Here is a 288358-nt window from a genome sequence, read left to right as displayed (position 1 = left end):
CATAAACGGCAGTAAATTAACATGACAAATGAAACATCATAGGGAAAATCACTTTTACACGTATAAAAACGCTTCGCCAACAAGAATCACATATATACTGCTAGAGAAGAGACCAACAAACTGATTATTTAGAAATTTCAATTCGTCAAATAACGCTTTTTCTTAGATTTCACTTCGCTAGATAGATGAAAATACATTATAAAACTGTTAAAATGATACTTCTAACATCATTTTGAATGTTTTGAAATAAATTACGGTACGAAATTCCTCGATTTATTCGCGCTCATGAGAACTGTGAAATACAACTTGTTGCCTTAGTTTTGGTAATGGTAGACACTTTCTTAAATTCAGCACCCAACGAATAGGAAGAACACTCGAAATAATAATGTTATTGGCTTTACGTCCCACTAACTACATTTCCTACGGTTTTCGGAGACGTCGAAGTGCCGAAACTTAGTCCTACAGTAGTTCTTTTACATGCCAGTAAATCTACCGACACGAGGCTGACGTATTTGAGCACCTTCAAATACCACCGGACTGAGCCAGGATCGAATCTGCCAACTTGGGGCCAGAAGGCCAGCGCCTTAACCGTCAGAGTCACTCAGCCCAAGTACACCAGAAATGATAATGTTAACCCAATGAACGGCCCTGGTAATGTTAACAAAATGTTGACATAAGGCATAACAACACTTCACACAATGATGGCAACTTTAGTAATGAAACGTTCAGACACTGAAGATATAATAGGCTTTTACCCATTAAAGAATATGAGTGCAAAAAAGTTATTGACTAAACATTGATATTTAACCACATGCACGAGCTTCAGTTCGGCGCAGTCTGTTTGATAACACATAACCACAGCATGAATCGGAAGGTATTGGTAGTGTAAAACCCTACGTTACAAACCCAGTATTTCTTTTGTGTAACAGTATACAGATTGCAGATGGCAAGCATAATTGGTGGCCACACTTAATTTTAGTGAAAAATGGAAGAGTATGTATAGGTACTTTAAGGCAGAAACAGGTTCCAAGAAGGACATTCCAGGAATCATTAATGAACAAGGGGAGTGTCTAAGCGAGGGTCTTCAAAAGGAAGAAGTATTCAGTCAGCAGTATGTAAAGATTGTTGGTTACAAGGATAATGTCCAGATAGAGGAGGTGACTAACACTAAAGAAGTATTAAAATTTACCTATGACAGCAATGACATTTACAGTAAGATACAAAGTTGAAAACTAGAAAAGCAGCTGGAATTGATAAGGTTTCGGGCGATACACTAAAGACAATGGGTTGGGAAATAGTACCATATCTTAAGTACTTGTTTGATTATTGTTTGCATGAAGGAACTTTACCAAATGAATGGAGAGTTGCTAGAGTAGCCCCTGTGTATAAAGGAAAGGGTGATAGACATAAAGCTGAAAATTACAGGCCAGTCAGTTTGACATGCATTGTACACTGACTGACAGAGCAAATGCAACACCAAGAAGGAGTGGTTCGAAAGGGATGAAAGTTGGGGAAAAAACAGAGACGGCACGGACGAATAATTGATGTTTATTTCAAACCGATATGCAGGTTACACAATGCGCACGGCATCGACTCAGTAGGATGTAGGACCACCGCGAGCGGCGATGCACGCAGAAACACGTCGAGGTACAGAGTCAATAAGAGTGCGGATGGTGTCCTGAGGGATGGTTCTCCATTCTCTGCCAACCATTTGCCACAGTTGGTCGTCCGTACGAGGCTGGGGCAGAGTTTGCAAACGGCGTCCAATGAGATCCCACACGTGTTCGATTGGTGAGAGATCCAGAGAGTACGCTGGCCACGGAAGCATCTGTACACCTCGTAGAGCCTGTTGGGAGATGCGAGCAGTGTGTGGGCGGGCATTATCCTGCTGAAACAGAGCATTGGGCAGCCCCTGAAGGTACGGGAGTGCCACCGGCCGCAGCACATGCTGCACGTAGCGGTGGGCATTTAACGTGCCTTGAATACGCTCTAGAGGTGACGTGGAATCATACGCAATAGCGCCCCAAACCATGATGCCGCGTTGTCTAGCGGTAGGGCGCTCCACAGTTACTGCCGGATTTGACCTTTCTCCACGCCGACGCCACACTCGTCTGCGGTGACTATCACTGACAGAACAGAAGCGTGACTCATCGGAGAACACGACGTTCCGCCATTCCCTCATCCAAGTCGCTCTAGCCCGGCACCATGCCAGGCGTGCACGTCTATGCTGTGGAGTCAATGGTAGTCTTCTGAGCGGACGCCGGGAGTGCAGGCCTCCTTCAACCAATCGACGGGAAATTGTTCTGGTCGATATTGGAACAGCCAGGGTGTCTTGCACTTGCTGAAGAATGGCGGTTGACGTGGCGTGCGGGGCTGCCACCGCTTGGCGGCGGATGCGCCGATCCTCGCGTGCTGACGTCACTCGGGCTGCGCCTGGACCCCTCGCACGTGCCACATGTCCCTGCGCCAACCATCTTCGCCACAGGCGCTGCACCGTGGACACATCCCTATGGGTATCGGCTGCGATTTGACGAAGCGACCAACCTGCCCTTCTCAGCCCGATCACCATACCCCTCGTAAAGTCGTCTGTCTGCTGGAAATGCCTCCGTTGACGGCGGCCTGGCATTCTTAGCTATACACGTGTCCTGTGGCACACGACAACACGTTCTACAATGACTGTCGGCTGAGAAATCACGGTACGAAGTGGACCATTCGCCAACGCCGTGTCCCATTTATCGTTCGCTACGTGCGCAGCACAGCGGCGCATTTCACATCATGAGCATACCTCAGTGACGTCAGTCTACCCTGCAATTGGCATTAAGTTCTGACCACTCCTTCTTGGTGTTGTATTTGCTCTGTCAGTCAGTGTATGTAAGCTTTGGGAAAGCATTCTTTCTGATTATATGACATGTTTGCAAAATTAATACCTGGTTTGATAGAAGGCAGTTTGGGTTTATGAAAGGTTATTCCCTGAAGCCCAACTTGTAGGATTCCAGCAAGATACAGCAGTTATCCTGGATTCAGGAGGTCAATTGGACTGTATCGCGATTGACCTGTCTAAGGCATTTGATAGGGTACATCATGGGAGACTACTGGCTAAAATGAGTGCAATTGGACTTGACAAAAGAGTGACTGAATGGGTGGCTCTGTTTCTAGAAAATAGAACTCAGAGAATTAGAGTAGGTGAAGCTTTATCTGTCCCTGTAAGAATTAAGAGGGGAATTCCTCAAGGCATTATTATTGGACCTTTATGTTTTCTTATATATATCAATGATATGTGTAAAGAAGTGGAATCAGAGATAAGGCTTTTCGCAGATGATGTTATTCTGTACAGAGTAGTAAATAAGTTACAAGATTGTGAGCAACTGCAAAATGACCTCGATAATGTTGTGAGATGGACCGTAGGCAATGGTATGATGATAAACGGGGATAAAAGTCAGGTTGTGAGTTTCACAAATAGGAAAAGTCCTCTCAGTTTTAATTACTGCTTTGATGGGGTGAGAGTTCCTTTTGGGGATCATTGTAAATACCTAGGTATTAATATAAGGAAAGATCTTCATTGGGGTAATCACATAAATATAATTGTAAATAAAGGGTACAGATCTCTGCATATAGTTATGAGAGTATTTAGGGGTTGTAGTAAGGATGAAAAGGAGAGAGCATATTTGTCTCTGGTGAGACCCCAACTAGAGTATGGTTCCAGCGTATGGGACCCTTACCAGGATTATTTGATTCAGGAACTGGAAAAAATCCAAAGAAAAGCAGTTCGATTTGTTCTGGGCGATTTCAGACAAAAGAGTAGCGTTACAAAAATGTTGCAAAGTTTGGGCTGGGAAGACTTGGGGGAAAAGAGACGAGCTGCTCGACTAAGTGGTATGTTCCGAGCTGTCAGTGGAGAGATGGCGAGGGAGGACATCAGTAGACGAATAAGTTTGGATGGTGTCTTTAAAAGTAGGAAAGATCACAATATGAAGATAAAGTTGGAATTCAAGAGGACAAACTGGGGCAAATATTCGTTTATAGGAAGGGGAGTTAGGGATTGGAATAACTTACCAATGGAGATGTTCAATAAATTTCCAATTTCTTTGCAATCATTTAAGAAAAGACTAGGAAAACAACATATAGGGAATCTGCCACCTGGGCGACTGCCCTAAATGCAGATCAGTAGTGATTGATTGATTGATTGATTGATTGATTGATTGATTGATTGATTGATTGATTGATTGATTGATTGATTGATTGATTGATTGATTGATTGAGGCATTTCCGCAGGCAAAGCACAGATTATTGTAAAATAAACTTGCATCTAAATCACTCAACACTTTGAAGCACATACACTGATGGAATAACACAATGTCAATTATATTCTATCTATATTAATATTTTTCGAGGAACACGAATAGTTTTGAAGTAGAGAAATGGCTTCCCTAACCTCAGACTTATTCTCAAAATGATGTATGCACGCTACAGTTTTGTCATGGACTTCAAAATAATCACGATGTATATTCCTAATCCATTTCTGTCTTAATGTTCTATTCCGTAGGAAACTTAAGAATAGTTGTATGAGAGGCATTGCCATAGTTAGACTAAAACCAGGTCCACCTAGTGCAATCAAGTTCTTTAACTGGTAAAGCATGATCAAAGCAAGCATATTCTCAAATTACTGCGTTTAATTACAGATCGTATGTATCCACTGACTCATATAAATACGCTCGCACACTTATATTCTACAAAGAAACTAACATTTATCATCAAATTTCATAAAATTACACAGACTACATACGATAACAACAAACCAAAACAAACCCAGATTTCCAACAATTCCGGCTACTCGATTCGCCATCTTTGAACGATCGAGAGTAGCATTAAGGTCTGGAGTCGGTCTTGCTTTGATAATACTCAAGACCAACTACAATTACATCACACCGTAATCCAGAAAAAAACATGGCGGACATCGGTGTGCGATATGAGAGGTTGAGGGAGAGGTTATGCATGTCTATTCCGAGTCACGTAAAGAAAATATCACACGTCGAACGTCATGAAATGCAACTCACTAACTCAAAATATGAATAATCAAACACCGAAAGTAGCGTTATCGCGTATTGTAAGTATAAATGAAATTTCAGAGGGGAAAATAACGAAGGGAGAATTATTGTATCAACGTCAGGTTGAAACAGACACATAGTAAATGCTAAGTCTTGTTATTTCCACCTTCTCAATAACAAGACTTCTAAATAACAAGACTTAGCATTTACTTTACGTGTAATCTTAACTCAATACGGAACCAACTATGGAGTTTATAACCTTAAACAGACACAGAGTATAAAAATATTTCACATATGAATCTCCGGTCAACAAATACGATGTCAAGAAAGAACATTTTTAACTTTACATGAAATACTATGTAACACCACCATTAACCACAGTCCATTTTGCAAAACACGCAAACAAATTTCTCCAAAAAAATTTCAACCTTCCAAAATCCTTCTGTATTGTTGAGTAGGTACAAGAGATATTTGTATGATACACTTGACCATCTAAAGCACTCGTCACCTTAAAACTCACCAGAATTGATGGCATAATTGTATTTTATATAAAAAGAGAACGTAATCCTCAAGTTAACTCACGGGAAATGGGGTTAGGTTTAGTTTACGCATGTACATTGTAAAACGTTGAAAATTAATTACATCAGTCTTGCACCACCGTTTAAGATTAATTTAGTCTCTAAATCATAAATCTTGGTCATGATTTTCCGGATCTTTCTGGGACTGATTTAAGTTTCTTTGTCGTAAGGTACGTTGGCTGATAGGGAAAATGCTAGGATAGGCATCATTACTTTTAACTTCGGAAGTTCGCGCGGCACGCGCATTAGATCACCACCTTCTATGGGTACCGTATATTATGTCTTCCCTAACAATACATTTGATTTCAAAAATGATAAAATGATTAATGCACACAACGTTATTAGTTCTATGATTCGGTTCGAAGTTTTCCTCACGAATGTTCTTAACCCAATTTTGCCTTAATACTATGTTTTTTGGAAACGGGAACACTGAAACTCTTACTTACATCCAGGCACACAGCTCATTAAACTATAAACATATTGCATAGGTAACTAAAAATGAAGAAAATGCTTTTAGAGAAGAACACGAGAATCAACATTAACCTAATCACCACCGATCTTGTTGGAATAAATAAGCTCTTTGAGAACAAACATTTTCTTACGGCACTGAAAGAGGATCTATAACCTTCTTAAGACCATACATAAATATAATGTACGATTAATAATATTCATATTTCTGTAAATATTTGGTAACAACACGGCTTATACAAATCAAAACAAACGCATGCTAGCACTCCAGCTGCCGCCATTATGGACAGTTTCGATAGGTCGGTTAAGGTCTGAGATATTGTAGTTGGTCTTGTAATACCTATGGAGCATCGATTAGTCGCTGCGCCTATCGATGTCTTAATCGATGTTGCTAGTGGCACATGCGCGGTCCTTGGCCTTGTAGCGATTGATTGTTGCAAGGGACAATAATAAGAAGTTATGTTTCCTCCCTCTGGTCAGCAACTTTCTACAGAACTAGCAGTTCCCTCAGTTCTGCCCGCGTTTAAGTTAAACTTAAGTTTGGGCACTGATCTCAACAAACTTAATAAGAACAAACATAACAACTTACCCCTGATCACCCTCTGCACTAAATTCCATTTCTCTCCTCGTCCGCTAGCGTGTCCAAGGCCGTGGCAGAAAACGTTATTTTCTCCTATCAGATAAGGCACTGCGTTTACTTCCAAGAGGTATGAATGAAAATCCACAGGCTGTTTCCAGTCATTCGACCGGGTAAGGAATGGAATGAATGAAGCCCCATCTAGCGGCGAAGATAGTACTTGCCCCGGCTGCGGAACCCTGTTGCACTCCTCTGAGGCAATAATCAGTGACTGACAGATGAAACGAAATGACATTGGTGGGTGTTGTTGGAATGAAATATAATAGGGAAAACCGGAAACCGCTGCGCTTTGTCCAGTACAAATCTCACATGGAGTAACCAGGATTTGGAGGGCAATCGGATTAACAAAGAAAGAAATAATTCAGTTCGTTTCACGACTGCGTCCTTTAAAACGATGTAAACACTTTAAAACGAATCCACTCGCGAACTCCCAGCACGATTTCACTTCGAGCTTCACTAATATTATGCTGGGGGCCACACGTAGTTTTATACCCATTATTGGCAGCCATCTTCCTTTGTATAATAACGTCATCAACTGCAAGGTGGTAATTCATATTTTTCTTTCAATCTTTCTCTATTGAATAGCACATACCTCATACTTTTCGAGTAATAAAGAATGTTTGATAAACAATTTCGTTGCCTCGCAGCCAGTTACACCTTCACCTCCCTCCCCACCAAGCATACCAATGTCCAAGACGTTTCATTTACAAATTGTAAATGATAATGTTTCTTTAGACTCCCTACATTTGCACTTTTCCCACAACTCTGTCTTATATTAGGACGTGAATCATACTTCAGAACGTGACTGGGCTGTATGCTGATGGCAATAGTCGGACTGACAGCATTAGTAAAGTATTTAGGAGCCCCAGAACGCTTCTTGTTACAGCGGTTACTTCGACACGCAGTTCACTCAACCGACAAATGTATTGCAATTTTTTATGAATCACATTAATTGAACACAATTACTTACGAGAGAATGATAAGGCAAAGAGTCAAAGCGATGACGTCAAAACAGGGGTGACCGCCATGGCCTTACATCCTTAAAAACAGAATGCATAATACCTTTTAAGGCAACATTCCTTTAAGTTTTTTCTGGGATCAGATATTTATGCAGTTAGAGATCAAAAATTGATATTTCGTAACGAGCAAGAGGTGCCCTTGAACCAAACAAACCGCATGGCGCAACAGCCCCGAAGGGCCTTGGCCCACCAAGCGACCGCTGCTCAGCCGCAAGGCTTGAAGTGTCGTGCGGTCAACACGAGCAAACCTCTCGCCCGTTATTCTTGGCTTTCCAGACCGGGGCCGCTATCTCGCCGTCTATTGTAATCATAAAGGCTCAGTAGACCTCGAACCAGCCCTCAGATCCAGGTAAAAATCCCTGACCTGGCCGGGGCCTCCGGGCACGCGGGGCCGTGATGTGATGTGTACAGACCAGGCGTGACGTGGAGTCTTGCTTTACGGTGTCTGAGGGCTTCAGGCCTTTGAAATGTGGATGTGTCGAGACCACGTCACCTACCGGGAAATCACGTGAACTCTTAAATTACGTGAAACGCAGGAAGGCAGTTTTTTCGATCACTAATAACACCTGATACAACCGATCATAGATGGGAAATGGGAAAGTTGGCGAGGAACCTCCAAGATCTACAACACGGCAAATCTAACATGAGAAACACAAAATAAGAAATGTGAGATGACAGCGCCAGAAGGAGAAGAATAGGCATTAGGTTAATTGCTAAAGGAACTACTATTTATGTCCCTTTCCCGCAGGACCGTGTCGGGGGGTTAGAGGATTATTACACACCTCCCTCACTGGATCAGTGGTAGAGTGTCTGTCTATAGTTCCAAGGATTGCGGGTTCAAACCCTGCAGAAGTAGTTGGCGTTAGTAAAGCGGAGAAAAATTCACACACCAGGGCATGTCGTACGATGTTCTCTGATGTCACATTTGTTGTTTACCTGAGAAAATTAATTAGAATAGATCGTCCAAATGGCGTCAAATTATAAGGATTGCACATGGTAGCTGAGTTAACCCTCTGTGGTGTAGTGGTTGCCGTGATTAGCTGCCACCACTGGCGGCCCGGCTTCGATTCCTGCCTCTGCCACGAAATTTGAAAAGTGGCACGAGGGCTGGAACGGGGTCCACCAAGCCTTGGGAGGTCAATTGAGTAGAGGGGGTTCGATTCTCACCTCAGACATTCTCGAAGTGGTTTTCCGTGATTTTCCACTTCTCGTCCAGGCAAATGCCGGGATGGTACATAACTTGAGGCGACAGCCGTTTCCTTCCCTCTTCCTTGTGTATCCCTTCCAATCTCTTCATCCCCCCACAAGGGCCCTGTTCAGGTGAGGACGGCTGAGCGAGGTACTGTTCCTCCTTAAAAGTTGTATCACCCGACCCAAAGTCTCACGCTCCAGGACGCTACCCTTGAGGCGATAGAGGTGGGATCCCTCGCAGAGTCCGAGGGAAAACCAACCCTGGAGGCTAAACAGATTAAGAAATAACATTCTTATTATTATTATAACTATTATTACAGTATATTTGTATGCTCAAATAAATCTTCCCTGGTGAGGTGGTGGTGGTGGTCATTATTGTTTTAAGAGGAAGCACAACTGGGTTACCATTCTCTATATGACACTAATCCGAGACAAAATGGAAGGGACCCGAAATTCGAAAAATGAAGATATCGGACAAAGAAAGATATGGGTCACGAAGGGCGTGAAAATGAAAGGCGTCCTAGCCCTCGAATGCTCTAACAGCGTCGGGGTCGGAAAAGAACAAGATTTGACGAAAGGAGGTTGCAAAGGTTAGATGAAAGCGAGGAGGCTGGCACAAGTCAGTGGAAGCAACGCCAGGACACAGCTACGGGCCCAGTGGTTGCCAAACCACGCTCTCAAGTAGAGGGCCCCTGGAGCCCCTTTTAGTAGCCTCTTACGACACGCAGGGGATACCGTGGGTGTTATTCTACCACCCCCATCCGCAGCGGGTTAGATCTTCTTTGTCTTCTTGCTTTTTTTTAACTCAATGTAATGCAGTCGGTGCTTGATGTGTGTTGGCTCAGTTTTACGGTCAGGTGCCCTTCCTAACACCAACCCTAAATGGAGGGATGTATTCACTATTGCGTGTTTCCATGGCGATTAGTAGTTGAATGCCAATGGATATAAATGTATTAAGACGAACACAACTGACCAGTCCCCGAGGCAGATGAATTGACCACAAGCAATTAAAACGCCCGGCCAGGACAGGAATTGAACCCGAGGCCCTCTGAACCGGGGGGCAGTACAATGAGAGGCGGAACCTGTACATCCAAGTAAATAAATAATAAAATGCTTTCAAGTTTCCCTTTGTGAAAATCAAATGATCATGAATTCGTCCTTCAAAAAATGAAACTCAAATTGATCACGAATCATTTTCGAGAGTCGTCTGTGTGGAATTTGCAGTCAATAGGGCGTAGTAATTGTGAAACCACCACGAACGAAACAATCAGTTCTTAGAGTAAGATGAGATGATGCCCCTTTATATGTCTCAGTCATGGGGATCCAACTGTTCTTCAAGCTTCCAAGATCACGACGACCACCTTCAAGCGTCGCTCTTTGATAATGTGTCTCTCAGTCATGGTCCTCCATCAATACTTCACATCACAGCCTGCAAGATCACATCGACCATCTGTTCTCTAACGCCCCTCTCTGATCATATGTCTCTCAGTAATGGCCATCCATCAGTACTTCACATCACAGTCTACAAGATCACATCGACCATCTGTACTCTAACGCCCCTCTCTGATCATATGTCTCTCAGTCACGGCCATCCGTCAGTACTTCACATCACAGCTTTGCTCGGTTGCAAGGAAACATCGGGTCACATATTTTGTATCGCTAATTTCGTGACGCAAATGTTCAGATGACCTCCACCCATAAGACATATTAATTACTAGCAAGATACCCGTGCTTCGCTACGGTAATATACTGAAATTTATAATTAAATGCTTATCGTTTTATATACAACCCGCCGATATTCGTGATCTGACTCGTTTACTGAGAGATTACGGCAACGTTCCTCCCATTTTTCAATCTTTCTTTCCAGCAATCGATTTCGTATTTCCCGGGCTAGGTCCAGGTATTCCACCCGGTCAGTTGGGTTCCTAAATCTTAGCCATGCTTTCCTATAAGCATTTTTAATGTGGATCAAATCCTTGAGGAGATCCGGCGTGGTGTCCTCTTAGGTGCCTTGGCGGTACTAAACCGGCGGCCGGACTGCAATCGTAGTCATTACCCGTCCAGGACCCGTTTCCAGCACGGTCCGCACATGTTGACGATGGTCCAGGATATTATTATTATTATTATTATTATTATTATTATTAGGGTGGTTGAAATTAATTGAATTTAGGTATTATTATTATTATTATTATTATTATTATTATTATTATTATTATTATTATTATTATTATTATTATTATTATTGATGTTCTGGACCCCACAGCAATATGCAAGACCGCTACTTGGCGGTAAAATACATCTGCTGCCATTGTCATTGCTAACAATGTGACCAGCACCATTGTTGCGCGTAGGCAAGTGTGCGGAATTTCTGGCGATACGAACGACATACCTGCGTGTATTATTGACCTTATTATAGAGGTGAACAATTTGACGGCCAATCTCATTCCTATCGTTTATTTCAAATGTGTTTAAATTTTTATTTATATGCCAGGAGAATCTACTCTAATCTAAGAACGTTCTCCGAAGGAAAATATGGCTGTTGAAAAAGAACCCAGGAAAGATTAAAAATGATCGGTTTATGATCAGAATAAGTACATCGCAAGTCTACAGCCTGTTTCCTATCATTCGACAGGATCAGTGATGGAATGAATAAAGCCCCATCTAGCGGCGACAATAGGAATTGTACCGGCTGCCGAAGCTCCCCTCTGGGGCAATGATCGATGAGTGACAAATGAAATGAAATATTGAACAGTGTTGCTGGAATGAATGATGACAGGGAAAGCCGGAGTATCCGGAGAAAAAACCGTCCCGCCTCCATTTTGTCCAGCACGAATGTCACATGGAGTGACCGGGATTTGAAACACGGAACCCAGCTGTGAGAGGCCGGCGCGCTGCCGACTGAGCAACGGAGGCTCATTATAAGTACATTACGAACAGTAAAATCAATTGGTCTCACCTCCTTTTACACCCCACCGCCGTTAAGTCTATTTACCCCCACCCTCCAAAAAATTAAAAGAAGGCGTGTTTCTTTATGTTTAAAGGAGATTCCAAATACCAATGTTCACGTTTATTACCTTCAGTATTGAGATATAAGTATCCCCTTAAAAATAATTCACGTTTTTAACTTCCTTCCACACTCCCCCCCCCCCCCTCCCTCACAAAGTGATATTAAAGCAAAAAATGCTTGTTCCTTTAATAGTAAAGGATCTTCTAAATACCAATTATCACCACTCTAACCTCTTCAGTTTTTGATTTATGTGTCCTCATGAAAGGAATTCAACTCCTTTTCACTCCCGCCCCCCCCCCCAGATTGTTTCCCCCCAAAACGCGCTTTTCTTAGTTTTTAAAGGAGATCAAAATACCAATTTTCACGTCTGTAACAACTTTAGTTTTTATTAGATGTATGTATTCTCATACAATTAAGTCAATTAATTTTTTCTATCCTTTAACACTCCAAATCCCCTTCATTGGATTTTCCGAGAATACGTGTTTGTTTACTTTTAAAGCAGATTCCAAAAATAAAATTTCACGTGTGTAACATCTTCATTTTTGAGATATCAGTAGTCTAATTAAAAGAATTCAACACCATTTTCAGTCACTTTTACCCCCCCAACCCCCACTACCCAAGTTGTATTTCCGAAAACTAAAAATACACTTTTCTTTATTTTAATAGGATTAAAAAATGACCATTTTTCACTTCTGTACATGTTAAGTTTTTTGAGATATACTGTAGAAATTCTCATTTTAAAATTTCACTCCATTTTAGTTCCCCTTAAGTGGAGTTTCCAAAGACAAATCACCTATGTTCCTTTACACTTACAGGAGATTCCAAATACCCACTATTTACGTCTGTAACATTTTACCCTTCTCAGATATTCTGTAGATATACCTAGTCTTTCAAAAAATTCACCCCAGTTTGCCACTCCTGTTTAACCGCCATTAATTGAATTTTCCAAAAGCAAAAATATACGTGTTTCTATATTTTTAAAGGAGATCCCATTTACAAATGTTCACTTCTGTAATATCTTCAGTTTCTGGGATATATGTATCCTCATTAAAGGCATTCAACCCATTATTCACCCTTTTACACCCCTCCTATTGGGATTTAGAGAAAACAAAGAAATACGTCTTCCTTTATTTTTAAGGGAGATTCTAAACACCAATTTTTACATCTGTAAACGTTTAAAGTTTTAAGATGTAGACACACTCATTTTCAAAATTCACCCCCCTTTTCACCCCCCATTATTTGGATTTTCCCAAAACGAAAAAATACCTGTTTCTTTATTTTTAAAGTAGATCCCAAATACCAATTTTCAGGTCTGTAATATATTCAGTTTCTAAGATATAAGTATTCTCTTTAAAGGCATCCGAACCCATTTTTCACCCCTTTTCACCCCTCCTATTGGGATTTTCCGAAAACAAAAAAATACGTATTCCTTTATTTTTAATGAAGATTCTAAATACCAATTTTTACATCTCTAAACTTTAAAACTTTTGAGATATAGATGCACTCATTTTAAAAATTCACCCCCCTTTTCACCCTCGCATTAATTGAATTTTCCAAAAACAAAAAAATATGTGTTTCTTTATTTTTGAAAGCGATCAAAAGTACCAATTTTGAGGTCTGTAATATCTTCAGTTTCTGAGATATATGTATTCTCTTTAAAGGCATTCAACACATTTTTCACCCCTTTTCACCACTCCTATTGGGATTTTCCGAAAACAAAAAAATACGTGTTCCTTTATTTTTAATGAAGATTCTAAATACTAATTTTTACATCTCTAAACTTTAAAACTTTTGAGATATAGATGCACTCATTTTAAAAATTCACCCCCCCCTTCACCCTCGCATTCCAAAAACAAAAAAATATGTGTTTCTTTATTTTTCACAGCGATCAAAAGTACCAATTTTGAGGTCTGTAATATCTTCAGTTTCTGAGATATAAGTAGCGTATCCGGATTAAAGGCATTCAACCCCTTTTTCACCCCTCCTATTGGGATTGTCTGAAAACAAAAAAATACGTGTTTCCTTATTTTTAAAGAAGATTCTAAATACCAATTTTCACATCTGTAAACTTTTAAAGTTTTGAGATATAGACACACTCATTTTAAAATTTCACCCCCCTTTTCACCCCCTTAGCGACGGAATATCCAAAAATCCTCTCTTAGCGAGCACCTACATCTTAATATGAATCTATGCCCAAAATTTCATTTCTTTATGTCCAGTAGTTTTGGCTCGGCGATGATGAATCAGTCAGTCAGTCAGGACAAGCTACTTTATATATATAGATAATAATAATAATAATAATAATAATAATAATAATAATAATAATAATAATAATAATAATGGCCTGTTAGAATATTTACTTCTATTTAAGCTTGGCTACTCTTCAGTCAATTTAAAACGAACTTGTGCCATACGCCTCATTAATTGATCCTAAATATTTGAATTTACTGACTGGCTCAATTCCGAAGTGCAACATTAATAAACGTCATATCGGCTGTGAGATAGCTCGCAAATACTCCAATAAAACTTAACTTCTACAGAAGTTTTAGGTATTTTATTTACTTTACACGTACGCAGAGTATAGAATTAATACTTTCCTCGAGGCCAGCGATGGTTTTGACAGCACAGACCAGAGTTAGATTTCCTCTACACTTCACATTCACAATTATAAATTCAACCCAGCGTGGTAAATATTTTCTCGGCCAAACTCACTCGGCTTGTAAAGTTCTGTACCAACTTAAACTCTTTGACTTCCAGATTTACATTACACATAAATGCCTCCGGAGAAATTTCACTTTTTTCCACTACCTTCACTCAACAACCACCTTCTGTGAACGTGGCTTATATCCGCTCCTTAAAAGGCAGCATCTTCATTAAGTATGGAAAATCCGCTCACATTCACAAAACGTAATGCAGTTCTTGGAGGAGAGAACCGCTATGCACAGTCACGTTCGAGAGAAACTGTGACTCATAAAACGGTACATTTCAGTGCTGAAAGTTCTGTTCGCTTGTTTTATTATCATTATTGTCTAGTTATTCCCCTAATATTCCTTGAAATAGTCTTTATAGGTCAAAGTTATTTATTCTGTTTTGTGACGTCACCACAGCTCTGGACATATCGAGATTGAGACGGCGGTGATATTGAGTATAAAATTATCTGTAGAATTCTTGGAGTGCTTATATTTTGACTATTTAGTGGATAAGGCGGGAAATTCACATTCTTATTTTTTCTAGATGAAATGCCTCTTATTCTTCGAGGTTAGATCGTTGCACGTAATATCATCTATTGGCGTAAGACTGAACCTGTGCCTGTTTTAAGGTTTTCGCGCACAAAACACAATCGTCAATGCCTCTTATTCAGTCGAGTGAGCAACATTGACATCATCAAACCTTATTGTCAGGAATATATTCACTGTCGTCGTGGTTGGCAGTGCAGTGTGTTGTGTGTATTAAAACAAACACGAGCGCTCAGCCCCAAGCGGAAGGAGATAACCAGAAGTAGCTGAAACCCCCGCCCTGACAGGGAATCAAACTGGGGACATTCTGATCCCAAGTCTAATACACTTACCAATCAGCAGAGCAATAATAATAATAATAATAATAATAATAATATCCGCCTCTGTGGTGTCGTGGTTAGTCTGATAAGCTGCCACCCCTGGAGGCCCGCGTTCGATTCCCGGCTCTGCCACGAAATTTTTGAAAAAGAAGTACGGGGGCTAGAACGGGGTCCACTCAGCCTTGGGAGGTCAACTGAGCAGAGGGGGTTCGATTCCCTCCTTAGCCATCTTCGAAGTGGTTTTCGTGGTTTTCCACTTCTCCTCCAGGCAAATGCCGGGATGGTAGCTACCAAAAGGCCATGGCCGCTTCCTTGTCTGTCCCTTCCAATCTTCCCATGCCCCTTCAAGGCCCTTTCCTGCATAGCAAAGGAGGCTGCCTAGGAGAGATACTGGTCCTCCTCTCCACTTGTATACCCGAAGAAATGTCTCACGATCCAGGACACTGCCCTTGAGGAGGTAGACATGGGATCCCTCGTTGAATCCGATGGAAAACCAACCCTGGAGGGTAAACGGATTAAGAAAGAAAGAAGAAAAAGGAATAATAATGAAAAATAAGACCTGAAGCATTATGTGTAGTAGAATGTTTTAACACTTCGACACTCAGCCTGCTTGAAAAACAGGCAATTAAGGAAAGGAGGATTATCCGAAAAGTTCTTGGTCCCAACCTCAAAGATGGTGTTTACAGACTTCGGAGCAACTTAGAAATATACACCCGCACCGAAAAGATATCAAGAGTAATCCGGAAAATAAGGATAATGTTTACGTTCACCTCATCAGATTGACAGCTGGAAGAATCTGTAAATGTTTGTTATCCTAATTCAGAAGTCTCAAAACGATTACTCCTTGGTCGGTGGAGATCGATAAGGATCTTTTAAAGAATACTGTAGAATCACGGGAACAGTCAAACCCAACTTAGACAAATCCATCATGAAGAAGACCCAATTCGACAGAAGCATGTTAATTCTGATGCATGGAAGAAAGCACACTCAGAAAGGATGAAAACAAACAGTTGAGATTTCGCAGTCCTTAGTGAATAATAATAATAATAATAATAATAATAATAATAATAATAATAATAATAATAATAATAATACGAAGGTCGTACTTTATTGTTTTGCATTTTACTTTTTGTACGTCCTGGTATGGTTCACATTTCACTTTTGAGGGTGGTGACGTCACGGCCGACTGGATCCCTCGCTGCGGTCCTTCTACCGGCCTTGACGATCGCTTGTGAAGCCCAGCATAAAGCTGTAATTACAAAGTTTCACAATAATGCCGCTGGAGCGCTGGCCTCCTCAGTCACTGACATGAAGCTCTATACCGCAAATTACCACATTTCCAGTTTCATTTATATTGTTTTGCTGTTGTAAGTGTTGGTAACGTGTTCGCAATGAGGTGTTTGTTGGCTTGTTATTGAGAGTTGATAGTTATGCGCTAATTAGTTTATTTTTTATTGTGCAGTGTGGTGATTTGGTTTTTAAATATTGTGTTTACAAATCTTGGAATATGAAATCTTAGAATATATGATATTTTTTATGCGCCTTTATTGTACTTCGAACAGAAATTTTCTGCAAACAAGAACAAATGTAATGAGTGGCTCAAAGTGATTTGTCGCCGCAACTTCGTTCTAAATAAGATTTCTAATTTATGCGCTAATTCTTTTATTATTATTATTATTATTATTATTATTATTATTATTGTGTAGTGTAGTGATTTGTTTTCCTTTAACTGTGTTTGGAAATATTAGAACATGTATTAATGTGTGCCTTTTTGTACTTCGAACACGTTAAAAGGGCACTATCATTTCACGAATTTCCTGTAGGCCAGGACATTTTTTTTTTTTTTTGCAAGTTGTTTTACGTCGCACCGACACAGATAGGTCTTATGGCGACGATGGGACAGGAAAGGGCTAGGAGTGGGAAGGAAGCGGCCGTGACCTTAATTAAGGTACAGCCCCAGCATTTGCCTGATGTGAAAATGGGAAACCACGGAAAACCATCCTCAGGACTGCCGACAGTGGGGTTCGAACCCACTATCTCCTGAATACTGGATACTGACCGCACTTAAGCGACTGCAGCTATCGAGCTCGGTAGGCCAGGACAAAGCTAAGGAGTGACTCAAAGCAATTTCTCGCAATAACTTTGTCCCTAACACTAATTCTGCTTTTTCTGTTATCTGTAGCCTTCATTTCAGGAAATGTCCCGCTCCATGGCTAAATGATTAGCGTGCTGGCCTTTGGTCCAGAGGGTCCCGAGTTCGATTCCCGGCCGGGTCGGAGATTTCAACCTTAAATGGTTAATTCCCTTGGCACGGGGATTGGGTGCTTGGGCTGTCTCCAAAATCTCTGAAACTCACACATCACACATAACACAATCCTCCACCATTATAACGCGCAGTTACCTACACATGGCAGATGCCACCCAACATCATCGGGCTGCACCCGGCTAGACATAGCCACACGAAACTATTATTTCAGGAAATCACTTCAAAGTGTTTGCATTTTCCAGAAATAATTTATTGCCTCCCACTACAACTAACAAGCTGACACAAAACTGAGAACACTAAGTTGGAATCTATGAAACAATAATCAGATGAATTTTGAAATTGTTGAGATTTACTTACAGACTCAATTTCAAATGTCAGTTTCACTGTAGCACAGCTAGCATAAAGTGGAGATATGGCTCAAGCAGAAATGACATCACAAGCACAACGATGACTGAAATACCTAAGTTTCTATTATAGTTCCTTACAACCACCCTTGAATTCGCACTTCCAACTTATTTTTCTGTTTCTGTTTTCGGGTATTTATAACCCCTAAATTTTCTTTCATTGAATAATCCTTCAGGTGGAGACATATTTGCCACATGACAGCAAAACAACACATTTTTTCCCACGATAAACTGAACTTTAACATTTAAACACTGACAAGTAGGAACCATTACTGTTATGACAGTAAGTACAACGTGTAAAGATGTGCAATGAACAGTTTGCCAAGTATTTACTCAAAACACTTTTCTCTCACTGAATTTTTATTGAAAATTCTAGTGTAAGATATGAATGAAACGTAATCTAAAACTATATATATTGGAATTAAAATTTGAACACGTTCGAGTGAAAATATTTATATTATCCATACACCGAATATTTAAGTAGCAAAAAATAATACTTTCATGTTTTGACCACGGCCCATTCCTGACAGAGTCTAATTGGACAATGATTTTTAATCTCAAGATTAACATCAGAAGACAAAAGTATTGTGGTAAGTTCTGCTATGTATCTAAATGATATGGATAATAAAAGTAATTACCCACTATTATTCCTCACAGTTAACAAATGTCATTTGGACTACTCCATCTCTTCGCAGTTTCATTTCACGACATTATTTTCGCAAATATCAACGAAGATAGCTTTTAGGATGAATCGTTTTAACAGCATTAGTCAATGTAACATACTCCTTCATTCCTCTAAATTAAGATAAATCGGTAATCGAAGTCAATATCAGAACGTCAGCTGAACTACGCCACCTCTTCGCAGTTTCATTTCACGATATTATTTTGGAAAATATCAACTAAAGTAGTCTTTACGATTAATCATTTTAACAGTATTAACCTATGTGACATTCTTCATTCCTCTAAATTACGTAAAATCGGCATTCAAAGTCAATATCTTTTCCACAGAGGAATAGGCATTTCTACCGTAAAAACTTAGGCCGCCAGCGCCACGTGTCGAGCTATAAAACTACTCCGATTACAGTGCGTGGGTCCGATTGTCAAGGCAGGTAAAGAGCAACGCATCAAGTCAGCCGCGGTGACGTGTAACTAGTGTCTTGTTCCAACGTTTGGTAGCAACACACACACAGGGGCCAACGAATGCACTCGTCATAGCCAGTTCATAACAACACTGTCAGCGTAGGAACAGACAACATGGAAAGCAACCGTCAGGGACAGCGCTATACGTCTTGGTTCCTATGGAAAGAAGGCGTGACCACTGCAGAAATTCATCGGCGCTTGGTGGCAGTCTGTGGAGAGCATGCACCGCCACGGAAAAGTTTACAGCTGGGTGGAAGGTTGCAAAACAGAGCGCACGTCGGTGGGCAAGGGAACCAGTTATGGAAAAATGTGGCAGTGTCAACACCAGCCAACATTGCCCGGGTCGAACAGGCCATCCAAGGAAACAAATGCATCACATATACGGAGATGGAGGCAGCCACGGGAATTAGCCGAAACACCCTGCAGCGGATCGTGCACGGCCATTTACAGTTGGGGAAGGTGTCATCCACGTGGGTGCCTAGACTCTTGTCTGCAGACGAAAAGCAGAGGCGTGTGGTCGTGTGCAGAGAACTTTTCCAACGCCATGATCAAGATCCAGTCGACTGATGATGAGACATGGCTCCATTACCATGAGCCCTGATTTCCAACCTTCCACCCAGTTGTAAACTGTTTTCCGTGAGGGCGCATGTTCTCCACAGACTGCCACCAAGCACCGATGAATTTCTGCAGTGGTCACGCCTTCTTTCCATAGGAACCAAGTGGTATAGCGCTGTCCCTGACGGTTGCTTTCCATCACGGTAGCTAGAAGAGCTACCGTGCTTTCCATGTTGTCTGCTGCTACGCTGACAGTGTTGCTATGAACTGGCAATGACGAGTGCATTCGTTGGCTTCTCTCTCTGTGTGTGTGTGTGTGTGTTGCTACCGAACGGTGGAACAAGACACTAGTTACACGTCACCACCGTCAAAAGTGAAATGCGAACCACACGAGCGTAATACAATATGGTACGCCCCTCGTAATAATAATATTATTTATTTTTACGCCCCACTAAATACTTTTACAATTTTTCGAGACGCCGAGGTGCCGGAATTTTATCCCACAGGAGTTCTTTTACGTGCCAGTAAATCTACTGACACGATGCTGACGTATTTGAGCACCGGGGTGAGCCAGGATCGAACCTGCCAAGTTGTGCTCAGAAGGCCACTGAGCTCCACAGCAGAACGCGACCTCCCGCATACCACGGGACAGTGCAATGCGATGTGGTGTAATAGTTTAAATGACAGCGGAATCCATGTTGCTCTCAAGGTTACTCAACGGCACATTTAAAAAGATTATTCCCATCCTATCGAAGTATAAATTACTCAACTTTGCAATCTAGCATGTTTAAAAAACATTAATCTCTGTTGAATTTTATTTTTTGAAATCTAATAGCTAAATTGATCAATCATCAGTAGGCAGGTAGTCCACTGTGCAGGCCAAAGTCATTAAAACAATAAAATATGGGATTAATTTCACAGTTCACTGGTTTAGTGTCCTCGTCCAGCGCCGCCAATTAAGGTTAATATCTTCTGTGCATGGCTGAGCAGGGCTGTCCAAGCTTCACACCTACACCGCGACACAATTCGCATAGAAACATAGAGAGACGAAGTGCGGTGTTCTCGGATTCCTCGGCAACACGCCTTTGTTTTCCTCTCGCCAAGTGTAACTTGCTAATTATTAGACGGGTCACAACACAGTAGAGAGCTACAGCGTCAGGGGTCTGAGGTTCGAAATCTCAAGCTCTCCTTCCATAACGACATACATAATTAAATGTGTTCAATGCGGCGGTTGCATAACATGCGCGAAAATCTCACTGCACAGGGAAAATAAATAATTTACTTTTAAGGTTGGCATAAACTATGAAGTACAAAATAAAATCCACAAAATCCTTCAGGCAAGTAACTCAATGCTGAAAACATCTTAGGAATATGAGCTACGAATTTTAGGTGAATAAAATATAATGAAGTATGAGAATATATTCTGTATGTATTCCTAATACAATCCTTTTCATAAACATCGTTATGCGCTCGATTAGATTAGCAGTTTACCTTTTTCTACCTCTATGAGCGCTAATGTGAATCAAAGCAGAGTTTCACTTAAGCCATTATAACTACAGTTGTGTAGATATTTTTCAAAAAATACCTGAGGGTATTGAACCAAGGAATACATTGCAGAAGAATTAAGTAGATAAGTTAATTTGGCTAGGATTTGAATTAAAATGAAAACGAGTAAAGAAACAAGAAACACTGCATTTAGGCCGGAACTAATTTTCGAAATTTGATTTTTAGTTTGATAGAGCTATCGAAGACTCACAATTTGAAACTTTTCCGGGCCCTTCAGCCCCTCAACTTTCGGCACAATTGAGGAAATTGTTAATTTTACGTTTTTTGCAGTATGGGGGCCCCTACTTTGTCTGCTCAGAAATGTTGTCAACATTAAAATACATTTAATTTTAGGTGCTATGAACAATTATGGGGCGGAATATTATGTCGCTTCTTTAGCGAAACATGTTTCGATAAAAGTAGCATCTCTTTAAGAAACCATTTCATACAAAAGTATACAAACACACTCTAACAAACTACTGTGTCAATCCTTATGCAAAAGCTTACGTAGCCGTATATATCGACCATCTCTTGTAGACCGGAGCCAGGCACAGCCCCGTGGGGAAGTACTGGGCAAGGTCTGTGCTTTAGGGGAAACTTTCTTTCAGGGTCGTTATTGTTACCAAGCAAAAGGAGAACACAGCACAGTAACCTCTATGCATAGTCCATGAGGAACCTTGGAGGACTCAAAGGTTTACGCTAGCCGGAAACTCGACACTATGCGAGATCGAGTGGTCGCCTTTCCTCCCAGGAATTTACCTCCCACCCATTTCTTATACGCTTCAGTAATAGTTATTCCAATAACGGTGCACCACAAATCAACAGGCGAGAGAATCGACACATTTCCATACAAAATATGTGACACAAAATAAATAACGAACTATACAAACTTCAGAAAGACATCGTTACTTGTATGAGCACCTAACCTGCGGACTTCTTTGCTGTGGCAGGTAGAGGAACAAGAGGATCTCTTCCGTCAAATCGGATGTGGAACAACTGAGGATCCCGACCACAGTTTCGGCAAGCCTTCCAGGGGAGAATTTTTCCAGCGTCACTTATGGGTACAAAGAACACGGGGACGAAGGAAAGAAAGCTGGCTCACAGCCAGAAAATTAAAGAATACTGGAACAGGAGAACACAGAAGGCCCAAGTAACGAGAAGATACGAGCCCGTGGTCGTCAGTAGGCCCAAACGACAAAGAAGAATAATAATGTTATTGGCTTTACGTTCCACTAACTACTTTTATGGTTTTTGGAAACGCCAAGGTGCCGAAATTTAGTCCTGCATGAGCTCTTTTACGTGCCAGTAAATCTATTGACACGAGGCTGACCTTCAAATATCACCGGACTGAGCCAGGATCGAACCTGTCAAGTTGGGGTCAGGCCAGCACCTCAATCGGCTGAGCCACCCATCCCGACGCCACACAAAATATGGTTTCATAATAATGCATGACAATTCATGTCATTTTCTTATAGATAAAATTAACATTTTCACAATTTTCTTTTTCTTTTGACGATACCTTGTAAATGTAGTGAGGTATATTTTAATAATTCTAGTGCCGTATTGAGACTGTCATCGAGCGAGTTTGCTGCGCGGTTTGGGTCATCTAGCTGAGAGCTTGCATTCGGAAGATGATGCGTCGCACCGACACAGATAGGTCTTATGGCGACGATGGGATAGAAAAGGTCTAGGAATGGGAAGAAAGCGGCCGTGGCCTTAATTAAGGTACAGCCCCCGCATTTACCTGGTGTGAAAATGGGAAACCACGGAAAACCATCTGCAGGGCTGCCGACAGTAGGGTTCGAACCCACTATCTCCCGATTCCATGTTTTTTCAAATGAATTAATCGTATGCCAGTGCGTTCATTTTAAGACAATTGGTAATCCCAATATTTTATACCGTGAAATTGCAGTCACCTCCTTCACCACGATACAAGCAGGCATATCAAACCAGGCGTTCACTCAAATGATCAAGCTGCTACATTAGAATTACGCGGAGGTAACTGAGACACGTCCAAATATCTGCCATTATTTTCGTATTAGATTCATTAGAGAGGTTGCTCAAGAATTCTCACAAGTTTGTTTCAGAAACCGATTTTTGGGTTTCACATTTTCTTCATTCTGAACATTTGTCACCCATTGTTATTCATCGCACTGTCCAGGCACTTGAGCCAGACCGGTTCCGAATCACTTCTCATCTTGTTTTAGGAAACCGTGGGACTATTTTAATTCTCCCAACGCCTGTTTAATGAAATACAAGGCAATCGCATTAAGTTCAATTGTCAATGGTTAGTTAGGAACGTTAGTAATATTTAATTAAGAACCCGGTATGTCTCATCATTGATTTGTCCAGGTTTGAGATAAGGGAGGACTGGGGCGTGTTTCTCACCATTAGACGGACAATAAGTTACCGTAATGTATTCATTAAGCGTTGTCACTGCTCCACATCGGACACAGGGTAGCCACTGGTTCTTCCTCTGAGAGGTGCCTCCCTCCCACACACTCCCGCCCTACGAAAAGTGTTTCTGTTTTTTACTTAGACAGTACTTGGGCCAGTGAGTGTTACAGAAACATGTAAGTGCTCAAATTGAAAGCATTTCTAGACAACGCTTGCAACGACTGTGTTGAATATCGCACTTTTACGAGCTACAAGAGTCCAATGTTGCTGTGCAATAGTGCCGCCATCATTAGATACTAAATCACCATGCCGCGCGGTAATGTCGTTCTGGAGTTAACACGTGTGAGGTGTCTCCGTAAGTTCTACACGCATACGTCGAACAGAAATCAAAGAAGGAACATTTGAGAAAATTTTCGTCCGAAGAAAAATGACGTTCTTTCATAAAATATCGCAACGCATTCACAATAATACATGGTTTCAAAATAATCTAAATGGATAGAGGCTTGTCAGAATTATAGAAAGTCCAAAATCACCAATGGCGAACTTCAAAAGGCGTAACAAGAGCGCCTGAAACTTAAGGCGGCCGAGGTCTACTGGAACCCCAGCCGAGCACATGTACTGCCCCAGTGGAAAATGATTTCCAACTCATGGATGTGGATACTGATGATGTACGCTCGTCTAAGCTCGCGATACGAATATCCGCCTGTAATACAGACGTCGAACTCTTTACCTTTGTAGCCGAGCTGAGTGGCCTTCTGACCTCAACTTGAAGGTGCTCAAATACGTCAGCCTCGTGTCGGTAGATTTAGTTGCACGATTAAATTCCGGCACATCGACGTCTCCGAAAGCCGTAAAATAGTAGTTAGCGGTACGTAAAGAAAATGACATTATTATTTACCTTCTTACCGCATATTACAAGTTATAAACTTCATATTTGGTTCGTATTATTAACCGTAATGACTTGTCAGACTTACAACAACTTGATACAGGTCAAGTAGCGTAAGGCCGGGGACGACGTTCATTACATTTAACATCACACACTACCAGTCTGGCCTTAATTTGCGACTACAAGAAAAGCCCCACTTCAAGTATTATTCAATAATGGTTGACATGGTGTCAATCCTCAGACTTAATTCAACTTCATTATATAACACAGAGCATGTTCTATGAACTCTACTTATTTTCCTATACACCTGTACAAGATTGAAACAAAGTGTAAATTTGAAGAGAACTTCCTTCATACTATACATCACATCATATACCTGCTGTTCTATGAATAAATTAGAAATCTCTAATCGTATAAGATGTTTTAAGACGATACAAACTTGCGAATGTATTTTAATATTTTCAATAGTTATTCTCTCAGAATATTTGAACTTTGTCTATACAGGATTGAGACTGCGGCGGAGAAAACAATCAGCACCATAGCTGCCTGGTCTAATGAGCAGCGAACATCACGTTGGCACGGTGAGGCTCCACCGTCTCATCAATGACGTCATGTACGACCTAACTTCGCAGATTCCGTGAGCATAGTACAGAGCAAAAACTGTCCAAATTATTCTTTTGAGGAACCATGTACGTCATACTGTACGTGTCAAACTCGCGGCGCCAGCTTGTTATGCGAAAACAGATGGTATTTTGAGATGAGGTTATAACGAATATGAATGGTCAAGTTAAACTTTCCAATGTAAGGTAGAAGTGGTGATTACTTTTTTAAGAGGAAGTACAACTAGGCAACCATCCTCTATATAACACTAACCAGAGATAAAAGGATGAAGGGGTCCGACACTTCGATAAATGCAGACAGGGGCCACGAAGGGCGTGAAAATGAAAGACTCCCTAGGCGTCAAATGCTCTAAAAGTATCGGGTCGGAAAAGAACAAGAATTTGCCAAGAGAAGTCAGACTTGATAGATGGCACAAGTGGTAATACCAGGACTCAGATAAGGACTGCGTGGTCGCTAACTCACGCTTCCAAATTGAGTGCCACTGGAGCCCCTTTTAGTCGCGCCCTATGTAAGGTAGATCTACCATTTCGGAAATAACAGAAAATGAAGGCTTAACGTAATTTTTGACTTCAGAGCATACAATACTTGTAAAAATAAATCCATTTCCTACAAGAAGCACGCTCCAAAAATCGATGTCTGAAGAGGGAATATGAAATAGAAATAGAAGATTTGAAATCTTTGGAGGTCAAATGTTCTTTGTTTCAAGATATTTCTTCAACTGACATTCCAGGCCACATGCAGTTGGAGGTAGCCGTGGTGCAATACCATTCCAGGCCACATGCAGTTGGAGGTAGCCGTGGTGCAATACCATTCCAGGCCACATGCAGTTGGAGGTAGTCGTGGTGCAATACCATTCCAGGCCACATGCAGTGTTGGAGGTAGTCGTGGTGCAATACCATTCCATGCCACGTGCAGTTGGAGGTAGTCGTGGTGCAATACCATTCCATGCCGCATGCAGTTGGAGGTAGTCGTGGTGCAATACGATTCATTCCAGGCCACATGCAGTTGGAGGTAGTCGTGGTGCAATACGATTCATTCCAGGCCACATGCAGTTGGAGGTAGTCGTGGTGCAATACGATTCATTCCAGGCCACATGCAGTTGGAAGTAGTCGTGGTGCAATACGATTCATTCCAGGCCACATGCAGTTGGAAGTAGTCGTGGTGCAAATGCCATTCCAGGCCACATGCAGTTGGAAGTAGTCGTGGTGCAAATGCCATTCCAGGCCACATGCAGTTGGAAGTAGTCGTGGTGCAAATGCCATTCCAGGCCACATGCAGTTGGAAGTAGTCGTGGTGCAATACGATTCATTCCAGGCCACATGCAGTTGGAGGTAGTCGTGGTGCAATACGATTCATTCCAGGCCACATGCAGTTGGAGGTAGTCGTGGTGCAATGCCATTCCAGGCCACATGCAGTTGGAGGTAGTCGTGGTGCAAATGCCATTCCAGGCCACATGCAGTTGGAAGTAGTCGTGGTGCAAATGCCATTCCAGGCCACATGCAGTTGGAAGTAGTCGTGGTGCAAATGCCATTCCAGGCCACATGCAGTTGGAAGTAGTCGTGGTGCAATACGATTCATTCCAGGCCACATGCAGTTGGAGGTAGTCGTGGTGCAATACGATTCATTCCAGGGCACATGCAGTTGGAGGTAGTCGTGGTGCAATGCCATTCCAGGCCACATGCAGTTGGAAGTAGTCGTGGTGCAAATGCCATTCCAGGCCACATGCAGTTGGAGGTAGTCGTGGTGAAATGCCATTCCAATTTGATGAACAAATTCAACCTGGATGATGACCCAGATTTTTACAATCATTTCCTCCATAAAATTGATGTCAGATATCGTGAAGAAACCGTGCATCTGTGTTATTGTTGTTTTTCTTACCAACAAACAATATGTATTTTCTACAAATTAATACTGTGATGATATTACGGTACTGATTATATCATATGGATTTTTTTCCTTGTGGCTCATATTATAATGCAGCCCTACAGTACAGCCCATCTGAGTTCGGCATGCCTGATGTATGCATTTGGAAGTCGAAGAGAATACGTGATAAAGTATGCTAGTACTGAAGAATGCCACTGAATGCACGAGGAGATTTTCTCCAATTTCTTTTTGAAATGGAATGTCCTGAGAGCATTGGTTTATTTCTCCACACCTCACAGAGACTGACCTGACAGGATCCTATTAAAGTGAAATCAGAGCAGATGCTTCAGGATTTGCGGAGCTGCTGCATGTTTAGCTCTAGGTGAAGTTTATACGGCTGGCATTCATCACTGGGAGGATCGGAGCAGACATGCCCTCCCGCGTAAATCTACAAGATTTCGTCAAGGTTAGGGAACGTATTTCTAGTGTTGAACTAGTGTTCTCTGTCCGTGGCCCATCGTCTCATGCGGTCCGTCGAACTGATTTCTGTGGACCATAAAAGTATTTTCGATTCTCTTATTACAGGCAGGATAAAAATGCAAATGGTTAATCACCCCTGCACTAGTCTTAGCCTGTGTCCTTGCCCTTTCATACATTCACCTTAGATACATAAATAGACAGATAATATCTTTATTTGTGACGAAGTTTGGGCTCAAGGCCCTCTCTTACTCTTAATCGCTAGAAGAATATACATACACCTACATGACTTATAATAGCAAACACAAATAATACTAATAGCAATAACAATTGCACAAGTATATTTTCTCGAGTACACGGGAACGAATAGAATCATGGATAATGTGTTTGTGGGTTTACAAGACTCGAGGGTTGTTGCCCTCTTAGTAGCCTCTTACCGTACACGGCTACAGACTCCACCCACAGGAGAGAGAAAGAGTTTCGATAAATTGAAAGAAAACTGTACCGGCCGAGATGGCCGTGCGGTTAGAGGCGCACAGCTGTTAGCATGCATCCGGGAGATAGCGGGTTCGAACACCACAATCGGCAGCTCCGAGATGGTTTTCTGTGGCTTGCCATTTTCACACCATGAAAATGCTGGGGCTGTACCTTAATTAAGGCCACGACCGCTACCTTTCCACCCCTAAGCCTTTCGTGCCTACACCATCGTCGCCATAAGACCTATCTGTGTCGGTGCGACGTAAAGCAAATTGAAAAACAGAAAAATGAAAGAAAAGTGAGTGCATGCTCAAAGGAATGGTAAGACTCATGAATTGTAGACATTCTGGACCTCGTAAATATAATACTATTATTAATAATAAATAATTTGCTGAAGGATAATGAAGTAATATTTCTAACAGCCGCCATTGATGATGATTTTATTTTTAAATGGTTGACTACCGGTATTCTCTGTAATGTATTCTGTTCATTTACTCCTTCATTAAGCTTATCTAATATTTCCATACAATACTCTTTGTAATACTGTTAATTTAACATATAACTGATTATTCACAAATTTACGCCATGCCGTACATAACATAGAAATGATAAATTAATGACTAATGAATGAACGAATTACTCTTTCTTTAAATGTCTCATGAGATGAATTGTGATTACATGCCCTACATAGCAAGAAGTGGAAATCCATGGAGAAAGAAGATATGGTTATATTACAACTGCGTATATTTTACAGTCTACCAAAGTAATTGAGCAATTAGCTTTTTGGAGATTCATGGAACATTAAACTTACAGTGCTCTACGACATTTCTATAACATTCTGCCCTACAACATTTTCTTTTAACCTGCTGTCATAAGTTAGTACCTCCATGACGCATTAAGCGACCCACTTGGAATAACGCCGAATGCTTTTATGTGTTCTTTGGCGTTTCCTACGACCAATTCGTTTAACGAAAGTGCCATGGCGATGCGTCTTCCAACTCTAAACCTTATGTTTGTTTTAGACTCTATATCTTCTATATGTTTGCTCGTATTTTCTTTTAAGCTGTCAGTTGCATCTTCTCCCATTCTTATGTTGGTGGTTTCTCCATATCTCTTACTTCACATACATCACTTTTGGCTATAAAAGAAGCTGCCGCCCTTCCACCACTCCTTCCCTTTCCCTATCGATCTTCTTGCTTTCACCCTGATACAGAATCTTCTTTATAGCAAGCACAATATAAGTATAGAACTATCTCATAGGTGTATGATTCTTAAAGTTTTTAACTTAATTTTTTAACGGTAGTTTAAACTGACAAAAATAATTTGTGAAAGTTAATCTGTAGTCTGTAACACTAGACCTATACATGCTTCCCGTGACTTAATGTGCATCATTTTAAGGACATAACTAACTCCCTATTAATTTGTTTTGAGGGAGTATTCGACATATAAATGCCAAAGAATGAGACCGTTTTAAGTTCTTTTAAGGTTACCAATATCCAGTTGAGCTCCGTCAGCGGTGGTGGTGATTATTGTCGCAAGAGGAAGTACAACTAGACAACCACACTCTGTATGTTCAGTCCGTCAGCGATGCCGCTGGTGGGATCCTCAACAGCTCTGCCATCAGCTGCCATCCTCTATATAACATTAATCAGAGAAAAAAAAATGGAAGGGGTCCGACACTAATACCAATATAAATGGTCCGTTATTGGACATTATAAATTTTCCAGCTAACTCATTCCTGGTTGCCAGCGTTTCGCCCTCGTGTGCTAGGCTTGACTCATCAGTTGGTACCTAGCACACCTACCAAGACGCTGGCTAGTGCATACCATGCAGGCCACTGCATAGGGTAATTGTAGCCACCAACAGTGCCAATGCACTATGAGAGACAGGCAGTCTAGATGGCGTCAAATAAAAATATTGGGGTTCTCGAGAGAAAACGTCCCGCGCTACTCTATACAGAGAGAGATTTTAGAGTGAGCATGAACATGGAATTTATCTAGTATTCTGCAGTCAACCCACGAGTATTTTACATGAGGAACCTAAATTACTTGTGTTACATTAACGAATCACAAAGTCGGTTAATCAGACTCAACTGAGATTAATGTCGTGTAATTCAACAGAATGCAAAAGCACCCAACGTGAAATCCCTTCGAATGTTTATTGTATATCATCGTAATTTATGAGTTTCTTTCAATCCCACCCGCTTACATTATTTCACTAAGAACAAAAAGCGTATCCAAGGGGGGGAGGGTGTTAACCCCCCACTACTTGGGGTTACTAGGGGGCTTAACACCCCTCCCTCCATGAAAATTTTACGAAAGAAAATACACGGAAATGGACAGTAAACAAGTGAAAGTCGACTCAATGTGTTGGCTCTTTTGAACATTTACAGACAAAATTGTAAAATCAATAGATCTCTTGAATCTATTTCTGTCAGTCAATCACTCACTGCGGACCTGCATTTAAGGCAGCCGCCCAGGTAGCAGATTTCCTATCTGTTGTTTTCCTAGCCTTTTCTTCAATTATTGCAAAGAAATTGAAAATTTATTGAACATCTTCCTTGGTAAGTTATTCCAATCCATAACTCCCCTTCCTATAAACGAATATTTGCCCCAATTTGTCCTCTTGAATTCCAGCGTTATCTCAATATTGCAATCTTTCCTATTTTTAAAGACATCACTCAAATTCATTCGTCTACTAATGTCATTCCACGCCATCTCTCCCCTCACAGCTCGGAACATACCACTTAGTCGAGCAGCTCGTCTCTTTTCCCCCAAATCTTCCCAGCCCAAACTTTGCAACATTTTTGTAACGCTACCCATTTTACTATTGACCTGTGCCCAGAGACAGCTGTAAAAACATTGCATTCATCAAAATATAGTAATATGCGCGCTGCACATTAAATAATTATGAAATAACTGAGATTTATACCATCGGGCTACTAAAATACTGCAGACAGTATTTGCGTAGTTTCGAGCCGCACCACACTACTTACGCGAATCATGCTGATCTTACGAATTAAGGGTTAAACTCAGTCATGTTAATCACTGAACATGCATTTCAAGTTCGACAAGCATGAGACTTCAGCAGTCAGAATGCTATGACTTCTGAAAAGATTCCTCTTGAGATATATGAGACGCTCATAATTCTCCTCCCGAGTTCATTTTCTTCTCGACCATTTGGTTTAGCCGCTTCTAACGACCACTGCTGATATTAAATCCTATATCATTTTTATTGCGGTCTGTAAGCGGTAAACTGAGAAGAGTTTTCCGCATCTGTTTCCAAGGGCTGCAATGAATAGCCTGACAAAATCCGTTTGGAAATTGTTACAGATCACCATTTTCTTCTCCAAGATGCAAGGTCCACAGAGAATTATGAAAAGCTACTAATACATTTGGTCCGGGAGCTGCTCATAAATATTTCTACACCTTCAGGAAGCCGATCGCTCAAGGTGTAACAGTACCGTGACTAAAGAATCATTATTAAAATTTTAGTCATATATAAAGGATATTCAGCCTGTAGCCGTTTCTTGATGGATGCAGTACGTTTGTATTCGTCTCTTGGCACAGGCCAGAGCAAAGTGTAGCTTCCACTGAAGTCCCAGTCTCATCCATGGCCGTGGCAATATGGAAGTTGCTGGGGTACGGGTGGTGCTGAATAATGACATTCGGAACACAAAGTGTCTGAGTGTTAAGAAAGGTGTTGCTCATAGGGTCAGTCGTGCTGCAGTGGCACATTCAGGCCCAATGAGGAAAGCAATGGCAAACTACCTCACTCCTCATCTTGCCTAGTACGCCTCATTTGGGGTCTGTCATTGGTTTTTGCTGTTTCCCTATAACTGCATAGCCTTTGGTGGTGCTATTTGAGGATCCAACCAGCCTCTGGGCTGATGACCTAACAGACAGATAAAGGATATTCAGAAAGTGGTGTCTCATGGACTTCAAAACAGGAGGAACGAGGCTATGATTCTGAGGACCGGCCGCATGGGTGTGAGGACACAGACAAGTAATTTTCCACAACAACAACAATAATAATAATAATAATCGAACAATGATATAGGAATTATAAAATAGAGTTTGAAGACTTTCGTCTGGAGCATGGCATTGTATGGAAGAGAAACATCGACAATAATTAGTTCAGAAAAAATAGAATAGAAGCTTTTGAAATGTGGTGTTACAGAATAATGTTGAAGGTGAGATGGGTAGGTCGAATCATAAATGAACAGATATTGAAACGAATAGGTTAAAGGACGATTTGGCGAAATTTGACGAGAAGAAATAAAATAACAGGAGAAGTCTTATTATTATTAATGATGATATAGTCTTTACGTTCCACTAACTACTTTTACGGTTTACGGAGTCGGCGAGGTGCCGGAATACAGTCCCGTAAGAATTCTTTTACGTGCCAGTAAATCTACCGACACGATGCTGACGTATTTGAGCACCGGACTGAGCCAGGATCGAACCTGCCAAGTTGGGGTTAGAGGACAAGCGCCTCAACCGTCTGAGCCACTCAGCCCGACAGTCAGGACCTGTTCACCTGGTTTTCAGGGGAAGGGTACAGTAGGGGTAGACCATGAACGAGACAGATTAGAGTAGATGTAGTAGTTAAATGAAAGGGTTAGCATAATGTAGGGTGGCAGGGAGAACTGCATCAACAAGTCTATGGACTGATAGCCCAAAAACGCCCGTAATTGCGGGGGGGGGGGGGGAGGGATACGGCGAAATCAAATGGGTCCAACAACTCAAGTACATCGCTGAAACAATGCAGGAGACCGGAGTCGAAACAAAAGTCAACGAAACGACAACAAAAATGCATTTCCAAACACAAAAACTAAAACATTACAATACAGTCAGTAAGGCAGAGTGTCTCTCAATCTATCAATCAATCAATCAATCAATCACTACTGATCTGCAGGTGGCAGATTCCCTATCTGTTGTTTTCCTAGCCTTTTCCTAAATGATTGCAAAGAAATTGGAAATTTATTGAACATCTCCCTTGGTAAGTTATTCCAATCCCTAACTCCCCTTCCTATAAACGAATATTTGCCCCAATTTGGCCTCTTGAATTCCAACTTTATCTTCATATTGTGATCTTTCCTACTTTTAAAGACACCATCCAAACTTATTCGTCTACTGATGTCCTCCCACGCCATCTCTCCTCTCTATGGAAATGAACACTAATATTTGACCAGAAAAGCAGGAATCATAAGGTAAATGCCAGGACCAGGGAAAGGATACAGACCGAGAAACAAAGACAAAATCAAATAATACACAGATATTTACAAAGTCATTAGAACACGCAGATTAATTTTTGAGTGACACATCAAACAAGGGCTCTTCACTCACCACATATCTGCATTTAGGGCAGTACATACATCATTATAGATTGGTATGCCTTTCAGCGCTCAGACTGCAAGCCTCTGTGAATTTACTAATCGTCGCCACAATCCTCGATTTGCAACTAGTGTTGTGGCCTCATTTAGTTCTATACCTCTTATATTTAAATCGCTAGAAACTGAGTCTAACCTTCGTCGTCTTGGTCTACGTATACTTCCCTTACCCTCCATAACAGAGTCCATTATTCTCCTAGGTAACCTATCCTCCTCCATTCGCCTCACATGACCCAACTACCGAAGCCGGTTTCGCGTACAGCTTCATCCATCGAGTTCATTCTTAAATTAGCATTATCTCCTCATTCCGAGTACCCTCCTACCATTGTTCCCACCTGTTTGTACCAGATTTAATTCTTGCTACTTTCATGTCTGTTACTTCTAACTTATGAATAAGATATCCTGAGTCCACCCAGCTTTCGCTCCCCTTAAGACCAAGTCGTCCGTAGGCCAGACTGCTTACTACATTTCCACCTAACTGAGTCCCTCCCTGCCATTTTATACCTTTCAGCAGATGATCCATGTAAACTACGAACAAGAAAGATGAAAGATTACAGCCTTGTCTAACACCTATAAGTACCCTGAACCAAGAACTCATTCTACTATCAACTCTCACTGAAGCTCAATTGTCAACATAAATGCCTTTGATTAATTTTAATAATCTACCTTTAATTCCATAGTCCTCCAGTATGGCAAACATCTTTTCCCTTGGTACCCTGTCATATGCTTTCTCTAGATCTACGAAACATAGACACAACTGCCTATTCCTCTCGTAGCATTTTTCAGTTACCTGGCGCATACTGAAAATCTGATCCTGACAGCCTCTCTGTGGTCTGAAACCACACTGGTTTTCATCTAACTTCCTCTCAACAACTGATTACCCCCTGTGGGTGGGGGCGGTAGAATAACACTCATGGTATCCCCTGCCTGTCGTAAGAGACGACTAAAAGGGACCCCAGGGGCTCTGAACTTTGAAGCGTGGGTTGGCGACCACGGTGCCCTTAGCTGAGTCCAGGCATTGCTTCCACTTACTTGTGCCAGGCTCCTCACTTTCACCTATCCTATCCGACCTCTCCTTTTCCAAATCTGCTTCAGCTCTCGCTGGTATGTACTCAAATATCAAGACAATGATCTAAAACTAAGTTTCACTAACATTCTTGTGAATAACCAGGCACGCCACAATGTATTCTTTGCTTGGATCTAGTAGCCAACGATAGTTTGCAACCGATAAAATTTCCAAACTAGACATTCAGGGCACGGAAATAAACCTATCATCTTTCTTTTAAGTGTCATGAGCAACATTTGAAAGTAAATGTCAAATTCCTAGAAAAGCATATGGTACTACATTTCCTAAGAAAGCACTGGAGGTTTTAACTAGAATCATTCACCGTCACAAGCCACTAATTATTATGACAGAAGTTCTTAAGGGTCTCATTTCTGTGCAATCCAATGAGTAATGAGTGGGAGGGAAGGAAGGAAGGAAGGAAGGAAGGAACAGGTATAGTACGAGGTGTAATGCATTCATATAATGTTTACTTGAGAAAACTTAAAAACCGCTCATGCGTGCAAGATTTATACCCTGACTCCAGAGAATTCAACATCACTTATTCAGTTCATGACATTCAAATAAGCACTAGCCAATGAACTGCTGGACGCTCAATTTAGAACAAAAGTTAGTTGAACAGGACTCAGCATACCACTGCCAGATGAACCTGAAGGGAAGGTGAAAGTGATCACGTTCAAGGTCAGTGTAGAGATTTTCTGGACATGCCCCATAGAAAAATGACAGTGAACTATATAGATTATGTAACATAGTTTTGTTATCTTCCTTATCATATCTTTGCTTTTTGTCATACAGGAGAGAGACATCCTGTACCTAACTGGAATGAAAAGGTTAGTAAAAAAAAAATTAAAAAAATAGCCATTTCCATAGAGACAATGAAGACTATGAGAACGCAAAGGAAATGGCGTGACCTCAGCACTATGCAATATAGCTCCATTCCCACTTGAAGTGCTCCCTAGGAATTAACCTGGTACTCATATTTATTATACAGTGAGTCACTTCAAAAGTGCAAGTCTTGCTTCTAAATTTTCTGATTTCTGGAGTGGGAATTACATAACTGAACCAAGCACATCTCTACCACCTCAGTTAGGCAACTTCACCAAAATATAAAGAAAATGTATAGCCTGGTTCCCAAAAATCTAACACAGAAAAAAAAAAAGGAACCAAAGTGAAATCACTCCGCATACTAGTGAAGAAACCACATCAGTAGAAAGGTGCTAAGAGGCAATCTTATAAGATTTTTCATTAGATAAAGCACAGGGTACCAGGAAACATGGCAGATTTTCATCAGGACTAGGTTCAGCAAGTCCACCAAAAGAAGGCAGTGGCACTTAAGGCCACATATCAAATTTACAATGTGCTATTCACTTGTTTCAATTTGGTGGAAACTGGAAAACCAGTTGCGAATTGGCTATTTCAAAGTACAGAGCAACAGCTTTTTTCAGTGGTCATGCTTTCTTCCTTATGATTCAGACTTCACTCCTGCAGTTCTCACAAAAGCATCTGGTCCTACTGATCTCCATAAAATAGTGGAAGAAGCTAAGGTTAAAGTAGTTCTCAATTTCTTTGATATTCAAACTTTAACAGAGAGATTTTCAATATAAAAACTCTCCAAATCTGCCGGCAAACCTACGACACTTGAGAAGTCCTACAGTACACATTAATGAATCATACAGCGAGATTGAAATTGGGCAGAAGGTGTTTGGCCCCCAGAGAGGTCTGGTGCAGGTCTTTTTCTAGTAGACGGCCTATACGCGACCTGCAAGTCTGCGAGGATGGGGCCCTACCCAAGATGATTTCTAATGCTGAAGACATCACAAATACCCAGCTCCTGAGCTACACAAATTAACTAATTATGGTTAAAATCCCCAACCAGGCTACAATTCCACCTGGGACCCCCTGGGCTAACGGCCAGCATGCTAACCATTTACCCATGGAGCTGGACGGGCAAGGAACTACTTCTGGAAAAAAAAAAAAAAAAAAAAAAGGGAAACATGTAAAAGATGGTATACCATCAGCAATGTTAGAAGAGTTCTATGTCACTACAGAAAAACAACAAACTGAACACCATGATTTGCTATTTAACCACAGAAGAACGTAAATAATATTATTTGCATGTCTGAGAATATAATAAATTTCATATGAAACGTTTACAGGACTTGGTACCTTTTATAAGTTGTGACTTACTGGTATTTTGTCAGAGGTCACTTCCTTTGATTTTATTCCCAAAAATAAATCCATTAAATTGTTTCTCAGAGACAACTTTTTACCAATAACTTACTGTTCATAAATTTGGCACTCTGGGTCTTTCTACCGATAAGTATCCAAGTACACTCATAAGGTCAAGATATAGTAATTGAAGCAACAAAAGCATTACTATTATTTTTTTAGTATCATAGCGCTGAAATTCCAAACCTCCCCGCAGTGCTCTTATGGAGTGAGAGCACATGACGCTGTTCATGGTGATTCTTCCGTCGGACGGAGACATTAAGCCTTGAGGAGATCCATTGGTGCTATTCGACAGGAATATGCCATGTGCTGGTACCGTGTTTCACCATCTCCCTTTTTACTATCATATATTGTGTCATTCATTACATTCACTCCTCTTATGAGGTTGACATCAGTCATAAAAACCTGCCGCAACAGATTCATCTCCTCATACCTAACCCCATAAAGAACAGGACAAGAATTTTATAAACAAAACAGTGTTGGTGGTGTAATTTAACATTCCTTTATAGCACGCATAAGGCAGATCTTGTGGACAGCTAAAACAATTATTTCCCACTTAAGTAGAAATATAATTTCCTGCCAGTGAGAAAATACGATATGGAATAAAAATTAAAAATAGCAACAAGATATTATTTCACAATTTTATTTGTAAAAATTTCTACAGTTACACTGTAAATGATTCACAAATATAACTATTATTACATCATCATTTTTCAAAATTTGCCGACAATATAATGAAATATTTAGAAAATATTAACCACTTTTCAACATACATACATCTATCAACAGTTCATGAATTGAAACAATACAGAATAAAAATGAGTTGTGAAAATATAACGTAGGGGAAGATGAATGATGATAATGGGAAACTACAAAATTTTTGGCAAAATTCTTGTAAACGGCTGACTAGGAGAGTGGAAAATTATTTCTACCACAACCTTATCCCCTATTATAAGAAACAGTCTCTGTTAACCTGAAATAGTGCTAATGACCTTTTCAAAACACCCTTTAGGGCAGTCAACAAACTAAATGAAGAACAAATTTAAAATATTTCACAACCATCCTGGCTTAAAAGCAGGATATAAAATATGAAGGTAAAAGGAATGTGAATCACAACACAATCATGCAATAATTTCTACAAGTTAAAAACATATTGTTCTAACATCAGAAGAATAGATGTGGAATCTTATGAAGTGAATACCGAACTATACCCCAGTTCAATTATCACTAAAACTTTAGCATACCTGCCAGAGATTTCCAATTCTTCTGGCAAAAGTCAGGGTCTACCTCATACAACAAGTGCATATTTTAGTGTTTTATATGCATGATAATCAAGTATCTATGTTTTACCATTTACAATGCTATGTCAAGATTCAGACCAGCACAAGCAAGGAAAAGCTTTCTTAAGAAAAGAAATTTGCTCACTTCCAACGCTGATACATGCATTAGAAAGATGTTTCTGAAGATTTTTGCCTGGAGCGTGGCATTCTATGGAAGTGAAACATGAACAATAACTAGCTCAGAAAGAAAGAGAATAAAGCCTCTAAAATGTGGTGTTACGAAAGAATGCTGAAGGCGAGGTGGATAGATTGAATCACGAGGCGATACTGAATCGTATTGGTGAGAGATCGATTTGGCTAAATTTGTAGAGGAGAGAATGAACGATAGGACAAGTCTTCAGACACCCAAAACTTGTTCAATTGGTTTTTGAGGAAAGCATAGGTGGTAAGAATGGTAGAGGTAGACCAAGGTGTGAATATGACAAGCAGGTTAGCGCAGATGTAGGATGAAGTAGTTACGTACAAATGAAAAGGTTAGCACGGGATAGGCTGGCATGGAAGGCTGCTTCAAACCAGTCTATGGACTGATGACTCAAACATCAACACATACCTTACATTATCTGTTTTCAGACAGACTTCTTTGTATGGAAGTGAAAGGTGGATTGAGGACATCTCATTCATAAGTTCAAAGTAACAACCATGAAAGAGGCAGGAATGATTGATGGTACAAGCCAGTGGGAATAAAGACAAGAAGACATGACGAGATAAAGGCTATGTTAGGAATGAACTCTATGGATGACCTCTTATTGTAAACCAGCTTAGCGATAGGGATGTGTTAGGCGAAGGGAGGAGAAAAATGATAGCCATGACGGACACAAGAAGCAGAGGGAAACTAAGGCGACAATGGTTGGACCCAGTAAAGGTGCCTGGAACTAAAGGAGGCCACAGTGCTAGTTGAAATCAGAGGATTGTGGAAGCACATTGTTAATTCAGAGAGGCTTTCAGACTGAACGCTGATGAAAGATGAATGTTTATCTTACACCAAACTAGAAAAAAATACTGCTCCTGCCTTGGGTGCCAAGAGTTCGGTACTGAGGGGAGAAGGGGGAAAGGTTTGCAGTTTGGCCACACAACAGGTTTGAAGAACTGAAGGGTTCAAGATTCAGTTTCAATTTATTAGACCTTACTTGCTTTTAGTTGAGGATGTTTCCCATTACTTCCAGTTTGAGCTGATAGTCACCACACCCAGGAAACTGGAGGAGGAGTTAGCTCCACAGTGAAACTTCTTCTCAAGGGTATATTATTTTATTCAATCGCAAAATCAGCATATTTTTATAAAATACTACTGCAATAGCAAAATCCTCGACTACAGAGGCAAGCACACAAGTATGAAGGATGAGTTTCCTACCTAATTATTAGGCATTCTTGTTTAATTAGTTTTTAATAACGTTTTATTATGTACAATCGCTATTAAGTAGGTTCTCCAACAGCTGATGGTGCCCTATTTACAGGTCGAAACCGGTACTGTTTTAATGTAAATAATTCTGAACATTTTGTAAAATAAAGTACTGATTAGGCGGAAAACTCATCCTTCAAACTTGTGTGCTTAAATTATCAATACGGACAATGAAGCTGATAGTACAGAGGCAAGCGACTAAAATTATTTCAGAGTTTGGTTCCATCTACGTATACTAATGTTTCTCTTTCCTCTTATGAAACAGACCAAGTCCCAGACTTCAGCCGGTGCAATTCTGTACGCTAAACTATTTTATAAACGTTTGCTCCATGCATAGAACATGTACAGTCCAAACAAAGAAAATGACATTACATCTCCAGTCGCAGTGATCTTCAATTTGCCAATAAGGGTGAACTTAAGTTCCAGAATGTGCCTGTATAAAAGGTGTTATAAGAAAATATATATAGGTCTCAAGTAATTTTTGTCATGTCATATTTGATTATGAAAGCTGTGAACTTGGATTTTGCATCATCAGTGTATTTTCACTGCAAAAATATCTCTCCCTCGCCTGCTTGCCACGACTGGTAGTATACATCAGCCTCGCATACTTTCAATGAATATCGCAGGGGTAGGGGATAGCCTGAGCAGTGGCCAGACGTCATTGAGGTGTGCAAGTGTTGACCTCTATTGTCATAAAATAAGAAAGATGTACATTCCCTTATAATAATCCGAAGACTATGCAAGATCTCAAGCACATCAGAAAGACAGTTACAAAATAGAAATTACAAGAAATAGAAGAGGACTTCAAGAAACACAATTCTCAAAACTACTGCAGAAAATTTAAACAGAAATTAAGTACTCCCCAATTACCCCAATTCAAAAATGAACACTGGGAACTTGCCCATAGCAACACTGTAAAATGTGAAATTCTTGCAAAATATTTTTTCTAAATTGCTCAATTGTGGAAAGGCCCAAGAAAAATATGGAGTTCCACCATAAACAACAAAACCTAGACTCCATACCACCGATTGTACAGGGAAAAATGGAGATAATTCAATCAGTGAATGTGACGAATATGAGGAGAACACCAAATCATTGCAGAATTATGGAAAAATGCAGGAGAAAATCTCAAAACAAAACTCACAAGAAATTATAGAAATCTGGCAACCCAAAAGAATCCCTGCAGATTGGAAGACTGTGATTATACATCCACCGCATGAAAAAGGAAACATAATGGACCCCAACAACTTCTGTGGAATTTCATTAGTCTCCATAACTTGGAAAGTTCTGTCCCAAGCCCTCCTGAACCATGCAGAACTTCAACTGGATCCAGATACCGGTGAATTCAGAAAAGGCCGATCTTGCATAGAACAAATTATCAATCTGAAAAACTCTATGAAATATTTCCACAGTACGTCATAAAATGTTACGTCATCACATTTCTTCATTTCAAAAAAAGTACATAAACAGCATAGACCAAGAATACCTTTTTGAAATACTAACAAAATTTGGATTAAATCATAAGACAACAAATATCATTAAAGAAACACTCATAGGGACCAAATATAGGGTAAAATTATGAGAGAATTGAGCCGCAAATTTCCTGGAGACAAAGGAGTATGATAAGGTGATGGATTATCACCATTTCTCTTTAATTGTAGGCTTGTCCGGCTCCATGGCTAAATGGTTAGCGTGCTGGCCTTCGGTCACAAGGGTGCGGGGTTCAATTCCCGGCAGGGCCGGGAATTTTAACCATAATTGGTTAATTTCGCAGGAACGGGGGCTGGCCGAATGCGTCGTCTTCATCATCATTTCATCCTCATTACGACGCGCAGGTTACCTACAGGCGTCAAATCAAAAGACTTGCATCTGGCGAGCCAAACTTGTCCTTGGACACTCCCGGCACTAAAAGCCATACGCCCTTTCATTTTTTAATTGTGCGCTTGAAAAAGCTGTAAGAGAATGGCAAAAGGCATATGCACCAATACAGTAGAACCTCGATTATACGTTCCCGGAAACTATGTTTTCCCGTATTATTCGTTCAAATTACGTCGTCCCGCGAGTATCCTAATTAAATAACGTTGCAAAAATCCGGTATTATCCGTTCCTCGAAGAAACGATTTCCCATATCAACCGTCCAGAAATTTCAGTCCAATTAACGCTAAATCCTCGATCACGCGTTTTCAAGAAACTGTATCTCACGAAAGGACAGCTACGGCATACTTACGGATCTTGGTGTTAACATCTCATCATTACGGTACAGGTAATTTGAGAAAGTACTGTACTGGAAAAGCGATCGGCAGCGAACTTGCATAAGGGACCATCTTAGCATCGCATTCCAGTGGTATTGTTTAGAGAATCTGTGGAAATCATAAAGCAGAGTGTGTCCACAACAATTGGAAGGACACAGAGCGTATTTCTTTGACACCTCTACTTGAACACGAAACAAATTTCGTCAAATGTTCGTACTTGCAAAACGTCTAAATTATGTCCAGGGTTAGATGTTTATATTTTTATTTTTTTCGAGTGTATCGCCGAATAGGTTTTCGTCACTTCCCTCAGGGCACTGTATAGTCACTGAGCTTTCAGGCAGGAATCGAAACTGCTCCTTCTTAAGTAACACAAATTTACAGTAGTATTTTAATATTATCATACACGATTGTTATCGAGACCAGAACAGATGTTGACATACATAAAGCCATGGGAAGTTTAGAGATTGCCAATTACTGTTTTCGTTCTAATATGAGACTAGGAATTTCACATTTTCATGTTAAAATGTTGTGAAAACCGCCGGCGTTTTATTAGTGCACGTTACATTCAAAGCTCTCTTATCATTTCGCACTCGTACCGACTTGTACAGAAAAGCGCGCTTTTCAGCTGAGCTCAAGGTCGCGAATAATTGTAATTTCGGATGGGTTAATGATATTTTTTTCTCTTTCCAATTTGGGAACTTGCCCATAGCAACACTGAAAACTGTGAAATTCTTGCAAAATATTTTTTTTTAAATTGTTCAATTGCAAAAAGGCCCAAGAAAAATTTGGAGTTCCACCATAAACAACAAAACCTAGACTCCATACCACCGAATGTACAGGGAAAAATGGAGATAATTCAATCAGTGAATGTGACTAATACGAGGGGAACACCAAATCATTGGAGAATTATGGAAAAATGCAGAACTGAATTTAATTCATTAGAAAACTTGAAGATCGATACTTAAATTTGAAACCATATTCTTGAGTTCAACATAACCTTGAAAAGCCGATGCAGGCCTAATTTATTTACGCGGTACAAGATTTCCATAAACTGACTACGAACAGTAGCTTATACCGGTGACCAAATTAAAATGGAAGATAAAAAAAGAGGATTTCGCCATTAGGCGCTTTTGTAACTAATGTGCTTTTATTTTATTAGATCAGAGATAGAGAATTAAAAACTACTTGTAGTCGATTGTTGTTTGGCTTGCCGTTACGGGTACCACATTAGATTTTTCTAAGAGTTTGGCTCTAGCTGATCAAAGTTGCTGAACTGAAAGAAGTTTTCAGAGGAAACTGACGAAGTTTCCCCGGTAAAACGGAATGTACAGTTTCCAAGATTTTTTAAGTCGCGTACTGTTAATTAATATTTGAAGCCGGCCCCGCGGTCTAACTTGCCCGGCTCTCACCTGGAAGGCCAGGTTCGATTACCGGCCAAGTCAGTCATTTTTACCTCTATACGAGAGCTGGTTCCAGGCTCACTCAATCTACGATTACCTTTAATTGAGGAGCTATTGGATGGTGAGATGGCGGCCCCAGTCTAGAGAGCCCGGAATAACGGCCGAGAGGATTCGTCACACTGACCATGCGTCACCTCGTAATCTGCAGGCCTTCGGACCGAGGGCGGTCGTTTGATAGACGGAAGGTCCATTGGGGCTGTAGTTTTGTTTTAGTTTAGGGGTGTTTGTAAGATTATAAGTATACATATTTCATTTTTATGATGTTTAACCAAATTGTTGATTCATTCATTCCCGGATTTTCCGTTTTCCCGTGTTGTAGGTGTTTTCCCCGGGGTCCTTCCAAAAACAGAGAATCGAGGTTCCACTGTACACTGAATCGGACCAAGACATAAAAGGCATAGAATTGGACTGTTTAGCATCTGCAGACAACATGGCAGCATTTGCCAAAGACATCCCCAATGCACAAAACCAACTTTAACTCCTGCAAGACCAAGCAGCAAAAATCGGGTTAAAAATTTAATTTTAAAGGAACAAGATTTATAACACGACATCAAAACTGCCCATCTGAACTCCAAATTGGCACCAACCACATCTCTCGAGTGAAAAAGTTTAAATTACTGAAAATTCGAACGAAAAGAAATTACTTAATTGCGACTCCAGGAAATGGAGACTGCATTTCAATTAACAAAAAATGCAACAAAAAAAGTCCTCTCCTAGAACTGCAAAATCAGACACTATATTTACACTAATCAAACCTGAAGCTCTCTACGCATCAGAAGTCCCAATCTCCAACACAAAACCCTAAAAACAAAATTAGAAGTAAAATAATGATAAAACTCTTGAGGACCGAAAATCAAAGACCGAGTACATTTTCCAAAACCAAATGCGGAAATATATAAAAGAATCTCCAAAATTACATACACAATACACATGCGAAGAATACAATTCATGGGGCACTTAAAAAGAATTGACTCAAACAGACTGGCTCACAGAAGTCACACATTCTTAAAAACCACTAGATCAAATTGGTGCAAACAGGCAGAGAAAGACCTGAAGGTATTAGGATCACCAAATCTACAGGACCGAGAAGAAACCAGAAAAACCACACTCGCACGGGGTTTTGAGGATGTTGAGAGAGACTACCTGCCATGTATAGTCCCTGCAATGAGGATCCATTTGTGACGAATAATAATAATAATAATAATAATAATAATAATTATTATTATTATGTCCTAGTTACCGTGTGCAGACATTTTAATTTGATATCATCTAGCTGCCTGTTTGTCAGTTTTGATGTTCTGTATCTCTATAGGCTTACTAGATGGCAGAGTAAATCAAACCTCTCTTAGGTATCTAAGGCTGAGATTTTAATGAATTTTGTTGGTAAATAGCAAATGAGTTATCAGAGATCTTTCACATGCCAACATTGTATGACATGGAGTGCTGAATGGCGTTTTCTCGCCCCTTCAAAAATCCAAGTACCTCTGCCAGGTTCGAACCCACAACTATGGGATCTGGAGGCAGACACAATATTATAAATGCACAAAGAGAGTTATTATTCCCAAATTTTGAAGAAGAATATAAAGATCATGGATTACAATGTTTATCAGGCCTCTTTTGTAAAATACACGAGCATAGACACAACCCCAACTACAACTATTTGAAAATAAAATGTTTGAAAAAGTCTTGGAATCTATTTTCACTTCATACGTTATTACTGCCCCAGACTGACCTGTGCCTCAATGTGTATCCACGATGAACTTTTATGACAGGCTATTCCACCAACAGCTGATACAGGACACTCCTAACAGAGTACAGATGCCTCTTGCAGCCACCAATTACCTGGGAAGAATGCTTGGTAGGGGACAACTACCACACAATTGGAACACACTTGCCAGAAGTCGCCTGTCCCTGTAGGGTGTCAGGAGGTAGACCCAGGCAACAACAAATTGAAAGAGATCTAAGGAAGTGAGTGGCAACCTTTGAAGACGTCTCCGATGAAAGACAAGCAGAGATGGAGATGAATGACGCAAAACCCAGAAAACCGGACAACAGGAATGATGATGACAAATGACATTCAGTTGATATGTGCATACGAAGGTAAAAACAGCAGTAAAAGTGAAGGTCAGGGATGAAGTTTTCAAAATATACGACAAAAAAAAAAGCCTTCCAACAGAAAGGAGAGAAATAAACAGAGATGGTTTGGTTAATTTACAAGGACGAAGCAGATGATGGAGGCTAAGATTGAAGGATGGACTTCAGAAGCAGCAATGGTGGTTGGAATAGGAAAACAGAAAGGTGTCATTAACATCCCAACCTGACTGGAACTGGAGAACCGATGATGCAGAGCACGATATGAGCAATAATGAAATTCACAACTGTCACCCTGGGAACTTCATGACTAGAAAGGCCTGAATTTTAATATTTGTAATGATGAAACTAAATTATGGTTCCCTTCTTGGAACTTAAATCTAAACAGAAAAGCCAAAGACAGGAACATGTCTCCTCCTAAAGAAGAGGCCTGCAGTGGCACACTAACTGCTGTCTTGGAAAGGAGCAGCAATCCAACTCACGAGGTCGTTGCCACATGGGACAAAATGCTGGCAATTTCATAATTGAAAATGCCAAAAGAGCTTGAATACTTTAAATTCAGTTGTAATAAACAGGCAACGTATCTAGACTTCACCGAGCTGCCCATATGCTCGGAATGATGTGCAATGTGTGTCAGGAAATAGAGCACCAAGAGTAAAATAACGAAGTAGATAAGTAGGAAGAAAACACCCATGGCAAATAGGGAGATTGGCATATGTAGTACATGTTGAAACCTACTACAGTAGTAGATATTTTACTTTCCTGATCATAGACTTGGTATGGAGGGATGGCATCCCAATTAATTGTAAGAAAACCCATCACAAGGCTTATTTTGTGCTGATACCTCAGATTTGGACAACAATCTGCAGGCAGCAGAAATAAATTTCCTCAGAAGACATGAGGATACCTGAGGGAAGCTGGACACAGTTAAAACTACAAGAGATTGCCTAAGGCAGTGTGAAGAGAGAATAAAAATGGAAGAGCCAGGTTGAGAAGAGTATAGGAGTTGGAGAGAATGTTTAGAGAGGAGTAGTGGAAGGATAGAAAAGTAGAGGTCACTAATCATTGCCCAACCTGGAAGGTTCCTGACAGAACAAGCCATGAGCCTTTAACTCAAATTTATTTGGGGGTTAGCACCACAAGTGAATTTTAGCACAGGTTTACAACTGGATGCCTTTCCTAACTCTTTACTATTAAGACAAACATAACAAACTGCCTCTCCACAGAGCCAGAAGTGGCTAAAAGAATAAAAATGAGGTCCTTCAGAAGTGAAGGCCACAACCCTGACAGCTTCTTACGAACAAGATTTAACAGTGAAGAACATTTACTTTGATCAATTCATCAAAAGCTTAGTCAATTGTTCAAGGATGGAAAAAGTCACCAATCCATAGCAGATTCTACTTGAACGGATTGCATTTAAGGCAAGTCAAAGACAACAAACTCTTGCTGTTAAAAAAGTTAAAGTTTGAAGGCACTGGTGGTAGAAAGACTGTACAGAAGAATGTACAGTTACTAGATTATGGACACAGGAAGTTACATTTACAATGAAATATTCTGTGGAAATTACAGCATTTTAAATGATTCCTTTGACACAAAGAAATGCCCTTATCTCCTTAACTTCACGAGGGGTTCATATGTGTATTCAATCTACAGCAGCAATCTCCCACATCAACAATCATTGTTATCTTGTTACTACTACTGTATTTTCATTAAGCCAGCAGGCAAGGGAGGAAGGAATTTCTAGGAGTTCAAGATAAAAATATTTTCAAATAGCTTACAAAATATGTAAAAATATTTTGCTAAATCTAGCAAGGTCATCAGCACTAAAACAATGAAAAGGCATAATTTTCCACACCCAACTTGTCTAACATACACACATTCATTTCCATTTACAAGGAAAGACTACACATTTCATTAAAAGATAATGTGATTCACCTTGCATCTTGTATAAAGATGCAGTGGGAACATTTCATGCTTTTTTTTTCTAAAAAAAATTAAAAAATAAATGTGCCTCAACCCTAGAACCAGCAAGCGTCGATGAACTGACGAGTTGCTTCTTCGACACATTTTTATTTTTCATTTAATAGCACTATTCCGCTAACAGATGGTGTGACATGTCTTATGATCCTAAAAGTTTATAGATGCTTCTTACATATTTTCATCGTAGAAACAATCTCCGTGTATATGTTTCCCTGGAAACAAACGAGGGACTCGCTGCTATACGAACCAAAACATCTCGTAATGGCAATGTACTCGTTATCACTCTTATTTTGAGGCTGCATCTTTGCTGTTAATTCATTCTACAATGTTTTCATTTTAGTTAGCTTGTACTCTATGTAGCATAGCCGCTATAATAACATTTATTATAACAAGTTGGTGCCACTGCGTAGATTATAGGCCGGCCAGTATGTATGGTAAATATATTTTTTCTTATCAATCAAACAAATATTATTCCGTAGACTTGATACTTTCACAGGTGTTATGTATATAAATATGCATCATTTTGTATATCTTGGATTTTGTGTTTTCATGTTTCATCTCTAACTTTACGTTGTTAGAATTTTGATATTGCTCATGAAATAATAATTCCACCACTTTCAAGTCTCAATTTAATTTTCTTATCAAGTCTTGCAGAAAAGTTTACATTACTATCTGAATGTGTGGTTTATTAGCTTTCCAATGATATGCAACAGTGCCATGGAACTTCGATCACAATAGGATAAAAATAGTAATCCATTTGGTAGGTAAATACCACACAAAATGGCTGCTGGTTCGAGGGTTAAAACCTAGGGTAACATATAAGGCCATATATAACCTAAGGCTATATTATGTACAGAGTTTCTCCAGTAAAACACACTAATCTTTATGCAAGTCAACATTTCTACATAATGGACTCCTCTTATCTTTTAAAACATAAATAATAATAATAAAAACAATAATCTTGACTACCAAGATTATAACAAGGTAACGCTCCGTGAGAAGACAGGGACGTACAATAAGGGACGGTCCTGGCCTCTAGGGAACGTTGTCAAAAACAACTTGTATATACAGTGGACCTAGGAGTGGAAGTCACTCCTCAGAGTTTCTTCTTGAGCGCTATCACGTACTTCAGACACATCTGAACATCTTCACAGTCGGGGACCATGCCTCCCAGCCTGAATAGAAAAAATACAGTATTACACTATACATTAGAAACGCTTTGACAATATACATGGGCAAGTCAATAACTATCTGCAGTTTTGCTCTAATTGTCTTCACGTTGGCTCTATGGCATCGTGTGCTCATGAGCCACAAGATGGCACCGTTGTCTACGTCTGTGGTAGGTTTCACCGTTATCAGATCAGTACAGCTTACGCTGCTGTGACGTAAAGATGGCCGCACCACTCTCTGTTTGCACCAAGGGAGAATAAAGTTCCGTAATCAGTTTTTTTGTGGTCTGAAAGTGTACCACGAGCAGAAAGTCATAGAAGACTTTCAGCACATACGGAGACAATGTTTTGCCACAGCAAAGTGTTTACCAGTGGACGGAACAGTTCAAAAAAGGTCGCACAAGCATGAGGGATGAGGAAAGATCTGGGCTTCCATCTGCAGCTGTAACTGATACCAATATTAAACAAGTGCGTGATATGATCCTGAATAACAGACGACTGTTCTGTGAATTTCTGCTGAAGACAAGTAGAGCAAAAATTGCAGATACTTATCTCTATTTATATGGGAATTATAGTCATGTGCATGACACATACACAAAAACTGAAGGGGCACGATGGCTTCCCTGAACCACCAGTTAAGATTTGGAGCGAGTATAGTACATACTGTATTTCTCTGAATAAAAGACTACCCCCACTTTTTCCTTCAAAAGAATTAAATCAGACTTAATAAGTGCTTTGTAAAATTATATGAATGCCTTCTTTTATAGTATGCATTTTTAGACTACATGTCTTCATGCCAACGCCGACCATTGGCTTTAGCTAAGCTGCATTTTCTTGTGACTGCACAATTATCCTTTATTTCCGCAGGTGTAATATCCATTAACTTAAATTGGTATCATAACATCAAACAGACCCAGTTGAAAATTTGCCGGCAATATATGTTCCACGTCTACAATACAATGATTCATTAGGAAAATATTCCTGCTGCTATAAAACTGTTACTTTTACTCAGCACCAGGTAAAACTGGTTGCCACTATACACACATCTCGCTTACCAGGTTTGACAACTTCAGCGGCTAGCAACGTATAGCACAGGCCTAATAAAGGCGAAGACGTTGAAGGTGAACAAATTTATCGTGCAGTGGTATGGCCATTCTGCTCTTGCATTTTTTGCGCATATACCTCACAATTTTATCTTCAACTTCTGTAAAGCTGACCACTGAATGCATTCTTTTACAGCACGCATTTTCAGCTCTCTAAGTCTTCATCTAATGTTGAATATTGGCTTTAGTTAGGCATATGGCATATTTTCTTGCGGCTGCACAATTATTCTTCATTTCTGCATGTTTAATAACCATTAAGTAAAAACTGGCATCATAATATTGACGACAATTCTTTGAAAATTTGCAGGCAATGCCTATTCTATGTATCTTTATAAACCGACTATACCATCACGAAAATATTCCTGCTGCCTATAAAACTTAATATTACTGAGCATCAGTACAGTAGATGCCACAGTCTAATATACACAATCGCGAAGCAAGGCTCATTTCTTTTTCATCCACGAGACTGCAGCGCTCTACGTGGCCAGCAAGCTACCGGTCTACTGGGATGTGTAAGTTGTACGTTTTGCAAGACAAGCGTGTGGTAATTCCATTATAGATTATTGAATAGTAACACAGTAAAGGTTTCCACCTATTCAATACTAATATGTATTTACAATATTATACATTACATGGAACTAGTTTCGACCCACCTAGGGGTCATCATCTGCCATATTAAAGCATAAACAAGTTTTGTCGAATCCTAAAACATGTTATTTTTAACTGTAATAATCTTATGGACTTATAATTTATAAAGTGAAGTGTGGTAATGAGATGAGAAATGTTAGTATGGTACAGGTGAGTAGTAAGTAATAATGATACGAGGAATATATATACAAAGAAGTTTGGAACAAAGTACAAATGGGGTGCTTAGTGTTGTAAAAATTATAAACTCATGGATATCAGTAGTCCTCGTACTAAAGAATACAATGTAAAATAACACATATAAACATATATACAAGTATGTAAAAGGTCTGGAGAGTAAAAAGTGATACTCTTAATGCCGAGTCGGCTTGACACTGATCAGCTTAAGCAGAGAAATTAGGCATTTGGTGTATTAAAACTGTGTTGACCGGCTGCGTTGTTGAATGTTGGACGTGAAGTTATTTTTGAATTTCTGGTTAAGAAGAAGGTGGATAATGCGCGTGGATATATTAATTCTCAGTACTTAGCGGAAACCAAATTGGAAGAAATTAGTATGGAATGCAGTTCCATTCCAAACAAACTTCTGCAAATTTCTACAAAGCGAAAGTTATTGATAACAGATGATCAAACCGTGTCAAAGGGGCACAACACACAGATAGGTCTCTTGATAAAGATGGGATAGGAAAGGGTTTGGAGTGGGGAGGAGGCGACCGTGGCCTTAATTAAGGTACAACCTGGTGTGACAATGGGAAACCAGGGCTGTAGGGATTTTCAGAAGAGCAGAAATTATCTTTTAGGAAGTTGAAGAGAATTGAGAGAACAGGGGCTATTGTTAGGAATTTCCTGTATGTTAAAGGAGAATGCTCATGAGCTTGGATGCGGTATATTGTTAATTCCCTAATGAAAATACCTGATTTTCCACATTCATGCTGTGAAGGTACGTACTAAGTCATTAGTGTTGAAATTACTTGTGAAACTAAGATTAGATTACATTATAAAATTTTGCAATGAATGCTTTCAGTGCCATAGAACAAAAAATCTGGAAAGTACTTAAAATTCTGTCATATAGGTTACACATATCTTTGAATATTATTTGAATTGTGTTCTTAGTTCATTACTATTTTTTGTGATTCATGTGAAATTACCCAATTCAGTTCAATAATAGGATTTGAAAAATGTCTTAGCCATTCAACTATAATGGTGTGGTCCGTGGTTCCTTCGAAAATAAACTATTGTTGCCTTCCTTCGGTATTACTACCACGCTGTGGCAATAAGCAGTCGTGTATCAACGTGATTTCGTAAAATTTACGATTAATATAGTTGTTGAGGTGGTTACAGTTTATAATTTAAGCGGGAAGATGCTATCAGCTGTCGGGTAGAGAATTGCTCCTCTTGCTGGCCGCTGCGAGCGTTGGCGTTGTTCCACCTGTCAACAGGATGCCATTACATCACTAAGGAGCTTAGTGACTGTGTATATTAGACTGTGGTAGACTCGTTTAACTCTGCCACAGAGTAGCCATGACCTTTCTAAGGATGTGCAGGCTCGCATGTTTTGATGCCATTCTGCAGATTTGAGAAACATTTTTGTAGAGGCTAATAGAATGTAATTCTCTCTTCACTATTTCCCAAGATAAAGTAACGTTGCACAGAGGCACTGTACAACCGGCTGCCGCAGCTAGCGATGTACAATGAAGGGGCAGATGTTGATTGTCAATTGAGTTTTGTGTGTGCACACGCGGGGGCCAAAAAGAAGCAGGACGATTACTATGGAAGCTGTCAGTGGTGTTCTTCATTACTGTTAGGTCAAGAATGCAAGACAACCCCTGATTTTTCACATGAGATCCTGAGAGAAAAAGTCTTCTTGGATTCGTAGAAATACGGTAATATGGCAACATATTTTACAAGGTCAGCCTAGGTCAGTGACAGGAAACAAATCACCTGTCACAATGATACATACATTTTCATTTGCATTATGGGCTGTCTACTATGTGTACGCACAATACCGAAGCATACACATGATTAACAGCAGAAAGATTAAATTAAAGACACGATATTAATAAAAGTAGAACGGAACTTGTCACGAACTGTCTGTTTCTTTCATCCACTACCTTTGCTAACAAATCTTCACTCACAAATACCTCGAAATAATAAATTTCAGGGCATTTGGGGGTCAAATTATAATTTGACATAGCTACTGTACGTTTGGCACTTGAAATGCATGCACCATCAGTAGAGTTTGTGATTTTTAGCATTTGCGATAAATGCTAAATATGTCGAAACTTTGTCAGTGTATGTGCCTCCATCTTATATGACCTGTACGAGTGGTTTTTAGCGATTTCGAATTAGCGATAAAATGCGAAATTGATTCAAAATGCAAAATTATACAATTTATGCGAAATAGATGCGAAACTCGCAGTTTTATACAAAATAAAAATATATCTTTTTAAAAACAATGCATTTTTCTTCAAAATAAGATATATGTTGTTATTTATTTCAGGAGAAATAATTATTACGGTGCCCATTGCAATCGTAAAGCGGTAACATGCTTTGACGGACACTTCCATCCTGCTGCAAGGAATATTTATAAGTTCATTATCCCAATTAGCTGGTTAGATTTATTCTCTCTGTTTTGCAGCCTACCCGATTGATGTCAGATGATACCTGAAGCTATCTTCTCTGTGTAAATAGTAACTCTGAGCTGAAATACGGAAAATAAAAAGCACCTCATTTTGCCGCTCGTAAACAATCATGGCGGCATCCAAGCGCGGCATGGATGAGTTTATTCGTAACCGGTTTGAAAATAGTGATGTTGAAAGTGGAAATGATTCTCTGGAGAGTGAAAATACTTCTTCTTCTTCAACTGACAGTGATGAAAGTGATTCCGATTTCAGTTCTGAGATGATAGTGCCAATTGAAACCACGTGACAAAACCAGAATGCAACAATAACGAGTGAGAAGTCAAACTTTTTTTTTTTTTTGCTAGTTGCTTTACATAGCACCGACACGGATAGGTCTTACTACGACAATGGGATAGAAAAAGCCTAGAAATAGGAAGGAAGTGGCCGTTGCCTTAGTGTGAAAATGGGAAACCGCGGAAAACTATCTTCAGGACCACCGACAGTGGGGTTCGAACCCACTATCTCCCGGATGCGAGCTCACAGCTGCGCGCTCCTAACCGCACGGCCAACTCGCCCGGTGAGAAGTATAGTAAAATGATACTTGGAATTATGATCTTGTTGACAATAAGCCTCTTTCTGTAACATGTAAACCAGTTTTTGAAATTCACTCTATAGTGGGGAAGGGGTTGGGTAATAATCCGAAAAAATGCACGTAGGGAATGAATTTCTAACTCCACAGTTCTGGAAGCACGTTACTAAGGAAACCAATGCCTATGCCTCTACATTTCTTGCTAATTTATCTGCTTCCCTTGAAACCAGTAATACTTACGAACAAAAACATTGGTTTCCTGAGACGAGCTAAAAGCTCACTTTGCTTTGTGTATTCTTATGTAGCCTATGTGATGAATCAAATTTATGTTAAAGTGACGAAAAAATAAATGGTATGTAAGGGAATATTTCTTTTCACAAGTAGGCCAAAGGGTTAAATCATTCAATGTGTGGAATTCCTTTCACTGGCTAAAGAGCACTGCAAGGAACAGTCTATCAAACAGCAAATACACTTTCAAGCACCACGTTCATTCTCTTTGTGTGTTGACCCTTGATCATAGTCGGTTATTCTTGACATTGGTGTTGAGTAGTAGTTCTGTTTAAAAGTATGGTAGCGATTTATTTTATTGTCTGGTACCCATGGGTAGAAGCGAAGTGACGATCAAACAGCATGCCAAAAGTCACAAATCGGGACATCTTTATGTAAGCGATACAGACGGCCTATATTGATGTGCCGACTCTGCAATCAAAGACTTGAAGAATAAAAAAAAAAGAATGTTTTGCAGTCCCTCCTTTGCCTTGGCAGCACTTCTGTCCATTTGGGCCTCTACGACCAGTGTCGATGTAGAGTTGTTTTTAGCAACATAATTGTAACTTATAAGCGGCCTCAAATGAAGGAGGGCACCTTTTAAGCAATTGGCATGTTGTACTTTAATCATCATTGGAATTCCTCTTCCTTGTAGGTGTGTTGTACTGTGATAAATAAATACGTTCAGAATAGTATTTTTCACTTTGAAATTGTTTGTAAATTTGAAAATAAGCATATTCCTGTGTGTGCGTTAATACTTCTTGCAGTTTTATGTTGATATTTGTCTTATTTTCCATAGTGAATTCAAAACTGCATGACGAGCGATGTGTGATTAAACAGTATTATTTTACTCCCAACTGTTGTGTGTGCAGTTTAGCAAATTATGCCTATTTTTAACCAATTTGCTACAAAACGCTAAATTTGAAAATCAAAACGCTAAATCTCTGATTTTTAAATGCTATAAACCACGAACTCTAACCATCAGCACAAACTCATCGCCTGACCACCTGTGCAGGCCTAGGTCAGTGTCGTCACCACTATCAACGTTGCTATCACTTGGAATCTCATTTTAATGTTTAGTTGTGACTTCGTATATTTTACTCATCTTACAAGTATTTTCAGCTTATTATGACCATAAGTAAAAGGTGAAACATGTCCTGACACTAGTTAATAGCTAACGAAACACTTTTTTTTTGCTAGTGGCTTTACGTCGCACCGACACATATAGGTCTCATGGCGACGATGGGATAGGAAAGGCCTAGGAGTTGGAACGAAGCGCCCGTGGCCTTAATTAAGGTACAGCCCCAACATTTGCCTGGTGTGAAAATGGGAAACCACGGAAAACCTGACAGTGGTATTCGAACCCACCATCTCCTGGATACAAACTCACAGCCACGTGCCTCTAACCACACGGCCAATTCGCCTGACCAAATATTTTTTTTTAGTATATTAAAGGTGGAACCTTTGACTGTACCTTTAGAAAGTGTACTATCAACAATACAGGTTTTGCAATGAAATTCATTTTATGCAATCGCTATCACTCCCTACCACTTCACCAATATCCTTAATAACACTACTACCACTATTGATATCCATATTGAACTCGATCACCTCTAAAAGTGCAAGATTTCCTTTGGACACATCTAGTGTTTGTACACTAAAAAACCAAACCAAACCCCAAGGCACTACAGCTCTTGAAGGGCCTTGGCCGACCAAGCAATCGCTGCTCACCCCCTAAGGCCTGCAGATTACGAGGTGTTGTGTGGTCAGCACAACGAATCCACTCAGCCGTTATTCTTGGCTTTCTAGACTGGGGCCGTTATCTCACCGTCAGTTAGCTCCACAATTCTGATCACGTAGGCTGAGTGGACCTTGAATCAGCCCTCATGTCCTGGTAAAAAATCCCTGACCTGGCTGGGAATTGAACCTGGGGCCTCTGGGTAAGAGGCAGGCACGCTACCCCTAAACCAAAGGGCCAGCCAGTGTTTGTACACAGCAGCCACAATTCAAATATGTTTACAACTGGTGACAAAAGAAAACTGTTTTCCAGCAGAACTACATGCGGAAATAACAAACTAATTGGTTTAAAGTGTGGCTAATAGACGGCAGAAGCATACAACAGTTATATTGATTTCATCACATATATTGCGTCAAGGTCTATGCGGAAAAAACAAACAAACAGGATCTACAGTAACAATGCAAAATGACTTAAATGTAAAATCTTAAACTAAGAAAACAGATCAATGTGTCTCACACATTATTAACATAAGACATCGACATGGGGAAAAGAAAAAAAAACGTGACGTACATCTCCAACGAAACTACGCACAACGATGTTAACAACGCGCGAAACATACAATAACAAACTCATTCTTTCGTCCCGACTACCAGAGTCGCTAGTCAGCGCTAGTCTTTCTCGCTTGTAGGACGATCGCAGTCCCGAATTCCCAGCTGTAAAGCACATAAGTGAGCAAGAAACACTATACACTCGCCAAATAAAACATGAAATAAATACACTTGAAAATGAGATTGTGTAAATTACACAAGCACATAAGAATTTATCCTACGGGAAGGGTATTGACCGTACTGGAGGTTATATTGGTCAAAAATAGGAAGAATAAAAATAAATTGAAAAATCGGAGGAAGAGTTAAAAAACAAAGTTTTCGGGTAAATCGGAAGGGTTAGCAAGTATGAACATGGGAACAGCTAAAAGACTATTAAAACTGCAAGACAGCTTACTGCCTGCTCAAGATCTGAATACCACTACTTACTTGTCTTCCAGAACTTCACATTGTTTCTCAGTCCATGTTCCCTTCTTAAGAGCAGTCATGCACTGAGCGGCAAGATGTCTGAAACACTGCCGTCGTGTGGTATTGTGAGGAGGGTTGTCCCACAACGGCGTGAGACGTACATACATCCAGGCCATTAACACGTACTCCATAACACAGTTCCAGTTCTGACTGCTGACCAGCTGTCTGCTCTGATCAAACACACATTTCTGAAATCAAACAGCAACACTCAGTTAATAAGTATAACCTATCAGAGAAAGGAACAATCTCAAGGTAGTCGCATATAAAAATATAGTAACAAACATCGTATGGTGTCAACTACAATACACAGTTATTTGGTTCCATATTACAACAGTATAACCCCCATTTTGTGTAAATTGGGATTTAAGTAAAAAGTTCTCCTGGAAAATATTCCACAAGAGCAATTTAATTTTATACTAAATTTAATTCACTTTATTGCAGAACCGAGATTTCGTGTAAGGAAATATTAAAATTCTCAATTATTTATTTTGATTTGTTAAGATTACAGGACATTAAGAACTTATGAAAAAGACATCATAAGCATGCTATAGATGATTCAAGGCAGAAGAGGAATTTAGAGCACAGGCAGTTAGCGCTCGAGTGAGACGTCAAGTTTACACACACATCCAACCACGACCGTCGTAGTACCAGTACAAGAGATGTTGTAATAATAGTATTGTTATGCCCCTAGGAAATTCCTGTATTAATCTGTGCAATATCCTACGATTACAATGAGAACCCTTTCACTGATACGTTATTACTAGCAAATTGGGCGGGCGGGGGGAGAGTTTCCCCTGCTATCAATATTTATACACTTAACTCCAGCATTTATATGGATTGTGATTCCTTACTACATACAAGAGTGAGCTCAGCCTGACATTCAGAGGTGCTGTCAACATCGATTAATAGTATTCCACAACTCCAACTGGTGTAAACAAACATTTGGAGAACGTATTTTCACTACAAGTCCACAAATAATATGGCCGATAGCAGTTAACTCCTTGAAACAAAGACTGAATTTAACAACTGTGTAATTTCAATACGAGGTACAGAAAGAAAATAACAATGTATACTTCTCCTCCTCAAGAGAAAGTCAGCACTAACGTATCAACAATCGAGGCGCGACAATGAATCATAGGACCAAAGTTGTAGATCTCTCCAAATTGAAAGGGCAATTGTGCTATCTGCTTTGTAATGCAACTTACAGTTTAGGCACCAACTACCCAGAAATGAAGGTCTGCACCGGCATTAAAAGGCATACGTATTTCAACATTTTCTGCGGCCAAAAGTTATACATTTGAACAGCTTGGAATTTTTCCTCAAAGAAAAGTGTCCTGTTTCGGGATTAGCACTCGTATACATGTGGAGTAGTTAAGGAAGAAATTAATACAGTTAAGGAAGTCCTATGATTCATTGTCGCGCCTCGATTGTTGATACGTTAGTGCTGACTTTCTCGATTATAATCAAATCTCTCCAACTTGATTTTGACTGGCATTAGGTAAAGGGGCCTGTCTTTATAATGAAACTCTCCTTCTATACTGTGAATGACAGTTGCCAAGTAAACCTGCCATTATAGTAGAAACTCCAGAAATCCATTGTGATTGCCAGTAGGAAATGTGGCCTGCCATTATCAACAAAACTTCCCCAATGCCTACCTAACACCGGAAGCAACTTTTGGCTTCCTCCCTGTTTTGTTTCTTGGATCTCGCTAAAAGATGTGCAATCTACTGCCTTTCCGCTAATTTACGGGGAAATCTGTATACAGTGTAGAATACCATTGCGAAGCACGGGTACATTCGCTTACTATACAGTATGTACAACAACCATCTCAAGTTCATAACTAAAGTTCTATATCAGAACTTGAGAGCCAGAAAAGAGCTTTGTTTGAGTACGGTATAAGTCCTCTAATGTTTCTCTATAAGCATGCAAAGGACACTGAAATGCAATGTGATCCACTGTCTGATCCTCTTCTCCAGTCACATTGCAGTGATGTGTTCCATCCCCATTTGAAGAGAGTGGCTTCACATCTACCTTGGCCAGTCCTTACTCAGTTTATCCTTCTCTACTGCCGCCTGGGAAGGAAAAATCCATCAGGGCACTACTACATACAGTAAAATCCCTATTTAGGATTTTTACAGGAACCTTAAATGAAGGTTTACTTTATATCGAGGTTTCAGTAGAAAGGATGCCCGACTTGTTAGCTGAATGGACAGCGTACTGGCCTTCGGTTCAGAGGGTCCCAGGTTCGATTCCCGGCCGGGTCGGGAATTTTAACCTTCAATGGTTAATTCCAGTGGCCGGGGTGTGGGTGTTTGTGCTGTCCCCAACATCCCTGCAACTCACATATAATACTATCCTTCACCACAATAACACACATTTACCTACACCTGGCAGATGCCGCCCATCCTCATCAGAGGGTCTGCCTTACGCTGCACTCAGCTAGAAATAGTCACTTGAAATTAGTTAATTAGTAGAAAGCATAACTTTTCCAGAAATCTTTGTCTGTATAAACATTGCACAGTGACAGCAATAAAACAAGGAAATGTCTATCCTACACATTGTACTGTAGTTACAACTTTGTACTGTTTGTGCTGAAGATTACTCTTGTGTTAAACTGCAAGAGACCTGTATTGCACCATAACTAGTGCTGGCTCAAATTATTGTTTGAAAATAAAGAAAGAAAGAAAGCTTTGGTTACAGCCTAACAAATCTGTTCCTTTACACTATCGTCAAGTTAATGACCTGGGCTATTTTTAGATCCCAACTGAATAATTGCTGAAGGCTGTGGATGATGATCCAACAGCACATGCACAGGGAAAAGTGGTTCCTAGATGATGGATCGTGATCTCACATGTATCTTCATTGTACACTGTTACACCTTATAGCATTCTGTTTGCAAGCCTCTGTGAATTAACTAAGTACTTCCATAATCCGTTCTGTAGCCTTCCTTAGTTCCACACCTCTTAAAACTGATCGCCTTGGTCTCCCTCTGCATCTCTTAGTTGGTTAAGAAAATTTGTTCGTTGCTATTTAGGAATATCTTCACTATTATTTCTGATAATGACAAGCCCACGGTTAATCCTTCCTATTGACAAGATTTTGTCGATTACAAAACTGTTTTAGTTTACAATGTGTTGTTCTTACAAGGTTATGTACAATTTTCTATAAAAAGTCTCACAAGATACCAAAAACACATTAAAATCAATATGAAACTACAAAACTTAATCACAGATGTTGTCCATTTGGCAGTTAACTCGATAGTACAGTAGTTTCTAATTACAATTATCTGTGAATTTCCATTTTTAGTTTCATCTTTAGAAATTGTGTTACCGAGCTCGATAGCTGCAGTCTCTTTAAGTGCAGCCAGTATCCAGTAATCGGGAGATAGTTCGAGCTCCACTGTCGGCAGCCCTGAAGATGGTTTTCCATGGTTTCCCATTTTCACACCGGGCAAATGCTGGACTGTACCTTAATTAAGGCCACGGCTGCTTCCTTCCACTTCCTAGATCTTTCCTATCCCATCGTCGCCATAAGACCTATCTGTGTCGGTGCGACTTAAAGCAAATAGCAATAAATAAAAATTGTGTTATCACTCCAGAGGCTTCTGCCGCAAAGCTTCTATTTTCTTACTTCAAACAGCATCACCTAACCTATTTCATGCCCCCTGTAGAGTAATGACAACCTTTTCATTCTTATGCAACAGTTAAGGAAGTTGAAATTAAATAGAAAACAGAATTATAACTGAGGATAGCCAAATAAGTAAATACCAAGTGGATGTATTGGAAAATAAAATGTCCCTCAATAAATAGTGATGGTATCAGTTATGGATATAAAGGTAATAACAGAGGAGAAATTTAGGTGTAGGGATTTTTAGGTAAACAGATAAGAAGATGACTTATGGCGTTATTACTTAAGCCTAAAAAGGCAAGGCAGAGGCAAGAAATTAAAGTGGAAAACAGAAGTCGAATAGAAATACAGCAAACATTATAGCAAATGTCAGAAAACACCTAACGGTGTGAAATATGGGCTACAATCAGCAGTACTGTTCAAATATTAACAACATCCCTTAGAGCTACTTGAGGACGATTGTAACCTCCAACGGTATTCCAACAATAACCCGCAGGAATAGCTGATGGACGTCTCACTTGCTTTCTACCTAAGGAACAACCACGAGTTTAGATAAATGATGCGAGAAACAAACAAGAAACTCCTCTCAAGCGTCGTCAGTTGGAAGGGCTTAAAGTTGGCCGACTCAAATATTTTGCAGACTGTTCAAGAAAAGCCCGAATTGACTGCAACAATGTGTAACGTTAGCCTTCGTTTTCGGTCCAGAGACCTGTTAATGAAGCAAAATATTCAGCCAACCAAAAAATACTTTCATCTCCAAGGAAAAACCACACAAGGCAGAAAAAGGGTAGGGATTTTCACTGTGATGTAGCTAGCTAAACTGTGCTCAAATTTTACGAGCGAGGGGAATTTCCTACAGCGGAAAGAGAGCGTAAATAGCTAAGAAAGAAGATTCAATATAGAGAAGTATATGTTCAGTGCGACAAGTGCTGCACAACTTAGGCTTCAAATACAAAAGGGCTAACGGTAGAAGAAAATTTCTGCTAGAACGACAGGACATTGTCGTAGCTCGTGCACGATTTTTGAGAGAAATGCATGACCTGAAATATGAACAACACCTGAGGCAACATATTTATTTAGACGAGACTTGAGTGAATCAGTCGCAGTGTAAACAGTTTATTTGGCAACATTCAGATAAGAGCGGTGGATTAAAGGTGCCCACCGGGAAAAGTGGAAGACTGACTGTTGGCCACGCAGGTGGTATTAAAGGTTTTATACCCTAGTGTAAGTGGATGTTCTTATCAAAGAATAGCCTGGACTACCACTCAGAAATGAACCGGGCATCTTTTAAAATGTGGTTTGTAGAAGACCTGTTATTAAGTCTGGAGGAACCGTCTATAAAAGTTATGGACAATGCTCCATATCATTCAGCTTTACTTGAAAAAGTATCCAATACAAGGTGGAAGAAGAAAGAAACTCAAGAGTGGTTGCTGAAGAGAAACATACCTTTTAGTGAACAAGAAACTCGAGCTGAACGTTCGGAAAAAGTTGCTCCCTTCAAAGTAGGAAAAAGTACGAGCTTGATGAATTAGCTCTGTCTTGGGGCCATGAGTTAGTAAGGTTGCCACCCCTACCACCGCCAATACAACCCGGAGGAACAAGACATTCAAAAGAAAGGACGTAAAAAAACTCACGTCAGAAGCCATCGACCGTCTGGCTACTGCAGATTGGGAAGAGTGCTTCAATCACGGGGAAAATCTTCAAACAGACGATTGGGCCAAGGAAATAGTAAGGGACGAAAGAATGGAGCCATTCATCATCAGTGTAAATGACAATTCGACAGATTAGTGATGACAGTGACTAAGAAATCTTTAGACTGCCTTGTGACTAGAAACCGATCCTTAATTCATTGTAAAGTAACATAAACCTATTCTTTAAAGTAGTTCTTTTTCTATATTACTCAGTACAATATACAATATTCAAATATTTAAAGTTATAATGTAAAAAACTGATACAGATAAATATGTAATATGAAAGTGATTTTTAAGGATTTAAAATGTTCTCGTATGTTCCAAAATGGCTTGTTGGTATATTTTTATTTCTGCTGCGTAATTGTTTAGTGTTACTCCTAGGCCCGGTTTCATCAACACATGTTAGTACTTAACAAGGTGTTAAATCATTTTAACATACCATTTAAGAAAATTTGCGTTTCATCAACAAATGTTAAACAGCGTATTAAAGTTAACATCAGCCATTTCCAATGTTAAATGGCTAACATTAGCATTTAGCAACCTGTTCCAAAATGGCTGCTGTGAATCGCGCTTTCGAGGAGGAATTGCTCTATTTAGATCTTTTACAAAACAATCCTGATCGAAGAAGAGTTCAGCGACGTAATGACTTTGAAAATTTGACGGATCCGAAATTTCTTCATAGATACAGGTTATCGAAAACAGTCGTTGCTAAGGTTGTTGACGAAATTCAAGTGAGGTTAGAATATCCTACGAAGAGAAACATACTTCTTTCTCCAATGTTGAAGGTACTGATAATATTACGAGTTTTTGCTACTGGTTATTTTCACATAATGGTTGGAGACTATGCTGGAATTTCTAAAGCCACTGCTAGTAGAGTTGTTTGTCGAGTGTCTGCAGCAATAGCAACCATGAGAAGGAGGTATGTAACATTCCCTTCAGTAGAAGAGCGTCAGCAAATTATCCGCGACTTCTATGAAATAAGCCGTTTTCCTGGTGTTTGTTCTACGTGCAATAGATTGCACACATGTAAGAATCCAATCACCTGGAGGCAATTGGGCCGAAATATATCGTAATCAAAAAGGATATTTCTCTGTTAATGTTAATGTTCAGGTGATTCGTGAGCCTAACCTCCAAATCAGGGATATACTTGCTAGGTGGTCTGGTTCTGCACACGACAATACAATATTTATAACTCCCATATCGGAGCACAGTTTGAAGTGGGACAATTAACGAAGTGATTTTGTTAGGTGACAGCGGATACCCGCTAAAAAAAGTATCCGTTAACCCCATTGAAACCCTCGCGGACTTTACACGCGCCTCGTCCTTTTCTTTTATCGTCAAGCCATCTGTGCGCTTTCACTCAATAACTTATATATATTTAATAACTAATTCAATTAACAACTCTTTTTCGAAGGAGGAAAAATTAGAACTACGATTCCGTTTCACTTCACACGCCATATTTTACAGCTGTGCTCAAACAAAAGCGCATCGGAGCGCGCTGTAAAACAGCATGTTCGTACCACTGCCTCCTTGATTCGCACCAGTTCGCAATATTGGGAGAGTTAACAGTCGATTAGTTAACATTTCACAAGAAAAGTTTGATGAAACGCAAGAAACCTGACAAGATGTTAAATTTCTAACTCCGTATTAACTAACTACTTGTTAGTATATATTTAACATGTGTTGATGAAACCGGGCCCTAGCCTCTTGAGAACTACTTGTTGTTCTGTTTAAAACAATCCAATATCACATTAGGAAGTGTTTCATCAACAAGTTTGTTCACGAACAATATTATCCTATTGACAATATAAAATTAATGCCAATACATTTGTATAAATGTTACTCCAGCAACGAGAACAAGTCAAATGTCCATAACATAGACAATTATCAACTGCAGAAAATTGTCAATATAGTTTACGAAGTTTTAACGACAATCATACAAGTTCAAGCAACATTGAATCAATACAATTAGCCAGATCTCAAAAGTTTTTTTATTTTTTAAACAATTTAAAAGATGTTCACCAGATGAGTTTTGTCAATAAAATGTTAGATAGATTTTAGACAAATATGTTTTAACTTAAAGACATAATTTTATTGTCATATGACTTGTAAAATATTATAAGATTTGTCAATTAGTTTTATAGGAATAATCTTAATCCAAAAGAATTGTTTCATGATCTTATACAACCTTAAGTGAATAATAATTGGCTGATGATGCTCACGAAAAGGGAGCAAAACATGTACCATATAAACATCTTAATAAATATGTAAGTTTGTACTACGTTTTTATTGTATTGAATAGGTGGTAATTAACAAAATTATAAGAATTTGTATCACAAACAGTTGTTAATTCATTAAAAATAAAGGCTGACTAAACAACCGCTTAATTTTGAGGCTATATACTGCAATTAAGTATGGGATACACCTCGAGATATGGTAGAGTGCTTAATTGATTTCAGAGGTTAGTTTATATTTTGTCGCGTCTGGTTAAATTACGGAAAGGCTATTATGAAAATTTATAGCGAGAAAGTTATATCTCTACTGGCGCTTGAAGTGTGTTTTCATCATACGTATGGTACGGTTAAGTTAGGATAAGGGACACTGTATGAATAAGAAAACTGAAACGTTTGCAACAAAATGTGATTGATCATCTTTGGTACGGCATAGTTTTCTCACTCTGCATTTGCGAGCTCTCTCATTGACATTCAAAGGCTATGTTGGAGTTGATTAGTAATACCCGTCGACTGCTGTTCTCTAAAGAAAATTCGAAATGAAAGAGGATAACATGTTTTCGTAATAAATGCATAAATAACGTGGCCGATAGCAGTTGTTAACTCGTTAAAAATAAAGACTGAAGTAAACGATATCTTAATTTTAATGTTATATACGGAAATTAAGTAAGAATGTGATACGCCTCAAGATATGACAGAGTTCATCACTTATTTCAGAGGATATTTCGTACCTTCTCGCGTCTAGTTAAGGCTATTTACATGTAATTTTTGCGCAAGGAGTTTATTTCTCTACATGCGTTTTAAATATGTTTTCATGATACATATACAGTTAGGTTAGGTGACGCTGTTTGAAGAAGAAAGCTGAAGTGTTTGCCACAGAAATCTCTGGAGTGATACCTTATTTCTCCGAATCCAAGACCTTTTTTCCCCCCTCAGAATCTCATGCAAAGACTCAAGGGTTGTTGCAATCGTGGCGTAACAGTAAGTTAATGGATACCACCGGCAACTACCGCGGTAACCACGCTGCTTCTATTCACACGTGCACATAACTCGTTGACAATAAACGACCACCGCTTTACTATGCATCGCAAGAAGCGACAACCGGTTGTACAGTGACTGTGTGTTTCTCAAATCTGCAGAATGGCATCAAAACATGTGACAATTCGAAAAGCCATGGCTACTCAGTGGCAGAGTTATAACGCGTCTACTGTACTTGACGCTTAGTAAAATTAAGTTTTATAGACAGCAGGAATATTTTCGTGATGGATAGTCGTATAGTAAAGATATGTGGAAAAGGTATTGCCGGCAAAATTTTGACGGGTTCTAGTCGATATTATGATGCCAATTTTAAGCTAATGGTTATTGAACTCTCGGAAATGTAGAATAATATTGTGCAGCCACAAGAAAATACGGCATAGGCGTAACTAAAGCCAATATTCGGCGTTAGCGTGAAGACAAAGAGCTAAAAAATGCGTACTGTACAAAAAATGCATTCATTGGTCTGCAACAAGGACGCTTTAAAGAAGTCGAAGAAGAAATTGTGAGGTATGTGCAGGAAAAACACAAGGGCGGAATGGCCATACCGTGGTGCAATAAACTTGTTCGTTGACGTTCAACGTCCGAGATTATGCCTATACATCGCTAGCCGCTGAATTTGGCCAAACCCGCAAGCGAGACATGCGTATAGTGGTAGCCGGTTATATCAGACGCTGCATAAAAGTAACAGTTTTATAGACAGCAAGAATAATTTCCTGATGGATCGTTGTTTTGTAGAGATGCATGGAATAGGTATTGCCAGAAAATTTTCAACGGGTTCTCTTCGGTAGTATGATGCCAATGTTAAGTTAATGGTCCTTAAACCTGGGGATATAAAGAATAATAGTGCAGCCGAAAAAAAATAAAAAGGCACGACGAAAGTCAATGTTCCGTGTATAAAAATGCGTAGGCCTACTGTACAACAAGGCATTCATACGATTTTACAAAGATACTTTTAAGCCTGATTTAAATTTCTTGAAGGAAAAAGTGGTGTTCATCTTGGATTTGAAGAAATACGGTACTATATTTTTTCAGACTGAAATTAAACATCCACTTTCACGTAGTTTTTTGCTAGTTGCTTTACGTCGCACCGACACAGACAGGTCCTATGGCGACGATGGGAGAGGGAAGGGCTAGGAATGAGAAGGAAGCGGGCGTGGCCTTAATTAAGGTACAGTCCCAGCATTTGCCTGGTGTGAAAATGGGAAACCACGGAAAACCATTTTCAGGGCTGCCGACAGTTGGGTTCGAACCTACTATCTCCCGAATACTGGATACTGGCCGCACTTAAGCGACTGCAGCTATCGAGCTACTTTCACATAGCATCGGATTACGAAAAATAACGAACAAGCAAGCCGTAGTGTGGATGTCATCTGCGGAAACGCAAGTTTTGAACAAACTGATTGCCGTTTCATACCAATTTTAATGTGCACGGGGGAGTTTTCCAACTTTTATACAAAAATCGGATATAACAACAATCCGTTATAGCGAGTAAATTTTTCGCTGATATGAACTCTCGCTATAACTGACTTCTACTGTATTTACAGCGTCCTGCAGCCTGTGCTGGTGCACGCGCCCCGAACTGCCTGAGCTAGCAACATTTACATGATCGCTTTCCGGGCCATTTACCACGAAAACTACAAGACAGACAGGAATATGTTCCAGATAAAAAAAAAAATATAGGTCAGGCGATTTTTTACATTTTTCCCCGCACACAAAATTTTTATTGGCTGAAGAAATAAAAACTTGGCCACCTACTGAAATTCTCAATACATGATTCTACAGCTTTAAATTTACTCGTTCAGGATTTTATATTTAATAATTATTTAAAGTGGTTTATATGGAAAATAGTTATGCAGGCAAACCTCGATTCTCCGTTTTTGTAGGGACCACGGAAAAAAAAACACATACAACACTGGAAAACGGAAAATCCAGGAGTGAATGAACCATCAACAATTTGGCTAAACATTACAAAAACGAAATATGTATACTTATAATCTTAAAAACGCCCCTAAACCAAACCAAACTACAGCCCCAATGGGCCTTCCGCCTACCAAGCGCCCGCCCACTGTCCTAAGGCCTACAGATTACGAGGTGACACATGGTCAGTGCGACAAATCCTCTCGGCCGTTATTCCTGGCTCTCTAGACCGGGGTCGCCATCTCACCATTAAATAGCTTCTCAATTAAAGGTAATCGTAGAATGAGTGAACCTGAAACCAGCCCTCATACCCAGGTAAAAATGTCTGGCCTGGCTGGTAATCAAACCTGGGCCTCCAGGTGATAGGCAGGCAAGTTAGACTGCGGGGCTGGCTTCAAACATTAATTACCGGTACGCGACTTAAAAATCTCGAAACTTTACATTCGGCTTTACCGGGGAAACTGTCGGTTTCCTCTGAAAACTTCGTCAAATTCCTTTGAAAACTTCTTTCAGTTCAGCAACTTTGATCAGCCAAACTCTTCGAAAAATCTAATAGTCGTAACGCCAAGCCAAACAACAATCGACCACAAGTAGTTTTTAATTCTCTAATCTAATAAAATAAGCACATTAGATACAAAAGCGCCCAACATGATAACAAAAACCTTCTTTTTTTAATCTTCCATTGTAATTTGGTCACCCGTATACTGTCCTAGTCAGTTTATGAAAACTTTGTACTGCATAAGTTAGGCCTGCATCTACTTTTAAGGGTTCTGTTGAATTCGAGAATATAGTTTCGAATTAAAGTATCGATCCCCAAGTCCTCGAAAGCATTATATTCAATTCTGCCCGTCACTAATTACAATCAAATTGGAATGAGAAAAAATACCACTAATACTTCCAAAATTATGATTATGCAAGTACGAGCTCAGCAGGAAAGCGTGCTTGCTGTAAAAGTCAGTACGAGTGCGAAATGACTCAAAGTTTTCAAATGTAACATGCGCTGATTTTTATAACATTTTAACATAAAAACGTGAAATTCCCAGTCTTATATTAGGACAAAAACAGTCATAGGCACTCCCTTAAAGCTCCCATTGGTTTATGTATGTAAGGTGCAACATCTGTTCTGGTCTCGATAACACGATTGCATACGATAATATTAAAATGCCAAATATGTGTTACTTAAGAAGGAGCAGTTTCGATTCCTGCCTGAAGGCCCAGTGACTATACAGTTCCATGAGGGAAAATGCCGAAAACCTGTTCGGCTATACACTCGAAAAAAAAAAAAAAAAAAAGGAAAAAATAAACATCTAAACCTGGACATAATGTAGACGTTTTGCAAGTACGAATATTTGACGAAACTCACTCTGTCTTCAAATAGAGCTGTCAAAATGTACTCTGTCCCCTTCCAATTGTTGTGGGCACCCTCTGCTTTATGATTTCCGAGGATTCTCTAAACAATACCACCCGAACGTGATGCTAAGATGATCCCTAATGCAAGTTCACGGCCGATCGCTTTTCCAATACAGTACTTCCTCAAATTACCACAATGACGGGACGTCAACACCAAGATCCACAAGTATGCCATAGCTGTCGTTTCGTAAGATACAGTTTCATAAAAAACGTGTGATCGAAGATTTAGCATTGATGGGCCTGAAGTTTCTAGATGGCTGACCCGGGAAATAGTTTCTTCGAGGAACGGATAATGTGAGAGTTTTACAACGTGATTTAATTAGAATGCTTGCGGTACCATGTAATTAGAATGAATAATGCGGGAAAACATAGTTTCCGGGAACGTATAATCGAGGTTCTAACGTACCACTGAAATCGGCAGTCTTTTCTGAAGCTTGCAGTATAATTTATTTTGAAACATTGTATGAAGTAACATCAGGAGCTTGAGAGATAACAACCTGCCCCGTGCTCCGAAATAATGGGTTCAGTTAGACATTTCTTCGCCAGTTGCTACATAACCTTAGCAACAGCATAATTTCTCTGACCTGCCTAATTTGGTGGCCACGACAATAAATAAACTGTATATAATGAACTAATAATGACAGAAAACTATCACTGCCAGGGACTTCTCTCTAAGATTTGTGCAATGATACAAAAAAAGTATTGGATACAGCAATAGTAAAGTACTGAATCACAACAGCTGAAATGTGACAATCTCTGTCAAAGGAAATTCCAACAACATGGCATAGGTGTATGTGTGTGCGCCTTATATGAAAGCTATTTTATTCTTTAAATTTTATTTTCCTTGTCCTGGAAAGCTATGGGGGTCTAATATACTTGTAATATACATACATTACTGTACACAAGAAGTCCCTGGGGGTGATTAAGCATAAGACCAGGACAGAAATGAGAAGGCAAAGCAGGAAGTTTGAATCGTGACATCTCTCCTAGACAGTCAGCACATACAAACTACGGTGGTTTGGACGTGTGATGGAGAAGGCGCCTACAAGAAAAAGAGTGTTTCTTGCCAACAGTTTAACGTCTCTTAACACATCAAAGGCTTTTGGCGACACGATGGGGAAAGGTAGCAGCCGTACCCTTAATTAAGGTACAGCCCGGTGTGAAAAATTGGAAACCACGGAAAACCTTCGGCAGGGCTGCCGGTGGTGGGATTCAAATCCACCATCTGCTGAATACAAGCTCACAGCTACACGACCATAACTGCACAGCCAAATTGCTCTGTCCTAAAGAACACCCTGACTTCTTGAAAAGAGAGGAAAATGCTTGATTGGAAGGCCTGAATGAACATATTCAAGAATGAAAATTCAGCTAGGGGAAAGACATTGGACGATGTCGTGAAGAACGAGACATTCATGAATAGAGGAGAGCGGAATAAGTTTATCAACAGAACTTGGGAAACTGCCAACTGATAACTATGAACACATTTCACACAACCAATTAAAATTTGAGTAAATACACCATATATACAAGTTTTTACAAATTGTTAAATTGTATTTAATTACCCTCCTGATCAATACATAATATACACCACTGTCAATAGAGATCAAACACGAGATTTTTAGTCCTTTATATATACAAAGAGAGAGTGTGAAATATGTTCACATTTACCTTAAATGCAGACAGATGGGTTGCAGCACGGCTGTACGCAGGAGAATCAGTCTTGGATGTCAGTCTTGAACTAGGCAGGGATTTGAAAATATTTTTCTTAAGGTCACTTAGTCTTTCCTCAAAGGGACGCATGTCTGGCGAGGGCAACTTCTCCCAGACCTCCTGAAACAAAAATATGTATCATGAACATCCATTCCAAAGGAAGAAGTAGAACACAAGATAGTAGCATACTATTTGCATGAAGGAGCTATACTAAATGAAGAGTTGCTATGTTAGCTCCAATGTACAAGGGGAAGGTTGATAATTTTTCTTTTAATATTCTGATTTATGTCACACGAACACAAATAAGTCTCAGGGTGACGATGGGATAGGAATGGGAAGGACGCATTAATTAAGGTACAGCCGCAGCATTTGCCTGGTGTGAAAATGGGAAACATGGAAAACCATTTCCAGGACTGCCAACAATGGAGTTTGAACTCGCTATCTCCTGTATGTAAGATCTGGGAGAACATACTTTTCCAATTACAATGAAACTTCGATTATCTGCTCCCCGAAACTACGCTTTCCCGTATTATTCGTTCAAATGACGTGGTACCGCGAGCATCCCATTTAAAACATGTATTAAAAATCCTCCGTTGTGTCAGCATGGTTCAACGTTTCGCCCAACACCATTCAAAATTGTTTTCATAAATGTGGCTTTGGCGAAAGCAGAGACACGAACGGCACCAACACTGGCAGCGAAGAACAACTTTGCCTAACATTCAAGCCACATTTCTCGCCTGTTTATCGCTCAAAAAAATCATTAATGGAAAGTACAGAGGCCTAAAACATGGACGAATTCTAAGTTAAATTCCATGCCAAGTTTGTAATACAGCACGCACAAATTTACTCAAGTTACATTGTTCTTTTTTCAGGTTATTAAAACAAAATCTTCTAATTTACATGAGACTGTCATCAGATAACGATTACTGTAAATAACAGTACCTGTTCCAGTTAGATTTATTCAAGGTAAAAAACAGAGTTAGCTACCGTACACGTTTTTATGTCTTCAATTATGTGACTGGATTACAATGTTGTTTTCCCGATCGGCATAATTACTCCGACACACTCTCCTTGCAGCAATAATGAAACTGGAGTCTCAGATGTGGTTTTAAATTTCTGATAACTTATTTGGTAAAATATATTTCGATGAGCTTGGCTGATGAAAGTTGCTGGCCTGAAGGACGTTTTCAAAAGAAAGTGACAAAAGTTTCTCGGTAAAACTGAATTTAAAATATAAATTAACTAATGGATTTAATGCACACATTTTTGTACAAATAAAATGATATATATTTCATTACTGTGAACTACAGTCAAACTTTTGACGTTTTTAATTCGTTCCCGAATTTCCCGTATCGTACTTCCCCCCCCCCGAGGTCCCACCAAAAGAGGAGAATCGAGGTTTCACTGCAAATAAGACAAGATAGTGAAGTTACTAACTGGTTTGACAAAACACAGTTTGAGTTTCAGAAAGGTTAATCCAATGAGGCTCAACTTGTAGGACTCTACCAAGATACAGTAGATATTTTAGATTCAGATGAAATGGACCGTAGCACTATTGACGTATCCAAGGCTTTTGATTGGGTATATCATGGGAGATTGCCGACGAAAAGAAGGGCGACTGGCCTAGACAAATGAGTAGCTGAATAGGTGGCTAAAATTCTAGAAAACAGATATTGGAGAACTAGAGTAGGTGAAGCACTACCAGACCCAGTAATGATTAAGAGTGGGGTCCTGCAGGGCAGTAATACTGGAACTTTATATTTTCTATGGACATAAATTATATGAGTAAAGTAGTACATAAGTTACAGGATTGTACACAACAGCAAAAAGACTGACAAAGCTGTGAGATGGAAAGCAGACAATGGCATGATGGTAAATGGAATGGGAAGTCAGTCCTCTCAGTTTTAATTCCTGGGTTGATGGGGAAAGCACATATCGGGATCACTGGATACACTAACGTGTTAATACAAGGAAAAATCTTCAATGGGACAATCGCACTGACAAGGTTGCAAATAAAGGTTACAGTTCTCTTCTTATGGTTATGAGGGTATTTAGGGGTTATGGTAAGGATGTATAGACTCTTCAGAGTGATATGGAAAGAAAAGACTGTTCCAAAAGAGTGGACAAAAGGGGTCATTATACCAATTTTCAAGAAAGGAGACAGGAAGCAATGTGAAAATCACGGAGGAGTGACACTGATATCTCACACAGCTAAGATCCTTGAAAGAATCTTGGATAAACGAAGAGACAGAGTAGAGGGAAAATTGCCAGAATACCAGTATGGATTCAGAAGAGGCAGGTCCACATATGACCCAAAATTTACATTACATCAAATGATGGAAAGGACGTGGTAATAACATTTCTAGACATTGAAAAGGCACATGACAGTGTCCGAAGGAATATGGTATGGAAAACATTGATAGAGGCACAGATGGGGAATGAAACAATGCAGGTGGTAATAGCATTGTATCAAATTTGCTGAAGCTGTGTTAGAACCAAAATGGGTCAAACTGAATGGTTCAAAGTTGAGACAGGCTTAAGTGTAATGTCTCCTTTACACTTCATTATCATCATGGATAGAATTCTACATAATATCAAGGAGAAGATGATGAGCAAGCATGTAAAGTCTATGCTCTTTGCCGTTGACATTGTAGTTTGGGGAGATAATGAAGAGGAAGTACAGACACAAGTTGATTTATGGAATGAGGAGATAAGAAATTTTGGAATGAAGATTATTACTGCAAAAAGCAAGACTTTGATCATGACGAGAGGTAACAGAAAATCCAGGGGAGTGATAAAAATAGGAAATGAATCTCTTGAAGTAGTGAAAATTTTTAAATACTTGTGCAGCATGATGTCACAAGACGGAAATTTGGATGGAGAAATTGATTCAAGGATACAGCAGTCTTCAAGTTTCTACTAGTGTGTGAGAAATTGCATAGAACAAAGATGTGCCAATGAAGTGCAAGAAGGTTTTATACTCATCCTATTATAAACCTATACTGACCTAAGCTTCAGCAGCCTGGATGTTGACTAAGCGGAACCAAAGTAAGATACAAGCAGCTGAAATGAGATTTTTGAGGAGCATAAACGGGAAAAAAAGACGAGATAGGATACGAAATGAAGAAATAAGGGGAAGCGTGGGAGTTTATAAAATTTCAAGAAGAGATTGATGTAGCAAAGCAAAAATGGTTTGGACACATGATGAGAATGCCAGGAGAGAGAATACCAAAGAGAATATTCATGGATACAGAGACTCCAAAGAGTCCTAGAGGACAGCCTAGACAGAGATGGAGGATCTCTGTTGTGGATTGTATAGCAAATAGAGGAGTCGATAGCAATACAGTACTAGAAGAGAAATGGTGGAAAGATCAAGTATGGTGGAGGGCTTTGTTACACCACTCTGTCCAGAGAAAATCTGGAAAAGGGAATGGATGGAGAATAAAGAGGAGAAGAGTAAGGATGTAAAGGAGAGGGCATATAAGCCTCTGTTAAGACCCAAATTAGAGAAAGGTTCCAGTGTATGGGACCCACACCAAGATTACTTGATATAAGAACTGGAAAAGATCTAAAGGAAAGCAGCGCTATTTGTTCTGGGTGATTTCAGACAAGGGAGTAGTGTTACGAAAATGCTACTAACTTTGGGCTGGGAAGACCTGGGAATAAGGAGACAAGCTTATCGACTAAGCAGGATGTTGTAGTTGTTGATTCCCATAGGGAATGGGAATGAACATCTATATCATCTGATGGTAATGAGACGAAGTCTCTCATAGTGCATTGGCACTGCTGGTGGCTTCAAGTAGTCTAAGCAGTGGCCTCCACGCTATGCACTAGCCATACGTCTCAGTGGATGTGCTAAGTACCAGCTGATAAGCTCAACTTAGCACACAGGGACGAAACGCTAGCAACCAGGAATGAGTTAGCTGGAAAATGTATAATGTCCTATAATGGACCGTTTATATTGATATTATAAGCGGGATGTTCCAAGCCATCAGCGAGAAATGGCACGGATTTACGTTAGTAAACTAATAAGCTCAGTGAAGCTTTTAAGGGTAGGAGAGATCATAACATGGAGATAAATTGAAGAGGACAAACTACGGCAAATATTCATTTATACGAAGAGGAATTAGGGGATAGAATAATTTATCATGGGAAATGTTCAATAATTCTTGAAGTTCATTGATATCATTTATGAGAAGATAAGGTAAACAACTGATAGGAAATTTGCCATGTACGCGAGTCCTAAATACAGACTGATGCTGAGTGAATTGTTGAAATATCACACCATATCCTTTAGGGATAGGTTTATTTTTATGATGTATTAGTGCAAGTAAACCCAGTAATGAAAGCAGTAGTTACGTTGTTCATTAGGGGAATGTACATGAAGACGATAAAACAATAATTATTGAATCAGAATATCTGGACATCTTAAGTAGAACTGCTTTTAGTACTATGAGGTGGTGGTGCTGTTTTATAGAATAAACTGTTCTTTCACCTTTCTTAAATTTTCTTACCCCTTTTTCTATTAATTAAATGAAAATTGCAAGGCTAAAAGTAAAAATACGGAGAAAAATATTTGCAATACTGACCTCTTCTAGCTCTGGATGGCTGTCAATTATATTCTTCATAACACCAATTAGCTGTTCAGGAGATAAAGCTTGTAATGCCATGTCTATAGTTCCAGTGCAGTTTGGCGGATATTTGTCGCTGGAAACCTTCTTAGAATTTGGTGACATCTGTAGGAAACAAAACAAGATAAGTGTAACATAATCCCTCAGCATGTCTTCAGTATTGAATTCCTTGTATTGAGAGAAGATATGTATAACAATATTGGTCCGCAAATGCCTAAATATGGAGTAACGTTTTTCTATTATAAGTAGTGCACTCCAACAAGTCTTAATTGCTGGAATGTAATCTGAGATACTTCTTACATTTGTTACATTTGTAAGGAGGATGCAGATAAATTGATGCTAACACCCACAAATTATTCTTATGCTCACAATAAGTTCTGTTCAAAGTATCATGTATGACTGTGCTCCAGCACATGTACTTACAGGCACTTTGATGTTTGTTATCACAAGTGCTGGATACGTAGACATGGACAAACTGCTTGGCCCCCATGCTCTCCTAATTTAAATAAATTGCACTTTTTTCCTGTACGGGTATTTGAAGTATTCAGAGTATTCAACTGTTGCGGATGATGCAACGACACTCTGTGCCCGAATTGGGACCCGTCAGTAAGAATGCACTATACAATGCAATAGTGTTTGGAAGACTGCACGAAAAATAGGACATATCACTGTCAACAAACAATAACAGGGGATATTTAAGAAGCACAATATCATTAACAATTCACAGTAAACAATGTCACTGTATCAGCAGTAAAGTGTGTTGGAAAAGACATTTCCTAAGCAGTTCTAGTCTATATGACTCCTCAAGTGTTGCCCAGCTGGTTTGTTATTACCCAAAACGTAACACAATACAAAGAAACCTGTTCACACATTAACCTTTAGAAGGTCATCTAAGTTCAAATAAGCAATTCTGTTATACATGTTAACCCCCATTCAAGGAGATATTCAGTAACACTGACAGCACTAGAGTGCATCCTACTCCTCCCTCAATCAAATATTATTTTGGCCCAATTATAAATCAAGAATACATTTTTTGGAGAGTATTTACAAGAAAAACTAAGTAAAGAATGCAATTACCACACATGAGAGTAAATTATTGGCTAACACTGGTTTTGTTTCTCCTAGGGACCTTGCAATTCGACAAACCTATCATTGACGATGTAAATTTACTCATTCAGGACAAATATTTTAGGTTCCCTATGGGAATCAACATTTACATCATTTGATGGCCAAGCAGGCATCTATTTTTGGAAATGAGACATAGCTCTCACAGTGCATTGGCACTGCTGGTGGCTTCAAATAGCCTATGCAGTGGCCTCCACGGTATGCACTAGCCTTGGGTCTTGGGTGGTGTGCTAAGTCCCAACTGACGAGCCTAACTTAGCACACGAGGGCGAAACGCAGGCAACCAAGAATGAGTTAGCTGGAAAATTTATAATGTCCAATAACGGACCATTATATTGGTATTATAAACCTATCATTGACAGTTTATTGAATTTGTTAAGTTGAATGGGGAGGAACTGGACGATTGGTATGGGTCTGATCAGGTGCTATTCCTTCTCTACAGATATATGGTAACCCCGATGAAATGCAAGAGACACTTTTCACCCAGAGAGAATTGGTATGTGTGGTATGTCACGTAAGGCAGCCACATCTTCCTTTCCTTTCCTGAAAGCACCAGTACATAACGATAGTGCAATACTTTGTTGGCAGGTAAGTTGCAGATCACATGGTTTCAAAGGAACCAGCACTCACAGCCAGGAACACAGAGGTTGTGGCCAGGACAATCCCCAGACTTTCTCTTGAGGGGGACGCGTTCCTCATTCATAGAGTATTCATGAACTGCAAGTGAATATCAAGAATGGTATCAATGCCACATCACATCAAACATTGCAAAATGCTTTAAAGAACAGGATAAAAAGTATTCATTTGTGTGAAGAATAAATCAGCAGCCACTTCCAGAGCTTACTGTAAAACAAATGTGTCTTATCAGGTTGAATTAATTTTTATAATAATTTCGTGTGGCTACTTCTAGCCAACTGCAGCCCTTGTAAGGCAGACCCTCTGAAGGGTGGGCGGTCTCTGCCATGTGTAGGTAACTGCGTGGTATTGTGGTGGAGGATAGTGTTATGTGTGGTGTGTGTGAGTTGCAGGGATGTTGGGGACAGCACAAACACACAGCCCCCAGGCCATTGGAATTAATCAACGAAGGATAAAATCCTCGACCTGGCCAGGTATCGAACCCGGGATCCTCCGAACCGAAGGCCAGTATGCTGATCATTCAGCCAATGAGTCGGGCAAACTCATGTCCTCATCCCGCGGTGGGGTGCAGCTCTTTTCAGTCACACTCCCAATGGAGGTGAGCTGCATGTACCATTTCAAACACATACCACCCCTTCTGCCATTCTTAAATTTCTGGCAATACCGGAAGTCGAATCCGGGCCACCGAGGACGGCAGCTAACAACACTAACCGTTGCGCTATGGAGGTGGACAATTCATTTTTCAACACCCTGTATTACTGTATTCTTTTCTAATCATTTTCTTTTTTTGTTTATTTGCAAATCAATATGTTCAAAACATCTATGAATAAATCAAGGGATTAATAACAGCTGACCTTTCTGATCTTCTCCGGCGTGCCAAACAGTTCCTTTGGGTCACTGAGCAGGAGTCGTTTCCGTGGTGTACTGCGCAGTACAATAGAACTCTTGGCGGGGCTGCCTTTGACTGGAGTCCGGTTTGGAGCAGTAGGCCCATTCTGCTTGTGAGCATCCACATCGGGACTCCAAGTAACCGGCATACGCCTTCGACCACGCTGCTGGATGACTTGCTCGTCTGGTGATGGAGAGGGGCTTACGAGAGAAGAGGGCACGTTGATGCTGACGTTCATGTGCCAACGACCAGGGATGTGTGTGCCGTTCATTTCACCATCAGCTGCTGAGAACAAGAGATAACAAAATACAATGGGAGATTTGCATTAGAAGCAGCAAGTTACCAACCTAATGCCCATTTCAATAGGGTACTCCCTGATTTCTAACACTTGTTTCATTGTGTTACATCTAATACTGTAAAAGACAAAATACTTATTTTAATCAATAAATCACTTAAGCATCTATTCAAACAGCAATAACAAATTATTATATGAATTTTATTGAAAATCCTCCTGAAATCCTAGAAACAGATTATACATTGATGAATAAAAGACAACAGTAAGAAGCAGAAGATTGATACACTCATTATAAATTGCAAAGAAAGCCATGTTATACATCAGGGAGCAGTAATTATTATTATTATTATTATTATAATACAATCTTCCTGCAACAGCTGCAGGTTGCCCAAAGACAAAGAGTACCTTCACAACAATAATGGATGTGGATCCAATAGATAATGTGTTCGTATGATGTTAAATGTAGCCAGTCGAGTGAGGCATGTCAAACATTTATCTGAGGTCTGCAAGCATGGTTCTTGAAGGATGGACTTCTTGAAGTGTGGTAATGGCGATGTGATAGATAAAATCTCTATTTAGCCCAAAGGTATTGCAGAAGTTGACAAAAAATGCAGGTATTGTTCCTCGAGCACCTAACATCAAGCCGATTACAGAAATGGATGAGCTTATATTTTCGCTTGTAGAAGTCCGCCGTTTCTTCATAAATTTTTCTTTTTTCTGCATCAACCTCTTCCGGCTGATTTTCGTTGGTCTCAAATCTAATTGTTGGATCAATGATGAAACCTTCAGAACAGGATGGCTTAAAAGCAATAATGTCAATGTGTCGGTTGCTTCCTCTGTTGGAGAGACCATGTACTTCTTCATAGACATTATAACATTGTCCTCTAAGAGCGTTAGCTATCAGTGATCTGACTACATTATGGCGTGAGGTGCGCAGTAATTCACCATGTGGACAGGCTCCCAGGACGTGTGAAAGAGTTTCGAACTCTCTGTGGCAACGCCGACAGAGGCTGTTGCCCTGGGATCTGCCAGGTACAGTACGCACAGCAGAGACATTGGCGTTCATTTTTATTGCATCACGCCATTCACTGCAAGACAATCCTTTATGATCACGAATCCATGTATTCGCTGGAGTATACTGTTTAAATAGGACTACACCTTTGCCTTTATGCTCTTTCTTGCTCCAGTTGTCAAAAGCTCTTCTTCTCAATTCGAGTCAGACTTTCTTTGTATCTACAAAACCATGTCTTTTGTCTCGAATAGATTCTGTTTCTGCTACATTCAATATGGCGAGGCTTGTGCTGATTTCTTGACATAAGTTTCTCGTTGAATGTAGAAAATTATTATCGGAAGATTTCGAAATTTTGCATGCATTAATATGTTGCAGATATATTTCCCATGATACACAAAATAAACCCAGACCTTTAAATTTCATTTCAGCGTATATCATATCATTCGGGACATCCATGGGGAGTTGCAAAATTTCCTTTAATGCCCCCCTAACCATAATATCGGCGTCATTTGTAAATTTGACTGGAATCTTTTGTGGTGGTACTGTCTGAAATTTATATACCAAACTGGGACAGATTGAAGTGTTTATGATTACAAGTTTTTGATCAGAATGCAAAAGGGGTGAAGAAATGAGGAGCTCTAGGGTCTTTTTGAGCTTATTTAGGACCTCAACGGACTGGAAAGTAATTTCATTGGAAAAATTTACACCCAAATATTTGATAGATTTTCCTTTCTTCAGACATGGTATCTGTTTTTCATCTGCCGTGAATAGTTTTTCTTCTGACAGGTGACCATGTTTGAAGCATATTCCTTTACATTTTCCAATATTGATGCTAAATCCAATTTCTTGTAGTTGATGTATGGCCGCATGAGCAAGTACTAAAGCTGACTCAGAATCTTTTCCAACAATAACTACATCATCAGCAAAACTTAATACTGTTAGAGCTTCATGATCTGGACTCAACTGAAAGCCATACTGGGTAGATATCGATGTTTCGCTAAGGTCATCCAGAATATGATTGATGGCGAGATTGAACAGGATTGGCGACGGAGGAGAACCTTGCATAACTCCCCTGCTTATCAAGAGAGGTCTTGTTTTGCTTCCCTACGTGTGAATTTGTGTGACATTTCCTGTTTGCAGATTCATGATTAAATTCGTAAGTTTGATTGGAATTGGTAACGACTTTAGTGTCTCATTTAAATGGGCATGACCAACGTTGTCAAAGGCTTTCTGGATATCTAAGAATATAGCAGTCAGATTAGCTTGTTTGTTTTTGGCTTCACGGAGAAGAGAGTCGAGTATCGCAGTGTTGACATGCGTTCCAGAGGAGTTAGTAAATCCTCGTTGATTGGGGTTTAAGACAACATGTTCACGAAGACGCCTGTCAAGGACCCGCTCAATTAGTCTCCTTATTACTGAACAGATTGTGATAGGTCTCCAGTTCTTAATATTGAGTGTATCTCCACCTTTATGAATTAGAACAGTCCTGGCCTTTTTGAAGATAGAAGGTACAACCCCAGTTTTCAACATACGTGTGGCAATGTTAGATATTATGTCGGCTGCAATACTGTCTTTGATAACTGACGAGAACGTGGTCTGGACCGGGTGATGTGTCTATGGCTATATGATTAACAGTAAAGCTGATTTCATCTGGGCTTATAGTGTCATTAAATAAAATGTCAATTTGTTCCCTATCAATATCACTTGTACGAGATGGGTATTCGGATCGAATCATGTCATTAGGTTGCCCGAGAATTTCAGAGAAATAATGAAATATTTCATCCGAAGGAATTTTACAGTTTTCAGCATTGGAATTTAAAACAGATCAATAGCCTTTCTGCGCTGATTGTAAAAGTGGTACTGGGTAAGCTGATATTTGTATTTTTCGCAGCGTTTTATTCGGTCCCGTTTTGTTGCCCGTTCAGGGTTGGTTGTCTGTTTATATTTCCTTTGGTTGTCTGTGATTTGTTTATTTTTCCTATACTGGTAGTATTTCCGTGACGGATGTTTGGGGCCAGGAAGTAGATCAATCGCAGAGGCCAAGAACTCACACCAAATTGCTCGTCTGTCAAATTGTTTAAAAATCTACTTCGCCACTGCATCATTTTCTGCTTAAATTCATGCGGTAGTGTGTTGACATCTTTAGTTTCCGTGTTAGCATTAGGGTCACTTTCTTGAACGATTGTTTCGACATTTTGAGAGGGATCAACCCTCTGTCGATTTCTAGAAACTAAAATTTGACGGTGAATATCAGGATGAGCTCTGCTGATGTGTATTTTGACCCTACGGGAACTGGAGTAATGACATCCGCAGTGTGGACACTGACAATTTATGTTGTCAAATGCCTGGTTTGAAGAATTCGCACTGTGTCTAGCTGATAAATTTGTATGAAGAGTTTCAGATGCCTGAGGAATTCCTAAATTAACGTGCAATTGTTCACTATCTACCAATGATGAGTCCTGAGATAGTTGCTCGTGAGCTCTTGCTATGTGTATGTTAATGCCCCTCTTTGTAAACTTTCTGTGACATATCTTGCATTCAATAAATGTTGGCACAGCACTTGAAGTGCTTGATGCTTCCCGAGATTCGACCATGCTTTGGAGTGTTTGGCTAATCTGTAATAATGCTGTTTTTGAATGATAGATCTTACCGAGTCAGATGGTTCTCTCCACTGCTAACACAAAGGTAAATAGCTGATGTGAAGTGTCAGAATAATAATAATGGTTATATATCGTCATATGTTCAACGACAGTGGTACAGAAATCAAACAACAAAGCCGTCATAGAGGGTACCCCACAATGTTATCACGGAGGTTGTACATTGGTAATGTAACGGAGGAAAATCAGATGCAGATTATTAAAATAATCTATACTATATCATAACGGTTCTACCGCAGTACTTCCATCCAGTTAATTATATTGTAAGATTTGTTATATAAATTCAATATATATCCAATCAAATGTCCAAATGCAGCACCTAACCTAGATTGTTGGTATCGTATGTAAGCAGATTAGATTGTTTAGCCACAAACAATATGGTCACGAGATGATAAAATTCTTACTCATAAGGGCCTAAAGACCGCCAATTGTCCTAAACGGAGATTGTATTAGTTAATCTTCAAAATATTCGTGGTATAGAATAACATAGCAACCATTCGATGAACGTAAACAAACAATTTTTCCAAATCCAAGATGACCCTGAATGCAAGATGACCCCAGGTTTTCTTCAAAAAAACTTAATCAGGCTTAAAAAGTGGTTTGTGAAATCATTTTTAGAACAAATTTCAAATTTAATTTGGGAAATAAAATACATACACACAAGTACGGTATCGTATAATAATTTTCAACAGAGGTATCTGATACTGCTTATGAAAAGTTGAGGAAATTCCCATTCGCAAGCCCACATTCTTATCGCATCTCATGTTATGGCCATTATGACATTGTGTTTTTCGCGCCCATACTTCAAAATTTAATGTTCGAGAAACCTACTCTGGGATGATAAAACACCACAGAAAGCAAAATTAACCATGTTTCATACCTATTTCATTCCAAAACTCACCTGGTAACTCGAAACACGTACCCTAAATAACAAGGGTAAGATTAAAATCCAGTCAACAGAAATTAAATTCATTAGAACAATTAACCAAAAGATGAGGAAAGACAAGATTAGAAACGAAGCAAACAGGAAGACGCAAGCTACAATGGTTCAGACAGAACAGGAACAGCGAGGAAAGGGGAGAGGCCAGCAGGAAGACCAAGATATCGATGGATAGACACAGTAAAATTCGAGGTTAGCAGAAGAAAAGCGAAGTGGGAAGACACAGGAAATAAATGGAATAATATTCTTCAAAAATTAGCTGGCACATCTTGGGGCGCAAACAACCAAGTGTTGAGATCTACTGCTCTAGTTCTTTGCTATTCAGTTGTCGAATACTGCACTTCAACTTGGCTGAACAGTGCTCATACTGCGAAGATTGATGCTCAACTAAATCAAGCAATGTGCATTATAACTGGTTGTATTCGCTCTACAAACGTGGCCTGGCTGCCTACACTCAGTAATATTCCACCACCTTGCTTAAGAAGGTCTGAAGCTCTTCTAAAACTGTGGAAGAAGACCAGCCAGGACTCCAACCTCCCCGTTCACCAGGATATTACTCAACCTGCCCCTCCACGACTTAAGTCTAGATCTCCACCCTGGCGCACTGCACTTACACTGGAAGAATCTGGGTTCTCCATCACGAACGCCTGGTTACATCAATGGCAGCAGTCTTCTGTTCCCAATCAACATCTTGTGACTCTACCTCATGTTCAACCTCCCGGATTCCATCTACCCAGACGTCAATGGAGGACTCTAAACAGGATAAGAGTCAATCAAGGAAGATGCGGCTATGCTCTTTATAAATGGGGCTGGTAGAAGTCTTCTGGGTGCGATTGTGGAGCAACCTCACAGACCATCCACCACGTAATTGCCGAGTGTCCACAGAGAGCATTTCAAGGTCCTTTGGAGGACATTCATAACGCAACTGAGGAGGCCTTAAAATGGATCAATGGACTTTATTTGGAACTATAGGCTTCTGCTTGTATATATTGTGTATATATTGTATACTTATTTATATAATCTATCTGTGCACATCATACAATTAAATAAATAATAATAATGGAAATTATACTTTGACAGGAAGCGGTGAGCATTGTACACCACTGCTGGGAAACTAAAGCTGGGAAATGATGATGATAAGGAAACACTGACAGTACACTACATGATTTTAGACATACTTTAGTGATTCCACTTGTAGAATCTTCAGTGATAAAATATGCGCTGCAGACGACAGAGTGGGCAGATGGGTGCCACACACTCCTGCCTTCACCCAAAACTGATGGATAGGCACAGGTTCCTATACAGGAACTCTATAAATTTTAACTATGAGGTCATAATTATACTCCTAATAAGACGACCAACAGGAATAAAAGCATGGCACTAATGGTCACCAGCGCTTACCTAGGCGAGAAATAGCCATCAAACATTTCTCTCTTTGAAAACCATAAACATGAAAATTTCATGGCAAGACTCTTGTTTATCTCTTCCTGTAGTGTTATTACACAGTGGAACATACCAGTATTCCATGGCAATCGACATTCTGTCACTAAACAATAATATTAAGCATGTCACATTGCGATAGCCAAAAGCTGCCTAGCAAATTCCAGAAGGACGAATACTGAGAGGAGAGTTATTAGTGTGGACGCAGTTTCTGGCGGAAAGGCCAGGTCTTTTATAATAAACCAGCTGTTACCCGTGTCTTCACTAACAACGATTTCAAAATTTTATAAAACGAATCATTCCTCAGCACTGCACTAAGATATTGTCTGAATATCCCTAAAGTATAAACCAAATTTTCACGCCACTAACTTCTTCAGTTGTTGAGATATAAGCATCCTCACAAAAAGGATTCAACCACCTTTTCACTTATCAACATGCCCACACCACAGAATATCATACAACTCCAATCCTTCATCGGAAAAGCTAACCACTATAACAAGTTCATTCCACTTCGGTAGCAGCTCCTCTGAATGCTCTACGCAAGAAAGGGACTAAATTTCATTGGTCTCAGCAATGTCATCATACCTGGCGGACCATCAACAAGGCCCTAGTCCAAGCCGTCAAGCTTATGCATTTTCAACCCAGTAAGCTAATCACTCTAGCCACCGATGCATCAGAATATGGACTCTGCGCAGTAGTGATGGGACATTCGATTCATTTGATTCCGTTCACGTTACTGAATCGATACAGTGATCCGATTCACAGCTCATTGGTCACCGCTCCTACTGCATCTGTGTAGTATGTGCTGGTAAGACAGCAGCAACAGCATTCAGTGCTCGCAGCTGCTATCTGGTCTTCATACTATGAACTCCATTCTTAGAAAAAATGCTAGTTACTCTAATACATCGAAGGTTTCCGGCGACGCAGGGTGGGAAATGTTAGGATTAGGAAGGTAGCAGCCATGACCTGAATTAAGGTACAGTCCCAGCATTTCCTGGTGTGAAAATGGGGAAACTACGGAAAAACCATCCTAACGGCTGCCAACGGTGGGATTCGAACCCACCATCCCCCGAAAGCCACGCGATATTAACCGCACGACAACTCGCTCAGTCATTTTTTTAAAAAGTATTTTTCTATCAGCTGAGGATTTTTTTTAATAGTCATTTTTTTGTATAGGCTACCCGAGATGTACAGTAGCCCACTGCGCTGGTTTTCTGATTCAACACACTGTTATTGCGTCTGTCCACATATGATTGAAGTCTTGTGCAACGATGTGACATATGAACTGAGAGAATACTGAGCCGTTCTTCCCAATATAAAACAGGTACTTTTGAGTTGTCATGAGCATGACTCATAGTCATAGGGCAGGCTAGAGTCGAGTTTAATTGTCAAATGTCAACTAAGTTATAATACTAAGATTCATTAAACTAATAAATAGTATAACCTAATAACCTACCTACTTACTAGCTACTTCAGAATTATGTTGTGACTGCCTTTTTAACACTGCAAATAAATCCATCTATTATTTAAACCTCCCTGTAAGAAGAGGACAGTGAATGCAAATGGGTATTATTTTTCAAATGAGCTGAGCTCGAGTCCATTATAGCATACAATTCTTTCAGTGTAGCATGGCTCGCTGTATGTCTCGCTGCAGTGAGCCGATAAGGAGCCGGAGCCGTGTGTATCTTGTGTCTCACTGAGCCGCGCTCGTTCACGATTTTTTCGATGTGCCATGGCTCACTGTATGTCTCGCTGCAGCGGGAGCTCGGCTCCCCGCGTGTCCAGTGAGCCGATAAGGAGCCGTGTGCATCATGTGTCTCACTGTGCCGCGCTCGTTCACGATTCTTTCGATGTGCCATGATTCACTGTCTCGCTGCAGCGGAAGCTCGGCTCCCCGTCAACGTCCAGTGAGTGCGCCACTCAGCACTGTCCGCTGGGAGTAAGCTGAATCGTGTGCCGTGAGTTCGCCGTTCCTGTGAATCGATTCACTTGGACACTTAGAATGAATCGATACACTGCAACGAATCATACATTCAGTAGCCAACACTACTGCGCAGTTCTCTTGCAGAAGGAGAGCCACGAACAAGAACGACCCATTGCAATCGCTTCCAAGACACTCAACAAATACCAACATCACTACTCTACATAGAGAAAGAAGCGTTAGCAATTATCTTTGGCATTCGCTGCTTCAATGAATATCTGTATGGTAACCATTTCCTTATCATCACGGATCACAAGCCTTCTGTTTACTTATTTTGTCCTGGTAATAAGGCATTACTTACATTTTTGGTCCGTATGGAAAATAGCGATCTCACTTAATTTACAAAAGGTATACATTTATTGTTCAACCTATTCAATACATATAGTACCTCGTTATGTGGTTAATTAGACATAAAAGATCTGAATATTATGGACATGTTTCACCCTTCTTATTGGGCATCATCAGCACATTAACTAATCTTAAAACAAACATTTTTAAAAAGATGATAACATTTATAGTTTATAAAAATGGAGCTAAGATTTGTTATGATATTAAAATTTATGGAACAGTGGTTAAAAAATATATTGGGAAGTACAAGCACATGTTAAAATTATTCTGGACTAATTTAAAATCTTGTTTAAAAAAGTATTTGTATCGATATAAAGTTCTAAAAACGGTGTATGTCTGTAACTGAAATGGATCCTCTTCATTGTGAAAGTCAGCATATATTTCATGTCCATAATATTCAGATCTTTTATGTCTAATTAACCACATAACATGGTACTATATGTATTGAATAGGTTGAACAATAAATGTATACCTTTTGTAAATTAAGCGAGACTGGTAATAAGGTACCTGAACATTCACTCGGGAAACTTCAGAGATGGTCATTATTTTTCTCCGACTACTCCTATCAGATTGCATATCGTAGCACATCCCAGCATTGTAATGCTGACGCTCTCTCTCGCCTACCAGCCAGTCCTGATACTACTTTTGATGCTCAAGAAACTGAATGTCTTCAGTTAGACATTGAACTTGAGGAAACGCTCTAGTTTCCCTACTGACACTACTTGCATCGACAAAGCAACAGATAAGAATAGTATGCTCGCTACCATTCGTACTTACCGTATATTCGCAATGGTTGGCCACTTCAACACAAACTTCCTACCAACTTTGCACCTTATCACCATCTTCAACATCGTCTCACAGTCAAAGATAAGAGTAGGGTTTTCCACCTGTTCAATACTACAAAATAGTGAAATTATTAAAACATCACTTTATGTAATGTCATTATCTTTGATTGTAAATTTGGATTCAATACGGACCAAAAATGAAATTCTAGACATTAAATATCATCTCACAGTATGTGCAGGAGTTATCCTATTACAAACAGGTACACTATTCAGAGTGGTAATCCCACTTAGCCTTAGGAAACAACTTCTCAACTTGCTACATGAAGGTCATTGGGGAATATCACCCACCAAGCAACTTGCCCGTCAACACGGCTATTGGCCTGGTATTGACGCTGACATCGAGAAGCTCATCCATCACTGTCAAGCACACCAGAATGCACCTACATCTGACCACGCTCCATAGCCCCCAGCTAGTTCTCCATGGGAACATGTACACATAGATTTTGCCGGATCCTTTCTCAACCCTGTGGCTCGTGATTGACTCTCTATCCAATTTTCCTTACATTGTAGAAATGCACTCTACCACCACGGAAGCTACTATTAGAGCACTTCAGAAGATTTTCACCACTGAAGGTTTACCCTGAACCTTAATTTTCGACAATGGACTTGTGATTGACTCTCTATCCAATTTTCCTTACATTGTAGAAATGCACTCTACCACCACGGAAGCTACTATTAGAGCACTTCAGAAGATTTTCACCACTGAAGGTTTACCCCGAACCTTAATTTTCGACAATGGACTTCAATTCACTGTTGCTTAATTCCAAGAATTTTGCAACACTAATGGAATTAGGCACATTTTGGCACCTCCTTTTCATCCATAACCTAATAGTGAAGCTGAACGTTTTCTCCAAACTTTGAAGAAGAACATGAAGAAAGCTGTATCCTTAGGTTTAAACAAGGACCAAGCCTATGAAGGTACAGGACTATGCCTGGTGCACACAACTTCACTCAGAACACAAGCTACATGGACGCCCTCATAGCAAGTTGACTTTCTTTGTTGCAACCGCTTCCTGCCCAGCGCATCGTTTGCAACCCAAGTTCCACACCACTGACAAAGTATATGTCCGGACTTTCAAGCCCAATCCTCCTTGGATACCTGGTGTCATTTGCTGTACCGCGGGAACTCGCCTCTACGAAATCCAGGCCGCAGAGAAACGCATCTGTCGCCACCAGAACCAGCTCCGCTATCGTCCCACCTGAACTTGACTCCCTTGTATTCCCTCAGAAATCCATTGCAGAAAGAGCTCCAGACCATTTAATCACAATGGGTTCTTTTCAGGAAGACTCTACGCTACACCACCCAGACCAGGTTACGGACACCACAACCATCACGGCCGACTGTCCAGTCCAGCATCGCAACCGCCGTCAACACCGTCGCTATTTCATGCCGTACTGGCGCAATTAGGATGGGAGGGTGTTTTAGTGTCCTCCGCCTAGCAGCTATGCAACCCGCTCCCGCATCGAAGCTCCGAGAATGTGCGTAGTGTATCCAGCTAGCGCGCTGACTCATGGCGTGTGACATCACCCAGCCCGTATAAATAGGGGGCAGAACTCGGCAGCAGTAGGCAGTTAGCTGTGTCCAGTGATCACCTCTATGTCACAAGTCAGTCACGAATGTATCCTCTTAAATATATGGGCCGAATAGGCAGACCAAACTCTGCTCGGAAGGTTTCACCTCAGGACTCGCTACCGCCTTCTTAGTAGCTTCACCCAAACTTCTAGCATTCTGCTACACTATAATTTCGTGGGGCTATTTTTAGCCGAGTGCAGCCCTTGTAAGGCAGACTCTCCGATGAGAGTGGGCGGCATCTGCCATGTGTAGGTAACTGCGTGTTATTGTGGTGGAGGATAGTGTTATGTATAGTGTGCGAGTTGCAGGGATGCTGGGGACAGCACAAACACCCAGTCCCCAAGGCATTAGAATTAACCAATGAAGGTTAAATTCCCCAACCCGGTCGGGAATTGAACCCGGGACTTTCTGAACCGAAGGCCAGTACGCTGACCATTCAGCCAACACGTCGGACTCTGCTACACTGAAAGACTTGTATTGCATTCCAGCAAGCATTTCAAGACATTAGATAGCCATCAGCTATCAGAGACATTTTTTGATTACTTCACATTCGAGATCACACTTTAACTTTTCATTAAAATTTATTCCTGGCATAAAAGACATGCCCTATAGGTGGGCCGGCACAAGGTTGCACTTGACAGTTGTAAGTCATGTTGGCACCACTACAAAAATGAAATGAAGAACGTCACCCGTCAGTCAGAATCACCAACCCACTACTTTTTATGTCAGATACAGTTACGCATTTTATTCATGTTAATTCGTATTTAATGCCGTATAGTGTTCATAATCTTGTATTTGCTTACACAAATATGAGCATTTAAAATATATTATAAGGTTTAAGCGAGCTACAAAATAGATACGAACTATCTTCAGTTGATTGTTGTTGGCAATATAGGTAGTATAGTGGTGCCATCTATAAGTAGCTTGACTACTGTATTGAAGTGTTGCCGTTTTGTCTGTCGCCGCTAGCACGTGGTCAGGTGTGATTCGCGCGTTTATGAAAGTTTTGTTTTCATTTTGAGACAATTGTGAAATTTTATTTTAACGAATGCAGTGCGATGTCTCGGAAATGACAACATCGTCACGAAGCGCGAAGTGATAATCCTTTGAGCCGCGGAGTGTCCCTTAATAATCAGGCATTAGAATTAGTGCGGAGAACTCCTGAGTTTTACGAGAGGGAGACGAAATTCGTACGCTTGTATAGCCGTCTCTCCGTTCCTGTAGATTATGTTGTGGATCGCATATCTCAAACATTAGGGCTTTCAAAGCGTACTGTCATTCAAACAGGTGTTCGCCTCCAAGAACAGAAGGAAAAAGTGACTGGGGTACATAGCAATAGCGAAAACGGGGCTGATAGTAGGGACTTGTTTCACAGCACTCCGGGAAAGAAACGAATTAAGCTATCTCCTGTAATAGGAATTAATTCTTTCCAGGCTGATGCAATACGAAGACACGAGTACGATTTTTACAGCTCAAAGTCCCTTCTGTCATTGTTATGGACACTGCACGTTACCACTCCGTAATAATGGACAAGACCCCTTCTTCGAGCGCCCGTAAAGAACTGTAAGTGGAATGGCTGCAGTAAAGAAATATCCCAGCGCATATGTGTACGACTAAATTAGTCGACACCGGGCGAGTTGGCGGTGCGGTTAGGGGCGCGCAGCTGTGAGCTTGCATCCGGGAGATAGAGGGTTCGAACCCCATTGTCGGCAGCCCTGAAGATGGTTTTCCGTGGTTTCCCATTTTCACTCCAGGCAAATGCTGGGGGTGTACCTTAATTAAGACAACGGTCGCTTCCTTCCCATTCCTAGGCCTCTCCTGTCCCATTGTCGCTATAAAACCTATCTGTGTCGGTGCGATGTATAAAAATAAAATTTGAGTTGGTACGGTATGAGGTGAAGTAAAACATTACGTACGCACTTATAACACGTCCTTCACAGTTACTGAAGTGTAAGGACTGTTCCGGGAGAGTATTGCTCCAATGGATGCGGCTTTGTGCAGGAAGAAATTTAGCCATGTCGCAGCATTGATTAATTCGGCAATGGCAATACATGGCATCATCAGTGACTCTCAGGAGTTGATGATCTGCCTAGACGATGATGACAGTGACAACGAAGGCGACGGTAGTGATGGCAGTGAACTGGAGGGTATCGAGCCTCTGCCTTTGTGAATCAGGTATGAAAATAAGGTTTCTGAATTTTCGTACATTTTATAGAATTTACTTGAAACATTTTGTGTTAGCACCGGTGTATATTATTCTAACATTTATTGGTGAAGGTGTATATGAAGCGAGATCCTTGTCGGCCGATTTCTTCCGTGTTTTCTAACATCGCGATAATAAGAACTTCGTAGTATATTTATCTCGTATAATTTTGTGTGATGAATAATCGACGAGTTGAAAGTTCAATTTTTGTCGACAGATTTCATTTGTATTGTGTATCATCGCGATGACATTAAAAACATTTCTCCCATGTTTTTAAAAACACATGTGTCGTGCAATCAGCTGTTTTTACAGCGGCAACATCGCTTCGTGCGCCATTGCAGTGTGACCAATATTGTGCGCAGCTGTCATGTGCAACCTTACGCCGGCCCACCTATACATTAATGTTATAAAAACTGAAAAATGTGTTTGTATTACACGGATAAATACGGTGTGTCAATTTTATCTGGCAGAAGAATGAATTTCCAGATTTTTCCTGAATTCCCTGACATTTCCAGGTTTTCCCGTTAATTATCGAATTCCCTGACATTTCCCTGTTTCCCATAGGGGTGGACACCCTGATAGACGAATGCTATAAGCCTCCTGGATAGAGCACATCTCTAACGAACAAATATTACAGAAAGCAATCTCTAAAACAGACCAAGGAAAATTGCATACTTGGGGATTGTGTTAGGTGGTGAAAGATATGGTATGCAGTATCACACCTCATTTTAAAGGGCAAAATCGAAGGACAGTGAGGAGCAGGCAGAAAAAGAAAGTCATATCTCAAGAACACTCAAGACTGGACTGGAATATGAACTGTCGTACAACTCTACCATGTTGCTGAAGATCGAAGAACACTGTCCATACTCTTGGACAACGTCCGGGAGACTGGGCAAGGCATATAGAAGAAGGGGGGCTTGAATGCCCATGTAGGCATGGAAATGGAGGGATATGAGAACATGCTTGGAGCGGAAATAGAAATGAGGAAGGGGAAAGGCTACTGGATCTGTGCAAAAGAAATGGGATGATGGTCGGAACCTCGTGGTTCAAGAAGAGAGAAGGCTGGTACATCAGTGACTGGTCGAGGAAATCCATTGTGGATTACATGATCTACAAGTGGGAAATGAAGGGGAATGTTCCAGATGGTAGGGTAATACCATTAGAGGCCCTAGATAGTGACCACAGACTACTGGAAAGGAAACTGAGAACAATGAAGGAAAGAAAGAGGAAAGAGAAGGAAGAAAGACTTATCAAAATATGGAAACTGAGGGAGAAGAAAACCAAGGAAGAATACCAGGAAAAAGTAAGACTGAACTTACCAACAGATGATATAGCCTATAAACAAGAGAGGAAGAATGGGAAAGGTTCAAGAGGACATTAGTAAATATGAAGTTTGTGGGAGAACTAGTATCAGAAAAAGATGCAAGGAGACCCCACGGTGGAATGACAGAATCAAAGTGGCAGTTGGGGAGGAGAAGAAAGCTTTTTAGAGTGTGGTTTCAACAGAGGACAATGGAGACAAGACAAGAACATGAGACTAAAAAGGAAGAAGCAAAACAGGTTTAACAGAGAAGAAAAAGTAGATGGAAAAGTGGACAAACATGATGGAAGAAGATAGCAAAGGAAATAAAAATGTACTCTACGGGATGGTCAAGTGTAAGAGGAAAGGCATGAAAGAAGATGTTATAATGATAGATAAAAATAGAAATGAAGTGCAGGAAAAAGAGAAACTCAAAGGAATGTGGAAGGAGTATTTTGAAGATTTATTAAACCCAAAAGGATGCACTGAGGAGGAAAGTAGAAGCAGGGAGGAGGGAAGAAACAAGGAAAAAGACTTAGCATGCGGAGAAGTGGACAAGATGAAAGGAGGGAAAGTCCCAGGCTTAGATGAAGCGAGTACTGAGATGGTGAAGGCAGTAGGAGAGGTAGGGAAACAGTGCCTTTGTCATGTGTTGAAAGTTGTATGGAAGGAGAGGAAGACTCCTGATAACTGGAAGAAGGGGAATAGGAAAGATTTTTAGAACTCTAGGGGAGTCGCACTGATATGTCACTGTGGTATGGTTTTTGAGAAGATTCTGGAGAACAGAATCAGAAAGAGGGTGGAAGAGAAGAGCAGTATGCAGAGGGCCAACTTTGAAGTGGATTATCAGTAATTGCCCTCCGCCCCCGAAAAGAATTTCAAGTCAAGTCCAAAGCATACGCCTTCCCCTATAATGACACACCCCTTTTGCCCTTCCCTCTAGCAATCTATCGAAAAGTATATCATATTACACAATGACATTTGCACGCAACCTGTTGGTTCTGTGACAAAACATTCCTTGTAGCTTGTTTCTCAAGCTGCAGTTGCTTTTCAGTGTAGTTTTTCTTGAAGCATTCTCCCAACTGTGATGACATTTTCGTTTTCTGCACCATAAGCGATACCAGTGCAGATGTGCTTAATGTAGGCCTCACTTCTTTCTCAATCTTTCTGTCAACTGTCAGGTACACTTACCACAGCAAATACAACATTACTGAAGGATTTGTAGTGGAGAAGAGCAGCGCCTGAGCTCCTTCATTCACAATTAATTTTACAACGCTTATGGGTAGCAAAAGGAAGTCACGATCGAATAAGTATCATTGCCACCTCACAAGCATTGAAATAAAGTCGATTTAGGAGAAAGGCTCGAAAAAACTCAACATTTTTCCTTTTCTTTTGTTTCCGTCAAAAATTATTTTTTCGTGATAATCTCAGCTTTTCCGTAATAATTTCCCCTTCGACCGTAACTCCGTAATCGTGAGGTGAAATCCATAACAATTATGGACAATCCGTAATAGTTGGCACCTCTGGCAGTATGTTTCAGATCCAGAAAGACAACTACAAGAGCATCATTATGAGTGGGGTAAAGATCTACTAATGGCCTTCTTGGACTTTGAGAAAGTATATGATCATGTGTGCAGGAACAAGGTATGGCAAACCTTACAGAAGAAAGGTGTTGAGACGCAGGCACTAGAAAGTGCGACAGATGTACCATGGGAGTGCCAGTTGTGTGAAAGTAAGAGAGAGAACAGACTAGTTTAAGCAAAAATGTGAATTAAGACAAGGAAGTGTTCTTCACTGTAGTAATGGATGAGCTACTGACAAAAGTGACAAGAAAAATTGGGGAAGGAAGAATGAAGGTGATGAAGTTTGCAGATAACTTGTTAGTCTGAGGAGAAAAGGAAGAGTATATCCAGGAACAGTTAAGATGCACGGGAAGATGAGGTGGAACAATATGGAATGAAACTGAATGCCAAAAAAGAGCGAGATAGTGATCACAATTAGAAAGAAGGGGAAACCTATGAGAAGGATAGTGCTTGGAGGAAAGAGGAAAGTGGAAGGAATAAGGAAATAACTGAGCATGAAAGACAAGCAGGAGTGTTCCTGAAAAGAGTCAGAAGCCTGGTTTGGAGCAAGGATGTCCCTCAGAGTAGCAAAAGAGTGATATACAGGACGTACTATGTATCTATTCTTACGTATGCAGCAGAAACTTGGATAGTGAGGCAAGGAGCTGTGACTACAATATAGGCAAGTGAAATGAAATTTCTGAAAAGCACAATAGGAGTGACAAGAATGGGTAAGATGAGAAATGAGAAGGTTAGAAGTATAGTAAAAGAAGAGCCACTACAGAACAGGACAGAGGCATCTAGACTTAGACAGTATGGACACATGAAGAGAATGACAGTGAAGGGATACCCAGGAGGATGCACGAAATGGATAACACCAAAACAACCAAGAGACTGGTGGATAAAATGAGAGGAAGAGTGTGTACAGAGAAGAGGGGAGGATTGAGCAAGAGGGGCAAGGGAAAAGTGGTGAGAAGACGAGGAGATGGCGAGGCTTATGTTCCAACCAGACTTGGCCAACAGCTGAAAACTGCATATTATGATGATGATATGGCATACACAGACCACTTCACTGCCATGGTCACAGAACCACCTGGTGTCAGTGTAACACCATCTACATCACCTCCAACCAGTGTGCTCTTCAAGTGGGCAACACTTTTTCTGTCCAATGGAGAAAATTTTTTTTTTTGCTAGCGGCTTTACGTCGCACCGACACAGATAGGTCTTATGGCGACGATGGGATAGGAAAGGCCTAGGAGTTGGAAGGAAGCGGCCGTGGCCTTAATTAAGGTACAGCCCCAGCATTTGCCTGGTGTGAAAATGGGAAACTACGGAAAACCATCTTCAGGGCTGCCGACAGTGGGATTCGAACCTACTATCTCCCGGATGCAAGCTCACAGCCGCGCGCCTCTACGCGCACGGCCAACTCGCCCGGTATGGAGAAAATTAAGACAATGATGTTGAATAGGGGTGAGGAAAAGAGAAAGGCACTTCAGAAACTGGAGGACAAAATCTTGAAACTGTGGAAAGCTTCAGGTACTTGGGAAGTGAGATACAGTTTACCAAGAATACAAGGAACCTGTCTGGATGAAGGAAGTGTAAAGATGGGATGTATAAGATGCAACTTTGTCCCATATTGACATATGTTGCCGAGATCTGGACATTCACAGAAAGGAGAATAAAATCCGCACCGCCGAGATGAAATTGGTATAAAACAAAAGACCAAGGACAAAGTAAGAAATGCGGATATCGGAAAGGAAATCAGAGTAGAAAAGTTTTCAGACAATGGAGAGAAATAAACTGAAAAGGTTTGGACATGTTACATAAGATGAAGGATACCAAAGCGGATGATGAAAATTATATTTGAAGGTAGGATAACAAGAGGTTGACCCAAATTAGGTGAGTAGACTCGATGAAGAACCTCACAATAAGAAGGAAGTTGCATTGGAATACAGCCGAGGAGCAACAATGGTGGTCGGACAGAAAAACATGGAAAGGTGTCATTAACATGCCCTGGCAGGAGATGGAAAAGGGAAATTGATGACAACAGAAAATTAAAACCCTTTCAGGTGGGGACTAAATCATCACTATTATCACAATTTTTCAGCTCCAGTTTCCCGGGTGTCTTGTACAAGCGCTGGTCACTTCTTCCTATAGTATAGTTTCTGTTCCTCTATGTCCTCCCACTTGACATTCCTCTTGCCGACCTCAGATTTCACTGTGTCTGTCCATTGATTACTAGGCCCACTTTCACTTCTGTGTCAAAGTACTTCCTTGCTGTTCTTATGCTGTCCATCCTCATAACATGTCCAAACCATTGTAACCATTGAGGACTACATGGCTGACAACAGAACACGATATAAATGAGACGGAAGTAAGGAAATACAATTTATTAAACATACTTACAGTGAGTTGGAGTTGTGAAGCGCCCATTCTCATTAACACTGAGCATGTCCAGTCGGACAGGGATCTCAGCTAGAGCGCTCCTGGTGGTGCGGCGTTCAGTCAACGTGTGTTCATCTCGTGGGGGTGTCTCCATGGTGGGCAGGCTGAAACAGAAATTAGAACTGCAGGCAAAAAAACTGATGCTGAGCCAGGGTAATCCCATGTCCTGTATTCATCAGGACAGTCATTATTTTAAGTTGTCCACTTCATACCTATATCCAAATGTATTTGCAAATTTTAAAAATGATAACATTTTGATAACATATGGTTTCTTCAATATACGTTAAAAGCGAAGAAATTAATTCTTAGGCTTCACTTTTTTCTTCATTTCACTGACATTTTTTCCAGATATCCTGATTACCCTCTAAATTATGACTTACAAAGGTACAGAATATTTTTACTCCATCATTCCAAATTATAATTTGATAACATCTTCCGGCTATTGAGAAAAACAGAACTGGCTTTTAACTTCATTTATTGTGCTGAAAGTAGGTGTATTCTCTTGAGAAAAACTAAACATTGTATGAATGAGAAAAACTACTGTAAACTATTGATATACCCTGTAAGATAGAACTAAATGGTAGTTTTTAGTAATTTATAGTCGCAACCGAAATAATTTACTAAAGTTACTTTCATGGTACCATATAAAAAATGTTTTGAGACCAGGATGTCCCATTTGGACCTTCAGAATTAGGGTCACTGTTGAGAGAATTGCAGTTTTACAGAGAAACACTCCTAATGGACACTCCTCAAACATGGACAGATTTTTATATCTGAACTGAAAAAAGTTATATTAAAATCTTGTTTAGAGACACAGGTGTTTAGAAAGGCTAAAACTGCTTCGTCACTTAACAATGGACAGAAATAAGATTTCAAGATCTAATACAATATACTGAGTTTTACAAAAAAGATGTTTTGAAAACTGTTCAGAAATGTACTGCACTGACAGAAAACAATAGAGAGTTCCATAGTAGTACTACTGTACCCCTCAAGCCCTCCAGTACCATTAACTGGAAGTTAAAATATTGCCTGATTATTGGATCCGAAGTCCAGTTACTGAAATCAATCTGCCACATACTGTAACTAGGTATATTTCTCTATTCACTCACTTATCAGTTGTGCCTCGACAGCCATCATATCTAAACATAAAAGGTTCGAAGATAGAAACGCAAATGCGACCTATCAAAATGCTGTAAAAGCACTATACTCAGCTTAACAGGCAGTGGAGGAACAGAGGAAATTTGAGCTGATACAAGAGCTTCAGGTTACCTTGAAATGGAAAATGGTGAGTGCAAATTGTAGGGGGGGTGTAAACCCACACACCCACCAGCCATTATAAGGAAAATTGCAATGATGTACTCTACATTGTTTGTGTGTTAACCCAATGGGTGGGCGATGCGGCGAGATCCGCGGCTACGTCGCTTGCTCGGTGGGGAACGCGGATATATCCACGATTCAAATTATTTTTTTTTCTCAGTTGCCTGCCTGCAGAGGTTTCAGCAGCGTATTCCGGATGAGTCTGCCCTCCGATGTGAAAATTTTCAACTATGTTCTCCGAATATCAATGTGTCATTCATGAGTTGCTACATAAAGAACGCAACTGACGTCCGGGGAAGAACGACCTAAGGCCTAATAGCTCCGGGCTGAAGCTTTAGCTCATCACCTAATCGTCCCTTGGATGTAATAATATTGCTGTTGAAGGTACTTCTAGAGATTATGACACTGAAAAGACCTCTCTGATGACATTTTAGAACTGTGACCCGATTTATTATCCCCTACCTTCACGACTGGAGTGTGTGTTTATCGCGAGTTACACAACATTTTATTATCGTACGCATCCGTAACATTTTATGATTTCCGTCCAAACTGCTGAGACCAGGGTTCTATTCGATCCTTTTTTCTTACATTTTTTCCGCTAATATATCTATAAGGAATTACCGGCCCCCACTGTTAGAGGAAGATGATTTACGCGTCATGATAAACAAAATGTTGGTATTTAGTGGGGAGAATTGTGATATTAGTGAAGTAATTTCTGCCGAAGGGGAATTCGTAAGTGACAGGAAATTACCTGGAATAAGTACTGCAGGCTCGATCGTACAGGGTTTGGGCGTAGCTGAAGTGAATGTTCAGCAGTCGCAAAAGAGACAACACATGTTCGATTCCAGTTCAAGTAGCGATCATGACAGTGACAGTTGTGACGATAATACTGATTACGATCCAACCATTGCAAGTTCTTCATCAACTTATACTGAAAATGGACAAAGAAATTCTCGCTTTGATCCAAATTTCCATCGTGATGTAAAAAGAGTGTTTTTAGGGAAAACAAAACTGAGCGAAATATTTTAATTACTTTTAATGATGAGATATGCCAGAACATTGCTGAACAGGCAAAAGATGCCGAGCAGGAAATCTCACATAAAACCCAGTTTAGTAAGACGAAAGGAAGGAATCAAAATCAAGACCGTGTCCGAACAAATAAGGACGAAATAAAGCTTCTAATGGCCGTACTGTTGCCGCAGGGGATTGTACAGAAACCTAAATTAGGACACTATTTCTTGCAATCGCTTGTTCAATACGCCTATTTTCTGTGAGCTGACGACACAGAAGAGATTTTTTCTCGCCAAATTGAGTGGCCTGGCCGGCCTCCTGACCCCAACCTGGCAGGTTCGATTCTGGCTCAGACCGGTGGTATTTGAAGGTGCTCAAATATGTCGACCTCTTGTAAGCAGATTTACTGGCATGCAAAAGAACTCCTGCCGGACTAAATTCCGGCACATCAGTGTTTCCGAAAACCGTAAAAATAGTTAGAGGGACGTAAAGCCAATAACATTATTATTATTATTAGATTTTCCTCCACAGCTTTATACATATCTCTGACAATGAGGTGAATAATGCACAACTTCCTCCAAAAATATACGAGATAAATCCAGTATTTGACCACCTGTTAGCAAAATTTTCGGAAGCTTATACCCCTGATGGCAAAATGTCAATTGATAAGAACCTCTTACTATGGAAAGGGTGGCTAGGGTGGAAAGTTTACATAACAAGAAAACGATAGCGTTTTGGAATGGAATTATATAAATTATGCGAAGGCGAGAAAGATTATACAGTATAACATGACCGGCTTCCGTGTGTATCATAATGAACAGCTGTAAAAGAGATAACACTGTGAAGACTAAATACTGTAAATTTTACCTGAATTGTAGTGTAATGCAGTCCGTTTGAGTTAGTAATTGTAGGGAGGCTGTATAAACTCGATCCCTTGAAAGCGCTAACCAACATAACAGAAAATTTTGTATTATAATTTATTCCATTCCACATCTTATAAGTATATGTAAACTTTGTAAATCTACAGTTTACATATATAGAAACATTTATTTCCAGACAGAGATTGATAGTAAAGTGCCTAAAATATTCAGGTGAAAGTTACTATATAAACAAAAACTAGAGCTTTGCTGTTAGGAAGAAGCAACCTCGATATCACAGTGTGAAGGCACTTAGTACGTTTTTGCACAAAGTATTGAAAAATTAAAATAATAGAATTTTTCAAGAATTAAATACATAATCTTCAAATAAATATTTCTCGTTTGGCCCTTTAATAGTCATTTTAGTCTAAGATTGTGTTTAATCAAGTAATTAAATATTTTCTTCAATCAGGGAAATCGCTCCCCACCTGAAAGTGAGCTAGTGTGTACCGAGCTCCCCGCTTAAGGGGTTAAAACTGTAAAATTCTGAGGAACTTATTTTTGGCCAAGTATAAATTGCATTATATTTACTGCATTAAGTGATCAGTTACCTTTAAACAGTTAAGGTATTGTACTGTACTATTGATATGAAGGGGATCGATGTGCGAGTTGGACAACCGAGATAGACAGAAATGTTGTGCATGTTTTGGATGTAATGGCAACAATCAGTAAAAGGATTGATTATTCCATTTTAATTGCTATTTATTCAATACATTGGTGCAAAGAGTAAAATCTGTAAACCAAACATTCAGAAGATATTAAAATGGAAAGAAACAGTATTACAGTACACCAATTTTCGATTTAAATGGAGATGTCACCAACCTTGCTTCTAGATGAAAAAAAATGGAAACGTTCAGTAGAATTGTATATTGCCTCAAGAGGAATAACAGATTTTGCTAGAAAACAGGCAATTTACCTACATTCGGGTGGAGAAGGCTTGCAAGACATTTTATTCTATCCCTGAACACAACACTGTTCCTACAGGCAAAGCTGTGCATGAATACGCTTTAGAATTGTTAGACAAACATTTTTTACCGAAAAACAATCCGCTATTCGAGCGGCATATTATGAACTCCATGAAACAGGATATTAATGAAACATCCGACGCCTTTATATCTAGGTTGCATCAACAAGTTGTCAAGTGATATTTAAAATACCACAACAAAAAATGAATTGAGAAGACATGTTTATTTGTGACCAATTCAAAGAAGGTTGCAAATCAGCTGAAGTTAGAAAGAGAATATTGGAAAAATCCTCTGTGACACTAGACTATTTGGTTGACATTGGACGGGCTCATGAAATGACAGACATGCAGACATCACGTTTTAGTAAGAACGACTGTTCTGAGCAAGAGGTATAGAGTACAGTATGTCGAAGAGGAAAAAATATGGGACTTCACAACAAAGTATTTCCAATAGAGGCAAAAACACTAGCGCTCCACCAAAAACTAGTTACAGGCCTAATAGTTATCAGAATAGAGGAGAAAGGGAAGGTTATTGCTGCAGGGAAAGAAATCACTTAGCTAGTGACACCCAGTGCTCTACAAGAAACAAAGTTTACCAGGCTTGTAATTTAACAGGGCATTTTCGGAAGTGTTGTAGCATGAAAAGGACATATACGTTAAAATCCGAGGGAGTCAACTGTTGATGACCAAGTTTCTTACGTGGGCAACATTAAATATGAAGTCGAATAACATGTAATCAAATATGAAGTCAGTCCTGGATGTAGTAGTGATTTAGACTAGGCCTACACTTTTCTTACAAATTACAAAAAAAAGGGAGACATTGGGGAAGACCACTTGTCTATTGTCAAGGGTACCCTTCATTTTTATTTTTGACTCGGGACCTACTTGCGATGTTATTGACCAAGAATTTTGGAAGGAATTTAAAAGGAAGCAGGTAACCAATAAAGTAAAATCACTAAATAGTTCAAAAAAAACCTTCACTTATGGTATTTTAGCAGAGTTTGAGGCATAATGCATTCCAGTAGAAAAATTAGTACAAATGTTGTAGTTATTAAAGGTAGAGAACCACTTATTTTGGAACATTCCTCGGCTACAAAACTAGAAATATTACAAATTTCTGAGCAGGTTAATCAGACGTTCTCCGACACATCAAAGGTCTGCAAAATAAAGAATTTTCAACTTAAATTACCAATCGACCCGAAAGTCCCGCCAGTTATTCAACCTCTGCAGAGGGTGCCATTGGCATTGAAACAAAAAAAACACAACGTATCCTTGAGCTGGAGCAAAATGACATAATTGAAAAGGTTGAAGGACCGTTAAGACAGGTTTCCCCTCTTGTACCAATTCCAAAAGGTGACGCATTAGATTGTCGATATGCAAATGGTTAATAAAGCGGTACTAAAGGCTAGCCATCCCTTACCAACCACGGAGGACCTACACTCTAAAATTAGTGAAAGCAAATGCTTTTCAAAGTTGGAAGTTAGGTCAGCTTTCCACCATGTGGAATTGCATGCAGACTCACGAGAGAGTACCAGATTTAGCACACATTTAGGCTTATATAGGTGCAAGCGGCCAAGGTTTGGTTTGAATCGGGCAGCTCCCGAGTTCCAAAAGATAATGAAGCATCAGATAAGGAACAAGATTCCTACAGGAGTTTACATATTTGTTGATGACATTCTGGTGTATGGGGAAACTAAAGAAATACACTATTCAAGATTTAAAAAGGTTCTTGAAGTTTTTCGTGAGCACAGTATTGAACTGAATGAGGAAAAGTGTGAATATGGTGAAACTTCAATTAAGTTCTTGGGTCACATCATAACAGCAAATGGCATTAGGCTTACCAAAGACAGAGTGGCGGCTCTGAAGAATTGCAGAAGACCACAAAATGTGTCCGAGCTGAGAGGTTTTCTAAGCTTATTGAAGTATGTAGTAGATTTATTCCTAACATATCAACCATGACAGAACCACTGCGACAGCTTACAGATAAATCTGCAGTTTGTATGGAAACAAGTACACCAAGAGGCTTTTAAAAATATAAAAAAGTACTTTCATCTGCCACAGTTTTAGGATATTTCAACTCTAAGGATGAAACGGTAGTAATGGCAGATGCTGGCCCAAAAGGACTTGGTGCAGTGCTGATACAATGGAACAACGAAGGAATCCCACGCATAATTTGCTACGTTAGTTGCAACCTGTCAGACGTCGAACAAACGTACTCTCAGACAGAGAAAGAAGCACTTGGGATTGTCTGGGCATGTGAGCGTCGAAGGACTTTTCTGACAGGTAAGCAGTTTTGCCTGTATACGGACCATAAACTACTAGAGGCATTTTTTGGGCCCAGATCAAAACCCTGCACTAAAATTGAATGTTGGCTTCTGAGACTATCATTTGACTTCAAAGTTAAGTATGGAAAGAGGAAAATAACATGGCACATCCTTTATCACAGTTAAGTGAGAATTCTATCGATGAAGCCAAGAAGGATAATTATCTGATGCACTTGGCTACGTATTTGGCACCAGTTGCATTATCTTTGGAGGAAATAGATGAAGCTTCAAAAAATTGATCCCACTCTAAAAAACGTCCGGTCTTACAAACAGAGTGTTGGGATCATAATGATGTTAACCTCTTTCCATTTCGGACGATGTCGCAATTATGTGTCACGGACAACATATTACTGAAAGAAACCAAGTTGGTAAATCTAAAAGTTTACACACTGGGGTCCTTAGTTTGGCACATGTGGGTCATCCGGGAATTTTGGAAATGAAATAGACTCAGATCTAAAGTATGGTGGCTCTGAATGGACAAAGCAGTGGAACGGGCAGTGAGAACATGTCTGGGTTGTCAGATTACTAGGAAACCCGAGAAGCCTGAAAAAAATATTTCCGACAATAATTCCTAAAAAGCCTTGGGAACGAATAGCTGCCGACATTTTGGATCTTTTTCCTAATGGGGTACAACTATTGATCATAATAAGATTATTTTAGCCGTTTCATGGAAGCGACAAAACTAAGTAGTACCGACTCTACAAGCATAATAAAGGCCCTAGATGGTATTTTTGAGGTTCTCTCAACAGGTACCAGCACGAACTTCATTAGCGCACACGGAAAATTACCTGTGCGGAATTCATCACCACAGAGTTACCCCGTTACACCCACAGGCAAATGGCACAGTGGAAAGACTGAACCCAGGGTTAACTCAACGACTACAGATTGCCAATGCTATGAAATTAGATTGGAAGTTAGAAATAAACAAGTACCTACTGATTTACCGAAACCATGAGCACCAGAATATAGGGGTTAGTCCGACGAAGTTATCTTTTAACAGAAAATTGAAGGAGAAAATTCCCGGTCTGACCCCATAAAAAATTAAAAAACACTAGAAGAGGTGGTGGAACGAGACCTTATTCAAAAGTTTAAAAAGGGAGAATACGCGGACATTCGACATGGGGCTCGAGAAAGAAAATTATCAGAGGGTGACAAGGTTTTGATGCGTAATCCCAAAGTAATTTCAACCACATTTGGACTCACACCTTTAAAAGTCATCAAGGAGAATGACAATGCTGTGACAGTAGACTTCGGATGGTAGACAAATAACTTGCAACTTCACCTTCTCCTGGCCTTTTCAAGAGCTGTTGTCTGAGGACGAGTCAGAAAGTGTGGAAAAGCAACCAGAAGAAGAAAATCAACCAGAGAAGAAAGAAGAAGAAGGGAGCCAAAATCGGGACAGAGATGAAGTCAACGGAAAAGGAAATCCCTGGGATTTTTGTCAGACTACAGATTTTTTTTAAAAGGAGCGATGTACTTCTGTATGATCGATATGAAGTGGATCGATGTGTGTTGGACGATCAAGGCAGACAGAATTGTTGTGAATGTTTTGGATGTAATGGCGACGATCAATAAAAGGATTGTTTATTCCATTTAAATAGCTATTTATTCAGTAAAGGTATGATAAATAATTCATGTTAGAAATGTACAAATTGGGCAAGCCCCGCACCCCCATCCACCAGATGTGAACAAATTGTTATGTCCCTTTGATGTTCACCAATGATAGCTAGTGGCTTTACATAGCACCGATACAGATAGGCCTAGGTCTTGTGGCGACGATGGGATAGGAAAGGCCTAGGAGCTGGAAGGAAGCTACCGTGGCCTTAATTAAGGTTCAGCCCCAGCATTTGCCTGGTGTGAAAATGGGAAACCACAGAAAACCATTTTCAGGGCTGGCAACAGTGGGATTGGAACCCACTATCTCCCGGATGCAAACTCACAGCCGCGCACCCCTAACCGCATGGCCAACTCGCCCGGTCACCAAAGGTAAATATAACAAATTAGCAAAAAGGTTCCATAGGGAAGCAATCCATTGCATTAATTCAACATGATCTAAAAAGGTAAATGTTGCATCTGAACAAGCAATGTTATTGTGAATCGAGAAGGCAGTAAACTTGTCAGTTAAGTTTTAAAAACAAAGACGAATGATCCTTCGTTGTGCTATGTGACTGCTGTAAAAATTGGCTGAATCTCAAAATATGCGGTTGAGAATTTGGGGAAGGAGTGAAACGGGAAGTTTCATTGCTGTTCCAACATAACATGGTGACCCCGACATGATTTAATAACGCAGATACTGGTGAGCCTCAATCTAGTTTATATAGGTCTATTATTGTAACGGCAGAAATGGAGGCAGTATTTAAGAAATGTAAAGTGGTAAGAGCATGTTTTACTAAAACTTATTATAGTTCTACACAAGAAATAGATTCATATCTAGATGGGGTAGACTGTATGTTATATATAACGGCAATGGCACAAACTTCCGTAGAAAGGAGAATTTACTCATGACACATGACTGGAAGAAGATAATCAAAGAAACAACAGTTTTGAAAACTGAATACAGATTCAACCCACCCACTGCACTGGTGGGAACGAGTCTTTCAGATGGTCAAAAGGTTGCTGCGACGGGTACTGGTCATGTTTTTGTAAACCATGAAGAAATGCTAACAATTCTTATTGACTGTGAAGATGTTGTAAATTCCAAACCATTGACCTATACATCAGATGATTAAAATGACCTTGTGGCTCTGACACCTTCAATGTACATACAAGATATCAAAAGGGTGGGAGTGCCAGATCTCGATTCCATTGATAACATTAATTTATCAGAAAGGCTACAATACCAACAACGCTTGAGAGAAGAATTGAGGAAGAGATTGAAACTGGAGTATCTAGGTCAACTCGTTCACAAGAAAGGAGACATGAAGGGGAGGAGAGAAGAGATAAAGTGTGGAGATGTTGTGCTGATCGGCAATGACAACATGAAGAGAATGGACTGGCCCTTAGCGAGAGTGACAGAGGTGTTCCTCGGGAAGGACAATGTAGTACGAATAGTGAAGGTGAAAACCACTGCTGGAGAATTCAAACGGCCAATACAACACACATACGCATAGCAGCAAAAATGCGTACTGCACAAGCTTCGCCCATGGCAATGTTATTCCGGTTATTTTTGGGTACCCCTTCGTATTAGCATGTACGAGATTGTTATGACAGCACGGAAGATAGGCAGGAAAGTGAACATCCCAACACGTTTTCTTGAGTGAAAGAATTTAAACTGTGTTTGAAATTTTGTTTAACGTATCTTGTTACTGTGTAAATCAATTTGATTTGGCAGTGTAAAATCAAAGGTGGAAGGATGTTGCCTCTGGACAAGCAATGTTATTGTGAATCGAGAAGGAGAAAATCTTTAAATATACAGTTGAGAATATGGGGAAGGAGTGAAACGGATGTAACACAAAAATACTTCCTGCAAAGGAGCACTTACCTTAACGTTTTGCACTCCCATGTCGAGTGGGAGCAACAGTTAGTGGAAAGCATTGATGCTTTCAACATTAGGAAACAATCCAACCTCAGTTATTGAGAGAATGAAGCAAAACTGTTGAACAATTAGAGAAATTGGCTACACGTTAAAAATGGAAGCTCGGACTACTACACATCAAGCTATGCTTTTGTAGTGAAAAGCTTGAAATGGTGGCAGAAATTGTATTTCTGGCTATTGAAGTGGCAATAGTGACAGCTTTTTGCTCTACAAAGATAACAGCACTGCAAATCGAATGGACATTCATTCACACAAAACCTTCCGGGAAGAGGTGATCAATGAGTTGGTTGGCAAAGTACGCAACAAACTTCAAAAGCGAGGAAGACCATCTACTTCTGATGGTGAAGAACATTTTAATAGTTAACTGCACGTCATCAACAACCTAGCTGGAAAATAACAAAGACTGCTGCCTGTTCAAACACGACCAAGTAAGATGGTGGAAAGGAAACAGTTTACTACTGAAAACCGTGTTTGAGAAAACCCGGTCTCAACCCAGAAAAATGCTTTGAAAAGTACCACACGATGAAAAACTACAAGGATTAATGTATTTTGTGTTCTAACTACAAGTATATAACATGTAACAATTATATTTCGTGTAAGATAGTTTTCCTATGTTCACATCCCGCAGGTCTGGTCATAGTGCAGAAATAATTAGGACGGGAGCTGGAAGAACACGCTAAGGGTAATGGAGTTCAAAAGGTTAATTCTGTAAGAAATAAATAGAAAAAAAAAAAAAAAAATGTGTATGTATGTGTGTATATATACATATAGAACCGAAATTTGCGCACTCGGGCGTCGCAGCACGACTCCTCACAGGCCAGCAATAAAAAAATGTCTGTCACAAAAGTTCGTCCTGCGAGTATACCTGGCAGAAAAAGGATGTTCAAGAGTAACAACCTGGCAACACTGAAACCACATGTAGGGTAACTAACTCTCTCAGCACATATTAGTTGTGCTGTACAGTTAGTGCAGTGGATAGAGTTTTGGGTTAGCATGCAGGAGGTCGAGGGGTCGATCCTGGGTTGAGGCGTATGTTTCTTATTTCGTAAATGTAGTCCAGGTGGTATGGTATCTGGCATCTTAATCACCAAAAGCGAATAAATTCACATCCACGACGTGGAAAGGGCGTCTTTCAAAGCTGACCAATGAAAACGATTGTTCGTCCATTTCTAGGATCGTGGTATGTAAGTGTAAATGGTTCCTAGAGGACCCGCTGCAATCGCTGTTGACGATTAAGATGCCAGATACCATACCACCTGGAATACATTTATGAAATAAAAAACATACGCCTCAACCCAGGATCGACCTCCTGCATGCTAACCCAAAACTCTACCCACTGCACCAACTGTAGAGCACGACTAGTATGTGCCGACAGAAATAGTTACCCTACACGTGGTTTCAGTGTTGCCAGATTGCCACTCTTCAACGTCTTTTTCTGCCAGATATACTCGGAGGATGAACTTCTGCGAGACTTTTTTTATTGCTGGCATGTGAGGAGTTGCGCTGCGCTACCTGAGTGCGCGAATTTCGGTTCACCCTATATATAAAACATCAGTTTGGTGGGCAATCCAAACATATTTCTAAAAGAAATGGCTCTGCAACAGAGCAAATACTGTTGTCTCTTCCTAGCCAAAACAGTCCGAGATACAACACTAAGAATATACAATACATATCCTTGCCAGGAGTGAGTAATGGAAAGATCGTTTCAGTTTCTAAATCATTTTAGTGTTAAAATTGTTTTTTATGATGTTTTCTGGACACTTCTTTATTTGTGCTTTCTTTGTGTTTTATAATTATGCCATAGGCTATCAACTTTTGTAGACTTCATGTTAACAAAAATGAGGAAAGATTACAATAAACAATACCCTCTGCCGGATATGTGGTTTACGAGATTATGGGAGACAGGTATCATTATCTTGCCTAGGGTGGTCATTGGTTTCTTTCTGTCTTAAAAGACTTTCTTTAAAAAAAAAAAGTTGCTTTACATCGCACCGACACACTAGATAGGTCTCATGGCGACGACGGGGTAGGAAAGGAGTAGGAGTGGGAAGAAGCAGCCATGCCCTTAATTAAGCTACAGCCCCAGCATTTGCCTGGTGCGAAAATTGATTTTTCCTGCAGTGCTTCAAATAGTTCTAGTTATCTCAAATCTGAGGTTCCCTCACCTCCCATTAACTCCTCCCCCATATCAGAAGGTACATAGAACCTAACGAAGGTTTCCCAGCCAACTACCCTAACATTACTAAATTATTTCAAACGTCCTTCTTAAACTTCTTCCATGCTGTCATAACAATCTCACACATGCTAATACAAAGGGGTACCAAAAAATAACCGGAATACCATTGCCATGGGCGAAGCTTGTGCAGTACGCATTTTTGCTGCTATGCGTGTATAGCCAGTTCAGTGCCGCCTGTGTTGTCGAGCTGGCTTGTCCTGTTCATGTGCAGTGATTGTTTTTGCTAGCGCTGTTTTGTTCTTGTTTCATTTTTCATGATGGCAAGTTTAAGTGAACAACGTGCAGCTGTGAAATTTTGTTTTCTACTCTGTAAAAATGCTCCTGAAACTGCAATTTTGAAAACAGCTTACAAAGATAGGAAAAAACTTAAGTATGCAAGTAGTTTGCTCGGTTTTAAAATGGAGACAAGTTGATGATGAACCTCGTTCTGGACATCCATCAACTGCCCCAATCAACGAAAATGTTGAAAAAACCCGAGACCTTGTGCTCACAGACTGTCAGCAAACAATTGATCATGCATCAGAGATTAGTGGGTTATCATGGAGCATGGTTCAGCGAATTTTAACGGAAGACTTGGGAAACAGAAAATTTGAGAATGAAAAGGTTTGCCGATAAGTTTGTTCCTCAGGTTCTGACTGACAATCAAAAAGAACGTCGAGTTGAAACATGCTGTGTTTTGAAACAACAGCTTGAAACTGATCCAGATTTTCTGTCAAAGGACATTATTGGTGATGAGTCATGGTGCTATGGTTACGACCCAGAAATAAGGCAACAGTCAAGCCCATGGAGGACATAATTTTCACCACGTCCAAAAAAATTTAGTCAAGTCAAATCAAACGTCAAAACAAGGCTAATTTGCTTTTATGATGCCAAGTGCATAGTTCATTCAGAGTTTGTTCCCCCAGGTCAGATAGTCAAACCTTTTATTTGGAAGTTAATGAGAAAGTCTCTCATAGTGCACTGGCACTGCTGGTGGCTCCAAGTAGCCTACGCAGTGGCCTGCACGGTTACGGACATACGATGCGTGGTAGGTGTGCTATTTGCGCAACACTGTTAGTGAAAAATGACCTGATTTGTGGCATAAAGGAGGCTGGTTCTTCCACCACAACAACGCACCTGCACACACAGCCATCTCTGTTAGCCAGTTTTTGGCTAAAAATGGCATGGTTCCGCTCGGTACTCGCCTGACCTGGCTCCGTGCAACTTTTTCTTATTTCCACCCATGAAAAGGGGCATGAAAGGACACCGATTTGACAACAGTGAAAAGGTCAAGAAGAAAACGAGGGAGAAGCTGTCAGCCATTTCTAAAGATGACAACAAAAAAGTTCTGAACAGTGGAAGCACCAGTGGGACAAATGTATTAGTTGTAATGGAGAGTATTTTGAAGAGGATAAGGTTGTTTTGTAAAAAATTTGAAAACATATGACTTTTAAAAATAAATCTGTTTTTTTTTTTTGGTAATCCCTCTTACTTATTCCTTTGAGAGTGGTTGCACTATTCGTAACCACAAAATGAACAGGTTTTTTTTTTTTTTTTTTTTTTTACAATTTGCTTCATGTCGCACCGACACACATAGGTCTTGAAACAGATGCCGATTCCCATAGGGAACCTGAAATATTCGTCCTGAATGAGTAAATTTATAATAGGTACCAATATAGTTGGTCCATTATTGGATATTATAAATTTTCCAGCTAACTCATTCCTGGATGCCAGTTTCACCCCAGTGTGCTAATTTGGGCTCATCAATTGGAATCTCAAGATCTACATCATATGATAGCCAGGCAGACATCAATTTTTGAAAATGAGAAAGTCTCTCATAGTACATTGGCACTGCCGGAGGCTCCAAGTAGCCTATGCAGTGGCCTGCACCGTTATGCACTTGCCATGAGTCTTGCTATGTGCGCTATTTGCCAACCGAAAAGTCCAAATTAGCACACTGGGGTGGAACGCTGGCAATCAGGAATGAGTTAGCTGGAAAATGTATACTATCCAACAACAGACCAACAATACTGGTATTACAGATATGTCTTACAGCGACATTGGTGTAGAAAAGTCCTAGGAGTGAGAAGGAAGCAGCCGTGGCCTTAACGTACAACTCCAGCATTTTACTTGGTGAGAAAATGAGAAACTTGCTGACAAATATCATAACCAACCATATCCGTGCTAAGATCTGGTCAGCTAGCATATCAGCAAGGTTATTATCCTTTAAAAAAACATCAAACCAATAGTGCTTCTAATTTAAGAACGAGAAATAAATACCTCTATACACTTGCTGGAACACCATGAGGAGCTTCTGCATCTACCCTGCATATATCGGCACTGGAATTTGCATGTTCTTTGGCTCAGTATTGCTCTTGGATCAATAGTCCTCGAGTCGAGAATATTGACACAAACCGTAACCAACCACACTATGTGAATCATCTCTGGTGCAATAAAACTCCACTCTTCCCTGCTGTTTTTTGTTGCCGGTGCTGACATTTTACAATCTTGGTTTGTAACTTGATGTTTTATTCCACCTAATCAGTACATATATTTTATGGGGAATAAAACATCAAATTACAAACCAAGATTGTAAAAAGTGAGTAACATCCATCAATACAGGCAAAACATAAAAATAATTGCTTACACTGCCTGTGGTAAGTCATACTGAACCTCCCTAGATAAGATGGCTCAAAAATCTGGTTAGAGAATACAGAAAGATCTTGCTGAACAGAATTTTCTCTAGTACCAGTATTTCAAATCTATATCAACATCACTTCAAACAGCACATCAGCTTATAAATCAAGAATTATTATACTGCAGGGTCAGAGTGGCACGAGGCTCCGTGGGGATAGGTAGCATTATTTAACACCAGTCATCCTGAGATCAGCACCATTACAATACTAAAAAAACTTCAATGGAATTTTGATCTAGGAAAAGGGGCAAAAATAAAATTTTCCGCTAAAGACAATCTCTTTAAATTTTCAAATTCATTAAAAGTTTGTCAGTATTTTGGTATATTTCTCAACATTATCAGAAACATTAATACTGTGTACTGGTCTGCAAAGTGGTGTTAGATAGTGAGTACGAATAAGACTTTCAACTTCCCCCCAAAAATCACTACTCGATAACGCCCTAAGTAACCCGGCTCAGTTTCCCATGCTTCTTCCGAATGAGGAATAATATTAAAATTGTAAATAAAACTTGCAATCCCGTACTAGTAATAATCATTCAAAAATTAATGTCATATAGTGAATAATTGAACTTAAATACGACACGTATACCGTGTATGTAAATTAGCATCAACTGACGCCCTAATGCCTGTAACTTCCGTCAAGCTCAAAATGACTCCCGCCAGATCGATCGCAATATTCCGTACTTATCGAATTGCAACTTATTTAGAGAATTATTCAAGAAAAACTCTCCCCTTGTATATATCAGGGATCACTTAGATCATGCCAATTGCTACAGACACATTTTCCTCACTTAATGCATATAGAGACTGAAGGAAATTAACTTGTTTACTTTACAGCATCACGGTGTAACATGAGTGTGGCATTTTCAGAATCTATTAAATTAAATATTTCCTACATGTGCAGACGATATTGCTTCCAAATCTCAGGTTTCAAGGGACCCAACTGATTAATTCACATCTTAACGGTAAGAAACAACACTTAGAAAATTATTCTAGTCGGCACGTAGGTGTTCCCGCGCAAAATGCCAAATTTTGGCGTTAAAAGTAGGTGGAGTACATTTTCTATGAATAGTTTATTGCAATCACAAAACGAGCTTGCTACTCACCTGTATGCAGTGTCGATCAGGAAACAAGACTTCCAGTTATTAAGAAGAAGGCGGTTAACTTCATGCAGCTTACAATCCTACGAACACCAGACCCCTTCATTAACCGACTGAGCAGCTGTTGAATACCGAGCGAATACCCCTCCTGGCGCTGTTTACCCACGCGAGGAATTTCGCGGCATTTCCTACCAGAAGTGGTGTATTGGTGGTAGCACCGAAGACACCAGCCAATCAGAATACTGGATGGATCCGATGCATGAGAATTTCTACGTCCAGTTTAAAGTCTACAGATAATGCTTTTCTGTGATAAACTAAATAATTCGAAAGTTGTGATGGTCGTATGAAATTGATATAAAACACACTGATATGGAACTTGTTAATCACGCACATTTGATATCTATATGCACCTACGATAGAGTTCCGTCTTTTGTACGTTTCCGATATGAATCAGTATATTGTCATACAAACATATCGAGTTATTCCGTGAGCCGAATTGATCCGAAAGTGTCAGGTCGTATGCAAAGCTGAGAAAAAATGTATACAGTAGTAGCTGGCATGGAATATTTGACAGGATGATTAGGAAATGTTTGTTTTAAGTAGTGAATATACTTGACATTTAGAAATTGTTTGAGAAGACTTTGAAAGAAAATTGAGCTACGGTCTGACTGCTATATAAATTGGTAAGCACAGTAAATTAGCTATTGATGTTGGGTATTCCTTTGTTGACACGATTTTCTTCTAATCATGCTATGCACATCCAGATTTTTGCTCTGTCTTTACTCACAAATATATCAACAGTACTCTAATTTTATGCTGATAAAATATTTTGTTTGGCCTGCTTTTTTATGCTGCTGCTTGACTAATGGTCTAGCTTTTGTATAATTTTCTTTTGTTCGGGTAGGTTTAAATGTCCAGCTGTGTTCAGCATTTGATACAGAGAGGTAACTTTAAATCTCAAGTTTCGTATGTTTTTTACTTTCTAGCAGAAATTATACTGAATGCATGTTAAGAGAGAAAAGATCAGATGAGTAAATTCATACTGCAGTTTTTTTGTGATGTAGGCCTAAAGGTTAATAACCTCTCAACTAAATATTTTTGATTGTATTATTTCTGGTCTTTTATCGCTTAACTTTATATTTCAGTGATGCATTTCCTTGTTTTAGACTTCAGACGGTAAAATTGGTTGGTGATTCTATCATTAATTTTCTACATAGACCTACCAAAATATTCACATAAGGAGGTTATCGTATGCAGGATGATATGGGTATATTTATGTTACTGAGGTACTTAGTCAGATGATCTTGTGTATCGTGAATAATAAAAATAATACGTAATATTAAGGGCTTTATATTTCAGCGAATTTGAAGGGTAGGTTACTGTTTTTTTATAGGCCTGCCTTGCTAACACCTGTCACATTGTAAGGGGATCCTTCAAACAGAACATCTTACAGAATTGGAAGCTATTTCTTTTTGGTCACAGAAATGTGCGTTCCTCCAGTTTACTGCATATTGCCATTTATTGAAAGGTTTTGGGCTCTAGGTTTTTAATCTTGTGCGATGTAGGCCTAGAGCTGTCAAGAGATCCCTTTAATATCATTCACCACTGATCTGCATTTAGAGCTGTCGCTTAGGTGGCAGATTCCCTATCAGTTCACCTGATCTTTTCTAAATTCTTTCTAAGAAGTTGGAAATTTATTGAATATCTCCCATGGTAAGTAAATTATTCCAGGCCCTCATAATTTTTAAGAGTTGAAACTTTTCTACTGCTTATGAAACTGAAATGTCAACCAGTCATGAAACTTTTTAAACTCAAATAATGTACTGTGGTTGCGGTGCCAATTCTACAAGCAACACTGATTCCATGGTTTGTGAGCTGTGGCTTGCCACTTGCCCTTATTGTCTTGTGTAAGAACAGTTAATTGTATCTAGGTTCTGCCTAGTCAATACAATTCAGAATGTATTATTATTTAAACTATCATTTACTTATATACAAACAGAAGTACATGTTTCGAGAAAACAAATTCTCTTCTTCAACTTGTTAGTAAAATCACATGTATCAAAGACCTTATTTAAAATGAACTGTATGCTGACAGATTGCAGACAAAATGACAGTATAACAATATTAGAAAATTCATACATGAAAATCCTTTATAATCATTATAAAATATCAAAGCCATTTGTTATTAACAGCTCTGATCTAGTTATTTTATTATTATTATTATTATTATTATTATTATTAATTATATGCAGTCGTATCAGCACACACTTTATTAAAACATAACCAGTTTTCGGACACTAAGGTCCATCATCAGTGTTAAAATTTAAATTTAATTTCACATAAGTGTGTCGTCAAAATTGGTTAAAATGAGTATAAAATGTAGCCCTGTTGACATCAACTGTAAAAATAAGAAAAAGAAAAAACAAATGTAAAAGTATGAAAATAATACATATAAACTTACAATGTTGTTGTAAAAGGTATGGACATGCCATAGAAAGGGCTGGCTTTTCCTCATACTCAGGCTGTTGGTCGAGTACTGACAAATGTTCAGCTCTAAGTACGGAACCGTGCTGCAAGCACATGATGTTACGTCACCTCAAGGTTTCGTTGGAAGCACTTGATGTTACGTCAATTCAGGATTGTAAACAAAATGTTGCTTGCGACTGTTGCAAGGATATTTTAAAGTTGTGCCTGTCAGCGACTAGATGGAGGAAAAACAGCTCCGTTAGTATGGCCATGTCAGAAGATGTGACAGATACCATCTGCTTGAGAAAGTTCTTACTTTCAAAGAGAGGCAGAGGGTGTCCTAAGGCAACATGGAAATGAACTGCTGAGGAAGCTTTAAGGAGAAGTGATGAGCCGTTAGATCTAGTTCAGTAACGTCTGACCGAGCAAATGGTTGGGGTCACCTACCTATCAGCTTGCATTCAGGAGATAATGGGTGTGAACCCCACTGTCGGCAGCTCCGAACATGTTTTTCCATGATTCTCCCTTTTTCACACCAGGCAAATGCTGGGGCAGCACCTTAATTAAGGCCACAGTCGCTTCCTTACCCATTGACACATAAGACATACATGTCGGTGTGACAGAACAAATTGTAAATAAAAAGAAGAATAATAATTTAGGCACACATCGAACATTTATTGAAAGGCATAAAAGGGAGGGATTCGGTTGAATGGAAATGTAGTAAGCATTTTGATCTATGCTAGTGACTTTGTCTTAATGACTGACCATGGTGAAAGCCTGATATTTTGGAGTTTGGAAAGAAGTGCAGTGAGTATGATATGAAAATTAGCATTTCCAGGACTAAAGTGAATGTTGGTTCAGGAATACAAAACTGGATCAGGTTTATCATTTCAAATATTTAGGTTGTGTATTTACCCAGGACAATAGTAGGCCCATAGTAACTGAAATTGAATCAAGTGCAGTAAAGGTAATGCAGTGAGCTCATAGTTGTGATTAGCAGTACTCAGTAAGGAAGTCAGCTCTTGGACGAAACTATGTTTTCATCGGTCTGTTTTCAGTCCAAGATTGCTGCATTCGAGTGAAAGCTGAACGGGCTCAGAATATCTTGTTCATAAGTTGGATATAAAATAAAGTGGCATATGGCTTTTAGTGCCGGGAGTGTTCGAGGACGTGTTCGACTCGCCAGCTGCAGGTCTTTCGATTTGATGCCCTTAGGTGACCTGCGTGTCATGATCAGGATGAAATGATGATGAAGACGATGCACACACCCAGTCCCCATGCCAGAGAAATTAACCAATGGTGGTTAAAATTCCCGGCCCTTTCAGGAATCGAACCCGGGACCCCTGTGACCAACGGCCATTTAGCCATGGAGCTGGACAGTTGGAAATAATAGACATGAAGTAAGTGGGAATGATTATTAGTACAAGCTGGTGAGAACAATGGCAGGAGGGTATTTGAAATGAACAGATAAAGGGTAGGTTAGGAATAAACATAGACCAGGTTTGGTGGTGGGCCTATGTGAGGCAAATGGAGGGGCTTGAGTACATTGGTGAATAATAGGCTTGTGCATGGAGGGTAAGAGAAGTATAGGGAGAGGGTTAAGAGAGGATAATTAACTTGTCTGTAATTTCTTTTAAAACAGTAATGGCATTCTTGTTTCTTCCATCCTCCTGACATGACCATACCATTTCAGATTGTTTCTCTATATTCTGTTGTATAGTTTCACCATTCCCAGCCTGTCCTTTGTCTAGTGTTTATTCATTGTTTCCTTGTTTTTTGTAGCATGCTTTGCACAAAGTTCATTTCAATTCCCTGTATATTCCTTTCCTCTCTGGCAGTTTTAACCCATGTTTCTGCTCTGCATGTCAAAATACAGTAGATCTTTAACACCTCTTTTCATCGCTAGTTTGGGCTGGGAAGACTTAAGGGAGAAAGAAGACGAGCTGCTTGACTAAGTGGTATGTGATATAAATGTTGATTCCCATAGGGAAGGTGGAACCCCTAAATTCAATTTACCAATGTCATTCCAAGCAATCTCTCTACTGACAGCTCCGGACATACCACTTATAATACCAATATAAATGTTCCGTTATTGAACATTCTCATTCTAATGCTAAGTGTATGATTCATTGTGGGTGATTTCAACACCTACATACCGAGCTCGATAGCTGCAGTTGCTTAAGTGCGGCCAGTATCCAGTATTCGGGAGATAGTAGGTTCAACCCCACTGTCGGCAGCCCTGAAAATGGTTTTCCGTGGTTTCCTATTTTCACTCCAGGCAAATGCTGGGGCTGTACCTTAACTGCTACCTATTTTAGATATAATTTTTACTTTTAAGTGTGAACTTTCTTGTTACATGAGTTGTATCATTGTGTGTATATTGTATATATATTTGTCCCCTTGCTCGGTTTATGTGATAGGCTGATGATGACAGTGAAAATGTGTCGAAACCGGTACCACAATAAACATGTTGTAACATAATCCTGTGCAACAGAATTGTATTGAAAAGGTGGAACCCTTAAATTCAATTCACCTTTGTGATTCTCAGTTCAATACAGAACAACTACGAAGTTTTTAACTTTGAATGGAATGACATTAGTAAAGAAATAAGTTTGAGCAGTGTCTTTAAAAGTAGGATAATAATAATTTTGTGTGGCTATTACTAGCCAATTGCAGCCCTTGTAAGGCAGACCCTCCGATAAGGGTGGGCGGCATCTGCCATGTATAGGTAACTGCGTGGTATTGTGGTGGAGGATAGTGTTATGTGTGGTGTGTGAGTTGCAGGGATGTTGGGGACATCACAAACACCCAGCCCCTGGGCCACTGGAATTAACCAATTAAGGTTAAAATCCCCGACCCGGCCGGGAATCGAACCCGGGACCCTCTGAACCGAAGGCCAGTACGCTGACCATTCAGCCAACGAGTCGGACTAAAAGTAGGAAAGATCACAATGTGAAGATAAAGTTCGAATTCAAGAGGACAAATTGGGGCAAATATTTGTTTATAGGAAGGGAAGTTATTGATTGGAATAACTTACCAAGGGAGATGTTCAGTAAATTTCCAATTTCTTTGCAATCATTTAAGAGAAGGCTAGGAGAGCAACAGATAGGGAATCTGCCACCTGGGCAACTGCCCTAAATGTAGATCATTGTTGATTGATTGATTTGGTACCTGTTCATTCCATACTGGGCTTCTCATGCTCTGATAAAATTTCCCTGAATGTTGCAGACCATCTTGGTTATTGTTCCGTACTAGGACAGTACACTTCAGATTTTTGAAGCTGTCAACAACTTCTAATGGCTAATTATGAAATTTTTTCACTCCTCTTCGTTGGAACCACCATTGTTTTACTCTTATTCTTGTGTATTTTCATCCTCCACTCCTAATTAACTTCACTCGAGGTACTGGTATATAACCTGTTGTTAAATCTCACCCCAAATCACTGTATAATATGCAAATAACCTGTCATAACCTGTCTCTCATTTTTTCATGCTCTAGATATTTTTAAAAATCTTTCATGCTCGATGATGCCGAAATATAAATATTATATGCCAGAAAACTGAATCATAATGAGTCTCATTATAGTTCAAGTTTCATTATGATACAGGTTCTCCACCAATCAGAGTTCAGATTTTCATTATGGTACAACTGTTTGACCAATTAGGTAAGGATAGCATCGCACCTGCGCTCAATGCACTAGCTTCGCACTTGTTTCCAAAATAAATCATGTCGGACATTCATAACATCAATGTAACTTCTACTTCCAATATTTCGCAATCACACGGCACATTCCCACAAATTCACTTTACGAAATGTACAATAAACAATTTGTATTTGAAATAAAGCTAAGTTATGATAAACTTTTATCAAAGATTTGAAAACATGTGACATTGTCAAGGTCTCTGATCCTCTCACGGAAAATCAATAATCCAGCGCATGCGCTCTGCGCTGTGTTCAGTAAACTCAACTGTCAAGCGACGCCTCGGCAGAAATTTATGAATATTTTAAAAAATACATTTATAATTATCGTTGAGCATAAACAGTCGGATGCAACTTGCTTATAATGGTAATTAAGACAATCGTATGCAAATTATAAAACTCGCTTCGCTCACTTTATAAACATACTTGTGTCTTAATTATTGCCATTATAGGCTTGTTGCATAATGTACTATTTTCAATTTAATCTATTCCTATAATAAACAACAGCTGGGACAGCATTCTGCATTGATAATGTTGATAATATATCTCTTTCTGTTTACAGGTACCGGACTGGCAGCTCAAAGTCCAATGGAGCGTGTGTTCAAGGCTGTGCCAGCTGATTTGCGCATAAAGATGGAAGCCCTTGTCCAAGATTTAACCAACGCTTTAGAAGAGTCTTCTCGTGCAGCAACAGTACGTAGACGCTGGGGTTTACGACGTCGAGCTCACTCCACTGGAAACCTGAGTGAGTAACTTCGTTTAACCATTGAAATAATGTTAGTTCTAGGTGCCTTGTAGCTAAAGAGCTGAAAGTACTGAGGTTCGAAAGACATTTGTAGGTCACAGTAAGTAATAGATAGGAATGAACAATTAACAACTCTAGCAAATTACAGACAGTAAAATGAACAGGGACACTTAACAGAATAAACGCAATTAGATATCAGTGTGGGAAGAGTGAGCAACAGTAAGAGGATACAAGGACAAACATGAAAAGATTGAAGAACAAGAATAGTTTCCACATCTTCATATACTACTTCTTCTTTATCGTTTATGCCAACTGGTTCTGGGGCCTGTTACATGGTTTTGCTGTCTCCATATACTGTAGTTCTATATGAGGCCACATATGGATGGATATTCGCGCTCTTGTGGCCATTATGTAGTGTGTTGATCTAATGTTGCTTGGGTCGTCCCTTTGGTCTTCAACCATCGTCCTTTAGGTTATAGCCTTTGTTGACAGTAGTGGTGGCTCCTGTGTGGAAAACATGTCCAAACCATCAGAGATGGCTCTCGCACACTTTTTCATGGATTGGTGCAACGCCAAACCACTTCTTCATTCTGTCCTTCTTCTTCTTCATCCTCTTCTTCTTTTGAGACCACATTGGATCACTTTAATCAACCCCTTGGTTTGTCAATTTCTTGGTAGGAACTGTCCAAGTCTTGTGGTTCTGTCATTAGTAGGGCTCGGATTCGAGCATATTAGCATATTTTTTTCCTGAATAGTACACATTGAAAGAAGCCTTTCGGTGGTATTTTCATCTCTCTGGGAACAACAGAATTTAAATTTATTGAGCATATAAATGCATAAAACTGCGGTTTTCAGAATAGAAGCATATAAATGCATATTCTTGTGGTTTTCGTCTAAATAGTTTGTTTTTCTTCGAATTCCCCCCATCCCCCGCCCCCTGCCCGAATTCGGGCCCTGACCATCCTTAAGGTTCTAAAACAGAAATAATTATTGAAAAGCCTATCTGGTGCGAATAATAGAACCGCAGGTTTTTAACCTTTAGTGAGGTCATTCACACACCCTAATTGGCCTCTGCCGGATTAGAGTGCGACTCGTCAGATAAGCGATGGAAGCCCCAAGCATCCTTTCACTTTGAAATGTGAGGTATTTTAGTGGTGTGCCTATTTTGAGAACCAATATTGTTTAGGTGGCTTTTCCCATGAAGTGGTGGAAGATCCGACCCGGTCAAGTCAAGTTTCTGCATTCTACTCTCCGTTCTCAGTTCATAATCGTATCCGTACGTACCTATCGAGTTCTTGTGATTTCTAAGTACGCGATGCCTAAAGTTAAGGAGTCTCTGAGTGTTTTACTCCGACGATGTGCAAAGGGAGAGCGTGACTCGTTTTCTACAGATGGGAAAATTCTTTTCTGCAAAATATGCGAAAAAGAGGTAAGTTCTTATTGACATTTTCACATCTACGTTGTTAAAGATATTACTGGTCAAACGGTTGAAATTTCAGGTAAGCCGTATGTGCAGCATACGGTGCCTACCTACTAGGTAAGTAGAGAGAAGTCTAAGAATTCGGATTGTAGACCCGTTAGATCCTCAGATTTCACATTTCCGAGACTGAAATTGACATTTGGATTTGTTATTTTTCATGAGATCATTGAGAGGGTGCTCATATTTCTACTGCAATATTTGAAAATAATTTCATAGTCCACAATGCTTTATTTTTGTTCATTCAATGTATTTTTTTTTCTCACTTATGCGTACCTACCTATTTATTTTCAGATTAAGGTTTCGAAGGGTTTTCAATTTTCCCAACATGAAGCCACAAGTGGACACTCAGCAAAAATTGAAGAATTGAAAAAAAAGGAAATCGAAGAAACAAGCGCTGATACAACCTTTTTTCAATCAGCAACAGCACTCGGACGAGTTCTCTTCCAGAGTTTATAGGGCGTTTTTAAGCGCAAACATACCCCTCTACAATGTCGAACATGCTGAGATTACAGCTCTCTTCAAGTACTTTGCAGGAAGACAGTTGCCTCATGAGTCAACCCTACGTAAAAATTACGTTTCTTCAGAGTATGAAAAGGTATGAATTCATGCATGATTGTCGTATTCCGCATTCTCATTTAAACAATTTAGAAGTTATTTTAACATGGATCTGGCTCTGTCGTAATGAAGGTAATCTCTCGATAATACCTTCATTCCACGAAGAATATTCATTCAGGTACTTTCTTCACCAGGTTCTACACACAGTCGGGGACGACATCGGGAGCCACCCAACTGGGTTATCTATCGACGAGACCACAGACAGTTGTGGAAGATAAATGGCCAACGTTATTGTTCGAAAACTCAGTCCCAGTGAACAGAGGAAGGGCCACCTAATTCTGTGCAGGAAGCTAGATGTGACAAACCATGGTACCATTGTGCGAACAGTGCAAGCAGCTCTGCGTAAGTATATTTTTGTTGATTTATTTTTCAAGCGTTTTGCCAAAGAAGAACAAGTACAGTCTGGCTATAATTTCAATGCATTCTACGTATGCTCAGTGAAGACCCCGATAGTTCTGATAGTTAAATATCTCTTACAGTCGTACGATATGTCAGAATCCCATTAACTGAACAGTTCACCCTTCATGTTATGCATTCCTGTTTCAGGCTAGCTGTGGCCAACCTTTTCAGATGAGGAGGTAAACAAAGTACTCGCATTGGTGACTGACTCTGCTCCCTACATGATTAAGGCTGGGAAGAGCCTCAAGCTTCTCTACCTGAAGATGTTACATGTTACTTGTCTTGCCCATGCAATGCACAGAGTTGCTGAGGAGCTGCGCGAAAAATCATCCAGTGTCAACAGCGTCATTTCCTCAGTGAAGAAAATTTTCGTCAAGGCTCCTTCTCATGTCTGTGCCTTCAAGACGATGCATCCAGAGCTCCCTTTACCTCCCGAGCCTATATTGACGCGATGGGGAACTTGAATCTTGGCTTCCTTGTATTACGCTGAAAATCATAGGGCAATTGAAAAGATAAGACTAGTTGAAATGTTTAAAATCTTCTCATTTTCGAGGTTTTCTCTATCATTCCCTTAATATCTTTTATCTTTATTCCATCATACGGCGCCTGTAATTTTCTCAGTTATTCTCCTCGGCTAATGTTTTTCATTTATATTTTTTTCAGGTGATCAATACGCTTGATGAGGTGGACAGCATGTACATCGCGAAAGCTAAGGCTGCTTTTAAAATGAAGGGCTTGATGCCATCCTTGACTTTCACAAAAGCCTACATGAGCGTCATTCCTGAGGCCATTCAAAAGTTGGAATCGCGAGGGATCGAGTGGGTTGAAGTGGTCACTACAATACAAGGAGTCTTCCAAGAAGCCAACTCGTGGTCTGGAGAGAATGGGAAAACCATGAAACAAAAATTGGAGTTCGTGCTGGCTCGAAATCCCGGTTGGAGTGCAACATTGGACTCGGAGAGGATGCTGCGGGGCGAGTCTGCACCATCAGAGGATTTTCCGAACTACTCTGCACAAGAAGCAGCATCATTCAAGTATTTACCTCTTGTGTCAGTTAACGCCGAAAGATCGTTCTCATCATTGAAACTTTTATTGGCTGATTTAAGAAAATCATTCAAAACTGAAAACAAAGAAAAAATTCTTGTTGTACAGAGCAATGCAGATCTACTTCATTGACTCGCCTAATTCTGAACATCTTGTAAATGAACTTTTAAACTGTAACTTTTATGAGAATACTTTTCATATATATATCTATATATATACTTGAATGCGAGTACATCGCAGTGTATCATACACACAATTAGAAAATAAAGCTTGTATATAAAGATATGTTATTGGTTTTTTCGTTTCACTTTCCTTTCTAATGTTTTTAACGGTGTTTTTCGAGCATATTCTGCATATTCAACTGCATATAATGGTTTTTTCGAGCATATCTATGGAGCATATAATGGGTTTTTCGAGCATATAACACATGGTTTTCGAGCATATCTGGAGATTTTATCGAGCATATCGATCCGAGCCCTAGTCATTAGAAACATGATGTAATTTAACAATATCTACCTTAGTATCGTTGTCGCCATTACACTAAATACGATTCTGTCTCAGTTGTAGTAAACCGGCATTCACTGGCATAGAGTGATACTGGATGGATGGCAGTACGGTAGATGATCTCTCATCCGTTGGTGGCAAATGACTCTGGTTTTTGTTTGCATCTTCATCCATACTGCGTTACTGACTTCTTTGAGTCGACCACCTTTGGCCATTGTGGAACCATGGTAGTTAATCTTTCTTGCTCGCAGCAGGTCATCACAATCTCCTTTGGTGGTCCCTTATTCTTGTGCATCTGACTTTGTGTACAGTAAAACCTTGTTAATTCGAAGTCGTTGGGATGCAAAAATCGGACTTCGAATTACGTGATTTCGAATTAACCGCCAACACGCACTTTGGAAATGCCAACCCTTGTGACGTCATAATATATTCTAAGACCCGTTACTGCATGCAATTGACCTTGTTTCACAGTTTAAAACTCTCAAGTGCCATGGAAAAGAACTATGTCCAAAATGTATCCAGCAAGGTGCATTTACAGTATTAAAATAATGCGCTTGGATAACTCACCGGCAAACATAACCTCACGCATTGAATCAAAAGAAAGAAAACATGATCCAAAGACGAGGAGAAATATATACTGGTTCCCCTGTGCGAGTGCTTTATTCATTGGATTGCTGTAACGTATGCATTTTAGATGCCTTCTGTTTGCATGGAAAGTACCCGATGCCGTTAAAACATTGCGGCTTATCAAACTTTCCTATGATGAGGGGAGAAATTCTCTCGTTTCTGTCAGCATTGCAACAACAGTACAGTGACTATACTTGTACGACCGGGCGAGTTGGCCGTGCGCGTAGAGGCGTGCGGCTGTGAGCTTGCATCCGGGAGGTAGTAGGTTCGAATCCCACTATCGGCAGCCCTGAAAATGGTTTTCCGTGGTTTCCCATTTTCACACCAGGCAAATGCTGGGGCTGTACCTTAATTAAGGCCACGGCCGCTTCCTTCCAATTCCTAGGCCTTTCCCATCCCATCATCGCCATAAGACCTATCTGTGTCGGTGCGACGTAAAGCCCCTAGCAAAAAAAAAAAAAAATACTTGTACGATTTCCTGCCATGGCACTTCTAAAACCCTTTAATGCATGCAATCACCTTGATTCTCGGTTTAAACTTTTCAAATGCCATGGAAAACACTATTTCAGGAATTTATCCAACAAGGTGCATTTACATTATTCAAATAATGCACTTATATAAAACAATGGCAAACATAACCTCGCACAACGAAAGGAAGATAAACACGATTCAAAGACGAGGAAAAATTATGCTGGGTCCCCTGTGCGAATGCTTTATCTTTTGGATTACTGTACTGTCTGCATTTTTAGATGCCTTCTACTGGCATAGAATGTGCCCGACACCCTTAGTACATCGTGGCTTTTCGAAATTTCCTATGACAGGGGAAGGAAGTGTCTCGCTTCCGTGTGCACTGCATAGCAACAGAGTACATTTCCTGCCTGGCAATTCTCTCCTTTAAAACCATAAGTCCATTTGGCCTCATATCATCATCATCATCATCAGTGTTCTGCCATATGGCAGGTTTTCACATGGCCTCAGCATTTAAAAAAATAAAACAAACAAACAATGTTGTTTGATCGTCTTTGATAATATTGTTTGGTGCATACAGATTGATTATACGCTATAAGCCACGCTTTCTCGCCAACTATCAGCATCGCCAGTGTTATAATTTTCATACAAATTTTTATTTGTTTTCTATTCCACCTATTCAGTACAGTTGATTTTGTGTTGTTAGAAATTCATTTTACTTCAACACTATATTAAAAGGGACATGTTTCGCTCGGTTTCAAGCATCCTCAGCTTTTGTAACTTATTAAATTGAAATAAGGAATAAAATGGTTCAACCTATTTAATATAATTAAATAAGAAATGTAGTGTTACATTCTTATTTGATTAAAAGCGGTACTGGTTTCAACCACCAATCTGGGTCATCATCAGCCGATTAAATATACAAGAACAATACATAGGAGAACAAGAAATTAAAGGATAAGTCTTTCAAAAGCAGTTGAAGAGGCAATATAAGACAACAAGAATTAGCATTGGACTGTAGTTGAGACCGGTGCATATTTGCATGTGCCAAAAAATTTTCCCTCTTCCCACTCCTTTCAAGTTTGTTCATTGATACTGTTTGTAGACATATCAGTGGCCTTACCTCATACTGCATGCTTCTAGGCAACCCGCTCAACATCAATCAAATGACAGTTGAATGAATTGGATAGTTTGCAGGCCTTTAGTGTTAACCCTTTTGAGCACCAGTCAGTCATACAGATTCCCCAACTTGAAATACCAACCTGCATTACCTGAAGGTATTTTAATATCTTGAGTGATCTTGGTATAACTACTGTTCATTTTTAAATTTTGAAGCAAACTGATTTTTTTTTAAAAAAACACTTTTTAATATCTTGAAGATGAAAACTTAAAAGTTATATTTTTATAATTTGTTTACAAGTTCTTTTTATTGTATCATTTCAACATATGTAGTTAGTGTGTGTTACATATCTTTTATTTACAAAATCTCCCTACATCAACATATGCTCAAACCTCCAAAGCTATCATAAGATATGATTTTCATTTCCATGTTGACGTATAACTTATGTAATGGGAATTAATTAAGGAATGTTCCACCATTCAACACAATATATAATACATAATACAGTAAAACCTCAATACATCTTTTTTCAAGGGGGAGGGGGAAAATGACGATGGATGCAGGAAAACGATAAATGTGGGTGACATATAAAATTATGGTGAAAGCAAAATAATAAAATATGGGTACTGTATTTGGGCATTTTTTTTTACATGTAAATATAATAATAATAATAATAATGGTGGCAGGCTGAGTGACTCAGATGGTTAAGGCGCTGGCCTTCTAACCCCAACTTGGCAGGTTCGATCCTGGCTCAGTCTGGTGGTACTTGAAGGTGTCGGTAGATTTACTGGCACGTAAAATAACTCCTGCGGGACCAAATTCCGGCACCTCGGCGTCTCCGAAGACCTTAATAAGTAGTTAGTGGGACGTAAAACAACTAACATTATTATTATTAATAATCATGGTGATGGCATGTGGCCTCCGAAGCCAGATGCAGATCTTTCGAGTTGTCTCGTGATAGGCGATCTACACGCTTATGAAAATGCGGCTCTATATAAGATGAATCCTAATGCATAAGTCGGCGCACGCATACAGCCATCCGAACTATCGGAATTAACCAACAAAAGTTAAAATCCCCAACCCGATCATGACCCCTCAAACTGAAGGCCAACCCGTGCTAACCATTTAGCCATGGAGTCGGACATGCTCATACTATACATCATGGTATCAAAATATTGCATCGTGATATACACAATGAAAATAAAAAGCGCGACTTTTAAGCCGTTTCGTTTCACTTTTCCTTACATCTCATAATAATTAGAAAACCTTCAAGGTCAGTTCCCTTATTGCAAATTAATGATATACATGGATATTAGGGCGGTAACATGGTCAAGATTCCGTAGGCCCTTCCCAAACGATAATATTAGAGATCCCACATGGTGTGGGTCGGACGATATCACAGAGGTTAGGAATTCAGCATGGCACGCCTCGAATGATGTCACAGCAGGCTAAGCATCGTTGCCAACTTAGAAAATAGTTTCATGACCAAGCTAGTGAAAAGATTATTGGTCTGGCTTGTAAAAAGACAACTGGGCAGGGGGCAACAAAATGTTCAACAGGCCTCTAGCATTGCACACACATCACAAGGTACAATGCGATTAATAACCCTGTGACTAATTAAAACATACCTGGCGCGCACCGAAACTATTTTAAACTGTGTGATTTTCTCATTTTTCAAGGAAGCTGGCAGCCCTAGCAAGCCAATAGCAACACAGAAAATGGTGGCAAATTTGAGTTTTACACTGCCTCCGTTTTTATTCTTGTACATAAGAATACTTTTTGGGGGCGGTTAGTGGGTCGAAGAGAAGCCTTGGCGTCAGGAGGCTCGTAGTGAGGTTGCGCATAAATAACCTGTGCACAGCACTCCAGCCTACGAGATCCTTGCTCAAGACTTGCAACTCGTAATCCCTTGTACATTCTCGCGTAACAGGTTGCCGCTATTATGTGCTAGAATATTCAGCTGTCTCTTTAAATTCAAAAAACTTCTGCGTATATTTTTCATACGTACGATCGATCCACGTGGGTAAATTGTGGCCGAGGACAAATATTTTTCCCACTCGATGTGATAAAACGATATTTCGAGGAGAAATGTGGGGAAATTTAACATTGGTTTATATGGAAAAATTTTGGGACCAAATAAATTGAACGATGGATACGGGAAAGCAACAGTTCCGGGAACGATACATCGAGGTTCTACTGTATTTATTAAGTAAAAACTGGTTTCGATTCCCTTGGAATCATCATCAGTTCACAGTAAATAAATGATAGTACTTTAATGATATTTGTGGAATGCTGACGTTCAGTTCAGTAACAGAAATTCATTTCCGACTACCTATGCAGTGGCACCACGAGCAGGAATCAGCTTCACCCCCATCTCAAATGGATGGATGGAAACTCTTCGACCCGGTTATGAAGAGCCATGGTCTACATGGAAGAGTCCGAACAGGCTGCAGTCTGGGGTCGGTCGATCTAAGAACAATATGAAGAAGTGGGGTCTATCTGAAGAGTCAACCCTCTGTGCCTGCGGAGATGAACAAACCATGGCGTACCTACTTAATTGCAACTCCTGCCCTATCGTTTGCACCATGCAAGATTTGGTGAAGGCCACACCAAATGGTCGAGATCTTCCAAATTATGGTCCGATATGATATAATTGTTACTTGAATGTACCTCTAGTATGTTTTCGCCAGTTAGGTCTATCTAATTATTTCTCATTCTTAATTAATAATTTATATGATGTATTGCTTAGATCTTATCAACAGTCAACATGAAATCTGCCTTTAAATACATTTAAAATGGTTGACATGGGTTATATGACATAAAACACATTAATATTTCAAGAATGTCCTAGGATGCAGGTCACAGATAACTGCAGTGCATTTGCACAGTGGTGAACAGAGCTTTAATAAAAACTTGAAGTTGAGGAATACTATGAGGTTCTGATTTGTTACTGTGGATATAAAAAACATGTGTTGAAATGTTCAAATATTTGTAGTTGAATCACCGATGGAGGGTAAAAACATGTATCAAACTTGACGTACTTATAAAACGCCGATGTTAATACAATTTGTAGTTAAAACAATTAGCTGAGGAGTTGGGGGAACATCCTTCGTTGTTTTGTAACATCTGCTTGGTTGTTGAAACTATCGCTATTATTGTTGTTGAAATAAAAGTTAAATGATGGTATGGCACAGTATTGTAAAAGGTGGATGTCTGAGAAAGAAGAAGGAGAAAGAAAGAAATGAGATCTAATGTGTGTGTGTTCAGATTTAATTATTGGAAAGTGGTTTGATAATACTTACTCCCTTATTCCTCGCTCTCGTTAACCTGCTGCTAGAAAAGTAGGAGGTGCACTGCTCGTCTGTGTCTGCGTTGAGCTTATTGCTGGCTTTGAAGGAGGTAGCAGCAGTGACTTGCTTTGGATTGGCTGTGCTGTGGAGGGGATGCGAGAGAGTGGGGGAGTGATCCGTTGTCGCGCTGTTCTACCTAGATACGTCTTGAGAACAAGGGGGTGGAATGCCTCATAAAGTATGTTTGTTTTCTCGATGGATTCATTCAGATTGTGATTAAAATTGACTCGATCCAACGATATATAAAACATTTCCATGATATTGAGCAGAGGCCCCTTTTCCATAATTTCCATAATTTGTAAGTTCTTGTCTATATCAGAAAAATTGTGATTGGATTTGTGCATATGTATACCCATGGCAGAATGCCTGTTACGTTTGACTGCATTAATATGTTCGTTGTATCTGGTGTTAAAGCTTCTCCCTGTATGTCTGATATAGCTTGCTGAACAAGACTGGCTCTGTAATCTGTAAATACCTGATTTACCAAACATTTTAGATTTATTGACGGTCCCTGGTTGTGGAAGTGAGATAGATTGTTGTTGGTTGTCCTGAACGCTATTTTTACCCCGTGTTTTTAAAAAAAGTTTGTTGTTTGGTATACAGAATCATTGTTGAAGGTGAAAACTAAATAACTGTCCTTTTGCTTCTTTTCTTACTGGGCAAGTTGGCTGTGCGGTTAGAGCGTGCAGCTGTGTGCTTGCATCCGGGAGATAGTGGGTTCGAATCCCACTGTCGGATACCCTGAAGATGGTTTTCTGTGGTTTCCCATTTTCACACCAGGCAAATGGTGGGGCTGTACCTTAATTAAGGCCACGGCCACTTCCTTCCCATTCCTAGGCCTTTCCCATCCCATCTTCACCATAAAACCTATCTGTGTCGGTACGACATGAAGCAAATAGCTTCTTTTCTTTAATAAGAGTAGATTTTGGTTTATTTTGAATTTTAGATATTATTTGGTCGATGAACCTTCTGTTATACCCATTAGGATAAACTATTGCCCTGATGGTATCCAGTTCGTTTTTTTAGGTTGGGATGAGATAATGTTACATTGAATGCCCTGTGGACCAAGCTATAAAAAGTGACTTTTTTATGCATTTGCACTGTCCTTCTACGTGCTCCTAGTCCTTTCTATTGGTGTGCCTCTACAATCTGAGGCCAGTTTCCCTGACTTTTTCAGACACTTGCATCACTTTCAGCTAACCTCTGTCTAACTCATTTCTTAGTCTTTCGAACTTTGTGTGTCTAGCTGCGAACATCATCGTTCTCATCTCTGCCACATCTGCATCATATAGCCTCAGCTACCATGTGCACTTTCTACTTGGAATTCTTCTGCCTAATATGTAAAACCTTAGTTACTGCTTTAGCTCAGCCTTCTCAAATGGGTATATACCCAGCACTGCAATCTCTCTCCATGCCACTTGTCATCATCACGCTGGGCATGTTAGCACACTGCTTGCCACTTAGTTGCACACATCGCTAGAACCATGACATAACCAACAGCTGGACTGTCTTCTTCAAATCCGCACTTGGTGGGTCTCTCACATCACATGGAAGCAACCTGATTTTTGACAAGGGAATTCTACGTCAAGTCAGCCTATTATCTTCAGTAACAAGTGGTTCTTAGCCACCACTTCTATCCAACGACGACTGAATCTTTTTGCCGCTTCGATGTGCACCGGGGGCGGATGTTTTGCCATGTAATTTTAACTACCTGCAAGATCTTCAAACTTGGCCAACACTTTTCAAGATCTTGTATGGTTTTCTTTTAATCAATTCAGTGTTATGCTGTTTCTGAGAAGAAGAAGGTAAATAATCAGATCTCCTTATTTCAATTTAAATATAATGGCATCTAAATTTCAAGTCTTTTCTCTTCATCAATTAAATATAAGGAATGTAATAAAAAGGTACAGTGGTTATCAAAAGTAGCAAAGAATCCACTAGAAAACAGCCAATTAAGCTAAATGATGAAAGAATGGTGGTATAAGAAATGTCACAGTACACGAGACAACAAACCAGTAGAATTTAAAGAACAGAAAGCATGAAACCAAATGCTCCCGAGCAAAAAAGTGATCAGTACATTTAATATTGAGCTGACGTACAGATGCAAAGCAGATATATAGATTCTAAATATAATGTGACCCCTGTGGGTGAGGGACGCGGATGAAGAATACACCCACGGTATCTCCTGCCTGTCGTAAGAGGCGACTAAAAGGGACCCAGGATCTCTCAACTTGGGAGCGTGGTTTGGCGACCATGGGGCCCTTAGCTGAGTCCTGGCAATGCTTCCACTTATTTGTGCCAGGCTCCTTGTTTTCTTCTATCCTGTCTGACCCTCTCTTGGTCAACTCTTGTTTTTTTCAGACCCCGATGGTATTAGAGCATTTGAGTCCTAGGGAGTCTTTCATTTTCATGCCCTTCATGGCCATTGCCTTTCTTCGTCCGTTACTTCATTTTTTGAAGTGGCGGATCCCTTCTTTTTTCTTTTCCTCTCTGTCTATCACTGTGGGTGGAGAACGCAGACAAGGAAGACATTCACAGTATCCCCTGCCTGTCAAGAGGTGACTAAAAGGGGTGACCATAGGATGATTGTATTAGAACCATGAATTTACTTGTGATTAGTACCATTGTGAGAAACACCGTGGGTCTGCATTGCCTGTGATTGGTACCCACTATGTGAGGAACACCACGGGAATACCGGTGCCTGTGATTAGTATACCTAGGTGAGGAACACCATGGGTTTGCGTTGCCTGTGAGTGGCTCCATTATGTGAGAAACACAATAGGTCTGCGTTACCTGTGTGATGTTCAATACTTGTGAGTAATACTATAATGTGTGGAATACCGCGAGTCTATGCTACTTTCGATTAGTACCGCAACATGACAAATACCATCGTTCTACTTTACTAGCGATAAGTACCATTATGAGGGACCGTTGACCTGGATTTTGGACCCCTTTAGACAACAAGCATCATCATGAATGATACATGAAATGAATGATACTACAAGATAACCGTCAAATAGAAAGTTAGTGTGACATTAAATTAACCCATAAGTAGGGAGTAGAAAGCATTTAAGACATTTAATAATAATTTGAAAACTCAATATTTTTGCATATACGTGAACATCATACAAGTTGGCTGATTCACTCGAGCATAGGCCTTGAAATTAAAATGCATAATCTACCGAGGTCGATAGCTGCAGTCGCTTAAGTGCAGCCATAATCCATTATTCGGGAGATAGTAGGTTCGAACCCCACTATCGGCAGACCTGAAAATGGTTTTCCGTGGTTTCCCATTTTCACACCAGGCAAATGCTGGGGCTGTACCTTAATTAAGGCCATGGCCGCTTCCTTCCCACTCCTAGCCCTTCCCTGCCCCATCGTCGCCATAAGACCTATCTGTGTCGGTGCGACATAAAATAACTAGCCAAAAAAAATGCATAATCTAGAGTATTTACGTGTGATAACAAGAAAATGGTTCTGTTTTCAGCCCTTGCATGCCACAAGACCCAGAGTGATGACTCCAGTAGTAGCATGGGGGAGCCAATCCTGTCAAGAGATAAGGGACTCTCCAGTTTACATCAGGTGAGGATAACATTAGCACTTCATTGAAATGTTTTTCATTCTGTACTTCTATAAAGCTTGTGTATTCTTCTTAATGGCCTGACCATATCCCTATGGTTTTCATGCTAATTTATTAGTTATGGACTTTTCATACCATTTCTTTTTCTTCAGTTTATATTTCTAAGGGCCAGGTTATAAATCAAAGACCTCCATCATTTCCTGTCTCTCCTCCACTCCTTTCTTGCTTCTAATATTTCTTGTATATTTCCTCTAATGTATATATCCCCCTCTTTCGAGGCTTTCCTTCTAGTCTCATACTATAGTTTCCCACTAAATACTTTCTTTGGAGTTTGATCTTTTCTTGTTTAAATCATCTGGCCATAGTGCTTGAAGTTGCTTATTTCTGTACTGTCCTATATCCTAATATCATCATTTAATTTCATACTAATTCACATACTACAGTAGAATTCCATTAGTCCAGTATCCAACAGTCCGGAACGCCTGATGGTCCGGCACCATTCCAGGATTTTTTAAAAATGTTGTTATCTCTTAATAATGATCTCTCGTGAACAATTTGATGCATTATTTGTCGAAACGAATCAGTGTTTTTTTTATTATTTCAAAGTTAATAGTGCAAATGTATCTGATACAATCGATTTGTTATGCATTGACTTACTTAAATATCTCTACAGTATCTCTGGAAATATTCAGCCTATAGAAGGCTGTGTGCTATACTGAGTACTGAAAAGCCAACCATATGATTAAAAAAATACAGATTTCAAAAACTGAATGTATGGGCCACGTTCAAAAACGGATAAAAGAGAAGTTGTAGATGGAAAGACTCTAAATGTTAAAGGAAGACTTACAGATAAAAACATTGATGAACTCCGGCATTATTATGGAATGGCAATAAGAAACAACACGTTTGAAAAGAGGAGTGTGCTATTAAACTAATGATTCTGCTGATCAACATTTTACTGCAAAACACCGTGTTACAGCTGTTTTCGCTGTTCGCCTTAACCTATATTGTAGTAAGAGGTACCGCCCGATAGTCCGGGATTTTCGATAATCCGGCACCGGGCCGGTCCCAAACGTGCCGGACTATCAGACTTCTACTGTAATTCATTTAAAATTATCATACTGGTAGTCTTTCGTAATTTTATTCATGTACTAGCTGATGTACCCGTGCTTCGCTACGGGATTCTCAGAAAGACTGACTTTGTGGTTTTCTTAACATGAAATCAACATACGTCATTACAAAAACGTAAGTATGAATGTAACGATTAAAAGCAATGCTATCATATAAAATACTCGATCAAATGGAAAGCCGCATGTTTTATCACTTTTAACGAACAGTGCTGCGGTTAGATTGCGGTGCCAATCTAATAGTCCAAAGTTCCAGAGCTGGGATGACCAGGCCGCAGATTGCCATGAACACTCATCTGCCATTAATCTGCTAAATATGCACACTGTTCATTCCAATCAGTGCCTCAGAGTAGGGATTATATAGCCCGAATGCTATGATGATCCAGTGTGTTACGTACCAGTAGTATCAGAAAATTTATAAACCAGGGGAATGTCATGCTAAAGAAGAAAGTTATCTAACTCCACAGCTACTACCCATCAATATTCAGGCAGGCTGTTACACTCTGTATGACTGGGCGAGTTGACCGTGTGGTTAGCGGTGCACAGCTGTGAGCTTGCATCCGAGAGATAGTGGATGCGAACCCCATTGTCGGCAGCGCTGATGGTGGTATTCCGTGGTTTCCCACTTTCACACCAGTCAAATGCTGGGCCTGTACCTTAATTAAGGCCTAAGGCACTCCTAGCCCTTTCCTATCCCATCGTCGCCATAAAACCTATCTATGTTGGTGCGACGTAAATCAAATAAAAAATACTCTGTACGCAGCAGTAATCCTATCTACCAGAGATGAAGGGCAACAGATGACACAAAGCACATCACGACAAACAATGGTCAATTTAATGTTATTGTTGATCAATGTTATGAGCTTTCTATATTGTAGGCCTTCACATTTAGTTTTCTTTCGACTCCGCGATTTGTAAAATATTTTATACCATAAACTGTAGTTTCTTATTCTCCGACTTTACATACCGATTTTCATTAAATACTGTTTACCCATTTCTGGTTACTCGGCGCTGATATGGACTTAGTAACAAAAATCCAAAATCATGAATATCTTTGTGATCATAGCCAGTACGGTAACAATGTATAAGACGTGAATAATAGGAAATTTAATAGTATATAACCCTAGTTATGTAGCATTCATCGATTACACCCCTAATAAGAAATATTTGAGAATATTTGAAAACTACCATTTCACTCAGCGTGAATAAAATAATTTACAGCCTAGACTATAGCGACTTATTTCCTGACTTTGCATACCGATTTTCATCAAGATAGGACTACTAATAACAACAATATTTGAGAATTATATTTTAGGCCTTCCCCTAAACTACAATTTTTTTCAGCGTGGATACAATTATTGATAGCTTAGATTGTAGCAACTTATTCCCCAACTTTGAATATCCATCTATTTTATATAAAATACGACCACTAATAACATAAATAGTTGAGAATTCAATTTTAGGCCTTCCCCTAAACTACCATTTCACTCAGCGTGAGTAAAATGATTTATAGCCTAGATTGTAGAGGCTCATCCCCCGACTTCACATACCGATTTTCATTAGACCACTAATAACATAAATAGTTGAGAATTCAATTTTAGGCCTTCCCCTAAACTACCATTTCACTCAGCGTGAGTAAAATGATTTATAGCCTAGATTGTAGAGGCTCATCCCCTGACTTCACATACCGATTTTCATTAAATTCTCTTCAACCGTTTTCTCGTGATGCGTGTACATACATACAGACAGACAGACAGAAATTACGGAAAAGTAAAAAGTACATTTTCTTGTTACTATGGACATGACCGATGCAGAAATACCATTATTTTCAAATTCTGAGCAATGTACAGACAAAACTCTTATTTTATATATATAGATTGAAATTTATGTGTTGACAAATATGAATATCAGAAGACTAATACAGTATAACACAAATTTTGACTCAACTGCATCTTTCCAAGAAACAACAATTGGTGAAGAAACAAAGCAGAGTACGTCACAATGACTTTGGAGTGGTTTATGTGGCCTTTACAGACTAATTAAGAAGCTTGTTTATTCACAGAAGGATTTCTGTCTTGCTAAAGAGGCAGTTGTAGGTCTACAAGGTGGGCCATAAGTTATCATACACCCTACTTATTTATTATTGTTTTTCCACTTACATTTTGTAACTTGTAACTATGAATACTGCCTTTTGACTAATAATCGAGTAATTATTCGATCAAAGATAGTTCAGCTGTGAGTGTTTGGGTTCATGAAAGACTGCTTTCAGGACAGGCAACATGCCAGACCTCAAAGAAAACTGCACTGTTGTTTTGGGAAAAACGAGCATTTGGTTCTACTGGTGTCGAAGACATCAGTTGAATTGTTCAACAGTAATCAATTCAACACAGATTCTCAAGTTGCTGAATCCATTGAACGATTACCTCTTAGTTCACATAGATGTTGATTGCCATAGGGAACATGAAATGTTCGTCCTGAATAAGTAAATCATACTTCCTCTTAGATCAACAAGCAAATGAGCATCAGAACTCACCATACTATATTCAAAAATACTCCATCACATGGAGAGGGACTTTAGTCTGAGACCAATTCGACCTTGGCAATTTAACTTTGTGATCAAGATATGAACAAATGTAGTGATCCATGTTCTTTATTACGAGTACTTTACCAGTTTCCTCCCATTTGCCAACGACATGTCCTCTTAAGTGGTGAGTGTGTAGTTTAACGCAGCAATCGGGATAACTGCCATTTAATTGTTTAGTCAGTCTTTGCGGTCAGGTAATAATAATAATAATAATAATAATAATCATATGGCCTCAGCTACCGTGTGCAGACATTTCAATTTGACGCCATCTGGCTGTCTGCTCGTCAATTTCGACGTTCCGTTTTACTCTAGGACCACTAGATGGCAGACCGAGTAAACCGGATCTCTCTTGGGCGTCTATGGCTGAGATTTAATGAATTTTGTCGGGTAAATACCAAATGTATCACCAGAGATCTTTTACATGCCGACATCGTATGACATGGAGTATCGAATGGACTTTTTTCTGCCCTTCAAAAATCCGACTACCTCTGCCGGGTTTGAACCCGCTATCTTGGGATCCGGAGGCCGACACTCTACCACGGATCCACAGAGGCAGCTTGCCGTCAGGTGATCCATATACACTCAACTCTCGATTTACTGTAATCGGATCAGCCGCATTGCGGCTTAACCGCTATATCAAAAACACTAAAAAGGCATGTGTTAAGAGTTACAGTAATACAGAATTACAAAGGGTTGGGATAATATTGCTAGGATGATGCTCTCATCATCAGAAAACTTGCTTTGAGAAACTTGAGAAGCAAAATAAAGAAAAAGTGTTTCTTGGTACAAAAGGAGAAAACCATGACTGATTATTTTCAGAAACAGTAAAGTTAGGTAGTCTGAATATTTTTCTTTGCCTTAATTAAGGCCAAGTCCGCTTCCTTTACACTCCTAGGCCTTTCCTACCCCATTGTCGCCATAAGACCTATCTGTGTCGGTGCGACATGAAGCAAATAAAAAAATACTCTGTACGCTGCAGTAATCGTATCTACCGGAGATGAGTGGCAACAGAAGACACAAAGCACATCACAATGAACAATGGTCAATGTAGTGTAATTATTGATCAATGTTATGAGCTTTTTATATTTTAGGCCTTCATATTTAGTTTTATTTCAACTCTGTGATTTGTAAAATTATTTATAGCGTAGACTGTAGTTCCTTATTCTCCAACTTTACATACCGATTTTCATTAAATTTTGTTTACCCATTTTCTCGTGACTCTGCGATGATATGGACTTAGTAACAGAAATCCAAATTCATTAATATCTTTGTGATCATAGCTGGTATGGTAACAATGTATAAGACATAAATGATCAAAAATTTAATACTATATAACTTTAGTTACCGTATTTACTATTTATCGATATGACCCTTAATTGAAGTAGATGTTGATTCCCATAGGGAACCTAAAATATTTGTCCTGGATGAGTAAATTTATAATACCAATATAATGGTCCGTTATTGGACATTATAAATTTTCCAGCTAACTCATTCTCGGACCATTATATTGGTATTATGACCCTTAATAACAAATATTTGAGAATTAAATTTTAGGCCTTCCCCTAAACTACCATTTTTCTCAGTGTGAATACAATTCTTTATATCCTAGATTGTAGTAACTTATTCCCCAACTTTGAATACCAATTTTCATTAATATATGACCACTAATTACATAAATATTTGAGAATTAAATCTTAGGCCTTCCCCTAAACTACCATTTCTTTCAGGGTGAATACAATTATGTATGGCCTAGATTGGAGTAACTTATTCCCCAACTTTGAATACCAATTTTCATTCAATTCTCTTCAGGTGTGTTTTCTCATGATGCGTTTGCATACAGACAGACAGAAATTATGGAAAATTAAAAAGTGCATTTCCTTGATACTGTGGACAAGACTGATACATAAATTCCATCCTTTTTAAATTCTGAGCAATATACAGACAAAACTCTTATTTTATATATATATAGATATGCACTTAGTGCTCAATATCTTGTGCTGACTTTATTCAAGCTTTGCTCAGCTGGAAGATAGATTTTTCTCCTTCCTTTGAGTCCAGTGTTGTATACTGGTTATAGTTACTGTGCCTAGCTTCAGCGATAGCTTTCTTAGCCTCACGTTTGGCTACGACATATCTTTCCCTGTTCTTTGCAGTCTTTAGTGAAACCCAGTTTCTATAAGCCTTCTTCTTTTCATGCACCTTTTCTTGGACTTGGACCATCCATAACCACATTTGCTTGTCAGTACAGTGGGAACAGGTTGTGTTGTACCCAAGATTGCTGTGGCGGTTGCAGTGACAGAATGTGTTTTCAATAAAATGGTATAACTGGTGGGTACCATATCCCTGGCAAGAAGTAGATATTGAATTTACTGCCTTATGTCATTATTTGACATAGTGATTTGCTACAATTAATCAAAATATCTCATTAGGGTAAGTTCAGTAAAGCATATGGAAAGGAACAAAGAAATGTAAAATCAAATCGTACATAGAAAGAGTGGGATGAACATAATGACAGGGAGCAACAGAAAGAGGAGATAAGGATGAACATGAAAATATATAAGGACAAGGACATTCTGCACTCTCGAAGTAAACAGGCTCCCACCTCATCACCTTCTCAGACACTCATAAGGTTGTTCCTACTTCCCAGCAGACAGCACTAAGCTTCAGTCATGGATGTGAAGAAAGCTGGATTAACACATGGAAACCATGAACCTACTATGCTGGCTTAGCAGGGGGGAGAAGTGATACTCCCTCGTGGCACGGCCCAGGTGGCGGATAGGGGGTTCTAACCGTCTTGCCGGCGGATTTGAGAGAAATAAAATACCTCTCACCGACAAAACACACAACCCCCTGTAGGTAGGGGGCACAGGCGAAGAAATCACCCACCGTATCCCCTGCCTGTCGTAAGAGGCGACTAAGGGATGATCATATTAGACCATGAAACTACTTGTATTAGTACCACCACACGGAGAACACCATAGGTCGCTTTTACTTGTGCGTAGTACCACTATGTTGGGTACCAAATAGGTTTGTGATTAGTAGCAAACGAGAGTGCGACGGCTTTTACAGTACCTGTCAATAGTAGCGCTATATGAGCGACACCATGGAATGAGGGAACTCATGGTTCTGGCTTGCCTATGATTAGTATCCACTATATGAGGAACACCACAGGATAGTACGAGTCCCTGTGGTTGGTACCCTTATGTGATGAACACCATATGTTTGTGTTGCCTGTAAATGGCGCCGCAATGTGCGAAACAGCGTAGGTCTGTAATACATGTGCGAATTTCATTACCTGTGAGTAGTACCATAATGTGTGGAATACCGCAAGTCTACGCTACTCTTGATTAGTCCCGCAACATGACAGATACCATGGTTCTACTTTCCTAGCGATAACTCTCATTATGAGGGGCTGCTGACTTGGATTTTGGACCCCTGAGAGAAACAACAGCCACTGCGAATTCAGTATTGTACTATAGAAGCAGTCCTGTGGTCAGTAATACTATTGTTGTATGCCAGCTTCTGTGCATTTGAGGTACTGTGGGTCGGTTCCACTGATTGTTTTAAATTCCCATGCAATCCAATCCACCCATCCATCCCATCCCATCCATCCATCCGAATTGTGGTCAGTGGATGTTTTTGGGCTTTTGATTTGTCATTTCATTTCGTCTCATTTCGTACCATTAGGGGCTGGTGATCTAGATGTTAGGCCTCTTTAAACAAGTATCATCATCGTCATCAAGGCACGGAAAAGGAAGCTACAGGGTGTTTTTCCTTTGTTGCTCCTGGTCTTTTACTCTATCTCCTCTTATGTAAGTCCTTCTGTCTGTTCCCGTTTGTAGTGTCGATCCGGTTTTCTTCTTATCTCACAGTTCCCTCATCAAGACTGCAAATCTGTCAAGATGGCCCTTCAGTGAAAGTTGAGCCTTGCCTCGGATGAACCTGCTTGTCAGTGACGGAGAAGAAGAGGACATGAAAGAATGAGCCTATTCATTTGAAGATGCCATTGTACGAAGATGTTGAGTTTGTCCTTGTCTCCTCGTTTTACACTCTCTTTCATGTTCTTATCATTCTATTTATATTATTCAGTGTTAACAAATTATAATTGAATCCCTTGTCTTATTTGACATTGACCAATTGCTTTCTTTCAGAGTGACTCCGATGATATTGGTTCCACTGCTGGAGTTCATCGCCACCTTGCTCCTTTCAGCCTGAAGGCCCGACAAGTTGCACATCTTCACGGAAACTTTGAATCTGACTCCTTCAATGAAAATTTCTCACCTGTTCACCCCAATACCCGAAGGTCAGTTTCTCTTCTGTTCTGTCCATTGGAAGTTTAGTTGATATAGTTTACATATGATTGTGGAAAAAAATTGGTGCTGGTAAATAAGCTGACTCAAAATTCTGTACAACAATATTTTTCAGCTGCAAGTTGATCGTATTGTTATAACATTGTTAGTTATGTTGTTATACTAGCTGTAGTACCCGTCATTGATGGGACAGCCAGTTATTGTGTGCACGATGCCTCTCACATTGTTCCCCAGCTTTTGAGGCACAAAAATGGACATGCCTCTTCGTGTCAGCAGCTTGTCATGACAAACCCGCTTCTTTGGTTTCTGTGACCATTTGCAATTTTTACTGATCTGATTTTATCTCTTGTTTCCGGTATAAAACAATGCGAAGTATCAGGTTAATATTTTAAAAATACTGACGGGTGTAAAAAGGCTTTTAAAAAGTTGTTTAAATGGTCTCTTTACCAACTTTCATTAGAGTTAATAGAGATAGGGTGTCTGGGCGGTCCAGTTCGCTGCGGTAACAGAGTAGAAATTGCGACAGAACGGAGTGTACTTCTGACGTCTGATGGGTGGTATCCAAAAAGGTGATCTATTACCATGACGAATAGTGACGCTAGTGAAGCCAATCACCAATGCTACATGGTCAGCTGTTTTAGTGGAGGTTACAGTGATATGCAAATAACCAAATACAACACCCAATTGTTTAGACTTATGAATAATGCTGTCAGAGAGTAGTAAAGAATATTCTCAGTCCCCACAAAAAATTATCTTTGGACTTTAATAAGAGAACACACAAGTTAAAATGGAACATTACGAAAAGTGAAATCAATATTGTGCTTTACATATAGTACTTTAAAAAATTACTTTTTATTCAGAGCACATAAAATACTAAGCATTCTGTGTTCTTAATCTGCACCTGTAGGAGATTAATTCTAGCTTTCACTGTGGAAAAAGACATTTAGCTCGCATTAAATTACAAGTTGCATTCTTTAGTCGCCTTTTGAGAGACACTACTGGCTTTTGGGCATCGGTAAGAGAACTAGACTTGCCGTGAATTTGACTACGACTAGGTTGACCTTGACCCCTGCTCACTGTTGCCATCACTGCTTCACTCACATCGTGATTCTTGTTCCTTATCCTCTTGATACTGTCTTCATTTCTTTTCTTACTGGGTGCCTTTCATGATTTTCCCGCAGTGAATAGGTATTTTGGTAGATTTTGAAAAATATGACCCACCGCTCCCAGTTTTCATTTCCATCTCTCATGAGGAAGTTCAGTGTTCGCTACGAAACAGTCGCCTTTGTAAGTTAATTAAATCTTTTTAAAAATGTGGGCCGTACATTGTGCTTTAGCCTAACAATTCTGCAGAATAACTCTCGTCCATTTCGCAAACAGATTGTTTTATTTTGGTGGTATAAAAAATTGTTTACCATCAGTCTTCCTGCACTGCACAAATATTAATACAGTCTTTTGGAATATCAAAGCAAACAAATTCCCTCGATAGGTGTTAAAATTATTGCCATGACTTCACACACTCTATTGCCTTTGCTGACAATTTGGTGCACGTGTTGTTGCAGCTGGTTCGTTGTGACTGTAGCACCACACTCCGGCGGGGCCACCAATGACAATATTAAGAGAGCGCAGTGATCACACTAGGTATTCCGTTAGTCATGCTGTTACTACAAACAGATGAGGAGGACTGATAAAAATGTTCCTTTCAAATATTGGACTGTAATCAGTGTAATTTTCCACTTTGATTCTCTTATTGCAGTGTAGAAAGTCAATTTTCTTATTGTTTTTTATCTACATACAGTCATTCAAGAAAATCTCTTATTATTGTCATTCCTTACATTCCTTCAAACTAATCCCTCCAAAATATTGTAAGCCTTACAAAAGCTATCATAAGAGGACCACTTTGTTAAACAATGCACTCGACAACAACCGGCAAATAATCATAAGTAACATTCATAACTTTGAAATAAGTTCCTTTTCACTACAATTGAATAAATACATAACTGTAATGACAATAAGGTGAAAAATCCATTTCTGGAGTAGAATAAAAATCAAAACTGCCTAAACTGAAGGTATTCAACTCGCTAATTGTTTTTATCATCCGCTGTAAAATTTGTGTGTTGTCACTTACGATACTTTGCGTTTCCATGGACGATATATATATAGATATATTCGACAAGATATCTGTTGGTTTCAGGTCCTTCTATGATGTTGTGAAATTGTTTTCACATGTGTAGGGACCTGATAAATGCGAATTTTTGAATCTTGTACTGAATCCAAGCCTACGGTAATTCCAATGTGGAATAAAATCATTTTTATGCATAAATAGAAGTGCGACAAAATGAAAATTGTGACCCAAAATGCAAAATGAGTATGAATATGTTATTTTGGGGTGATTTCTGTGAAAATGTGCTATTTTACTGGCGAAAACAACATACAGGTAGACCTCGTTATACGCAATAGTTACGTTCCGTGGAATTGCCGCGGATACCGAATTTGCGTAAATCGAGAGTCATTTTAAATGTCAAATATAGGGTTAGGTTTCAGTTTACTCACATATTAAGTTTCAAATAGCAGAAATTTTTAGTATTTTTACAAAAAATAACCATCATCCTTTTTATGAAACGCACTTTAATGCAAATTTTAAGACACTTAAAAGCTTAATTTAATAATAAACTAAACTCTGCATACAAATTCTTGGCTTTAGCTTGAATAGCAGCTCCAGAGAGAGGAATGTGTTTTTCGTTGTGATGCTCAATCCTATCCATTCTTTCCATCGCTTCCGAGCGAGATTTAGTCACTCTAGTCACACTTCAGTTAGTAGATGATTGAGCAGTTTTTCGAATTAATTCCACATTGTCACGAATAGTTCTCACAGTGGATTCCCAAGTCCCAAAGCATGCTAAATGTCAACAATATGCTCACCATTCTCACAGCGATCTAAAACTTCTAATATTGTTTTTAACGAATGCGACTTTGGTACCTGCTTTTTTCCTTTGACGGACACACTTTCTTTCCTCTTACCCGGCATTTTAAATACGAAACCTGTCAAGTGCAACTTCGCAGCTCTACTGACCGGAACTGACAATTCACGTCTCGACAAATACGACAAAGGATGCGTGTAGAGATACGCTTGCCCCGTTTAAACTTGGTGTGCGACGTGGTGTACGTTACAGAGTTTGGCACGCGTGTCTGTGCCCGCCTTAAGGAATTACAGCTTCCCCATACTGTTAACAGATGGCAGCACTAGACTTAAAACAAAAAATGCGTATATGCGAAATCGCGGATAGCGGATCTGCGTATATCGAGGTTTACCTGTATTTCGGCAAAATCATCAGAAAACTCGAAATATGATGCATAAATCTTTCGACCGTTACGATCGATGAAGAAAAGTAACCGGTCGATTGCTGCTTGCTGACTTTAATCGATATTTACAATGGGAATAAGATCTTTATCGATTATTATCAAAATGTAAATAGAGTGTCACGGAAATTACGAAATAGACGCAGCGTTGTTTTCCTATTGTTCAAAATTGAAACTAGTGAGGAGTAAAAAGTCGAGCGATCATTTAGGTAGTGATGGGTTGCGACTGGAATCGCGAAGAGTCGATTCCATAAGCATGAGAAATTGGGTACCCGATTCTGGAATCGATTCCGAGGAACTAGTAGCACCATCTAAGATGCAGATACGTAAGGGCACGTGCAGCACGAATGTGTTCTGTAATGTGAGTACGTTTTGGTTTATAACCAGGTCACTTTAGGAGCCATGCCTGCTCTCATTATAGTGTCCTGGAGTTATTTACTCTAATGCGACTGTAATTTGATCAGAAAATATGATTCTCTGTTTGAAACTAATCAAATTGTATGGATTGTAAACAAATCAAAACTTGTACGGGGATTATAACATAATATAATACTACTTGAAATACAATTGAATCATGCAGTCGAGTAAGGAACTAAGTCAAAATCGGCCATTTACACTTTATTGCCTCATTTACCTCATATGACCAAGCCCTATCATTTGGTAAAGGAAAGAAATAAGTCAGCCTTCTCCTTGTGGGAGAAACAGTGGATGGACATCAGGCATATTCTGAAGAAACGCACTAAGTCGATGACTTAGTGCGTTTCTTCACCACTTGCAATTCATGACTTAGTTCCATTCTTGGCCACACGTTGCATGCGATGTACAAACAGGGGATATTTCAATTTACGGCGTTGGTACAACACAAAGGACAACATACTGGAGGGAAACAGAAATCGTATAGTACGTGGTGGGTTATAGTGTACAGTATTTCAGTTTGTATCTCGGTGGATGACAAAGTGATCTTTGTATTACGTTTGAGAATATGACTCCTTAAAGGAAGGCACAGCCTGAGGGCCATAAACATAGTGTTCTGAAACACGCAAGACTCAGAGGACTGGCATATGTGAATAAACGTGGGAGAGTTGTGGAAGGCAAAGAAACCAGTTCTGACTGCAGGTAAGTAAGGAGCTTGAGGGATTGTTTAGTAAATAATATTCTAACATACAACCAAACTTTCTACTCTTGTTTTAGATAACAATACGTATGGTACAGATTTATACTTAGTATTAATAATCTGTTATTCTTCTAGATGCAGAAAGAAGTGCTTTGAGATTATCAACGAAGAGGCTCGCATGTTCATTCTTTCCAAGTTTCTTCAACTTCCCAGTAAGGATGCACAAGATTTACACTTGCAGCACCTCATCGAGAGGAATGTAATTAAGACCAGAAGACCGAGGAATGAAAATTCAAAGCAGCGAGCAGCAAGTTTCACTTACTTTGTTATGGATAGCAACAATAGAAAGAAGGTATGTCGTTCAGCTTTTATGAGCATGCATGCCGTCACTCAGAAAAGAGTATTCCGTATCACAATGCTTCTTCTTCGTGGAGAAATTCCCAGGGACAAGAGAGGAACCAATCCAAATACCAGAAAGATACCTGAAGATGTCACCAAACTGATATCCGATCATATTCAATCATTCCCTCTGAAACGGACTCATTACGGAGAGAAAGAAGTGCATTACTTAGATGCCTGCTTAACTATTAAAGAAATGCACAATATGTTTGTCACAAAATACCCGGAGTGTGGAGTCAAGTACAGCTTCTACAGAACTTATTTTGTTGAGAATTATAACTACCGATTCGGACGACCACAGATCGATGTCTGCAGCAAGTGTGAGGAATTCACAGCTAAACTTAGGAGTCCACATATTTGTGGATAAACTGTAAACAGTGCTTATGTATTGCATTATGCTATGTTTAATATACAACAAAAGTTGGTATAGTTTGTATGAGAGATTTATTGCCAACCCCCAAATTTTTTTCGGTGTTATTGGAGAAAGGAACTAAGTCAAAAAAGTTCAAACGGTCATAAAATTTATACATTTTTCTTGAACATTTTCCTGTTACCTCCGTTACATATCTATCACTGATCTAAATATTATATAAAATAATGGTAACTATTCATTGGAGCGTGTCGAAGAAAATCAGTTTTTTTGCTCTCCTGAAAAGTAGCAAAATCTGACTTAGTTCCTTACTCGACTGCACGATTCAATTGTACTAAAGAGACAACCTTAACTAAAGTTAACCAGTGATCAAAACAAAAATATTAATTCTGGCAGTTCCTTATAATAATATTTAGCAGTAGTATGAAATGTTCTTCTTTTCCTACCTTTATTTCCCCCACACCTGTGGGCTCTCGGGCGCGAACTGTATCGCACATGTGGATTTGGCCCTGTTTCAAGACAGGATGCCTTTCCTGACGCCAGCCCTATATGGAGGGATGTAATCACTATTGCGTGTTCCTATGGTGGTTGTTAGTGTAGTGTGTTGTCTGAAAATGAATAGGAAAGTTTTGGGAGAAACACAAACACCCAGTCACCGGGCCAAAAGAACTAATCAGAGGCGATTAAAATCCCACACCCGCCCGAGAATCGAACCCAGAAACGTCTGAACTGAAGGCTTCAACGCTGACCATTCAGCCGGTGAATTGGACAGTAGCACAAAATGTTCATCCAAATGTAACGGGAGACAGATATGCTATGAAACAAGTTGTGTAGGCCTACTTATTAAAAATGTGATTTAATTCAACAGACTTTATATGTTTATACTAGCGATATTTGAAAACCACATTAGAAAAGTACAGTATAAGCATAAATAAAAATGTCGATTGCTACACACATTGTCGAAATGTGTAATGTGATTTCCAGGCTACAAGAATAAATTGTTATTTCATTATTATGTGGCATAATTCATTCATGACGACCAATAAGACATTTCACTGTATGCAAAAGAAATAGTAAATATTGCACGTTCGAATTTGTCCCACTCATAATCTTTAGGTTATGGAAAAAATATTTGCTGTGCTTATTGTCCAATATTTTTTATCTAAGTTTTCCTTATACAGCTGATGATGACCACTAAGTGATCGAAACATGTTCTGTGAGTGATAATGTATATTTAATTTTGCCCAACGCAAAAAATAAAGTATCGATTAGATGGTTCTTTTATTATACTTGTTAATTATACCCATCGATACGGTCATGAAGTGGACAACTTGCAATTCCAGACGTCATTCGCGCACATCACTACATTTAGGTTATGGGGCGCATGAAAGGGCTTGGCAGTATGCAAAGGATGGTTTATATGCCACAGATTCAGCAACAGTGTTTTGCAAGTATTGTAATTGCCAAGTTGGGTGGGAAAAGAAAGATAGAATTGTGAAACATGTTAAATCTTAAAAAGACATGGGTAAGCGATGCAATAATGAAAATTCAACCCCTGCTGCTAGTATGTCTCAAAGAAAGCAATCTTCTGTGCTTACACAGTTAGATAGTTGTAAACGACTAAAAATTTCCGGAGATAACTTCTCGAAACGCACAGTTGAAGTATTTGCCAAAGCAAATATACCTCTGGAAAAGCTGGAAAGCAAAGAGCTAAGAGCCTGGTTTACTGAGTTTTCAAATGAAGAGTTGCCATGTGTGAGAACTCTACGTAAAGTATATTTACCAGGTAAGTTTTGATTTCATTGATCGGGAACAGTTTAGGTATTATGACATCAAAACTACGCGCAAAATTGGAGGATACCAAATTTGAGTACGATTTCCATATCAAATTATCTTACTTGTACCTAATCGATCCAGTAATTTTAAATTATATTGTTATAATTTGAGGTCTTTCTTTCTTTCTAGAAGTTGCATCTGACGACCAGAAAAGAACAGCAGAGGCTCTAGTGAGGAGGAGTGTTAACATAATCTGTGATGAAACTACAGATAGAATGGGCCGTTGTGTTTTTATCACCATATTCCAAGTCCCAGCCGGATCGAAAAGAAAGTTGTACGTTGTTTCTGTGAATTATCTTAATGCAGGAAATGCTACAAACTGCTCTCGTGCTTTTTTAGAAGCTCTGTGCAGTTATAGTGTACCATATGATGCAGTTAGTGTTTGTTAGTGACAGTGCCCCGTACATGACCCGGTGTTGGCCATTAAGTGTGGTCATAGGGGATCATTGAATGCATGTACAGTGCTGGGCACATAAAATCAGCTTGGTTGGCAATAGTTGGGTCACAGTGATGACAAGATTTAAATCATGTGGATGCGATGATAAAGTCTGCATTTTTGAACACAAGAAAGCGAAAATATAATTATTTACAATTCTTAACATCAAAGTATGGTGCTTCGAAGGAAGCAAAGCTTTTTCCTGCACCTGTCATGACCCAATGGAATAGCTGGTTTCAGGCTCTCTTCTATTTGAGTGCTTACTTTACTGATGATGTTACATTTTTCAAGATGTCTGACATGAAAGACGTCAACAACTATGGTATTAAGTACCTGACTGACCTGAGTGACCGAGAAGGGAATAGGCTTCACTCCCACATGGTTTTTGTCACAGATCCTGCAGCTGGATTGCTTGACCTTACTGAACTTGAAGGGTCTCTGTATCCTACCTCTCAACTCCTTTACCCCAAACTGTATAACCTTGACGCCAGTTTTACTTTCATTTGTGAGCCAACTAATGATGCTTTGATTAAGCTTACTCCTCTACAGCAGGCTGCATGTAGACACATTTGTCAAAGCTGCTCATTCTTCACAGTGCAAGCTAGCCACATTGAAAGCTAAAGACTACCATAAGTATTTTGTGTCAATTTCTCAAGCTTTGTATCCAAATAATATAATTTTGAATAACACTGATAAATTAGATGAGCTTGAAAAATTGTTAGGAGTAACAGATCTCTCACGAAATGATATCTGGTCTGGTTTCTGTTCTCTGAAACATGCAATTCAAACCCAGGTGAAGGAAAGTGAAAAATGTGATGTCATGCTTCCATTAACTGCAGTTCAGACAGAGTTCAGCATATTTGCTAAATACTGTCTTCAGTTGTTGTGGACCCCTATGAACAGTGTAAATAGCGAGCGCATGTAGTCTCATTACAACACAGTGGTTACAGACAGACAATGCAATTTGAAAAAAAAAAATGCCAAAATAATGCTTACGTTTGAACAATGAATTTTTATTGTGTTTGAACCAAGGACAATAATTGCACTTCATAAACTTGGAATCGTTATAATTAATAATACCATGCGATTATTTTAACTTTGTAAATAGATGCTAATTTTGGAAAAGTAGATGCTAATTTTGAAACAAATAGGTGCTAATTTTTCAGGTACCTACACATGTGATATAATGTAAATGGCACTAATCTTGTAGGACTTCTAGAATGTCTGCACTTAGTATTGACTGAATTGGAATTAGATTTTAGTAATCAGTTCTGGCCAGAAAAGTGAATGCATTTCTCTTTGAATGTATTAGTTCTAATTGTAGCTAACAGCTGTTTTCTTCCTCTTGGAAGAGTTTTGAATGTGAGTTCTACTCGCCAGGAAACGGAAGTTCAAACGAATGGCTGTGGATCCTGTTGAACCTGATAATCCGTCAACTTCCCAGTCTGCAGTGCCCATTCCTCTAGCTAGCAGTAAGAAGAAGAGAATCATCAGACACTCTAACTGCGAGAACAGGTGAGCTCAAGAACAAAATACTTTAGATAGTCTTCTGTTTCAAGGTAGAGTGAAACCCTTAATATATTGGCTTTAACCCTAGGTTGTTTAAGCTAAGTGCGTTTTCTTTCAAATCAAATAAATGCGAATTTTCACCTACATGTAATCTTTTTCCTTAATTTGAATTGAAGTTGTGGATTGGGTCTTACATGCTTGTATTTTTTTAACTGATAATTTCACTTTGTATGCTGTTGTAAATTGAGAAATTTTGTCTTTCTGAGAGTTTTATTACTGCAGACTGTCGCAGAAAGGAATGACTTCTACCAATCATGATCACTCATAGCTTTCTTAAAGTTGAGTTAAATGGTAGTTTCTTAAGAGGTGGTAGATTAACTTGGAATTTTGAAATCATGTTCAGCAAATATAGTCTGTTAGTTCATCCACTTTTCCTCTCGGCATCAGTACATAAATGAATGTAATTTTATCATTCTCAATGTGATTTTATTTTGGTGTAAATAAATATCACATGAAATACAGTCACTTCCTTGCATAAAACCACTTTATTGCCACTGCATCTGTTTGTTAACAACACACAATTATACACAACACTGCACTATTAACCCTTGAACCGGTAGCTGACGATAGATCGTCAGGTCTACTTTACCAGTAAATACAGGTGGAAGAAGTTGTGAATATTTACGTTAGATGGCAACATTCATCAGGCATGTTTTCTCCTTGGAATGTGGAATGTTTCAATGTTCAATACATCCATTTATGTGTGATATATTTGAAACAAATGAAGGTCGCAATTCGTACAGCTTTGAAACACGTGTTGATTTTGTTGTGACTTGCATTGATTGTTTACTGTGTGTTATGCACACACGATGGCTACATTTTCAAATTTAAATGATGAAGATATTCTAATAGAATTAAATGCGTCTTTAAATACAAGGCCTACTGCAGCATAACAAATAAGTGTTGTGCCACCTGAGGTAGGTTATGAACACCCATCGGTTAGAACTCTATCAAGTAACATACTTGTTGAATAATTCCTAAAGTATTAACACTATTCACTTAAAATTTGCAAGCCTGTCATCAGAATTAATTTCTCTACTAAATGTATATTTTAAAAAGTTTCACAAAAACTGATTAGTCATTTATATTTGATGTGTAAGTAAAAAATATTTTTTATTTTTTTGAGGGGGCATTTAAAGGGGCAGAAAATTAAAAAAATATTATATTGAGCATAAATGGAAACCACTTTTCAAATAGTCCAGTTCATGCTGAATGTTTCAGTGTATTATATGTGCATATTCTGTGAATGATACATCAGTCAGAGTGACATACATCAGGTACTTCAAATGTGTTGTGCACACCCACTGGTTAGAGCTATTTCAACTACCGGTTCGAGGGTTAAGAAAAACACACTGAAACAATTTACTGTCGATTTTGTCAAGTACAGATATCAGCATGTCCTCACACTGATCAATCACTTCACCAACACACAGTCGATTATGTAAAGTACAGATACCAACAAGTCCATACTCTGGTTATTCACTTTACCATCACAAGGCAAAACTGACTACCCTCTCACTCGAGTCAATTCTGACAAATACAGACATCAACTCACTCCAACTCTCACTCGACATTCTCTTACTGCACTGTCTTTCACTGACTGACTGACTCTCTGCCGGTATTTAAAGATAAAAACTTCATTGTTCCGTATTGAAATTATTGATGTTAAAAATTAAATAATTGAAAAGGAGGTTCAACCTATTCAATACTTAAAAGAAGGAAATGCAGTAATCACATTCCTATTTAAATGGGACCGGTTTCGACCTTAGTCCAGGCCATCATCAGCCGTAAAAGGATGTACAATGTTTATAAGGCCCATGTAAGAGAAGGCTTTTTGTTTAGCTTGGTTAGCTTGTGCATTTAAAGATAAAAACTTCATTGTTCCGTATTGAAATTATTGATGTTAAAAATTAAATAATTGAAAAGGAGGTTCAACCTATTCAATATTTAAAAGAAGGAAATGCAGTAATCACATTCCTATTTAAATGGGACCGGTTTCGACCTTAGTCCAGGCCATCATCAGCCGTAAAAAGATGTACAATGTTTATAAGACCCATGTAAGAGAAGGCTTTTTGTTTAGCTTGGTTAGCTTGTGCATTTAAAGATAAAAACTTCATTGTTCCGTATTGAAATTATTGATGTTAAAAATTAAATAATTGAAAAGGAGGTTCAACCTATTCAGTACTTAAAAGAAGGAAATGCAGTAATCACATTCCTATTTAAATGGGACCGGTTTCGACCAAGCTAAACAAAAAGCCTTCTCTTACATGGGCCTTATAAACATTGTACATCTTTTTACGGCTGATGATGGCCTGGACTAAGGTCGAAACTGGTCCCATTTAAATAGGAATGTGATTACTGCATTTCCTTCTTTTAAGTATTGAATAGGTTGAACCTCCTTTTCAATTATTTAATTTTTAACATCAATAATTTCAATACGGAACAATGAAGTTTTTATCTTTAAATGCACAAGCTAACCAAGCTAAACAAAAAGCCTTCTCTTACATGGGCCTTATAAACATTGTACATCTTTTTACGGCTGATGATGGCCTGGACTAAGGTCGAAACCGGTCCCATTTAAATAGGAATGTGATTACTGCATTTCCTCTGCCTGTCAGCTCGATATATATTTACTGATACAAAGTATGTTACAAGTGTTATTATTTTTTTAATATCCACCTATTCAATACAAAGAGATCTTTAAATATTATTATAAAATGTTAAGGGACATGTTTCACCCATGTTAAGGGCATCATCAGCCTCAAACTCAAACCTGTATGGTGAAAAATCAGGATCCTGATGATTGCTCTTACAAGTTATAAAATTGGATATCAATGTAGGTGTCTGTCCAAACATAAAAATTATTAGAATGTCCTTGGCTAAAATCGCAGTATCAAGCTGCATGTCAAAAGTTCACATGATTATACTTTCCGGAGCGTTGAGTCAATCACAAAGTTAATAAAAGGGGTAATTTTAATACCACCTATTCAATACAATTTATTCCACTATTGTGTGGTTAAATATACATGGAAATTACCAGAAATTTGCAGGGTACATGTTTCGCCCACTGTTTATTGTGCATCATCAGCCTCAATCAATCTTAAAACACACATGGTCTAAGGAGTCATAATAATTTACATAAAATGTATTGAAGAATATTTACAAGTGTTAATACTGTGGATGCAAAATGTTTACTGTACAAAAATATTGAATAAAACAGAACTTATGCTAAAATCACTTTGAAAAATTGAAACATTCGTCTAAAAGTAATTTGTCACACATTGTTTTTTAAAAAATAATCTATGTCTGACACTGAAATGGATCTTTTTGATAAAAAGCTTGAACAATACATATTACATTTGGAAAACATAATATCAAAAATAAGGCATCACAGGACAAGAACAAGATGGTTAAAAGATACAGTATTTGCTCATGTTTGTGGCTAAAATTTAAAATAAGGATGAGAATATGTAGTCAAATTGGAGGCGGTATAGATTAAGACGTCTTGGAAAGTTGGATAAAAATCATAGTATGTCTTGAAGTGCTAGAAAACATTCCATGCAGAATTCCATACTGAGGCTTACTCATAAGTTATTTATCTAATTCTGAGATGTGAACTCGTATGTTTAAAATTCAAGTAGTATCACTCCAGTTTCTCCTGTGGCAAACATTTGAGTTTTCTTATTCAAACAGCGTCACCTAACCTAACTTAACCTCATATGTAACATGAAAACATATTTCAAGCACCAGTAGAGTAATGATAACCTTTTCGCTATAAATTACTCGGGAATAGTCTTTCCAAAATTTAACCAGATGCGAGAAAATACTGTGAAACCTCGGGGTGCATTTCTCATGAAGACGATTTCTTGCTTTGCCCGTCATAAATTCGAAGTCCCGATTGACGTCGTATTAAATCTATCACTTATCTCGTTATCTCGTTACAAATTTTCATTGTTACCACCCAGTACGATCACATTTTTCCCAACACTGAAATTGTTCTTTGTCATCCCTTGTGAAAGGAAACATGATTTCCAACACACATTAGAGCCCTCGACACAGGAGCCAGGTCGGGAAAAGTTAAGCAAAAACGGGAAATGGCCTTGGAATTCCGGGAATTTGGAGAGTAAATTATAGCTTTGGGAAGTAAGCCATTAGTCTCAGAAAAGTTCAGTTTTGCTTTTCGGTTTTCATTGATATTGCTGAATAACCCAGTAAGCCTGTTTGTGTTTGTATTTCACATTCCAATCTGAAGTGAGAAATTTATTCTGTGCTGAGTGACACAGTGAAGGGTAGCGAATATTTGTCGCGTGATAAACTACGTGAGGATTAGGAACACAATCGTGTGAAGTTGACTAGCCTGGTGCATATTTGTCTTGTGGTAGCCTCGTTATAGATACTGAAAAAGTCGTGAAATCACTTAATAATGAAGACAGAATGGAGGAAGTGAACAGGCATCTGCATCTTTCACCTGTGGCGCATATTTTGATACTCACACCTTGAAGTTTCGACTCAAGTCGATCGAAGTGTTGTCACATTCAAGATGATGGTCGAAGTCATTTCTCTCGCACATGGCTGAGTATAACCTCCAAATTCATGGTCGAAGAGTGTGACCAGAAAACAATGTTTAACCCACCGGTCCGAAATATAAGGCTTCAGCTGACATTTGTTTTAGAAATTGCGTGATGTGCAATAATGCGCTGATAATTTTATGTGGCTCCACTGCAAACATTTTTATATATATTGTCAGGTGTTTTACCTTTTAAGACACTATTTTTATTTAATAAGCCCCAGTGGAAGAGGTTTTCATATTTGTTCTCTCGTCTTTTTCATACCTTTAAATACTCTCAATAACTTTCAATTTTATGCCAACACATGGTATTACAGTGCCTATGCGTGCCTCCTACCAACACCCAGTTGGCTATCAACATTCGTTCAACTTCTTAGACGATCGGGATCTTTCGGATGGCTGTTTGGCGGCATGTGTATCAGCTGGCTACTGGCAAGTCGGCTGTTTCCTGCATAGAGTCGGGAAGTTGTTTTTGTTCACCTCAGTAATAATGGACAGGAAAATCTTATCAGTTTAGTTCAAAAACGACAAGACCCATAAGTATTATTGCAACAATGTAAGAGAGAATGCCTGGAAGGTAATAAGCAAGGAAATGAAAAATCGAACAGGTTAGAATATTCAATTTTGTGGTAGATTAACAGTAATGTTGTGGACAAATACACTTACGGTTTTTAATTAATGTTTAGGCCACCTCGATTAACGACTTCACCTGTTGCGGCGCGCAGATTACTGTATTAAAGTTTTATCAAACCATCCATTGCGTGCTTTATGTTTCCTACGTAGGATCCTGTTCGATTCTATACCGCTAGATGGAACGGTGGAGTGAAAATTTCGACTGATGGGTTCGATTCGATTCCAGAAGGTGAGAGTGAGCATCTGGTGTCCATGTTGCCATAGCGTGATGTTGTATGGCCTTGGCAAGCCCGCACAAGTTCCATGACACCTGAGACACACCGCGAGTGCGCAAACGGTCTAACACAGGGTGCAACTTGTGCGGAGACTGGAGGGTTCTAACCATGGGCTGTTTTATATCTTCATAAAAGGAAAGAAAAATTCCACCTAATCAATACATTTATTTTCTTGTAAACTATTACAATCTAGGACCGGTTTCGACCCTTCATAGGTCATCCTCAGCTATATCAGAATCACATTTGCATTTCTATCTTATACCTCTGAAAGACCTTCATGATGTATTGTTTCATAATTTTTCAGTGAAAACTTATCTAAAAACTTACAAATTTCTAAGCGTTGTGTTAAAATTAAAAATTAAAATTACAAAACTTTGTCTATTATATACATGCCCTTGGGCTGACAGAATGCATCCTTGGGTTGATTAAGCACATATCTTAAGTATTGCTTATTCTGTTGAATCGAAACCCTTTTATACTTATGTACAATCGTGAATAGACTATCAGTAAAATTTGATAAATAAAGCTTGCGTGATGATTATAATAAAATATCATGTTACATCTTTATACCTTATTGCTGGAGTGATATTATTTTAGGCAAAATATAAATGCGTGTTGACCTCTATAAAATATTTTTACATAAACACACTAATGTACTTTAAAGTCTAATCATTGTACTTTAAAGTCTAAAATACTTATTGCTTGGATCTTGCGTTGTTATGTGGTAAAATATTATAACAATTTGTCTTGTATAACATCAGATATTGATAATGTTTGAATATGCCGTGTATGGTTGGCTTTTAAACCTAATGATTAAATGTCAGTTCCTTCTTGCATAAAATTACAAGTTTCATATTATGTTGATTATGTATTGTATAAAACACAAATGTCTATTAAATTGAATGCTTATCATTTATTACAGAAGTTTTAAAAACACTTGAATGTCTAGTAATATAGTCAGTGTGTTTAGTGACACTGAAACGTGTTGGCCTTGATTCTTGCGTTATATTTCCATAATTTGCCTTTTCTTATATATGTCGAATGTTGAACTTTATAGGTTCCATTTGTATAACTGTGAAATGGATCAATATAAGCTTGATACGTGTTAAATTATGGAATATATGTATGATTCAGTTCTGGCCTAACTTCTGGAGTTTTCTCCCATCAAATGCCGTAAGACTGTGGTGGTTCCTTTCCTTACATTACTCGTCAAACGGCCAAGAAACTTGCATTTCAAACATCCAGCAACTTTACCAGCCTTAAAAAAAAGGAAAGGAACCACCACAGTCTTGCGGCATTTGATGGGAGAAAACTCCAGAAGTTAGGCCAGAACTGAATCATACATATATTCCATAATTTAACACGTATCAAGCTTATATTGATCCATTTCACAGTTATACAAATGGAACCTATAAAGTTCAACATTCGACATATATAAGAAAAGGCAAATTATGGAAATATAACGCAAGAATCAAGGCCAACACGTTTCAGTGTCACTAAACACACTGACTATATTACTAGACATTCAAGTATTTTTAAAACTTCTGTAATAAATGATAAGCATTCAATTTAATAGACATTTGTGTTTTATACAATACATAATCAACATAATATGAAACTTGTAATTTTATGCAAGAAGGAACTGACATTTAATCATTAGGTTTAAAAGCCAACCATACACGGCATATTCAAACATTATCAATATCTGATGTTATACAAGACAAATTGTTATAATATTTTACCACATAACAACGCAAGATCCAAGCAATAAGTATTTTAGACTTTAAAGTACAATGATTAGACTTTAAAGTACATTAGTGTGTTTATGTAAAAATATTTTATAGAGGTCAACACGCATTTATATTTTGCCTAAAATAATATCACTCCAGCAATAAGGTATAAAGATGTAACATGATATTTTATTATAATCATCACGCAAGCTTTATTTATCAAATTTTACTGATAGTCTATTCACGATTGTACATAAGTATAAAAGGGTTTCGATTCAACAGAATTAGCAATACTTAAGATATGTGCTTAATCAACCCAAGGATGCATTCTGTCAGCCCAAGGGCATGTATATAATAGACAAAGTTTTGTAATTTTAATTTTTAATTTTAACACAACGCTTAGAAATTTGTAAGTTTTTAGATAAGTTTTCACTGAAAAATTATGAAACAATACATCATGAAGGTCTTTCAGAGGTATAAGATAGAAATGCAAATGTGATTCTGATATAGCTGAGGATGACCTATGAAGGGTCGAAACCGGTCCTAGATTGTAATAGTTTACAAGAAAATAAATGTATTGATTAGGTGGAATTTTTCTTTCCTTTTATGAAGATTGGTAAATGTCAATACGGAAAATGAAATTCATAAATCAAGATGGGCTGTTTTAAGCGGACGTTTTCTATCTCAAGAGGCTCTAAAATATGAACTGTTTAACCGGGAAATATATTTACAACAGAACACTTTAAATGGGAAAAATATGCATATATCTTAATGCAACTGATCAAGGGACCAAGAATATCACACTTCTTAGGTGGCAAAACTTCTTATGCGGGAACTTCTTAACAGAGTTTCACTGTAGTTTGAAAATTAAGCCATCGTTTACTTCAGTCTTTATTTCTAACAAGTTAACTACTGCTGTCGGTCATGTCATTTATGCATTTATTATGAAAACCAGCTCTCTTTCATTTCGAATTGTGCTTACAGAACAACCGTCAAAGAATATTACTAATTGACTCCGATATTGCCTTCGAGTTTGAATGTCGACGAGAGTGTTTGCTAGTGCACATAGCAAAAAATCTATACCGAAAATGATCGATCACATTCAATATAATCACTGGAGTGCATAAATATTGATAATGGAAAAAAATTATGCACACTTATTTGCTCGTAATAACGGATCCATCAGTGATAGGGTTCTCATTGTGACCGAAGGATAATACACAGTTTATTTATTTATTATTATTTACATATTTTACGCCCACATTGGAGCACTGAAATCAATACATTTGAGTTAATTTATTCTTCTTCTTCTCCCAGAACTTTTTCATCCTCTCCGACCTGGAAGCCCTTTGTGTGTCCGATATAGTATATTGTTTCCGTTCAACTGCTTTTAGTTTGAGACTTATGCTTTTGTTCTTCAAAATCCTCTTCTCTTTTCTGTCTTTGATTTGTTGCCGAGTTATACCCAATTCTTCCAAATCGTCCTGAACTTCTTTGAACCAATTATTATTGATTTTATTCTTCAAAAAGTAATCGAATAGTTGTTTCAATATCCTGGTGTCTGCTAATCTTGATATGTGACAGAAAAAGGAAATTCTTCTTTTACGCATTGTAGATATTATTGATTCACATTCACGATAGACAATGTTGTTAGGCAACAATCTCCACTGTCCATCAACTTGGTGTTTTTTATTAATAATTGTTCTAAGAATTCTTCTCTCAGTTTTCTGTAATTTGTCTGTTGTAGATTTTAAATTTAATTTGAATAAAGTTTCACTAGCATAGGTTGCCTCTGGTTTAACTATGGAATTATAGTGTTTCAGCTTAGCGTTTATCGAAAGAGATTTTTTTTTATAGGTTGGCCAGGTAAGTCTTTGTGCTTGTTTAAATTTAGTTGTTCTGTGTTCTATTGCTTCTTTTTCATTTGTGTTCCATGTTATTATTTCCCCAAGATATTTGAATTTCTGAACAATTTTAATCTCTTTATTACTGTTCAGCTGAATAACTGGTAAATCAACTTTAAAAGTTGGCATCATTTCTGTTTTTTCAAATGAAATTTGTAATCCCATTTTTTTAGCTATAATTTCTAGTTGTTCAATTTGAAATTTAGCCTCTTCTATTGTATTTGCAAGTAATGCTAAATCGTCCGCAAAAGCAAGGCAGTTGAGTTTAATATTTCTACCGATCTTGATAGTTGGTTGGCATTTCTTGTTCCATTCACGCATAACCTTCTCCAATGCACAATTAAATAACAATGGTGAAAGTCCGTCTCCTTGTCGAAGTCCAGTTCTTATAGTGAATGATTCTGATAATTCACCTCTAAATTTAACTTTTGCCTTCGTATTTTTAAAAGTCATATTAATGAGGTTAACAAGTTTTTGATGTAAGCCAAATTCTTTAAGGCTTTTTAATAATGAGTCACGATGAATACTGTCGTATGCTTTTTTAAAATCTACAAACGTGATGACCAGACCCTTACTTCGAACTCTTTGGTGCTTCATTATCCATTTTAAACTAATGATTTGATCTGGACAGCTTCTACCTGGTCGAAATCCTCCCTGATATTCTCCAAGTTCTTGGTCGAGTTGTTCTTGGATTCTTGTGTATATAATCTTGGATAAAATCTTGTATGTAATATCAAGTAAGGATATCCCCCGATAATTATTTGGATCGGAGCGATCACCTTTCTTGTGCAGCGGGTGGATTATCGCTGTATTCCATTCCTCAGGAAGCTTCTCCGTGTTCCAAATATCAATGATGTATTTATGTAGGTTTTGAATAGTCTGATCATTAGCATTCTTCCATATTTCTGCTACTATTTGATTCTCTCCTGCTGCTTTGTAGTTTTTAAGTGCATTAATTGCCGTTTTCACTTCATTGTAAACTGGTGGTATAATCTTTTGTAATGGAGTTTTATTTTTTGGGTTAGGATCAAATTCTAAATGTTCCACAGGATCCTCACAATTAAGTAACTCTTTAAAGTATTCTGCAAGAATGTTAGCATTATCCTGATTATTGTGTGCCATTTTACCATTTTTATTTCTTAACATAAGTGTGGGAGGGGTAAATTTAGATTGATATTGCTTGAATGTTTTGTAATAGTCTCTTGTTTTATGCTGATTGAATGTTTCTTCTATAGTGCTAAGCATTTCCTTTTGATAATTCCTTTTAATTGTCCTAATTTCTTTAGCTGTTTGTCTTCTGGCATTAATTAGTTCTTCTCGAGATTTTTCCGTTTTCCTCTGTTGATCATTTATCCATGCCTTGTGTCTTGCTTGAATTGCTTTGTCACATTCCTCGTTCCACCACGCATGTTTCTTTCTCCTTTTGATTGGGGCAATTTCTTCAACTATGGTTTTAAGTTTGTTGATCATTGTCTCTAATTTGTCATTTAAAGGTGTTTTGGATCTCTCTAAATATATTTTATTATTTATTAAGTAACTGGGATCATAATTTCTCCTTGCTTTGAGATGATTATGTTTGTGTTTCCTTTTTGGTGTTAACTTGATTTTTATTTTTGAGATATAATGATCCGAGTCAATGTCTACCCCACGGAGGACTCTGACATTATAAATTTCTTTATGATAATCTTTATCCATGGCAACATGATCAATCTGAAACTCTCCCAATTTTACGTTAGGGCATTTCCATGTCATGTCATAAGTTTAATATAGGAACTTTCAATGGACAGAAAAAAAAAAAAAGAAAGAAAAAAAACTGTTGTTATATCAGAGTTCTTGCTATAGGCTGTACTCGCTATTGCGGACTTCTACTGTAATGGAAAACTACGTCTTTTAGAGCTACACTGTTGTAACACTGTGCTCGTTTTGGCGTCTTTCTTTTGCTCCAATTACTGCTCGGCAATAATAGGCAACGTTTTTCTGCTTAGTTTTTCCAACATCTCTGTGGTTAATGGTTCTCTATGCTTGCAAAAGGCATTGCCAGAGATCTTCACAAGTGTTGACAGAAGATTGTTTTGCTTTACAGTTGAGTTCATTCCACAACGTCTCGATGGGTGATAAATTAGGTGATTGAGGGGGGCCACGTAGACGCCTGATGATTCTTTGTTTCTTACATATTTCTTCCACAGCTTTGACGTGTGTTTCAGGACATTGCCCTGCTGCACGATAAAACCCTATTCCAGTAAGTTGAGTTCTAGATGGCTCTCCATTGTTCCATAGATTGCAATGGTGCTCCTTCCTAAAGATACCTTCCACTCTCACCAAGTCTCCCACCTTATTGTTACCAGAACAACCCTATCCCATTATTCTACCACCCCCATGTTGTCTGGCAGCCTTTTAGCATTCTTCCTCCTGGACGTCCGTAACTGATGACGATTTGATCCAACCTTCTCAAATTTTGACTGATCAGTCCGGAGCACACATTCCTACTGGTCATTAGTCCAATCCTTGTGTTGTCTGGCCCACTGGAGTCTCTGAGATTTATGTTTGTGTGTTAAGAGGCTTTTTCACACAATCCAACATAATGTAAACGATATTTCACAGTCAGCACTGACACTGGCTTTTCTATAGCTGTGTTGATTACATAACAGATGTTCCCAGCTGTAAATCCTCTATTACATTTGCTAGATAACAGTGTGTTTATCTTCAGCAGCAGGACACTATGTACTCAGCCTTTGCCAATGCATGTCTCTTATCTTCACTTCATTTAGTTCTTTTGCAACATGTTCCTTGAAACAATCCTTCACGTTCTTTTCTTTCAACTTGTCTAGATCCCATCTTTTGGCATTCTTACCTTTCTTCAATTTCTTCAGCTTCAGATGGCATTTCATGACCAACAAGTTGTGGTCAGAGTCCATGTATGCACCTGGGAAAGTTTTGCAGTCCAACACCTGGTTTCTGAATCTCTGCCTAATAGTAATGAAATCTATTTGATACCTTCCGGTGTCTCAAGGTCTCGTCTATGTATAAAGCCGTCATTTGTGGTGTTTGAACCAAGTATTGGCAAGGACTAAATTATGATCAGTGCAGAATTCAACCAGCCGACTTCCTCTTTCATTCCTTTGTTCCAATCCAAATTCTCCTACTGTATTACCTTCTCTTCCTTGGCCTACCACTGCATTCCAGTCTCCCATCACAATTAGATTCTTGTCACCTTTTACATATTGTATTAAATCTTCTATCTCTTCATATGTTCTTTCGATTTCCTCATCATAGGCATATAGGCCTGCACACCTAGATTTCTATCGAAAAAATTTGGAAGGAAAAAATTACATGTTTACTTACCCATTTTTTTTTCTTTTCATTTCTGCAAATGTGTCACAGAATTGCTAGTTCCTTATCCACCCACAGCTTGCAGTAAACCCCTCCCTTTTAGGTTCCCTTGCGATCTCTTAGTTGTAATCTCTTTTAAGTTCACGTCCTTCAGTCACATATTTATAAAGCCATTATTCAATTTCAGGAAACTGTGCACTCTGCCCTCGGAAAGCTCTATGATCACCGTTACTTCTTAACATTTCCTTCTTCTTCCTCCAGTTGTGAATACATGATTCATCAATATAATATTTTCTGCCAATGGCACGATTTTAGCTTCAGTGACAACTTTAAGTTTCCCACTCACAATAAATGACAGCAAATGCTTTTTGAATTTATCACTTGTTACCACTGATGCTTCTTCACTCAGACCACAAAGTATTAATCAACTGCCACACCATGTGGTTCTGATAGTGCAGAAGGGAGCGACAGAGCAAAATTTCAACCTTTTGACAAGTCGCGTGACATGAAACCGCTATTGAACAATGTATTATGAGACTACAATATGATATGCTTAAATGTGACCCACACCCAAATTTAAAAAGCAATATTTCTGTAAAAAAAAAAAAAAAAAGTAGGTGGTATTCAGGATTGTATGGTACATTGAGAAACAAAGAACTGTTTGCGAATTCAAGGCGGCAGGTCACATTGTTTTGAAACAAGTAGCCTAAGTCCAACAAAGACATTGTCTATCACCACTTCCCTTCTTTATTATAATGGATGAAATTCTAAAAGCTGTGAAAAGGAAGGATCAGACAACAAATGCACTTGCGTTTGCTGACAGTGTTATGCTATAGGGTGAGACAGAAAACAGAAGTACAAGCTGAACTAGATCTTTGGTAGAAGAATTTGAAGATTGGGACTGTTCATCAGCCATACTAAAACGGTTGGTTTGGTGATGAGTCAGAATCCTGAAGGAGTCCACCTGCGAGTGCAAAATGAAGAAGTAGATATTATTAATAACTTCAAATACTTAGGGGGTTTTGTTTCTTCTGACAAAACCATAAAGCCAGAAATAGGCAATGGTATACAAGCTGCATCAAAATTCTGCCACTTCATAAGTCAAATTCTTTGGGATGACACATTTTGAAAATCACGCTGTACAAATCATATCTTGTACCAGTTCTAACATATGGACTGGACTTTGACTGGACCTGCAAAATGCCACTAAATGTTGTTCAACCGTTCTAATCTCCAAGGAGAGAGAAAATAGGAATGATAATATTCTGCAACAACTTTGATTAGACAAGAAGAATCTGTTGGAAACCTTAGAATCAAGCAGATTACAATGGTATGGACATTGGAGAAGGATAACTCCAAATAAGATCCTAAAAGCATACCTTCAAAGGAATGTTGCTAAGAGGCCTAGACGAAGGGCACATGATGGTTGACAAAAGCAAATTTTTTAAAGACCTTGCCATACATGTTGTAAATTGGCAGCAAAATGTAGAACATCAACTGTGGATGGACAGGTCGAACTGGAGGAGGCTCGTAAATACCTCCACCTATGGGTGGGGGCGGTAGAATTGCACCCACAGTATTCAGTATCCCCTGCCTGTCATAAGATGTGACAGAAAGGGGCTCCAGGTGGTCTGAACTTGCGACCGTGGGTTGGTGACCATGGGGCTCTGAGCTGAGTCCCGGCATTGCTTGCACTTACTTGTGCCATACTCCTCACTTGAATCTATCCTATCCGACCTCCCTTGGTTAACACTTCTCTTTTCCAACCCGAATTGTGTTAGGTTTCCGAGGCCTAAGGAGTCTTGTTTTCACACCCTTCATGGCCCTTGTCTTTCTTTGGACAGTACCTTCATTTTTCGAAGTGTCGGATATCTTCCATTTTTTCTCTCTGATTAGTGTTATATAGAGGATGGTTGCCTAGTTGTACTTCCTCTTAAAACAATAATCACCATCACCACCACTCGTAAATACCTGCATCTGGCTGAGTGTGTAATGCATTAGAATGGATAAATGGCTGCAGCAGGTAATAACTCAGAAATCCAATAAATCTCAGTTACAGTTTCAAGAACACATAGAAAATTTCAGAGATGAGTTTAATCGTTTCGACGTGAGTGTATATAGACATCATGTCCATGTTACAGTACTGCTTGAAGTCAAAAATAAAGATGATGTTACATTTGTTGGATAAAAATGAGTAAACGTAATTGTTCTCTGATAACAAAATTAGGAACTACATTCTTTTCTCTATAGAAACAACATGTAAAATTTAACTGTCGTTCTATTCGTTGTCAGCTGATACTCGTATCCGAGTATACATACATCTCCTGTGATTCTTCCAGTATTTGAATTTACCGAGTTCGGTAGCTGCAGTCGTTCAAATGTAGGAGATAGTGCGTTCGATCGGTCGGCAGCCCTGAAGATGGTTTTCCGTGGTTTCCCATTTTCACATCAGACGAATGCTGGGGCTGTACCTTAATTAACGCCACAGCTGCTTCCTTCCCACTCCTAGCCCTTTTCTATCCCATCGTCGCCATAAAACCTATCTGTGTCATTGCAACGTTAAAAAAAAAAAAGTTTTGAATTCAGGGATGCAGATGCCTTTCATGGCTAAGGAGACCTACCCTGACATGAAACATATGATTACTTTGATTGCACGTTATAGAGGATTGAGGTCATGGTTGAGCCTGACATTTTTTATATCTCTGATGTTTTGTACTTCCTGTCTACGATTTTCCTGCTCAAATTGTGCAATAGCAGCTGTAGTAGTTGTGCTCCAATGAGTGCAGTCTTCTGCAATTATGTATAAAGTACTTGGATCATTGTCAGTGTTCTTGAAGGTCTTCGTAATCTTATCTTTATAGCACTTCAGAGGAGCACAATAATAGTCATAATAAAAGGCACAAAGTAAGGCACACTGTTCAAACAATGATATACAGACAAGAACAGAACAACGATGTTGGGTACTCCAAGGGTTAAACAGATTTTGTGGATTTTTAAAAATAATTTCACAGGAATATATATATTCTTCCAAGAACAGGTTGTGAGTACCAGCCATTCCATCTTCTGTCTTGTTGTTCTGTGTAGGTTAAACAGTTTCCTGTGCGGAAAACGCAAGCGCAGCATGAGAGAACGTAGTGTAGATTGCGAGCCCCAAGCAACTACTCGCTCCAAAACATCTCGCATCTTGGCCATCCATAAGATGAGTCTTGGAAACCCCGAGGAGACTCGGATGGAGGGAGGTCATTGGTGAGTAAGACGTTTTGCTATCTGTAAGTGTACTATGTTGTCTTGCATTATCAAATCCCCATTGTAACCCGCACATTCCAGTAGCATTCTAGGATGCGGGGGGTGCCAGAGTAGAGATGGAGGCTTCTTTGTTGTTGGTTGAGGAAAGTGCTGATGGGAGCGTCGTTTGGGGCTACAGACTGTTGAAAGGAATGAATTGTGAAGCTTTTCTTGATTGGTTTGTGCTTGTACTGGCTAGTGACAAAAAGCATTGTATAACACGTCAGTGGCGTTTGGCAGAAAGTCTCCCGAAGGGAGTGAGCCATCATTGTGGGAGGGTTTTGTTTTGTGTCAGCCATTGCCCCACATGGCTGTGCATTTGAGGTTAGAATTGATTTGTTGGAATCAATTAGCAAAGTGAAGTTGGCTATTATATCTAACTGTGTTAAATTTTGGGAGCATTGCAGTGCTTCATAAAATGAGTGTACAGCAGAGAGCTGTGGGTTATAAAAGTAAGTTTCCTCAGGGGGTAGAATGATGGGATTCTAGCATTAGCGATGAACACACTTCTCCTCTACACTCATTCGAAGATAACATTAATGTATTTCATCTTCCCGAGTAATGTGTTACATGCTGGCGACCCCCATCCTAGACCATTACCACATTCCCCATAGTCAAGTATTCCATGCATCGTCATAAATTGTAAGAAATGAGTCTTATAAAGCAAAGGCTTAAATATAGAGAAGTCTCCATATTTTGGAAATGTTCCTTTCTTATCCAGAGAAGAATTTATTTCAATCTGTAAGAAATGACCGTGAAAGTTCCAAATTTGTAACATAATACTGTCGTCTTCTTACTTGTGTACCTTATGGCTAGAGATCAGGTATTACACAAAATACCTATGCTTTGTTTTTATAAATATAATACAAACAGTTTAATATGATTCAATTTGGGGTCATAGGTTTGCATACAGCAAAGACAATTTTGCCTATGTATGTTTTTTGTTTTAAACATTGCACCGACACGATAGGTCTTACTGCGATGATGGGATAGGAAAGGGCTAGGAGCGAGAAGGAAGCGGCCGTGGCCTTAATTAAGGTACAGCTCCAGCATTTGCCTAGTATAAAAATGGATAACCATCTTCAGGGCTGCAGACAGTGGGGTTCGAACCTACTATCTCCAGGATGCAAGCTCGCAGCTGTGCGCCCCTAACTGCATGACCAACTCACCCGGTATATGTCTATTTTAATGTAATAAGCCTGTAGATGCATATTTGCCTATTTTTACATAATTAACGTTGCATTGCAATGAAAACAGCCAAAGTGTGCTTCTTAATTTTCAAAATTACTGTTCACACCATCTCTGGAAAAACAAGACTGCCCTGTTCTCGAAAGTCACGTTGTACAATTACTGTTCAGAGGCACATTTAGTGTCTTGACCTGTAAGCCCTCTTGAAGGAAGGGCTCAGAGCGTATGTCTTTCCCTATTTACTGCTAGAAGGAACAGAACGTACAAGTAGACCTCGTTATACGCTATAGTTACGTTCCGCTGAATTGCCGCTCATACTGAATTCGTGTAAATCGAGAGCCATTTATATGTAAAATATGGGGTTAGGTTCCCGTTTACTCACACATTAGGTTTGAAATAGCCGAGATTCTTAGTATTTTTACAAAAAATAACCATTATCATGTTTCTGAAACGCATTTTAATGCAAACTTTATACATTTTAAAATGTAACACTGAAACACACATTAATAAACTAAATTCTGCTTACAAGCTCTTGGCCTTAGCTTGAATGGCAGCTCCAGAGAGAGGCATGTGTTATTGGTTGTGATGCTCAATCCAATCCTTTCTTTCCCTCGCTTCCGAGTGAAATCTGGTCACTTAAGTTAGTAGAAGATTGAGCAGTTTCTTAATTGATTCCGCATTTTCACGAATAGTTCTCACAATGGATTCAATAAGTCCCAAAGCACGCTGAATGTCAACAATACTGTCACCTTTCTCATATCGATCCAAAACTTCTAACTTTGTTTGTAACGAATACGATTTTGGTACACGCTTCTTTCCTTCGATAGGCACACTTTCTTTCCTTTCACCCGGTGTTTTAAATATGAAACCTCTCGAGTGCAACTTCACAGCTCTACTGACCGGAACTGACGATTGAACATCTCGACAAACACGAGAGAAGGTGCGTGTAGAGATATGCTTCCCTTGTTTAACCTTGGCGCGCGACGTAGTGTACGTTACAGAGTTTGGCATGCATGTCTGTAACCGCCTTAAGGCATTACAGCTTAGACGTACTGTTAACAAATAGCAGCTCTAGACTTAAAATCGCGTATATGAGAAATCGCGGTTAACGAATCCGCGTATAACAGGGTTTACCTGTATTTTAAATAACCAGAATTGTAGCAGTTAGGAGTTGAAATATATTTTCTTGCAGCACCTAAAGTAGCAGTAATGTCAGCTTTTTCTCTTCGTCCCTTCAGTTTGTTTTCTTTACACATTGAAAGCTGGTATTTTTGCATGTAGTGTGGCAGTGTTCAGGTTGTTGGGTTTATTTCCTTAATATTTAGTGGATAGTTATTTTGTAATGCCTCAAGAACTTTGCTGGAAATTTACACATTCTAACTTAAAATATATGCATATTTTGGGTTATGATATTTTTCATATATAATTCTCATTTGTAAACTTACCTGTTACTAGGCAACAGCCTTAAATCCAGATCAGTGATGGTTGATTGGTTCTTTACAACACGTTAGAGATAAGCAAGTAACAGCCCGTTAATTTTGAGAGGATTTAAATTAAAATGTACATTTAAGTGTAGTTCACTTTTTTTAAGTCCAGCGCCCATTATAGTGCTTATTTTAAAGATTTTTAGTGCCTCTTTTTTACTTGTTTATTTTGTAAATGTATAAATACCTAATGTCCAGTACATATGCTGACCTTCAACCAGCTCTTGTACTGTCCAGACTCAGTCACTATCCAATTTATTTTGTCATAATCATCAGCGTAGACCATTTCCAATTGCCTGAACCCTCTACTTGCATCTGTCTAAATAGGTTTCTTCCTGCTGGAATTGCTGCCACTCCAGCCCTCGTTCAACCACATCTTGCATGATGTGGTCATACTGCCTTTTCCTTGCTCTGCACCTATGAATCTTGCCTTTAGCCACAGTTTACAGCCTCTTTCTTGCAATTCTTTGTAGTTCCTACCATTTCAAGCTTAAGATAAATTTCCACGTAGTGCCTGTTATCATGGGCTTTAGCCACAGTTTAGAGCTTCTTTCTTGCAATTCTTTGTAGTTCCTACTGTTTTAAGCTTTAGGTAATGTTTGACCTAGTGCCTGTTAATCATTGGCCTACTGAAGCATGACTTGATTACATACGGGTCTTGTGTTCTAATTTGTAAGCCATGTTGAGTAGCTGAGACTATGGAGCTCAAGTTGGCAGATTCAATGTCCGCTTTGTCCATTGGTATTTGTAGATGTTCAGATAAGTCATCCTCGTGTAGTAGATTTACCATCACATAAAAGAAGCTAGTGAGACATAAAACCAAGGTAAAGTTCAGCGGAGAAGTGTCAAAAGCTTTTACAATAAAAACTGGCCACAGACAAGGTGACAGATTATCTCCACTGCTTTTAAATATAGCTCTCAATTACATAATGAAACTTTGGCAAAAGGAAAAGCCACCTACAGTCAAAATTGGAGCAAACCCATCAATAAGAACAAACTGCCTGAGATTTTCAGGCGATTTTGGCTCTCTTAGCCCTTGACTTGAAGAAGTTACTTCCCAGATCACCAGCCTCCGAAAGTTGCCCCTAAAATAGGATTACAAATATCCTTTGAGAAAACTTAAATCATGCCCATGAAACCCCTGAGCATAAATAAATTCTTCATAAATGATCAAAATATTAATGTAGATCTACAATTTAAATATCTAGGAGAAATCATCACACATAACTGTCCGGCTCCATGGCTAAATGGTTAGTCTGCTGGCCTTTGGTCACAGGGGTCCCAGGTTCAATTCCCGGCAGAGTCGGGAATTTTAACCACCATTGGTTAATTTTTCTGGCACAGGGGCTGGGTGTATGTGTTGTTTTCATCATCATTTCATCCTCATCACGACGCGCAGGTCACCTAGCGGCGTCAAATTAAAAAAATTAAAAAACGACCTGCTCCTGGCGAGCCGAACCCGTCCTGGGATCTCCTGGCACTAAAAGCCGTAGGCCATTTCATATCACACATAACTTAGCTGACAAAAAAACCTGCATAAATAGAACTAACAAAATAGAAAAGGCCCAACCTGGTCAACATATAATAAGAAATGTCTGTCGGTAGACACTAAGATCCAACAATATACTGTAAAACTGTAATTCTCCCGAAAGTCACATATGCTTGTGAAACCCTGTAAAACTGTAACTCTCCCGGAAGTCACATATGCTTGTAAAACTCTGTTCCGAATTAAAAATGAAAGAAGAATCATCAGAACTTGCATAAATAAAAAGTACCATGTCGAAGGAATCCTTCCTAACAAAACTGTCTATCGAAAGATTGACCCAATCACCAGCACAATGAAGAAGAAAATCTCGTATTTCATTCACATCTTGCGAATGCCAAGAAACTGGATCTTATGACAACTAGTGAAGAAAAATGTTTGAAAGAAGACAGGAAGACATTTGATCCACAAAATTCAGCAAGATCTCAAAGCAGTAGGACTTGAGATAGAGAACAAAAATAACATAAATACCATTTATAAGATTCTCAAATTTTCAGCAGAAATGACACAGAAGGGCTATTGTGATTTCAGATGAATTGAGTAAATTATGATTTAAATGAATGAAGAAGTACTGGGCAATCACAAGAACCAAATAGTACAATCTTCAAAAAGAAAGTGAATATGGAACATCGCAAGTGACTGAATGTGGCCAATTATTATTATTATTATTATTATTCATCATCATCACAAATTCTAATTTGGTATTTAAAAAGTTGATGTAAAGGGCTTCCAACATTGTACTTGCACAAATGCTCGTGTTACTTCTTTTCTACCAAAATTACAGAATTCACATCATCTTGCTTGTCAGTTTGAATTTGTAGATGTTCATTCTCATATCACCTAAACTACAAGAAACTGAAACGTTTCAGCTGCCTACTTTAAAACTAGAGACCTAATTTTACTGAGTGAGCCAAATACTTTTACAATTATTGACATTTTATTTAACTGTTGTTTTCTTCCAGTGAGATGATGAGTAGCAGTAGTCTTAGCAGTTCAGAGAGTGACACAGGGATCTACACTAATGACGAAGGTCGTGAAGGTAAGTCCGTACTTACTGGGGCCAATATTTATTTCGATTTTTATAGGATTTTAATTGTAACAAATTTTACTGTTGTTTAAGAGAACCAGGAGAGAGGGGGGGGGGGGGGGGTACCACTACTCCGTAGTGTCTGTTAAAGGCTACTTCTTGCAAAGCTGTAACATCTGAACAACTGTCTACGATTTGCTCTTTCCACCAAGAATTAGTCGGTTACTATTGTCCTTCTGTTTCCCCATCCATATCTTGTAATATTTCTGCTATTCTTCTTCCTTAACCCTATATTGCCCACACAAAACCCATTTCTCTCAGAAAACTCCACCAACTTCTCTACCTCTTCATTCCTCTTTCCATATCTAAAAGGTCTGATTACTTCTTCCATTCCTCTTCTGTCGCATCCCACCGTTGAATTGAAGTCTTGCATGCTGGTCACTTCCACATCCTTTATTTCTCTCTCCATTGTCTCCAGGAATTTGTCCAAATCATCTTCTTTCCATCCAGTCTGGTGTGCATACCCTCGATAAAATCCTGCACTCCATTCTCCGGGCTTAACTGTTTCTTTATTTTTCTATAACTTACGTAGCCGACCTCATCCATGTCCTCATCAAAGATCTTGTTGATTATTATTCCCATTGCATTTTTTGCCTTGTTTCCTCCACTCCGGTAGAGTTTGTATCCATTCTTCTATTTCTTCTTTCCTTTTTCTCTTCACTGAACCCCACTCAATCCCATCTACATTATATTCCCTTCCTGCATGAAATCAATAACCTCTTCTGATTTTCCGCTCATTGTCGTGAGGTTGATTATTGCCACCTTCATGATGCTCTCTACTGGTCGCCAACTTCTCAGTTTCCCCAGCGTGAGAAATGCACGTCATTTCCGGAGAACACCATAGGCTTTTCTGAGGTGGATTTAAATTTACTATTTTCAATTTAGGTTGTTATTATGATGGGTTTGCCACTCCCAAAGGTATATCTTAGCCAAAAGATGGCGCCAACTGCTGCTGTTGTGTGAAACGCCTCTCCAGTAAATCTTGTCAATTAGCAAGATTAACAGCCAACAAGTGCCATTTGTGACATTCTCAGTGTAACTAATCTGTCATTGACCTGAAGCATCTCACAGTATGTCCGCTAAAGAAGCTATTCGTCGTGTAGCGTCTATTGAAGATGTTATGAAGGACTTCCAAGGCCGCTTGGAACATGTTGCAAGCTGCACCTGCCGCGCGGATGAGCTGCAGCAGCTAAAGGCTGAGTTCTCCCAGTTCCAAGAAAGGGTGTCTAATGAGCTGAAAGACATAACAAAAAAACTGGAATATACTGAACAGCGCCTCGAACAACAGGCTGAACTGCTTGATGAAGCTGAACAGTACAGCCGGCGGAACTGCTTAGTGCTGCGTGGTATTCCAGTGGAGCCGGCAGAGAATGTTTATGATAAAATTATCGGCACGATGAAGGGCAAGTTAAATGTAGATATAACTATGTCTGATATAGATCGTTGCCATCGATTAGGGGTGCTAAAACGAACCATAGCTCAGGTTGTTGCTATGGGTAAGCACCCTATAATACCAATATAATGGTCCGTTATTGGACATTATAAATTTCCCAGCTAACTCATTCTTGGTTGCCTGTGTTTCGCCCTCGTGTGCTAAGTTAGGCTCGTCAGTTGGGACTTAGCACACCACCCAAGACGCAAGGCTAGTGCATACCGTGGAGGTTCCCTATGGGAATCAACATCTCCAAGCACCCTATAATCGCAAAGTTCGTGCGTTATCATAACCGGGACAGTTTGGAGGGCTAAGCGGCTGTTAAAAGGAACTGGCCTTCTACTGACAGAATTCCTGACAGATATCAGAAAAACTATTTTAAACAGGGCACGTGATCACTTCGGGCTCTGACCGGTGTGGACACAGGACGGCCGCATTGTTGTTTTGAAAGACAATGGACAGAAAATGTTTGTTAGCAGCATGGCACAATTAATAAGCCTTATGTGAGCGACGAGATTGACTGGGAAAATAACAATGAGTGATATAATAGCTTATAATGTTTGTGTATGTGAAAGTGATAGTGTATGCGAGAGTGATTGTGTAAATATTTCTGGAGGTGCTTATGAAACAACTAGGGTGAGTAGTTTGAATTTTTTCTGTTGACAATGGCTAACGAAAATGAGTCAATTATTTATACCAAACAGCATGTCCGTGATGTCATTGACGCTATCCCTCTTCATTGTCGATCGCCTTCACCCTTACCTTCCCCTTCACCAGCTGTGGCAGGAGACATTCTTAAGGAAAGGTTAGCTCCCCACCAACAATATTTTCAGTGTTGTCACATCAATGCACAATCGCATCTTTGTCACTTTGACGAAATACACAACACCTTGTGCAACACATTTTGTATTGAATAGGTTGAACCTTCTTTAATTCTAATTGTGAATCTCACTTCAATACGGGAAAATGTTCTTAACCTATAGATTGTTTAAATCGTGTAGGGGGCGGTTGCGCTACATATTGCCGTAGCGACTTAAAAAGTAAAATAATTATGACCTCAGATCCCAAGATTCCATTTCGACCTGAATTCATGTTTGGTGAACTCTTGGTTAATAATAAAAAACTACTGATCGGAGTGGTATACAAGGCGCCGGACATACGACACATCTGACCTAGAAGTGCCATTATCGAAGTTAACTCCGCTGTACGAAAACATAATCATTCTTGGTGACTTCAATACTAATCTCCTAGTTACAAGTAACAAATCAACAAACTTACAAAACTTACTCCATGGTATGGATTACAACATACTGACACTAGACGCAACTAACCACGTTCACAAAATAAACCACACGTCTCACACACTGATTGACCTTATTATAACAAACAATTCGCAGAAAGTGGTAAAACATGGACAGCTTGCTGTGCCAGGTATTTCGACCCACGATCTCATATACTTATGTTACTCTCTCAAGGTACCAAAGTACAAAACCAGGTACATAATGCGAAGGGACTTCAAGCATTTTAATACTGAGATAATACAAAATGAAGCATATCAACTGCCGTGGAATGACATTGATGATAAGGTTGACAGACTGAACTCTTTAATATTAGGACTGTATGACAAACACGCTCTGAAGAAGCAAATTCAAGGTTCCCACCCTTCGTCTCCTTGGCTAACAAATTAAATTAAGTCGGTCATGGCAAATTGTGATGCATGGTATAGGCAATTTAGGCGAACTGAAAGCACTAGTGATTTCGAAAATTACCGTATACTTCGAAATCAAGTTAAGCAATTAATTCGTAACAGCAAGTATAAATATATTCAAGAGATAACAAACAGACGAAATTTGGTACTAATATGGAAACATTTGCATCAGATGGCTATAGCTTGATTTACAAGTTTCATTTCCGTATTGATGGTTCACTAATATAGAGATCAGAAAAGGTTCCACCTTATCAATACAATTTTATTATTAACTACAGGATTGGTTTCGACCCTAAACAGTCATCATCAGCTGTACATTGATACTTTTACATATGTCAAATAATAGTTAATGTGTCTTTATAAATGGAGAAGCCATGGGGAGCATTATGTCCAAGCATCCAAATTGGGCATATTTGAAAGTAAAATGGTTAATATAATACATTCCGGTACTTAGGTGTGGAGTTATCTTTTAGGCCTAAAATTCGTTCGTGGAACTTAACTTAAACTTAATGCTAAATTATAAGTATGTTAAACACTTTAAAATACTTAGTGCTTGTTAAAATCACATATTAAAATACACAGTACATGTTAAAATCCTTTATAATAATGCCTATAAAACACTTTGGTTGAAATGAATTTATACGTCTTGCGTAAGTCTACGTTCTTGTTTTGAGTCCAGTATAGCCGGGCTGAGTGGCTCAGACGGTTAAGGCGCTGGCCTTCTAACCCCAACTTGGCAGGTTCGATCCTGGCTCAGTCCGGTGGTATTTGAAGGTGCTCAATTACGACAGCCTCGTGTCGGTAGATTTACTGGCATGTAAAAGAACTCCTGCAGGACTAAATTCCTGCACCTCGGCGTCTCCGAAGACCGTAATAGTAGTTAGTGGGACGTAAAGCAAATATTATTATTATTATTATTATTATTATTATTATTATTATTATTATTATTATTATTATTATTATTATTATTATTATTATCATATCGCCTATACAAGGGTCACCCAGGTGAAATAGTACTAAAGAGTGTTCCTCAGTTTGGAGTCGGCTTTTTGGTTCATACTAGTATCTTAGATTCAATTGAAGATTTTTCTTCCACCTCCCCCCGAACGGCATTGATGACAATCAAAGTAGAGAATAAAACGTACACATTGATAAACGTCCATGCTCCAACGAATGAAAAAAACAGGACCAACAGGGAAGACACAGACAAATTTTGGGAAGAACTAGACCAACTATTATCATCCATTTCCGATAACCATATTAAAATCATGCTTGGCGATTTCAATGCTAAAATAGGCCGTGAGAAAAAGTTTCGTAATGTTGCAGGTAAGTGGCCAGCTCATCATCTAACTAACAGGAATGGTCAGAGATTGATCGATCTTTGTATTGATCATGGGCTACTTTTGGAAACCACACGATTCAAACGACGACCACATAAACTGATGACTTGGAAGTGCCCTAATGTTAAATTAGGGGTGTTCCAAATTGATCATGTAGCTATGGATAAGAACTATCATAAGGAAATTTACAATGTGAGGGTCCTCCGTGGAGTGGACATAGAGTCAGATCATTATTTGTCCAAAATTAAAATAAAATTAACTCCAAAAAAAGAAACGCATTCTCTCCAAATGTAATAGGAAGAAAACATATGACCCTAGCTATCTCATTAATAATAAATTATATTATGGACAATCTAAAACCTATCTAAGTGATGATTTGGGAACGGTAATTAACAAGCTAAAAACCATTGCTGAGGAAAATGCTCCCGTTAAAAAAAAGGAAAAAAACATGCTTGGTGGAATGAGGAGTGCGATGCAGCGATTCAACACCGACACAAGGCATGGTTGATTGATCAACAACGGAAAACAGAAAAGTCACGCGAAGAACTTGTTACTGCTAGATGACATACGGCTAAAATCATCCGAAGGGTTAAGAGAAATTATCACACGGAGATGTTACACTATTGACGAAGCATTTACTCAACATAAGACAAGAGATTACTATAAAACATTTTGGCAATACCAAACTAATTATACTCCCCCAACACTCCTAATGAGAGATACTAATGGAAAACAGGCACATACTAATCAAGATAATGCGGAAATTTTAGCTAGATACTTTGAGAACTTACTTAACAGTGAGGAACCTTCAGAATATCTGCAATATGATACACATCCAAAAAATAGGATACCTTTAGAAAAGGTTACACCGCCCGTTTATAATGAAGTACGAGCAGCAATTGATTCCCTTAAAAATTATAAAGCACCGGGAGAGAACCAAATCGTCGCAGAGGTATGGAAGAATGCTAATGACCAAACCGTTCAGAATCTACATAAACATCTTATAGATATTTGAAATACTGCTACAATGCCTGAAGAGTGGAATATGGCAATAATTCAACCATTGCATAAAAAGGGCGATAGATCTGATCCAAATAATTATCGGGGAGTATCATTATTGGATATTACATACAAGATTTTATCTAAGATTATCTATAACAGAATACAGGGACATCTTGACTGTGAACTAGGGGAATATCAAGGTGGATTTCGTCCAGGAAGAAGCTGCCCTGACCAAATCATCAGGTTAAATTGGATTATGAGACATCATAGATCTAGAAACAAAAATTTAGTTATTACGTTTGTTGATTTTCAAAAGGCGTATGATAGTATACATTGTGAATCACTGTTGAATGTCCTTCAGGAATTTGGTCTACATTCCAAACTTGTTAGCCTGATTGGTATGACTCTTAAGAATACTCAATCTAAAGTTAGATTCAGAAATGAGTTATCTAAATCATTTGCAATTACAACAGGCCTCCGCCAGGGAGATGGACTTTCGCCATTATTGTTCAATTGTGTATTGGAAAAGGTCATGCGAGAGTGGACTAAGGTATGTCCTCCAAAAGTCAAAATTGGAAAAAATATCAAACTAAATAGCTTGGCATTCGCGGATGATCTTGCGATACTGGCAAATGGTTTTGAAGAGGCAAAAGTTCAATTGGAAGAACTTGCAAATGTAGCGAAAAAAGTTGGATTGCAAATTTCGTATGATAAAACAAAAATAATGCCAACTTTCAGAACTTTAAATTCAGAGCTATTATTAAATAATAATAAACGAATTGAAATTGTAAGTACATTTAAATATTTGGGTGAAAATCTCACTTGGAATTGCAATGAAAAACCATCAATAGATAGCAGAATATATAAACTGAAGCAGGCACAACGGATAACTTGGCCTACATACAAAAAGAAATGTCTTTCGATTAATGCTAAATTTAGGTATTATAACTCTGTTATTAAACCAGAAGCAACTTATGCTTGTGAAACATTATTTAAACTCAATACTAGATCAGCAACAGAACGCTTACAACGAGTTGATCGAAGGATACTCAGGACGATCATAAACAAGAAACATCAGGTGGATGGACAGTGGAGATTGTTGCCGAATGAGGTTATCTATCGGGAAAGTGAGTCCATCACAGACACGATGAGAAAAGGAAGAATTGCCTTCTTTTGTCATTAGAGTTTGTGATTTTTTAGCATTTGCGATAAATGCGAAATATGTCGAAACTTTGTCACTGTATGTGCCTTCATCTTATATGACCCGTACAAGTGGTTTTTAGCGATTTCGAATTAGCGATAAAATGCGAAATTGATTAAAAATGCGAAATTATACAATTTATGTGAAATAGATGCGAAACTCGCAGTTTTATACGAAATAAAAATATATCTTTTTAAAAACAGTGCATTTTTCTTCAAAATAAGATATATGTTGTTATTTATTTCAGGAGAAATAATTATTACGGCGCCCATTGCGATCGTAAAGCGGTAACATGCTTTGACGGACACTTCCGTCCTGCTGCACGGAAGATTTATAAGTTAATTATCGCAATTAGCTGGTAGGAGAGATTTATTCTCTTTGTTTTTCAGCCTACCCGATTGATGTCAGATGATACCTGAAGCTATTTTCTCTGTGTAAATAGTAACTCTCAGCTGAAATACGGAAAATGAAAAGCATCTCATTTTGCCGCTCGTTGTAAACAATCATGGCGGCATCTGAGCGCGGCATGGATGAGTTTATTCGTAACTGGTTTGAAAATAGTGATGTTGAAAGTGGAAATGTTTCTCTGGAGAGTGAAAATACTTCTTCTTCTTCAATTGACAGTGATGAAAGTGATTCCGATTTCAGTTCTGAGATGATAGTGCCAATTGAAACTACGTGACAAAACCAGAATACAACAAGAACGGGTGAGAAGTCTAGTTTTTTTTTTTTTTTCTTCACGTCGCATCGACACAGATAGGTCTTACGATGACGATGGGACAGGAAAGGCCTAGGAATAGGAAGGAAGTGGCCGTGGCCTTATTTAAGGTACAGTCCCAGCACTTGCCTAGTGTGAAAATGGGAAACTGTGGAAAACCATCTTCAGGGCTACCGACATTAGGGTTCGAACCCACTATCTCCCGGATGCGAGCTCACAGCTTCGCGCTCCTAACCGCACGGCCAACTCGCCCGGTGAGAAGTACAGTATAGTATATAGTAAAATGATGCTGGAATTATGATCTTGTAGACAATAAGCCTCTTTCTCTAACATGTAAACCAGTTTTTGAAATTCACTCTATAGTGGGGAGGGGGTAGGGTAATAATCCGAAAAAATGGACATAGGGAATTAATTTCTAACCCCACAATTCTGGGATCACGTTACAAAGGAAACCAATGCCTCTACATTTCTTGCTAATTTATCTGCTTCCCTTGAAACCAGTAATACTTACGAACGAAAACAATGGTTTCCTGTTACTATAGACGAGCTAAAAGCTCACTTTGCTGTGTGTATTCTTATGTAGCCTATGTGATTAATCAAATTTATGTTAAAGTGACGAAAAAATAAATGGTATGTAAGGAAATATTTCCTTTCAAAAGTAACGGTAGGCCAAAGGGTTAAATCATTCAATGCGTGGAATTTCTTTCACTGGCTAAAGAGCACTGCAAGGAACAATCAATCAAACAGCAAATACACTTTCAAGCACCAAGTTCATTCTCTTTGTGTGTTGACCCTTGATCATAGTCGGTTATTCTTGACATTGGTGTTGAGTAGTAGTTCTGTTTAAAAGTACGGTAGCGATTTATTTTATTGTCTGGTAGCCATGGGTAGAAGCGAAGTGACGATCAAACAGCATGCCGAAAATCACAAATCGGGACATTTTTATGTAAACGATACAGATGGCCTATATTGATGTCCCAACTCTGCAATCAAAGACTTGAAGAAGAAGAAAAAAATGTTTTGCAGTCCTTCCTTTTCCTTAGCACTTCTGTCCATTTGGGCCTCTACGAACAGTGTCGATGTAGAGTTGTTTTTAGCAACTACAACATAATTGTAACTGATAAGCGGTCTCAAATGAAGGAGGACACCTTTTAAGCAATTGGCATGTTGTACATTAATCATCATTGGAATTCCTCTTCCTTGTAGGTGTGTTGTACTGTGATAAATAAATATGTTCAGAATAGTATTTTTCACTTTGAAATTGTGTTTGTAAATTTGAAAATTAGCATATTCCTGTGTGTGCGTTAGTACTTCTTGCAGTCTTATGTTGATGTTTGTCTTATTTTCCATAGAGAATTCAAAACTGCATGACGAGCGATGTGTGATTAAACAGTATTATTTTACTCCCAACTGTTGTGTGTGCAGTTTAGCAAATTATGCCTATTTTTAACCAATTTGCTACAAAACGCTAAATTTGAAAATCAAAACGCTAAATCTCTGATTTTTAAATGCTATAAACCACGAACTCTATTTGTCATATATTTCGACTAAGTGATAACAGAGTTTTAAAACAATTATATAATTACTTTTGGAATAGTAAATCAAAAAACAATTGGTTTAAAGAAGTTCAAGGAGTTGAATATTACCATGCAAACCATAGAAAACAGAGGCGAGAAAAGTATTTTGAAGAATAAATACATCAGGCTTCCTCTGACCACTGTACAGAGGAAACAATGTCATAACGGATGCGGAGAGGGCAGCCAGGTCAACCAGACTCAAGACTTTTTGGGAGAAGAGGAGGAAGACAAATTTGTTGTAGTCCGATTTAAGTGCTCCAATGTGGGCGTAAACTCTATAAATAATTAAATAAATTATTTATTATTATTATTATTATTATTATTATTGTTGTGTCCAATATATACAGTAGAGTCTCGTTAATCCGAACTAATTGGGACTGGAGTCTGTTCGGATTAACGGGACTCTGGTGTAGTTGCAGAATAAATCACTGCTTGCGTTCATGGGCAGTGCTCTCTTAGGATGTTCTATCTTGTGTTAAAATGTCTCCACTTGTATGGGTGGTAAAATCCTCTATTATTAACAAGTCCAGTATATAGACGGATGTAAATATGTGCAGCTGTGATTGGTATTATATTTTAAGTATTGGAGTAAATTGTGGTTTAGGTTGTGCATAAGTATTCTGATGCAGAGTGGTGGCTCCTTCCTCGTCTATAACTGTATGCTGATATGTTATTATTGCTGTCGTGGTTGGGTTGCGTTGGATTTGACTGCCTTAAGCACTATGTATTTTAAAGTGTTTAATATACTTGTAATTTAGAATTAAGTTTAAGTTAAGTTCCACGAATGAATTTTAGGCCTAAAAGATAACTCCACTCCTAAGTACCTGAATGTATTATATTAACCATTTTACTCTCAAATATGCCCAATTTGGACGCTTGGACATAATGCTTCCCCATGGCTTCTCCATTTAGAAAGGCACATTAACTATTATTTGACATATGTAAAGGTATCAATGTACAGCTGATGATGACTTTAGGGTCGAAACCAGTCCTGTAGTTAATAATAAAATTGTATTGATAAGGTGGAACCTTTTCTTATCTATATATTAGATGGCTATGTGTCGCAGCCTGACCAAGCAGGCACCCATTATACCACTTGATGATCTAAATTCTCATTTTACAAAAGCAGTATACACTAAAAGTGATATTACTAACAATAATGACTATGATAATAACTATCCTAATAATAATAATAATAATAATAATAATAATAATAATAATAATAATAATAATAATAATAATAATAATAATAATAATGATAATCATCTACCAGTTGATGACCTAACTGGTGATGATGATAATAATGCCATCAATTCTCATTACCGAGTAAATCAAGTAAAATTCACATTCAAAAAAGTTGGTGCGAACAATGTGAAGCGTGTAATTTACTCCCTCCAGTCAGATGCTCCGGGTAATGACGACATACCATTATCTTTCATAAAAATTATTATTGGTGCAATATACCTATTCTGACGCATATATTTAATCATTGCCTCGTACAGGGAGTATTCCCAACTGTGTGGAAGTACGGTATCGTCATTCCCATTCCTAAGAAGAATTCTCGTAGTTTACCGTCAGATTATCACCCTATATACATTCTCCCTCCCCTTTCCAAAGTACTAGAATGCTTATTACACGAACAAGTCCTTACTTACTTGACTAACTACTCACTGCTTGACCCTTACCAATCTGATTTCAAGAAAGGACAGAGCACAACGACTGCCCTACTGAAAGTAACTGATGATATCCGACATGCAATGGACACTCGTCAAGTGACTGTTCTGGTTCTACTTGATTTTTCTAGTGCTTTTGATACTGTTGTTCCTCAATTGCTACTTTCAAAATTGGATTCATTAAATTTCAGCAAGACGGCAATAAACTTTTTCAGTTCATACCTCAAAAATCGCCGTCAGTGTGTTGAAGTAAATAATAGCAGATCTGAGTGGCTTAACAAAACCCCCCCCTCGGTGTCCCCCAAGGGTCTGTACTTGGACCATTGCTGTTTGCAATTTACTTACACAATGTTGCCAAATCGATTACACATTGCAAGTATCATCTTTATGCTGATGATCTGCAGATCTACTACCACTCAAGAACTGATAAAATTCAGAGTGCTTTACCAATATTCACCACGCCTGCTGCTGTTTAACATGGATTTCTTCTTGATTGTTATGTTCATCTACAAATCATTGGCCTATGATGTAAGCAGATATGATTTCATTGAAGTACCTTGTTTAAAGCATGAATTATTGTATTTTGTAACCCAGAAGTATTATTATTTTTGTCAACACTCTCCTTCGTACCTTCAAAAACAGTTCCAGATTCATCCAGACTTGATAGGCTAACACTACTGTTACTATGTTGGAAATCATTGGATTTATGTCACGTTTGAGTTTTACTGATAACCTTTTTCAAAAGTTGGCTGGTATGGTAATATAGATGGGATTGAGTGAAGTAAAGTGAAGAGGAAAAGGAAAGAAGTTGAGGAAGGCATTAATCAAGAAGGTCTTAGATGAATGCATAGATAAGGTCGGCTACATAAGTGATAGAATAATAATGATACATTTAAGGCCGGAGAATGGAGTAAATGATTTCCTCCAAGGCATGTACCCCAGACTGGATGTAAAGCTGATGATTTGGACAAATTCATCAAGACAATGGAGACACCCTTTATTTCTCTCTCCGACAAGTCTTTGGCCATTCCTATTTATACAGCGTGTCTACCCGTATAGAAAACCGGTGAAACAGGGAAACGTCAGGGAATTCGATAGATGACAGGAAAACCAGGAAATGTCAGGGAATTCAGAAAAATAATCTGGAAATTCGTTCTTCTGCCAGATAAAATGGACATACCGTATTTATCCATTAATAGAAGCACATTTTTCTGTTTTTATAACATTAATCTAGGACATGTCTTTTATGCCAGGAATAAATTGTAAAGAAATCTGAATACACATTTTTAAAAACCAAATGTGGTCTCGAATGTAAAGTTACCAATTGCATCAGTAGCTATATGGATAGCCTATAGCAAGCAGTAGCGACTATGATCGATTGAATTTTCAATGTTTTGATCTGCTTACTATTGAATATTCTGTGTTGTTGGGAAATTGCGATGCCTATATTGCGTTCTCATTTTTTTTAATCGCTTAAATACATGGCTTCTATAGCGAAATATGCATATAGACAAAATTCCACAACCCAACAGATGACTGTGTTTGTTTACTATGTAATGACATGTGCGATAGTCACTACCTCATAAAATGTAAAAACAGACAAAAAACACTGAATGCAGGAAAGTGTGAAATTCGCTTAATCTTAATATTCATTCGAGTGTTTATTATTATTATTATTATTATTATTATTATTATTATTATTATTATTATTATTATTATTAATATTATTATTAATATTATTATTATTATTATTATTATTATTAAGTGTGCTGATATAGGTAAACCTTGTGTAAATGTGTAATGCATCGTGACACCATTCGGGCCACGCCATGTTGAGTTTCTAACCTATCTTTCATGCGAGGTGTTCGGAAGTTTGAGGTACGACTAGTAGCTTGTAATATCACGTGTAATTTTGTGAATACAGAACAATATATTTTTTTTAAAGTGTCATCACATTGTAAGTTGTTTGTTGGTTTGGAGTTTTTGAGTTTGTGAAGTAGGATTGTATGTATTCGGTCTTGATCCTGCCAATCCCAAGTTGCCATTCATATCGATTTATATAGACTGAAAGTGCAATCTCGAAACCTGACTGCCAACTGTATTGTCTACAATACATCACCACATGGCAGCCACATGGTTAAGCTACCTGGCTCAGCGTGTGCGGTATTTTATTTACATCCGTGTGTAGGTTAGTATATAGTTCGTCTGTGTACCATACCTCAGTATAGTTCATGAAAGAAAAGTGGCAAGAATGTGACTCAGCAAAAATTGGCACCACGGTCTCGATCAGCCATAACATCCTTCCTGTGCCAGTCATCAGCCATGAATAATTTCTTTTATTCTTAATAATAATGTACCTATTCTTGTTTTAGTGTTGGATATTGTTAGGAAGTGCATACACTATCTTAGTGATAGTGAAGTTGATACTATTTTGAAGCTGTTACAGTTTGGGATTTTCTTGTCTCTGTATTTTCCTTCCACATATTTGTCAACATCAGGTAGGATATCTATGGCACGTTCAATGACTTTCGAATTTTCAAGTCATCTTATAGCACAGTGTTTCAAAGAAAATACGTTTGAATCTGAATAATGTGTATAATCAGCACGTCTTGCAGGAATGCAGCAAAACAAGAAGTAATAATTTCATGTGGCTTTTTCTAGCTGGGTGCAGCCCTTGTAAACCAGACCCTCCGATGAGAGTGGGCAGCATCTGCCATACGTAGATAACTGCATGTTATTGTGGTGGAGGATAGTGTCATGTGGTGTGTGAATTGCAGGGATGATGGGGACAGCACAAACACCCAGCCCCCAGGCCATTGGAATTAACTAATGAAGGTTAAAATCCCCGACCCAGCCAGGAATCGAACCCGGGACCCTCTGAATCGAAGGCCAGTTCGCTGACCATTCAGCCAACGAGTCGGACAAAACAAGAAGTGAAGAGCACGAAGAAACTCTGCAATATTCCACTGGGTTTCTTTTACTGGCATTTTATACGAAATGTGCACAGTATGCAAGCTACAAAATCCAATATTCACCAAAATAGGAGCATCCGGATCATCATTTAATAAATTTCTGATATCCTGAAGGAACTTTTTATTAACATTAGGACCATCCATTGAAATTTGTAAGAGTTTTTTTAGATTGAGTCCTTGCATTGCTTGCAAAAAACCATTTAACAAATCCTAGGAGGTAGAGTGACCAAGAAATACGGAATCAAAATAAGAAGTGCATACCTCAGTATCAGTATTGAAACAACGAACTGCAAAATCCATTTGGCCCATCTGAGAAACTTTATTCAGTGACTCGTCAGAACCAATGGTCAAATGTGTGCACTTACTACACATCTCAAGAACTTGTTTATGAAAATAGGGAGCCAAACCATGAGTGATTGTATATGCAACTTTCGTTCTGTGCAGTTGAACTTTCAAAGCGATTTCAGAGTCTGGAAACATTATTGGGAACAAACGTACACTAGCTTCACTGGCGCGTAAAGAATGGTGTTGCATGACAGTATGCATGCACCATATAATCTAAGCTTTGGTTACTTGCTCTCTTGAAAGATAATTCTGTAGACATCTCGCCTCTGGTGAACCTTCTTTAATGGAAGAAGAAGAAGAAGCAGTGGAGTCGTGGTAGCTGTGGTAGGCAGAGGACAATTTGTGTTTGCGGCCAGAATATTTAGGCCGCTTTGTTGCTGAAAGAATTAGAAGAAAAGAAGTGGATGGTGATGTAAGAAGCTCGACAGTCGTTGGTGGCTATAGGTGAAGAAATTTCTTCGCTGAAGCAGTAATAGTAATCAATTTTCTTAAATCTTAAAGTGAATTTAATTAGACTAAATTCAACTTCCAAATTTTGAAATTTAATATGCACATTAATTGCTCATTTATATTTTGGATGTTAAGCTTTCAAAATGTGTTTTAATATTACTGTCATAGCTGGAAACTTCCTTTATAATTTTTTTTTCGTTGTGTGTCAGGGAAAAACTCGTTTTTATGTCTGGAAAACAGGGAAATGTTTGGGAATTTCAAAATTTGGATTTGGTGTACACCCTGTTGTATGTTTATGTGAAGACCATTCCCTGATTATATCTCAGTTTTTCTTTCCCCCTTGCTGGGCATTGAAGTCCTCTGATAAGATCTTAGCATTGTTTTTATTTACTTGGTTTACTGTCTGTTTGAGGAGATCCCAAAATTATTCCTTTTTTGTCTTCATTAGAAAATGTTTGTCATTAGTAGGGAAATGGGCATTTATCAATTTTTAAAAATTTTTGATGTGGTTCTTAGTGGAATGGCTTGAAAACCAATTAAAAAATATTCTTTTTACATATAGTATAAACGCTGTTCCAAACTCGGGGCATTGTTTCATGACCCTTTGTCCAGGTTCTGTATTCTTGGGATTGGAATGTTTCTCCCATTGTGTTTCTCATCTCCTGGAACCCTGCTCGTAAAATTTTCTCCGTATCTAATTTATCCATAAAGTTCTTCAGTTTACCCGTGTGTGTGTTTTTTTTTGTTTTGTTTTTTTTAGAGAATTGATATTGCATGTTGTGATGTAGTTGATTTGGTTTTGTTTTCTCCTGTTCTTGTGTGGTGGTATATGTTTGGTGATTACAAGCACTCTGATTTGTTACTGCCTTTTGGATGGCTACCCACTGAATCCTACTTAGTCATTTCTTGCTTTCTTATTGGGCAGGACAATGGAACTGTTTTCCCAAAAGACCTTTCCATATTTGACTTTTAGTTACTAACATTCCTATCTCTTTTAACAGGAGATGATGAACAGAGTGACTGGTTTGGTGAGCCAGGTAAGAGCTGGTGGGAAGATGACAGTCAGGACAGATCTCGAACACCCATCCGCCTCGCAGATGAAGACACTGACAGGGAAGATTGTGATCCTGCATTCCAGGCAATCCTTGCAGCCAGCTTTGAACACTTGTCTGAGGAGGCTAAGCAGACATACAAGGCTCGTGTGCAATGGCTCAGGGAAGGCCTGGTGAGTACTTTGGAGCGGAATCCACGTTTTATTCTTTCATATTGATTCTGCCTCTCAATGAAGATACAAGAAATGTTCATACAGTGTTGTCAACATAGTGTGTGCTCTACAGTTGATTGCTGTTGTCATGTCTAACTCAATAATTACCTTCATTCATCATCATCATCATCTTCATTTCCCGTTTCCAACTTCCCGGGTCGGGTTGTGAATCAAGGACCTCCAACGCTGCCCGTCTCTCCACCACTCATCTCCTTTTTTCAGTACATCTTCTGGTTTTCCTCCCCTCTTCTCTATGCACTTCCACACTGAATTTGTCCATCTCATTCAGGTTCTTCCTTATGGTCTCTTTCCTGTTAACTTCTGTGAAAAAGTTTTTTTTTTTTTTTTTTTTTTTTTTTGGCACTCTTTCTTCTCCTATTCTCATCATATACCCATACCACTTTAGCTTTGTTGTTTCTATTCTGTCTTGAAGTTTCAAGATTGATCAACATGGCGGACGACACGGAAGATCGTGTAGAAGATGCTCTACAATACCTAACAGATATGGCAGAAACAGGAGGTTATATGAAGAAAGAGAAGGAGGAAATCCTAAAAGTGGTGAGAGTACTGAAAAATTACTTCACTGGGCAGAAAAAGGCCCGAAAATCAAAAAAACAATGATGAAAACATGCCTTCAATGGAGGTTAAGGGAACACAAACAGAAAGCTTACAAGAGAAGAACGACAGCTGTGTAGCAGGACAAGTGGCGCCATCTAGTGACCAAGAACAAGAGTTAACAAGAGGCACCTAATACATGCTGCCACCTACCGGAGAAACGGCAGATGATCTGAACCCCGAGCTACATTCAACACTAGAATACAAAATTACCGAAAAATCAACAATCAAATGAGAGCAATGAAAGAAGACATCACACACAATATCAAAAATATGATTAAAGAGGAAATCGCAGCTACAAAGCAGCAGAACCCTGTACCACCGGAATTTGTAAAAATAAATAAGAACGACATCATACGAGAGAGAATCAACCGCCTCACAAGGAGAGTAGTGGAAGGGGAAACCACTCCACCAAAAACATAATCAGACAACGGATGAACAAGAAGAGGAAAAATGGACAAGACAAACCCACAAAAGGCACAGGTGCCCAGAAAGACAGCAACAAACCATGAATGGTACAGGAGCGAAGGACGATTACTTACAAGCAGAAGAAAAGAGGGCCTGGCTGTATGTGGGAAGACTAAAACAGGAGACAACGAAAGACGCCGTAAAAAGATTCCTAGCCTAAAAGGTAATCACAGAGAACATTACTTGCGAAGAGATAGAAACAAGATACAGAACCAAAGTTTTCAAGGTAGGAATACCTTTCAACTTCCTTGAAAGTGCAAACAAGAGGGAATTCTGGCCAACAGGAGTAACAGACACTACCGGTTTATTCGGTCTTTTCGAAGGGACACAGGGACATCACTTGAATAAAACAACTCAGAAGCTCTTGGAAATTACAAGACTTGGAGAAATCGATGGGAGAAGAAGCATGAAAATAATGATGTGGAACGTAGAAGAATTAAAGAGCGCAGCATGCATAGCTAGACTTTCTTGAAGGATATGATGCAGCTATATTCACGGAAACCTTTCTCACAGACCATTGGCAGCACCCGGAATACTATAGCATACACCTGCTAGTGAAACAAGGAGAAAGAGGAAGACCCCAAGGAGGAAGAACAGTCCTTCTTAAACCGTGGATAACACCAATTGTATCAACATCAGAGCAGAACCACTCCATTCTAATAGAGACAAAATACATCACAATATTAGCAACCTACTTTCAGCCAAATGCAATGGCTATAGATATAATAGACGAATTGGGCCAACAAATAACACAGAGCAAGAAAGACATCCCTCTAGTTATTGCAGGGGATTTAAATTGTCGGTTGGACATACCAAATCACAAAACAAAATTGGTAATAGACTCACTGCAAGAAAAAGGTTTCAACCTGCTAAACGACACCAATGTCCCTACATATATTTGCTGCAACGGCAAAAGCACTATAGACATCGCCCTCATAAGAGGAGAAATAAAAGGGGATATCAATGCACTTTGGAGCGCGTACCACACACCAATAAGAAAACACATTCCAGTGAGCATCGCCATACAAAGTGAATGGAAGGCGAAGAAAAAACAAGAAAGGAGACCACTCTCAAGGAGATTGGATGTTAGAAAAGTGGAAGAATGCCAAGAACAGATGAAACAAATCAAAACACGAATCGACAACTCAAATGTTGAGGAAGCAGTACATGAACTGGAGAAACTCTTAACACAAGCAGCCAGCCCCAGGAAAGTGCGAAGAGCAAAAGCATGGTTCGATCAAGAGTGCTTCCTATTAAGAGGTGCTTCAAGCTCTACACCAACTAAAATCGGACATCGAGAATCATACACTCTTTCAGACATACACCGAGAAAAGATGATGCTACAAAACACTAACCCGGGAGAAAACGGCATACAGGGAAGAAGAAGGAAGAAGAATAGTTGAGGAAGCCAAGAGAGACCCATTCATAGCAATCCGCCCTCGAAAGCAGGCGCAGACCCACTATATCAGCATGGAGGAATGGACGAGACATTTCAAAGACACACTCAACAAAGAAGGAAGAGAAGGAACACCGGAAACCAACCAAGTGCGTACAACGCATGAGATGGCAGCATGGTCTCCACTTACTATAACTGAGGTTCAAAACATTATTGAATCCACAAAAATAGAAAAAAGCTGCAGGACCGGATATGATATACAATGAATACCTTAAAGACACGGCTCATCTACTAGCTCCAATTTGGACGAAACTTTATAATAAATGCATAGAAACAGCCAAAATCCCAGATCAGTGGAGACAATCAATAGTAAAGGTAATCTTCAAAGGGAAAGGAGACCCGAAAAACACCAATAAATACAGAGGGATAGCCCTGGAAAACAATCCTTTTAAGGTATTCACAAAACTAATCACAGAAAGAATAAGGGACACAGTAGAAGAGCACCTCCCAGAATCTCGATTCGGGTTTAGGAGAAGAAGATCCACTCTCGCAGTGGTGGAACTACTGCTAAATAACATATGGGAAGCCATTGAAAGGAAGGAAAAATACTATACAATCTTTATAGACTTCACAAAAGCCTTTGATCTCCTGGACCGAGCATTAGTACAAAGGAAGCTCGAGGAAACTCTGGGAAGAGACAGCGTCTGGACAAGAATCATAAACTCCATGAATGAATGGAACAAGATAAGGATCTCGGACAGCCCAGACCTTTCAGAACCAATAATTCAAACAAATGGTGTACTCCAAGGGGACGCACTAAGCCCTCTGCTGTTCATCCTGGCAGCGAAGGACATTATGGAAATTGCACAAGATGAAGATGTAGTTGCATACGCCTATGCGGATGATATTGTGATTGGCTCAAAAAGCTTAAAGAAACTGCAGAACACTATAGACGAAGTGGAAAAATGGTGCATTGAACACAAGTTCGTAATTAACACTGAAAAGGCGGAAATGATGGTGTTCAGATCAGGAGGGCAAATACCAAAATCGACAAGAACAAAAACAAGATACAGATTGGTCTACCTTCTCGTGCTGGAAACTTACCTCGTAGAGGATTTAAGGACAATCTACCCCCCTACCTAACACAACGGCATCGGAGAACCTACTAAGAACATTAATAAGGAAAAGAGAAGTAGTACCCACGGAATTCTATGGAACTTGGGCCATGATGGACGGCAGCAAATTTTGAGACGAGGCACGTGTTTACAAGACTTGTAGTACATGGATTCCACCATGTCATTTGCAAAAACCCAACATACCACGAACCGTCAAACTCGTGCAAGTGTACATTATGTGGACAGTTATGTGAACGATATCACTTAGAATTCTGCAACAAGAGGACTAGATCAATCAGAGACTATGCAACTAATGGTGCAAGTGTTAAATTGTTATAATACCTTCCACTAATGTATGGCTATTTTGCTGCAATAAATGTTGTATAAAATTCTATAATCAGATGGTTGATGGAAAAGAGGTCATGACAATTGTATTTTGAATTCTTTTCATAATGAATGTCAGTTAGTGATGCGAATCAAAACTAATTGGAACCAGGGCCAGTTCAGATTGGCAAATTTTCAGATTTTAAAACTTTACATGTGATAAATTGTATACAGTAGAAGTCCGCTATAGCGAGTACGGCATATAACGAGAACTCTGTTATAGCGACGACTTTTTTCTGTCCCTTCAAATTTCCTATATTAAACTGTGTATCGTCCTTCGGTTACCGATATTTATGCACCCCAGCGATGATATTGCATGCGATCGATTACCTTCAGCATCGTTTACTCGCTATGTTCACTAGCGATTTCTCTCGTCAACATTCGAAGGCGATATCAGAGTCGATTAGTAATATCCGTCGACAGCTGTTCTGTAAAGAAAATTCGAAATGAAAGAGAACATATTTTCGTAATAAATGCGTAAATAACGTGTCCGATAACAGTTGTTAACTCGTTAAAAATTAAGGCTGACTAAACGACCGCTTAATTTTGAGGCTAAATACTGCAATTAAGTAAGAATGGGATGCACCTCGAGATATGGCAGAGTGCTTAATTGATTTCATAGGTTAGTTTGTATTTTGTCGCGTCTGGTTAAATTACGGAAAGGCTATTATGAAAATTTATAGCGAGAAAGGTATAATTTCTCTACCGGCGCTTGATGTGTGTTTTCATCAAACGTATAATACGGTTAGGATAGGTTTGAATAAGAAAACTGAAACGTTTGCAACAAAATGAGATCGATCATCTTCGGTACGGTACAGTTTTCTCACTTTGTGCATTTGCGAGCTCTCTCGTTGACATTCAAAGGCGATGTTGGAGTTGATAAGTAATACCCATCGACTGCTGTTCTCTAAAGAAAATTTGAAATGAAAAGAGTATAACACGTTTTCGTAATAAATGCGTAAATAATGTGGCCGATAGCAGTTGTTAACTCGTAAAAATAAAGACTGAATAAACGATATCTTAATTTTAGTGTTATATACGGAAATTACGTAGGAATGTCATACACCTCAAGATATGGCAGAGTACATCACTGATTTCAGAGGATATTTCATATCTTCTTGCGCCTAGTTACGGCTATTTACATGTAAATTTTTCGCAAGGAGGTTATTTCTTTGCATGCGTTTCAAATATGTTTTCATGATGGCTACATATACGTTTAGGTTAGGTGACGCTGTTTGAAGAAGAAAGCTGAGGTGTTTGCCACAGAAGTCTCTGGAGTGATACCATATTTCTCTGAATCCAAGACTTTTTTTTCTCTCAGAATCTCATGCGAAAACTCAAGAGTTGTTGCATTCGCGTCCTAACAGTAAGTAAATGTATACCACTAGCAACTACCAAGGTAACCACGCTGCTTCTTTTCACACGCGCACAGAACTCGTTGACAATAAACGACCGCCTCTTTACTACACATCGCTACCGGTTCTACAGTGTACAGTGCCTGTGTGTTTCTCAAATCTGCAGAATGGCATCAAAACATGCGACCCTTCGCATTCTTAGAAAAGCCATGGCTATTCAGTGGCAGTCATAACGCGTCTATTGTACTTGACGCTTAGTAAGATTAAGGTTTATATACAGCAGGAATATCTTCGTGATGGATCGTCGTATTGTAAAGATGCGTGAAAAAGGTATTACCGGAAAATTTGCAATGAGTTCTCTTCGGTATTATGATGCCAATGTTAAGTTAATGGTCCTTAAACCCGCGGAAATAAAGAATAATTGTGCGGCCGCAAAAAAAAAAAAAAAAAAAAAAGAAATACGGCTTGGCGAAAGTCAATGTTCAGCGTCTAAAAATAGTCTAAAAATGTGTAGGCCTGTATGATTTTACAAACTTCTTTTTGAGCCTGATTTAAATTTTTTGAAAGAAAAAGTGGGGTTCATCTTGGATTCGGAGAAATACGGAACTATATTTTTTTCAGAATGAAATTAAACATACACTCTCGCATAGTATCGGATTACGAAAAATAACAAACAAGTAAGCCGTAGTGTGGATATCATCTGCGGAAACGCAAGTTTTGAACAAACTGATTGCCGTTTCATGCAGATTTTAAAGTGCATGAAGGGTTTTCCGACTTTTATACAAACATCGGATATAACGACAATCCGTTATAGCGAGTAAATTTTTGGCTGTTATGAATTCTCGCTATAACGGACTTCTACTGTACTTGCATTTCATATTGACTTACAATTGTTTTACACGTTACAATTCTCATTTTGGTCTGTATTGAAATGTACCTTAAGACAAAGAATGTTACAAGTGTTTATTAATTTCTACCTATTCAATACAAAGTGAATTCTTGTGATTAAGAATTATATTCTGTCATATAATCTCGTATGTTAAGATGAATCAACAGTCTTCTTAAAGTTTGTTGTAGAAGCGAGGAAGGGTTCTCGACCATGTGTAGCCGTATTTATCTTAACTTGAAGGTGTGACTGCGGCTTCTTATATTGATAGTCAAAAGGGAAACTCAGGTTTTATGTAGATTAGAGCTTGGATGTTGACTTTTAGGTCTACTACAGAGGAATGTGTGGTGTATTGTGTGTAAAGAGAGGAGAGTAAAATACTTAGGAATAAAATTAAAGAAAGGATGAGTTTAAGGTAAAACGTTGTGTGTATAATCACATGCCCTTCGAACAGTATGATGTTGATCAGTTGTGTGTATATTCACTTACCCCTTCGACTGTTATGATGTTGGTCAGTTGCTATGGCAGCATTGGAATGACTGACACTTGCGCTTCTAGTGTTGTATTGATGTATGATTAGGGGAGCGGGCGGGAGTGTGGTGGATGGGATAGGCGGGGCGTTATGTTTGTGTTGTTGGTTGCGGGAGGCTTGTGGGGGCGGACAGAGGGGAGTCGTATTCATTAAAGTAGTAGGGCTTCTTGATGACGATAACTTAAGATTATTAAGAATATTGTTTTGTTTTAAATTTAGTGTTTGCAATAAATTAGGTAAAATTTCGTATAAGGTATTTTTGACTTCAGTTATTTCATTGAGGTTTAAATTTTTGTTGTAGTATTGGTCTAAATATATATAAATGTTTTCTAGTTCATTCATCAATTTGCCTTTACCTACTCTTTTAATTATTGTTAGGTCCTGTTCTATAGTTTGAATTGATGCTCTGTCTCCTTCATATGGGAAGTCATAGCTGAAAATTTGCTGTGCTTGTTGGCATTATAGTGTTCCAAGTATCTTGTGTGAAAACTCCGGCCTGTTTGACCAATGTACGAGACTTTACATTGTGTGCGTGTGAGCCTGTATATGCCTGAGCTGTTTAGTGTTTGATGTCCTAACGGCTATACTGGTGGTTTTTTTTTTTTTTTTTTTTTTTAAGAGATTCGAGGCCTGGTAAATACCTGGATTGTTGTAGGTGAAGGTAGCAAACTTAGATTTTTTGGGTCTGTCAGGGATGAGGTTTGCTGCTAATTTGAGTTTAACCTTGTTGATAAAATGGTTAATTATTTCTGGATTATACCTGTTAAATATAATTAGGTCTGTTTTTAGGTTCTTAGGTGTTAGAGGGATTTTTAGAGCTCTGTAAACGAAACAGTAAAAAGTAACCATTTTATGGGAGTTAGGATGTAATGATGAATTTCTTATTGTTATTGGGGTTTGGGTAGGTTTCCTGTATATTTGGAAATCAAAACTATTATTAATACATGTTACTGTGACATCTAGGAAATTTAAGGATCCATTGACCTCATCCTCTTTGATGAACTTAATGTTATGGTCGAGGTTGTTTAAAAAATTTAAAATTTCATTGCTATTATTGAGTTCTTTATTGATTATTACAAACATGTCGTCCACGTACCAAAGTCACAAGCTGATGCCTTTTATTTTTGTCGTTATTTTATGAGGTTCTAATGAATCCATATAAATGTCAGCCAAGATGCCTGATACCGCTATATGTAAAATAGTTGTTTTTTAACATAACATTTAGCATCCTTATGAAGTCTTCTAATTCAACCCTGCGAAGGTTACTATGTTTAGCGAGGTTGTCTTTGATAATATTTACGGTTTCTTTGTTTGGCACGTTAGAATACATGTTTGTAACGTCATAGGAGCACATAATGTGGTTGGGTAGTAAGGTGAATTTCTTTTAAATATCACAGAAGTCTACAGAGTTCTTTAATGGGGATTTATTGTTAAATCTATAATATTTTTTGAGAAAGTTGTGGATATACCTTGAGTTTATATGTCAGACTATTTCTACAATTGATGATTGGACGTATGGGTATATCTTTCTTATGTATTTTATGTAATGCTCTGGCTGTGGGGGTATTAGGGTTCATTAGTTTTTTTTTTGTTCTTGTTCATTTAGTAAAAATGTGGAATTCTTTAATAGTGTTTTTAAATTTCGTTGAATTCTTACTGTGATGTCTTTATTGACTATTGTGTATGTCTTATCTGTGAAAAAATCCTCTGTTTTTTAATGTAATCTTTCTTATCTAATAAAACAGTAGAAACAAGAAAAAGAACAACTCACCTGCCATAGCTAACATGATGAACACAAGCTTCTCAGAAAAAGAAACGGATCTTTTAAGTAAAGGATTAAAACATAATTGGCCTAGTATACGAAAAGAAAATGTTATCACCACCATAGCAGAGGTTGAATCGAATATTTCAAAACTCTCTCTGGAGTTACAAAACGATACTAGGTACAACATAAAAAAGAAACCGCCACTGGTAGCCGCAAAGAAATACGGTATAACTCAAGCCTACATCCGGTGATGGCATGAAGACAAAGATAGTCTAATAATGCGTACTGTACAAGAAAAGCATTCATATGATTCAAGTACTTTTTAAGCCTGATTTAAATTTTTTTAAGGAAAAAGTAAGGGTCTTATTGCATTCAGGGTCGTCTTGGATGAAATTAAACATACACTTTCACACAGTATTGGATTTCGAAAAATAACAAACAAGTAAGCCGTAGTGTGGGTATCATTCGCGAAAACTTAAGTTTTGAGCAAACTTATTGCCATTTCATACTGATTTTAATGTTTATGGGGGTTTTCCCAAGTTTAAAAAATCAGATATAATGACAATCTGTTATAGTGATGAAATGTTTTACTGTTATGAATTATGGCTATAGAGGACTTCTACTGTACAAGGAAAAAAGTTCTTGACTTTGCCTCAATACTGAAAGGCCCTTTGCAACATCGACAGATTAAAAACAATGGTGACCAGCTGTACTTGAGGGATGTCAGGTGGCTATATTATAAGAAAGATTAATTGGGCTTTTTTTTTCTACAAGACTACCATGGGTGAGGGTGCATTCAAAAAGTCAGTTTTCTAAGGAGGTGAAGAACAAGTGCACTTTCACCACCAAAGGCATACCGTGCAGCTTTACCAATTTCTTTGCCGAAGAAAAGGGATTTGTTGAATTTACTGAAGTTTGTATCGCCTCTTCTATCAGGCACTCACTACAAGTGCAACTGTCCAAGAAGGTATCCAGACACAGTTTCAGAAGATGAATAAACCACAGCTTTAAGTTTGGGTGCAGACTGCATGAATACCTCAAGGAATCATACACTACCATAAAATAAGAGAGCTGTGTAAAATAGAAAAAGAAAAAAGGAACTTGATAGCGCTGGCTAAAAGTGGAATAAGTTATAACATTACTAAAACATTTGTGTCTCTTTAAGTTACACACATTAACAGTTCCATTCATCTAAGTCCAGTTTCTTTTCAAGTAATTTCAGCTGCTTTCTTCATTCTTTTCTTTTTTCTAGAACTGAAAGACAAAAGATCTGTAATTCTTATAATAAAACCAAGATGTATTGTATCGCATCAGCTTAAGTATAATTTGTCTCTTTCTTAAGTTACAGTTCTAATGAATTTTTAAGTACTTAAGAGTTGTTTATGGTTTTATTTTTCCATTGTCAAACAAGATAAAAATGTGTACTTTTTATAAATATAATCCTATTTATATTGTACTTTAATTGTTTTACCGTATGTTCTAGAAAGAAAACGCATAAAAATGAACATTGGCAAAAAAATTACAGTACTGCTTTTAATAGTAAAACGTATACATGAAAACTTGAGTGTGTAAAATGTGATAAGTTCATTTACAGGGGAACGTTGATTCTCAGTTTTTGTAGGGACCCCGGAAAAAAAAACGTACAACACGGGAAAACGGAAAATCTGGGAATGATTGAACCATCAACAATTTGGCTAAATATGTATACTTATAATCTTCCAAATACCCCTAAACCAAACCAAACTACAGCCCCAATGGGCCTTCCGCCTACCAAGCAACCGCTGCTCGGTCCGAAGGCCTACAGATTACGAGGTGACGCATGGTCAGTGTAACGAATCCTCTCGGCCGTTATTCCTGGCTCTCTAGAGTGAGTCGCCATTTCACCATTAAACAGCTCCTCAATTAAAGGTAATTGTAGAATGAGTGAACCTGGAACCAGCCCTCATATCCAGGTAAAAATGCCTGACCTGGCCTGGTATCGAACCCGGGCCCTCCAGGTGAGAGGCAGGCAAGTTAGACCGCGGGGCCGGCTTCAAACATCAATTACCGGTATGCGACTTAAGAATCTCAAAACTTTACATTCAATTTTACCGGGGAAACTTAGTCAGCTTTCACTGAAAACTTCTTTCAGTTCAACAACTTTGATCAGCCAAACTCTTCGAAAAATCTAATAGCCGTAACACCAAGTCAAACAACAGTTGACCACAAGTAGTTTTTAATTCTCTAGTCTAATCAAACAAACCACATTAGTTACAAAAGCGCCCAACATGATGGCGAACTCCATTTTTTTTAGTCTTCCATTGTAATTTGGTCACTTGTATATTGTTCGTAGTCAGTTTATGGAAATCTTGTACCTATGTTGAACTATAGAATATGGTTTCGAATGTAAGTATCGATTCTCAAGTTCTCGAATCCATTATATTCAATTCTGCCCATCACTAATCACAATGAAATTTGAAAGAGAAAAATATCATTAACACTTCTGAAATTACGGTTATTCGCGACCTTGACCTCGGTTGGAAAGCGCGCTTGCTGTACAAGTCGGTACAAGTGCGAAATGATACAAAGTTTTTTAATGTAACGTGCGCAAATAAAACGACTATGGTTTTTATAGCATTTTAACTCAAAAACGTGAAATTCCCAGTCTTATATTAGGACCAAAACAGTAATAGACAATCCCAAAACCTCCCATGCCTGTGTGTATGTAAGATGCAACATCTGTTCTGGTCTCGGTAACATAATATTATTTAAACCTAGGAATTTCATTTTTGTCCGTATTGAACTGAGAAAGGATGATAGGAAAACTTAAAATGGTCCACCTTTTCAATACAAAAATGTTATAGTTTATTTATAACATGTATTTGTACTTGGAACTAGTTTCAACGCTGATTTGCGTCATCATCAGCCAAAATGTGGGAATAGGCAAGCATTTAGGCATTTATATTACACAAGGCGTTACATTAAACAATACACATCTTACAAGGAGATAAAAACAGGGACAAGTATAGAAACAAATGAATCGTTGAGAAAACAAAAGTTATACATATTAAAATAAATAACATTAACCACACATCTTGCAGTGTGAAAGTGTTCTTCTTGAATGATTCCTGAATATAAAACACACGTGCACACATTTCTGAAGAGCCAGCAGGCAGGACAAAGTAAAGTGAAACCTTAAGAGTTCTCATTTTTCTATGTTCTGACTAACTAATGAAGTCTCCCTTGAGTTCCTGATAAACATACAAAACAGGAAATTCTCCTTCACACTCAACAATAGCTATAAAGACCATCGGTAAAATTTCATTTTAAATATTGTGCAGAGACGTGAAAGCATGATTTTGAACATGATATAACTCCTTCATATAACCCCGTTTTTTACACAAGGTGTTACATTAAATAATACACATCTTACGAGGAGATAAAAACAGGGAAGAATGTAGAAACACATGCATCGTTGAGAAAGCAAAGTTATACATATTAAAAATAAGCTTAACCACACAACTTGCAGTGCGAAAATATTTGCCTTGAATGATTCCTGAATACAAAACGCACGCGCACACACTTCTAAAGAGCCAGCAGGCGGGGAAAAAATAAGGTGAAACCTTAAGAGTTCTTCTGAGAAAAGTTCATCATTCTTTCTATGATCTGACTAACTAATGAAGTCTCCCTTGAGTTCCTGATAAACATACACAACAGGAAATTAAACAATACACATCTTACAAGGAGATGAAAACAGGGAAAGTTATACATATTAAAAATAACCTTAACCACGCATCTTGTTGTGCGAAAATATTCGTCTTGAATGATTCCTGAATACAAAACACACGCGCACACAGGTTTCACTTTACTTTTTCCTGCCTGCATGCTCTTCAGAAATCATTCAAGGCAAATATTTTCGCACTGCAAGTTGTGTGGTTAAGCTTATTTTTAATATGTATAACTTTGCTTTCTCAACGATGCATGTGTTTCTACATTCTTCCCTGTTTTTATCTCCTCGTAAGATGTGTATTATTTAATGTAACACCTTGTGTAAAAACTGGGTTATATGAAGGAGTTATATCATGTTCAAAATCATGCTTTCACGTCTCTGCACAATATTTAAAGTGAAATTTTACCGTTGGTCTTTATAGCTATTGTTGAGTGTGAAGGAGAATTTCCTGTTTTGTATGTTTATCAGGAACTCAAGGGAGACTTCATTAGTTAGTCAGAACATAGAAAAATGAGAACTCTTAAGGTTTCACTTTACTTTGTCCTGCCTGCTGGCTCTTCAGAAATTTGTGCACGTGTGTTTTATATTCAGGAATCACAGGCAGCATATGTACAGCAATTTAAGAGCATGTATAAGGGTGGATGGTTAGAAAAAATAAAGGGATATTTGGAGAGGATAGGATTAGGACACCTGTGGGGGGAGGTTTGGTCAAAGACAGAAGTGAGAGGGATGAATATACTGGAAAGGAGAATTAGAGATATCCATAGGCAGAAATTATTGGGGGAAAGCAGACTAAGAAATTCGCTGACTGTTTTGACGAAAATAGAGGAGATAGCAGGGTTGAATATTAGATACGTCGATAGGTCAAAACGATATGGGATGATGTGGTGGCTTTTAGGTTTGCCAAGGAATACAGGCTGGTTACAGGGGAGGGATAAGACAAGGTGTGTACTTTGTGGAGATGTGAATGATGAGTTTCACTTGCTAAGAGACTGTGAGGTAACGAGGGGGTTAAGACATGGATTATTGAGTGCCGAGCATCGGGAAATATTGGGGAGAGGGGATGAGAACGCAATACTGAGATGGATTATTAAACAATGGGAAAAAGGGGGTGAATTGAACAGGTATTTTTGTGCGACAAAAAAGGCCTGCGAGAGTAAAATGAAGGAGAGTGAGTTAGAGGGTGGGCAGGGGAATAGGGGGGTGGAATAGTTATCTGTATAAGGGAAGGGGATAGTATGTTAAAATTATAATGGACTAGGGAATATAGGGACTGAGTACTTAGTTAGGTGGAGTTGGGTAAGAGGACAGGATTGCATGGTCTGTTTGTTTTAAAGTTAGCTGGAATGCAAGTGCTGAAATGCTGAGTGTTGTGGTTTGATTATTGATCAGGTGTAGGTCAGTAACAAGAATGTGACGCAAGTACAGAGCATAATAAGGACACTGGATGAACACTGAATGAGTGAACTGCTTCAGCTAATGACTGCTAATTATTCTTATTATTATTATCCTTATTATTATTATTATTATTATTATTATTATTATTATTATTATTATTATTATTATTATTATTATTATTTATTATTCATTTTATCGTTATTATTATTATTATTATTATTATTATTATTATTATTATTATAGCATGTGAACATGTATAGGGGCGAAGTCGCTTGTTATGTTCAATAAATGTATGTATGTATGTATGTATTCAGGAATCATTCAAGAAGAACACTTTCGCACTGCAAGATGTGTGGTTAAGGTTATTTTTTTTAAATATGTATAACTTTCGTTTTCTCAACGATTCATTTGTTTCTATACTTGTCCCTGTTTTTATCTCCTTGTAAGATGTGTATTGTTTAATGTAACGCCTTGTGTAATATAAATGCCTAAATGCTTGCCTATTCCCACATTTTGGCTGATGATGACGCAAATCAGCGTTGAAACTAGTTCCAAGTACAAATACATGTTATAAATAAACTATAACATTTTTGTATTGAAAAGGTGGACCATTTTAAGTTTTCCTATCATCCTTTCTCAGTTCAATACGGACAAAAATGAAATTTCTAGGTTTAAATGAAGCAGCCAACCAGGCAAAGTCGTTAGCCTATCATTACTTGGGCTTAAAAATCAAAATTGGGAAAATAGGCAAGGATATAGCATTTATCAAACAGTGCATTACACAGAATTTAACCCCTAATTTTTTAAAAAGCGTCACAAAACAACGTTTTGTTCCTCCCCATCAACAAGATGTTCAGGTTAGGACAAACAAACTTTGGTTAGAAAATGAACTAAAATTTCTCTATAAGAAAAAGTCGTTTTTAAATCATCGCTTATATGAAACTCACTTAGAGGCAGCCACCTTACTCTCAAATGCTCAGTGGAATCTTTTTCAAGACGAAGTCCAAATCAAGTTGTTCAATATTTTGTCCAAAAAACAGATAACACTAGAGAAAAAACTTGTAGCACTTAAAAATAAGGAAAAACACAGCAACTCCCCTACAAAACCTAACAGCAAACCTAACCTCGCTAATGACACTCTACAACAATTCCACCCACCAGTAATTAATCTTTCCACCACCAACTTAGATGAGGACGATATAAGAATTCTTTCGAAAGGTCCAAAGCACAACTGGCCTTGTTTCAACTCGGCCCTTACAGCCTCCAAACTCGTAGTTGAATCAGAAGTTGCTATCAGCAAAATGCCATATGAACAACAAGACGAACTCAGAATGGACGTAAAAAAACAATTAAACAAAAGTTTTTTCTCAAAAAATCGCACTGCGACCCCTATCACCAAAATCAACAAAGACTCCCTTACTGAAAGAAAACAAATTCTCAATCTTAAAAAGAAAGTCAAAGACAACCACCTCATCATTACAAAGGCCGACAAAGGCAACACAACAGTCATTATGGATAAAACAGATTACATTCAAAAAACCAAAACTTTCTTAGATAATGACTCCTTTTCAATAGTTAAGAAGGACCCAACACAATCAATTCAAAGGCAATTGAAACAAATTCTAAAGAGCACTTCTTTTCTCCTCACTGAACAAGAAAAACAAAAGTTAATTACTATGAACCCAGGCCTACCAACAGCTAAAGCACTACCCAAAATCCACAAAACCGGTGTCCCTATTCGACCCATAATAAACTACAGACCAAGCCCCTTATATAAATTATCTCAATTTATCCAACAATTTCTTAATAAACATTAAAAATTCGCATCAAATAAATCCATCAGGAACACTGTAGAATTAGTGAACAAACTAAACAGTTTCAAGCTTCCACCATATCATTCAATGCACTCCTTTGATATAGTCAACATGTATCCCAGTATAAACACCAACTCATTATTCCCGATCATCGAAAAGAACTTACTTGCTAACAATCAACTAAGTAAACTAGAAGTTCAAGACTTCATGACCATATTAAGATTACTAATTAACAATAACTACTTCACATTCGATAAGATCATTTACAAACAAGATGGTTGGGCTATGGGTTCACCAGCCTCAGGAATTTTAGCCAAGATCTACCTTGATTTCCTAGAGCACACCGCCATCGACAATAACACCAAATTTGCTAATATCCAATTCTGGGCTAGGTACGTAGATGACACATTTATAATCCTAGATGAACGCTCCATAGACGCACCATCCACCCTCAAAAACCATAATAATATTGATCATGACATTAAATTTACCTTAGAATCAGAGACAAACAACTCCATCAACTTCCTAGACCTAACAATCAATAGGCACCCCTCTTCGTTCACATATAGTATCTATAGAAAGCCCACTCAAACGGCCACTACTATAAGAAATGACTCACTACACCCCCAAACCCACAAAGCAGCTACATATAATAGCTTAGTAGACCGAGCATTCAAAATTCCGATGTCAAGAAAAAACTTAAATAAAGAATTGAACACCATTCGCTCTATAGCAAAATTCAATGCATATAATGAATCCTTTATTGAAAGAATAATCAATAAATTCAGACACCGCCCAAAAACCACCCTAATAAAAGACAATACTAGCACTGCCATGTTTTCCACATTTACCTTCAATAAAGAAATTTAAACGTCACTAACGTTTTTAAAAAACACAACGTTCAAATAGCCTTTCGTACTAACAATAGAAGCACAGAGATCCTACACAACTCTTCATCAATAAATAAAAGTAGTCCTTTTTCTAAATCAGGTGTATATAGGTTTTCTTGCCAAGACTGCAAAAGTTCTTACCTAGGGCAAACAGGACGCAGCTTTAAAATCAGATATGCAGAACATGTCAATGCCATAAAACACAACCGTTTTTCCGCGGTCGGCCTACATATAAAAGAATTTAAGCACAACTTTACTGAAATAAATCAAGATCTTGAGGTATTAGATATTCTAAACAAAGGTTCTTTCCTAGACGTCACTGAAAACCTCTATATTCATTTAGACCAATATTTCAATCCCAGCCTAAACTTAAATGATATCTCAGAGAAACCAAAGATCCTATTCGACTTTCTCATTGAATTTTTCAAAAACATGAATATCCCGAAAAACAGATCTGTCTTTCAGATTATGCATAATACTTTGTCACGCCACACACTTTCACCACATCACCCTCCATACTTCCCCTCCTTCCACTCCTCCTTCCCTACCGCTCCTCCCCTCTCCCCTCCTAATCCAACAACGGCCGCTCCCCAGACCTAAACTATCCAACACGCTCTGTTCCTCTTCATCTCGCGCCATAGCTTTACCGCCTCATGTCCCGCAATAAACATCATAGAAACCTGCCCCCACCCTACACGTAACGCTGCAACAATACACCACAAATACTGGCACAGTCGTCCTCCAAACTCTCAACAACTTATTCCTTAATACCTATTTTTATATTCTTGTCGAGCTGAATACCGGGCCTGTGAAGATTACAAGATTATTTTGTGCATCTACAGAATGGTGTGTTAATGAAGCTATGTAATATAGAGAGAGACTTTCAAATGTGGTTAAATGAAGAAGTTATATCATGTTCAAGATCATGCTTTCACATCTCTGCACAGTATTTAAAATACAATTTACCGTTGGTCTTTTATAGCTATTGTTGAGAGTTAAGGAGAATTTCCTTTGTGTATGTTTATCAGGAACTCAAGGGAGACTTCATTAGTTAGTCGGAACATAGAAAAAATGATGAACTCTTCTCAGACGAACTCTTAAGGTTTCACTTTACTTTTTCCTGCCTGCATGCTCTTCAGAAATGTGTGTGCGTGTGTTTTGTATTCAGGAATCATTCAAGACGAATATTTTCGCACTACAAGATGCGTGGTTAAGGTTATTTTTAATATGTATAACTTTCCCTGTTTTCATCTCCTTGTAAGATGTGTATTGTTTAATTTCCTGTTGTGTATGTTTATCAGGAACTCAAGGGAGACTTCATTAGTTAGTCAGATCATAGAAAGAATGATGAACTCTTCTCAGAAGAACTCTTAAGGTTTCACCTTATTTTTTCCCCGCCTGCTGGCTCTTTAGAAGTGTGTGCGCGTGCATTTTGTATTCAGGAATCATTCAAGGCAAATATTTTCGCACTGCAAATTGTGTGGTTAAGCTTATTTTTAATATGTATAACTTTGCTTTCTCAACGATGCATGTGTTTCTACATTCTTCCCTGTTTTTATCTCCTCGTAAGATGTGTATTATTTAATGTAACACCTTGTGTAAAAAACTGGGTTATATGAAGGAGTTATATCATGTTCAAAATCATGCTTTCACGTCTCTGCACAATATTTAAAATGAAATTTTACCGTTGGTCTTTATAGCTATTGTTGAGTGTGAAGGAGAATTTCCTGTTTTGTATGTTTATCAGGAACTCAAGGGAGACTTCATTAGTTAGTCAGAACATAGAAAAATGAGAACTCTTAAGGTTTCACTTTACTTTGTCCTGCCTGCTGGCTCTTCAGAAATGTGTGCACGTGTGTTTTATATTCAGGAATCATTCAAGAAGAACACTTTCGCACTGCAAGATGTGTGGTTAAGGTTATTTTTTTTTAATATGTATAACATTTGTTTTCTCAACGATTCATTTGTTTCTATACTTGTTCCTGTTTTTATCTCCTTGTAAGATGTGTATTGTTTAATGTAACGCCTTGTGTAATATAAATGCCTAAATGCTTGCCTATTCCCACATTTTGGCTGATGATGACGCAAATCAGCGTTGAAACTAGTTCCAAGTACAAATACATGTTATAAATAAACTATAACATTTTTGTATTGAAAAGGTGGACCATTTGAAGTTTTCCTAACATAATAGTATACGATAATATTACAATACTAAATTTGTGTTACTTAAGAAGGAGCCGTTTTGATTCCTGCCGGAAAGCCCAGTGACTATAGAGTGTCCTGAGGGAAGTGCCGAAAACCTGTTCGGTGATACACTCGGAAAAAGTAAAAAAATAAATATATACCCCTGGACATAATGTGGTCGTTTTGCAAGTACGAACATTTCACGAAACTTGTTCCGTCTTCAAGTAGAGCTGTCAAAATGCGCTCTGTCTCCTTTCGATTGTTGTGGACACAGTCTGCTTTATGATTTCTTAGGATTCTCTAAACAATACCACCCGAATGCGATGCTAAGATAGTCCCTTATGCAGGATCGCCGCCGATCGCTTTTCCAGTACAGTACTTCCTCAAATTACCGCAGTGAAGGGACATTAACACCAAGATCCGTAAGTATGCCGTAACCGTCCTTTCGTGAGATACAGTTTCTTGAAAAACGTGTGATTGAGGATTTAGCATTGATGGGACGGAAATTTCTGGGCGGTTGATTCGAGAAATTGTTTCTTCGAGGAACAGATAATGCGGGATTTTTACAACTTGATTTAATTCGGATGCTCGCAAGACCACATAATTTGAACGATTAATACAGGAAAACGTAGTTTCCGGGAATGTATAATTGAGGTTCTACTGTATTCACTGCAGCCTGTTAAATTTAATCTATTTTAAGAGTTTAAATGAAGACTGGCATCCAAATATTTTAATATTGCATATATATAATATTGTTGCAACAAACACCACAAAAGCACGAGAAGGAAAGTATATGTGTGGATGATTTTTTGAAACTTCTCGAACTTTCAAATCCATCCTTCTCAAAAATAGCATCTATGGAGTTAACACACTTTACCCATCCACCCGCTGTATGTCTACTCATTTTATTAATCCAGTCCCTTTTCAGACTGGTCGTTAACTTGACCAGAAGATGATATGTGTCTATTTATGTTATTGATACAATCCCTTTCCAGGCTGGTCGTTTTCTTAGACTTACTAATTAGTTGATGAAAATTACCATAACATCAATCTTTTATTTTTCAGAGTGGAAGAGAAATCAGAGCTGGAAGGCGTCGGATCCGAAATGAACATCCAGGTTTTAGCATTGTGACTTCTGCTAATGAAAAATTATCTCGTTTCCTTCAGGATCCTGGTCAGTCAGAACTTCGGTGAGTATTATACATTGTACATGAGAGGAGCATATACAGTAGAAGTCCGCTGTAGCGAGAACGGTATATAACGAGAACCCCTTCATATAATGACAAGTTTCGTCTGTCCCTTCAAAATTCGTATATTAAACTGTGTATTATCCTTTGGTTACAACGAGAGCCCTATTACTGATGCATCCATTATTACGGGCAATTAAGCGCGTAAGAGTTTTTCTGTTACTGATATGTAGGCACCTGAGCGATTATGTTGTGTACGATCGATCACCTTCAGCATCTTTTCCTCGGTATGTCCACTAGCGAGCTGTCTCGCCTACATTTGAAGGCGATGTTGGAGTCGATTAGTAATAATTAGTAATACCCGTTGACTGCTGTTCTCTATAGAAAATTCTAAATGAAGGAGGATAACACGTTTTCGTAATAAATGCATAAATAACGTGGCCGATAGAGTTGTTAACTCGTTAAAAATAAAGACTGAAGTAAACAATCTCTTAATTTTAATGTTATATACTGAAATTAAGTAAAAATGTGATACACCTCAAGATATGGCAGAGTAAATCACTGTATTTTCTCACGCCTAGTTAAATTTAGGAAAGGTTATTCCCATCTAAATTTTTAGTGAGGAGGTACATGTTTCGTGTATTATCAACATCTTCAGCCACATAACACTGATTAGATGAAAAATATATAAATTGACAAAGTAATGCTTAAGAGGAAGTGTTCTTAAAATTAACATAAGATTGACAACATTAAGACAAACAAAAAACTCAGTTTTAACCACTTTTAACCATTAAATTGCCTTAAGCAATCATTGTATCGACTAGGTGGAAAATAATAAATACTTAATTGTGAATCTATTGAAGTGCGATACGGACCATGAAGCTGATTTTATGTAATAAGACATCTGTGTCGGTGCGATGTAAAACAAATAGCAAAACTCTCTGACAATAAACGACCGCCACTTTATTACACATCGCTAACCGTGGCAACCGTTTGTACAGTGCCTCTGTGTAATGTCACTGGATCTCAGGAAATAGCATTATTCTTCTTCTTCTTCTTTTATGACCACATAGGATCACTTTAGTCAGTCAGACCTTCGTTCAGGTCTCTTTGAAGGGATTGTTCGGGCTTTGCGGTCCTCCCAGTACTTCTTCAGACGCTGCGATCTTCCTCAGTTGAAAATATGCGTGTTGTTGGTTTGTTTTGTGTAAGGGTAAAGCGGAGGTTTGTATTCTTGAGTTTTGTATTCAATTTTCTTTTATTTGTAGTGTCTTCTGTTGTAAGGCCTATTTCCTTCAGATCCTTTCTTACTTCTCTGATCCATTTACATCCTGTTGTGGTATTTTTTGAGACGAGTTGTGTTGTACTAGTTGTTTCAGAAGTCTCGAATCCTGCATCCTCATGATATGTTCATAGAATCCCAGTCTCTTCTTACGCGTAGTATCTGTAATGGGTTCTAGCTCTTTGTACACGACTTTGTTAGGTATTAACCGCCACTGTCCATCTTTCTGGTATTTTTTGTTGATGCACGTTCTTCCAATCCTCCTTTCAATTTTCTGAAGTCTATCAGTCTTTAATTGTTTATTCAGGTGAAAAAGTGTTTCTGTTGCATATGTACCTTCCGGTTTTATAACTGTGTTGTAGTGTTTTATTTTTGCATTTATTGACAGACATTTCTTTTTGTAGATATACCATGTTAATTTTTGTGCTTTAGCTAATCTATTTGTTCTTGCTTGGATTGAGATTTTTTCATTTAGGTTATGTGTTACCACTTCTCCAAGATATTTAAATTGAGTTACTTTTTTGATTTTATTACCATTTATGGAAACTTCTTTTAGTTGTGTTAGTTTTTGAGGCATGTTTTCCGTTTTTTCAAATGATATTTTGAGGCCAATTTTATTTGCAGTATTTTGAAGTTCTGATGTCTGGGTTTTTGGTTCTTTTATGTCCACAGCTAGTAATGTTAAATCGTCAGCGAAACCCATTCAATTTGTTTTGATTTTTCAGCCATTGTTTATTTTGGGGGGGGGGATATTTCCTAAACCATTACCATTTCTAGAGCACAATTAAAGAATAATAAATAAATAATTAAATAATAGTGGTGAGTGTCCATCTCCCTGCCGTAGTCCAGTTTTAATTTCAAATGTTTCTGATATTTCACTCCTAAACTTCACTTTTAATTTGGTGTTAGTGAGAGTCAATTTTATCATGTTTATTAATTTGGGGTGTAGTCCATGGTGTCTTAAAATATTAAACAGAGATTCTCTATAAATGCAATCATAAGCTTTCGGTTTTGTCTCCTATTTTTTTGCAGTGGGTGAATGAGGGCTGTTGTCCAGTGTTCTGATAGTTCTTCTTTAATCCAGATGGAGACAAGTTGTTGATGGAGGGCAACCTTTGCTGATGTTCCTGCATATTTCCTGGCGCTTTGTAGTTTTTTAATTTATTTAGAGCTTGGTAGACTTCCCTTATTGTTGGGGAATTGATGTTCTGTGGTGGTGTTTTGTTGGGGTGTTGGTGTCCAAAAGAAGGAGTTCTGTAGGTTCCTCATAATTTAAAAGCTTGTTGAAATATTTAGCCAGAATTTCTGCATTGTCTTTATTGTTATGAGCCAGCTTACCATTTTCATCCTTCATCAGTAGGGTCATATTTTATATTTTTGGAGCTGCTTTCTGAAGGTTTTGTAGTAGTCCCTTGATTGAGTTTTATTCAATTGTTCTTCAGTTAGCTGCAGTGTGTCCTTATGATGTTGTCTTTTTATTCTTCTTAAGACGTAGGTAGTTTCTTTTCTCTGTTTTACTAGATTTTGATAGGATATTTCTGTTTTTTTGGGACTGATGTAATAGCCATGCCTGATGTCTTTTCTCCACTGTTTCATTACATTCACTGTTCCACATTGGTGTTTTTTACTTGGTTTAATTGGAGCCAGGTCTTCTGCAATTTGTTTAAGGTTGTGTACTAAGTCTTCAAGTTTATCTGTGATTTTTATTTTTTCAGTTGCTTTCTGGTCATTTTTGTTGTTGATTAGCTGGGTAGGATCTATTTTTCTTTTTTTAAGGGCTTGCTTTTGCTGTCTCCTCTGGGTAGTGAGTTTAATTTTAATTTTAACTACGTAGTGATCTGAACCTGTGTCTATTCCTCGGAGGACTTTGACGTAATAGATCTCTTTGTGGTGGTATTTGTCCATGCAGATGTGATCCAGTTGCCAATCTCTTTCAGGGTGTTTCCATGTTTTGAGTTTTTGAGGTTTTCTCTTAAAACATGTAGATTTTGAGAATAAATTATGGTTTCTACACAGGTCAACTAGTCTCTCTCCAGTTTTATTTGTTTTCTTGTATGTTGGCCATTTCCAGTGATGTCACGGAATTTTCTTTCTCTGCCTAGTTGAGCGTTAAGTCGCCTATTAATAATTTTACATGGTGTTTGAGGATGTTATCTATGGTCTGGTCCAATAGGTCCCAAAATTCTTCTGTTTCCTCATGGTCTTTTGAGGAGTTGTTTTTATCATTAATGGGAATGTGGGCATTTATTATAGTATAGATTTTATTAGATGCCTTTAAGGTGAGCGTTGAGAGTCGTGGAGACTGTGATTTGAATTCTTGAACCGAGTTTATTATTTTAAGGCTGGCCAAAAATCCTGTTCCGCCATTGTCCGGTCCGAAGTCCGGAATGAAAAAGGAGGAGGGTTTGCTGGTCTGGCACCCAGCTGTAAAACTGCCAATGACGAGTGTTGGGCGGCGGGAAATAACCTGACTCCCTAAGGGGGCCAACGGCTTTGGACGTGATGGTCCCCACAGTGGAGGAAATGCCACCGGAATCCATTATACAGTGTCTGTTCTCCAGGTTAGAGGCAGCTACACATGGCGTCTGTACTCCAGAGAAGCGGCCTCATTATCACCTCACTGGATTACATCCAGAGTTGTAATTCGGGACCTAGTCCCACACAGGTGACACCTTGACAGTCAACCATGGAAGGTCTTTTAAGGAATACTCCACCAGCTGAACCAAGAGTTCAGAGAAGACAGCATTCGGATATGGTGGGCTGCCACGTAAAAGATACCGTGAAGTCGAAGGCACGGAAATACTCCTGTACCTCATACACGAACGAGACAAAATCAAGAATCAAACCAAAGCAGATAACATACTTCTCTACACACAATATGCAAACCGGTAAACTGAAAGTGATCACCGACACAAAATTCTTATCATGGAATTACAAGAAATTAGAAACACTGACCAGGGTGCCTTGGAATCTCAAGGGTACAGACTTTATAAAGGTATACCCAGGAAGAGAGTGATGAAGCCTCTACAGAAACTTTTCTCAAATCTGCAGAATGGCATCAAAGCATGCAAGCTTTCGAATTCTTAGAAAGGCCACGGCTCAGTGGCAGAGTTATAATGCGTTTACTGTACCTGACACATAGTAAAATTAAGTTTTATAGAGAGCAGGGATATTTTCATGATGCATTGTCGTATTGTAAAGATACGTGGAACGGGTATTGCAGGCAAATTTTCAACCGGTTCTCGTCGATATTATAATGCCAATTTTCAATTAATGTTTATTAAACACTCAGAAATGTAGAATAATATTGCAGCCACCTAACTAAAGTCAATATTCGGTGTGAGCTTAAAGACAGAGATACAATATAATTATTGAATTAATGTAGTAATGGTCCACCTTTCAATACTATAATATGTAATATTCTAAATTACATTAATCGGCCAGGACTGGCCATCTTCAGCCAGCCTTAATGTAAAACATCTAATAACTAAACAAATGTACATGCACACAATTGACATAAAACAAATAAAACAAATATATACAAATTGACATTAAAAACAGGAATGGAATTATGAATAAATTTGAAAATAAACTAGATTCTAACATCTTGAGTATGCTCATCATTGAGACTAATTTCAAGTATTAATTTATATACGCAGAACTGTTAGTTCTAATACTCCTGATCATTAATATTTCAATAGTAAATGGGAACTGGCAAATGTAGATCCCGAAGTTCATCACCAAACCTATTTGTGTGGTGTTAGCTATATGCAATCCATTGGACACCGCTGTAAATAACCACTGTTAGATGTTGTTTCATCCTCAATCAAAGTAATAAAATGAGATGCTCTTGTGGTGCTTGTTAAATCATGCTGAAATATTGTTGGACATTGTCAGGTCGGCACATGAAGATGTGGTAAACACAGATACATTGTGTCTGGTATAAAATTTGCAATTCATTGCGCTGCCCATGAAGTTAACCTGATAAATTAGATAAAATTAAATTAATGAATTGAATGAGAGAATGTGTTAGTTAGATGGCATAGGTTATATGAGACTTACCTCTCAATACAGCGTGAGGTGTGTGATCTATTGTTGAGTGTGCTTCAGACTAACTGTTGTGAGATTCAAATGAAAAGGAAGGAGAGGGGAGGGGACGGTCCTGAAGGAAGACAGAGATGGTTAAAAAATGCATTATACAAATAATGCATTCAGTGGCCCACAACAAGGGCACTTTAAAGAAGTCGAAGATGAAATTGTGAGGTATGAGGTATTTTTCATATAATATCTATAGAAAGCCTACTCAGACTGCTATTACCATCAGGAATGATTCTTCCCATCCTCAGGCTCATAAAAATGGTACTTATAATAGTCTGGTTGACAGAGCGTTTAGAGTTCCTATGTCAAAAAAGAATTTAATTAATTTGTGCGATAGCTAGAAACAGTGGTTTCCAAAATGTCTTCATTGAGAGGATCATTAACAAGTTTAAGTACCGTCCTGATATCACCCTTCTGAGAAGTAAACCCAAAGCTAATACTTTTTCGACCTTCACTTTTACAAATAAAATACAGAATATCACCAACGTCTTCAAAAAGCACAACACCAAGATTTCTTATAGAACTAATAATAGAAGCATTGATATCCTGCACAACTGTACTTCAGTAAGCAAAAATAATGTTTTTCATAGTTCCGGAGTGTACAGATTATGCTGTCACAACTGCAGCAGTTCTTACCTGGGACAAACAGGACGAAACTCGGATACGCAGAACACGTTAATGCCGTCAGATACAATAAGTTTTTGGCAGTGGGGCAACATATGAAAGATTTTCAGCATAATTTTACTAACATTGATCAGGATCTTACAGTTCTACAGGTTCTCAATAAAGGTACTGTACTTTGCTTGACATTACTGAAAGTTGTTTCATTCACCTGGATTAATATTTCAATTCTAATTTAAATCTCAATGATATTTCTGAGAAATCAAAAGTATTGTTCGATTTTTGTTTTTTATAGCGTTTTTCAGACTCAGAAAAGTTTCCAACCACCAAGCTCGATAGCTGCAGTTGTTTAAGTGCGGCAAGTATCCAGTATTCGGGAGATAGTAGGTTCGAACCCCACTATCGGCAGCCCTGAAGATGGTTTTCTGCGGTTTCCCATTTTCACACCAGGCAAATGCTGGGGCTGTACCTTAATTAAGGCCACGGCCGTTTCTTTCCCACTCCCAGGCCTTTCCTGTCCCATCGTCGCCGTAAGGCCTGTGTCGGTGCAACGTAAAGCAACTAGCAAAAAAAAGTTTCCAATAGCAAATCGGTCTTTCAAAGCATACAAAAAAAAATTTTCACGCCACGCCCTCTCACCGCATCGCCCTACGTAATTCCCTTCTCCCTTCCCTCCTTCCTTGCCTTTAACTCTAAGCCCCTTGTTCTCCTTCCCCCGTCCCTACCTGTCCTGCTACTTCCCCTCAATACCTCCCCTGATCAACTTCTCCCCCTTCCCCTCCAACACAGGTACATTGGTCACGGTGTCTTACGACTCTCAGTGTCTTCTCTAACACCTGATTACACAAGTCATATATGCCGCCGGAGGTGAGTCTCATATTCACTTTCATTCTTAGGACAGGACCTTATATTTTTTCGAGAGTTTTTCTGAATATCCCCCTCTTTTTTCTTTATCTGCTTCAGGTCCCATTTTGAACGAAGAACATCGTTTAGCACACTGGGGAAAACATGGCGTCCGCCTCATTTTCATGCAAAAACTTGCTATAGAATGCTTAGTAGACGGACTCCACCTACAATTTCTTACGTTATAGAAGACATGCGTTTTACCACGTAAAACTGGAGTTCGAAGTTTCTTCATGTTCTCTTTGTTACGTCTTAAGACTGGTGAAGCAATTTTAATGACCAATCTTTTTCAATCAATGGTAAAACAAATGAAGTTCTTAACAATTGCACCATTTACTTCAAGACTCGGTGAATGTTCATCAAGAAGACTTTCATACAAATATTCTCACGAAAAATTAAATATGGTGTTAGACTTTTAATATAGTGATATATAAGTTATTGTCCTCGGCTCATTGTTAATTAAGTCACATATCATTCAAAGTTTTTAAGATCAGTGAACTCTTGTTAAGAGAATGTTTACACAAAACTTTAAGATAATTTTAGGTTGATGTTTCAAGTTAATGTTCACGGCTCATGTTTTTAATCAAGTCATTCATCTTATCATTTATAAGATTAGTGTACACTTTTATGCATTGTTTTTGCAACCTTAAGTTGTCATTGTATGTTTTTCTAATTTTGTGGCTGAAGATGATGCACACCAGCATCAAAACCGGTCCCATTAATAATAAAATGTTATAATTCATCTTATAACATTGTATTGTATTGAATAGGTAGACCCCATTTTTATGTTCCCATTAGAAGAGATAGAATAAAAAATGAGGAAATAAGGAGAAGCGTGGGAGTGTGTAAACTTCAAGCAAGAAGAGATTGATATAGCATAGCTAAAATGGTTTGGACACTTGATGAGAATGTCAGGAGAGAGAACACTATAGAGAATATTCATGGATACAGACTGCAAAGAGACCTAGGGGGCAGCCTGGAATGAGATGGAAGAACTCTGTTGTGGACTGTATTGCAAATAGAGGAGTCTATAGCAATAAAGTACTAGAAGAGGAATGGTGGAAAGATCGAGTAAGGTGGAGGGTTTTGGTACACTACTCTGTCCAGAGAGAATCTGGAAAAGGGAATGGATGGAGAAGAAAAAGATGATTTCTGGAAGTTACCAACTATTTTGTAACTGTATACTACAGATAATGAATGATATGCAAGTACACATATGTTCCATATTTGAAGCAGTGAGATTAAAACTGTTGCCCAGGGATCAGTTTGAATTCTAGAAAAAACTTACTTTTGAGCAATGTGCATTGAAAGAAGGCCATGCATTGACATTGATTCTCCTTCTTGTTTTATGACCGCATAGGAACAATGGCGAAAAATGAGAGTATCCTCCTATTCAATACATCATATATTCCGTCATTAGACGGAGCAAACAAATTCAAACATGTTTAGTCAGTCCTTCGTTCAGGTCTCTTTGAAGGGATTGTTCGAACTTTGCGCATCGCCCATTACTACTTCAGACACTCTGATCTTCGTGCCCTTTCCTCGGTTGAAAATATGCTTGTTGTTGGTTTGTTTCACATATAAGGGTAAAGTGGAGGTTTGTATTCTTGAGTTTGGTATTCAGTTTTATCTTATTTGACATTGATTATGATTATTATTATTCAGAATTAAAATTATTGAAGTTGGATGCCTTATCTGAACATTCCTCAATATTTAAATGAGCATGTTTACTTCTTTGTTTATCTTTTCCTTTTGTCTGCGCTATGAAGACAGTCTCCAGCAACTCTGACTAGAATACATTTTACTTAGGTCATAATATGCTGTATCATATTACAGTAAAACTTGGAAAACTTTCAGACCATTAGTGTGATTAAAATGTCTTCAGAAGGCGTATGAAAATAGTACGCAAGGAAATGAGGAATATAACAGCGTGCTCCAAGTTCTGGTGTTTATACTCACTCCAAAAACTCATTTTTTGTTTTTGAACCATTTTTGTACTAGTATTTTGGTAGAATCCTTCATTTAGTATTGAGAGGGTTTGGTAATGAGGACAGTTTGTCTTTTACATGTAGTAAGCCTATTTCCTCACATCACAGGTGAAGTGAACCGAGATGTGTTGATTGCAGGTTACACCCCATGAAGAAACAAGAGCGTGAGCAGCTGTGTCAGCTTGCTAATTTGTACTCGTTAAACATGACCAACGATCCAACTTCTCGAGGTCTCACCTGTCCTGTGCTCACCAAGACGAGGTAAGTTTTAATGCAGCTTGGGCTTTAGATCCCCTCGGCATGCTTATTGTTTTAATCACTCCTTTCATATCCTTTCTTTACATTTTCTTCATAATTCCTGTGAGCATGAGCTGTGTAAGGGAGGTTTTCTGATAGTACTACTAACTTCAGTCCCAGGAACTTGCAGACTGGATATTAAAGCCATGAATGTAGGGTGATGGGAAGTTGCTTTGGTATTTTTAATCTTACTGTGAATATCATTTACTAACTCCAGCTAAGAATTGTCTACATAGGGCTTGCTTCTGCATCTGTCTCCATGTGAATGAATTATCGCTTAACTCCTTCCCAACTGCAGACCTTTTTGTTGAGAACTTTTTTCTTAAAAATACATTTTTGTAATGGGTACAAAGTGTAGAAAATAGAAAAAGTTTCTTTCTACCATATATATTTATACTGGAAAAGTGGTTGTGGGTGTGCTGATTAAGTTTCTTCAATATTTGATGCAGTTGTCATATGGCCTTTGCTACCACGTACAGACATTTTAATTTGATACCATCTGGTCTGCCTGTGTGTCCGTTTTGATACTCCATTTTAATCTACGGGATGGCGGAGTAAACCAGAACTCTCCTGAGGGACCTATGGCTGAATTTTCATTAATTTTGTCTTGTAAACAGCAAATATGTTACTAGTGATTATTCATATGTCGACCTCAAATGACGTGGGATGCCGAATGGACTGTTTTCTGCCCTTCTAAAATCCAGCTACCTCCACCGAATTTGAACCTGTGATCTTGAGATCTGGGGCCGACACTACGACTGATCCACAGAGGGAACTAAAAGATTGATAAAAGTAAAATATTTTAAATGGCTCATAATTAGAGGTCCATAACTAGAGATACATAATATCAAGGAGAAGATGATGGGCGAGCAAGTAAAGTCTGCTCTTTGCTGATGACATTGTAGTTGGGGGAGATAATGAAGAGGAAGTACAGACACAAGTTGATGTATGCAATGAGGAGATAAGAAATTTTGGAGTGGAGATTAGTACTGCAAAAAGCAAGACTTTGATCATGACAAGAGGTAACAGAAAATTCAGGGGAGTGATAAGGATAGGAAATGAACCTCTTGAAGTAGTGAAAATTTTTTAATATTTGAGCAGCGTGATGTCACAAGTAGTGATGGGACATTCATTTTACTGAATCGATTCATTTGATTCCGTTCACGTTACTGAATCGATACAGTGATCCGATTCACGGCACATTAGTCACCGCTCCTACTGCATCTGTGTAGTATGTGCTGGTAAGACAGCAGCAACAGCATTCAGTGCTCACAGCTGCAATCTGGTCTTCATACTATGAACTCCTTTCTTAGAAAAAAATGTTAGTCACTCTAATACATCGAAAGTTTCTGGCGACGCAGGATGGGAAAGGTTAAGATTAGGAAGGTAGCAGCCATGGCCTGAATTAAGGTACATTCCCAGCATTTCTTGGTGTGAAAATGGGGAAACTATAGAAAACCATCTTAACGGCTGCCGACGGTGGGATTCGAACCCACCATCCCCCGAATACAAATGCATAGCTCGCTCAGTCATTTTTGAAAATATGTATTTTTCTATTAGCTGAGGATTTTTTAAATCATCATGTTTTGTACAGGTACTTGAGATGTACAGTAGCCTGCTGGTTTTCTGATTCAACATACTGTTGGTTAAGTTATTGCGTCTGTCCACATACTGTATGATTGAAGTCTTGTGCAACGATGTGACATATGAACTGAGAGAATACAGTTGAACTTCGATTATACGTTCCCGGAAACTAAGTTTTCCCATATTATTCGTTCAAAATACCTGGTCCCGCAAGGATCCTAAATAAATCACGTTGTAAAAATCCTGCATTATCCGTTCCTCGAAGAAACGATTTCCTGGATCAACCGTCCAGAAATTTCAGTCCCATCAACGCTAAATCCTTGATCACGCATTTTTCAAGAAACTGCATCTCCCGTGAAGAGAGTAGGAGCCACTTCAAAGGAAAATTATGGAAATACGTCATCCACATCAAGAAAGAAGCAATGTTTGAGACTGGGGCATCCGAAAATCCATCTGGATGTTTCGCACCCATTCATTGTGCTATGCGATGTTGCAGTGTTCCCAATATTGCGGTTGTTTGTTGAAAAGACCTCATTTAATTATTTTATTTTGTTGTTTGAATTGCTATGGAGTTCTAAATTCCTGTAACAACAGTAATAAGTCTTTCTCGATGGATAACATTGGAATTCTGTAATGTTTGTTCTGATGTGCTACGATTTTTTGTATACTTAAGTTAGTTATGTTACCTGCGCCAACTACCCAAACTTTGCGTGAACCATCCCATCCCATGCCACTGTCCAGCATTTGCCAAGACCTAGCAGACCACATTGTTCATTTCACTTTAGTAACTCTGAGGTTCGGTGGTTGGCTCATTTAGATTGAAAGTGAAAGGAATAAACGTGACTACTGTCGGATTTTTTATTATGGACACTCGAGTTTAGGCTGTAATTACAAACGAACCAATAGGCCTATTGCAATACGAGTTATACCAATATTTTCCTTGTTTAAGTGTGCATTAGGTTATATAAGACGCTTTGATTTTGAAGTTCATTAAATATTTTTTATTTGTGGTTGTAGTAAATATTGTCTGGGTTTTTGGCTTCTTTTGTAGGATGCGCTCACTGAAATGAAATGGTATATGGCTTTTAGTGCCGGGAGTGTCCGAGGACAAGTTCGGCTCGCCAGATGCAGGTCTTTTGATTCGACACCCGTAGGCGATCTGCGCGTCATGATGAGGATGAAATGATGACGAAGACGACACATACACCCAGCCCCCGTGCCAGCGAAATTAACCGATGGAGGTTAAAATTCCCACCCCTGCCGGGAATCGAACCCGGGACCCCTGTGACCAAAGGCCAGCACGCTAACCATTTAGCCATGAAGCGCTCACTTGGGAATATATACAGGGAAAACTACTTGTGTGATGGTAATGACATTTTTATATGTTATAACCACATGTATTTGTAGTGTAATACTCAAGTTACAATTGTTTTCAACCACCACAAAAAATGTTCTTATCATTTTTCTAAAGCAGCTCTTTCTCAGCTCAGGATAAACATACAGCAGGAAACTCCGGTTTATTTTGAGGCACTTAGTCTTGGTTATCAGAAACTACAACCACTGTAACTGTACAATGTGGGACCAAATTTATGAAAAATAATATTGAAGGTAGGTTTTGTACACGCTGGACTGTGTGATTAACAGTAGACGGGGTGGAGAAATCGGGCACAATGTTGCCGTGTACACTCGCCCCAGGCAGCTGTGAAACGGAATGCCCGTGACCTTGGTTTGTCCGCAAGCTATTTTCAGTTGTCCTATGTTCTGCATGTTGGCCATGTCACTTCAAGATGCTGTTATCAGAGGGTGAACTTGCAATGATTTTGAGTGCTATTCGTTCTTTCAAAGTGAGGGGGAAAAAGTAGGGGACAAGACCCTGTGTATCAGGAAGTGGCATATTGTCTTGGATTATCGCTATCGTCCGTGAAGAGAGTAGGAGCCACTTCAAAGGAAAATTATGGAAATACGTCATCCAGATCAAGAAAGAAGCAATGTTTGAGACTGGGGCGTCCGAAAATCCATCTGGATGATTTTACTTTGGGCACAACACGAAGAAATAGGCACGATTTTTATGTGAATAAGGTATTTCCCACAATTAAAAGCCTCCTCATGAAACTGTTAGAAAATATGGCAGATTTTCCTGATATGTCAATTTATACGCTTTTGAAAGTAGTTAAAAGCTTGGGATTCTGATTGAAGAAACTAAACAGAAAAACAGTCCTAATGGAATCTGTGACAGTGGACCAACACAGCTCCATATGAATGCCAGACCCTCTTTAGTCTTCAACATCCACCACCTGGTTTTAATCTCCCCAGGAGAACTTGGGTTCATCTCAACAGAGTCCATACCAATCATGGTCGATGTGGTTCATTGTTGCATAAGTAGGGTATGCGCTCCTCCCCTGAGTGTGACTGTGGTGAGAAGAAATAGACAGTCCGTCATATTGCCATTGAATGACCAAGGAGGTCATATTCCGGTCAGCTGAAGGAGTTTGTGTGTGCTTCTGACGGGGTTGTACAATGGTTGGACAGTTTACATTTGTGTTTGTGATCTGTTTTTGAGATTGGTTGATTGTTTGAAGTGTTATATTGTTTGTTATATTTTTTTAATGTTTGTATGTAGAGTTATATACTAGCCATAAGCTAAATAAATAACAGTTGCTGCATCCTGACGTACCTACCTTAGACGAATTAGAGACTTAAGAGCACAGAGCTACAAGATCTTCTTTACAGACGAGACCTGGTGCGGACAGAACCATACCAGGAAATATGGGTGGCAAGAAAACATGATTGAGGCATTAGAAAACAACTTTGACAAGCTATAATCTCTACAGAGGGTACATTCAGCATATTTATGGATGTCGTGGAGGGTTCAAAACACCGTCTGAAGCTGGGAAACGCATCATTATTTTACACATCTGAAATTAAGAAGGCTTTCTTGATGGTGCAGAAATTTGTTTTATTGGCAAGAAAGGGAGTGGTTACCACAATGAGATGAACTCGACTCCTCATGAAGAATGGTTCACGAAAGCCCCTCAGTTTATTACCTCAAAGGTCGGCTGTCGTTATAGACAAGCTTCATATCACACGATGGTTGATCCTTCAACTAAAAACCCGAACATGTCGTGGCTGAAACCTGAAATTATATCTTGGAAGAATATTTCACTATTACCTGGACTTGACTACTATAACAAATTAACTAAATCAGAGCTGATTGTCTTTGCCAGACATTATTTTCAAACACAGTAAAGAAACTGGGACAACTGACTAAACGACTTTGACCAGATGTACGCTTGTTTGGTTACCAGTGGCCCATCACAAGCTTAATCCAGTTGAGCTCATTTGGGCTAACATAAAAGGAAAAATAGCAAAAACCAATATGGCTAACACAATAGATAATAGTAGAGGTATGGAATCAGTTAATGCTTTATACCGAGAAGCCTTACGCAACGTGATCCCTGAACTCTGGAAACAATGTGTTAAACATGGTAAGAAAATTGAAGACCACTACTAGGAGAAAGATAGGCTGTCTGAAAATGTCCCTTATTTCGAGCCAGTTATAATCAACATGAATGACAGCAGCACCGATTCATCGGAACACAGTGATTTTTCAGGCGAAGAAAATTGAAAGAAATATTGTAAATATATATATAAATAATAATGTAAATAGCCCTTGTAAAAATTTTAAGGTGTGATATTTCTTCATTAGGAAGCCAATCCGTTTTAAACCTGCCATTGAACGTCCAAAGACCTTATGAGAAAAGGTGATGGGAAACAGAATTTATAAGAGGAAATAAAATTAAAGGTGGAAAGTAAACTAAAAGCTGTATTCATTGCGTGCTTGATTGCTACTGAATGCGGCAACGCTGAGCCCGATTTCACCACCCGGCCTGCTGTTAATCGCACTGTCCGGCGTACACAAAACCTCCCTTCAGTATTACTCTTCATAAATTCAGTACCACTCTATATGGTTACAGTGGTTGTAGTTTCTGATAACCATGACTGAGTGCTTCAAAACAAGCCCAAGTTTCTTGTTGTATGTTTATCCTGGGCTGAGAAAGAGTTGCTTTAGAAAAATGATAAGAACGTGTTTTGGGATGATTGAAAAAAAAATTGTAACTTGAGTATTACAGTATACTACAAATATATGTGGTTATAACACACAAGAATTTCCATTACCATCAGACAAATAGTTTTCCCTGTATACATTCCTAAGTGAGCTCTTCCTAGAGAAGAAGCCAAAATCCCGGACAATATTTACTTCAACCACAAATTAAAAATATTTAATGAACTTCAAAACAATGTGGCTTATATACCCGAATGCATAATTTAACAAGGATAATATTTACATAACTCACTTTGCAATATGCTTATCGGTTTGTTTGTAATTAAAGCTTAAACTTGAGTGTCCATAATAAAAAATCCGACAGTAGGTGCAATGCCTAAGGCTGGTGTTATGGTGAAGTTAATTCAACACTGCAGGTTTTACATGCATGATAAAAAAATATAGTGTTACATAAATTTTGTGACAAAATGCTGGAGTTCAAAAGACGGGACACGGTAATGTAACCCATCGCTAGTGATAACCACAAGCACGGCAAACAGAAGACAACAGCGCAGAAGAATGTGATGAAACTATGCCAGTTGATGGCAGGCCACCCATCAGAGACTTTTTTTTTTGAAGTCTTTGAGAACCTGTTTGCCTGAAAAATTCATGCAACAAATTCCCAACTCTAGATTGTGTAGAGGAAGAACTTACAAAATTATCATATGCAACTCCAGTTAGTCCACAAGAATTCTTCGAGGTAGGGTAAAAGAATAAATGTCCCAGTCGGATATCTCTCCATAACATTTGCAGTCTTCTGTGCACTCTGAAAGAGGAATATCCCAAATTGATAACAACTGCTCTACAAGCTGTGTGTCTTTGTCTCACATTATGGTGTGGTGGTGAGAGACCGTAGGAGACAGCTGAAACCAGAAAGTGTAGAAATTCTCACAATGGTTGCATTTTCTTAGCAGGTGATTAATTTCTACTGTGTTTCTACACTGCCTGACAATATATATAGAAGACCATGTCCTGACTGACTGACCGACAAAGCCTAAGCGAAACATGTCCCATTTTATCATATATGTAATATTTGCATCTTAAACTTAAAGATAGTAAAGTATTGGAATGGTGGTTTTTTAATAAATTTGTTTGAAACTTTTATATTCTGTCCTCCAGTACGGCTATCGTAATGAGACATGTAATGAATCATCATCGCCGAGCCAAAACTACTGGACATGAAGAAATAAAATTTTGAGGATACATTTATATTACAATGTAGGTGCTCGCTAAGGGAGGATTTTTGGATATTCCGTTGCTAAGGGGGTGAAAAGAGGCGGTGAATAATTAAAACGAGTGTATCTATATCTCAAAACTTTAAAAGTTTACAGATGTAAAAATTGGTATTTAGAATCTCCTTTAAAAATAAAGAAACAAGTTTTTTGTTTTTTGTTTTTGGAAAATCATAATAGGAGGGGTGAAAAAGGGGTTGAATATCTTTAATGAGGATACTTATAACTCAGAAACTGAAGATATTACAGACCTGAAAATTGGCATTTGGGATCTCATTTAAAAATTAAGAAATACTTTTTTTTAAATCCAATTAATGGGGTTAAACAGGAATGACAAATTGGGGTGAATTTTTAGAAAGACTGTATCTACAGTATATCTCAGAAACGTAAAATGATGCAAACGTAAAAATTGGTATTTGGAATCTCTTGTAAAAGTAAAGAAACGCAGGTGATCTGTTTTTGGAAACTCCAGTTAAGGGGAGCCAGAAAGGGGGTGAAATTTTAAAATGAGCATGTCTACAATATATCTCAGAAACTTAACATGTTACAGAAGTGAAAAATGGTATTTTTTTTATCTCTATTAGGAATAAAGAAATATGTATTTTTTGTTTTTTTGGAAAAACCACTTAGGTGGGGGGTAAAACTGACTGAAAATGGAGTTGAATCATTTTAATTAGGATACTGATATCTCAGAAATGAAGATGTTACAGACGTGAAATTTGGTATTTGGAATCTCCTTTAAAAATAAAGAAATGCGTATTTTTTGTTTTCGGAAGTCCAAATGGGGGGGGGCTGCGGATTTGAAAAATTAGTTTAATTATTTGTATGAAGATACTATTATCTCAAAAACGAAAGATTTTGCAGACGTGAAAATTGGTATTTGGAATGTGCTTTAAAAGTAAAGAAACACGTATTCTCAGAAAATCCTATGAAGGGTGTGAAAGAATTGAAAAATTAATTGAATTAATAGTATGAGGAAAATAAAAACTAAAGTTGTTACAGACGTGAAAATTGGTATTTGAATCTCCTTTAAAAACAAAGAAAACCGCGTTGGGGGGGATCGTCTTGTGGGGCAGGGGTGAAAAGGAGTTTAATTCCTTTTATGAGAACACATATCTCAAAAACTGAAGATGTTAGAGTCGTGATAATTGGTATTTAGAAGATCCTTTACTATAAAAGAAGCAAGGATTTTTTGCCTGAAAATTCACTTAAGGGGCGAGGGTTGAAAGGAAATGAAAAAACTGAAGGTAATGGATGTGAACATTGGTATTTGGAATCTCCTTTGAACATAAAGGAACACGTCTTCTTTTTTGGGGGGAGTGAATCAACTTAACGGCGGTGGGGTAAAAAAGGAGTTTAGACCAATTGATGTTACTGTTCATAATGTACTTATTCTGATCATAAACTGATCATTGTTAATCTTTCCTGGGTTCGTTTTCAAGAGCCATCTTTTCCTTTGGAGATCTCAAAGATAGATTACAGTAGATTCTCCTGGCATATAAATAAAAATTTAAACACATTTGAAATAAACGATAGGAATGATATTGACCGTGCAGTTGCTCACCTCTATAATAAGGTCAATAAGGCACGGAAGTATATCATTCGTATCACCAGAAATCCTGCGCACTTGCCTACGCGTGACAATGATGCTGGTCACATTGTCAGCAATGGCCCTGGCTGCAGATGTAATTTACCGCCAAGTAGCGGTCTTGCATCTTGCTGCTCGGAAAGAGGAAGGAAGAAGGGATCATAAGAAGGAAGTGAAGTGGTATTGGCGTGGTCCTAAGTTTGGCCGGTTCGCAAGAAAGAAATAATAATAATAATAATAATAATAATAATAATAATAATAATAATAATAATAATAATAATAATAATAATAATAATAATAATAATAATAATAATCTAAATTCAACTACTATCACCCACTTTAATAATAAAAATTATAATAATAGTAACGTTCTGGGCCGTCGTCAAAATGTGCGGACTGCTCTGGAAACGGGCCTTGGCCAGTGTTGCCAACCCATTAATCTTTTCTCTGCCAAATTTTAGTTGAAAATTTGCTAAATTTCGAAATAGCATATACCAGCTGTTTTAATTAGAGAGATTAACTCTACACTCACCAGTTTCAGAACAGGAGTTCATCATCATTTCCTCCTCACACTATATGCTCTGAAGCAGATATATGAAGCCACATCGTACCATTCTTTTTTGAAGTATATGCTGGCAGTTCACAGCAGCAAAGCACATACGTAAATTTTCAAATCTATTTCGAAAGTTATTTTCACTTTCATTAGTTTTCATTGTGTAATCGGGAGATCGTGGGTTCGAGCCCCACTGTCGGCAGCCCTGAAGATGGTTTTCCGTGGTTTCCCATTTTCATACCAGGCAAATGCCGGGGCTGTACCTTACTTAAGGCCACGGCCGCTTCCTTCCACTTCCTAGGCCTTTCCCATCCCATCGTCGCCATAAGACCTATCCGTGTCGGTGCGACGTAAAGCAAATAGCAAAAAAAAAAAAAAAAAAAAAAAAAAAAAGTTTTCATTGTTTTTGCTAAGTGCGGAAATAAATAATGTCAAACATTTTCGCATTTATTTTGCACTGCCAGTAGATGCACCATCGGTATTTGGGATCCATGGGATGCTCAACCAACTAATCTTTTAAAGTTTAATTATTTAACCCCTCTTTACGAAAAATCTGACTACATTTTAACCTATTCTTTTGACATATTGACGTACGAAAAAGAACCTGATGTCAAAAGAAACACATTATCAAACACGACACTACCCGGTTCATCAAGAGTACAGAAACAATTGTAACAAATTCTGACTGAGGCTGTGGACCAGAGCTGGTCTATAAACAGAGTCGTAGTAAGCAGCATAAGTTCAGTTCAACAGGAATAAGTAGACTATTATGCCGTAGTAAGTCCTATATTATATTTTTCCCCTGGTGGTATAAGATGATATCGTCACTGCTGAAAAACGCTAAAAGAAGTTTGAAAATCTGTCAAAAAATCTGCTGTCCACTAAATGGAAAAGTTATCCATCCGCTGTTCTGTTTTAAAATCCGCCAAATTTGGCGAAGATCCGCTGAGTTGGCAACGCTGGTCCTGGCCAGCTAATGACTACGAATGCAATCCGGCCGCGGGTTCAGTACCGCCAAGGCACCCATATATAATATCAAGATCCTCGGCTAACGAGAAATTTCTCTTAATATTTAATACGGTAAAAAAAAACTGTTACGCAGTGTCACGGAGTACAGACGCCTAGGGTTGCCATATGGCAATATCACCTGAATTAAACCGTCCCAGTATGGTTATTACTGGTTCGAATCACTGTAACTACTCATTAAGGCTTCATTGATATATCTAAAACAATAATTTGAACTAGAAAGCTACGCAGAATATAATCTGTGGGAATAAATTTCCTTCCGTGAAACCAACGTCCATTACTTTGTGTATTGTCATAGAGGTGAATGTTTGCAAAACAGCACACATTTCAGTAAGAAATAGTAACTTAATCTTATAGTCGATCTGCATTGTTGCCGCCTTCACGCATTGAACAATTGATTTCGCACCATTCTAATAATCGTTACAGCTCTTGGAGGACCTTATGTGACATTGATTGACATGTGACAACCGTAGGCACTAATGGGTGTATGCAGTCATAACACGAGAAGCTGAATGCATCCAAAGGTTTAAAAAACAAAGTGTGTCTTAATTTTCGGAGGTGCACATGACCCTCAGAGTCATGCAGCCTACACCAAAAAAAATGAGTACTTGCTTAATTCATGGGGGCAAATCTACTGGACGTAAAGCTAACTACTCTACCCCTCTGTGTGCCATGGTTTTGGTTAGTGGATGCCCAAAGTGAATTCTTTTTATTGGTATACTTATATCTGAAAACTGTAGGTAACAGACGTGAACATTGGTATTTGGAATCTTTCTTAAGCATAAAGAAAAACATTGTCTTTTTTCTTTTTTGTGGGGTGGGGGGATTCAACTTAACGGCGGTGGGGTGAAAAGGGAATTGAGACAAATTGATTTTACTGTTCATAATGTACTACTTGATTCTGATCATAAACCGATTATTTTTAATCTTTCCTGGGTTCGTTTTCAAGAGTCATTTTCCCCTTTGGAGAACTTAGTTAGATTACAGTAGATTCTCCTGACATATAAATAAAAATATAAACACATTTGAATAAACTGTAGGAATGATATTGACCGTGCAATTGTTCACCTCTATAATAAGGTCAGTAATGCACGGAAGTATATCATTCGTATCGCCAGAAATCCCATGCACTTTCCTACGCGCGGCAATGGTGCTGGTCACATTGTCAGCAATGACAAAGGCAGCAGATGTAATTTACCGCCAAATAGTGGTCTTGCATCTTGCTGCGCGGTCCAGAACATCAACAATAATAAATATATTATTATAATAAATATAATAATAATAAATTATTATTATTATTATTATTATTATTATTATTATTATTATTATTATTATTATTATTATTATTATTATTATTATTATTATTATTATTATTATTATTATTATTATTATTATTATTCTCTGGACCGTCGTCTTCTTTGGTTTTAAAATTTAAAATTTAAAAGCAGAAAAGCTGCTGTTAATACGTGGAAGCTTGAGAAATGTGTGGAAGAGCAGGAATATTAGTGAGAGAACCAAAGACAGACTGGTCAGTGCCATCATTTCATCTTTAGCCAGTTATGCCTGTGAAACATGGACCCTGAGAAGATATGTTTGTGCTCTGGTGTTGGCGACTTCTGTTAACAGCCAGAATTAGTAAGAGGAAATCTTGCACCAGTTCAAAACCAAAAATCTTCTTGGAAATGAATATAGGGTGACATAAGCTGTCCTACTTTGCCCATACAATGAGAAGTACATGCCTTGCCAGTGTTCTCCACAGAAATTTTCTTCAGCCGGGTGGCAGGATGAGTAGCCATGCAAGGAATACTACGTAAAAAAATTAATATAATGAAATGTTAATTAATTCTCCCCTCTGCATTAACAATAATATCAGTCAGGTAATACAATAAAATACAATAGCAAACATCGAAGACGAGTTGGTTGGTCTTCCAATCAGAATAGAATTTTCTGCAGAAATGGCAGATACTCCCAGGTGGAGCAGCCATTGTTCTCCTAATTTGTTCTTTTTCCTTCCTTTGTTGCCTCGTATCGTTCGCTATTCGCCTACATTTTTCTTCAAAACGTAGTGTGCCGCGTTGAACTAAAGATCTCCAGGATGAACGGTTGAGGGCTAAGGTCTCCCAGTTGTTGACATCAGTGTGGCACATCTTCATGTTAGCCTTAAGTACATCCTTAAATTGCTTCCTCTGACCTCCCAAACAACGTTTACTCACTGTTAACTCAGAGTAAAACACTTGGTTGGGAATGCGATTGTCGGACATGTGTAGTACATGCCCTGTTCATCATAGCTGACGACTTAAAACCATGGCTTCTATACTGGTGGTCTCTGCCTCCTCAAGTACGCTGACATTTATGCGTCTACCTTGCCATGTTATATGCAAAATTCTCCTTAAACATCCCTTGTGATATTGTTCCAACTTTTTAATATGCCACCTGTAGCATGTCCAGAGTTCAGATTCGTATAGTAATCTGGGAACTACAACCGAATTGTGTATGAGAATGCTGCCAAGGTAAAGAAAGGAGATTACTACTTGAAGGCTGACTCTGTGAATGGAGACATTGATCTGTCTGTGTCTTTCTCCAGGGTCTGGTTGATAGAGAATCTGTGTCTTACTGGTATTCAGTTTGAGACTGATCTTTCTGTATGCAGTCAACCCAACCACCAACCTAACTAACAAACCCTCGTGGACTGGTCAAGACTAGCTAGAGACTGCCAGGAACTGAATTTGGGCCTCTTAAACTAAAGAATAGCAGTAAAAAAGGCATGTACCCAACACAAAACGATTAGGAGGATAAAATGTTTATTGATATAACTTGGTAAATAGAAGAAAATGAGAACACTAAAAAACAATTACGGGAATACAAAGGGAGAAAGGATACTCACCTTCATAATCTTTTAGGGTATTGTGAACACATGATATAGATGTGATTCCCATAGGAAATCAGAAATATTTGTCCCGAATGAGTAAATGTATAATACCAATATAAATGGCCCATTATTGGACATTATAAATTTTCCAGCTAACTCATTCCTGGTTGCCAGCGTTTTGCCATCGTGTGCTAGGTTGGGCTCATCAGTTGGTACCTAGCACCCCTACCAAGATGCTGGCTAGTGCATACCGTGGAGGCCACTGCGTAGGCTACTTGGAGCCACCGGCAGTGCCAATGCACTATGAGAGACTTTGTCTCTTTACCAAAAATTGATGCCTGCTTGGCTATCAGATGATATAGATGTTGATTCCAATAGGGAACCTGAAATATTTGTCCCGAATGAGTAAATTTATAATACCAAGATAAGTGGTCCATTATTGGACATTATAAATTTTCCGGCTAACTCATTCTTGGTTGCCAGCGTTTCGCCCTTGTGTGCTAGGTTGGGCTCATCAGTTGGTACCTAACACACCTACCAAGACGCTGGCTAGTGCATACCATGGAGGCCACTGCGTAGGCTACTTGGAGCCACCGGCAGTGCCAATGCACTATGAGAGACTTTTTCTCTTTACCAAAAATTGATGCCTGCTTGGCTATTAGGTGAAACGCTGGGAACCAGGAATGAGTTAGCTGAATATTTATAATGTCCAATAACGGACCACTTATGTTGGTATTGTGAACACCGTCGAGTCATGTGAATCATAAAATCCAATCTTATGAATTTCAGTATATGCGTCACAGGAGCGTAGCGAAAAGTTATTACAATAATATTCAGGTCTTTCTTTTCTTGACAGAAATAACTAGGATTTGATGCCAAGCATTTCTTTCCTCAGAAGAAAACGTTAATGATATATGAAAGAAACAACGTTTCACATCAAAAGAATACTATCATAGCATTCAAATGGACGAGGCTAGAAATCAGTTCATTCCTTTTGAAAAAAATCACATTTTCCAAGGAGACTGTATCCCCCACCCACCCACCAAAAAATATCAGAAAAGTAAACCTGGCAGAAAAGGAATAAACAAGGAACACAAAGAGATTAAGGGAGATGCCATAGTTACAAAGGTTAATAAACATGTCTTAAATGAAATAAATATAACGGAGAGAAAAATCCTGAAAATGGGCAAATAAACAGGCAGATGCAGCCGAGAACAAGTGTAAGATATATTAACACGTGATAGAAATAGAGCAACATCCGTAACACACAAAAAATAGCACGGATCCAGCAATCATACGACATCAACATACACACATGCATGCAGAGACCAAAATAAGCAAGGTAGAATAATTGATATAGTGTCAAGGCACGTTATGGCAAGACTCGTAACAGCATGACAAAAGGAATCATAAGCTCATGAGCTTGATCCAAATGCATAGATCAGAATCCCGGGTTGCAGAAATATAGGCAAGGCTCACCCAGTCGTCAACATAACACAGTCTCAGCACACACGCTACGTAACACATTCATATCATCCGAAAAGATGAACATGAAATGCACAGCAATAGCGTTAAACCATATAAACAGAATATAAGCTCCAGCTAGACGTAGAAACCGAAGAGAATGATAAAAAGCTCTGTAATAAAATCACACACAAACACATCATCCACATGGATCACATGGACCAGTGTTATCTCCTGCCCCTACGTAGGAATAAATACACAACAAGCAGACGAGAAGAATATGAAAGACATAAAAGGTCAGCAGCAAGTGAAATAAAATCAATCTACAGAACAAAAATCTCTCAGCATGTAAGATCAGCAAAACTATGGCAAGCCAAGAAAGGCAAAAGGGATAAATACCTGAAGTCTTGAGAAATAAAATGTGTAGATTCTATTTAATCATAAACATTGATTCAGAACGGAGAATCATATAGGGCAAAAAAGGAATCTTTTTTTAAAATACCAGTAGAAATCTATTAAAATCACCTCATAGCCCAACGCCTCCACGTTTTCAATCCAAGTCATTCGTGCCTCCCTCTCAGAGAGTAAAAGAAGCAAAGAACAGTAAGAAAGAAATGCTTCGTCGATATTTCATATCGAGAGCTGACGACAGGAAGCATGACCAACAAATGGCAAATAAGTTAATATGGGAAGGACAGCTGATTCAGAAAGTGATGGAACCAACCAGAGGGAAAAATATCCTGGATGTCGTGCTGATAAAACCAGATGAGCTCTATAGGGAAACTGAAGTAATAGATGGTATTAGTGATCATGAAGCTGTTTTTGTGGTAGTTAAAAATAAATGTGATAGAAAGGAAGGTCTTAAAAGTAGGACTGTTAGGCGGTACCATATTGCTGATAAAGCAGGCATGAGGCAGTTTCTAAAAAGTAACTATGATCGGTGGAAAACGGTAAATATAAATGTAAACAGACTCTGGGATGGGTTTAAAGAAATTGTTGAGGAATGCGAAAACAGGTTTGTACCATTAAGGGTGGTAAGGAATCGTAAAGACCCACTTTATTATAATAGAGAAATAAAGAGACTAAGAAGGAGGTGCAGACTGGAAAGAAATAGAGTTAGAAATGGCTGTGGAAGTAAGGAGAAATTGAAGGAACTTACTAGAAAATTGAATCTAGCAAAGAAGGCAGCTAAGGATAATATGATGGCAAGCATAATTGGCAGTCATACTAATTTTAGTGAAAAATGGAAGGGTATGTATAGGTATTTTAAGGCAGAAACAGGTTCCAAGAAGGACATTCCAGGAATAATTAATGAACAAGTGGAGTGTGTATGTGAGGATCTTCAAAAGGCAGAAGTATGCAGTCAGCAGTATGTAAAGATTGTTGGTTACAAGGATAATGTCAAGATAGAGGAGGAGACTAAGGCCAAAGAAGTAATAAAATTTACATATGATAACAATGACATTTACAATAAGATACAAAAGTTAAAAACTAGAAAAGCGACTGGAATTGATCAGATTTCTGGGGATATACTAAAGACAATGGGTTGGGATATAGTACCATATCTGAAGTACTTATTTGATTATTGTTTTGTCGGAGGAGCTATACCAGATGAATGGAGAGTTGCTATAGTTGCCCCTGTGTATAAAGGAAAGGGTGATAGACATAAAGCTGAAAATTACAGACCAGTAAGTTTGACATGCATTGTATGTAAGCTTTGGGAAGGCATTCTTTCTGATTATATTAGACATGTTTGTGAAATTAATAACTGGTTCAATAGAAGGCAATTTGGTTTTAGGAAAGGTTATTCCACTGAAGCTCAACTTGTAGGATTCCAGCAAGATATAGCAGATATCTTGGATTCTGGAGGTCAAATGGACTGTATCGCGATTGACCTGTCTAAAGCATTTGATAGGGTGGATCATGGGAGACTACTGGCAAAAATGAGTGCAATTGGACTAGACAAAAGAGTGACTGAATGGGTTGCTATATTTCTAGAAAATAGATCTCAGAGAATTAGAGTAGGTGAAGCTTTATCTGACCCTGTAACAATTAAGAGGGGAATTCCTCAAGGCAGTATTATCGGACCTTTATGTTTTCTTATATATATATATAAATGATATGAGTAAAGGAGTGGAATCGGAGGTAAGGCTTTTTGCGGATGATGTTATTCTCTATAGAGTGATAAATAAGTTACAAGATTGTGAGCAACTGCAACTTGACCTCGAAAATGTTGTGAGATGGACAGCAGGCAATGGTATGTTGATAAACGGAGTTAAAAGTCAGGTTGTGAGTTTTACAAGTAGGAAAAGTCCTCTCAGTTTTAATTACTGCGTTGATGGGGTGAAAGTTCCTTTTGGGGATCATTGTCAGTATCTAGGTGTTAATATAAGGAGAGATCTTCATTGGGGGTAATCACATAAATGGGATTGTAAATAAAGGGTACAGATCTCTGCACATGGTTATGAGGGTGTTTAGGGGTTGTAGTAAGGATGTAAAGGAGAGGGCATATAAGTCTCTGGTAAGACCCCAACTAGAGTATGGTTCCAGTGTATGGGATCCTCACCAGGATTACCTGATTCAAGAACTGGAAAAAATCCAAAGAAAAGCAGCTCGATTTGTTCTGGGCAATTTTCGACAAAAGAGTAGCGTTACAAAAATGTTGCAATGTTTGGGTTGGGAAGAATTGAGAGAAAGAAGAAGAGCTGCTCGACTAAGTGGTATGTTCCGGGCTGTCAGCGGAGAGATGGCGTGGAATGACATTAGTAGACGAATAAGTTTGAATGGCGTTTATAAAAGTAGGAAAGATCACAATATGAAGATAAAGTTGGAATTCAAGAGGACAAACTGGGGCAAATATTCATTTATAGGAAGGGGAGTTAGGGATTGGAATAACTTACCAAGAGAGATGTGCAATAAATTTCCAATTTCTTTGAAATCATTTAGGAAAAGGCTAGGAAAACAACAAATAGGGAATCTGCCACCTGGGCGACTGCCCTAAATGCAGATCAGTATTGATTGATTGATTGATTTGATTGATCGATTGATTGATTGATTGATTGATTGATTGATTGATTGATTGATTGATTGATTGATTGATTGAATTACGTGTCAAGTTCGAGAATACTAAAGCAGTCAGATTAATTTGTGGCATCAATAAAGAACACAATATCAGAAGGTACAACATAAGGGTAACTTGATGTGGCACAGCAGTTGAAAGATATTCAGGATTAACACTAGTTCTTCTTCAACCTGAGTTACAACTGCATTAGCATCAGCATACTGTAACTCGACTAATGCTGTAGAAAGTGTACAAATCTTCGCCCTTAGACTGCTCAAATTAAACCGTTTCCCATCCAGTACATAATTTATCCGTATTCCTGGAGAAAGAACGTCCTTGACTAGCTGCATAACAGTATCTACAGTATATAGAATGAGAACCAAGTGGGGGCAATCGCACAGCCTTGCTTAACACCGGTATTGATACAAAATGGCTCTCCAACTGAGTTGGTACTGATAACAGGTGCTATCATATCAGTGTCGAACAGTTTCAACCGTACAATCTTAAAATCTTCCACAAAGCATCATGGTTTACAGAATCAAATGCCTTAGTGAGATCAATGAAGCCAATATAAAGAGGTCTATTTTGTTCTCTGCATTTTTCCTGAGGTTGACGATCTGTGAATATCATATCCGTGGCTCCTCTAGAAGGCCTGAAGCCACACTGACTCGCTAAGGGTAGTATAAGATTTGTCAAAATTTGAGCAATAAGTTTTCCCAAGGAAGACAGCAATGATACTCTCCGATATTTGTTACAGTCTGTTCGATAACCTTTCTTAAATATTGGAACTATAAGACTATCTCTGAAATCGGGAGGCATTTCTTCAGTGTTCCAAATTTTAACAATCAGTTCATGTAAGTGTCTTATGAGTTCCTCACCACCTTCTATGAGAACTTCTGCAGGTGGCCTTGTGTTGCCTTGCTTGATTAACAGCATGCTTAATTTCATCCAGTGTTGGTAGGGAGCCAAGTTCTTCTTTGATTGGAGCTTGTTCTGTTGAGTCGTGCACTTGTTCATCAACAGCTGATTTCTGATTCAGGAGACCTTCAAAATGCTCTTTCCATCTATTCATCATAGAGAACTGATCTTATAGAAGTGTACTCCTATCACTGGACCAGAGTGGATTTCTTCCAAAGGTAGTAGGACCATAAACTGCTTTCGTGGCTTGGGAGAACTGTCACAAATCTTTGTCTGCTAGATATTGCAGCTCTTTTGCTTTGGTTGTCCACCATGCATTCTTGAGCACATGGGTTCTTCTTTTGACATTTGCTTTGACAAGACAAAAGGCTTCTTTCTTTGCGAGGCAGTTCATGTCCTTTCGCCACGCTTGCAAGGCTTTTCTCTTCTCTTATATCAATGCTTCATTCTCTTCATTTTCATCAAACCAACCATGATGTTTCTTGGTCATATAACCCATTGTTTCTTTGCAAGCATCCCGAATAGTGGTCTTCAGGCTCTCGCAGTATTGTTACATCCTGATGATACTCCTCCGACAGTATCTGATGAAGCAGTCCTCTATATTGTGAGGCATATCCTGAAATTCCAAATTTCACGGTATCAAAAGTGTGTTTACTGCTCTTTCGTTGTTTTCTCCTCTGAGGGGATAGTGACAAATTCATGACTGATCTGTAAAACAGTCATCCGTGGCGAAAAATGGTGTTGGTAATTGTTAAATCATGTTCAGCACATTTTGAGAAGAGTCGAATACCATTAGAGATTTCACTGCCAATTCCATTCCTGCCAATAACACCATTCCATACAATGTTGTCCTTGCCCACTGTGGCATTAATATCGCCTAGTAAGATTGTTTTGTCTTGTTGATTATGTATGACAGGATGCCATCCAGATATGAATAAAATGATTCTTTGATTTCATCATCAGAATCTAGTGTGAGGGCATATGCGTTGATCACCGTAGCATATTGGTTGTCATTTAACCGAAGTCTTAATATCATAAAGCGTTCATTATGTCCAGTGGAAAGTTCTGACAATTCCTTGAGAAGATTATTCTTGATAGCAAAGCATACTCCATGTAATCGGTGTTCACTGGTAGCTTTTCCCTTCTGAGGAAGCTGTAACATGCACCTTGTTCGTTCAACTGACCATCATCAAGAAGGGTTTCCTGGAGTGCTGCTATGTCAATGTTATATCTTCTTAATTCTCTACCCACTATGGCTGTTCTCATTTCGGGTCTCTCATGAAGTGTTCTTACATTCCATGTTGCAAAATAATTCCTTATTTGTTTGACCGCATAAAGGTAATACCATCAGATGTGGCTATCCGATCAGTAATATTAGTGGCTGACTTATGTTTAGGGCACCTTTTCTAGCGCCTTCCCCATGTGAGATGTGCAGAGTGGACCATAAATAGGACTGCTCAGACGTAGATGCAGCAACCGAATTGCTTTACAGCCACAGCCCTAAGCAAGACGACCGATCACACATCTACCGCCTACGTGCCAAGTTATCACTAAAGGCTTCCAGACATCACAATCCTGCCCCCATCGCAACTTCTTGATTGCCGCAGGACTTTTGGAAGAAGTCATACGTTGTTGGAAGACTGCTCTGCGTGAATTCTTTTAGAGTGAGAGTGTTGTTGCACATCAACAAACGCACCTTACTTGATGACTAGAAAATGTTCCGTGGCAAGCAGATGCAAGACAATCAAAGGATTCCTAATCACTGCAACCTTCATTCGCCATTCCTGTAGAGTAAGGACACCCTGCCCGAACGACTGGTCCGCCATTGAGGACATTCTATGCCATTGACCAATGTGGTTCATCCGCCTTTAGGGGAAGTTCCCCACCCCAAGGGTAAAAGAGTGACCTAACTACTACCAGCTCATGAGTAGAGCCTCCTCCACAACCGTTGGGAACCGAAGTGAGAGGTTCCTCCTCCGCTTGTTTACCGTTGAGTCTTCAAGTGATGGATTCCAGTGTCGATTTCCTCCACTGAGGGGACCATCACCCCCACCTAAGACAGCTCATCCGCCCGAAGCCTTTAGGGAATCAGGTTATTTACTGCTGCCCAACACTCGGCGTCAGGTAAATACCTGCAAAATTGAACTATTTTAGTGTTATTATCATAACAGAGTATTTTGAACTTTTAGTGTTCTACTGCTCGTTGATAATCATGTAACACCGGGGCTTACCACTCGGTTGCTGTAGAGTGCCATATGGGTTTTGTGACGTCCCGCGGATTTCAGTGCTCACATGAGATTCCGTGCTAATTGAGACACCGCTCGCGCATGGCACTATGTGATAGTCAAGATAAACATTTAAACTCTGATGCATTTGATGCAATTATGTTGACAATAATGAAATTTATCATTTAAATAAACAGGTTTACAATATTTACATTTTAATTTGGAACACCTAATGACTCGTATATGTATTGATATTATGTAACTACAGTAGCATATATCTAGGTTACTGTATGTTAGCCGGGCGGTCTATAAAAATGGCAGGGCGGTGCGCCCATTAAAGAGGTCCCATGGAGAACACTGCCTGCTCAGAATGTTGTTTGTTGGGTTTTCAGCCTGAAGGCTGGTCTGATCCTCCACAGCTATGCCAAGAACTGTCATAGATGGCTTAGGCATCACTGAAGAGGTGTGCTAGGGAAATAAGGAGTGAGGTAGTTTCCCGTTGTTTTGCTCTGCTCAGAATAGTGATTGGTAAATGAAGACCTGGCGGGCCAAAATCACATTGATTAGATACAGGTATGTTGATTGCTGAGCTGAATAGAAGCACATGATCCATAAAATGACCGAGAGCTGTACTTGACTGTACGTACGAAGCGTGTCGGTTGCAGAGAAAATTCTGGAAGGCAGTGTTTGCCTGGTTATCATACCACCGGCCAACCCATTGCAGAAAGTTCACCACTAAGATTACGGGGCAAACATTGGGGTCACTTCCCTACCAAGCAAGGCATCTCTGTCTAGGAGGTGCAACAGAAAGTTATAGAAAAAGTCTCTAGGGGTAGAATAGGGGTGAATCTTGTTAAGTGATCATGTGTTTCTTGAGTTAAGCTGAGCTAAGTCACAATCTTTGGATAACATGTTCCACTCAATATGGATTAAATTAATGAAGGTATCCTCTCAGTTTTTAAATGTACTGTAAGGATGTGGCGGGGTACTAAATCTCGTGGTTTGAAAACTAACTTTGAACAGACAACAGAAATAAAATTGAAAGTTACTATGAAATGTTGTACTAATGGCATTTTTGTTTGATTGTATCCTGTAATCCTCTATTAACATCCAACTAGTTTTTCTTTTATAAATTACTAAGTAAAACCTCTGTGCATGCACAATGTTTAGGAGAATCATATTTTATCTGTGTCGTGTTTATTTTGGGATTTTCAGAAACCTTTCTCTTCTCTTTTATAATGCTTGGGGACGTTTTGACTCGTAAAACTTGAGGAACGTATTCGTTATATACATATACAGTAAAACATGCTCAAAGTGGAGCTTGAATAAAGCGGAAACTTGTCCATATGGAATATTTTCTCGATCCCAGAGAAGCTTGTGGTGTTATAATGTTCTTATTGTATAATGCGGAATCTCAACGCAGAAACGGAAACGAGAAATGAAAGAACTCTGTAAAATCTACTTCTACAATGCAGAAAATAATAGGAACTTATGTAATCCTGTGTACAATATTTGTGCATTTCTGGTGCTGGTATGATCATGTTTGGAAAGAGTGATAGTGGAACGAATGAAGTGCTTGAAAACATCAAGCATGAAATGCTTCATTCAAAGTGATGAACAACTTAAGACGCACCACATTTTTGAATCAGCTACAGCCATCCTAGCGGTGAGAAAGAGGACAAGATGAAAGAAGGAGATGAACGAGAAGGTGAAGATCAAAACAAGATTCAGACCTGCAAACAGGCCCAAGTGCTTTGTGACGTAAAGTAATTTACCATTACATCTTAACCCTTCCACTCTTCTTGAACTGATGTACTTTGCTGAGGACTGCATTCAGAAAGACACGATTAGAAAGAGAAGTCAACAAGTTTCTTTTTGATCTGTGGAATTACCCCCTGTGGGTAGGGACGCAGACGAAGAATACACCCACGGTATCCCCTGACTGTCGTAAGAGGCGACTAAAAGGAGCGACCAAGGGTAGATCTAATTGGAACCATGAAACTACTCGTGATTAGTACCTCCACACGGGGAACACCATGGGTCGCTTTTCCTTGCGCGTAGTACCACTATGTTAGGTATCAAATAGGTTTGTGATTAGTAACAAACGAGAGCGTGACGGCTTTTACAGTACCTGTGATTAGTAGCACTATATGAGCGACACCATGGGAAACTACTCGTGATTAGTACCTCCACATGGGGAACACCATGGGTCGCTTTTCCTTGCGCGTAGTACCACTATGTTAGGTATTAAATAGGCTTGTGATTAGTAGCAAACGAGAGCGTGACGGCTTTTACAGTACCTGTGATTAGTAGCACTATATGAGTGACACCATGGGATGACAAAACCCATGGTTCTGGCTTGCCTGTGATTAGTACCCACTATATGAGGAACACCACGGGATAGTACGAGGCCTTGCGGTTAGTACATTAGGTGATGAACACCATAGGTTTGCATTGCCTGTCAATGGCGCCGCAATGTGCGAAACACAGTAGGTCTGTAATATATGTGCGAATTTCATTACCTGTAAGTAGTACCATAATGTGTAGAATACTGCGAGTCTACGCTACTTTTAATTAGTATCGCAACATGACGAATACCATGGTTCTTCTTTTCTAGCGATAAATACCATTATGAGGGGACGATGACCTGGATTTTGAACCCGTTTCAACAAGTATAATCGATTCAGCATCGTGCTATAGCAGCAGTCCCTTGGTCCGTAGTATTATTGTTTTGTGTGAGCTTCTGTGCATGTGAGGCACTGTGGGTCGAATCCACTGATCGTTTTAAATTCATATCCATCCATTCATTCTTCGTCCTCACACTTTGAATTCTGGTCAGTGGAGGATTTTGGACTTTTAATTTGTCATCTCATTTCATCTCATTTCGTACTATTAGGGGCCGATGACCTCGATGGTAGGCCCCTTTAAACAAACAAACATCAATCAATCGATCTGTGGAATTAAGCTTAGTTTTCTGAAGTACTGTATAAAGGTGTATGATGGAAATAAATTTCAGGAACGTATACCCAATGTTCTGAAATACTGTAATGTATACCCAATGTTCTGAAATACTGTAATATTATGTTGTGACATTGCCAAAATCTGTGTATCACGTTGTATGTAATAATAAGACGAAGTAATTAAAGTTAACAACTGGGCTGAGTGACTCAGACAGTTCAAGGAAGTGCTGGCGTTCTGACCCCAACTTGGCAGCTTCGATCCTGGCTCAGTCCGGTATTTGATGGTGCTTAAATACATCAGCCTTGTGTCGGTAGCTTTTCTGGCACATAAAAGGACTCCTGCAGGACAAAATTCTGGCACCTCAGCATCTCTGTAAACCATAGAAGAAGTTAGTGGGGCGTAAAGCAAAATATTATTATTATTATTATTATTATTATTATTATTATTATTATTATTATTATTATTATTATTATTAAAAGTTAACAAATCAGTGTACTGCAGTACTACACACATCAGTCTGGATAGTGAAGTGTCATGCGTAAACAGATAATATTTAAAAATACTGCATACTGTATCATGTTCCATGTAACAATGATGGTTACTGGAGCTTCAAGGCCAAAAACGAAAAAGAAAAAAAAAAAAAACACTACGATGTTTTGTGTAATGCAGAAACTTGTCTAATTCAGGGAAAAAATATGGTCTCCTGCAATTCCACTTTGAGCAAGTTTTACCGCTTGTAGAGGAAGCAGATGGAGAGCAGTGAGTTACCATGGAAGCACGTGTGGATAGAGTACACAAGTCCAAAATGTTTGGCTATAGCCTCTGTCATTCGAGGATAAAATGAGAATGGTGGTGATTGTTGTTGACGAAGTAGATGCTGATGTGAGGTAAAGGGAATAGGGAGGCAGGAGAATGGAAAGATTGAGTGCTTTTTTTAGATCTGAGCAAGCATCTGTTGACAAAATGAAGATGAAACATGGAGCTGGGTGTAAACAGCAGTGGTCATATATTCGTTTTGCTAGGGTTCGTAGTTAAACTGGGCAGAGTCTGTATTGAAACTGGTAGATGATCTTGAATGAAGTGCAGTCATGTATGGGTTAAGTATTGCTGGTGGTGCTGGGTATATGTAGACGTCAAGTCGTAGCATTTGTGCTTACAGGAGAAGGGCCAGAAACCGGTGGAGGTTAATATGACTTATAATAGCAAGTGCAAATGGTTTTGAGTCTTAGTGGGCACCTGAATGGATTATGAAGCTTTTTGGAAGAAGATCATAGGTGCGGGATGAGGATGAAAGAAGATTGAATGTTTGTTTTAAAATCTGATTAATTTTGGAGAAACCAGAATGATGAAAGTTACTGGATTTAGTTTCTTGGGGTGTCTGGGGACAGAGTTCATCACTTGGGAAATTTGGCAGTCAACCAGTCAACCGGTAGTAGTAAGGGCTTCCTCACGTTGCAATTGTGGGGGGCTGAACAAATCCGTGTGCCCCAGGTGGCAAAGCTGAATGGTAGAGATGGTTTCATGTGATGTGGTGGAGATGCTGTTGGTGTGTACAAAGAAATCGATTCTGGTTGAGGTCAATGTGATGAAAAGTGAGAGAATTGAAGGAGATCTGCCAAGTGAAATGTCATTAAAATTCAGATGGTGTAGGAATAAGTTAAGATACCATCAGTGAACTTAGTGGCTAACTCACCTTTGATCCAAGGGGTCGCAGGTTCGATTCTCAGCCAGGATGGGGATTTTTACCCTTCATTGGATATTTCTCTGGCTCAGGGACTGAGTGTTTATGCTGTCCTCAACATTAGATTTCATCCTCACAGATGTGCAGTTCACTCAATAGTGTCAAACCTAAAGGCGTGCTGCAGTCCTCTCTGAAGGTCAACACCATTATTGTTCTATCCTACTTGCCGAAAGTTTTAGATCCATGTCTTCTTTTGTGTGTACTCTTTCGATACGTGCTTACACGGTAAGTCATTGTGCTCCATCTCTTTCCTTCACATGTAGATATTTCTTATCTGAACATTTATACACACAAGGCAACATGAACTGTAAATGACTTGAGTTTAATAACACAACAAAATTGTATTGATGAGGTTCAGTTGTTAAACTGACAATATAAGTGAAATGCTTTCAACTCTTCCATCCCTCTGTCTGTCTGTCTGTCTGTCTGTCTGTCTGTCTGTCTGTCTGTCTGTCTGTCTGTCTGTCTGTCTGTCTGTCTGTCTGTCTGTCTGTCTGTCTGTCTGTCTGTCTGTCTGTCTGTCTGTCTGTCTGTGTGACTGTCTGTCTGTTGCTTTGCGCTAAGATGTCTATGTTGCTTGAGGGTGCAGCCTAATATTGTATTCGCCATTTCTCTGTGCCGTGGCTTGCCCTCTCCTGTTCCGCTTGGCAAGATGTTTAACCCTACTTTCATTGTCTCATCATACACCAGGTACATTACTTCCAGGAATACGATGCGGGCAGTCCGTGTCGAACAGCTAGCTCTGGGCCGCTTTCATGCCAGGCATCACCTCAGTGACTTCAAGAGGCGTCGCAAAACGCCTCCTATCGGTGGACCTCCTCCTCAGCCTATGGGTGAGACACTTTGATTGTAAATAACATATAAAGAACTAAATTTATGTTGGAACCTGCAATCTTCATGAAGGTTTATGAATTTCATGATTAAACATTCAAGTGCTAAGATATAACATGCATTACCACTTGCCAATTCTAGATTTTATTGCTCATAGTTCATCATCTGGAGTAATAAGGGGAAAAAAAGCCTGTTGGTTCATTTTCAAAGGTTTAATGCAAGCCACTGTTACTATGATCAAAACAGTGAATCACTGGATGAAAATTGTGTGTTTTCCGGCCATTCTCGTCATCTTGAAATTTCCGTTTGTTAACAACATCTGTGGCAACAAAGGTCTCATTCGTTGCTTTCACTCTCTGTTTCGTGCACTCTATTGCTGAATAATTCATAATCAGACTTGAAGATCATAAATGTTGTCGTCATGTTTATTTTTCATGTAACTCACGCTGCTTGACGTACCTGCATTGACCAGGTCAGCCGTGCTTCCACTCTCAGTTATATTTCTTTCTTTCTTTCTTTCTTTCTTTTAATTCAAGACTGGGTAAAAGTTTCTGGTATTTCCTCAGACTCTGAAGTTGACTGCAGCAGTGAGAAGTGTTGCAGCTCTCGTAGAATAGTGATGTGTAATACTTAAAAGGTTAGCTCTAGGTTGTGTTAGAAACTGACTTCTGGGAAAGAAAGTTAATTTTTCATTCAGTATTGGCGTAGATTAAAATTTGATTATACAGCCAGTGTGTAACTTTTAAAATCAACTTTTAATATAATATTCGTGTGAAGGGCAGTCATTGTCCGGCTCCTTGGCTGGATGATCAATGTAGCAGCCTTCAGTCGGGAGGACCCGGGGTTTAATTCCTGCCTGGGCCAGGGATTTTAACTGAATCTGGTTAATTCTTCAAGCAGGGAAGCTGAATGTTTGTAACCATCACAGAAACACACAGTGGTGAATAGATCCTGGACATGTGGTTGGCATCAGGAAAAAGCATCCAGCTGTAAAACTGGGCTAAATCCATTCATGAAGATGAGGGGGTAATCATTAAATAACAAGAAATTTACTCTAAATTTCATGGATTTTCTGGACAAAAATGTTATTTCTGGACTCTAAGGGGTTCCTTAACAATACACCATAGAATGTTGCGATAATCACTAACTCGTAAAATATGGCCACTGCACCATAGAAAAGTCATCATCATCATCTTCCTTCCAAGTATTGGGCCATGTGACCCGTTACGGTCTTGCATTTTACTTTTTGCAAGACTTGAAAGCAATCAAATGTCCTTCCGACGGGTTGCTAGCCTGAATGAAGTAAGACCATTGGTGGGGCTGCCACCTCTCAGCTAATGGACTAGCTCAAATCACAGCATTTCCTTCATAATGGATGTAACGGTTATACCGCCGTGACTCTGTCAACAGGGCTGGGAACAGGTTTTTTCATCTCGGGAAGGTGAGGTTGGCGTTTGGGCAGGAGAGGTTATGTCATAATCATCATCATCATCATCATCATCATCCTTCCAAGTACTGGGCCATGTGGTCTGTTACGGTCTTGCATTTTCTTTCCATCGCTTCATTGGACGTCCTATAGATCTCTGTCCTCTTGGTTGATAGCGTAGGATCTCCTTTGGTAGTCTTCCAGATTCCATCCTTTGAACATGACGTTTCCAGTTTTCTTGGTAATCATAGATGTAATTGATTACTGATTTCACATTCAGTCCCTTAAGCACATCTTCATTTCTTATACGATCCCATTTCGTATAGCCTGCTGTTCTGCGCATGAATGTCATTTCACGTGCTGTAATTCTGGAAATGTCTTGAGTTCTTATTGTCCATGCCTCACTGCCGTAGCAAAGCGTTGGTCTGGCTAAAGTGTTATAAAGACGTAAGCGAGTGTGTTTTTGGACAAGAGATGGCTTCATGATATGATTTATGATTCCTGTTGTTCTGGTAAATTTGGTTATTTTTGCAGAGATATCAATTTCCCCTTGGTAAGATAAATTGTATCCCAGATAATTGAATTCGTTGACTCTTTCCAAAATTTTATTATCTAAACAGATTTTACTTGGGATAGGGTCCTTCCCCTTAAAGGCCATTATTTTGCTCTTTTGTGGTGAAATGATCATGTCGAATTTTGAAGAGACTTTCTGGAGATTAAATACTGACCACTGAAGATCATCTTCTGATGATGCTACCAATGCAACATCATCAGCAAAGAGTATGGCATCTAGATGTGTGAGATATCTGCTGACTGGGATTGATCCATGCCTTTCATGCCTCCATTCCTGTATTATGTTGTTCATATAGATTATGAACAACATAGGAGAAAGTCCACAACCTTGTCTCACACCTCTGCTGATCGGTTTCCATTCAGTCTGATAATTACCTAACTTTATTGCAATAAGGTTGTCACTGTACATGTTGTATATGTTATCTATTAACTGTTGTGGGACATTATCTTCTGCTAAGATATTAAGAAGTCTGTTCCTATTAACTAGGTCAAAGGCTTTCTTAAAATCAACAAATGCTATGTGAGTTTCCAAGTTAAATTCCCTGCGTTTTTCGACTAAGATTTTCAAGGTAAAGTAAGCATCAGCACATGAGCGTCCCTTTCGAAATCCATGTTGTTCATTTCCAATCACATTTTCATAATACCTGAATAATTTTTCTCTGACAATATTTGAGTAAATTTTGTAACCTGAGTTGAGTATACTTATCCCTCTGTAATTTCCACAATCTTTCACACTGCCCTTCTTATGAAGAGGAATAACTATAGCTTTTTGCCAATTCTCTGGTGGTCTGTTGCCATTCCAAATTAAATTGATGAATTTGAGAAATCTTTGCTTGAAGATGTCACTGGAATACTTGAATAATTCTGCATTTATTGAATCTTCTCCAGATGCTTTTCCATTTCTAAGTTTTCTGAGTATTAGCTCCAGTTCTTCGAGTGTAATGATTTCCGAAGACTTGTTAAGAGATGTTGGCAGAAGAAATGGCTCAATATTTGAACCTCTCCAAAGGTTCCAAAAATAAATGAGCCACTCCGTTAGAGGTATTGCATTAATGCGTATGTCTTCTTTTACATCATTATTTAGTTTCTTGAGTATTTTATAGGTCTGTGGTTGTGGTCTTGTTATATCAGTCTCCAGTTGTAAAACAAAGTTTTCCCAACTCTTTCTGTGCTTTTTCCGCACTTCCCTTTTTGCTATTGCTCTCTTGTGGTGATACTCTATTTTATCTTCTAATTTGCCAATTGGGGTCAGAGGGAGTGAAACCTTCTTAACTCTACCGCAGAAGGAAGGTTTATGAAGGAAGTTGTTTGAGTCGGGAATGGGGGGATGGAAAGATTTAGAAACTGAAGGTAAGTTGTGCATTGAAAACCTCAGTGTGGAAGACCAGTTTACATGGCAAGGGAATCCATGACAACAGGTGAATGAATTATTGAGGATGGAATTCAGCATGAGTCAAGAATCTGCATACGATCTGTTATGACCTTTGCTATTGGTTAGTTCGTAACTGATAGGTACCAAGCATACAGGGCAGACAGTGTATCAGAAACACTTGGACTGTTATGTTTGAGAAGAAGATTCTTTTCTCCGTTGAATTGTGACAGGAGACTTGTCCTGGGTTAAACTTGAGAGTAAGAGACATGGTGCAGTGGAAGCACCCTGTAGTTTCTGGTCAAAAAAAGATTCATTTGCTGGGAATGTCATGCTAATGATCTTTTGGGATGTCTTCTTACGTATTCAATCCATGGATTGGTCTGCAGCAGTTCTGTAGTCGGCTCTATTGATAGCTTTCCTCTTCATCAGATATGACTTGCTGTACATATTGTAGGCGTGGTCTTCCTCAGCATCTTTTGCCTTCAATCATTCCCTTCAGAACCATTTTCAACAGGCTATCGTGTCTCAGAATATGTCCTATAAGTCTAGTCCTCCTCCTTTTTATACTTTTCCTCCACCTTCTTAAATACTTCAGCATTCGTTATTTTTCCTGTCCAGCTAATCTTTAGCATTCCTCTATAACACCAGTGTTCAAAAGAATTTAACCTACTTTTTTCTTCTTTACCAACTGTTCAGGTTCCACAACCATAAGGGCAATGCTCCAAACATACGCTTTCAATAATCTTTTTCTTGTTTTAATATTAATGGAATTTGTAGTAAATAACATTTCTTTTTGTGAAATGGTAATTTGGCTTCTAAATTCTACTTTTGATTTTGTTCTTGCTTCTTCCATCTTTAGTAATTTTGCTTCTGAGATATTTAAATTCTTTAACATTGTCCAGTTTTTTTTTTTTCCACCATTAATTTCCATGTGTGAGTCTGCTTTTTTATGGCAGACCATAACTTTCGTCTTTGTCTTATTTTCATGTTGTATTCATTACTTATGATTTCCTCCATTTTTACTATTATTTGTTTGAGATATTATTCACTGTCTGCAACTATGGCAAAGTCATCTGCAAATCTAATCATATTTATTTGTTCACCCTGTATCCTTATTCCTATATTCAAATCCTCTCAAACCTTATTCAATGCATTCTGGATGTAGGCATTAAAAAGCATGGGAGACAAAGCACAACCTTGTCTAACTCCTTTCCTTATTTTTGCTTCCTCTTGTTCATTTCCAATTTTAATTACTGCAGTTTCATTTTTGTACAAATTCCAAATTATTCTTCTGTCTCGATGTGGGACTCCTATGTTTCTAAGAATTTCAAACATTTGTATCCAATGTACATTATCAAAAACCTTTTCAATATCCACAAAGCATAAAGAAGTTATTTTGTCTTTTTCTAATTTTTTTTTTTTTTTTTTTTTAAAGTCCCATTGCCAGTATAGCTTCTCCTGTACCCTTACCTTTAACAAACCCAATGGTTTCCAGTCAGTTACTCTTCAATTTGCTTTTGAATTCATCTTAATATTATTTTGTTGACAATTTTTTATGCATGAACGACTAAACTGATAGTGCGATATTGTTCACATTGTTTTGCTGCCATTTTCTTTGGTGTAGGTATCACGACACTTTTTTCAAAAGCTGCAGGTAATTTTCCTTCCATGTAGATGTTTTGTACAAGTTTGAGTAATCTCTCCATCATACGAGGTCCGCTTTTCTTTAGGAGTTCAACTTTGAGATTATCAATGCCTGGCTCCTTATTGTCCTTCAGTCTTCATAGAGCTAATTCAAATTCTTCTCTCAGTATGTTGAAGCCTAAATTATCTTCTGTTACTTCATCTTCTTTCTCAAGAACTTTGTAGGTTTACATCCTCGTACAAGGTTTCAATGTAATGTTTTCACCTCTTAACAATCTTGTTATGATAATTGAGAATTACTCCCTCTGCATTACTGAGAGCATTACTTTTTTTACACCTCCTTCCTAAGAAAATCTTTACCATCTGATACGGAGAATCTACATTTCCTTTAGTAGTTTCTTCTTCCATCATTGAGCATATACCCATGTAATAATTTTCTCTTGCTATTCTTGCTTTTCTGTTAATAGCATTCCGCTATCTTCCAATCTTGTTAAGCTCTTAAGTAACAGTCTTTTATTTATCATATCTAAAATGTCTTTAGTGATCCATTCCTTCCTAGGTGGTATCTGTTTTCCCCAAAATTTCACCAGCTGCCTCCATCAGATCTTTTTTAATTTGAGTCCATGTATCTTCTATAGTATTCTCTATTTTTGTTTTAGTTATCTCATCAGTTTTCTGCTGGTATGCCTCAGCAGTATTCTCAGCCTTCAATTTATTTGCCAAGATTTAATATTTCTTTCCTGTATTCTTTTAAATTTCAGCCTGCTCTTCATCATAACCAGATTATGATAGTTTCCACATCAGTACCCAGATAGCTTCTGCTATCTTTTACTTGATTCATAAATCTGTTTTTAACTATTATATAATCAATTTGATATCTATTGATATCACCTGGTTTTTTCCAAGTGTACCTTCTTCTTTTATGGTGTTTAAACTATGTATTGGTAGAGGCACCTCTTTTTTGCAAAGTGTGAAATCACAAATTTTTTTGCAAAATTTTACGAATTTGGCTCAAAAACGCAAAACTATTTACTTTTAAGCAAAATCACAAAATAATGTACGAAATTATTCGGAAATGCATCCTTTGAAGTCAACGACTGAGATTCGAGGCAAGTTGAGGCAATAAAATCTGATAATCGACACAATTGACTTTATACCCGTTCGATATATATCAAAAGCTAAGATATAGTATATAGATTATCGCTAAATTAGCTTCCTGTGAAGAGAGAAATTTGTCGTATTCATAATTACACGACGGAGTGACGGTGTCCTCTTGCCTGTTGAAAATCGCTGCTGATCAGTGCGTTTAATTTCCTATTTTTTTCTCAGTTTATTAAAATGGTTGTGTCAGTTTTCGATAGAGAAAAAGAATTTGCTTCGGAAGGATTTTACGTGTTTGACAAAAGTAGAAAAATAATGATGTGCAAATACTGTATTGTGTGAATTGAGTGACAGAGTTTCACATAAGAAGAACAAAGAAAAGGCGCTAACGACTACGGGCATCAGAAGACAAGCTAGTCTCACAGACACTAGTTCAGCGACAAAACGAGCGAAATTCAATAAAGACGAATTAATTTTATCTACAACTCAAGTTCTTACGGACGCAAATATTCCACTGGAATAAGTTGATCATCCGAGGATGAGAGAGTGGATGGAGAAATATATACCAGGTTAGTGCAATACTACAAACATTTTCTGAGGAAGAAATTTGAGGTTTCTAATAACTTTGTGTGGTTATGCTAGTTTTCTTGTTTAATGCCATTTAGGCCCTAGATAATGCATGCTGGATCCCTCATTTACTTAAAATGATAAATGATTTAGTTTATTCAAATGATGTTAAAGAGCCCTCGAATATTAGGCCTATTGATTTTTTTAAGGTGCTGGAGACTTGCCCACAGTTGAAGAATGCGGGGAGGTTCTGTACCTCGAATCATCAAAGAGGAGGAGGAAAGATTAAAGGAATCTGTGGAAGATGAGGAGTTTCAATTCTTTGTGGTGAAATGACTGATAAAAAAAGGGCAATGTGTGTTTATGGTTCTGTTAAAAGTGCTTAGTTGTGGCGATAGAACAGTTCAGAAGTTATTTGTAGGGGGAGTGAAAGTTATTGCAAATGCTAATGCTATAGCATGTTCACAGGCAATTATGAATGTAATTCACAAACTTGAAATTCAGTAACAGAATGTAGTTTCTATAACTTCAGATTCAGCACATTACATAGGCAAGTGCATAAACGCAGTTAGGGTTTTAGTTTCAGGAGGGTTAGTACACACGCAGTGCTGGGCCCATAAACTGAATTTGGTGGGCAGTGTGCGGGCTGTGGAACTTGGTGCTTTGAACCAATGTGTTGTATAGGCAAAACACATGTTCCTTTACACGGAAGAGACAGCATGTATACATTCAATTCTTGAAATAGAAATATGAAGACGAACCCACTAAAGCTAAACTCTTCCTGTGATCACCAGGTGGAACTCATGTTTTAAAAGTGTTGAGTACCTTGGAGAATATCTTCATGATCAGTCAGGAATGTTGATAGTGAGAGGGCATTCTCAACGTATTGTAATGTAATGTCTGACAGGAGAACAGCTCTGACTCCCATTAACATGGAATTCATGGTATCTCTGTCTTTTTTAGACTGATGTGTAAATGATATACTTAGGCTAGGCCGTACTTGTTAAAGTGACAGCTGATACAATTTTTTCAAATTTCCATGCTTTGATATAATGTGTAATACTGTATGTGTTTTAAGCAGAAGCATAACTCATGTATATATACTTATGCAAAAATACAACGTTGTTATACTGCAAATGTGTTATCAACTAAGTTCTTGGTTTACCTGTTATAGCTGAAAAGTGAAAATAAAATTTAGGGAAATTATTGATGAGATGAAATAAAATGAAATAAGCTAAAAATATACTGAAATGACTGTTAAAAATGACAAAATTAGGCAAAAAATTTGAACACAAACAGGTGCCTCTATGTATTGGTGATTTCAAGTTCATTTTTAGCACAAAATTTTAATAGTCTTTCACATCTTCCATTCCTCGTCCCCCAGTCCATATTTTCCTGCTATGTTATCTTCCGCTCCTTCTCCAACTACAGCATTCATGTCTCCTAGTATGATAAGGTTTTCCTCACCTTTTACTCTACTAATAGCTTTTTCTATTTCTTCATATTGGGTCGTTGAAGTTTGTGAAGTTCTTTTATTTTATTTTACTGTCACCCACTGTAAATCACAATCACTCAGTGATGTATTCGCCTCCACTCTCTATGACCTTCTGCCCATGTTCAGGTAGCAGTTGAATGTCTCGCCTGTAGAACTGTTTCGGTTTTGACTGAAAGAAATCTGTTAGCCATTGATCAAGAGAAGCTTTGTCAGGAAACACTTGTCCCTGAATTTGGTTAGAAAGAGAGCAGAAAAGATGGAAATCTGAGGAGACAAGGTCATGTGGTTGGAAAGAGAGCGGAAAGGATGGAAATCTGAGGGGGCAAGGTCAGGACAATGTGGAGGATGAGGAAGAGGTTCCCAGCCAAGTTCAGCAATCGCACCTTTGGTTAATTGTGCTGTATGCGGACAAGTGTCATCATGGAGCTCTTCTTCATTTTGACATACAGGCACCATTTCTCGTCACCGGTGACAATCTTCGAAAGGAATGGTTCGTGCCTATCACAAGCCAACCTGTACCGGGCAAGCAATGACGAACAGATGCTTACTCGTTGATTTTTGTTACTGTCACTTAGCACTTGTGTTACCCATACACCCAAATTCTGTACCTTACCCATCAAATGTAAGTGGCGTACAATAGTTGACTGATCACATTGAAAAACCTGCGCCATTTCCTGCGTTGTTTGACGAGGATTCTCATGAAGTAACTCATTCAAGCGATTTTCATCAAAATCTGAAGGTCTTCCAGAACGTGGATCATCAGACAAGTCAAACGGTCTTGCTCAAAAGCGAGAAAACCATTTTTGTGCTTTTCTTTCAGCAATTGCTTCATTCCTGTACACTTCACAAATTGTTCTCGCAGCTCCTGCTGCACTGGATCCTCGGTTAAACTCAGAGTAAAATGTATCTGAAATGCTCACTTTTCTTAATTTGACATTCCACATCCATTTGTCTGAAATATACACAAATAATATGTTCACAATCAAGAAAACCTGTGTTTCACAACACACAAACTCCAAACTTAGTTAAAACAACAGAATAACAATAAGCAATTCCTTCATGCTGCATTGTTGCCAACCCAAAAGAATACCACACGAACTTACGCATCGACCCTATACATGTTTTCTATTTCCTGATCGTCGTGACCAGTTGTTGGCATGTAAACTTGTATTATTATTGTTTCTCTTGGTTCTGTTTGTAATCTAACCAGTGTTAATCCTTCACTGAATTGGTTCTGTTTCTACTCTAACCAGTATTAATCCTTCACTGAATTCACTCTTATGACCATTTTTTTTTATTTAGGACTATTCCTACTACTGCTTGACCTGGTTTGTCAGACGGTGTTCCTGAATGAATTATTCTGATATCGCCACTCCAAAAATCTCCTGCTCTGGACACCTTACTTCTGACACTCCTAAAATGTCAGTCTTTGTTCTATTTGTCTCTTGTTTCAAATCTTCCAACTTTCTACACTTCATCATCGATTGCACATTCCATGTTGCTATTCTTTTCTCTCTTCCACTGTATTTCCTTTGCATCATCTCTTCAGTTGTCCTTCCCCGGAGATCCGAATTGAGGACTATTCCGGAATAATTTACTAAAGAGCCTTCCATCATACTGCTGATACTCAGGAAATCTTAATAGGCTATTAGTGGAGTAGTTTACCATTGCTTTCTCCATCCTATGCCGTTGACTAGCACTAAAGTGGCTCATCTGCCTTCAGAGGTAGTTTCCTACCTCTGGGGAAAGAGTTTGTCCTGTATCATTACCTGCTCATTCGCCCTCCCAGGAGACATTTGGTCCCTGTAGTCATTAGCTACTTGAATATGACAAAAATGTATATTCAAACGTTTGCCCCTCTCTGCCACGAGGAGGTGAATATCAGGTATTTCCTTTCATCGAGTTTAAGACCATAATGATATTTCTTAAACTCTCTAGTACTTCCAGGAAAAGGGTCAAATTGTCATTAGTGCTGAATATAGCAAATGTTGATAAACAAGTTGAGGCCCACCATAGCATCAAATCTGTGAGAACTCCTCACAAGGAGTATTGTTGCTCCATGACTGCGACTCTTTCCCGCAAAGCTGTGCCTTCAATATGTGATCTGTAATTAGAGGCATTGAAACCTCCACCATACAGTCCGGAGGCATCATCGGACTTTCACTTGTTTGGACATTTTGATGAACATTTGCGGGATCAGAACTTCACAGATGACGACCGAGGTAATGGAGGTGGTGCGAAGTTGGTTATGGAAATCACCAGAAAGCTTTCATCATGAAGGTATCCACAAGCTTGTGGACAGGTGAATCAAGTATGTTGAAAAATAAGGTAAAAATCTCTTTCTGACTGAGCGAGTTGGCTATGTAGTTTGACAAATATAACTAGTTATAAAATGTTTTATTCCACCTATACAATACTATACATTATTTGCAATGCCTATGCTTATATCATAATGCTTTGCTAAGTAATAGTTTCGACCTCAGTTTGTCATCTTCAGCCTAAAAATAATTACACTTTTCTATCGGATGTCCAGGAACATTACCCTCTTATGAAGTAATAAAAACTAATGGAGTAAACTATATGTACATTGTGATAACATTTATTATAAAATGTGGTTGAATATATGAATTAGATTAAAATAGATTGTGATGCCGATGATTGGATAAAACAGTCAATGAAAATGTCTAAGTTTAAAGTACAAAATATTGTCTATGAATCTGTAAATTTAAATGTACATTACGTCAATTTTATGATAATATTAGAATATTACATAAACACTAAGTATTGCGCAATGATTAAAACATAGAAATTTCATGACATTCTGATTACAGTGTCCAGGTTGTTCTGGTGAGTTCTGTGGCTACTACACTTCCTTATAAAATTATGGATTAATTGTATGTTACATCAATTTTATGATGTTAGGTTATTACGTAGACATTGAGTATTGCGCAAGTATAAAAGCATAAGAAATTTTTGAATAAGATGTCCAGACTTTTTCTATTGAGATCTATAACTTAATTGCACATTCCTGTCTATGATTGAAAGTTTTAATTTTGTACATCACTGGTGCAGAGGGTATGTATAATAACTGGCTTAGAATCCAATATTACTCAGTTTCAGAGTTCAGGTAAAATAATTGTAACTATGTATAAACAACTCCCCATGGTGAGAGGTGGAATTCCCATTCCAAAACAGAATCGAATAGAACCTGATGATTTGTTTGTTTGTTTCTTTCTTTCTTTCTTTCTTTATTTATTTATTTATTTATTTTTTTATTTATTTATTTATTTATTTATTTATTTATTTATTTATTTATTTATTTATTTATTTATTTATTTATTTATTTATTTATCGTATGATGAATGTATGTACATATATATAGTTTCGGGGTAAATGTGCGTAGTCACAAGTCCGTACAATACTACAACTCTAGGTCTAGTATTTTGACTCAATCATCCGATGTGCGGTGAATGTCCTTTAGTGTTCATTTGAAAGGTCGAATTGGGCAGTCAGCAACAATGTGGTGGATTGACTGAGAAGAGACACCACAATCATAATCTGCAGAGCTAGTCCAACCCCATTTGCACAATAGATAACAATAGATAACCACATCTGCCTTGTCCAGTTCTTATCCGATTGATGATTCTCCACTGTCGCCTTGGAAGATCAAATCCTTGTATGCGTTTAGAAGGATTCTCAACTAGATGTTTGTTGGCTACTGAAGACTGATCCCACTAGGCTTTCCATGAACTGTTAACATGAAAAGAAGTTCGTTCAAGATCTGTTGCTGTACGCCAGGGTGGTTTCCTGATGATGAAAGAAGAACTGTGTTAACACAAAGTTCTCGAGAGAAAAAGAAATTAGAGTGAGAACAATACTGAAGTAGAGCACTCACCTTGCACGGCGATGTGATGGACTTGATATACAATAATAAAGTTTTATTATGAATCCACCTGTTCAATACATTATAATGTGGTCACATTTAAAATAACTTCATTAGTTAAAAAGTTATATATGGGACATGTTTCGCTCCCTTATAGAGCATCATCAGCCAAATCTGAATCTCGAATAATTGTTATTTACGTAAATAATGACTTAAGAACTATTAGAACATTTTTGACAAACTTAAAACTTACTCTATTAGAATATCATAAAATATAAAATCTTTGTATACATGGCTTAATTACATGTGCTTAATAGGAAGATACATTAAAATTATGGAAGAGAGAGTACTAAAATATTAAATAAAATAAAAATATATATATCATGTCCAAAATCTTAGAAAGACATGAAAATCAATCAATCAATCAATCAGATTTCAATACGGATTGAAACATGAGATTAGTCACTTGCAGTGATGGACTTGGTCGGTAATGTGTAACTAGTGTGAGTGTGAGTTGAAAATAACAAGGATGGAAACAGGGGAAGTGGAGGGGGTGTGTTGGGAGGAGTTGTCTGGTGAAGGAGAGAGGAGAGGAAGAGAACGAATGGCGACTAACTTAAGGCGGGGCTGAAGGGTGTGGGATTGGTAGTAATTGTTTTGGCGCCGTACCCTTAATTAAATTTAAAAACGAGTTTTGGTCAGCCAAATTGTTATTTCTGTGAAAAGAAATGAATAGATCAAATAAAATGTTGGATATCTCCGTGATTTTGTTAAGGTTGTAATTGGTCCATTAAAATACTGATCTATTCGTATGTAGTAATTTTCCTTTATATTGAGTAAAGGACCCTTGTTTACTATTGCAAGAATGTCCATGTTCTGTTCAATGTTCGTGAAATTATGATTATAATCAACCATATGCTGGCTGATAGCTGAAAATTTGTTGTATCTTGTTGCATTGACATGCTCTTGATACCTTATATTAAAACTTCTCCCGGTCTGCCCTGCATATGAAATATTCTTACAGGTGTTACATTTGAGCCTGTAAACGCCCGATTTTGAAAAAATACTGACCTTATTAATATGTGATATATTGTTTAAGATGTGCGTGTTATTATTACTGGTTTTAAAGGCTTAATTTGACTCCTCGCTTCTTAAAAATATTTGTAATTTTGTGAATTTCCTTGTTGTACGTGAAGTTAGAGAAAGGTGTATATTTTGGTACTTCTTTTTGAAGTGTTGTTTTAGGGCAGTGTTTATGTTTATTAATTATGCTTTCTATGAAAAGGGTATCAAAGCCATTGAATTTTGCTGTACTGCGGATTATGTTCAGTTCGTTTGATAGATCCTTCTTGGACATGGGTACGTTGAAGGCACGGTAGACTAGTGTGTTATAAGTTGCTCTTTTTTATGGGAATGGGGTTGCATTGAATCTTGTCGTATAGTAGAGGCAGATTGGGGGGTGTGGGGGTTACTGAATATTTTATAAGTTAAAGAATCTGAGTGTCTTGTGATAGTTAAATCTAAGAAATGTATTTTTTGGTCTATTTCTGATTCTAATGTGAATTTAATATGAGGATCGATACTATTGAGCCCAAGAAGGGTGATGGGGGCGTCAATTGATTTTTCATCAATGATTGCGAAGACATCTTCGCCCAGAAGTGAATGTTGTCAAATTTATTGTCAACCAGTACAACCTGGACATTGTAATCAGAATGTCATGAAATTTCTATGCTTTTATCTTTGCGCAGTACTTAATGTTTATGTAATATTTTAATATCATCATATAATTGACGTAATGTACATTTGAATTTACAGATTCATAAACAGTATTTTGTACTTTAAACTTAGACATTTTCATTGACTGTTTTATCCAATCATTGGCATCACAATCTATTTTAATCTCATTCATATATTCAACCACATTTTATAATGAATGTTATCACAATGTACATATAGTTTACTCCATTAGTTTTCATTACGTCATAAGAGGGTAATGTTCCTGGACATCCGATAGAAAAGTGTAATTATTTTTAGGCTGATGACTTTAACTAAGGTCGAAACTATTACTTAGCAAAGCATTATGATATAAGCATAGGCATTCCAAATAATGTGTAGTATTGAATAGGTGGAATAAAACATTTTATAACTAATTACATTTGTGATCTTAGTTCAATACGGAACCAGAAATGAAATTTATAACCCATGATATGTAGTTTGGGTCACACTATGTGATCAAAAGTATCCGGACACCCCCAAAAACAGACGTTTTTCATTTTAGGTGCATTGTGCTGCCACCTACTGCCAGGTACTCCATATCAGCGACCTCAGTAGTCATTATACATTGTGAGAGAGCAGAATGGACGTACTTGGAACGTGGTTAGGGGTGTCATTTGTGTCAGAAGTCTGTGAGATTTCCACACTCCTAAACATCCCTGGGTCCACTGTTTCTAATGTAAGATATGCGGTGAAAATTTTTAAAGCAACATTACTGAAAAACGATTTGAGCTTCACCAGCAATGTCTGGATGATTATCGTATCAAAAGCACTGCTGAAGTCAAGGGGTGCGAGTATTGTCACTTGTCTGATGTCCTTAGTCACTTTGAGGAAGACAGTTGCTGTTGCTTGTTTCAAATCTTCCAACTTTCTACACTTCATCATCGATTGCACATTCCATGTTGCTATTCTTTTCTCTCTTCCACTGTATTTCCTTTGCATCATCTCTTCAGTTGTCCTTCCCCGGAGATCCGAATTGAGGACTATTCCGGAATAATTTACTAAAGAGCCTTCCATCATACTGCTGATACTCAGGAAATCTTAATAGACCATTAGTGGAGTAGTTTACCGTTGCTTTCTCCATCCTATGCCGTTGACTAGCACTAAAGTGGCTCATCTAATGTGACAGTGAAGTGGAAACGTGAAGGGACACGTGCAGCTCGAAAGCGCACAGGCCGACTTCATCTGTTGACTGACAGAGACCACCGACAGTTGAAGAGGGTCGTCAAGTGTAATAGGCAGGCATCTATCCAGACCATCACACAGGAATTCCAAACTGTGTCAGGATTCAGTCAAAGCACTATGACTTCGGCGAGAGGTGAGAAAACTTGGATTTCATGTTCGAGCGGCTGCCTATAAAACACATATCATGCAGTTCAATGCCAAACGACGCCTCGCTTGGTGTAAGGAGCATAAACATTGGACGATTCAACATGTTGTGTGGAGTGATGAATCACGGTATACATTGTGGCGATCCGATGGTAGGGTGTGGGTATGGCGAATGCCCAGTGAATGTCATCTGCACGCGTGTGTACTGCCAGCAGTAAAATTCGGAGGCGATGGTGTTATGGTGTGGTCGTGCTTTTCATGGAGGGGGCTTGCACCCCTTGTTTTGCATGGCACTATCACAGCAGAGGCCTACATTGATGTTTTAAGCACCTTCTTGCTTCCCACTGTTGAAGAGCACTTCGGGGATAGCGATTGCATCTTTCAACACGATAGAGCACCTGTTCATAATGCACGGACTGTGGTGGAGTGGTTACACGACAATAACATCCCTTTAATAGACTGGCCTGCACAGAGTCCCGACCTGGGATGTTTTGGAATCCCGACGTTGTGCCAGGCCTCACCGACCGACATCGCTACCTCTCCTCAGTGCAGCACTCCGTGAAGAATGGGCTGCCATTTCCCAAGCAACCTTCCAGCACCTGATTGAACGTATGCCTGCGAGAGTGGAAGCTGTCATCAAGGCTAAGGGTGGGCCAACACCATATTGAATTCCAGCATGGGGGCGCCACGAACTTGTACATCATGTTCAGCCAGGTGTCCGGATACTTTTGATCACATAGTGTATTTGCGTGCATTCAGGAATTGGTGGGTTCAAATCCCACCGTTAGCTGGCTTGAAGATAGTTTTTAATGGTTTTCCATTTTCACATCAGGCTATGCCTTAATTAAGGCCATGGCTGCTATCTTCCCAGTCCTAGCCCATTTCCATCATTTGACGTAGAATATGTCTCTGTGACAGAAATTAAGTAGATCGGATTAAGCTATAGAATGCTATTGTAAATCATCCTGTACAGCCGTCTCCCCATCCACAGTCTCCCGCGAGTGTGGGCAGTAGTATGTATCCATCCCCTACATGTCAAAGCAGACAACTAAAAGGGGATCCATACGCTCTCACTTTGGGAATATGGATCAGCGACTGCAGGTCCCCTGGCATTGCTTCTAATTAAATGTGTCAGCCTCATCACTTTCATCTTTCCTATCTAGTCACCTTTGGTCAACTATTGTCTTTTCCCACCCTGATGGTCTTTGGTTCGGAAGGTGTAAGGAGTCTTTCATTCTTCATGGCCTTTCCCTTTCGTTTCTCAATCTACGTTCTTTGAAGTGTCAGATCTCTTCCATTTCCCTCTGATAAGTGTTATTAGAGGATGGTTGCCAGTTGTACTTCCTCTGAAAACAAACCACCGACCATCCCAGTCCATGCACAGTCACAATAGAAGTGTTGTCCTGTATATCCGCCCCCACTTTCTTGCACTGCCAGTGCTCTCTGGCACTTACTGATGCACACTTCTTGGACTTACTTGATTTCTCAGAATTTTCTCTGTCCTTCTGATCTATTCAGACCAAAGATATTTGGATATTTTACAAATTTAATACAATATTCAACTTTACAACTGACCCGATTGTGAAGTTTTGGTTTTCCAGTAGTAGCTAGTGAGACAAATGCCTTCAGAGGTAGTTTCCTACCTCTGGGGAAAGAGTTTGTCCTGTATCATTACCTGCTCATCCGCCCTCCTCGGAGGCTGTTGGCACTTAGTAATGGTGGTCTCCTTATCCCAGGAGACATTTGGTCCCTGTAGTCATTAGCCAATTGCATATGACAAAAATGTATATTCAAACGTTTGCCCCTCTCTGCCACGTAAGCATGGCACACTCAGCGCTGCCGCTCAGAGAATTGCGCACTGTTTTCTTTTGAGTGCATTTTACTTCTTCTGAGTTTTACATTGTCTACCCCCGTTCATTTTTATATCGCCTCTTCTACTGATCCGGACTGTACTTGATCTTTCATTTCCTTTTCCTATGCATTGTTTTTTCATGTTTTAATCGGCTGATGATGACCTGGACTAGGGTCGAAACCGGTACCATTTCTACTTATTATTAAATGGGAATGTAATTCACTACATTTCTTATTCTTTTGTATTGAATAGGTTGAATCTCTTTATCAATTATTTCAATTTTAACTCCAGCACAGGGCGGCACACAGCCGGTATCGACAGGCAGACACAGCCAAGGCCAACTAACCTATCTAGTGCGGCCTTGGCACAGCACGTTCGGTTCAGGCACATTCCAGCTGAAGCGGAGCATGTCCTGTTGCCTCTCGAAGTTCTCTGTAGGACGCAGTTACAGTCCTGTGTCCCGTGTCCCAGCACTCTGTACCGAAACACTCCGCCTCAAGCTCCTAATGTTGCGGAACAAGTGAATGTTCCGGTCTGCCCAGCCCTAGTGGTGTAGGATCATGGAAAATGATGCTCTTCTAATTCATCATGATTTCAAATGTCTTTCTAAACCGAGATTGAAATCAAGAAAGCCAGCTTGCAAGACAGCTGTAGATCTTACATCAACCAGGTTCAATCTCCGAAATGCCTGGAGAGATGAATGGTTAAACTCGACACTTCATGGCCCACTTTCAATCAGTAGGCTTGCTGGTTTTAATCTACCTCGGACATTCTGGTCAAGGTTAAACAGGATTCAATGTGGTGCTGGTCGAACTGGTGCAGGCCTATATCAATGGGGTTGGATAAATTCTCCCCAATGTGATTGCGATTTTGAATTGCAAACCATCAAGCATATTGTGCAGGAGTGCCCTCTACGTGCATATCCTGCCTCCTTGGATGAATTCCACTCAGCATCTCCAGAAGGAATTAGATGGATTGCAGACCTTTCTCTCCATATTTGAAAAGTGGTCCTAATGCTGTAAATTGTATATATACAGTGGTGGAAATATTTATTGCATCACCATGAATTACTTCGTCTTTTTGTCATTTTCAGCTGTTTGCTTTAGTTTATACCAGTCCCATTGTTGTTATACATTGTTGACATATTCTTGCTTTGAAAGTTTGACTTCTTCTCATATCATTCCAACAATACACAACTGTTTGTTGTTGTTGTTGTTGTTTGTTTTTACAATGAAGCCGGTGTTTATAAAGTCATTTTGAGTTGGGACTTTGCAGCGAGAATATGGGTAGATCAGTTTGATTTGATTTGATATGATTTGATTTGATTTGATTTGATTTGATTTGATTTGATTTGATTTGATTTGATTTGATTTGATTTGATTTGATTATCATCAACAGAGTTACTGATTCTCCAATTACAGATGATATAATACATTCAAATAATAACAATATTAACAGAACTTACTACTACCACTAATTATAAATAAGCAATATATAATATATACATATTTACAAAACACATTAGGAAGGAAAAAAGACATGAAAACAGAAAAGTGTTTATAGTTTTGAAATGACCGAAGGAAGGAAGTATAACTTTCAGTTACTAAATGGACAGAACAAGATACAAGGAACACTCTGTCTATGAAGCGTCCATAAGATGTCTGCGAATTTCACTAGCTGACGAGTGAAATATATCCACTCTCCCGCTAATTTCGTTCAGGAATCTTAGAGCCTGCATAAACCAAGAGCTCCTGTGTGATTCCGTTCTGCACCTGGGTAAGTGAAAGGTGACAGCCTGTCGGGTATTGCGGGAAGGAACATGAATTGGTAGCAACTGGAGTAAATTGGGACAGTCAAGGAAATTACCGATACATTTGTGTATGAGACGTGCGTTGACATACCTGCGCCTAGTCCTAAGCGATGTTAAAAATTAAATAACTGGAAAGGAGGTTCAACCTATTCAATACTCAAAAGAAAGAAACGTAGCAATCACATTTCTATTTAAACGGGACCGGTTTCGACCTTAGTCTAGGTCATCATCAGCCATAAAAAACATGTAAAATGTTTATGAATGTTGGAGGTCAGTTTCACACTCTGTTAGGCACAAAGACACGACACCACATTCTGTCCTGCACAAAGTCACAACACTACCAATCAACATGCGAAGATCAAAAAGGCTTGAATTCGCAGACGAACAGATCTGTAGTAGAAAGCCGCCAGCTCCTGGTGACCAGCGCGGCACACTCAAGGTCACGCGCTGCGGCCAAACACCAAAGTAGAGTGGAGAACGTTTCGAAGGTCCAGAACCTGTCACGGCTGCGGGAAGCCAAGTACGTATATAAAAATATACGACGCCAATTAGTACAACCGAATGAGCACCCGTACTCCAGTTAAGTTCTTGGTAAACAGTTGACTTGAAAAAACAATTGTAGAGAGAAGAAAAAAATGTAGTAAAAAGCGCAATATCGGAAAACAAATGAAAACTTATATGCACAGTGCGCTATTTTTTAAAAAGAAAAAATTTTTAGGTTATGATTGAAGTAGTCGAAGTTGGCGCAAGACAAAAATTTTTGAAAGAGGAGAATAAATTAAACGAGGAAGAGTGATAGTGAAATAAGAGAAAGAATAAAAGAAATTGAAGTTAGATGGTAATGAGGAAAGATAAGATAGGGAAATGAAGGAGGGGTAGTTTAAGGTGGGTTAGGAGGGTGGGTTATTGGAGGTAGAAAATGTGGGTGGGAACTATGTAAGACATGGAAAATAGAATTGGGGTTTTGGAATTTGGAATTTTTGAGAAGAAGAATTAGGAAGTCAAAAAGGATATTGGGTTTTTCAGAAATGTCGTTTAAATTGAAATTAGGGTTGAAGTACTGGTCAAGGTGGATAAAGCAATTTTCAGTAATGTTTAAGAGGGGGCCTTTGTTAATGATTTTAAGTATGTTTATGTCATTGTCAATACTGGTGAAACTATGCTTGGAGTCTTGTATGTGCTGTCCTATGGCAGAGAATCTGTTGTATTTAATGGCGTTGACATGTTCAGAGTACCTGATATTGAAGTTGCGGCCAGTTTGTCCGACGTAGGAGGAACTGCAGTTGTTGCATTTAAATCTGTATACACCAGATTTAGAAAAAGCATTAGACTTATTTAGAGATTTAGAGTTGTGTAAGATATCAAGACTTCTATTGTTAGTTCTAAAAGAAATTTTCATATTATGTTTTTTAAAGATATTAGTTATTTTATAAGCATCCTGAGTAAAAGTGAGAGTTGCATCACACCAATGTTGTGGTATTTTCATTTTCGGTTCCTCATAGACACGATCTTCCGGCATGGTCTTGTGTTAACAAGGAGGTAAACAAGGTCAATGAAGAACTTTTGAAAATATGTAGGCACTTCAAGAATGTAAAATATGTAGATATAAGTAATTTAGGAAGAAGATTTCATACCTGGCATGGTCTGCACCTAAATAGGTTGGGAAAAAGGTACGTTGTAAATAGTATATTAGAGTTTGCTAATGCAATTAAAGATGTCGAGTGTAAAACTTTTCCTATTCCTCTAAAAAACTAGAGAAAGTGACCGATGTAGGTCGGTCTGTTGTGTTAGAGCCAAGGAATGATATTAATGCTTATAGTAGTCTAGACAGGTTAGGTACTTTTAAAACTGTATTGGAGAATAGTATTAATGTGCAAGGTAGACAGTCTAGGTTAGGTTATCATCAGTTCACTAAAATCAATGAACCAGTAGAAACAATCATGAGCAACATAGTTATTTTTCACATTAACTTACAGTCAATTGGGAACATGCATCATTTTCAAAAATATTTTTTTTGAAAAGTACACCAATGAAATAGTACGTAAACGTATTAGATTGTGGTATGTTGCCTTGTTTTCTACCATTAAAAAAATATTTAATAGTGCCTTTCCGCAAGGCGAGTGAAACGGCCTCTGACGTAAGCGGCGCGCTGTGACGTCACGATCCAGTACCGCATGGAGCTCTACCAGCCGTTGTGCATCAGCCGTTGCTAAAAGCCGATTGTTTATTATTCATGATCGCGAATAACTTCAAAATGACAGAAGAAAGGTTCAAAACAGCACAATCAGACAATCTATCATGTGTAAATGTCATCATTCTTGAAAAATAGTGACTTTTGTGGCTGCAGAAATTCGCGGATAAGAAGCAAGTTTGTAAGTGGCGTCTTTTATATACGTGCAATGTACTGTAACCCATAGTATTAGGATAACAACGAATCTGGATAGATATCACATCACTTTCAACATTTCCTTCTAGACTGATTCCCCTATTAAAGAATAACATTAGATTTTCGGGCTTTCAGCATTAGTAAAGTAAGAAATCGGATTTCAGCACTAAACATAAACATATAGGTAGCATTATAGTACTAGTCCGCTTCTGTGGTGTAGTGGTTAATGTGTGCCACTCCTGGAGGCCCGGTTTCGATTCCCGGCTCTGCCATGAAAGTTGAAAACAAATAGTACGAGGGCTGGAACGGGGTCTACTCAGCCTCGGGATGTCAACTGAGTAGAAGGGTTTCGAATCCCACCTCAGCCATCCTCGAAGTGGTTTTTCGTATTTTCCTACTTCTCCTCCAGGCACCTAAGGCACGGCCGTTTCCTTCCCTCTTCCTTGTCTATCCCTTCCGATCCTCCCATCCTCCAACAAGGCCCCTGTTGAGCATAACAGGTGAGGCCGCCTGGGCGAGGTAATGGCCCTCCTCACCAGTTTCATCACCATACTCAAAGTCTCACGTTCCAGGACACTGCCCTTGAAGCGGTAGAGGTGAAATCCCTCGCAGAGTCCGAGAGAAAACCAACCCTGAAGGATAAACTGATTAAGAAAGAAAGAAAGAAGGAAAGAAAGAAAGAAAGATCATAGTACTATAGGGCTATAATCTATCATTCCCAAAAAAATATATATTTATGGTTGGGACAACTGGCCTACCCACTTCCGGGGCCCATGAAAGAGAATTAAATATATTTGTGGAGGGAAAAAGTTAAACATGATAAAGATAAATATGACTTCATCTAGTTTTCACAAGTCGGGCTGAGTGGTTCAGACTGTTGAGGTGCTGGCATTCTGACCCCAACCTGGCAGGTTCGATCCTGGTTCATTCCGGTGGTAGTTGAAGGTGCTCAAATACGTCAGCCTCGTGTCGGTAGATTTACTGGCACGTAAAATAACTCCTGCAGGACTAAATTCCTGCACATCGGCGTCTCCGAAAATCGTAGAAGTAGTTAGCGGGGCGTGAAGCCAGTAACATTAATTACATTTGGCTTTTAACAAGCTGAGCATGTCAGGAAAGAAAAGTGTCCTGGTGACATTTTAGTCGCTCAATACAGAAATGTCTTTGGGTGCTGTGACTTTTTTTTTTTTTTTTTTTTTTTTTTTTTTTTTTTTTTGCTGTTTGCTTTACGTCACACCGTCACATATAGGTCTTATGGCGACGATGGGACAGGAAAGGCCTAGGAATGGGAACAAAGCGGCCGTAGCCTTAGGTACAGCCTCAGCATTTGCCTGGTGTGAAAATGGGAAACCACGGAAAACCATCTTCAGGGCTGCCGGCAGTGGGGTTCAAAACCCACTCTCTCCCGGATGCGAGCTCACAGCTGCGCGCTCCTAACCGCACGGCCAACTCGCGCGGTATTTTTACCCTTCGGTTTATTGACTTGGCTTGTATAACCTAAAACTTAGGCTAAGTTGGATAATATTTTAAACACCTACATCACTATTTTCACCTGTGTGCAATTATGTTATTTATTTCATTAATATTATGATAATTATTATAATTGAGCATTGTTAACTTATAAGACCCCAACAGACAAGCATTGGTTTTGTGTGGAGTTATACATTTGTTAAATTCACGGTGTTTCCTTTCATGATGTACACGCCTATTCTTTGTTACATTATAGAGTATTTAGATATAGCCTAAATTTCTTTACCAATTAAGCTCTTCAATAAAGACATACATAACTGTCCCATGCCAAGATATATTGGTAGAATTAGAGCTGTCAGAATGGTTCATAACCCCTTTGATTTATTATCTTGACATGGATCACCCAAAACATAGGTTAGGTTTGGAGAATACTTTAATAATCAGCATTATTTAATGCACTGTTTATTACTTTCATATTCCAAGATGTAATTGAAGCATTCAAATAAAGCATCATACATTAAAATTTAAAGTTTTACCACTAGAACAGCTGACATGGAAAAATGATTTGAAAATTCAAACAAATTCATCTTACGTTAAAATCTTCCAAAAAAATAAACTGTAGACTTTTCCGATATATCACCAGCATTTATCCAGCTCGCCAAAATACATTTCTCCCTAGTTTTAGCGTCTTTGAAACGTTTATAAACAACTTGTTTGGTATGGTATGCGAAGTGCTATTGCACATCGGAACTCTACACCATTTATAAGTTTTCTGCCTCACTGTCTGCGCAGGATTCATTTTAAGTCTAAAATATACCACTCAGATTATTATCCAATGTATAGACCTCGAATTTAACCATACTAGACACTAACGTAAAGTAGAAATACGCGAAGTGTATCCTGCTTCTCACAGCACACTATGTGTTATTTCGTCTGCTAATTCAGTCAACCTGTACGATGACGTCAGGCCAATGAGATCGCGTACTTGCGTGACGTGACATTTTCGTAGATTTTTATCATATTTGGAGTTATTATTTGTACATTCTGATCACATTTTTGAATTCTGCATGCAATTTTGAATCAGATTATCATATTTATAATTAAAACCCCGGATCATGCATGTTCCCTATTAGAAATAAACTGGATGAATTAGATGTAATACTCAATAAAATGCCTACTGATGTTTTGTGTGTAAATGAGCACTGGCTGACTAGAGATGAGACCAATCTATATATACTTCATGATTTTGAATTAGGAAGTATTTTTACTAGAGACTTCCCACTAACACATGGTGGAGCTGCAATATATGTTAAGAAATCACTTAAATTTGAAGTAATAGATGTTTCCTCCTTTTGCATTAATAACCTATGTGAATCAGTAGCTATTAGATTGTGTGAATATGATTTTGTTGTAGTATCTGTGTATCGTGCCCCTAACACCAATATAAAATTATTTATATCACAGTTAGAGAAGTTGATTTCTTATTTAACTTGTAAATATGATCAACAGATTGCTATAGCTGGTGACTTTAATGTAAATATCTTAGAGGTATCACAAAATACTCAAAACTTCCTTAATATGTTAAGATCGCATGACTTATATTGTACACATGGTAAACCCACAAGAAATAATGCATGCCTAGATAATGTTGTAACCAATGTACACAAATCATTTTACAAATGTTCATTTCTAGGACAAGATGTATTGTCAGACCATGGTGGTATTTGGGTTGAATTTAAAGTTAACTGTAAGAGAAGAGTCATCGAGTCATCAAAAGAATTAAAATGCATCAGACGTGTCATATCAATTAAAGGGGTTAATGAATTCCAAGACAAGTTTATAAGAACAGACTGGACTAGCCTTTATGCCATGAATGATGTCAACCTTGCATTTTCTTATTTCATTAACATGATAATTATATATTTTAATTCAGCCTTCCCTGAAAAAGTTGTAACTATAAAGGCCAACAGCTCTAAACCAAGAAATAGAGTTAAAAACTGGTTTACGCCTAATTTGGGTAAAATGCGTAGCATTATGTTAGCTTATTATAATAAGTATAAATTAAATAATAATTTAGAGGATAAAGAAATATTCAAAAACTACAGGAAATTATATAAAAAACATATACATGAGGCTAAACTTGCAGCAAATGACAGGTATATCCAAAGTGCGAACAATAAATGCAAAGCTGCATGGTCTATCATAAGAAGTGCTAGTCATACTTTAAATAACAAAGATGTGATTCCTCTAGAACCTGATCAGTGTAATAGGTATTTTATCAGTGCACATGAAAGCACATGTGATCAGGATAATAGCATTTCATCAGATGGGGATGCAAGTAAACATAATTTCTCAGACTGGTTGCATAACTTTGATCTTCCCTCAAATGTACTGAATAATGATTTTAGGTGGGTGGAAGTAAATCTGCAAACAGTCAGAAGTATTGTCACAAATTTTAATTCATCTAGTACCCAAGACATTTATGGTCTCTCTAACAATACAATCAAAGCAGTTATTGACATGATATTAATGCCATTGACATTTTTAATAAATTTAATGCTTAGACAATGTGTTTTTCCTGAGTGTTTAAAGATGTCTAAAGTGATACCTATCTTTAAAAAGGGGGATAGAATGTGCCCATCAAATTACCGCCCTATAACAATAGTACCCATTCTGAGCAAAATTATTGAATCCTGTATATTTATACAACTCGACGAGTACTTTTTCAGAAATAATTTGCTTTACAACAAACAGTTTGGATTTAGGAAGGGTCGTTCAACGATAAAAGCAGTTGAATGTGTCATCAAAGACATATTAAATAATTTTGAGAATAAAACAGTCACAGGTGCTACATTAATTGACCTGACGAAAGCTTTTGATTGTGTCTCGCATGAAATCCTAATTCACAAGCTTGGTTATTATGGAGTAAGGGGTCATGAACTGAAATTAATGGCATCCTATCTCCATCAAAGGAGACAGATGGTGGTAATAAGTGATAAAAAATCTGGTATGGAAACGGTTAAAGCAGGTGTCCCACAAGGGTCTGTTTTGGGACCTTTCCTGTTTTTGGTCTATATCAATGACCTAGCATGTAATGTTCCCTGCACATCAGTTCTATATGCTGATGATACAACTTTCGTAAACAGTAATGTTGATATCACAACACTACAAAACCAAGTCAGCACATCTGTTAAAATTGCTGAAAACTGGTTTCATCACAATAAATTAACTATTAACGTCACTAAAACAGAAAATATCATATTTACCTTGGATCACACTGTAAATAATGGCTGCCGTAATTCTGTTAAATTATTAGGCATACATGTAGATACAAGACTTACATGGGAAATACATACATCAGAACTCTGTAAGAGATTATCCAGGGTGTGGTATCTGTTGCGGAAACTGAAAACCTGCATCAGTCGGGATATGCTACTTGCATCCTATCATGCTTTCTTTCACCCTCATATACTGTATGGGATCAGGTTATGGGGAAATTGTCCCACATCAAATAATGTATTTATATGGCAGAAAAAGGCAGTCCGTCTAATTGCTGGATTAGAATTTAGAGACTCCTGTAAAACTTCCTTTGTGAGCCTAAAAATTATGACAGTTCCCTGTTTATATATTCTTACAAATATTATGCATGTGAAAGAGAATCTTTCCAAATTTAAAGAAAGATCTACAGTTCACATGCACGACACAAGATACAAGAATGATCTGGATACTCCTTACTCCAGGCTTAGTAAAAGCACAAACAGCCACTGTTATCAACAGCTTAAGATGTACAATAAGCTTCCACTACCTATTCGAACATTAGACAATAGTGCATTTAACAGGGTACTGTCACAATTCTTAAGGAAAAAGGCATTTTATAGTGTAGAAGAGTATCTAGAATGTGGTATTTCAAAAACTGACATAATATAGGTAGCTAAAATAATTTTTCTAATGACTCAGGCATAATTACTAAGATATTGTATATAGATTATTTTTATTTATACTGACAATACCTAGTGTACATTTTCTGTACTTGATGGTGGAAGAATAAAATATCTAAAAATATCTAAAATATCTAAAATATCTAAAAAGATTTTAAGGTCATCATCATAGAGCAGGTAGTCGCTCGAATGGATTTGTGATGGCAGATCATTAATAAATAGAAGGAAACATAAAGGTCCCAGTAGTGAACCTTGTGGGACGCCAGACATAGGCTGATAAGGGCGAGAAATGATGCCCTCGTATTTTACTGAATACCTTCTTTCGTTACGATAGCATTTAAACCATTCAAGCAAGCTCCCATGAATGCCATATGCTGACAACTTAGTCAGAAGAGCATTATGCTGCACTGAGTCGAAAGCCTTGGAAAAGTCCGTGTACACGGCATCAACCTGCTTGCACTTGTCCAGAGCGCTAGATATGAAGTGGGAGTACACAGCAAGATTGGTGGTAGTTGAGCGTTTCTGGACAAACCCATGCTGGTTAATATTAATTAAACCACTGACTGCACTGTAGACGGCTTTGTATACGACTCTTTCCACTACTTTGGAAATGAGTGAAAGAAGAACTTCTTCTTCTTCTTCTTCGTTTTGCCTCATGACTGAGGCGTCGTGACTATCATAATATTCAGCCCTCTAGCCGATGAACCATACTCCGCCATTCTTCCCTATCTAAAGCTTTCAATGTGGTCACTCTGAGAGAACACTGTAGGGGGCCGTTCACCATGTCAATCCATCGCGTTGGTATTCGTCCTCGTTGTCTGGTTCCCTGGACTTTGCCCTCAACAATCAGCTTTTGTAGACTACCATCTCGGCGCATTATATGTCCAAAGTAGCGTAAAATTCGTTGAGAGACCTTACACGATAGACGAACTTTTATCTGAAGTTGGTTCAGGATTGATGTGTTCGTGCGATGAGCTGTCCAAGGAATCCTTAACATTTTCCTCCAGCACCACATTTCAAAGCTTTCTATCCGTTCACGATCACGTTTGAGGATGGTCCACGTCTCTGCACCATACAAGAAGACTGAGAAGACTAGAGATTCAACGAGCTTCTTTTTTGTCTTAATGGTGATGTTGTTATCTTTCCAGATCTTCCGCAGACGGATCATTGCTACCTTTGCTATTTCAATTCTGCGCTTTATTTCATCTTTGGAACCACCAGAATTGGATAGTAAGGAGCCTAGGTATACATACTGATGTACAACTTCACACCCTCCAATCTGTTTGATATGTGGACTGTTGTTGTTCTTACGATCAACAATCATGACTTTGGTTTTCTGTCGATTTAGGCGTAATCCAATTTCTAGGCTTGCTTCCTCTACTCTCTTGATCAGCTCTGTCAACTTCTCTTCAGATGATGCTATCAAGGTGGTGTCATCAGCAAATCTCAGATTGTTGATCTTGCATCCCCCAATGGAAAACCCTTTGTCCCAGCCTTCTAATGCAGTTCTCATTGCATATTCACCATAGATATTGAAAAGTAACGGTGACAGGATACATCCCTGGCGAACTCCAGCCCTTGTACGAAACTGTTGAGACTGTTTGTTTTGAATCTTCACAGTGGCTGTATTTTCCTTATACAAGGACTTGAGGAGATCAATTAAATGGAGTGGCAAACCCATGTCATCCAAAATTTTCCAAAGATGGTTCCATTTGACAGTATCAAAGGCCTTTTGGTAGTCAATAAAGCACAAATATACCGGAACATTGAATTCTCTAGCCTTTTCTATGATTTGTCTTAGGCTTAAGATTTGTTCTCGAGTACCTTTTCCTTTCATAAATCCAGTCTGGACTTCAGGAATTTGATACTCTAGAAATGCCCGGAGTCTCTTGTGCAGGATATGAAGCATAACTTTACTGGCATGTGAAATCAAAGCAATTAAACGGTAATTTTCACATTTTTTCCTCGATCCTTTCTTGTGGATTGGGACAAAGATTGACTGTACCCATTCCTCGGGCCATCTTCTAGAATTCCATATTGCTTGGCAGATTTTCAACAGCATTTCAATTCCAGCACCGTCTGTAGCTTTCAAGACTTCTGCACTTATTCCATCAGGTCCACACGCTTTTCCAGTTCTCAGCATTTTCAAAGCCATTTCTACTTCATCTCGGAGGATGTCAGGTTCAGGATCTGACTGCTTGTCTATCTTCACTTGGTCTTGTGCATTACATTGTTCACTGTATAGATCCTGGCAGTATAATCTCCATGTTTCCAGAACATTCTCTATATCCACAACATCATCCCCCTTTGAGTTCTGTATATTCCAGGAATATGGCTTGAATTCTCGAGTGATTATTCTAATTTTGTCAAAAAGATCCTTGCTGTGGTTTTGATTTGCATGGTTTTCAATCTCAAAACAAATGTTACTAAGGAAATTATTCTTATCTCTTCTACAAGAAGACTGAATCCTTCTATCAAGATCAGACATTTGCTCTCTTTTTTCTTTAGTGTTAATGCCAGATTTTTTAAGGCACCTTCTTTCTTCTACAAGCTGAAGGCTCAAGTCAGAGATCCACTGTTGCCTTCTAGTATTTGGTACTCGAGATTCATTCAAAGAGGACTCTATCCAGTTTTTTGTCACATTCCACAGCCCTTCTGCAGTAGTTATTGGATCCTGTAATATGGAGGCTCTTCGCGCCAATGATTCCTTCAAAGACGACATATTAACTACTTGTGGTATCCTGTGTGATCTTTTAACTGGTGTTTGAAGTTTTATTCTTATTTCTAGTGAACCTGTTTTGAATTGCAAACTCAAGAAGCCTGTTCCCCGTTCATTTCTTTCTCCAATTCCGTATCTTCCTATCGATGTTCTGACATGCTCATCATGTTGTGTTGAACCAATTTTGGCATTGAAGTCTCCCATAACAATAGTTATTTCTCTGTTTGGAAAAGCTGAAACAGTAGCATCAAGATCTTGATAGAAGCGGTCGATTATTTCATCAGATGCATCCGCTGTTGGGGCATAAACCTGAATGATGTTGATTGAAAGTGGCTTGCATTTGAGACTTAGTGTTATAATGCGATCATTAACAGGTTTATATCCTTTCACTAGGTCATTCAGTTTGTCACTGATCACAATTGCGACCCCGTTACTGCTTTTTTCTTCATTTCCAGAAAAATAGACCCAATGATTACCACTCCTAAAATGGCCATTGTTTTTCCAGTGAGTTTCACTTAGCCCAGCCACTCCTATATTATACCTTTCCAGCTCTTGTATTATCAGGAGAAGTTTTCCTGAAGCTAAAAGTCCTCTCACATTCCAAGTACCCACATTCTGCTTTGTTCTTCCAGTCGCAAATTTCGCATATGCAGCCTGGTTGCCTACATGCACATGCCCAGTAGCACATTTCACACTTTGCAGCCTGGAACCGCAAAAGCGCCGGTTGTCAGCCGAGTCGCATGACGAATTAGATCCATTTAAAGCAGCTATCATGATAGTGTTCATGGGAATAATAGTGTAGTGAGGTCCCTCTCTCTTCCACACCGCAGTACCACAACCGAAAAACCAGTCATTCTGGTGACGCTTGAGGCTCCCCGCTCATGACCCATCTCGAGCATAAATTGCTCTGTGCATCAAGTCGATACTGATGGCGCTGCTGCCCGACATCAGGTTTTCAGTGGATTCCAGTGGCATTTCCTCCACTGAGGGACCACCGCCCTTCCTCCCTCAAGGAGCACATCCGCCCGAAGCCGTTGGCTCCCTGAGGGTGTCAGGTTATTTCTCGCCGCCTAACACTCGGCGTGGAGTCGCTGGCTGTTCTGTCTACTCTATACCATCAAAAATACGTCCATTGTAATGGTGTCAACAGGTGTAGACTCTGTAATTGACAAATAAAGATCTGTCACTTTTCTTAAACACTGGAATAACATAGCCTTTCTTCCATTCCGACGGGAAATTGCCTGTACGAAGAAACCAGTTGATTATCGTGGCTAGTGGGTTTGCCAGCTCCTCATCACACTCGCGTAACACAATTCCTGGAATTTGATCTGGGCCACAAGACTTCTTCGTATCCATCGATTTCAAGATGTTGTAGACTTCCGATGCCGAAGTTACTACTGATGATAAATTAATTTCCCCTAATTGTTCGGTGTGAGAATTACAGGGAACACTGGGTGGATGGAATGTTTTGAAATGGTTTTTGAAACCTATTTCTGAACTTTTGAGGAATTCATCCCAGTTTTGTTTGGTTTTGTGTGAATTCAGAGTTTTCCAGTCTTTAATTCTAAGTCCAGTTGCTTTGTTGTGGGACTCATTGCACCATTGAGTTTCCTTGGAAGTAAGCCAATGGTTTGGGAAGCCTTTGTGATATTATTTTTCAGTTCCATCCAATCAGAAGGGTTTCGATTGAGGATGTTTACGAGGAAGGTCTCTGTTTTCTCTTCAAGTGTTTTATTGTTCTGGTCGTGGGTCCGTTTGGTTGAAATTTAACTTTAATTACAGATACTTACACAATGATCAGACTTGATGATTCCTATTTTTAACCTTAATATTCATAATTTTTTTATTGGAAATTGCTGCATGGTGTAGTTGAAATTCTCTTAATGAACGTTAGGAGATCATGAAGTCTTTTTTGTGGAAGTGCCAAGAAATGAGTCTACATTAGTTTTCAGTTAAAGTTTTCACAGAAGCTTATCAACCTTTCTCCATTTCTGTTGGTTCTTTTGTGAGCTGGATAAAGGCCTACAGAAGTTCTAAATTTCTTTTCACTTCCACTTGTGCATTGAAATTGCCCAGTAATATTTTGATGTGATATTTTGGAATTTTGGCTGTGGTTTCTTAGAGTATAGGCTTTGTTTCCAGATTTGATGGTTAATAATGAAATTCTTTCCAAGGGAGACGTGAAGTGGATCACAGAGTTTCTAATATTTTTCTTGACTGTAAACCCAGTTACAAATTGCAGAGGTTGTTTAGGGAGTGAGATTGCTGGCTTGCCTTTATAGATTCCATAATTTTCTGATTCAGAGTGATTTTCGTCAGTATGCCTGGTTTCTTGAAGTGCTAAAATTTGTATATTGAACTTACCGAAGATGTCTGTTAGTTGTTCGAGTTTGCCATTTTTTGCAAAGAATGTTGATTTTAAGAGTACCAATAAAGTGCTTTCTTCTAGGGTGAAGGGATTTGGGGAGCTCCAATACATTCCGCATGATATTCTTGGTCCCCCAGAATCCACTGACCGAGAAATCCTAGTATCTATTACCAGGGCCTGGGGTAGAGTCAATGTTAGTTGATTCCATTATGCTAGTAAGTTGAAGATAAGGGAGAGATCGATTTTAATCTATGTATTTAGTCTCAGAGGTTGCCCCAAGATTTCTTCTGGCTTCCCTTTTACCTCATCACATGCAAACCCTACTCCTTTATCCGAGCTTGGAACCAGCAACAGCAACTGTTGAGCTACACGATACACCCGACAACTACTGTGGATGGAGATGATGTTACTTTTTTGTTTTAATTTGTAATGCCTGGCTAAGGAGCGCATTTGAATTTATTAGCTCTTTTTTTGTTTTTTCTTCCCTTCCTAATATTCTTCATCCTCTCGCTGTGTTCCTTTTTACGTTGTTCAGTCTGTCCTGTAGTTAGTCGAGTGTGCTTTTTGTAGAAAATGTGTGAAAAAGGTTCCAAATTTTATGCTGTCTTGAATGGTTTCTTCATTAATGGATTGAGTAGCTCATTAACTGTTGTTGCCAGTCCCAAGCCTGGATAAAGGAGGAGGGTTGATGTCAGGAAGGGCATCCAGTCGTAGAAACTACTGCCAAAACCAAATAACAGCCAGATTACATCTTAAGGCAACCTCTAAGGCTCAAAACCTTAGCTGTAATTTTGGGATTGGCTACAGTTAGTCTCTCCATAACCTTCAGCTGATTAGCACGATGGAACAAACAGTTGACAAGGCTTCTACCCCAGGGCCTGGAGTAGAGTCAATGTTAGTTGATTCCATCATAGTAGTAAGCTGAAGATAAGGGAGAGATAAATTTTGATCTATGTATTTAGTCTCAGAGGTTGCCCCAAGATATTTTTTGGCTTTCCTTTTACCTCTTTTCATGCAAACCCTACTCCTTTGTCTGTGCTTGGGACCATGTCTGGGCTTGGGACCAGCAACAGCAACAACTAGGTTTTCTCGGTTATCAGATTCTGGGAGACAGAAAACATCATACAGAAATTATTTTTTAACTTCATTATGTCCTACTTAGGAGCTCGATTGAACCAGCTTAGCTGAGGTGTTGGCCTTCTTTTCCTCCCAAAATCTCTTCATCCTCTCGCTGAGCTTCTTCCTTCGTTCTTCTGTCCAAGTTATAGTGGCTCTGCTTTTGGGTTTGTCTTCAAACTGGCGGTTGTCGATTTTGGTTCTGAATTTACATCTGTCCTGTACAATGTCTTCCGAGATGTTGGATTTCCTGGAGATCTGTTTCACTTTCACGAAGCCAGCTGTTCTTGGTTTTAGATGAAAGGGCCAGGTTGAGAATTCTTTTAGTTAGTCTGTTACTGTTCATTCTGATAATGTGTCCATAAAATTTCAATCGTCTTTTCCAAAAAGTGTGAGATGTTTTTTCAGAATGACAATATATTTCCTGGGATGATTTTTTCCTGTATACAAACTGGGCCAAAAATTTTTCTTGAAATTTGTCTTTCCTGTTTCTCTATGTCTTTGGTTAGAGACTCACCACCAATGATTAAGGTTTCTGAAGCATATAACGCTTCAGGTTTGATTACTGTATTATAGTGTCTATTATTATTATTATTATTATTATTATTATTATTATTATTATTATTATTATTATTATTATTATTATTATTATTATTATTATTATTATTATTATTGAGAAGGAGGAGAATTTCAGTCCTTTGAGGAATGAAGGTGTCAGTTAAAAGAAAGGAAATTGTGAAAGCTGAAGGACACTAGGCCACAAGAACCTCATACCAGTGGGGTTAAAGAGAGGAGCCTGTAGTATATTGTGGAGTTGTGAGCTCCTAATCATCCTGCAGTGCAGAGAAGTATTTATTTCCTATTGTCTGTTTAGAGCTGGTCGGTGCATCAGCTGGTCCCATACCAGAGACCAACGTGGGGAACCAGATGCTTCGTAACATGGGCTGGGAACCTGGTACGGGTCTTGGTTTGCAGAAACAAGGCATCCAAGAGCCAGTGACGGCAGCACAACGTCCTAAACTTCAGGGTCTTGGCCATAATCCAAACTACAAGTCCAGCTAGGCAAGGTAAAGTGTACCTTTGTATTCTCTACTAGCATTTACAGGAGGCTTCACACACAGCTTGACAGTAGTAGCTGTCCCATGAGATAATGGGAGTACTACAGTATTCCATGGAAACATTATTTAAAGCTTGACAATGTGAGCATTACACAGCTTAGAGAAATGCCAGAAGGTTCAGACCACGTGGACCTTTCCTCATTCATGATCTCTGTTCTCTCTTCACCTTGTCAGACGCAGACAAGGGAACTGATGTTGCTGATCAAAAATATGTGTTGTAGAATACTCTGTAGTTAATTTTCTGAAGATCTTGGGGGGTTTTACAATATTGGTCTTTAGAATTTTACCTAAAAATTTCCATAGTCCTCACTGGATGTGGGAATGCCTCAGCCACATGCTTCAAATGCTCTTTTAACATTCAAAAGTGAAATTTTCTGGAAAACCATTAGAGTTATGAAGAAAATACACTTCAACAGTTTGAAATAAAAGTTTGAATCATGTACTGTATGTACTTTATGCTCCCTTTGTTTTTAAAACTGATAGTTTGCCGTTTACTTTGGATTATCATAAGATTAAGCATGCACCAAAACACAAAAGTTTTTCCTAGAAAATATCTAGATTAGAAAGAAAATGCTGGAAAATTTAATTCTAAGTACACTTGGTGGGCTCTGTTCTTTAACAGTTCAGGGAATATATTCACTTTTAATGGAACTGGACACACAACTTTTTTGATTTGCCGTACTACTTTTGAACTTCCTGCTGTCCATTTAAGCCAGCATACCATGTGATAATCTGGAAGAAATAAGCTTTTTAATAGCAGTAAAATTACTGAAATCTGTTGAGTTGTTCTCAAGATTACCCTCTGCCACAAGCAAACTTAGTCTCTTAATAAAATTAGTAAAGAGAACCAAAAGGAAATTCAAAAACTTGGCTGGATAAGGATAAATGGAGTGGTACAGGAAGATGCAGTAGACAAACCCATTACTGCCTAGTTTGAAAAAGAAAATGTACAGGGTGATGTAAACCAGGTGGTTTTCAAAATGACCCCATTTCATTCTGGTAGCAGATAGGAGGATGCAATTCCGTTCCAAATATGAATGAAACTTTGGGAGATACCCTCACCCTCGCAGCAGATGTTAGAAATGACCTTGGACAGTTCACTGCAACATCACGATGTTGGTCTTCAAATCTTCAGTTGTTTGTGGTAGATTTCATTACACTTTATAATCTGTTGTGATCTTCGCGGCCACAGATTCTTAGAGATTGCTCTGTCCTCAAAGAAGCTGTTGCAAGAGTCTCAGTTGACGTGTGACTGAAAATTACTCCGAATTAGCTTAATGTTGCCTGTTGTTCGTCACATCCCTCTTGCTGCCCTCTTGAGCAGGCTGCAGAGATTACCATTGTTGGATCAGTCCTCGAAAGTTGCGGTAATATTTTGTTCAACGTTCAGCATAAACCAAAAGTGGATTTGGATGGTCCCCAACATGGCACTGTCCACCACGGTTGAAGTTTTACATCCATAGCTGCTCCTTCTCTATCTTTCTGATTTGTCTTATGACGAGTCATTCGAGAACACGGCGCAAAGCTTTCAAAACATCAGATTTACTACTCAGCCACAGTATTTCATTATTATCTTGGAATTTTACTGTTTTACTTTCTAAAAGTTTTGTAGTGTTTTTAAGCTTATCGGGGTGTTTTGGTCATCATGTGTAAAATTTGTATATGTTCTTCAAGAGTTTCATCAAGGTTTTCCATGTGAGAAATGGAATTAGCTGCATCAAGGATGGCCAGCTGTAGGTGATGCACAGTGCAGTGAATGCAGAGCTGCTTCTTGTATATGTACCCCGTTTTATAGCCACACTCACTCCAGTCAAGCCCTAAGATATCCCGCAGCCCACTGCACATGAGAGGCCTTTAAGACACATACCAGGTGTAAACAATTACATGTTTTCAGCAATTCAATCCATGAAACTGTTGATCAAAATACTTTAACTTGAGTATTTTTCAGCTTTTCTATCACATTCTCTTGTAGCCATTTAGCAATGAAATGAATGTACTGTAAAGTGTGGAATTTTTATCATTTATGTGTAATTTTGTCTCCATATGTAACCCTAGTTTAGTTGTAAGTGCAGCTTGCTTAGAGAAGTTAGTAAAAGATTTTTCAATGATGCCTGGAAAATAGGCTACGTTAAATAAAGTTGTCGTGTGCTCAAACATTGAAGGCTCTATTTTCTTAATAGATTTGGTAAGTGGACCATTTTCTGGTTCTGACTCTACTTCAAACCATATTCAATGGTCCAATATACTTGACTTTGACCACGAAACACAAAAGTTTCCTTTAACCAGGAATCCGACAGTCCCACTACCCATTTTATGTCGCTGTTTTGCAGGTGTTTAACACAAGTATGCTGGTACATTTTATGTGGTCGTAATTGTACATTAACCAAGGGAAGATATACAGCCGTGCTCTTTAAAATTGTTGTGTTTTGGACAAGGGATGAAATTAGCATTTTCTACGTTAGGCATTTGTTTTCATACTAGGCCGCCACTTGCACCTCTAGTAATAGATGTTGTACTCAGAAGTCTTATGAGGCATCGTTGTTCTAATAGAAGAACTTGCTTTCAAGAAATAAGTTTACTGTGTTTCATTATGAATCAAGCAGCACACAATCAAACCAGTCGATCTTAATCAAACAACATGAAAAGGTTAGCTTAGGATATACATACCTGCCAAGTATTCCAGTTTTTCCGTAAAGTGTACGTTTTTGAGTGTGTTTTACAGTTGTACGGGTTTTGAATATCCGCTCTTGGTTTTACTTTCTGCGGTGAAATCGGATTTGTTTGACTTTCGATAGTAGCTGGTAATACGAGATGCACTATTTGAAATTTAACCAGTAAATGTATCAATCACATTATCGATTATCACAGTGCTTTTGTCACCTGTTCGACCTCAACTGCTACTTCATTCACTGAGATGTTCCCAAACAAGTAGCAGGCTGTGATTTTGAAGAAAAGAAATCTGTGAAAAGTAGTAGGCTGTGAATTTATATATAACAACTTTAGTACTGCGTCATGCTTCGTAGCAGCTGTGAAAGGCTTTGTTAGTGTGTGGGTGTGAGTAACATTGGCAGTACGGTAGTTCAGAAACTCGTGGAATTGTGTGACGAATTTGTGAGTGATTTAGTTTTTTACTGGTGTTCGTAACGAGTTCAACTAAGAAGCGATATGTGTTGATGAGGGAGGGGAGGTTAGCGGAAACCTGGGCATGGCAAAAGGGTAGTTTTGCAGGTGTCTTTAAGGCCACATTCAAGGGAAACAGCATTCTATTATCCCCATGTGGGTGGGGGATGCAGACGAAGAATACACCCACGGTATCCCCTGCCTGTCGTAAGAGGCGACTAGAAGGGGCGACCAAGGGATGATTGAATTACAACCATGAAACTACTTGTGGTAAGTACCATCACGTGGGGAACACCATGGGTTGCCTTTACTTGCTAACAGTACCACTGTGTTAGGTACACAATAGGTTTGTGATTAGTAGCAGCAGAGTGTGGTTCACTGTGGGTTTATGGTGTCTGTGATTAGTACCACTATATGGGGAACACCCTGGGCTTACGTTGCCTGTAATTAGTACTATTATGTGAGAAACACCACGGGTCAGGGCATTGCCTGTGATTTGTACTACTGTAGAGCGACACTGTGAGTCTGCGTTGCCTGTGATTAGTATCCACTGTGTGAGGAACACCACGGGATAATTCAGGTCCCTGTGATGAGTACACATAGGTGAGGAACACAATGGATTTGCGTTATCTGTGCGACGTACAATATTTTTTAGTAGTACCCTGATGTGTGGAACACCATGAGTCAACATGGGCGCCCGCAAGGGGGGGCAAGGGGGGGCACTTGCCCTCCCCCTGGAATTCTAAAGATGTTGATGTTAAATTGTTTAATATCATACCAGATTATTTCATAAACTGAAATTACTGACAGTCCTCTAGCATATGTTATAACTGGATATTTCTGTAAACAATTTAATGTTGCTGACGTTATATTGATTTTTATATTCAAGAAAATTGTTAATGTGCCCCCCCCTGGAAAAGATCCTGCGGGCGCCCATGAGAGCCAAGGCTACTTTTGATTAGTACCGCAACATGAGAAATATCCTGGTTCTACTTTACTAGCGATAAGTACCATTATGAGGGGCTGTTACCTGGATTTTGGACCTGTTTAGACAACAAACGTCTTCGAGTCAGGATCGTGCTTTGGAAGCAGTCCCTTGGTTAGTAATACTATTGTTTTAAGATACTGTAGTTGGGGCAGTGCAGGTCAGAACCACTGATTGTTTTAAGTTCATAATCATTGTTCTTTGTTGTCTTTCAGTATTGTGAGCTGGATGTGCCGATTATTTTTCATTCATATTCATCCATTCATTCTTCATCATCACGTTTTGAATTCTGGTCAGTGGATGAATTTTGGACTTTTAAATTGTCATTACATTTCATCTTATTTTGTACCATTAGGGGCTGATGATCTAGCTGTTAGGCTCCTTTAAACAGCAAGCAGCATCATCATCATCATCATCAGTATTCTATTATTGGAACGTGTAGTAGGTTTGACAAAGGAAAACCGGCAATAAAAAACAACGCAAATGTAACGATCCTAGGTACAGCCTTTATGGTTAAAAGTAACATTCTGGAGTCCATCATCAATATCACCTCACCAACAGAGAGGATCTCGTTTCTGTCCTTTAGGTCTGGCAATAAAGCATACACGATCATCAATGCACATGCGCCAATAAATGATGATAACAAGAAAAACCCGGAGAAGGTAGATGACTTTTGGGAAATTCGTGAAGACAGAACGTCCAAAATTGCACAACACCATGTGAAAATTTTGGTTGGTGATTTCAATGCTCAGATAGGTAAAGAAAGAAAGTACAGGAAAATTGTGGGGGACTACCCAGCACATAACAGAACAAACAGAAATGGCGAAAGATTAATCAGTTTCTGCAGACATTTTAACTTGAAACTCATGTCTACATACTTCAAGGCACTCCCTAACAAGAAAAAAACATGGGCATCTCCTAACACGTTGCTGGGGGAGTTTCAGATCGACCCTGTTGCTATTACGAGCTGAAACCAAAGGGATATCTTGAACGTTAAGGTAAGAAAAAGCTTAAACATAGATTCGGACCACTACCTCTCGGAGATTAAAGTAAGATTCCAACCAAACAAACCCAAACAAAGAATCAAGAGGAAGCTTAGAATTGATGCAGATACTCTGAAACAAAGCAAAGAGACATATTGTGAAAAAGTGTCGAAGCTGAATATGAACAGCTGGGAAGATATCAAAAACTCAATGTTTAAAGCAGCTGAAGTTTTGGGGAATCCAGCGAGGAAACGAAAACACAGGTGGTGGAACGAAAAGTGTGATGAAGCTTTGGACAGAAGACTACAAGCATGGAAGAGGTGACATTCCAACAAAACCGAGGAAAGATGGGAAACTTTCAGGGAAGAGAGGAAGAAAACAGCTAAGATCATACGATCAGAGAAAAGAAATTATGACAGAAGTAGGATGGATAAGATAGAAGATGATTTTCGAAAGAACAACACTCGAGCATTTTACAAAACCTTCAGAGAGGAACTACAGGGATACCAGCCATCAAGTTTGTGTTTCAAGCAGGAGGATGGTAGTGTAGTAACGAACAACAAAGAAAATTGTCAATTTCTTGCAGATTACTTCGAAATGTTACTGAATTGTGCAGAACCTGTGGAAAGATTGGATACGAAAAATCTATCTCAGGATAACCAAGATTCCAAGTCACTGAGTCTAGAAGAGATCAAAGAAATAATAAATGAGCTTAAAAACAACAAAGCACCAGGTGAAGATGGAATTATTGCAGAAATGTGGAAGTTCGGAGGAGAAACTGCAGCAAAAGCAATCCACGCCATCATAGGAGAAATCTGGAGAGATGAAAAGATCCCCAGTGATTGGAAGTGTGCTCTTATACACCCACTTCACAAGAAAGTTCTCCGGACGAACATCAATAACTATAGAGGCATCTCTTTACTCCCAATAACATATAAGATACTCTCTAAAGTACTATTGAGAAGAGTTGGAGAACAAGCAGACCATCTCATTGGTGAGTACCAAGCTGGTTTTCGAAAAGGAAGATCATGCGCAGAACAAATATTTAACCTGAAGAGCATTCTCAGAATAAGAGCTTTGAGAAGCCAGAACACCGTGGTAATATTTGTTGATTTTAAGAAAGCGTATGATTCAATTGACAGGCAGACTCTATTTAACGTCCTAGAGGAATTTGGAATTGACAGGAAAACAAGAATGTTAATAAAACCAACCCTGACAGAAACTTTCTCAAAAGTCAAATTCTTCGGTGAAATTTCTGAACCATTTGAAATAAAAACAGGAGTCGGACAAGGGGACTGCCTATCACCAATTCTCTTTAACATTGTTCTAGAAAAAAATCGTTAGAACATGGGAAAAAGCCTTGAAAGTGAAAGGAATAAAGGGAAGACATTTAGGGAGGAAAGGACAGAACTTAGAAATTAAGTGTTTGGCTTTCGCAGATGATCTTGCACTCTTGGCTCACAACCAAGAAAATGCCCAAAATATGCTGAGTACTCTACATGAGATCGCTGAGAAAACGGGTCTCAAAGTGTCATATGAGAAGACGGAATACATGGAATATGGACATCAAGGGGAAAGACACTTAGAAGTGAAGCATGGGACTGTAAATAGAACTGAGAAATTTAAATATCTAGGGGAATGGATAGAACCTAATGGATTGGATAAAGAGGCGATTAGGGCAAGAATTAGAAAACTAGAATTGGCTTACAGGTTAACCCAGAACAGATACAACAAAAGAGCAATATCTTACAAGGCAAAACTTAGACACTACAGCTCAGTGGTAAAGCCAGAGGGTCTCTACGCTTCAGAGAGCCTGACAATGAATAAAAAGGGTGAGCTTCAAGATCTCGAAAAAAAGGAGAGGAGAATCTTAAGGAAAATTTTAGAACCACAGAAAAATGCTGATGGGGAGTGGAGGAATAGAAAAAATGATGACCTCTATAAATACACCGAAAAAAATCACTGTCTCCATGCGAAAGCGAAGGCTAAAATTCTGTGGGCATCTAGAAAGAATGGATGAAAAACGGCTAACTATGAAAATATTCAAGTACATCACTGGACTAAAAGCTTCGACGAAGTGGGTGGAAGAGGTAAAAAGAGATGCAATAGAAAGTGGACTTACAGTGGATATGGTTCACAACAGAAAAGAATTTAGAAGTCGAGTGGACAGCATCAAAACATTCCAGGAGAAACCACCAAAATGTAGACCCAAACTGGTCATATCTGTGAAAGAAAGGAAGATCAGAAGTGAAGGAATGAAGAGGTTCTGGGAGGAGGAGGAGGAGAAGAAGAAGAAGAAGACGAAGACGAAGAAGAAGACGACGAAGAAGAAGAAGAAGAAGAGAAAGCCTTAAGTTCAGTGCGGTCCATAGGCGGCCAAATTCGGAAATAAGAACAAGAAGCAGCTTTGACAACTGATGTGACGTGAGTGACTAATCAACCTGTGCCCTAATTGTAACAAAACATACCCTACCTGTTCCTGTACTTCGTATTTAATCTTATTTTTGATTAATATAGTATTGTGCATTCAACGTATTCTTCTGTTTTCAAATGTTTCTTTCTTTTTTCCTTCCTTGACGAGTGGGCGAACACAATTTTCGAGGGCTGGTTGTATTGTGTGGTAGATTATAATCTGATCTACTTGTAACACTGTGCAATTCTTTGATTGCCAGGTGGGCGTTGTGAGCTGAGTTGACTGCAGTCTCACCTCCTAGCCAGTCCAAGCAGGAACTTCATCAATTTTGAAGAATCGGTAGCCCTGATACGTTTTGTAATTAAATATTTTATTTTCCTTGATTGGCTGTCAGATTTTTCTATGTTGTTTCTTTTTAATTGTTTAGTTGTTATATTTGTAGGATATCAGATGAATTGTAGAGAATGATTTTTCTTACTTCTCATATTTTTTCAACTTGTTGTCACACAAGAAATAAAAATGAATGTAACCAACTTAGTTGATAGAGTGTAAGTGGGTTATTTTTCTTTTTCATTGATTTTAGTTTAGGTCAAGAAGAATTGACATTGCAGCATTCATTTTCTAATGATTAAGGGGGTTTATACCAGAAATTGTGTAGCAGACAAAGGTCTTAATTTTTTTCTTTTTCTCTGTATATGAAAGTCTTTTGGCAAAAATTTGCTACTTTATGACAGTCCTTTATTTCTTCAAGTTAATTGCAAAATAATGAATTATCATTATTCATAAGTTACACAAAATTATTTACTTGCTTTGATATTACTAATTTATCGAAGTTTCAATGTCATGAAAATGTTTTAAAGAGAATCGAGTTTCCCTACTCTTGGGACATAAACGTGTACCGCCAGTCAAGAACCATGGAAAATATCCTTCAACACCCGGGCTGAACTTCTCTCCTGCCACCTCATGATATAACAGCACGCTGATGGACTGGTACTGAGGAAGCATGCAACATAGGGAAACTTATTTTCCACATTTCCACAATGAACTCTTTAAAATATGTTGTCTTTTCTCTCAGAAATAGTTTTATACCTTTTTATCCCATTAATCCTCCCTGAAGGTTACATGATTCCTTACACTAACAGTCTAGAACCGAGTGAGAGAGCAGTAACGTTGATTGTGAGATGTAATGAAATGTTGATTGGAGTACAGAATAAAAAAGGAGAGTATAATTGCAAGAAAAACAAACCTTTAAAAATATTTGGGTGTTTGATATTAATAGACATGGTTTTATTTTCCTATGCTCATATATTCCGAGAAAACTGACACATTACAAGTTTTGTATTATAGTACTTTGTTTCAAAAACGTTGCTGTTATAATGCATTTGCTAAATATCTCTATTTTATTTATAAGTCCTCCCAGTTTTAAGTTTTAGTTTTTATTTCATAAATTAATCTAGTTTTGTTATCTATAGCCCTAATATACCATGTGTTAAATAGGGTTTGTAATTGGATAATCAGAAATAATAATATGTATTATTTTGGAGTTGATTTACAATTTCTTTGATGGGAATGACAGAATTTCCACCAAGAAAAGTAAAATTCTAGTTATTCATTCAGTGTCCGGCTCCGTGGCCTTTGGTCCAAGGGGTCCCGGGTTCGATTCCCGGCCCGGGGATTTTAACTTTTATTAGTTAATTCCTATGGTTCAGGACTGGGCGTTTATGTTGTCTTCAAGCATTAGATTTCATCTTAGATAAGGCCCCATGCTCACAGACGCGCAGTTCGCCTATGACCTGCACCAGGCCACATGCCATTATTATTATTATTATTATTATTATTATTATTATTGTTATTATTATTATTCAGTAAAATATAATATATTTATAAACTTCAACAAATTTAATGCTTGATTTTGTACAGTGTTGTAATGCTGTATGACTTTCCCTGTTCAGAAAATAGTATTTTCAGACGTTCATTGATTATAGCTAGATTCTAAATAGTGAGTGAGTTTCATCATTAGTGAAGAGACAGATATTTAGTATCCAAGTACAACACTCTAAGTGCAATAACAAGTATGTCTTCAAATAAATAATCTGACTAATGTTATTCCCACTAAACATGATTGGATTATAGAAGAGTTTATCAGGAATGTATCTAAAGCATACCGCTCTTGAAATATAATAGTGAAAATTATAATTCATTGCATAGAGTACAAAAATACTTGGAGGCACTGGTAAACTCTTTATTGTATGTGGTCAGTATACGTAAACAGAACAGAAATAACTAATTTCTTATAACATAAGTTATATTGAAAGTTACCTGGATTTCTGTCCACTGGAAATGGTGGGGGGGAAGAACACTATTCCCTTTATATTCAAATGAACGTTCACAGTCTGTGACATGCTGTCACTGAAGCGCACCCACTGATTGTTTGCCTGCCCACTTATATGCTGTGTGCCCGCAGAACAAAAAGCCCAGCATGAGCACCTCTGGTCTAGAATGCATTGAATAGACTTGCAGGTCTTTTGTTTTCGTACTGTGAACAGTGTAAGAGGCAACCGTCTCAGCTAACCCAATATGCATATAGTAGCAGAAGATATGTTTGAACTCTTCCAGATTTAAAATGCCATGAGAATTATAAAAGAATTGCAGTTATTTAATTTGGAGTTTCAAACTCTTTGTAGCCTGTATTTTTCTTTTCCGTATTTTTCTCTGCTTTTTCACCTCCTTCTACCGTGCATTGCAGCTTAATTATTGAAATAATTGGACATGTCATGGAAGTAAAACAGTCAAATCCAATCAAATCCGTTCTTCATGAAAAGTTCTCGAGCTTAGCTAACAGTTATTAATGAGAGAAGCATGGTCAAGGAAGTACTGTCGTTATCGGTCTTCCTCACCACATCATGACTGAGAGTGTTGAAGCCCACCCTGCTGATGAAGTGGGAAGTAGAAACTAGCTGGTTGGGGATGGACAAGAAATGGATGTAGAAGATCTCTTTGAAGGTCTCTTGCTCCCTATTCCCACATTCATGCTACTGTGTGTTCCTATTGAAGTTCCTGTCTTTCTATATATTATTTATTTTTTCACTTGTTTGTTCCTTTCAGCTGCTAATATTCTAATATTAGGTTTTACTTCGACTAATTATTTGGAAAGAAACATACACACTCTCTTCACGAACCTTTCCATGTTTTATGCACTTATGTTCTCGTAAAGAAAGATATGGTTTTGAAATATATAAGTTACTGTATTTTTTTCTATCAAAACACACTACTATCATCCACTAGCATCTGATCTGATCTGATCTGATCTGATCTGATCTGATCTGATCCATCCACCTTCTTCTCGGTCTTCCAACTGGTCTCTTTCCCTTAACTTCTCTTTACAATTCCCTTCTTGCTAACCATTTCTTTTCCATTCTTTTTATATGTCCGAACCATCTCAGTCTTGCTTTCTGTATCTTCTTTACTAACAGTTCTGTATTTAACTCTTCACTGATTTTAATATTCTGAATTCTATCTCTTCTTGTCTTTTTAACCTATGTTCTTAAAAATTTCATTTCTGCTGCTTGGATCGTACTATCTTGTCTCTTATTAGTTACCAGTGTTTCTAGTCCGTATGTTACAATTAGTATGAAATTCTGTTTATATAATGTTAATTTTGTTCTCTTGGGTACTTTGTTATTAATTTCAGGGTTGATTTCATTACTTCCATTAATAATGCTAGAGTGCAACCGACGGAGGGTTAATAATGCTACCCAGATATGTAAACGGTTCTACATTCTCTAACCATTCTCCATCTATGTTCATTTGGCTTCTCTTTTCCACAGTGCATGACTACAGTTTTCTTTTTACTAATTGAAAATGAAAATGAAAACCTACAACCTGTTTTCCAGTCATTGACCGGGTCAGGGATGTAATGAATGAAGCAGATATAGGCTGTTAGTACGATGGGGTCGCCACTCCCAAAGTGATTTTTATTAATGAATGACAGATGCTATGAAATGAGAATGGAGAGTGTTGCTGGAATGAAAGATGACAGGGAAAACCGGAGTACCCGGAGAAAAACCTGTCCCGCCTCCGCTTTGTCCAGCACAAATCTCACATGGTGTGACCGGGATTTGAACCACGGTATCCAGCGGTGAGAGGCCGACGCGCTGCCGTCTGAGCCACGGAGGCTCTCTTTTTACTAATTACCATTCCAAATCCTTCAGATTTTCATTCCAAATGTCCAGTCTCCTTTGTACTTCCTTTTCTCCCCTTCCCCGAATCACCACATCATCTGCAAATACCAAAGCATTTACTTCATCACTACTGATACTCCTGTTTTACACGTTCTATGATTTCATCCGCCAATATAATAAACAGTAATGATGACAGTGCACTTACTTGCTTGAGACCTTTTTTTTTTTTTGTTAAGTCGCACCGACACAGATATGTCTTACGGCGACGATGGGATAGGAAAGGCCTAGGAATTGGAAGGAAGCGGCCGTGGCCTTAATTAAGGTACAGCCTCGGCATTTGCCTGGTGTGAAAATGGGAAACCACGGAATACCATCTTCAGGGCTGCCGACAGTGGGGCTCGAACCCACTATCTCCCGATTACTGGATACTGGCCGCACTTAAGCAACTGCAGCTATCGAGCTCGGTGAGACCTTTCTTTGTATAAAATGTTTCAGTGTCACCACTTCCCACCTATACACTGCTTTTACTCTCTTGATACAACTTTTTTTTTTTTTTTTTTTATCTTCCCATTTTCTGCCCTGGTCTTCTTTTTCTTCTTTTATGACCACATAGGATCACTTTAGTCAGTCCGTCGTTCAGGTCTTTTTGAAGGGATTGTTCGGGCTTTGCGGTCCTCCCAGTACTTCTTCAGGCGCTCCGATCTTTGTGCCCTTTCCTCAGTTGAAAATATGCGTGTTGTTGGTTTGTTTTGTGCAAGGGTAAAGCTGATGTTTGTATTCTTGAGTTTTGTATTCAATTTTATCTTATTTGTGGTGTCTTCTGTTGTAAGGCCTATTTCCTTCAGATCCTCTCTTACTTCTCTGATCTATTTACATCCTGTTGTGGTATTTTTTGAGACGAGATTGTGTTGTACTAGTTGTTTCAGAAGTCTTGAATCCTGCATCCTCTTCTGGTCTATAATAACCATTAATTGCTTTTTTTATTCTGTGAATTTGAAACATATTCTGTGTGGTTTTGAAGAAATAAACCCCTCTGTTCTAATTCTCTTCACTTGCTGCATTACTGTTACAATCTCTAGTTCACAGTGATTTTTGAGTAGCTCCACATCTGTCTCTTTGTTTATTTCTTGTTTCAGCCACCTATGGGCTATGATTACACAATATTTTCATCACTTTATTGAGTTATTTTCCCTTTCCTCTGTCTTTTATCTGTAGTACTTCATTCCCTTTCTTTTCTAACACTTCTCCTTGCTTTCTTGTCAGACAGATCCTTCACTTCCACAAGATCCTTTATCATCACTTTCCTGTTTTGCTACATCTTCTGTTTTGACCCCACATTTTTTTTTTTTTTCAGAAGTTGTCATGGATAATTTGGGTGTTCTCCTGAATTTCTTTGCTATTCTTTCTAGGTCCATTCTTTGAATATGTCCATAAAGCACCAGTCTCCTTTTCTTCATTGTAGTTGAGATCTTCTCTAACTTTTCATACAGTTCTTTGATTGGTCTTGGACTGAATGTGAACTCCTCTTTTTTATTTTGCACACTCCCTTTCTAGATGTTGTTTCTGATGTGTATTAACATTCCAGTTTGACATCCGTAGTGTAATGCCTGAATTTGGCCTGAAAAGAGAAGGATTTTGACTTTTCAGTACAGTGGAACCCCTT

At 38.7% G+C, this 288358-nt stretch overlaps 2 protein-coding genes across 5 annotated transcripts; one reads left to right on the top strand and one right to left on the bottom strand.

Annotated features, from left to right (window-relative positions):
- Positions 1-48139: 48139 nt before the first annotated feature.
- On the bottom strand, positions 48140-112219 carry LOC136883327 (uncharacterized). Of its 2 annotated transcripts, none has more exons than XM_067155561.2 (7): positions 112128-112219; positions 96005-96147; positions 77408-77727; positions 74751-74897; positions 70120-70281; positions 56499-56725; positions 48140-48510 (listed from the first exon to the last, which is right to left on the bottom strand). In XM_067155561.2, the coding sequence occupies exons 2-7, from the start codon at positions 96135-96137 to the stop codon at positions 48432-48434; spliced, it is 1068 nt and encodes a 355-aa protein (XP_067011662.1). In that variant the 5' UTR covers positions 96138-96147; positions 112128-112219; the 3' UTR covers positions 48140-48431. The 2 variants fall into 2 exon arrangements, with proteins under 2 accessions (XP_067011662.1, XP_067011663.1); XM_067155562.2 differs by having other exon boundaries at positions 77408-77724.
- A 429-nt stretch (positions 112220-112648) lies between these two features.
- LOC136883185 (G patch domain-containing protein 2) lies at positions 112649-284020 on the top strand. Of its 3 annotated transcripts, none has more exons than XM_067155368.2 (13): positions 112649-112804; positions 118849-119031; positions 132126-132220; positions 140081-140232; positions 149135-149269; positions 164847-165008; positions 170225-170301; positions 185769-185992; positions 205608-205732; positions 214760-214882; positions 240933-241075; positions 274770-274962; positions 282774-284019. In XM_067155368.2, exons 2-12 carry the CDS (start codon positions 118875-118877, stop codon positions 274955-274957), a joined length of 1581 nt encoding a protein of 526 aa, XP_067011469.2. In that variant the 5' UTR covers positions 112649-112804; positions 118849-118874; the 3' UTR covers positions 274958-274962; positions 282774-284019. The 3 variants fall into 3 exon arrangements, with proteins under 3 accessions (XP_067011469.2, XP_067011470.2, XP_067011471.2); XM_067155369.2 differs by having other exon boundaries at positions 240948-241075; positions 282774-284018; XM_067155370.2 differs by lacking the exon at positions 164847-165008 and having other exon boundaries at positions 282774-284020.
- Positions 284021-288358: the final 4338 nt, after the last annotated feature.

Source organism: Anabrus simplex, chromosome 11 (assembly GCF_040414725.1).
Source record: "Anabrus simplex isolate iqAnaSimp1 chromosome 11, ASM4041472v1, whole genome shotgun sequence".
Classification (NCBI taxonomy): domain Eukaryota; kingdom Metazoa; phylum Arthropoda; class Insecta; order Orthoptera; family Tettigoniidae; genus Anabrus; species Anabrus simplex.
Note: the sequence above shows the minus strand (reverse complement) of the source record. Positions and strands in the feature narration are given on the sequence as shown.

Excerpts from the sequence above, each read along its gene's own strand:
- LOC136883185 (XM_067155368.2), top strand. The coding sequence starts at position 118,875 with ATGGAGCGTGTGTTCAAGGCTGTGCCAGCTGATTTGCGCATAAAGATG. Across the intron at positions 132,221-140,080 it reads GACTCTCCAGTTTACATCAG|AGTGACTCCGATGATATTGG; the intron begins GTGAGGATAACA and ends GCTTTCTTTCAG. Across the intron at positions 140,233-149,134 it reads GTTCACCCCAATACCCGAAG|GAAACGGAAGTTCAAACGAA; the intron begins GTCAGTTTCTCT and ends TCTACTCGCCAG.
- LOC136883327 (XM_067155561.2), bottom strand. The coding sequence starts at position 96,137 with ATGGAGACACCCCCACGAGATGAACACACGTTGACTGAACGCCGCACC. Across the intron at positions 77,728-96,004 it reads CTTCACAACTCCAACTCACT|CAGCTGATGGTGAAATGAAC; the intron begins GTAAGTATGTTT and ends TCTTGTTCTCAG. Across the intron at positions 74,898-77,407 it reads CGCCGGAGAAGATCAGAAAG|ATGTCACCAAATTCTAAGAA; the intron begins GTCAGCTGTTAT and ends TGTTTCCTACAG.